Raw genomic sequence first — 236,451 nt, forward strand, 5'->3', positions numbered from 1 at the left:
CGGAAACTGACTAAGACAGGAGCCGACTGATAGACTGCAAGACTGCAGGATCCTCAGGAGCCTAACGCCAAATAATCAAACTCCTGGGGATCCTGACGGATTCTGGGTCAGCATTCAGGTTTTACCACTCACATTTTAGCCTGGGTTATGCCGCCTCCACCTGTCCCTGTGCGCCACACGTGCCAGGCTCCAGCTCTGGTTGGCCCCTCGGCCGCTCTGAAATGAGCCTTGTCCCCTGTTGTAGCGCTGCTTGAGGCGGTCACTGTAACTTTTCAGGTGACGAACGAGGCAGGCCTTCGGCCCTGGACTGAACAACTGTCAAGGATGGATTAACTCGTGCAGTTTTTCTGTATTCTTAGTCAAACGATTATGGTTATGGTGGAGCGTGTAGTGATCATGTGGAATACAATACAAACTAAATGTATAATTCAATCTGATATAATTTTAGGGCGTCATTTTAAAATACATCTAGATGTCTTCTTTCTGGGGCTGTAGAGATAATATCCAGACAATTTGGGTACTGTACAAACACATTTTATTTATTTTCGATAGCCCCACTTCATCTATCTCTATTCTGATCTCTCCCGTTGCTGCAAGGCTCACACTGCACTTGCAGGATCTTTCATGCGATGAGACGGAATAGGCCATTTTAGTAGCGGGGGAAAGATGCCAAGGAAATGGCTTAGAATCTACTGACCCCGCTTTGTGATTTTTAATGGTTACAAGATTATGGCTGAGTTGCTTTCATCCACAATTGGTTCTACTTTGTCATAAAACTACTAATAATCAAATAGAAAATAAATTTCCATTTATTGCACAAATTAATTTTCTTCCTTAAACATATCAAGACCTTAAATAGGTTACGTATGAGGTCTCTCCACTGGCCACCCACTGACAAACGAGTATGAGAATGTAGGTTTTTTTCAGAAGCACACACATTGTTGCTGGTGTAGAAAACTCCTCTGGATCAGAAGTGGCATGCAACGGGAGCCAGCGCTGCGCAGCATCCACTCATCATTACCATGATATGAGAAACCAACAGGGGTCACACATAATGGCTGTGAATTACTGTGAGGAGAACATGCTTCCCTTAATTTATTCCCACACCCTCTAAAAACGATGCTGCTCTTAAATGATTTTCATCTCCCTCTGCTACTATCACAACAGGCTTAGCATCTTGGCTCCATTACTTAGCACTGGACAAAAAGTAACTCAAGTGCATCTTATGGGAAATGCGTTGATTCCAAAGAAAACAACTAAAAATAGCTTTCATAACCACGCAGCTGTTGTCTTCTCGGGGTTTTGAGTTGTAAACAAACTGTAATCAAGCATCCGCTTCAGGCAAATTATAAATGTAAATGAATTTTTCTTTTTTTGCCTCAACAAGCCCAACACATCAATATTAAAGAAATGCTGAAACTAAAACTTCTGTGCACCATAAAGGATCAAATGGTTTGCTTTTATGCATTGACAGGTTCCTATGATGACAATGACAAAATATTTATTGTCATTAAAATATTGTGTCTAATTTATTGTACAAAATGTATCAAAAAAAGAGAATACGTTAAAATATTTTTGTGTATTTTTTAATTAGAGAAGAAAAGAAAGTTGAATTTTTACGGCTCATGAGTACAATAAACTTGATAATCTTGGCCTATGTGTCAGAAAGTCTAACGTATAAGTCTAATCAAGTTTTGTATACATTTTGCAGCTCCGTGGTTTTAATGTACTGCCTTGGATTTCAAGAATCTTTATTGTCACCATGTGTTACCATAGTGAAATTTTGGTAACACATGTTATGTTATGTTATGTTATAAAGAAATTTAATCAGGGTGCACACAAATAACATATAAGACACAGATACAACAAGGCATAGGATTTCCACACATTTTTACTATTATATAAATACTGTATATATATATATATATATATATATATATATATATATATATATATATATATATATATATATATACACATATATACATATATATATACGGGAAAAAGTTGATTGCACTGACCAAGCATACTACCAGGGAAGCTTAAAGTGGGCAAATAGTCTTTAGGGTCTAATAAGACTTGTATCCGAGTCAAAAGAGTTCGATATCAGTCCCTTTGTGAACAATATGAATTACTGTGTTGTTGCATGAATTAATCCAGCGACGCTCCCTCAATGATACACTCATGCCTGCAGTAATTACCAGTCAACAATAGTAAGCCTTCATTTACAGAGCTGTGCAATCTGACATTCCTTAGAAATTAGAGTGTTCAAATGTACATTACCAGTAGGGTGATTTTAACATGTAACAGACCACAACTTCTCAGTGTGTGTGTGTGTGTGTGTGTGTGTGTGTGTGGGGGGGGGGGGCAATTTCCCTCACAGCTTTTGTAAATAAGCTGTTTTTGAGTCTATTACTTTCTGATTTACTGTTCCTGAAGCATTTACCTGACAGAAGTGGGCCAAACAGTGCGTTGTCCAGGTGGGTGTGATCTGTAGCAATGCTTCTTTTCTGGTATTGTGCAGCATAGGCCGTGTCCAGATCTTGTAGACAGTAACCCATAATGGCCTGTGCTGTGCTCGCCACCTATGCTAAATCCTTCCTCTCCTGCACAGTTCAGCTCCCACGACACACTGTTACGCTGAGATGCTAAATGCTTTCTATTGTAGCTCTGTAAAAGTATTTTAACAGTTTAGTGGAAGGTCCAGTCTGTTTCAGTTTCCTGAGGAAGAAGAGCTGTTGTTGGGTCTTCCTTACCAAGTGGCAGGTGTGTTCACAATCCAGGAGAAGTTGGAGATGTGAGAATACAGCCAACAATTTCCTAGTTTCATTTTCTTCCTTGAGGAGAAAGTGGGAGGCTGATATGAACTTGGAGCACAGGAAAGGGGACAGGCAAGCTGCAGAAAAGGAAGGGAAATCATGGGCATGGTCCACTTATAGCACGTTCACAACCAGTACAATAACAAGGGTTATTACTGCAGAGGATAATATGAATCTCCTGGTTCCTTCACTTTATGTCTGTTAAACTTAACACCATGCTAACTGTGGTCCAAACAATGCAAAAGATTTCCAAGGGTAGTGCCAGATGCATTGTATTTTTATGGGTCAATATTTTGGCCGATTTGTGGACCCCATCAGCTTGCACAACTCTTTGAGCAAGCCTATATTTCTCAGAAAACAAACTTTCTCCCCGTCTAACATTGAACCACGCAAGCTGAGGCACTGGTCTTTTCACGGCGAGTGAAACTCTGCCGTCAACAAATGAGGAAAAGAGTGAAAGAGAGCAAAAGAGGAAGTGAACGTGCCTGAACCCTTCCCAGCCTGGACAGAATAAAGCAGCCATTGTAGCGCTAAGAGCAGGACTTCATGTGTCCAGACAGTCTTCATTGAGGCATCTCTGGCTGTCAGATAGCTACGCTCCTCTAGGAAGCCACTCTGGGACAGTTTGTTTCATTCAAGATGGACCATGAAAGGTTTCACCGGATGTGTACCGTCTGCCCACTAATCCCCTAATATCATGGCTTCACTTGACCCCTGCTTACAGTAATGACAGCTGTCTGACGCTATCTGTTTTAATTATGTGTGTGAAGGAAAAGTAATGGTTGAGCAGTAGAATATTGAGATCACCACAGTCCATTCTGTTACTCATGGATGGCATGGATGGCATAAAAGATTTCTCCAAGCATTATGACTCACTGCTGAGGCTGGCATAACAAAAACCTGGTTAACTTCAGATTTTACTAATGGTAGAATACCAGAGATACACGAATGTTTGGGACAGGGCATGTTTCATTGGGTGACTCAGCTTTAATGGTAGTGTTGGGGAATCAGATTTACTGTTGTTTTAGAACAAGTGTAGAAAGTATTGAACTTTACATACCGACCCAAAAATAGCAAATAAACGTTTAGCAGTGTTTCACTTTACATAATATTCACACTGCAAATTTTGCAACTGCTTGCGCTGAAAAAAATATTAGCCAATATTAAGTGGCTAATATTAAATACATTGCTTTCTGGCTCTCCTGTACAATATTTGGTGATGTGTGCTGTTTGATGTAGCCATCATTGTTTAAGGGCGGCATTAATTGCAGCCTTTTCTCTAAAACCATGTTGTCGAATTTCCTTTATTCTTCTCAATCGCTGGGGTTCATGCTGGATCCAAAACAGAAAAACATTAGCACTGTTTAGGTGAAGGTTTTCTTCATCGCCCATGTTGCCACATATCGCTTGATTTCCAAAATATCATCCGCATCGATGGAAAAACAAAGGATTAAAAAAACGGGTTATTTCCACATTCAGCAGCACAGCAAACCTGAAAAACTAGTGACGTTTCCAAGATATAAACCAGTTTCTTTAAGGTGGAAACAGAGAAAAAACAACAAAAAATAAAAAGCCTCCTTGTTCCCAACAACTTTCTGGCCTGGTGCTTATGGGCTAAACAGAGATGTTCCAAAACAAAGAGAAATGCTGGCTCAGAGGCAAGCGGCGTAATAACTGTCTTTCCCTTCCAGATAAGATGAGTCTCTTATTTAATGGAGACCTTCAGTGAAAACTAGGGACAGCGGGCTTGAGCGAGGAATGTTCCTACAGTGCCTTGCAACTGCACCCCCCCCCCCCTTTTTAAACATTTTATCACTTTGCAAACACAAGCTTAGATGCATTTGACTGGGATTTCATGTGGAAGACAAACACAAAGTAGTGCACGGTGTCTAACACATACAGAGCAGTAACCTGGCCGAAATGTTTTGCACCTCGGTATTTGGTGCAACTCTGTAGGAACTGCAATTATCAAAGTGATTGTATGGAAGAGGAAGTTGGGCCTCAGCTACAGGTTCTCTCTTGTTTGTGTTTGACCCTGCCTGCTGCCGGAAAAAAAAAAAAAAAGATTTCTACGGAAGGGCATTACTCATTTGAAACGGAACACGCAGTTTGAAGAATAGTGATTTTAAAGCCGATTTTAAACAGATATAAATAACTTCACAAGCCCCTGCAACTCTTTGCTGTAACGCTGTGGAAAGCTGAGGATTTGGTGATCTGCGAGGCCTAAAAAAATGGATTTGGGAAGAGAAACATCAAAGCAAAGCGCTGATGAGAACTGTTCAGACATTTTTGTTCATGGTTCAGTGCTTGCTACAGTGGATCACCAGTGAGCCTGTTGACGCTGTTAATGAACCCATAAATGTTCTTCTTGGATAATCCGGTCAACGCTCTTGTAGTGGCTGAACGTTCATGAATCCCATGGATGCATGGGATTTCACAGACTGTGAAACATCACAGTTGTTATCTTGTCAAACGATATTAACTCTGCAAATTCAAAGATGCACAGACAGGTTGGGGATTTTTTTTTTATCCAGGTATTTAAGATCATGCAAATTCTCTAAAACTCACACATTACCATGACTGCTGTCCAACTCAGTCACGTTCTAGTGAGGCTCTAAGCTCAAGAAATTCACAGAGGTTCATGCATATTTTGACTTAGAACCCTTTAAACTGCTGTCACACCACATTAGAGGAATATTAATGTGGATTTCTATGGCTCTTTACAATGAAGCTGGTCCTCATCTGAACACAAACGGTAAAAATGAATGAGTTAAATAAAGAGGAGCTCTGAAATCGATCTCTGTTTCGTCAGAGCGAACACCACCAAGGTAGATGTTGACTGCTCCTAACCTCTTAACAGAACCCCTCTCCAAAACAGTCTGAACTTTGTCTTTACTATTTGCTCTAAATGTCTAGACTTCTTACTTCACATAATTTGTGTAACGGTGTCATGGGACAAAGAATCGCTGTCTGTGCTGGTCGCAGAGTTTTGAAAATGCAGAGCAGAGCGGTCTTGCCTCCAGGAATACAATAAGTTATTAATGAGCTCCTGCAGGGTTTGCCCCGAGTTGAGGAGCCTAAATTAAGCTGTGGTCAATTTTTTTGATTCTATGAGGAATTTTGTCTTTCACAGAGTTTACAGTTTCAGTGTTTTCAGATCTCGATGTCAGGTGTTTCCGCTAAAATTCAGAAGAGTTAGGGTTATTCAGAAACACGTCCAGTTTGAGCAAACCCTCGGTAGGTTGTCAATGGGATTGAGAACTGGGAATTTTCCTAATCATAAACCATGAAGTTAAATTTCTATAAAAAAAAATTATTAATGCATTGTCTTCATGATACCTGAGATCAGGTAAAAGGTCCTAGAGGGGAACCCGGACAGATCCTGTGGAACCCACTGAATGACCTAAAAACTCTGACTGCCAGTTTTTAGGTCATTCAGCAGGTTCCAAAGGTGTTCCCAGACCAGAGGGTATATACACTTCCTCCAGGGAGTGTTTCCTGTAAGGGGGGCATGCCCTGAAAACTTCGAAAGGGAAACGCCCAGGAGGAATCCTAATCAGATGCCTAAAACAGCTAAACGATCTCCGTTTAATTGTGGATGAGCAGCGGCTCAACTCCAGGCCTCCCAAGACGCTAGAACTCTGCAGCCAACCCAACCCGACCCACATTATGAAGAAAACTAATTTTGGTCGATCATTTCCGAGATTTTGTTTGTTTGGTCCTGATCCATATAGCTCATGGCATCAGATGTGACAGTCAGAACATCTACAGACTGGTAAACTGGGAGCGTTGTTTTTTGGCTCAAGTCTTTCTTAACCACAAAGGACCGGAGGAAAGGCTGTATTACCATGGGTGAGGCCCAGATATCAATCTAATCTATCCATCATCTGTTCCATTCTTCCGTCACTCATAAACAAGACCAAAAGCTACCAAAACTCCTCTAGTTGAGGCAAATGCTGACCCTCAACCTTGAGGAATGAACTATGTACTCAGGCTATGAAGAGCTGACTCTCATTCTGGCTGCTTTCACACCCGACTACAAACTGCTCTGCTACATGCTGAAGGTCATAGCACAAAGACGCCAACAGAACCACATCATCTGCAAAAACACAAAATACAAAGCTGAGACCTTGAGATTCCCTAACCGGATACCCTCCTCTCTGTGACTACGCTTTGAGATCCTGCCCTTGAACTCCACAAACAGGATCAGAAAAAATCAGGAAAAGAGGAAGTGACACACCACAAGAGAGACACTGTTTTTGGCTTGGGTATAAAAGGATCAGATCGCCTTTAAAAGCATCCCCAGAACCCTGATCACCTACGATAAGCCCCATAAAATGCCTCGAGGGCCTCTGCTCTACTGTTCTATGGCCCGGATGAAAGGTACTCTGCCCCTTCTGAGTTGGAGGTTAGAGAAGTGGTAAGAAACTTTTCATCCCCCAACAGTAACATTTCCTAAGAAGGCCGAGAAGAAGGCTCAATAGTTAGAATACACTCTCCAGGACCACCAGCCATAAGATCATGAATCCCACAGGTTTATGAAAGGGCTAAAACAGTGTGCAACTTAGGTGTCTCACCATCAACTTTCATTAACTTTGCATTTAACTGCATTTCATCCAAACACTCTACATGGCAGCCTAGACTCACTGCATCTGCCACGATAGGAACTAAAGCAATAATGTTAACACAAATATTTGCTTTCAATGCTTTCAGTGATAAATTCTACTTAAAATGGAAAGTGCACCTCAAAGTATTTGTCTTTTACAAGCAACATTTTAGTTTTTTCCCAAATTTGAGGGAATAAATTGGAAACTGTTGTCTTTCTTTTAACACGGCTAACTTGTGAGACCCTTTGTTTCTGATTTACAGTTATTTACAGTTCCCCTTTCTACAGAAAGCAGACTGCTTTGTTCACCTCATTAACATAGGGTATGTCCAGTCTATTGCTGGGTATGCTCCATGGCAAATTTGTAACGCTGCTGCCTTGCTGTAAAAGGCGGATCGTTCTGCTTGGAGTTTGCATATCTTCGCTGTGCATGTGTGTTCTGTCCGGGTACGCCTGTACCCTGACCCTGTAAGTTAGGGTCATCTGTGACTCTAAACTGCCCCTGGGTACAGGTGTGCAGAATTGTTCGTGTGTTCCTTTGCGACTCTGCTTAAATAGGAGAGTATAAACAATTGGTTGATGGATGGGTTATTGTTGAGCATGTAAAATTAAAAACCATTCATATCAGAATAATTTTAGTAAAGGTGTCCTTTGAGTACTTTAAACTTGGAGACTTTAGGAAATGAGTCAATACGTTTGGACTCTACCGGCCTGGACGACACCCTCAGGGTTAATCATGGTGGTAGCAGAGTCATGCTTTTTTTCAGTTTGGACAGAAATGGACATAATAAAACTTTTGTCACAGTTTATCCAAAACATCTGTCTTGTTGCTGAAACTTTTGAGATGGAGATCTCTTCTATTTACTGCCTTCTCTATGATTTTCTCCCATGCTAAAATTGTCACCATCTGAGTGCAGCTGTTGTGATATAGAAGATGGGGTTCCAGGGATTCGGATCTTACCGCGCCACTGCCAACATGTCTGCTTGATGAGCCATCTTTGCAGAAGTTATTCTGGGTGCATAATGAAGGAGAGGGAGAGGGGGAATCTTCCTCCAGCTCAAGTATTCTTAGAGATATTTTGGATCGCCTCACCTCATGAGGAAAGGTGTGCCAGCCACTGGACAGAGAGAGTTCAAAACATCACAGGAACTCATCACACGGTGGGACTTTGAGGTCCCACGGGCTGTTTTTTACGCACAGTTTGAAGGGCAACATGGTGGCGTACAGAGGCATGAGCGTCTCTTTTACTAAAAAAAAAAAAAAAAACATTTGAGGCTTTCTGGGTGGGGCTTAGTGCAGAGGAAAAAAAAGGGGAGTGAGAAAACAGGGAGAGATGTGTGCTGTGAATTAGAGGCAGGGTGGGGACACACTTTTTACACATTCACCAGCAGCTGCTGCGCCGAGGATTAACGCACTTTCAGGTAACTTTTCTTCAAAATCCGCGAAGTCCTGAACTGCGGGACTTTCTGCGGGACTGTGTAATCATTTTTATGTGCGATTAGAAAGAGTGATAAAGTTAGCCGAGCGAGTAGTAAAAGTGTTAAAGGAATTATTAAAGTAAGCGCAATAAGTGCGCCGAAGAGAGGAGTCGCGGTCGCACATTTTCTGCAATTATCTGTTTTTGCGCAAGTTTGTGCGTAGTTTTTGCTTGTTGTTGTATTCTCGCGCTCTTTTTAGAGTTGTTGACTGTGTGTGTGTGTGTGTGTGTGTGTGTGTGTGTGTGTGTGTGTGTGTGTGTGTGTGTGTGTAACCGAAGGGGTCCCATTTGGGAATGCCCAAACGTCCAAACAAACGCGCCTTTCTCGTCGACGGAACGTGCGGAAAGCGGCGAAAAACGAGCAGATAAGCCAAGATCAGCAGTTTTTAGAGCGGCTTAATGGACGGGAATGAACTTTTAGTAACCAAAAGAGGACTGAGACGTAAAGTGAAGCGCTTTGGAGCGTCAAATCCGCCTCACTGTGCGACGTGTCTGACTCCAGATGTTCAAAAATCCTCCTGACTCCAGGGGCGTGTTGGGACTCGCATGTAACGGCTCTCTCCCTCTCTCTCTTTCCCTCTTATTTAGTTAAGCTGTATAATTGGAACTCGTGCTGTGTGTTAATTGATGCGTCCTAAAAAGCGCATGTTGGTGGAAAACAAGCAATGATGTGCCTCCTTTCGCATTCCTCTCATTTCCCAGTTTTCCAAGGGTCACAATGTTGGTGCTGGCAGGGATCGTCGTTTTGCACATCACCACCATCATCCTGCTCCTGGTGGCCACCATTGATAATGTAAGGAGGATACTTTTGAAATTTCCTACTTAAAGGTGGTATCGGGAGCTGATTTGTTTTTTTCCCCCCCTACTAACCAATCTACACAGAAGCAAAGATGGAAAGTATCGATTATTCTTTAGGGGTTTTATAAAATTTTACCGATGGACAAAAAGCAATTCTGCTTTGTTTGTGTTTGGGTCAATGACGTCACAAGAGGCATAAGCTGATGGCTCTGGCTCAGTTCATCCCTTCAACATTTCCTTCCCCCACTTTGCCACTCGTTCCCTTCCTACGTCCATCTTGTACTCATAAAGAATTTGACGTATATGGTGACAGCCATAAACACTGATGGGAAACATATGGTCCAAGACTTCTAAACAATCTTTATAAAAAAGCAAGCCAGTATGTCTGCTACAGACTTTAAGAGGGGTTGGGGGCGCTTGATTTATTAACCAGGGACTTTAGCGGCCTGTGAGCCGTTTATGGTTCATAAGAATCTGTTCATGTTAGCTGTAGCTTGGTAATATTGGCCGCACTGATGTTGCTCTAACTGGATGTTGTATTAAATGAAGTTGGATCATCTGAAAACAAAAATAACTTAACACATAAAAACTTATTCTCTTAGTAAGCCCAGCTGAGTCGTTACAAAGACACTTCCTGTTAACTAAAATAAAAGCACACTCTGCTCTGTTCATTCAGAAAGTCAACATTCTTGCCCATTTACTAAACTTTGCTCTTATGTTTGAATTTATAGCTTTCCCCCCAGAACATGTCTACTTGTTAGACCTGACAATTAAGCTTTTCATTTCACATTTAGAACATGGTTGTACGCCTCTTGCTATTATTTATCTTTGAACATAAATTCTTATATATCTCTAAGAGAGTAAATGTTTATTAATTTTCTGAATAATTTCAAGCAGCCCATGTTGCAGGAGGAATGAAATGTTAAATTAAATTAGGCCTAGGGACAAAAAGACCCACAACAATGCAGTGGTATAGGAAAACTTCATCACATAATTTTGCGGTGTGAGATATGATTTGGATTAGAAACAATTTGCTTGTAAACATCTCTGTCATGTACATAAACTATTGTGTATAAATAAAAAAAAATTTTATTCTTCTGAACAGTGTAGATAGTCATAAAAATGTTCAATTTTCAGATGATTTAATTTATTATACATCGATTTCTCAAGACTACCATATGTGCCTTGATGCTGGTTCTGATCCTTGTGATCCTGTTGAATTTTATGAAATATGTCAAGATCAAACCTGCTGCTTGCAGTGATGCACGCTCAATACAAAATAGGCAATAGCAAACAACTCAATTTTGTAGACAAAAGCATTGGATACGAATCAACTAAAACAACAAAGGGGCTAAACTACCAGCACTCTGAGCTCATCATCTGGCATTAGTAAACATTAACGTTGTACAAGCACTCTCAGCTCACAAGATAGAGACACCATGTTGGATTTGCAGGAACAGAACGATATTTCAGATTAGGGCTAGGCAATATAGAAAAAAAAGCACATTGATAAAATAGAAATCATAATTATCGATATTGATAATTATTAAAAAAAAAATTCAAAACATATATTTCAACTGGAGCTCTGACCATTTTATACTGTAGCTTAATGACCTATGTTTAAATAAAGACACTGACTTCAAACACAACCCTTTGTTCAACCAACTTTTTATCAAAACTGTAAGCCTTAAAAAAAGAAAGAAAACAATAACGCGTGCTCTCTGAACTCTGAAGCTTGATGACACAGCTTTCCTGGGTCTGCGTCTGTGATTGGTTGGGAGGATGTAATGACTGTAGTATTAACCTACATGATTGGCTAGAATGCAAAAGTAAGGAAAACTATTGTTATATTGAACCTTTTATTGACCTTTTTTCTCTCTATTGAACCACACGTCTATTGATCGATATATTATTGTTATAGAATTATCGTACAGCCCTATTTCAAATTTGGAGAAAACCCCATTTTTGTTTTCACAAGTAATCATTCACAAATCACAAACATTTGACCAGTCTGTAATAAGTGTCGAATATTCTAGCCCAGTTTTGGCTGGATCGTGTGGTGCGTTCTTTACGCTGCTTTAATCCAGAGTGGTCCTGATGCCAAAAAAAAAAAAAACACAGTAAATTTAGGTTAGATTAGTGTAAATATATTAGATGTTGGATCTGAGACGATCAGACTCCGTCCGCATTCCTTAACTGTGACATACGTTTACTCTCAAACTAAAGCACGCCCCAGCACATGCCAGGTTTAGCGTCATTTTTGGCTAACAGTTAGCCAGTCTCGGTATTCTCATGGTGCCAGTCTTCCTTAGGTCACCTTAAATGGTGAGACTTAAGAGCAACTTCATTTTTTACTTCAAAATAAGAGTCTCAAAAAGAGATGTAGGACGTTAAGCTTAAAACGCTCATTTCATACTCATTGGTCATGATAATAGCACACACAGTCACATGCTAACACCAACCGGATGGCATTTCAGGTGACAGACTTTGATGAGAAATGTTGTAGCACTTTTAGATAAGAAAGGAAAGGTTCTGAAGGGTTTTGATGTAGTTTCTGAAACCTTCAAGTTCACGTCCCGTCCGCCTTAATCTTCTTGACAAACTATTTCCATGACGTTTTGGCAAATATCTGAAAATCTATGCAGAGTTGTCAAATACAGCTCTAAAGTTTTGGCGTGGCAGTAAACAGGAGACATTTTAAAGGAGGCATTTGATAAAAAATAAAAATAAATAATGAATTAAGTGGAGAAAAATGTAAGAGGAATACAAATGGAAAGATTTAAAAAAATAACTGATTCTTAACTTATACCCTGCATGATGTCACCACAAAGCGTGTGTGTGGGATCGTATTACAAAGACTATAGACTTTAATTTGACCCAATAATGCTCTCCAACAAAATAGCTAAAGACATAGAAAAACCCAACCATTTTGTTCCTTAGGTGTCTAAAGTTAATTTGATTGATTTCACAGAAAAGTCTGGCTAATGGCTCAGAACAGCCGCAGTCTACAGCCAGTCTTCAGCATTGCCTTTCCCTGCACCTCAGGGCTCTCAGCCGGGCATGTGTGGACAACATTTGGAAACAAGCCGGCGTTGAATGTCAGAATACGTTTTCACCGCCCACTGTGCTGCAGATCTTCAAACCTCCACATGCACAAAAGCAGGCCGAGCAATGCTTACAGAATAATAAAAAAAAAGCCTTGTAGGAGAACAGTGAACTGATCTGCCCACACTGATACACACACACACACTTACATCAGTGGGGAAAAACAGGGTGAGGAGAGAAAGCACAAACCTTTGCGGGTAATAAATCTAAACGTTTTCCGTGTAATCACTCTGTACGTTTTGACATTTATTCTTGTTTTTCAGGCCTGGTGGGTCACTGAAACTGCGACCACAGACCTTTGGGGCAGGTGGGACTTGAAAAACCTAGCCTGGCATTACAGCGAGCTGCAGAAATACACCGAAGTCCAATCAGGTTTGAATGCAGAGAACAACTCAACTTCAGCCGCGCCAATGGCAGAAAGCTCAAACGTTTTTTTTCCCCGTCTCGCTGCAGACTTCCTCCAGTCGGTGCAGGCCACCTCGGTGCTGGCCTGCGTCTTCACCATCCTGGCCCTGTTTGTGTTTGTGGCCCAGCTGTTTACCCTGCCCAAAGGCCAGAGGTTCATCTTCACCGGCGTGTTACAGCTAATCGCCTGTAAGTAACCTGGAGTCAAACGGGGAGTGCCGCTGCCAGAGATATTGATTCATGCTTCTGTTTCGTATGGCTGTTATTTTTTTTTTTAAATATATTTTGTTTGTTTAATGCTCGGCTGACCGAAGTCAATAATGCCATTAAGCCTCCGTGCTTCTGGTACGGCGCGGACCAGACGCAAGGCTGAAAGATTACAAGCAGAAACAAATATGTTGAGATTCTGTCACATTACAGAGAGATGCGTTATTAGTAACCCCTGAGGCACACGTGAATGATTATTAAAAACAATAACAGTGTGTGTGTGAGATCAGGTTTTAAAGGCCATGAGAAAAATGGGACGAGCCTCCATGTAGAGAACCCAAATCCTTGGCTTTCCGTGATACTAAGCTGGTATTTCTCTGCTCTAAAGAGTGTCCTTCGCCTGACTTACGGCCCATATCCCGTCTGCAGCAATAGTTCTGGTAGCATTTCCTCATCCAGATCACTGCTAATCTCTTCCACCCCAATCATCTGCAGTCCGGAGCTGCTTTTCGTTAAAACAGTGCTGTTTGTTTGCTAACAGCGGTTTGTGTTCGGCTATTTTGGATGTAAATGCCAATTCCTTTACTTGATCTTTTTCCTTCAGTCACAGACATTGACTCCTGTCTTTTGGTTTGGCAGATGCATGCAGTGCGTCATATATTTAATTCAGCTTTCCCCCCCCCCCTACTTCAAATTTCAGGATTTTATCTGAGAGAGCAACACAAAGTAGCCCAAAACTAAGAAGCGAAAGGAATTCCTGGTTCGCTAACTGTTTTGAAGCAACTTCTTATTCAGCTTGATTCCCCCCGATGCCCTTAAATAACTGGGTGCAACAAATTGCCTTCATGAGTGAATAGACTCCATCTGCGTGTGATTTTTATCTCAGCACAAACGAAAGCAGGGTCCGTTGGTAGAGCGATATCCCGCTCTTTGAACCCCTCGCAGAACTCTGTTCAATGCATCTAAAAACACAGCTGCACAAAACTGTAGTCTGTAATCGTCTATCATCCTCCTTCCATTTCAGTAACTTGTGCTACTTTGTGTTTTTCTATTACCTTAAATCCAAATAAAATAGATTTTAGGTTTTTGCATGTGATGTGGCAAAATGTAAACAAAAAGGATGGGTATAAATGTTTGACGTCTCGCCACTTCATAGCAGAACGTGTTGCGTGGAAATTTTTTTACCCTGGCCCGTTCTGACGTCTCCGTTACTCCGCCAGTTTGTTCCCAGTCTGTTTGTTCTCTCTTTAAATTAGAGGCACGTCTATCTGGGAACAACAACTGTGTTGAATTATCTTCCCGGGCTTTTATCATCCTTTCCATTGTTTCAGCTGTCAGCGCCTTTGGCAGGGCCGCGTTTCCTGTCCGTCCGCCAGCTCACTCGCGTCTGCCAGCACACCACGCTAACCCTAGACTCAATTGCAAAATCCGGGGCCAATGCAACTTGTCTCTCATCGCTTTTAATACGTTTTAAGACCATATTGTCTGACGCACGTACGTATCAGATAATGGTTAGCATGCTTTTATTTATCTCGGAGACATGAAGCGAAGAAGAGAAAGGAGGTCAGGGAACACCCAAAGACGACTCCGCTGCCGTTACAGCCCCCAGTGGGGGACGCAGAAGGGCGGGACAGTTTAAGACTCATGTTTCTGTGCGATCCAGGAGTAATGAACAGAAATCAGGTCGGCTTCCAAGAAGGGGGAACTAGCTCCTTTTTATCTCGCAGAAGGTGGGAAAGTAAAAAGGTACTTTTTAATGTGGTGGATCAACAAAAACAGCACAGAAGCAGCGTTAAAGAGATCAGGATTTAACACATCCCTTTTTTTCCTTCCATGTTCGGCTCCAAAACAAAGCTTCAGTTGACGAGTAGCTTACCAAGCCGCCGCTGCCCGGGACGTTGCATTGTTCCAGAGCTTTGTCGCTTCAGTCACGATTCGAAACAATTGCATTTTTTTCATCCTGCAAGCCTACGGCTGCAGAGGTTCTGTTTTTCAGTGTGCAGCCAAAGACAGCAAAGCCTGGAAGGATCGCGTCAGAACCACTGATCAGGATTAAACCTGCCATGCATTTAAACGTGATTGTAATGGCCGTGGAAAGAGCTTAAAGATCGTGTCGGGTGTTTCCGTTGGCGTTTATTCATCCAGGGCATCGTGCTGCTTCTGGACGGGTTTTTAAGACAATACTGTAGGCTAATCAGTCAGCGGGTAAAATCAAAAGAACTGGACAGTACTGCCGTAGCTGGTTAAAACAGGATTTCACATCTGCACCACCTTCTGCCTTCTCCTCTCAGCCATTCGTATTGAACATTTGCTGATGATGGATAAGCACAAGAAACACACAGAACAGCAGCCTCTTGGAAATGTTCTGCCATCGTGACTTAGCACCACGTGGAAAACATGTAGCTGTAATTCTTATTTTTATTTTACAGGCACATCTACACAAAATTAGAATACCATTAAACCGTTTTAGTAAAACTCTTTACAAAAAATTTGAAAAAATTTACTTTATGTTCGTTAATCTTGATGATTATGGGTTACAGTGACTGAAAATTCTAAATTTGGGGTCTCATAAAATCAGATTGCACTAAGTAATAAAGTATTTTTATGTACAAAATTATGTTAGCCTACATGATTATGTGGAAAACTGCTGACGACTCAGCTCCCCAGGAAACAGGCCATTAAAGGTCTTTGTTAAAGGTGGCTGTTCACAGAGTGCTTCATCCAAGCCTAATGATTTAAAGTTGAGTGGAAGGAAAAAGTGTAACAGGAAGAGCTCCAACAGGGATAACCGTAGCAATGAAATGATTGGGAAGCACAGCCCATACGAGAGTTTGGGGCAGAGTCACATGCTGTGGACTGCAGCTGGGCTCAGAGCTTCAGAAGCCAGAACACAGACAGACGAGAACAGGAGACAGCGTGTCACTTTCCTTCTGTTGAACACTTCTTTAAGTTCTGATCCCAGAGGTCCAGTCAGTGCAGATATATCTGGACATACTTACCTGCAGGCCAACATTTCTGGTCTGATGTAAGATTGTAAGGTTCTGAAAACCTGCGTCTTATAATCCCTAATCATCAAAAGGAACAGAAATAATTGCCATTTGTCACTATTTAAAGGTACATACCCATGTTATTTGGCTTTTTTAAATTTCTACATCAGTAGCTCAGTCTAGTTGTATACAAAGTTCTGATGAAAGATTATCACTTCCTTATGGCATATTGTTGTTTTATGCTTTCTTATTGCTCAATTTGTTAGTAAATAAAGTGTTTCGTGTTTAAAGGAAGTACGTACTGCACATGTGCAGCAGGGGTTAAAACAAGGAAGCGGCTAACGCCTCTTAGCGTCTCACAGAGAAACAATGAATAATGGTCTAAGATCCAGTGGAAAAAAAACCCCACAAAAAAATATATGAATCCAAGAGGCTCGGCTGTGACCGCAGAGTTGACTGACGTGATTAAACGTTCTGATAAGAGGCTTGTAAAGTTTTTGTAGCTCGGTATATTCAATTAATAACAGTTGGTCTTCAATCACGCCGAGCTGCCGCTTTATTGCGAGGCATTGCAGAGGGTCAGGCTCGGTCCGGCATTATTTACAAGTGACTTATAAATTGTCGGGCGTTATTATAGTTCATAGTACCGTCATGCCGTCTGTTTATATTTGTTCATGACGCCCGAGAGCAAATGATCTTTCGGCTGAAAAAGGACTATCAAAACACTTTTAAGATGTATAATACCTTTGGTATTTTTTTTAATTAGCATGTTATGTGGCTATATACCTTTAATGGATCTAATATTCATAGTTTTACTGAATGAAATACATTTTTCAATGATATATTTACTGATATGCAGCAATCGAGCCATCTTTAATGTTGACGTTTTTGCTGTTGAGAGAAAACATGGCTACTTTTTAAAGTCCTATCTCTGTGCATCGCCGCTCTCCTCTTCCCCCCCCCCCTCCTCCTGCAGGCCTCTGCATAATGACTGGAGCCTCCATCTACACAGCACAGCTTCACACTGCTGACAAAGGACAGTACGGGCACAGCTACATCCTGGCGTGGATCTCCTTCGTCCTCACTGGCTTTCTCACCATCACCTACGTCGTCCTGCGGAAGAGGAGCGAGTGAACCGGCGACGAGGAGGAGGGTGGGGCCCGGGTCCATGTTCCTCTGCAGCAGCTCGGGAGGCGGACGCGTCCTCCCAGTTGTCTCAAGACTTGTCAGCTTCGTCCGCAGCTAGGAACATGTTGGAATGCTAACGAGCCAAAACTTTGTTTTGATTTTAACAAATTTGAGTTGGAGAGTGGGACTGTGTCGGGTAGGATGAGGAACGTGTAACCTTAACAGAACTAATTAATCATTAATATCTACTTGTAGGTGTGGAAGCGGAGTCCAGATATGCTCAGTATTTTAAAGGAATAGTTTGTGTGAAATGTTCTTGCTTGTTGTTTTTCTGAGTGCCGACAGGATTCCCACCGGGCTGTCTGACCCGCCGCTGTTCGGCTCAGCTTAACTCAAAAGTTAAGGGGTACAGTTCCAGTCAGAAGTACGCCTGCATTCCTCATCGGCATGCGTTTAATATTCTTTTTGTCGCGCTGAATTCATTTTCTAAGCTACTACCCTTTTGTCATAATGGTTTTTCAAAACAAAAACTGGGATTTATTGGGAATTTTCTCCAATCCAGCTGGTACCTGCGGGCTCAGATGTCTACCTGCAGACTAATATTTGGTCAAATGTCAGCATGTTGCAGAGAAACCAAGCTCTAGTTGTCGCCATAAACAAGCTCCCAGCACAACTCCCGGCTGGATATTTCACCACCACTCTTCTCAGAATTGGTGATTCTGGTTGAAGCCTCATGTCAGCCTGGGGAGCATCGTCCTGTCGGGACGCCCCGCTGTGTCCGAGTATCAACCGTCCAGCTGCTGACTGGAGATAAAAGGTATAAAGATAGACGTGGTTCATTATTTCATCACATCTGAGAGATGCGCCGGTACCACCGGGACCAAAATAAACCCCACAGCAGAACAGGATCCAGTCTTTTGTCTTCTCGGATCATAAAACCTTTCTCCAGTGGACATCTGGCTTGTCCATGTAGGCAGCTGCAACATTCTGCTGAGCTTCAGGATTAAAGGGAAGGTGCTTCTTCCTTCCACAGCGCCCCCCTCAGTCCACGGCGAAGTAACATTCCCTCTGGACAGTGACACAGATGTTTTAGTCTCCAGGTCGTCATAAACCTGGGCCTTAGCGGTTCCTGGACTGCACCTGAATGTCCTAACCTGTTTATTCGATGGTGGACACTTAAGACTGGAGACGGCGTTCCGACAGGACAACGATCACCAGCTTAGACAAAAACCAGTTGTGGAACGGCCCCCAACATTAGCCCGGTCGACAATCTGTGGTCTACGCTTAAAGGGAGGCTTCCTGCCTGAAAACGAACCCATTTAGATGAACTCCACCACTTTGGTAGGACGAGCCTTAAAACAACGAGCCAGAATTATACCAAAAGCCTCCCGACAGAAATCTATCCTGAACTTAATGAGGGTGGATGTTTTTGTTACCCTGTATGGATTGGAGAAAAAAAAAAAAATTCAAACATGCGCATCTAATGGTCATCTTTTAAAAATCCCTGAAGTTGTTTGCTGCATCATTCCACCCTGAAGCTCACGCTCCTGACGGGTAGATCTACCTTTAAGCCCAAAAACCACCCTCAGAGCAAACTTTGAGCGGACGGTTCTGATGAGTGCCTTCAGAAGACGCTCCTGTGAGATACTGTATTTGACGAGCCGAGATGAAATGGTTGGTGTGAGGCTGATGGTTACTACTGCCCTGTATCTGAGAGGGTACAGCCGGTCGCCTTAGCAGCAAATACTGATGAACACAGTCTTACTTCACAGGACATTTATTCATTTCTCCTTACTTTACGAGTGCGGCATATACCTTCTACGTCTATGTACAATGTAACCAACTCTATTTTTGTAGCATTTTGTATCGAGTGTACTTTTTGAAGCTATATGTTTGGTTTTCTGTCCGTATTCAGCTGCTATCTTACGTAAAGTACGTTTGTACAAGTGAACCTTAAAACAATCCAGGGACGAAAGGGTGGAGGCGTTACATTTCTACCATTTAACAGAACTATGCATTAGACTATGTGTGTGTGTGTGTGTACATTGGAATCTAAGCCATGTCTTTTACTAATAAAGCCAATTCAAACACACACAAGTTGTGTTTCATCTCAAGCGACACACAATGCAGAGAAGCTCGGTTTTACGTCATGTAAAAGAGTTGGTCCGGGTGGAAATGAGTGCACAACATAAAATGTTTCCATTTGCAGGACAGGCCTTCCTCGGGCCTTACAACAGGCCCGTCCGAGGCGGGAATATTCCATTACACACGGTATTGTTCCCGGAGGAAGTGAGCTCAAGTCCAGCGGAGCTAAATGCCTTGACCATACGGCGCAATTCTCTCCAGAACCACCAGGTGGAGGAGGTGATTCTGCTCGGCCGTCAGGAAGGGCCTGCGGAGAGAAGAGCCACGATTGAGATGGAAGTTAAAGGCAGAAAATGCTTCCCGCTGCTCGCCACGTGAAGGAGGCGGGACATTTGTGGATGCTCACCACAGCTCGGTCTGCAAGGCCTTCAGGGACTCCGTGTCTTTCTCCTGACACGCCATCTGCAGAACAGATCTGCTGTTAGACACCGGACCAATAAAAACACCAGTGCAGATTCAAGCGGGCTTGTTAACCTCTCTGTTTTCTGTGTTTACAGCCTCATGACATGAAGCTCAGGCAGCATAATGAGAACAAATAAACCCTCCTAGTACATTCAAGCGATTTTACTCATACAGTGGCCTGCTTGGAACATTTACGCTTATTGTCACGTTACAAACGTCCGTCTACGTGTGTGTATCTGGGACAGACGGCCTCATAGTGCACAACTGAGATCTGGAGGGAAAATGAAACGCTGATGTCAATATTTACAAATTAAAACCCGGCAAAGCGTGGCATGCATTTAACAATCCAGCTCCTCGTTTTAATACTTTTGTACAAGTCGAAGCACATTTCACTACAATTACAGCACCAGGCCTTTTGGGGTGTGCCTGTAGCTGCTCTGCACATGCAGAGACTGAAGTTTTGACTTATTCTTCAGTACAACAGACCTCAGCCAGTCAGGTTGGATGAAGAGCATCCCCCAAAATCAACTCAACTAGATTTAGATGAGGCCAAATAACGTGCTTTGATCCACTGCACTGTAGCTCTTGCTGAATAGTTCCAGCCTTTTGTCTTTTCAGCAGATAATATGAAACATCTCCGCAGTGCGATGCTCCCACGACACAAATGTTGACCACAACAGTGATTAATGTCTTGGCTGACGTTAAAACCAGAACTTTAAACAACGTTTGTGTGCATGTGAAGGGGGGGAAAAAGGTCAGGAACTCTTTGATTTGGACGAGTACATGCGTCCCAAAACTCACCACCACAGACTGCAGAAGCAGGAACACGTTCTCAGGCAGGAAGGTCACTGAAAGAGCAAACCACGTTCGTATTTAGTCCACTATCTGACGGCTACATTTTCCTCCAGCTCAACAAAACAGTTAAAATATCCAGGAGCCTCTACCTTGGCTGTGAGGGTCGAAGGACTCCCAGGCATACCTCTCCAGGGTCTGAGCATGTTCTGGTAGCAACTTCTGAGGCGGAGGCTGCAGAGAAACACACACACACACACACACACACACACACACACGTTAATGCAACAGCCCCGGTGTGTGAGGACTTGCGGTTGTTTTATTGCCTAAAATCCAAGGTTTGACTTTTTATTTTAATTTTTATTAACTGGGTCAAGGCTCGTTTCTCTCTAAATCCTGACAGCGATAAAAACTTCAGTGCCTTGCAGAAGTTTTCTAATCCATTAAAAATGTCCCCATGTAGTTCTGTTACGACCACAAACTTCGGTGCGTCTTATAACGATTCTATGAGACAGAAAACTAAAAACTAAACCTAGAGCATAATTGTTCAGTAGTCTGAGAATCATACATGGTTTATAAGGGTTTTACATAAACATCTGAGCAGTGTGGAGTGCGTATGTATTCACCTCCCTCTACGCTGAGACCCCTAAAAAGAAGCCCCCTCCTGCGTCTCACTTAACCCCGAAGACCCAGAATCACACGAGACAAGTCAGGGACACAGTTTTGGAAAAGTCTGAAGCCGAATCAGATTAAAACAAGGGTAAAAAAAAGATCATGTTCTTTGGTCCACTCTACACACCTGGCCTCTATGGAGGGGGGGGGGGGGGGGTACAGCTATTGTCCTGTAGGGGACGTCACACATGTGATAGGAGGTGATGTGGTTAGAAGGGACCAGCATGGAGCTTTCTGGCCTAAAAATAAAATAACATTTACGGTGCCACTGTGAAGGGGCAAGACCTTAGAGGCTTACCTTCCAGCAGGACGATCAAGTCCATCTCTGGTCAAACCGTCGACTCCATACATCATAAAGCTGATTTTTAACGCAGGGCACAGCCTTCCAAACATTGCATCTGAGCGCTCCCTTTAAAAATAGGGATTTTCTACACACTGATGATGCTATTCCACATATCGCACAGCTCTAGATCTAAGCTAGTTTCTTTCTATGGCACGTTTCAGCAACAAGACATTTCATTTCAGGGACAGAGCTCTGAGCTCTATTACTGTAGCAAAATTGATTAGAAAGAAGTTGGGACCTCAATCCAAGATGTTACAGACGTTCTTCATGCAGGAAAAACTGAGCTTGACGTTTTGGTAGAGACGCGTCCGTAAAGAGCCGCGGCTGCAGCTGCAGCAAAAGGTGGCTCTACAGGGGTTTTTATTTAGCAAAACATTTTTAAAAACCTCGCCAAATTTGCTCGACTTTGTTGAAGATTCAATGAAAATACACTGAGATGTTTGGCTGTCGTGAAAGGTATGTGAATAACTTTTGGAAGACCCTGTTGGATGCGTCTTAAAATGAAAGACAGGTACAGAACAACAACGACGACACAGCTTTTTTTGCCATGCTTACCTCTAGTAACATCAGCAGCAGCACTCTGGATATCTCACATTTTGCCACGATGTCCAAAAAGGCCCCTTTTATTTAATAAAGAACCAAGACGGACACTGGTTAGTTTTTCAGTTAGGCCACAGGAAAAGAGACAACAACAACATGAGAAATAGACTGTGGGTTTTAAAGGTTCCCGCTGAAGGCTGCGGTGAGCTACATCCAGTGAGCGGACCGCCTCGGCGGCCGGAGCCTCACCGATTGGCTGTGTGGTGCCGGGCAGCTGCAGGCCTCTCTCCTGACACATCAGCTGCATCTCTGTGAACACCGACAGAGCTCCGTCATAGTCGCCTGCAAATCAGACGGCAGGAATAAAAAGTCAGACGTCTGGAGTCGAGCCCAGCAACGACGTGATCTCATTCAGAATGAGTCGGCCCGACTCACGCGTGAGGATTTTACACGTGGCCATCTCTCCCATGGACAGCAGGGCTTCCACGGGCGTCTGCGTCTGCAAATCGGCAGCCCTCTGGAAGTGGACGATGGCCTCTCCTGGTCGGTTCATTTCCTGTCGAGGAGCGGAAGGGAAGACCCAGTGCGCCGTGTGGGTTATATAAACCCTGAGGCCGAAAGCAAAACGGGGAAATCTGCTGCGTTAATCAGACGGGACAGCTGGAAGACGGCGATCAAACCTTGAGCGCGTTGCCGAGCTCCAAGCACAGGCTGGCTGCCATCACAGGCTGGTTCATCTCAATGTACACCTGCAACACATTTCCCCCCCCCCTCAGCTTTCAGTCACGACAAGAATGTAGGCAGGGATCCCATCTGCACACGGACGCCGTCTGTTTTCAGGTTTTCACGGCGAGCGTAGCTGCGCCACGCGGTCTACCTTAACGGCGAAGCTGTAGCAGTTGAGGGCGGCCTGGAGGTGCTCGTCGAAGCCCGGCGCCTGCAGCGCTCTGATCTCCCTCTCGGAGGAGAGGAAGAGACGTGCTGCGTCGGTCAGGGCCAGAGCTTCTCCAGGAGCGTTGAACAGAGTCTGCTCGCACCTGCAGACAAAACCAGCAGGGATGGAAAAAAAAACACTGGGAGCTCCGTCATCCGGAGAAAAGTCACTGTGGGGGCTAGGCCGACGCTTAAAACCACTAGAGTGTTTTTAAACCGCAATCTTATGGTTGACGCGCATTTGCCGGGGTGGAAATGTCCAGACGCTGTTCTTGCAGTTAAAAGCCGTTTTATTCCCACTTTAGCTTTCTTATAAAGCGAAAGATAATACAAACGGCCAGCTGTGTTGTGACAGCGTTTACCAGCCAAACCGATTTGCCCTTTCCGGTGAAACACACATCATTTCCTGTCTTATATAGACTTTACACATATTGGCGTCTACAGTCGTTTTGAAATTGTCAGTTTTTAGCTACTGAGGGCATAGGGTGCAAGGGCCCAGCGTTATTTCCCAAATTTCTCTGTAAACGTCTTGAAGGCAGATCCAATCTTATATCTGTAGTGTCTCCTCCAGCATGATACGAAAAATAAATAAATAAAAAATCAAGGAACTGAACCCCTTAATATTTTTGGATTTATATAAAAAAGAAAGCCAGAGTATTTAGACCGTCAACCTTTTTTAGACTGAACAGGAAATGAACAGAAATAGCTCTCAGTTCTGTCCAGCTGCAACTCTAAAGGGAAAAAAAAAACGGTTTGACCTTTTTAGGTCAAACATTAAAAACCCACAACTTTAAACTAACCGGCGCTTACTGACTGTAGGAACCTAACTGGTGTAAATCTGATTCATTTAGATATCCGCAGCACCCACACAACTAAATGTGACTCAAACAGGATGAAAGTAAAATAGATTTAGGCTCCGGCGCATTAATAAACTAATAAAGGCAGGACCTGGCCAGCAGCCGATCAGTCACGCGGACAGGAAAAATGGGGAAAACGTGGCAGATGCACAACCTGCCTAAGCCCTGGGTGCAGTAGGCAGCTTTTGCTGCAGCCGTCTCCTTAGCTGCTCGCGCGCGGTGCGTGACTAAACACGCCTCGGCTAGCTTGAAGTGCTTGCCTTTCTAGGGCCACAAAGGTAAGCATTTGGGCCTTTGAAGACTTCCAGCAACATTTCTAACTTGTTCATTTGGCAGCGACCAGATGCTTGATCTGCCAGGTTTGTTTCCCAACTGCAGCTCTGAGTCAGCGGAGGCTTGGAGCCAAAGTACGCTGACTTACACGGCGAACGCACCCTCCTAGAGCTGCAGACCCATACGTTTGTTCACAACATAGAGGAAAGAATTAAATTAGGAAAAATGATGCGGATTGAAGTAGGTGGATTATTATAGCGGATGTCATCATATATATTGCAGCCGTGAGTGCATTTAGCTCCATGCAGTCATGTATCCGATCACTCAGAGCCAATAATACTGCGACCAAAGCCTTTTACTGTTTTTATTAACGATAGGGCCTTCTCTTGTCTACAGGCCAAGTAAATGCAATCGATTTACATTAGCACTGTACAGACAGACCTTGCATTACTTCTTTTAAAACAAGAATGGTCTGTCAGCCAGTTTCCTCAGTGATCCCATCCATCTGAGTCTAGCCAACGTGAAGAGCGGACCTTAACAGAGCAACTCACCGAGCCATGGCCAGGTTACAGAAAGCCGCATACTGAAGGCAGTCCTGCTGCTTCAGCTCCTTCGCCAGCTGACCTGGAAGCACGCATGCAGAAGAGAGATCAGTGAAACGCTTCTAAAACATCTGCTCCCCGTCATGAGAGGGCCAGAGCGAGTCGCGGCGCCGCCGTCCAGCTCCGGCGTCCCCGCCAGAGACACGGGGATTAGAGCGTGAGACGACGGGAGCCCTGTGCAGGACGCACAACCCCACAATCAATACGACTAAACCGAGAGGACAGACCCGACCGAAACGATAAACATACACGGGTCTCTGAATGTGCTGAGAAAAACAGACGTTCTCCATCTTTTTCTTGTTCTACCAAGCCGCATTTAGAGAGTTTCTTTATGCCTCTTTAGAAACATCAAAACTAACTACGCTGCCTTGCTTGTTGCATTTAAGTTTTGGAGCTGGATGTCTTATATTAACGTTTTCTTTTTAAAACGCTATTTGATGGTTTCAGTCTTTGGGGGTCATGTTTTTTTGTTGCTAGTTTAGTTTGTGTTTCTTTAGGACTTGTGGGCCACATCTGTGTTGTTCATCTCGCCGCGAGGTCACTTTCCCATAAATCCTTTGTCACACTGAGGTCATTTTTAACCCTTTGCTGCTACGTTAGTTACAATTTCACTTGTTTTCTTAAATTTTTTCCTCAGTGGGTCTTTTGGGTCGGGAGATTGTCATTCTGCTCCTTCAGAAAACAGTTTCACTGTTTCAGGATATTTTGGAGCAACCCTGCATCAACATGCAGGTTTTTTTCCTGCTTTAATGACAGTTTCAAGTAGTTTTCTACAATCTACTTATGTGCTGCTATAATTAAATATCCTTATGTGCTGTAACAAATAGCACCTGACAAACTGGTAATTATTTTATAAGTAGTTTATCATATTAGGAGCTGAACCATGATCAGAATCACAAATCAGTGGAAATAAGGCGGAATAAAAACGCTTTCAGAAAATATTGCTTAATCATATTTATATGTGAAATCTTAGACTTATATGCCTATTTTTTTCAATATTTATCTAAAAAAATACATTATCACAAAGAATGATAAACTGATATGCGGCTTGTTTATAAGTAGGTGGCAACAGGTGATTCTATAGTTAGGAACTGGCAAATGGAAGCTGAAGTAAACTATTAGCCAGACATTTAATGGGTAACATTAATGAACCTTAGGGAAACTCTGGAGACAAATAGCTGTCAGATTCACTGGTCCAGCCGGAGACTGTGTGTGAGACTGCAGCTTCATTATGGCTCAAAAGGGCAGGGGATTTTGCAATGCATTGTGGGATGCGGTGTGCGTTTTCCAGGGCAAAGGCTTTCGTTTACATTGCTGATTCAGATGATGTGCTGTGAGAGATAGAGACCCAAAGTGCTTGAAAAATGGACCGTACTAAAGAGATAGGTGACAGATTGTACCGAGACCTCGATCTGAAGGTTTATCTCAGATAAACAGCAGGAGTGATCCATTTAAGAATGATAAACTGACAAAGGATTTACATGACCTGCCGCCCATTTAGAAGCCGAGTTTGCTTTCTATCTCATCAGTGGAGTTAGTTTTTATACCGCCGATGAATTCAGAGATGTTGCGTCTTCCAGCGCTCATGGACAAAGCAACTTTGGGTGGGTCCAGGATCTTTCGTCTTAAAGAGAAAACTTGTCATTTCACAGGTACATAAACAACACACCTTCATCTCTCAGCGCTCCTCCTCTGCTTCGGTGTCTGCTGGACAAATTTGTTTAAAACCATTTTAAGCCTGACATCCACTCTGCATTTATGTAGGAAACATTTAGGGGCTTATGGGTCAATTTATTTATTTATGAAGCAGGGAATTTTCAGAGTCCAAAACTTGTCTAGCTCTCCCTCATCATACATGGCTGGACTCAGTTTGTGATGTCTCTTATGGTATTATTGTAACTTTCATCTGAATTCAAGACAGTTTTACTCCTGCTGAGACCACTGATAAAAGACAATTAATGAAATGTTTTACACTATCAATAACCGTGGATTAACACGGTAAACAACATAAACATTACCCGGTTCAATTTGAACAAAAACACTAAGTTATCATGGCGTCTGACGTGGGAGATGCAGGTGGAGCAGCAGCACGAATAACTACTGGTCCAGTCTCCCGTCTCCTTGCTCTCCGTGTAAATCTCTCATTATCTGCAACTCTAACCTCCATGTGTCTGAGATTTAGTAAGGGTGGCTGGATGGGTTTCAGTCACTTCTAGGCTAGGCTAGCCAATCTAAATCTGTGGAGCCTTCTAAAAGCTGCGTGTAAAACAACATAACAAGTCTAGACCCAAACTTCCCAGTCTGAAAAATGCCCTGAACACACATGTAACGGGATATGGCGTCGAAAGTGAGGTTTGGTCCTCTAACGGCTGCTAATTCAGGGTCCATTCGCCATCTCTGCTTTGATACTACGTTGGAGAACTGAAAAATCTCAACCTTTCGTTCTTTTTCCCTCCCGAAGCGATCGCGTGAACGAGTGTGATAGTTAACGACAGCACCATGTTTTTAACTTTTCAAAGACAAAAGAACCGAAAACAAAAGGCAGCGCTGTGGATGCAGGCAGTGTAAGCAAATAGAAGCCTGTATCCAGATGTCCAGGCGTCCCACAATGCAATGCAGTTGTTACGTCACCCTTTTAAGCCCCATGGAGCAGGACGCTGATACCATTTCTGACCAAAACCGGACAATCTCATAGCATCTTGAGTTTTTGGGGGCCTTGCAACATTAAATCGGACAGAACGCTGATATGTCATGTAAACCAGAACAAGTTTTAGCAGATTACAGAAAAAGAAATAGTGTCATTACAAAAAAAAATAAAAATTCTTTTTTTATCCGGCGACATTGCTCAGTGTCTGAGGACGAACGAAAACATAAAGGCTGCTCACTGAACGCGACAATATGTTCTGAAGAACATCTCCGGCAAGCTGCAGCTGCTGCTTAGGCAGCGGCACCACTGCCATATGCTCCTTTATGTTTAGGAACACAAAGAATTCCAAGTTGGACTATAAAGTTTGTTCACATTTCTCTCCCCTAGAGGAATATAATGACATCCTCATGACCATAAATTTACAGATTTTGGATTATGTCTAAGGGAAGAACTAACACCATTACAGTTAACTCCTTGATGACTAGATGCCACCTTCTGCTTCACTTAAAGGAGTAACGGCCTCCAGAATGTCCAAAATCTGAAATATTTGCATGGCGGTATATTTTAGTATTTGTTAACTAGGAGAACCCTATAGCTTGAGTTTGTGTTGATTTTTTTTTTTACCCCCTTCCTCTCACATAGCACATTTTTATGTCACCATGCAGATGAAGGAAGGAGTAGACATTATTTAGTGTCAGCTTTGTAAAAACTTTAAGCAGTTCAGACAGCAACCCAAATTAAATTGCACAAGTAAAAACTTTCCAGCCTTTCGGCTGTTCTTGACGGTTTGACTGGCGCTGTCGCTAGCATTTTACTGTCGCTGTAATTAAAATATAGGTAGCTAAATCTGTCTCTGACATCCTGCAGACTGTGTTTGACAACCATGCCTCTTTCTGACTGCGTTCTGTCCTGTCAGGCTCTTTCAGCAAACTGCTCCACTGGAGCTGTAACAGTCTCCTGATGAGCATCTTTGATTGCCCAGGAGAAATGTTAGAAAAACAGAGTAGAATAGCGCACAGTTCCATAAGTAATCTAAAGCATTTGTAGATCTTTGTAAAGCGATTTGGATCACAACTTAAGATTCCTAAAGTCAGTGGAAGCTTACGGATTATTTTTCATTTTAAGGAATGTGTCTTCGAATATAAAGATCACATTCTAAAAGCAGCAGGTTAAATGTTTAGTTCTAGAAAACACGATTGTTACAAGCTGAGTCATAATGGTTTTCTAAATGAGTACTCATCATTTACAATAATTTTAACAATTTAGCTTTAGTGTTTATCTCCTATTCTGTTGAAAAGTGTACAAAACATTGTACAGTCTCCTTGGTCTAAACAGCAGATAATCTTTCACCCGGGTTATGGATCAACTCACCAAACTGCTCGCTGGCTTCAGCTACATTGGGCTTTCGGAGGAAACGTCTGCAATGAAAAAGCAAAAACCTTTCAAAATCTGGGACTTTCAGGAGAGGAGCCAGCGTGTGAATAGCTTAGAATGGAACGTAAAACATCAAAAGCATTTACATGAAAATAATAGCTGAAGTGAAGCTTTCTAGATTTGTAGATTAATCTTTTGACTTGAGTTAGGGGCTAAAATCTGACAGTGATGGATACTCGAGTTTAATTATTGCTGCACAAAATATGTCGACGTGTTAATCACACAACAGCAATATTAGAAAGGACTGTCTGGATTGAGTTTAAACTTTAGATGCCAATAAACCTATTGGATGGAGGTCAGTGAAGTAAAATGTTCACATCTGACACAGATAACCACATGATGAAGGTCGCACAATGCTGGAACCCCAGATGAGAAATGGAAGAGCAAAAACTACAGGGATTTAGAGTATATTTAGCAATGTTACTGCAAAAGTGTGATTTTTCTAGTATTGTGAAGCCCTCGTTTAATGTATATTTATAATAGACTGGGGGAAAAAATCTATGTTTTTCATAGAAATGAAAGTAAACAATGAAAAAAAAACTCAGTTCGGGTCAGAGAGTGTGATATTACCTATGAGTTTTACTTAAAACAAAAATCATAAAAAAATATGAGTACAAACTGATTTACTTTATACATGACGATAACAGTAGAAATCTCTAATTTCTTTGCTTTATTTGCCTCTAACGTGAACATGCAGTGACCAATGAACACAAAAATCAAGAATAGGATGGAAAACATTTTTTCTTCTTCTTTTAATTAATTAGAAATTTGATCCACAATGAATTAGTTTAATAACTTACATGATTCCCAGTAGGAATATAATAAACAGACATTTGATCACCAAACCAGTACTCCATTCTTTAGTCCAGTCAATAGGTTTGCAGTATAGACTATTCATGTGGGAGGGTTACAAGCTAAACAACAGGCAAGTATGAAATTACTGATCGGTTTTCTCTTGCTCTACTAATTTTAGCAACATATTTTTGTGCAGGTAGAACAAGGCTTGTGGTCACATCCATGTTGCATGCCTGACACAGCTGATTTGAGAAGTGTCTTGGTGCATTATGTGCTACATGTTTGAGAGCATCTGGTCCTGTAACCAATCAGTCCAGCTAACAATAACTGATGACGGCAAAGCTTAGTTAGTAAAAGACACAGATGACAACGGCATACGGTACATATGAGTTGGCAGACACAGATCATAACAGAAGTAACAGGAATGAACAGCGATCGCTAGCTTCGCCTCTTAGCATTAGCTTTCAATATTACATACAATGCATTCAAGATAATAAATAACGTTCTTAACGACGTCTACTCGTTCCTTTTAATCTCAGTTTGAAGCAGAATAGCTCAAGGTCTTACTGACTTCTTTAATTTATTTGACACGGCTCTGTATCTCGCCAGGAAATCTCCTTCCGCAGCCATGGCCGACACAGCAAAACAAACCCAAGCCGGAAGTTATCCTGACAGCAGCTTCGCCATTGGCTTACTGGCAAACCCCTTAAGATTCCATTGGCTGGCGTCTACCAACAGGAAAAGCCCATATATGGAGAGTGCAAACTTGTCTGAGCGACAGGTAACGCTACCAACCTTTTAAAGGCGATCGTTTATATTTTGTGGTTACGGAGGCTCTTACTACTAGACTTATTTATTTATCCCTTTCTTGCACACATTATGATAATCTCATTCAGCATTTTTTACTATTCTCAATTATCGTTAGGCATAGAAATAGAAGCAATGAAATTATTTTCCTACCACGTTCTTTTCTAAGTTTTACATGTATTTCGACTCTAAAGGTTATGTGGCAAAAAAATAGGATAATATATGGAATAAAATTATAAAATCTAATGAAACACTGGCTTCTGAGCTTCTTCTCATAACGGTTTTGTCTCAGCTCTGTATTTTTGCCCTTAGGATGATCTCTGCATTTTAATATTTCTTTTTTACAAAAGACAGCAAACATATTGTATATGACAATAAACATATAAAGAAGTTAGACATCAATGAGTGACATACCAACCAAACAGCTGTCAGTCACAATGAACACAGAAACAAGGCGGACACTCTTAGAGCCTCCAAGTATCTGATATTTTTCCTTCTTTTGTGGATGAGCTTCATCGGCTGGCAAATCCTCACTATCATCACTACATCTGAATCCAAATCCTTCCTTTTCCGAGAGACACATAGAAAGGTCTTTTCTCTAGCATCATACTCACTTAGATGTCAAAGACCTACCTGCAGGTCTTTGACATGTACACTACTGGATTCCAGCTGTAAAGCATAAAGAGGCTCTGATGTAGCTCACAAAAGTGAATTAATCTGCAAAAAAATATTGTTTAGGCTAGCCCAAAAAAACTGTGAAATACGGTTTAATAGCAACCATAAGTTTACTGCTGTGCTGCCTAAGAACCATCTGGCCACAGTAATTGTCAACATTTCAAAACAATCTCTGAAGGTGAATCATGATATTTATTTAAATGGGCAGATGCTTATTTGAAATTACCTCCCAACATAATGTAAAATGAATACTTAAATATTGATGTTACCAATATTTGTATACCTGTAAGTGTATTGTACTATAAAGGGACTGACAGGATTTTGCCGAGGTGCTCTGTATTTCTGGCTGACTGCTGTCTGTGTGGGTTATATCAAGAAGGGGGGGTATAACTTAAGGGGTCACTCAAACTTCAAGATCCGCAATTTTAGAACAACAAGGAAAAGCTTCTGTATTTCAATTAAAGGTGTAAAGTTATGGAATAAGTTACATGAAGATTTAAAACAAAGCAATAGTTTAACACAATTCAAAAGAAAGTACAAAGAGGTAATTTTCAATAGATACACACATGGGGACAGAAAGCAATAAGGTGTGTATTGAAGATAATAACTTGGTGTAAGGGTTTAGAAAGATAAACCAGCATAAAATGGGAAAATGTATAGGTAAATATTAGTAACTGTTACTTCTAACTGCCACTTTGATTTTGATTTTTTTTTAATGACAGTAGGACTCTAAAGTCTCAAGTGTTTAGGGGTAGGAGTTTATAAGTTCTCACTTCTTCCTACCCCATTTTGAGCATGATATGTTAACTGAAACAAAATCTGTATTTTCTCTTCTTTCTTATGCACTTCTTGTTACTGTGCACTATTTTATTTTTATATTTGTATCATGTTCATGTTCGAATAAAGCCGTTAAATACACACTCCAGTTCAATACAATGGCTTACTATATGTACAAGCCATTGCATCGCTAATAATAATAGAGTTATAAAAATAATAATACACAATCATTCTGAAAAACAGCTTCTGAGCAGCTGCCCACAGTGGAAACTACAGTGCATTAAAGGGTTAAGCAGAGAAAAAAACATTATATATATATATATATATATATATATATATATATATATATATATATATATATATATATATATATATGAAATGTTATTTTTCTCTGCTTTCGGCCATGATATATATATAAAATCAATAAATGAAACTTCTGTTGTTGATTCAGCGACATTTATTGCATTCAGCTGATGTGTAACAACAATAGGACACAGACTCTGGTCATTTTAATGCTTTGATGTAGTTATTTACACTGTTTTATTGTACAACCTCTGAAAGAGTCTCTTTTGTTTTGCTTTTACTTCTCTTTTGCCTGGTGATGTAAAGGTGTCGTTGGAAAAGCCCTGATGTTCATCCGACCCCGTGAAGCAAGATCAGTGAAGAGCAGTTTATGCAACTCAAAAGTTCTCATAAACAGACTCAAAGATGCCTTCATCCTGGTGTTCAGGGGTTTGCTTCACCTGTGGGAGCAGAGCACAACACAGAGTTGTGTGTTTTATTTTGACATAAAATCTTTTATTACCAGGCATGTACGGTTCACTAACCTCTTTCGAGAGTTCTGTTTCTGGGGATTTAGTTTTCGTTTGCTGCTCATCACTTTTGGCAGCTGAGTGGTCCAGCACGTCATAAATGGACCTGGTCCGAGGCTCTAGACTCTGTCATGTCAGGATTCGAGAAATATTAACCAAAGAAGACTCATAAAAATCATGGCAGAAGGCGGAAAAGAAAAAGGCGAGTGAAAAACGATGCTTACAGCATAGAAAGAAGACGACTGAGCTGTTGTCATGTCCATGTTGTCTTCCTCATTTTCCGTCTCCTTCTCTTCTCTCCTCTCCTTCTGTTTTCTGCTCCTGACCAGAGAGTTAGAGCTGGTCTCTATCTAAGAAAGTGCAGACATATTTGGAAAGAAGCTTAATGGAGACAGGTTAACAGCAAACTGATGTTAAAATGATTGTTCAGCTGCATCGTCTGAAGTTTAGGGAGCATATTAAATAAAATTTCAAAAATTTGATACAGCAGGAACATCAATTAGAGAAAGATCCGCCATCCAGGGTCCTGCTTTTCTGACCTAGTATGCAAATAACTATGTTTTAGTGTTTTTGTAATTATTTGCCGATGTGGGTTTATTTTTAGGGGGTGGTAGGCGTGGGGTGTTTGACCGTCGTGGGTTGATGATGTCAGTGGCGCTGGCACCAGGTGCAGCAGATCACTGATTCGCCAAGAACACCCCCTCACTTTCCAATTACCTATTAGTAGCAAAGGCAGAAGAAGCCTTTTTGGAGCTTGAAGAAATACTGATTAAGATTTTGTGGGAGTAACGGATGTACCACCATAGCAGTACAAACCTGAACCGAAAAGTGGATTTCCAGAATCAATAGAGAACTCAGATTTGGAGTCTGATTATGAGACTCCAAGACTATGGGTTGGGTCCATTGAATGGCGAGAACCGACTGTCACATGATCTGCTAGCATGGCGCAGTTAAAAAGGTGTGTTTATATTTTACCGTGGATGTTCTATTTGTGTTGGGATTTTGAAGATTTATTTCAACTGTTGTCTTTCAGGGTGATATAATTATACAGCACAGTAAATGACAACAGATTTATTCAACACAGATTCAATAAGTTTTAAAGTCTGATTCTGTAAATTAGAATATTGAAAATTGAATTCATTTCAGTAAGTAAATAAAAAAGTCACTATGTGTCTATAATACAGAAATGTTTGCTTAGTGAGAATTATGTTTAAAACTTGCTTAAAGGAGCATTACAGAAGTGGAAAGGATAAATATAATTTATTTTCTTTCCCATACGTTATAATTGCCCGACGTGTAAAATGAGTTATCCTTTGTTTACCGCAGTTGCCTCTACAGGATGGATTAGTCGATTTTTGAGAGAATGCAAGATGCGCTGCATGGTCTTGTTTACCTGGCTACTTTGTTGAGTCTCCGCCATCATTGGCGCGTTTGTGAGAGAACAGGGGCTAACTTCAATATTTATAACTTTCTTACCCCAGCAGACATTACACCTCTAAACAAAAGACCTGTGCAATCAAAGCGGCAGATGCTTTTCTGCAAACTTCAGAGGAGGCAAAATTCTGTGAAAACTCTGGAACGTTCACTATGCTCCTTTAAAAGTTGTTATTTTCAAAAAGTATGTTTATTCAGACCAACAATCGTCAATAGAACACATATTCTTTGTTACTGAATATGATTGCACACTTATGTTTGGAGAAATTGTCATTGGTAAGTTGCAGAGAAACCACATTTTCTTTTTCGCCACCACCAACCTTCAGACACCTTTTTGGACATATAACTGATGTTTTGGCAGAATTGGTGCAGAGTTTATTCATAATAAATTTTTTAAAAGGACATATCATGCAAAATCCACTATTTTAGCCTTTGAATACAATTAGATTTTTTTTGTACTTGCAGAACATTTGAATGTAGTCTCTTCAGGCGCTGGGAAGATATCTTTATGTTCTTTTTTGGTCATATTTCTCAAGCCGTTCAGTTTTCTCTATTACGTTTTTGAACAATTACATCACAGTATTTGCTGCAGAACTGCTAAACGAGGTCATGGACCTTTGGTTTACCAATTTTGAAAATCTACCATTTTTATTCCTCTGAGCAGTTTACCCGAGACAATCCCACCGTCTTTTTTTTCTACTGAGGTCTTCCTGTTCTTCTTATAAACTTTCAGCGACTCTCAGCCATTTTCAAAGTATACATGAGAACAGCGAAGCTACAACGAACGGCTGAAACCGGAGCTCACTGGATACATAAACACCAGAACAGCCCATGCGCTGGAAGAGGACACTAGCGAGGAACTTGCACGCACATTGGCATTACGTGAGCCACCAGAATGATTAGCATGTGGGACAACCAGTAGATAAGATTATCCCATTGAACTTGAAGCTGAAAAAGATTATCTACTATATCTTTAAAGAGGAAATCAAACCAAAGCTTTGCAGGTCCACTTTATATAGATCAAAACTGAATGATTTCGACATGAAAAGGAAGAATTGAAAAACGTGATATGTCATTTAAGCAAAGTCCACCTGTTTTTCAATAGCCTCTCTTTTTTCTGAGCTAGGGGTTAGTTTTAGGAGTAAGGTGTCAGTTAGGTTCAGGTTAGGGCTAGGTTTAGATTTATAAAGGTTAGGGTTAGGGTTAAGGTCAAGGTAGGGCTATAGAAAGAGTTGAAAATGAGTAGAAGTAAATGGAAGTCAAGGCACTGTCCTCAGTAAATATTTAAAACAAGGACATGAATGTATGCACATGTTTTTTTTGACTGGCGCTGTACTTTTCCAAATTCGTGAAAATCTGCACAGGTTTTGTAACATCCCAGCATGAGATACAAAACCACTCCTATGTCTTACAACATGCCCTTTCTTAACTTCAGCACAGCGCAAATCTTACCCAATGTCCTCTGAAGACACAAACCGAACCAAGCACGCTGAAGACCAGCAGCACGCCAGTGAAGAGACCCACTATGATGATCTCTCTGTAGTCCAACATCGGAGACTTCACGTGGAACTTATCTAGAAAACACACAAGGTTAGATTTTGCTGGAATGTAGCACAGCTGGATGGCAAAGCTTGACCCATAGAGTCCCCATGTGGTGGGGAAATATTTATGATCAAAGCACTTTTTGCTCCTTGTGTCAACTGTTATGGTGTATTTTAATCCAAGGTACAAGGGCCCCTCATCAGCAAACATTGATTTTTGAGTTCTTGCAATGAAATCAGTTAGTTGTGTGAAAGTGACTAAAAAGAAACATCTGTTCAAACTGGTTGTTTTCGATGCCCTGTGCTGGGCATAACGTCTGGTTACCATAGTGATTAAACCCAAACCAGTGGAGCGACATCACTGCTGACTAAAGAGCTAAACTGATTACTCAGACCTCTCCTTCTGCTCCTTTGCTGTCAAGAGTTGAGGCAGCTGCTCTGATGCAAAATGCTGTTTGACCTCCTACTTTCCATCAATGATATATATCTAAAAAAAATTACAGTGAACTACTTGTTCCTGTTTCTCTTCCTTCAAACACAGATAGAAACGTGACCTGTCTGCTGCAATCGCTACAGCACCGGCTGCTACTGATGATAGCAACTCCGAAAAACACTAGTTCAAGGAAATATATACCATCCCGTCAATGTCATCAACACATAACCACAACAAACGTTGTTTATGCATCAAATAAAATCGTTTAGCTATTCAATTTTACTGGCAGCAGTGAGACATGATGCACCTACTGAACTAAAGGTTTTAACTCTCTTTTCAGTTCAACACGTGTTTATTTGTCACAAATCAAGAAAATAAAGCCTTCATAAGGTCAACACTAAATTGGGGGTTGGAGATCAAAAGTTCAATGATCCAGAGGTGGTGTCATCTGCAAGACCCAAGAATAACAGTGAGAATGTATATGTGCTCTGCACGGTGGTGGAGTTGGTAGCTCTGTCGCCTTGCAGGAAATGAAGTTCTGTGTTTGACTCCCAGCCTAGGATTCTGCTGGGAGGGAACGTGTTCTCCCTGTGGATGTCTTGGTTCTCTCTGGGTACTCAGGCTTACTTCCCACAGTCCAAAAACTTGACTGTTGGGTCAATCGGTTACGCTAAATTGTCCTTAGATAAGAGTGTATGCTCGCCTGCTTGTCTGTCCAGTGTGGCTGTCTGGCACTGGACAGATCACTGGTTCTGTAACCCGCCTCTCACTCGTTGATCACTGGACACCAGCCCCCTTCTGATCCATAGAGGATAAGCTCGTATAGACGATGCAAAGACGCTTATGTATTTGCATAAAAGGTAGACAACCGAGGCTACGTTAACTCTTAAACCCTTCTGTGCTTCTTTCACACCAGAAACAATGTTAAACCAAGTTTTACTCAGAGAGTTTGCAACAGACTCTCATTCAGAAGAAATGTGCTGGTCCTGGTTTTACAAAATTAAACTTCTTCATGTGGACGTGTGGATGAAATCCTCGGGAAACCAATGTCTTGTTGATGCTTTAGAATAAGACATAATAACCACCAAGAAGTTACATTTGTTCTCACCTGTCACTCGTAGAAACCACTTCACCTCAGCCTCAAGATATTTGCACGTGTACATTCCTGATTGGCTCATGTTCTTCAGCTGTCGTCGTACGGGTTTCTCTCTTTGTGTAGGACTGATATGGAATATGCCTATCTGACTATTAAAAGGGTCGTAGCAACGTAGCTCATCTTCAGTTTGGTTGGTTGGAGTGTGGACAGTAACTTCAAGAGTCAACTCTCCACCCGAGAAGGCCACAAACACCGTGCTGTTCAGCTTTATCTCTGCAAGTGGGACACAAAGGAGTAACAATGTCTTTTAATTTAATCGGTCCATTCAATATTTAGAAAAAAGCTTTAGAGTCTTACCTTGTGCAGTTACTCCTGTATATGCAGACAGAAAGGAAAATATAAATATCCAAGACCAGGTAAGGGAATGACGACAAAAGTGTTGAGCTTCCATCTCAAGGATATTTAAAGCCTTTCTGACAAGTTTTCTGAGAATGTCTTTGTCTCGGTGAACAAACAGCCACAGGTTTCCGGACAATAGCAAAACAGTTACTTCCTCAAAAGCGTGTTTCAGCTTTTTTGAGGAAGCTGCCTCTACTGAACATTAAAAGGGCCAGAGACTCTTTCCATGCCTGATAGATTACAGGGCCTGGCAAAAGTATTCAAGTCTGTGACAACGGTGTTGAGAGGTCCAAGTCAGGAGAACATGCAGGTGAACAGTTTGCCACGGTGAAGTTTTCTCTTATTTTGTCCAGTTTGTTGTTTGCTTCGCAACAGAAAAATAATCCCTCTTCAGAGTTGTAGGCATGTTCTGTAAATGAAACGGTGCAAACTCTCAAACAATCAATTTCAATCCCAAGGTTGTGAGGCAACGGAGCATAACAAATGCCAAGGGGTTTGAATGCTTTTGCAAGGTACTTCACATTAAACCCAAAGGCCTGATTCCTAACAGGACCCGCTCTGCTCTGGTGTAGAGAAAGATGAGTTTCTGGCTGCAACGTTTCATCGGCGTCTGGAGGTGAAGTGCAGTGTTTCCACCACAGAGAGACACTGTTGGAGGAATGAGAGAGAGAGAATCCTCGTGATCCGAGGGTTCAGCATGTGTCGTGGTCGCAATTCAGTGCCTGTTAATATGAACCAGCTGACTTCCTTGGTGTTACTCTCTGATAAGGTTTGGGAGGCTGGAAAATAAAGAGCAGCGGTTATTTTTCCTGTCCAAGCTCATTTGTCACCGTAGCTTTCCCTCCTCCCTTTCCTCCCCTCTGCTTGACTTTTGCACCTCGTTTCCCTCTGGCGGCACTAACGGGCCAACTCTGACCTCACCTCCACTGCCGCACGAAAACAGACGCATGAGCTGGAAAAACATCTGGATGCCAGGAAAACATTTTTTGGGATTACACATTTAATGTAATCTACTCTCTCCTCTCTCTCTTATCGCTGCTCCTTTTTGGGGAGAAAATGATTCAGATCTCTTTCTAAACATTGATAGATTAGCACCTTTCTTGAGAGATGCAGTTAAGTGAAGACATGCTGGAATAAAAAAATAATAATTTAAAAGTTTGACAACCTATCTATGCGTCTATCTACACACACACACACACACACACACACACACACACACACACACACACACACACACACACACACACACACACACACACACACACACACACATACATTTCATTGTGTATCTAAAGTCTCTAGAAGTGCAGATAATTTTAATGTAATCCATCCAGGTGCTGTGTAGATATCTTTATCTGTTTGGGTCGTATTTTTCAAGCTGTTCATTTTTCTCCATTCTCTGTTTTTTGAACAATTACATTACAGTATTTGCTCCTAAGAAGCTAAACAAGGTCATGGACTTCAGGCTAACAATTTTTGTGAATCCGCCATTTTATTTGTCGAGGCAATTTTGTAGTTCAAGCTGAAGGATGCTGAATCTACGAGAGGACAAGGCGTGGACCCATTTGGATCAAGCTTCTACTGTCGAACATGTGGTCTCACACCAAACTGTGTGCTTTGTCCGCTGAGGAGGGGTTGGTCGGCACAGTGATTATAGGCTGAGCAGGTCTTGTGGTAGAAAAACAAGCCCAAGCCATGGATATCTCCACCAACAATGCTTGACAGATGAAGTGAGGCGTTTTTGTCAAAATGTTGTGTTTGAATTTCTCCCAGACGTCCCCAGTTTCTCCTCCAATGGACACTCTTCCAGAGGTCTTGTGGTTCACTCGTGAAACTCTCCAAAGTCGTGCTCTGATGTTCTTGTTTGGAGAGAAGAGGCTCCTCCTTCAACCCGTCCACCAAACAATGCTTCTTCACCTAATTCTAATTGCTGCCTTGCCGTGAGATGAATTTCCAATTCATTAGAAATAACCATAAGCTCATTTGCTGTAGATTTCTTCAAATATGTTATTACACATTTAAACCTGCTGTATGTTTTTCTATACTTACGTGTAGAAAATTTTAGATTTTTCTGACGTTAGATTTAAGTTATTTTATTAACTAGTTAGAACTGCAAAGTGAAAATGTATGCCTTAACAATAATAATTAAGCTTGCATTGTTTAAAATGTTGCATTGAATTTAGCTCACACACACACACACACACACACACACACACACACACACACACACACACACACACACACACACACACACACACACACACACACACATAAAGAAATACGTGTGTGTATATATATATATATATATATATATATATATATATATATATATATATATATATATATATATATATATATATATATATATATATGGTTTAAATGCTACTATTTTCGCTTTGTGTAATAAAACAAGGCAAGGCAAATTTATTTATATAGCACAATTCAGTACAGAGACAATGCAAAGTGCTTTACATGATTAAAATATAGAAAAATAAAACAGAATAAAAGCAAGTAGGGATAGAATGTAGAAACTAAAAAGAACATTAAAAACATTAAAACAGTTTAACTAGAACAGTCAAAGGCAATTTTAAACAAATGTGTTTTTAATCTTGATTTAAAAGAACTCAGGCTTTCCGCGCTTTTACAGCAACAGCAACTACAAATTCATAAAATCTCCAAAAACTGGATAAATTATATTAAATTGTTGCCAGCAAAGCAGAGAAAAATAAAGATCTGATCTTTGACCTATTATCTTTTTTATAGCTACATTACTACGGGAACCTCAACCAGTAAAATTACAGCAAAATTAAAGCCTTATTCTGCACGTAAGTAAGGGGACAAATACGAGGAGAAAAGAATGTGAGGCAAATCGGGAGACCTGTTAGAGTAATGGGAGCATGCAACACATCTGGCAGCAGCTGCAAAGCAGAGAGTGTGTGTGTGTGTGTGAGAGTCAGAGGTGGGCGTGTGCTGGGGTCTGAAGATACCACAACCCTCAAAGCCACTGCAGATATAGACTTACTCCAAGGCGTGCTCAGACAGCAGCGTCGTCTCCGTTGCGCCTCTGTGAGCCGAGGGACAGCAGAGCATCAGAGGTTGATAACAGGCTCCTCACTGACACAGAAAGTCTCATCGTCATCGACTGCAGCCGTGAGTATTTCATCAGTTTTCCAACACGGCTTCCAGATTCTGCTATTTCCTAGGCTGTTGTGCAAGTTTTTAAAAAGCTTCAAATTTCAACCTTTAACCAGTGCAGTGGAAGATAACTTGCTTTGCCGCTGTTTTAAATGTGAGTGCTGCTGTCGTTTCAGCAGATTTCAAAGGCTCCAGGTCTGATGGAAACCTGTGTAGTAGCAAAAATAATGAGTCACAGGTTGATTGTTGTCTCTGGCGGCGTATAGATAAAAGCTTCTGTTTATTTTATTTTTTTTTGCTTTTCCTTGTCCTCCTGCTGGGTTACTGCCTGTAACTTGCTCTTGTCTTGTTTTTCACTGTCAGACTTGGATTAGAGAAAGGTTTCCCTGCCAGATTAGAGCAGAACAGATAAACAGACTAATTATTTATACAATACAAGCCTAATTGTGAACTTCAATTCCCACTGATTGAAGACATAGATAAATGTGTTGATTTAACTTGATAAAAGCCAAGTCTCACAAGTACTGTTTGGGTTTTATTCTTTGTCTTTCATCAGGCTTTTCTTCCTCTCTCATGTGCAGCAGATTTAAAAGATTATAAAAGTTGAGACACGCAGGGTCTCACAAAAGGCTGAACTTCAACTTTTTTTCATTTTGTCCATTTTAAACCATAAACTTCAGTGTATTTAATCAGGATTTTATGCAACCAACAGGAATAAGTGTTGTCCCATGGAGGGGAAAGGATGCACATCATCCATAGTTTTTACAAACAAGAACCTCAAAAATGTGGATTTGTATACAGCCACAAGATTCAAAGTTAAGTAAGAACCACCTTTTGCTGCTCTTACATTTGCAAGTCTTTTGGGTTATGTCTGTAGCAGCCAGGCACATGTAGGGGCTCAAGTCTTTGCCCATTTCTACTGTGCAAAATGGCTCAAACTCAGCCAGATTAGACGGATGGTGTCTGCTAAAAATGTTTTGCCTGAGACTTTGAATCGGATCTATGTCTGGACTTTGACCGGGTCACACATGGACATGCTTTGATCAACCCTTTCTTTGTAGTTCTGGCTGAAAGTCATGCAGTCTGCAACAGGTTTTCTTCAAGTCTGATCCTCTTTTTATCCGTCTCTCCATTTGCTGGGCATGATGTATCCACCACAATGTTTCCCCATGGGGAAGACGTGTTCAGGAGGAAATATGCAGTGTTTGTTTTCATCAACAGAAATGTTCCTTTTGGTCTTTATCTGTGCCAGATTTCTGAAGTGCATAAATGATTTTTTCCCCCTGGCAACAGATTATTCCCCCTGAGCGACAGGTTTCTCCAGCTCCTCCACAGCTACAATGGCCAGAACAGCTGAATTAATACTGGGATTAAATTCCATAAAAGGTGGACTACATTTACTATTCAAGTAATTTCTAAAGGCAACTGGTTGCACTAGGTATCAATAAAGGGGCCTGAATGCAATCATAATCAATACATTAGAATATTGTTGAAACGTTCATTTATTTCAGTAACAGGTGAGCAGAGTTGACTAATTAGTTACAGCAGGTGGAGCTGATCAGGTGCAGAGCGGTGGCTGGAAGATGAATGAGCTGATTGGACAGTGGCTGAGGAGTGGACTGAGCTGATTGGATGGTGGCTGAGGAGTGGACTGAGCTGATTGGACGGTGGCTGAGGAGTGGACTGAGCTGATTGGACGGTGGCTGAGGAGTGGACTGAGCTGATTGGACGGTGGCTGAGGAGTGGACTGAGCTGATTGGACGGTGGCTGAGGAGTGGACTGAGCTGATTGGACGGTGGCTGAGTAGTGGACTGAGCTGATTGGATGGTGGCTGAGTAGTGGACTGAGCTGATTGGACGGTGGCTGAGGAGTGGACTGAGCTGATTGGACGGTGGCTGAGGAGTGGACTGAGCTGAGTGGACGGTGGCTGAGGAGTGGACTGAGCTGATTGGACGGTGGCTGAGGAGTGGACTGAGCTGATTGGACGGTGGCTGAGGAGTGGACTGAGCTGATTGGAGGTGACAGAGCTTGATCCAGAAAAGTCCAAACAAAACAAACAAAAAACCTAAATCATGATAATTATATAGATTAGCACAGACTGATAATAGTTTATTGCCTTTATTTCTATTAATTGTGATTTTTTTCCCCACCTCCAGCTAATAAAAACTCAGCATCTAAAGGAGCAATAAGTATGAACTTTACTGCAAAATGAACCTAAATCATTCTCATTTGTCACCTGGGACGGAAGTAACATTCCCTATAAACAATGGGTCCTCTCCATCAACAATGTCTCCCCTGTCTTCAAAGGACAGCATCTGTCCACCGGTCATGGCCCCTCTCTGTGTGTTGATGGTGTTGACGGTGGTTGCCACAGCAACGGGGGCCCGCGCACGCAGCGAGGAGAACGAGCTGGACCACGGCTACTGGAACTACAGAGAAGGAGGTAATAAATTTATGACTTTGAGAGTCTGTAAATCACAGAGCAGCTGAATGAAATGCAGCAAACTGTCCAGATGAGCTCTTAGATCCACTTAGACGGCTCGTTTGAATGGAGGCCTGACGGCGTCACGCTCTGGTTTACAGCGGACAGTGTCAACGTGGCCTCGGTGCGCAGCGTGACCAGGGTTTTGGACGCCTGGGGAAAACACATCTTCAGGGAGATAAAGACGTTGCTGCACTCTCAGCCCAGCACTCTGCTGCCTGACTACTCCAGGTAATTTTAAACAGGGGCCGCCTCCAGAAGGTTTTTCAAAGGGGTGGCCAGACGGGGGCCGCTGGAGCACCAAAAGCCAGAATTTCAGGAGGTTTAGCTTGCTGTGTTCACATCTAGGATGTATGAACACTTCTGCAGTGCAGGGCCTTTCATACCTCCTAAACATGTTTATATTTTGACACTTTAAATCCACAATCTGGATGCAATTTACTATGATTGTATGTGATAAACAAAAATAAAATAAATAGCACATAATAAATAGCACATAATTTATAGTAAAGTGTGCGCTTCTATTCGTCCACATGAGTCAATACTTTGTAGAAGCAGTTTCTGCTGCAAGCCTCTACCAGCTTTATATATTCACACATTTTTTACCACTTTTCCTTTAGAAAATAGTTCAAACTCAGTTAGAGGACTGATGACAATAAAGTTAGAAGTCACAGATTCTGGACTTTGACTGAACACTCATATTTCATTCGTGTGCAGTTTTCCACCGAACATAACGTTTTGCACGTTCAGTTTTGCCTTTTGATCAGACTGCCTTCCTCTCTCTGGTCAGTCTTCCACCTGAGCTGCGGACCTCTGCAGCTCCTCAGGAGTCCCCCTGGGTTTCTTGCTGCTTCTCTGAGTAATGTTCTCAATGCCTTCCCTGCCAGTTTGTAGACAACCATATCGTGGCAGGTTCGCAGTTATCACCTTGGATGATGAATCGAAAAGTGAAATACTCAAAGCTTGGTGAAATATAATCTTTGTAATATTTTGGACTGCAGCTCCTGGAGATAATGTTGTCCCACTGGTCCAAAACTTTCTGAATTTGGTTGGCGCATTTAGCCTTATTCAGTCTGTTATCGGTCCTACACATGGTAAAGGTCACTCACTGGATCCAGTACTGTCTATGCGTAGCTCTTAATAACAGTGAGACTGGTATATCTGACCATTTTCTAGTTCTGGTCACCTTATCGGTCCCTGCTCTGGATGTGAAGCGGTGCGCTCCACCACATCACGTCACCACTACATGTGTCCTTAGGAGTCTTCAAAGACTGTTTACACAATTATAAAATTGCTTTAAGGGGTGCTAAATCCAGCTTTCTCTCAAATCTTGTCCATCCCAACAGTCATAGGCCTCAGGTGATGTTTAATGGATTAAATTCTGTTTTAAATCTTTCACACATTTGCCTCTAGAGCCTCTATTGAACGTCATGAAATTTCTTTTACATTTTTTCATGGCAACAATCTCAGATTTGAGGTCTTGTGTCAATAGATCCATTTGTGGTACTGATCCTTTCATTTGGGCTGCAGAGTGTCTTTCTTATTCGTAGCGCCCTGCAGCCTTTTAACCACTTTGAGCCTGTCTTCTTTAATAGTTTTAACTTGTGAAACATCTGCGGCCCACAAACTCTTCAGTGTTCCCGCTTTTTCTTTTTAAGGAAGTTTCTCAATCTGTTGGGTTATTTCTGTGGTTTTTGATAAACACTTCCTCAAATTCAGGCTGTTTTCGGGCTGCATTCCAACACTGGGTGGTGCGGCCACTTACCAACGACAGATCTTCAAACGCTTCTGTCCTCTCACACTTTGGATCTATTTTCAAGCTGCCTTGTCTTTCGTTTAAAAGAAAAACGGTTTCTATCCAGCTGTAAACATTTTTTTGAAGACAACTGTATTTATGAAAAGTTTCGGTCTGGGTGTAAAATCCATCGCAGCATTGACACTGCTCTTTTAGTAAGCTCTTTAATGACCTTCTTATAACTGTTGATTATACAATCCCCTGCTTTCCAGATGCTTTAAGGTCCAAGTGCTGCGTGCCACGCTAGATCATAGTATGCTTTTCTTGAGCCTTGTGTGGGCATTAAATGAACTGCTCTACAGAGGTTTAAGTCTTACCTAACAAAAAGGAGCTTCTCAGTCCAGACAGATACTTACTCCTCAGCCACAGCACCTCTTACTTGTGGAGTTCCCAAAGGTTCCATCTTAGGCCCAGTCTTATTTTCCTTATATATATGTTGCCCTGGGGTCTATTTTCAGGAAATATAATACCGCTTCCCTATTTTCCCAATCTATCTATCTGAAATATATCGTCCTAATCATAAAAAAACCCTCTGAAGCTGTTAATTGGACTGTCTTGCTGATGTGAAGGACTGGATGAACTCAAACTTCCTCCACCTCAACATTAGTAAAACAAGAGTCATGGTGTTTAGGATAACAGATCTTTCCAATACCATTCTTGTGCCATTTCTGTCACATAAGCGCTCTTCTGTCAATAATCTTGGCTTATTCTTTGACAGCTCCTTTAAACCCACAAAGCAATTTAGTTCAGTTGTTAAGACAAGCTTCTTTTCAGCTACAACCTCTTATAATAATCATCTGTCCTAGCATTTTGGCTTGCAGCTTGTACAGATTGCTGCTGATTATCTGTTAACAGGAACAGGGCTCCTGTTATGGCCTCCATTTTGTCACAGGATTGCTTTTTAAATTTCCGCTACTGGTTTTCAAGGGTTAGACTGGCGACCTGTCCAGGGTGTACCCTGCCTCTCACCCACTGACAGCTGGAGATAGGCACCAGCACCCCTAGTGACCCCATGAGGGATAGAGGTGTTAGAAAATGGATGGATGGATGGATTTCAAGGGTCTTAATGGTGTTGCCCCATCATGTTTAAAGATTCAGACCATCCTCAGATTTCCAATTTAGAATCAACATGACTGATTGAGAATGTGCTCAGCTGAATACCAGCCAACAGATTCAGCTCCAGAGGAATCAGAAGGAACATAACGGTGGCCTTTGGTCTCTGGTCATAGAGCTAAGCTTATGTAACAATTTGCCATCGATTTTAGCTTCCTGCATTATACGTAGGCAAAATATCGAACAAGGGCCCAAAGACAAATCTGTAAAGTAAACAAAAACAAAAGATTTTGTCACTATATGTTGATGTGACTCAAAGCAGAGCCTAAGTCAAACATATATGGGTATATAAGTCTAATTTTCACTTCCTAGTTTAGTCATCATAACTCCACAGTGTCTTTAAAGACATTTGCTAGAATAACCTGGACAAGGGTTCTAAAGATATATAGGCTGTAAAATAATAACGTTTTACATTGGATTCCAATGATCCAAGTGTAAAGAAATAAGCAGAGAAGTAACAGTAAGCAGACAGCAACTACAATCTATCATGAAAAAAAAACCTTTTCAGGGGACAAAGGTAAAAATAGGAGCATTATGTACAGGAGATTTTATTTAATCTTCCCTCAGTAGTATAGCTGGCTACCCTGACTGTAAAATGTTCATCAGAGACACCGCCTGGGAATAGAAACTGGCCCTGTTGGCTGGTTTTAGCCATGAGCTGTCAGGATCCCCAGGCGTTAGATTACATCTTGTTGCTCTCTGGGGATCCTGTAGTATTATTGTGTTTGCACCTTTTAGTATTATTACCTTTAAGTCTTGTTTCTGTCATTAGCTTACTTTTCTGTTCAGTATTTGTGTTAGTAGCTTATTCTTAAATCTGATAGATTTGGTTCCTGTGTTAGTCAGCTTCTATTCTTTATGCCTTAGTAGTTCTGTTAGATCTTTTTTTTCTGCATCTCCATCCTTAGTTTAGTTAGGTTATTCCTTCATATCTGATCATTCATGTACTCCTGTTAGATCACATTTAACCTCCTGTCAGATCATTGGCCTCCTTCTCCCTCAGCCTAATTGTCTTCACTACTTCCACCTGTGCCGCCATTATGATCTGATTAGTTCCATCATGTCCCTCGTGCCCTCATTGTCCCTCTCCTCCCAGTATTTAAGCAGTTGTTATTTCATGCTCTGGCCACTTGTCTGTTCATGTGTCTCAGCCCTCTGTATGTCCTTTGTTCATGGACCTGTTGTAAGTTTAACTAGTGCCAGTGTTGATTCTTATTGGGCAGAAGAAGATGCTTCCCAGCCCCACCCGCTGCTGTTGGTCGGTCTGGAAGCTGGTTATCGACTGACAGATGGAGGGTGGCATTGTGAGGTTGTGGTGGAGGATGTCTGGGTTGATTGTGTTAAAGGCCGCGCTGAAGTCTACAACCAGGATCCCTGCTTATGTCCCTGCATGGTTGAGATGGTGCAGGATGAAGAGCAGGTCCAGGTTGACTGTATCTTCTGCTAATACGTATGCCCAGTAGGCAAACTGCAGGGGGTCTGTGATGTATTGTGGGTGTTTCAGCACCAGTCGCTCAAAGATTTCATGACTCCAGAGATCAGGGCTTATAGGTCAATAGTCATTAAATCCTGTGAGGGTGGTTCTTGGGAACAGGGATGATGGTAGAGTTTCTGAGGCAGGTGGGGACTTCACAGTTCTAGTTTCTGTGTATATTAGTGAAGATGGGGGTGGGTGGCTGATCAGTACAAGTTTTTAAGTAGAATGGCGAGACACTGTCTGGGCCCAGAGCTTACATCACACAAAGATGCAGGAATGCCCTTCTTACATCTTCCTCTTTGACCTCAGGTGACGGTGGAGTTGGAGTGGAGGGGGTTGAGGAGATGTTGGAGGAGGGTCTGAGGGTCTGAGTGTGCCTTTTGCGAGAGTGAGGCGTAAAAGTCTGAGGAACGTATCTGCAAAGGCAGTGATTTGATCCCCTGCTAGGGAGGGGGGTTGATACGTAGTGTAGGATAGGTCCTGTAGTTTGTTATGGAATGCAGACTTCTCCCTGTTGAGGAATCATAATTTTTGTAGAAACTACTTTTTATTTTCTCACTGAAGTGTCTGTTTGCTGACTTCATCTCCTTTGTCAGCTTGTTTCTGGTCTGCTTGTAGAGCGCCAGCTCTCCACTCTGGATAACTTCTTCTCTGATGCCTCAAATGTGAGGAGAACCATGGTTTGTTATTGTTGAATCTGCAGATGGTCTCAAGGTGCGCTCACATTGAACATGAATGTGGCAGGCTGAGCATCAGAGTTACATGATATCCCTATGCACAGGTGCAGCACAGGAGCGATGCGATAAGTGATGCAACAGAGGCGAATAAAGCGAAGCGAGAGCGACACAACACCAGTGATGGATGCGGCGGTTGTGGAAGTAGAAAAAGCTGAACTTTTGTGTCTTGTCGCGCCACGACAACCAATCAAGAATCGGACGTGGCTGTGACTTGGGGTGAAGGACTGCGGTGGAGACGAAGCTGTTTTCATTTAAGACAAGCTAATATTGGTGGTCTGTGGTCGGCCTGATTTGTATGACTCAACCAATTATTACTACCCAGAGAAGTCCAGAAAGCCTGGAGAACAGTGAGGAAACTGGAGTGGCAGTTAAGTGAAAGCATCACTAGATGGCGCCATTGTGTCACTGTATTTCTCTGGCTTGTCGCCTGCTGTGCGAAGGGCAGGCGATAATGTCCGGTGAGCAAAAGTGGCGCCATTGATGTTCAATGTGAACGCACCTTTAGTCTGCACACACGTCTTCACAGACGCTGATGTATGATGTCACTACATCAGTTAGTTGTAGAGATGTCCTTAAATGTCACTTAAGTAAAAATATGGAATTAGATCTGATTTAAAAAGCATTGGAAATATACTTCTGTTTATGTACATTTATTCTCTGACTTTTCTTTTTTTTTTTTTTTTTACAAGACAGGACCAAACTGTATTACACATTGAGGTGTCAGCCTGCCGTCTAGATCTGTCGCCCACTATTGTCATTTAGGGCACTCTGACCTGAATACACAACACCCAAGCCCCCAACAGCTGAAACAAGCAAAAAATAGAGAAATAAAAAAAAATCTTACAGTAACTGCAGTTTCCAAACGTTTACAGTCTTGTTAAAAGAAGGTGATGTAATGCAGCAGTAAAGCTTCCTCAAGCTCAGGATTTTTATTTGTTTCAAATGAGGCTTGCAGCAAATTTTAAATGAGCAGTTCTTTTTCCCCACAAAATAAACAAAAACAAATATATGCTATGCTGAGCTTTCTGCTATTCGATACCTTAAGCCAAATTTAGGACTTTTTTAAATGATGTTCCTCAAGATAATCCCAGAGTCTGTGGCAACGTTACAAACGGAAGATGCAGCAAGTTTCTTGCCAAGCTGCTAATTCTGATATCAACTTTTCCAAATTGGTTTGCAAACTTATACGGAAGCAATATGTTTCCGTAAACATGACTTCAAGATCTATTTTTTGTTTTTTGCAATGGACCAACCTAAATCAGCTGAGCATTTTGGAGCATTTTGGAGCGGAGCATTTTGAATCATGTTAAAAGTATACATGATTTTAAATGTTTGTTGCTGACACAAATATCTTGCAGCGTAAAAATCTTGATTCCAAACTAAACTCTTTGGATTTTGCTGCCATGGACCCACTTTTTTTGCTCTACCCTGGTTATTCTGATTCAGTCTCTTTTTGAACTTTAGGTATTCTTAACCCACGTTCAGCCCAATACCTGGCCATCGTCGGCACAGTGTTTTATTGTTATGTTTTTATCCCAGACTTCTGAATCATATGAATCTATTCTATACCTAGAAGGAAAAAATAAAACAGTTAAACACACATGGTAGTAGCAGGTAACATTTGTGTGCCATGAAGACGCTTGTCTGTGTGACACTGCACCTCCTCTGCTTCTCCTGCAGGGTGCGCCCTCTGTCCGAGTCTCTCAACGACCTCTTTAAGGAAGTGTCCATGCTGCGCCACCGTATCACAGAGCTCTCTCATCGCCTAGCAACACTAGAGCCCTTCCTCCGTCGCCACGGTTACCGAGGGGATGAAACGAAAGGGGCAGGAGGTGACAGCAGGCCACAGAGTCTTCACGGGGAGGCCGCCAGCCTCGCCCGGTACGCCCCTGAGAGCACAGTGAGGGGGAGCCGGGTGGTGAGGAGGAGACGGGTGAGGGTCCTCAAGAACAGGGGTGCTGGTTCAGGCTGAGGGACAGAGGACTGGACCGAGGGAGGAAGGGAAGAACACAGAAAGCTATGCATAATGATGACTGAGGGAGCTGTGGACAGAGACTCATGTGCAACCCAGAAATCATGAGATGTGACTGTGTGACTTGACAAAGTCAGTAATACTCTCTATATAAGTATTTAGGGCATGGCACTTTACTTTTATCGCCCACATCAGTCTGCTTTACCCCAATCGGTTCCAGCAAGAGCCTGCAGCAACTTCTCTAAGGTTGAGTTGTTTTAAAGTGTTCAGATGTAACAGGTTCTTCATTCACTAACATGATCAAACAAACTAACTACTAAAGTACAGAGAGAACAAGTGACAGCTAAAAGTGTGACAAGATCAACATTTAAGGCTGATCTGGAAGGAAATTTGTACCTTTCCTGTCCCCTGGTTACTACAAACATTTCTTTTGTTTTAATTTTTTTTAAAGAGTTTTACCTTTCAATATGTAATGTATGTTGTAATGTTTTACATTTTTGCATAATAAAAAATGTAATTATGGACGTGATAATAGGTGGCTACCATCAAATAGCCTCTGTTCTGTTTGTTTTAGCGATTCAACAAAGACATCAAGGAAAGTGAAATTATGTTATAGATTATTCTCTGAAGTCATGTCGCCAACAAACTGAGTGCATTCATTTCATTTTGACTAGTTGCTTTTCATTCAATCAAAATGTTACCACGGTTAGTGTTAGGGTCTTCCGATGATTACCTTTTAAAAGTCAGCAGGTTTACATAGCTCTAGTTTTTTTAACAACAACATAACAGAAGAAAACTCTGAAACAAAAACAAATAGAAATAAAAAAAAAATCCACAAAGTACACACAATGTTCCTCCAGCACACACTATATTCCAACATTAGCACACACATATTTCAGTATCAATATTAACAGTAAAAACTGTCAAGTTTGTCACATGTTGGGTGGTGATGATTTATCTAGAAAATAAAAATACATTTACGAGATGGCAGGGATACAGGAACCAGGAAGGCGGCAAAGATGAGACCAGAACAGAGTAGATTGATGGAGGACCTGACGACTGGTAATGGGTGAGCTGACTGAATATATGGGAGGGGAGATGGGAGGAGCAGCAGGCGGGGCAAATTAACACAGGAGAGAGGAGTAAAAGGCCATAAGCAGAGGGAAAGGAGGGCAGTGAACTGGCAGGGGCAGAGGGAGAACTGAATGTAAACGAAACATGAAGAATGGCCAGAGATTAGGGAATACCCTAACTAAACTAAAACTGGGTGGGCAGAAAGAGATCGACCGATAAAAGGTTTTTAAGGCCAATACTGATACCGATTATTTTCACATCAGGCAAACCGATACTCGATACGTAGGGCTGTTTTTTTTTTTTTTTTTTTTTTTTTTTGGGCTGATTCTTGAAGCAGATATTGCTTTTTTTTTTTTCTTCCATTTATATGAGAAAAATGACACAATGACAACGAATGTTACACAACTATCAATTTAAACCACATTTTTTGCAAAAGTCTCCCGCCTCTGGCCAGATGTTGAAATCACACCAGTGTTGTGTTGTGCATGGGAGAAGAGGAAAAGCATCTGCTGCTGCTCAATCTGATCGTGACAGACCAAGCGTTTTGGATATGGTGGGACAGTTTCTGTAGCAGAGGATATTTCTCGTTTCCTGTACAATTTGCTGCGACATGACATCTGATGTTGGACGTGAAGCAGTTATCGTGTTTATCTGTGCTTCAGCATCTTCAGTGGTAGCGCACACCAACCTATCAGCTCGGTGCTGGTGATGAGGCATCTGCCAGCACAATGTACTTTCCTGCCGTATAAATCGGCTCAAAATGATTGTGTTGCAACGGCAACATCACGCTGGATTCTGGGCGACATGTCATTATGGTTCTTTTTTTTCTGATCGATATGAGGGTTTTTTTGATCCGTCTCAGCAGTAAAGGTTGGTAGTCCGTATGCATAGCTGGGAAACTTTCCACAACCAAACGCTTGGCCCAAAGTCTCTTTTTCAATTGGAGCATAGCGTTGCTCAGTCTCCGTCATTGATGTGGATGCAAATGCGACAGGTTGCCATTTATCTCCGTTCATTCGAAGCACCACAGCTCCTAAGTCATCTTTTGAGGCATCTGTGGAAATTTTTTTGTTGGCTTTGATGGATCAGAGAATGTGAGAACTGGCTCTGTAGTCACAGTTTCCTTTAGTTTTTTCCACTCTCTTTCATGTCGGGCTGTCCACTCAGACTCTAGACTCTGTGCTGTAGCAGCCCTCGGAGGCATGCTGTCTTAGAGGTAAGATTAGGAATGAACTTACCCAGAAAGTTGATCAATCCCAGGCGCGCAAGACGTCTTTTTGTCAGTGGGTGGAGGCATATCCAATATGGCCTGCACTTTTGACTGATCTCACTGATTCAACCCCTTCACTTGAGACCTTGACTCCTAAGAAGGTCATCTCAATTTTGCCAAAGACGCCAAAGACGCCAAAGACTTGTCTCTCTTCAGCTTTAGTCCATTCTTTTTGACTCTCCGTAAAAGTTTCTCCAGCCTGTCATTATGTAGTTGTCTTGTTTTTCCCCAGACTACCAGGTCATCTATGTAGACTTTAGTGCCTTCCAGTCCCTCTATTAGGGACTCCATTGTGCTGTGGAAGATCTCTGGAGCTGATTTCATGCCAAATGGGAGCCTTGTGAAACAGAAACGCCCAAAAGGTGTGTTGAAGGTAGTATACCTGCTGCTTTCTGGATCCAGTCTCAGTTGCCACAATCCATGTGAAGCATCCAGTTTGCTAAAAAAAAAAAACATAGCACCTGCCATTTCGCGCATTATTTCTTCTCTCTTTGAGGTCTTGTAATGTTCTCTTTTAATATTTTCAAGATCCTTTGGATCAAGGCAGACTCTCAGCCTCTCACCGGTATTCTTCTTCTTGACACATCTGATGGAGTTCACCCAGTCTGTGGGCCCTTCTACACGTTCATTTGAGTCATTCTTTCAACCTCTTTGTTCAAACCAGCCCTGAGAGGAGCAGGCACTGTTCTCGGTGCATGCTCTACAGGCACAGCATCATCCTCGAGCTTGATTTTGTAAGTGTACGGTAATGTTCCATGTCGTTTGAGGACGGAGGGAAGTTTACTGACAATGCCTAAACTTCCTTCGTGTTCCAGTCTAATTCCTTGTTTCACTACTTTCATGCTGTCTGTATTAATCTGATAGATCCTCTTTACCAGTCCTCAGATGTTTTGTCTCTAAGAGCGACTCATGTCCATTAGGTACAATGGTGAGCGAAATGTTATGCTGTCTCCCTTTTGCAGAAAAGAATGTTTAATTCCTCGCTGTCATCTGACTCTTCCTGTACTGGATGTCCTTTTTTCTTGGAGAGGCACATTTTTGTGTAATTGTTTTGTCCTTTTTTACATTTTTTACGCTTAGGCAGAACATTGTCTTAGTCGGTGTTTTTCACCACATCAAGTGCAAGTGAGCGTCTCATTATCACTAGTTTTGTTTTTGCTGTCATATTTTTTTCATTTGCTCCATGGCTTTCTTTTCGTTGTCACAGCATTTACTGCCTCATTCTCTTGTGCCAGTCCTTGAGCTGGCTCTCTAAAGAAGGGCATAAACTGTATGATTTTTTCCCCCCCCCCCCCGCCCTCTTTTTGGGCTGATTCTTCAGTTGTGAGAGAACTTTTTGGATCGGGCCGAGTTCCAGCTGCATCATGCAACCTGCTTGTGTAGAATACAGGGGGTAACGAGGAGCGATTAGCCTCTCATGCCCACCTCCCGATCAGGAATTGTACGGTTGGGTGAAAATCAAACACGTTTAAAATTCAGTCAGCCCTCATGAGACGTACAGTGTGAGCAGTCAGTTCAATTTGTTTCAATTCAATTTTATTTATATAGCGCCAATTCATGAAACATGTCATCTCAAGGCACTTTCCAAAGTCAAATTCAATCAGATTATACAGATTGGTCAAAAAAAAATTCCTATCTAAGGGAACCCAGCAGATTGCATCAAGTCTTGACAAGCAGCATTCACTCCTCCTGGAGAAGCGTAGAGCCACGGTGAGAGTTGTCTGCATCGTCCATGGCTTTGCAGCAATCCCTCATACTGAGCAAGCATGAAGCGACAGTGGAAAGAAAAACTCCCCACTAACGGGAAAGAACAAACCTCCAGCAGAACCAGGCTCATGGACCAAAACTGGGAGTTGGTTCCACAGGAGAGGAGCCTGATAGCTAAAGGATCTGCCTCCCATTCTACTTTTAGAGACTCTAGGAACCACCAGCAGACCTGCAGTCTGAGAGCGAAGTGCTCTGTTAGGAACATACGGGGAAATCAGAGCTCTGATATATGATGGAGCTTGATTATTAAGGGCTTTATACGTTAGAAGGAGAATTTAAAATTCTATTCTTGATTTAACAGGAAGCCAATGAAGGGAAGCTAAAAAAGGAGAAATATGATCCCTGTTGCTGATTTTCATCAGAAATCTTGCTGCAGCATTTTGGATCAGCTAAAGACTTTGAACTGCATTTTGTGGACTTCCTGATAGTAAAGAATTACAATAGTCCAGCCTTGAAGTAACAAATGCATGGACTAGTTTTTCAGAGTCACCCCTGGACTGAATCACATCAGAGCATCGGGCCAACAGATGTCGATCGTGAGTGGTGAACTTTTGAACCCTGCGTTTTCGCCGTACACTTTGCGCTGTATCTGAGTACAACTATTGAAAATATCGCACAGTGTATGCCCGGCTTAAATCTCGGCACATGCTGACATATTTTATAGCACTGTCTGTTTCCCTCAACAGGTTCTCCCTGAGCTTCTTCTCCTTAGTTCCAAACACAATTTGATCTCTTTTCACGGAGTTTCTGAGATCACCAAAATTACAGGACTGAGCTTTAATCTTGAGGTCTGTGAGAAAAGCATCAAACGACTCGCCCTGTTGCTGCAAGCGTGACCGAAAGATGTTGGGTTGAGCAAACACAAAAGTTGTCGAAGACCTCTGTTGCTTCTGTGCCAGCGATGGTGAGTAGCATGACTATTTTTCTCTCATCAGCCCGCCGATCCACTCCGACAGCCGCAGTGTACAGCAAGGATTGCTCTTTAAAAGCCCTCCAACGTCCATCTACGTCGGTTTCAACGGACTTGGTGGTTTTATAGAATCTATCTTGCTGTGTTGCTTCTTATTCTTTACCCATCTCCAGGTAACATGCAACGTTCTTATTTATCTGTGAACACAACATTCATCCGTCCTCTTTATGCTAGCTTCAGCTAGCTGTTTATTTATGAATCCCCCCTCTACCCCCACCTCATGATAACATTACTCAGGTGAAAGTAAAAAATACAGTGCAGTAAAGCTACTCCTAAAACACAAGTAAATATAACTAGTTACTGCCCACCCCAGCGTCTTAATTGTGTTATTACTGTATTAAAATAAAATAAAATACAATTAACCTCAAAATCATTCTTAACTTTGACTGATTTAAAAAGTAGTTTCGTCTAACACAGTTGGTTGAATGATAGGGAAGTTGGTTTCGGATAGAGAATGAGAAGGGCATTTCTGAAAATATAATAAAAAGGATTTTCAACATGACAAGAAATTATATGCTTTAATTTACATGTAAATTATGTATACCTCTCCCAGTAATCAGTGGAAAAATCTTTTGGCCTCCAGCCTAACCTTCCTCCTCACGTTCTCACCTCAGGACTTGGGCTGGATAATTTAAATATGTCAATATTACTTCCAGTCAAATATGATATATGATATAATCATATTAAAAGATTTCTTAAATCTGTCAGCGGTATGAATTATTTAGGCTGTACTGTGGCTATTTATCACCTCCTATTAATATGCCAATAATACAAAATATGGAAGTGATAAAAGTGTCTAAAGTTACTTCTTTGATTATTTAATGGCCCTGTGTTGCCACACGTCATGAAATAACTTCATCAGCCAGATCAAACAATTAATGATCGGGCCATCACTGCCCCGGTCATCACTTCAGCCGCACGTTAACCAATCACATGTCACAATATGTTTAATATTGTGACGTGTGATTATCATTTTTTTGGATTATCATGGTGGCAGTTATCATTTCTTTCTTTGTGCACCGCTGCTCAGCAGCAACGTAATAATAAACAGAAAAAAATCATATATAGGCAACAGTAAATGTAATGAATTCCTCCTTTAAATATTGAATCATATATACAATCAAAAACTGACAAATATTTTTATATAAAATATTTTGATCATGACTTGTATACGGTAACTATGTAAACATTCAGTTAATTCAGGTGTGGCCCTTATGGCCCTTTGTTTATGATTTTCAAAAACAAAACAGTTCTCCCCTGCCCACACATGCATACATAATCCCACTAGCTCCAACTAGTGTGATCCCATCCAGGATCCCATCCTCTGATCTCTCATTCTTAACCGCCCGGCACCAAACTGCCTGGGATCGTAGCTTCACGCAGGGAGGAAGTCCGGTTTGAATCCCAGCTCGGCTCTAGCGTCCCATGATGCCGTGTTTCTGCCACAGGGTGTCAGCACTCGCCTGCTGCTGTGCTCAGATGTGACACTAACTCCTGATCTTCCTGGTTCCTCTCAGCTAAAGTCAGGAGTGGCCCTTTCACACCCAGCAGGGTGTGGGCGTGCTTGTTTTCTGATAACATAACTGTAGCCCACGGTTTCTGTTTTTTTTTTTTTTTTTTTTTTTTTTTTTTTATCAAGATGCCGTGTGCATGTTTGTGGGCACAGATGTTAAAGTTTACGCCTTCATTAAAACTTCGCCAAGTGTTTCTACAGCAACCAGCTCCTCTCTCCTCCTCTCCTGCAGGTTGTCACCCTCTCCGCTACGTGGCGCACTCCTCAACCCGCAGCTTCTCTTCTTCCTTCACACTGTAGTCTGTGCATCTTGCCCTCCCACTCCTCCACTCTCTCCCTCCTTCCTCCACGCTGCTCGGTGTGGGCGTTAAGCTCAGGCTGTTCTTTCCATTTCGGTACCGTATTGTCAATGCATTGTTGCATCCGATCCAGCGAGGATGCTGTGGGAATACTGGATAACTCTGTCTCTCTTTCTTCATCCCTCCTCCCTCCCATCCCTGGGAAAAAGAGCCAGTTGCTAGGTAACAGTTAATTGTCAAGAAGCAGCTACATGTGTTTCGCCGCATCCTGAGCTTGTTGGGTGTGTGTAGGAGAGAGCAAAATGAAGAGTTTTCCTTCTATCCTTTGAGAAGATGATGAAAGTTTGGAAACAGATCAAAACACCTCACCTTGTTCTCTGTCAGCACCCCGGACTGCAGATGTTGAGAAGTCCCCCACCCAATCTGTGCGCAAGGCACTGGTACTTTTTTCCCAACCTTCTGGTTTCTTTAAATAACTCCTGTTGCTGGACAAGGCTTTCACAGTGAAGGGTGAGTCTGAGGAGTGAGCGAGGTTCAGGAGCTTTGATCTGTGCTTCTCGGCTCAGTTTGCATCACTTTCCCTCTCCCTCAACAGATCCACTATCTCTCCCTCTCTGTCTGTTTTACTCAAACACTCCTGTTTGCTGCTGGAGAGTCTTCCTTAAAGAGAGCCCAGCTTATTGTAAAAGACAGAGAGGAGCGAATGAAACACGAAGGAGCAAAAGATGACAGCTATTATCCCCTGGAACTTTTACCACAACCCTTTAGTCCCACGCCTCTCAGAAAGGCTAAAACGTGAATTAAAACATAGAATGTAATCATTTAAAAAATAATGAGAGACATTTATCCTATTCATGTTTATATAAATTATCTATTAGGCCTGTTATTTATTTATAAAAATTAAACATTTGGTAAAAACAAATTTTAGTGAAAATCTCTGATAAATGTGTATTAAATATTTAATAAACCAGTTTTTGATAAAACTGCAAAAACTCAAAGTGACCAATGCCAGCAACAATGAATCACAGTGTGTGTGTATATATATATATATATATAGATAGATAGATAGATAGATAGATAGAGAGAGAGAGAGAGAGAGAGAGAGAGAGAGTGAGAGAGAGAGAGAGAGAGAGAGAGAGAGAGAGAGAGCTCTCACTTGCTAATATTGTTTTGGATTTAAAATTATGTCTAATTTATAATTCATACAGCAACAGCAGATTATATGAAACACATTTCCGTTGTATTAATTTATTACTGTTTAAACTTGATGGCAGCTGCATGTGGTAAATGTTCCACAGGTCTTACTGAGGGTACAGACAGGCTGCTGTTCAGGTTAAGATGAGAAAAGACTAATCGCTTCTTAAAGGTCCCGCTCTCTGGAAACGAAGAACAGACTGAATGATGTTGAGGCAACCGTCAGATGGACCCTGTAGTGGGTCTGGAAAAGCTCATTAATGAAGCCCAGACCGCCGTGGTCCCGCAGACACAATGGCAACTCAATCAGGCAAAGAAAAAAAAAGAGTTTTTTCTCATTTTTTTAAGACAAGGTTCTAATTAAGAAGTGAAACGGGTTGAGTATACAGTCAGAGCAAATTAATTACAGCAATATTTCCTGCATTATGAAATAAAAGAACAAAGATGGTGCCACGCTGCTCAGCAGATTTCTATCAAAATGGAATAAAAACACTACAAGCTTCCTAAAAGTATCCAGAATTTTGTTAGAGAAAAGTGTACAGCTCCAGTCATTATTTATACACATATATGCATAAAACCCACTTCTATTTGGATGTCTCTAAACAAGTTGCATAATTTGTATAAAAGACCCACATTTAGAGTCATAGAGTAGAGCGTCTCAATGAGGTTGATGCATGAGGGAGACCATTCAGAAAGTTTTACGTTAGCCTTCCCAACCAGGTTAATTGTCACCGAAGTGTTTCACTCGTGTCTGACCCAAGCGGTCCCCATGAGATGGAAGAACGTGGTTGATGTTCTGTATTTGGGAACCGTCAAGGCTCAAACCACTCATAAACTGGATCCTGCTGAAACACCACAGTAAATCTAACATCATCATAGACTGAGTGGGTGCTGACCAATAAAGCAGATCCTGGCCAAAAACGACCAACTCCAGGCACCACTACAAGTCAAAGCTGTATGCAGCAGATGCCAAACGCCTTCTGGATTTAAAAGAAACCCATTGAGGTGTTTGGCTACAATGACAAAAGTATGTCAAGCATGGTGATGGCAGCACCATGGTAAGGGTCAACAGTCGTCCATCTTTCAAAGAGGATAGAACAACGAAGAAGAGGGACTGCCTCCACACTCTTCAATACGGTTGAAACCTAGACAGAGCTGTGAGACCCAACAGGACAGAGAACCCAGAAGAAACAAAAAAGCAGGTTTTAGAATTGATAGCTTTAGATTAAAGCTCATGGAACAACATTGGAAACTTATGAGCTCTGCTTAAAAGTTGACAGTTTGAGTGAGCTCCTCCATTTCTAATGAGAAGAGTGGTCAAAATGACAGTTTTATATATATATATATATATATATATATATATATATATATACATATACAGGCACATGGAGGCCACACACACTACTGAGCCTCACTTTGACTTGTTTTACGGACATTACATCAAAGTTGGATCCACCTGTAGTGTGTTTTCCACTTTAAATCTGAGTTTGACTCCAAATCCAGACCTCCATGGCTTAATAAATTAGATTTCCATTGATAATTTTTGTGTGATTTTGTTATCAGAACATTCAACTATGTAAAGAACAAAGTATTTAATAACAATATTTCATTCACTCAGATCTAGGATCTGTTATTTTAGTGGTCCCTTTCTTTTTTTGAGCAGTTTATATATATATATATATATATATATATATATATATATATATATATATATATATATATATATACAAACCATTACACCCACCACCACCAAATGAGGGGCAAGTGACTCCTTCACCTCCACAAATACCATTGCCGTTGACGTTGTGAACTGCGGCCCAGAACTGAGTGGAAAACATGCCAGCTGGAGTATTTGCTGTGGAGCAAACAAAACCACACAAACATTTGATAGCTATAGAGTTTGAATATTGTCAGAAGTAACCCAAGTCTCATTTTGTTTGCATTCACAAGGTATCTGAACATTTTTTTAAAAAGCAGGAACGACAGAGCAAAGTCAGCAGAGAACAAAAGGCAGACTCGGTTAAGATTTCTTGTTTTTTATTAATACTCAACACCTTTATTCCAAAGAGACAGAATAATAATATTTCTCAGCACTTATTTTTCACATTGAATGTGTTTAATCTCGTTTTCAATATTACTAAATATTCAATCAAGTCTGAAATACTCTCTTCACACAAGTAATATCTCTCCATACAAAAGAATGCAAGGATGAACTAGAGTTTTCTTGTATTTACACTTTTCACAATCTGTACAGCTCAGGGATGGAGTTCGATCCTCTGTGGCAAAACGCAAAAAACACACAAGACTTTTTTTTTACTCCTTTTTTTAGACAAAGAGGGGAAAATAGACCAGCTCTGTAAAAATTGTCAATTGTGCTTTCTGTTTACCAGTAAACTAAGGTCCTGTACATTTTATTTTCTTTGAGAAAAACAGCCTTCATTTTAGACCAAATCAAGAACAAAATTAAAACACAGACCTTCACTCATTAAATATGTGCACTAAGTGTAATAATAAATCATTGCACAATTCCTGGCCTGAAGTCGTTACAAAAGCACTTTTGTTGATGGGATGTCGACTAATCAAAGATTTATCCCAAATAGATGTACTCTGTTAATTTTTTTACAGTTATTATCAAAAGTCCATGAGCGTGAGGTAAGGTATTTACATCTCGTTTTATTGTACATAAACAGTTGTCTCATTCACTCTGCCTCTCTTCCATATGAGCACACACAGAGGTAATCAAGCGTATGTATTCAGGCACATACAATAACAAATAATGAGAGTTTTTACTTGTAAAGGCAGAAAAGCAAGAAAAGCAGTTGATATGAAAAAGAGCCACTTGGTTAGTGACAAAGGATCAACCAAGACCTCAGCTTTGAAGGAGAGCATTAAACAGTCGAGAAAACTGATGTCTGAATCACCGCAACAAAACCTTCTTCCATCTGAAAAACATTTCTTTGATTAATTGAGCCATATTTATGTGAACATCAGCACAGATTTCCGTCTTGGATTGGTGTTTTTTCCTCTCGCAGAAAAAAAACAAAATCAAACACTCCCACACACGTCTACAGAACTACAAGGATCATCGGCGTCAGTGAAAGTGATACGATTTCAAAAGTTGCTCAAAAACACGCATCGCTTTCGGGCTCAAAGTCAAGATTAAAAAAATTTAAAATAAGTAAAAGGAACACATACATGCAAACCCATACAAACACTAGAGACCCTAAGTATCATACATACTGACTTGTCAGCCAAGAGAAGAAAAGTCTACAAAGGTTCTGATCGGGCTTTACAAGCTAATATCCATTCAGTCACACATTGTGCTTCTGTTTTAGATTTAGTGTGGGCAAAATGACTAAATTTACATGTTTAATGGCAAAAACAGATCGAAAATCTAGTTTTGTTTGCTCTTACTATTGGTCATTTTAGATTTGGTAGGCGACAAAATCCTAAAATCTGCCCTACTTGCTTGTACAACACATTCTTCTGATTTCAATACATAAAAGAATCTGGACTTGAAGCCAGATTTCTTCTTATAACAACATCTCAGTGTTACAGCGCAGCAAAGGAGAGTTTAACAGTATGTGGGAGCGATCAGTGCATCGCCATGTTTATGGAAATAACCTGTTGCCCCTTTACTGAACGTAAAATAAAAAGGAAAACAAACAGCTTGCCTGGTTCCGTCCAAAGGTATTAAAATGTCTGCACCAGCACTATATTTCAATGAGGAGGTTGCCATGTTTTATTTTTAAATGAATTCATTTAAAGAAACATTTAAGGAATAGCTTATATTCCAGGCCTAACTAGCATGGCCACTATAAAACCCTTTGGTTCTTCACTGGTTTAAAAAAAAAAAAAATTCTTGTTAAAAAACTGACCTGTAATTTCATCTGTACTTAGATATTTTCAAATATTTTTTTTCATACAGTTCCAGTTTATGTTTGTAAAAATGGATTTTAATAGCAGTATTTTTCAAATCTGGATGTGTTAAAAAGTGTGTATGGAGAAATATGTATATTTCCATCCATATGGTTTAGCAGGTACTATATTTAAAGCCTGACAGTCACCCCCCCTCCCCCACCCCGCAACACCCCACCCCAGAGTTACTGTCATAAATTCACAGTGATGTTCTTTTTTCACATTTCATAAATTGGCCATAGAAACACTGAGAACTCTGGAGTTAGAGTCTGGCAGAGCAGGGATTCCCAAAGTGGGGCTCGGGACCCTCCGGGGGTCGCGAGACACCTCTTGTGGGGTCATGAGATGATTTCATACTGATGTGCGTGAAACTGATACCAAAGTATAACTTTATAAGATTTTCAGCATTCCTCGTTTTAAAGGAGGAAGGCTGCACTTTTTTGTAAGAGCTCTTATGAAAAACTACAATTTCACTCTTGTAATTTCCCCCTAAAAGGGGGTGACTAGTCGGTAGTACTGTTATTTTGTGGTACTCCAGAATCAGTGGACAGATGCATCACAAGCATTTTCTACAACTATCTCTTGAATTCAACAATACAATAAATAATAAAACATCTTTACAGTGATTTGTTGAGCACTGGTAATGTTGCATATAAACCTGTTCATCAGCTACATGTTGTCCATAGTGTTTCCCAAAATTAAACAAATGTTTTATTGACTACAAAATGTCTGTAGGTCAAATTTACTACAGCGGTAACTCTCACCCTCGTTTTGTACCCACACGTTGCCAACTAACCTAATTATATGTTGTGCCCTTGCAACCAATGTGTACTGATTTGTTTCTCTTGGTGGTTAGGAGAATTGCACAACTTTTAAGACTTATGAAAACAATCGATCATGAACTTGCTCTGTTAATTATTTTAGGAAGATTTATTTTACGCTGTATTCCCATCGATTGGGGTCCTGAGCCCGGTTTGGTTCTCAACTAACTGACAGACCTCCTCCTGACAGATAAGATTTATTTGAATCACATGACCACATACCCCTTATAGTGTGAGAAGATTTTTTTGGAAATTATTTTCAACCAAAGAGCGCTCAATTGAAACTTGTCACATCATACAATAAATCTAGATGGCTTGGGCATGCTAATGCTAACTTCTGCAGTTAATTTATGAATTTAAGGTACTGTAAAAAATGCCCGAGCGAAACAGTTACCTGAATATTCCAGCTGATCACAGCCTATCTTCTCCTACCTGTCTTTAGTTTGAAGAAAATATGTAAGCACATTTAAATCCTGTTTTGCCAAATCGACGTGTTTATCTTTCTAATTTTGATATACGGTAAGCTGTAATACAGAGTGACCTGCTGTCAAGCTTGTGTGGTTGGACACATTAAAAATAGGTGCAGTGGATAAGCAAAATGTTATGCCATAACAACTTCTGTTGACATTGTAAATATATTAATTACTAAAACCAAAATGACTGGTCATCTTACTGGTGCTTATGGAGCATTTACCTGGGAACATTTGGTGCAGTAATCATCTCTGGACTCTAGGAGTTACTACCCCAAATCGGAGGATTGTAAACTTATTTAACTCTGACCAATCAGTGAACACTCTCTACGTAAGCAACGCGCTGAAACAGCATTCTATGGGGTGGATGTTGTTTCTGAGGAAAGAAGACTCAAAGAGGGCAATTTTCAAGTACCGATGAGGTATTTAAAATTACATCAAATAAGGCATGGAGGAGTAAGTGGTTATTTTGACAGAAAACTGCATTTTCAACATCTGTGGTTCATTGGGCTGTTAGAGCGAGAGTGTAACTTTAAGTAGATAACAAGAAGGCTGAACATCAGAAAAAGCTGTTCTGTTTTATCCTTTTGAGCTTCCAATCGCTCTCTGTAATGAAACCTGCTTCATTTAGAAATGCTGGTCCTGTTTTTCTTTACTTTGATCTGAAAGCTAAAGTAGAGCTACATTTTCTAGCAAATAGACAGACTAATGCTAATATTATCTGTGCCAAATGCTAATATGAAGGTGCTAGAAAAAAATATTTTCAATGCTCTTTTCTTATCTTATCTTTATATCTTTATATCTCTAACAAACACTACAGACACCAACTGAGTGAACATGTTTAAGATAGATTTGGTCTCTGTTGGCCATTAACTAAAGCAAACACATTTCTAAAGAGTGATTGGAGTCCTCCTTCCCCAGGATGGTGCAACTCATAATATTAGCTTGTGTGTTTTTCCAATTGTACAACTAACATGTCCATAATCGACATACTCAAAATATCTCCAGAGTCATTTGGCTCTATAGTTAACTTTGAAACAAAATAATTTATTTAAAATGTATTAGTACGCTTTATAAGTACTGGCAGAGTCATTTTACTATCTTCAGACAGAACCAGATGGACTGTTGGGACAGTCCTTCCAGCCTTTATTCCCACGCTGGCATCAGGGAAGCCTCACAATCTTTATGCTCTCCTAAGACGCAGTGCCTCATTATGTCGTTTCCACAAAATATCTCAAATTTTACCCAAAAATACACTTGTAGCAAGAATTTTTGTTCTTATTTCCGAGTCGTGTGTGACCCTTTTCTATCTTTGTGCTTCTTCATAAAGCTATTAAGATCTTATTGACACTGGTGGGTTCTTGGTAATTTCATATTGTATAAAGAGCTTAGGATCAATAAATGATTTAAACAAAAGAAGTCCCCTGTATGTAATGTTAAGTGCAGACATAAAAGTAAAGGAATGTTGTAGTATATTTTCTCCTGAACTAATGCCCATGTTGTCTTTCAATTTGTTCATAGCGAGCTTAGTTTTATGGTACCAGATAAATCTCAAACTATAATATCAGACTGATTTCCCATGTATCTTTACTCCCAAATCAGTTGACTGATTGCAAGAGGATCTTCCTATCAAAAGAAAAAAAAAAGATAGAAAATCAGTGTAAGTCCCTTTAAGGCACATCCAGTGCTAATTGAGAAACCCTTTTGGTGCTGACGAAGCTAGTAACAAAAACTGCAAATCAGTATGATGATGTTGCTTCTGCAGCTGAAAAAACAAAAACAAAAAAAATCACAAATTTTAAAGTACATTTAATGCACTCAGCTTATCATGCCTCTCACATACACTTCACTGCAGTCAAAAGTAAGAAAATTTAAAAAAGTCAAACATGAAGAATTTATAGGAAAGAAGATACAGGAAATCAACAATATCAGTGAACTGGTAGCCCAGTCTTCTGTAATGTTGGTGAAATAAGAAAGAATTAACATCATACAAATATATAACATGAACTATTTAAATAAATCAAATAATAATAAGAATAAAAAACAATCCAAACCGATCATCATCATGAAACACTAGAATAATATTCAATAATATTATTAACATCATCAATACAATTATTGTTAGTTACCCTGTTACTTCGGCAGAAGTGTAGTTTTCGCATTCATGATTGTATATCCGTTGCTAAACAAAATGTTTCTTTTGGTGTGGACGAACTGCAGGAAGGAGGGAGAGACTGTGAGCATGTGAGTAGAGCAGAGACAGGAGAATTGATCTCACCTTTTCCCACTCCCTCCAACCCTCCCTTCAGATCGCTCAAGCATCGGAGCAGCACCAGAATCCTTTTATCTCATTAAAAACTTGTCTCCCTTCAAACTCTGCCAAACTTTATGTGGCAGTGTCCCTTGTGTTTTGTCCAAAAACCTCTTCTTTTAGTAGACCGAGAACAATACACACACTTTCGTGTACCCTCATTCTCTTCACACAGAGAAGTCATTAGCTTGGGTCTTCTTCCCCTCATTTCTTTACCCACTTCATCTTATCTACCTCTCCCTTTTTTTTTACTCTGCCTTCAGTCTCAGACATCTGACTCAATGCTCGAGAGCTTTTCATAGACGTGTCCATTGGCACCGTTGAAGGCTCTCTGTCCCTGTCCCAGACCTAAATTGTCCCTGCCTCCAGGCAGCAGTTTGCTGGCCCCGTGGTGGTTCCCCATAGGCCCTCCCCCCCCACCCAGGCACAGCTCTTTGGGGTATCTTGTGGCCACATTGGACATCACTCCAGCTGTGGCTGACGCGGGCAAATAGGAAGTTGCTCCCATGGAGCTGCGGAAGTCCCCTCCTCCTCGAGTGTTGTTGAGAAGTTGCTGCTGCTGTTGCGGCGTCTGTGGCTTTTTGATGTAGTACGGTTTGGCACCGTGTAATAGACACTGGTCGTCACCGAAGGTTGGGATGAAGGGGTTCTGGTTCACCTTATCTGGGTAGAGAGATTTAGACAAGGAGTAAGTCCCGGCCCCTCTGTTACCACCACCACCACCACCACAGCCCCCTCCTCCCATCATATTTCTGTCTCTGTCCCTCAGGTCTCTCTCCCCCACTGAACGCCGATGCAGCCCACCCTCTCCTCCACGGAACAAACTGAAGGAGGACCCTCCTGCTGCTCTATCCCCACCTATTCCTCCAAACATGGGAGACTCTCTTTCACCTGAATATCTCTCAAACATGTGCGCGTAGGGACTGGGACCCTCCATGTACCGGTCTTTGTCTTTCAAGCTCACACTTCGGGGCTGGGCAAACTGCCCGCCAGCACCACCGCCAACCCCACCCATGCGACCTGCTCCCTCTCTCTGCAGATCTACAAATGTATCGTAGGAGTGCTGCCTCCGTAACACCTTCCCACCTGGTCCTAGCTTCCTGCGCTGTGTCTGAGTCTGACTGGGTCCTAGGCTGCTCTTCACACCACCGAACAACATGTTGTTATCCTCACTGATGTTATAAAGGTTGCTTGGCTGTATCTTGCAGGAGTCGCAGCGTTTGCAGAGCGTAGCAGAGCTGGGGCGACTGCCACTCCCCCCAACTCCACTCGCTGCGCACGTGCTGCCTCCTCCTCCACTGTGATGACAAACAGTGTGGCAGTTACGACACTCCCAGTCACCCCCTGCTATGCCTCCACCTCCAAGACCAGAAACTCCTTTCTCCCAGCAGGTATGAGCCTGCTGCCCTGCTGACATTCCACCTAGACCACCTTTGCCATCTGGCTTCTTCCCTTTACTTTTGAGGAAGTCTTCCACAGGCACTAAGCTTTTACAGATACCACCACCACTACCACCGCCTGCACCGCTTCCTCCACTTCCACCCTCCTGCTCCCACTTGGCCTTGCCCTCCTTGGAGCGGAACTGGTCCGCATAGAAATCCCTCAGGTTGTCTTTGTCTTTGCGGAATAAGTAAGGTGAAGAATTAGCCGTACCTCCTCCCCTCTTCCGCTCCAGGGGAGGTGAGACCGGGCGGTGTGCCAGAGGCCCGTGGGGGAAGTGGTGGTGGACGGTGTGGTGGTGGGGTCTCTTCCTGAAGGCGTTCAGCTCTATCTCGTCCTGCTCCCGTCTGACCTTCGCAGAGGCAGGCCTCTTTTTCAGGCTGTCTCTGTACTGCTTACGCCTCTTGGTGCTGCCCTCCAGGTTTCCATAGGTAACCGTGTGCGTGGAGATATCCGACACATCAGAGCGAATGTTCCCATCGTCACCCCCTGAGCCTCCCCCTCCCCCACCACAGTACCTTTCGTGTCCCCCGATGAGCCCCGTGCTGGATGCTCCTCCTTTGAAAGAAAACCTCCCATATACATTGCTTCCTTTGAACCCACCCTGATTAGTATCCGCAGAGGTATGGCCTGCGATCAGGTCAAATTTGCTTGTATTCCTGTGAGTCATGGAGGGACGGGGCTGGGTGGTGAAAATGGGGGCTACCCCTCCCCCCAAACTGTCGGCATCGAACATGCCCCCTTCCAACGAGCTAGCGCTGCCTAAGCTACGCGGCCTATTGGGTGGGGGGCCGGACATACCCAGAGCCGAAGCCGGGTGGTGGTGCCGGTAATGGTCCTGGTACAGGTTGTTGTCCTTCAGGGGCAAGTTCCCAAAAGTCCTCTCCACCTCGCTGATGTAGTCACTAAACATGGGGTCCTCTGGAAGGTAAGGTGGAGCAGACTTACAGTCGGCAGGGTGACCCACCAGGCTATGCCGGTGCTTCTGGATATCATAGATGGCCGCTTCACGGCTGCTGTGGCTATACTCTAATGCTGCATGCGGAGAGCCATTGACGCCTGGGACTGCAGTCATGTCCTTAGCGGTGCGGAGTAGCCGTAGGATGTTGGAGTGGGTGTTGTTCATGTTCTTCTTTATGGTGGAAGAGGGTGAGTCTATGGTTGACTTGTTTTCCTCGATTTGTACCCCATGGATGCAGCTGTAGATACCCTGGAGAGTGAAAATTGAAGAAAAAAAGGGTAGAGAGAAAGAGAGGGTGAGATAGACCATAGGGGGGGAAAAGAAAGAGTGAGACGAGGTATGAAAGGAAACGGTAAAATGTGCAGGAATAGAAGGAACCAGACGGGTTTCAACAGAAAGAAAGAAAGACATATACATTTACTCTCTATTAAACAATAATAGGATCCAAGTTAATGAATGCATTATCTCTTTGGAACAGGGTAGACCATCTCCGCTACAGTCCAAGCCTCAGGAACAGATAACAGACTGTGAATAGACAGTGCAGATCAGTGTCTTGATTGATGCCCCATGAAAAGCACAAAGCTTGTGGTTTTGACCACAAATCAATAGGATTAATCAATGTAATCTAAATTCAGCTTACACCATTGCTGCTGCCTGAACACGCAGGAGCTCTACGTGTTTCCTTCCACTAACAATAAATCTATTTTGAAGTTTCTTTTGATTTCCTTTGTATATAAAGGACTCATACATTAACATACATCTTTATAACCAAGACAGACATAACATTATGACCACTGGCAACTGAACAGTCTTCCCTCAAAGGAGATCTGTTAGGATCTGTCAGGAAAAATTAGCAAGTCAAAGCATTTTAAAGTGTTTTAAGAGTTACAAGGGACAGCTTGAGGTCTGCAGTCATAGTAAGGGTATCTATAATGGGAACCTCAGCATCACCACTGGATGAAAGAAACAGGCCTTGTAAGACAGACTCGGCAGTGTGATGGTTTGGGCAAAGTTTGGCTTGGAAACCTCGGGTTCTGTCTTCCATGTGGATGTTACTTATATGCATACCTTACCACAGCACACAACACAGACACTGCTGCGTCTTGCTGTGAAACAGCAGCGGCATCAAACTTCAGACATTTTTTTTTATACAGCTGTGATGAAGGAGAGACGTGTCTAAAAGCTGCAGGACAACAGCCTTTAAGGATTGGTATCAAAACCCCTTAAACCCCTGTTGCTAATATTAGTATACCAGACACTACATCACAGCTTCCCAGCTCTAGTGGACCTCAAAGGTTTAGTAGTCATTGGTAGTAAAAACTATTAGAAAAGTGGTCATAATATTATGTCTGATCAGTGGGAACTGCTAGGGGCCAATAAAGTATGTTTGGCATTGGACGAATGGTAAAAAGGACCTTTTGGTGTTCGGGAAAGCCTTTCAGTAGTGAGGTCAAGCAGGCGTGACCTCACTACACGCTTACTAGCTGAAAGAATCTGGCCAAGGCGACAGCCAGATCTGAAAGGTTGACGACACACTGCCCACCAGCGAGCGTGCTGCCCGACGTTCCTCCAAGGCGTCAACTTGTCAGAAACAGTTTTTGTCTGTCTCTTAGTCACTTTCCACATCAGTGATGCATTCATAATTGTTACCCGTCAACTCTTTTTTCTCCCTTTGTATTTTCTTTATTATTTTGGTCTCAGGGTGCATTGAGGACCGACAGCTGCTCCAATGGGGCTGTCTGTCTTTATCTCTCTTCATCCACTACTTATCTGGCTGAAAAGTAATGGAACCCAGTTGGGCGCACACTGCTGTGTTTCTACTTCACACCTCTTCCATTTTTCTGTCATGGGCTTGACTGTTTATCACTCCTCTCATCACTTAACCTCTTTTACTCTCTCAGTATCAATATTTTTACGCCCATGCCTCTTGCCCATGCCTTCGACTAAAACAAACTGCACTTAAACTATCATAGATGTCTACCAGTCTTAAATAGCTGCTGCTGTCTTTAGCTAATGTATTCTAAAACAATTGTTGCAAGAGGGGCCTCTTCTGAAAGCCATCTTTGATTGAAAGGGATGCAGTTCAACAAGCCAAATCAGTTTTTCCGATGTGTTAAAGCAATCTGCTTAATATGTTTCACCCTGTGTGGGTGTAAACTAAATGACATTACAATTAGAAGGGCCCGGATTTTAAACACATAAACACTGGTGGCATTCACTCCAGTAACTAGTTATGGACAATTTGCACAAAGCAATTGTCTGCCTCCTTAAAAGGTAGCATTATGAAAATTAAAGTATAATAGAACGATTATTTATGGACCTAATTTACTTGGTGACAAGTTTGTAAGGACAGAAAGCTTTTCCGTCTCTTAGCTAATTATTCCATAATTATTATTCAAGATGGCCCTGAGAAGGCATCTTGTGGTCTTAGTGGGACGAGCTGTCAATTATAGCTTCTGCAGCGGCTGCTTCAACTATATAAGCACCGATGGGCGTGGTTGGCTTGTGGAGGTTAAAATGGCTTATAGAGCTGGTTGTTATTTGCTCCGATTGGGCTTACAGGTACATGCAGCACCACCAAAGTTCCAAGACAGTAAAATAAATACACACCTGTCCCTCTATTTAACTTTTATTTTGTGTCAGAGCAACTCCCCCATTTAGAGATGTGTTCAAAGTCTTAAAATTCATTCCTTCTTTACTGCAGTAGCATAATCTCACACCTAGAAATTTAGCCTTTAATTGGAGTAATTGGGACAATCCCTGAGAGCTACTATTAATCTATTTAAGTTTGTTTTGTTTTCTATTTATTAGGCACAATTATTTCTTGAAATTGACATTTTATTCCTAATTAATAAAAAAAAAATTCCCATCTCGAGATCATGCCACTGCAGTAAAAGCTTTATTTTAAGGTTCATTGTAAATTTTTACCTGGGTTACCCATAAATCTGTTAACTTGTTAATTCGAATTAGCATTTTTTTTTTATCTTTTTGTGAAGTAGAGGATACTTGTTGTGTATTTTTTAGCAGCCTGGACTAAGGAAAGGTAATCCAGATGAGTCATCACATCCTCCTGACTGACTTGATATACTTCAACCACGGCCAGTGGCTTCCAAATCGCCGGTCCTGTGATCTTTCTGTCGGGAGAACAAAGGTCAGTGCTAAAATAAAACCTGGGAACACTCACTCTGCTGATGGAGAATGTGAAGCCGGGCTGCCCCGAGCACACGCCCATGAAGCAGAAACGCAGCTGCCAGTAGAACAAATGTTCGCAGATGAAGGTGATCAGTGACAGAATCATGGCAGCCCCGAGCATGTAGAAGACGCCCGCCATGTTGTCCACGTCCAGCTGGCTGCTCATCACCTCGTTCTTCTCGTTGTGACAGATTCCCGTTAGCCACAAGGCCTCCAACTCCTCCATCTCACCTGGAAATAGAGTCACACAGGTATCATCATGGTCGTCATGTATGACCTACTCAATTTATTCAGTTTGTCTCTCGGTGAAGGAAGACGCATTTTACTGAATTCCTTACCATTAATGAACGCTTATGAAAAGCTTTATACTTCTTATCATGACAAAACACATGACAGTCTGCTGGGACTGAGTACCTTATATTCAAATTAATGCAACAGACATGTTTAAAAGTTGTTTTTTAAAGTCTTACAAGTCTATTACATGTCAAAGTCAAGGCTAAAGTTTATGTCCCAAGTCCAACTCAAGTTTCAAGTCTTTGGGTGGTAAATTTCTGGGTGTTTACTTGGGTTTTTCTGCAAAGTCTAGTTCAAGTATAAAGCATTTTACCAAGTCTAGTTCAAGTCCTAACTCCAAGTCTAAGTCAAGTCTTGATCCTTATTGCCCATGTCAAGGCTAGTCTTCTGCCTCAAGTCCAAGTCGAGTGTCAAGTCTTCTTCAAAGTCCAGTTGAGGTTTTAAATCTTTCTTCTAAGTCCAGTTGCATTCTCAGCTCTTTGTCCTCAGGTCCGGTTTAAGCCTCAAGTCATTCTCCCAAGTCCAAGTCATATAGTCTCTGAATGAAATGTTGGGAGTTATTTGAGGTTTGAGGTAATTATCCTTTAGGTTATTTTTTACGAATGAACATTTTATATCTTTATCTCTTGTAGAAGATCAAATTAAACAAAAAAAAATAACCAATTAAAAAAAAACAAATTAGAGCTGAGGTGTAATTCTTTACCGGACCAAAACATAAATGTACGCATACGATATGAATAATTTATTCTCACAAACCCTTTTGCACTCACTTTCACCTCTAATTACATAAGATAAAGGCTGTTCATGAGATACCGAGTCTAATTAAGGTCTATTTTTTGCGACTTAAGTATGATTCTTTGTACTGCAATAGTATGTTAAAAATTAGGCATCTTAATTACAAAAAGGAAATGAGCTGGCTCGGTCTGTAACAGGCTAAGAAATGTAGCGGCAGCGTCCCTGAAGAGATGCTTGCATTTACCCGATCTGAACAATATGTCTATATTTTAGATCAAGCGAGGTAAACCAAATGAAAGGAGCTGACAATGCCTCACATAAAACTAAAACTCATATAAATGCCTTTGATTCACTCCTTTTTATTGTCTCTCCCAGCCCATCCCTCTCCTCCTCCACCAACAAACACTCTCCTCTTCCTTCCTAATTTACCTCTGTTCAGTTACTGCTCTACTCAGTGTGCTGTTGTAAACACACTGCTGACCCTCCCTCCGCACGTATAACACCATTCCCCACCGAGTCAAAAACCGGATGCGACAGTTGTGAGCAAACGTCGATGAGTCTGATCTTCTAACCTGGCCGGCTGCATGTATACTGACAGCCAAACAACACGCATGAAGTAATGAGGCAACGTCTGAAGCCCTGGCCTCATGTATACAGCAGACACGGAAGGATCTCTCTGCCATTTCAAAAGCACATGAGGATTACACACATACACATATTCATTTAACGAGCGTGTTGCTCGTACACACGCACGGTATGCAAGAGGCTCCCCAAGAGTCCGCGTGAAAGTCTGAGTCAGTGCGACGCTCAGAGATCTAATCCGTGGTGAATGTGTTCTCTGTGCTGACCTATTTATCCATCACACAGGCCACAATGGAAAGTGATAGCACCTTGAAGGCCGCCGTCTTCATGCGCGTGTCAGCATGCTGCTCTGCATGAGACGTGACAGGAGGTAAGCAGCGCGAGAGGACACGAACTGTTAGCCGAGCTGGATCCTCCGAGGGCAAAAGTTCAAATGTGGAACATTTGTTTCTTTTATTTTGAGCTTTTCCCGACAGACAACGTGTAGAAGTCCTGCCAAAACACCAGCTGCTCACACTTTTAGCATCTGAACTCTTTTGTGTGTAGATGCAACTGATGACGCAGGCTAACCTTCTTTCAGGCGTATAGAAGTTCAGGCGGCGGCTCTCATATGGTAAATAAAATGACCAGGAGACAAAGACTAAATATCCTAATCAATTTAAACTGTCTATTAAACGCAGACAAACTCATCTCAGAGTAAAAGGGGGGAGAAGCCGACTGGTTTAATGTGACATACCAACACAAAGTAAAGCATAACTGTGAGGTGGCAAGAATAAATATAAATAGCTTTTAAAGTTTTGCTTTCCACTTCTACTCTTATGCACCTGAGAAACATCCAGTGCATCCAGTTGCATTATGAAGTCAACTAATTAGCAAGGAGAGTCAAGATGTGTTTAATTTAATCCTAGTATATATCCAGCTGTTCTTTGAAGGCCTCAGATGCCTGAAAGAGATCATTAGTGAGAGAAAACCGTCATCAAAGGTCAAGGAACATAGCAGACAGGTCAGGGAGAAAGGGATGGAGACATTTAAAGCTAGTTTAGGTTATAAACCAAGCTTGAAACATCTCACAGAGCATTGTTTAATCGTCATCTGATAATGACAAAAGTATGACACCACTGCAAACCTATCAACACACGGCTGCCTACCCAATCTTAAAAGCAGAGCACTGATCAGAGAAGCAGCCAAGTAGCCCGGGGTAAGTCTGCCGGTGTTGCAGAGATCCAAAGCAGAGATGGGAGCATTTGATGGCAAAGCAACTATTTACCCTGCTCTCCTTAAATCTGGAGTCAAGCTATGTGGGGAACACAGCAAATATTTGAAAGAAGGTGTTAGCTAGTTAAAAAGTCTGGTTCACACGGCAAGATAATTATCCCCAATTTTGCTCCAATTTTCCACTTCCAACAGGCCCAACTATCGGCATGGTTCTTAAGAGATATCCCTGCAGAGTGTGGTGTGTTAAGAGCGACTGGGTCAAATCGGGGATATTCAACGTGTCTGATCAGGGGTCACCAACATGGTGCCCAAAGTCTTCCTTTTTTTATTCACACTTGCATTTATATGTATTTAAAAATGCCAATATTGATAACAACGCATGAAAATGTGTTTATTTTAAGGTGAACTCTGATTCTTCTAGTTCAAAGCTCAGCACTGGCAGCCCTTCGTATGACACAACGCCAGTGAAGTCGCTCTCAGTTTCAAAAAGGTTGGTGACCCCTGTGTCAGATTGTCTTGTGTCGATATCCAAGTATGTGACGTGTTCCCCGAGGACAAACGAGCATGCAGTCTGTTGAATGTGACGTGTAGCCAATCAGAGAGCGAGGTCAGAATAAACACAGCTCACCTCTATAGTGCAGGAAATGTAGAGCCCCCCCGTTCCCGCTGTCTCCACTCCTTTAACCAGCGGCTTTCCTTTTTATGTTTTTTATATGTTAAAATCGGTCCACAAACTATCGCCACTCTGCTTCCTTGTCGTCCGTGTTCGTTTACTCTGAACTCGCGTTTGATCTTGAGAGGATTTGCGAGATTTCCCGTCTGACATCTGAATGATCCTGAGTGAAATCTGTTCGTGTGTGCTGTGCTGAGCTCACCATCTGACCGGACACCACACACTGTACGAACAAACCTGTGTTATCTGGGATTTTTTATCGTCACGTGTGGGTCTCTAGGGCTTTGAAAATCAGCCGACTATTTGAAAATCTTGCCGTGTGCACCAGCCTTAACGCGGCACATCACCCTGTACCAGTGTTGTAGTCAAGTCACTATGCCTGGAGTCCGAGTCCAGGTTCAAGTCACCAGTGTTCAAGTCCGAGTCAAGTCCAAGTCATTAAAAAAAAATCCGAGTCGAGTCCGAGTCGAGTCCACTACTCATCCGAGTCAAGTCCGAGTCGAGTCACTATTGACGTGTGATGTATGACATGAAGCAGTAACATTCCATTGCACTAATAACTCTTTCGCTGTAGTTACCCTTGGTTTTACTCTGTAAAACTACCGCTTTTTCCAAGTCTAAGACGTCTCCTAACCATGGTTTTTAAACATTGTTGTTATGGAACGCGCAACAGTGACTCGAGGCACGCTGATAGGCCGCATATGAAGGATGTTAAAGCCGCAAGCGGCGTCGATCGGCCCTCGCAGCCAAGCGCACTCCGGCCTATTGGCCACTAGGCCCGCCGGCGGGCGGGGTTCGCGCACCGCCGGCCGCCCGCCACCGCAGATGCTGTTACGCATTTTCCTCGCCCGTCCACCAGGCGATTCCCACAAACGCGTTCGGCAGCGTTCCACCATTACTCACAACAAATCTGGTGCAGATCGTCGATGCAGCGAGGAGATACAGCCGTTGGATAATGATAATGCATTTGGCCACCGGACCGGACTAAATTGTTCGGCGGGCCGGAAAATTTATACCGATTCCTGGACGGTGACTACAAACAGAAAAAAAACGGCCGATGACGCCATGAACACCGAGCAGGAGAAAAACAACGACTTACCTTCCTATCAACTTGGCCAGTTTTCCAGACTTTCCGAGCCCTCGACACTCAAGCCATCGTTTGAGCTGAACGTTGGTATGTTGTTCCACAGTTCTACCAGTAAAATGGGCGCCTGGACATCCTCTTGTGAAAGTTTAACAGCTGTAAAGTCGGTCATATAGTTGTGTCTGTTGCATGTGTAACGGCTGGCTGCTACGAGCGCTCTCACACTGTTTGCCCAACCTTAGCGGCAAGGGGTGTTGCTCATGAGATGGTGACGTCACGTGCGCGGTACGACATTTAGATATTAAAATCATACACCAAATAATATTCTAATGACATATTAAAATTATAACCTAATGATATATAAAAAAGTCAAGTCTTTTTCTCAATTTCCGAGTCAGAATGATCTGAATGTAGGAGTCCGAGTCCAAGTTCGAGTCATCAGTGCTCAAGTCCAGGTCAAGTCACGAGTCTCTAAATTTAGCTAATGACTCGGACTCGAGTTCGAGTCTCGGACTCGAGTACTACAACACTGCCCTGTACACACCATCCTTACTGTGAAGCATGGCAGCAACATCCTGTGGGGATGCAGGCAACAGGAGGCTGATCATGGAGGTGATGGGAATATGGATACAGAACAATCCTAGAAGGACCCCTGTTAGAGTCTGCAAAATACTAAAGATTTCATGTATTAGAATGGCCCAGTCAAAGTCCAGACTTACATCTAACTGGAAATCTGTGGCACGACTTGAAAATTGATGTTCATAGGAGCTGAACGCAAATGTGCTGTGTCAGCTTTTTATTTTAACAAAAATAGAAAGCCATTTTTATTTTCTACTTTGTGTAACGTAAAACCCCAATGGAACACAATGAGGTTTGTAGTTATAATGTGACAAAATGGGGAAAAGATAAGGGTTGGTAAAGGTTTTGCTAACTATAGCAAGGATTTGTTCATAGCTTTGGCACCTGGAAGGACTTGGTTCCAAAACAGCAAAGGGTACCAAATAACATCTGAAATAAAAAGCCAGAAAAGGTTGAGCTGAGTAAAGCCTTACCATGAGGGGAAAAAATAGCTAACTGTGCCCTTTCTCCACACACTGGGTCTGCCTTTCACACATTCAATTGTGCAGCTACCTGGGCTGCCAGTTCAAAGAAGCAACAACAATGGAGCCCATTTTGTCCCTGGTTCTGACAGGTAAACCTGCAAGGAGCAACAAAAGAGCAACAGGCCTATCTTTAACATGCACATATGAACCTGACACAAGTGTGCTTTTTGTAAAAGCGGGTAGAACATGGGACATTTCAGAGAATAACAAGTTTCCTTTTTGAATCGAACTACGGAAATAAATGAACTTTTTCATGATATTCTAATTTCTAGAGGTGCAGCTGGGTTTTCCAGATAAATACAGGAAGGGTTTGTATACATATGGTTAGCTCCTTAGCGTCTGGTAAATATTGATGGATGATTCAAACTGAAAAGCACCTTTTAAATCACAGCCAAAAGACTTCATCCGTTTACCTAATAGATGCTCAATGATTCTTTGATTACAGAACACCTAGAAGCCCAGGGAAAGTAAAATTACCGACGGAAACCTCAACTTGTGTAACTTGATGCAGTTAAATGTCCACAGAGAATGTTGCATTTTAGAGGTGTGTCAAATTTGCGGGTTTAATAAATTATTTTTTTTAAGCAGTTACCTCTAAGACTCACTGCCAACAAACACATCGATTTGTTGAGGCTAGAGTTTCATGTTTTGTTTTAGAATTATGGAAAACATGTAGACACCCAGATAATGTGTCTTATTAGAAATGCACTGAGATAACAGGGGAAATTAATAAAATTATATTCCAGTCACTGCATATAGTAACACTAGTAGCTCTAAAATATGGAAAAGCTATTGTTGGAAAAATATAGCAAGATTTTTTTTATTACACCAAAACACAAAATAATACACAAACATATTCACTACCCAGCATCCATGCTGGAGCATGTGTGGAGTTCAAGATGTGGACCATGCTCATTTGTTTTGGCAAAGTGCAAAGCTGACAAGCTACTGGAACAATATTTATAAAGGGTTAACAGATGTATTAGGATACTCATATTTACCAAAATGAGTACATTTCTCTATTTTGGACACTTATCAGAAGGAGACATACAAACCAAGGACATCTATTTAATCAAAGATCTTCTGGCAGCTACAAAGAAGGCCATTACAAGGAATTGGTACCAAGTGGAACCCCCCACCTCCTACAATTGGATGGACATTGTGGATTTACAAGATGGAGAGACTGACTTACATTATAAGACTACAACAACTGAAATGTGAGAAGCTGTGGAGAAAATGGAAAAAGTGCAAAATTAGATCATTAATGAGAAGGCGTGGAACACCTGACTATGGTCTGTAAGTTCTGGAGAATTGTCTTGTATTGTTTTGAAAATAAAAAGTAAAAAAGCAGAGATGCATTTCCCTGCCAAAATAATCCTGCCTAATTTCTTTGAGCAGGAGTGTACTTTTATTTGAAGTAAATAATACACCATTGCTTATGCTAATATAACCAACAGGAAAACAGCAAATACATAAATGATAAATGAAGACATTTAATTTAGTTTGAAATGGGAAATTATAGGCAGTCAAGAATACACAAGGTTTAAAGCATTAACGTCTACTTGAAGACTTGCAGAGGAGGGGGAAAAAAAACATAATATTGGTCTGAAGTTACCAGATGATAATTTGCTGCATGCTTATAATCAACCAAACTAAGTTATGCAATAATTGAGAATGATGGCATTAGAAAGCTCCTGAGACGGGCTGGGCTAGGCACAACAAACACAAGTTAACCAGCAGCGCTATCTTATTTTCCGCACTGTGTCATCATCATTAGTCACCTTTCTACAGTCAGCGGCGGCTAGTGGGAGATAAATCACACACTCAACCTGCTACATACATACATATTCAAATAATATGTTGTAGCGTAGCAGGACCAGGATAACATATGAGATGATGCGGAGGCATTAATTCATACGGAGATAAATGCACTGGATAACAGAACAGCCTGCTGCTGCAATCCCTGCACTGTCCCTCCTGAAACAAGCAAGGTGATGAATAAAAAGATTTTATCTATTTTATTTTAGATTTCGACAAAGTCCCTACGCATTTTCCTTTCCATACTTTTCTCAACTTAGACTTCAAGTGTTGACAGTCCTTTCCAGTGACATTTGATGACTCTTACGGAGATGTCCACATAGCTAAGACTTTCCATTTGGGAACTGAAAGAAAATACAGATTGCAAATGAGAGGGAGAGGGGGAGGAGGGACCGGACAGAAGAATGCATGAAAACATAGACGGATGAGAGATGGATAGACAGACAGATGGATGGAAGATTGGTTTATAGAGATAGATGGATGGATTCCATGCTCTATTTTCATCTTTCATACCTATATTCAGACCTGCCAAGCACATCTTGTCAAGCCAAAAGCTGGTCATACCACGCATAGATTTGGGTTTAAAGTAATCTTTTAGTGTAGCCAGCATCTTTCTTCTGACTGGAAGAAATATGGACATGTTGGAGAGGCCCAGCCAGAGTCTGGACTTGGTTCTGGTAGAGAATCTCTGGAGGGAACTAAAGATTGTGATGATGGCCCTTAAAGATCTAGAGCTCATCACCAAAGACGCATACAGCCTAAACCTATCCAGTTATTATCATTTGGGATTTGACTGTAAAATTGTATTGTTTCGTTGATTATTGAGAAAAGTATAGTTAACTTTCAGCAGGCCACTTTTAATAAAATGTATAAAACAGACTAAATAAACTCTTTCAGGAGGAGCGAATGCTGCAAATCAATGACTTGATCAGACATCCTTTAATTTCCCTCTGGGATTATTAAAGTATGTCTGATTCTGATTCTTGATTCAATCTGCTGGGTTTCCTTAAAAAGCCTTTTAACCAATCTGTCTGGGAGATTAGTTTGAATTGATTTTGTAAAGGGTCTTGAGATGACATGTGTTGTAAATTGGCGCTATATAAATAAAATTGAAGTTAATGGAATTATTATGTTATTATAAATACCATATTCTATTATTAGATTGCTTTCCAAAATTGTAACTCCTTTGAACCTATTTCATTTTTGAGGGGTGTCTGTCTGTCGAAATCTGTCTAAATTTCAAGCCCAATTGTAGATCAAATTCCCTACTTTTAAGATTTTTTCAAGATTTTTTCAAACTGCAAGAACTCAGTTTTCAACTACTGAGAAGAAACTGTCAGAGGGATCAGACTGGTGGTGTAAAAAGTTAGCTGGGGAAACTGACAGAAACCGATAACAAATGAAGGAGCAAATTACATCACTGACAAATTCAGTATAATTTCTGCGTTGAGATGCTGCAGCATGTACCAGATAAGAATCTGCTTCCCTTATCCCCCGCTGAATTTATGTACCATGTCAGCCTGCCAACATATGGAGGCTGTTTCTGAAATCCATATGACACTGACTGTCAATCACCCCAGTGCAGCTGTATACACAGGCGAGGTGTATGCATAAGGAGAATTTCATCCGCAATATTCCTTTGAGATAATTGCATTAGTTTTTTTTCTTTTTTATTTTCTGCAAGAACAGCTCTCACAAAGTGTTTCCTGGCCAGCTAAATATACACTCTCACACTACATGAAAGATTTTACACCTACAACAACAGGAGGTCTGCTGCTACCTCACTGTTAAACGTTGACTGCTCTGCGCCAGCCTGGTTCACGAGCTGCTTCATCCTGCAGCCCCACAGTCTCTGGTTCTGCTGTACCAAGAGCGTTTAGCGGCGATCTTGGGCAATAGTTCTTCCGGGTTTTAAGAAGATCCCATTGAAAGCTTTTGTTTAGAAAATGGCTGGTCACCTGAATTGGGTGAACACACCCGCACCTAATCACTAACAAGCGCGATACCAACAAATATACTCCTCAGTGTGGATGTCGGTACTAAAAGTAGGCTTAAGGTTAGTTGTTTTCAGAATGAACAGAAGAGGAAGCAGAGCAGGAAAAAAACGTGTTTTTTCTGGCTGAGCCATGTCAGCTATTCGTTCAGGATGCCACAACAGAGGGACGTTATTGGTAAAGGGGCAAAGTGACTCAGAAGTGACTTCAACGACTGAAAAGTTGCCCAAATTATCTTTTGAGCTTTCAGCCTGTTTGATAGGGAACATGCGGGATTTGGAGACGTTGGAGGCATTCAAGAAATCTCATTTTCTGCACAGAGTAAACGCTGTTAAAACTCAATAATGGAACCACACTAATCGTGCTAATCACTTAAAACATAATCATTTGTTTCTGTTTTAAAATAACATTAAAAGCCAGTTTCACAGTCACTGTTCTCAGACACAGTGTGACATCAGCCTTGCTCCTAATATAAATAATAAATGACTGCTCACACCAAGAAGGCTAAGGTAAAAAAAAAAAAACACCGTTAAATATGGTGCTTGAAGAGAAACAGGGAAACAATGAAAATCAGCAGGCTTAAGCCTTACAAAACAGGAGATCAGAAATCGGCCACAAATCTCTGCTTCCTCTGGTGCTTTTTCTCTCATTTTCAGCCTTTCTACCGGACCACAGCAGCATCTTACGCAGAGTTTGCCCAAAACAAGTAAAGTGGAAAGTAAAAGAAGTGATGACAGGGCTTATAAACACTAACTGCAGCTGATGAAAGGCATCTAAAATCGAAAAAAATCTAGCACTAGTTGCTTATTCGATCAACTACTGTGTGAAACGTTTAAGCTGATAGCTATTTAGACTCCTCTTACTAAAATGTGATTTCTGCCCATCCTACTGTTTGCTACATTTCCATTATTCCTGTAAAGAAATGGAGACCAGTTATGTCTTTTTAAAGATCCCTTTTAAAAGTGGTCTACTCAGTTTATGAGTGTTTTAATGCCTGGACAAAGTTTAATTACAATTATTTTTTTTTTAAAAGGTCACCATTTTGAGTCAGGTACACGGGTGAAAATATGTAAAAAGACAATTAAGGAAATGAGAAATAATCAAGACCACCCCTCAGGAATATAAGAAAATTCACCTCACAAGAAGCACAATGTAAAGAAATCAGGGATGTCTCTGGACCTTTGGAGAGTTTTCTATGTTCCGTGGTGTGTGACCAACACTGTCCAACCTTACCATCTCCAAACAGCATCAGGATAGCCAGGTCCACAGCTCGTTTCCAGCCCGAGCCTTTCTGGATGGCGATGCCGTAGCCTGTGGAGGCGAACACTTTGCCGCTCCCAATGGTTACCAGCTTACAGCCCTCATCTCTGCCGGCCATGTAGTTTAGCACTGCAGCGTCGTAGATGAAGGCATCCAGTTTCCTGTGGAGCATAAAAATGTGCTAGTACAGTGGAGCCACTCCTATACCAGCTATCCCCTCTCAGACCTCTTTTGAAAGTTTACCACACTAAACCTAAGGTGGTGTACATATTCCTCTAAGTCCTGCTGATGCATGTTCAACACCTACCACAGATTGTTTTGAAGCACTTTGCTGCCATCTAGTGGTAGAGGTTACCCAATGTCCTGTATGTTTATTTGTATACAGAATGTCCGAATTCATGTTTTGTATGTGCTACATTTAAATCAACGATATTTACTTGATTTCGAATCCGCCTGACAGCAAAAACACTATTTTATATTTACATGGAAAAAAAGTCTTCTTTCACAAAACATCCAGTTCACCTGGGTGGGGTGAGTGGCTGTTTATCTCATGCTTGGGTCCACTATCAGGAGCTTGAGGGTGCTTTCCAGTACCGTTGCTGTCCCTAGGACAGTGCTCTTCTGGACTGAGAGCTCCCATGTTTTTGAAGGTCTCTGATGGAGCTTTTTCTCCAGTGTGGGGATCATTGCCCCCGAGTGCTGCAAGGAAGGACACTATTACCTCCATCTACCAGGCTCTCTTGAGCTTTTATGGTGTTCCATGTATTCCTTTCCTGCCAGTATCTTACACTCAGCTGTGAGATGCTTGATTGTAAACTTGCTCGATAGCCACGCTAACGCTAGTTTCATCGGCTGAAGCCGCCATGTTCTTTAGACTGAACTGTCGCTTCTCGTTGCGTCACACCTCAACCCGCCTCAAAGCCAACGCTGATTGGACGTTCGTTTGGTGAACGGCTCCAAATTTTCTTTAACGGAGAGTAGCCAGACTGATCTGCGAGTGAAACCTTGAAAGCTCGCGAGATCAGGATGGTCTCACGAGGCTAGTATCTTACACTCAGCTGTGAGATGCTCGATTGTTTCTTTGGCCATCTTTGCACAGCCAGCTCCTGGGATTTGTCTGGTAAGGTAGATTTGGCCTTCACTGCTCTGGTGTCCAAGGCCTGCCCCTTTGCTGCCAGGATTCATGCTTCTGTGCTGTCCTTCAGACTTGCCCTCTCCAGCCCTTTTAGTAGGATGTGGTCATATCCCCTGCTTCATATCTGTTGGTGGTACTTCCCACAGAGGGGTTTTCTTCCTATGACGGTTTCTCCGGCTGCTTTTCTTTCATTTTTCCATTGTCTTCCATTGTCAGACATTCACTGACCGCTTTATTATTCTGCTGTAACAGATTCCTAGATGAGAATAGTACACCAAAATCCAATTAAGTAAATAACGAATTATAAAGAAACAGTCTTGTAGGTCTCTCATCTCCACGGGGACCTGTGAGCTTGTCATTTTCCAGCTCACTGCCGGAGTCAGCTCTTAACTTTGCCTCAACAAATTGGTGCTTAAAGTACATTTCAAAACTACTCCTTTTGATCAAGTTTATTTTAGCAAATTTGATTCATGTACCTTTCTGCTGGTAGATAATTTGTTTTTCATCTTTAATTCCTGTTTTCAGTCTGTTTCTTCTCTTTCTACTGTTTATAAAAGCACTTTGCATTGCCAGTTTGAGCAATAGTTGCTAAGCAAATAAACACACCTCACATGTTCAGGTGTTAAATAAACAGAAAGTTATGTTATGTTTTAAAATACCCGATATTCCAGTAAATAGCCGTCATTGTACGGTAACAAGGTAAACTATAAACAACATGAGCATTTCAGTATTCAAATTAATGAAGTAAAACTCATATATTATACTAATTTACTATAGACACATTAATATATTACTTTTATATACTATATTAGGGCTGGACGATAATTCAATAACAATACATATCGATCGATAGATGTATTTTTAATGATAGAACAAAAAAGGGTGAATAAAAAGTTCAACAGAATAATAGTATTCCTTCCTTTTGCATTCTATCCATATAGGTTCATTTTACAGCCATTAGATCTTAACAACCAATCACAAACGCAGACCCAGGAATGCTCCGCCCCCAAGCTCCGGCGTCTTCAAAGAGTTCAAAGAGCACGCGTCCTTTTTTCTTTTTAAAAACTTTCAGTTTTGGTAAAAAAAGTTGGTTGAATGAGGGGTTGAGTTTGAATTTTGTGTTTATCTAAAAACAGGTCGCTAAGCAACAGCATAAAATGTCCAGGACTGCACTATATGTTTTGAATTTGTTGATAATTATTGATATCGACCAATATGATTTCTATTTTATCGATATGCATTTTTATCTATATGGTCCAGCCCTACACTCTATTAATAATTTATTACTTTTATTTTAATACTTTAACTAGTTTTATATCCGGTACTTTATATACTTTAAAAAGTTTGAGTTTATACATCTATTTCTACAGAAGAATTTTTAAACCCTAGTATCTATACTTCTATCTGAGAAATAGATGTGAATACTTTTGACACCTCCGCTGAAAACCTCCCTCCATTTTCTCGGATGTGTGACTCATGCTAGTTCGCTACCTCTACTTCCTGTTTATCACAGCCAGGTGTAACCTCAGCTTCTGACAAAATTAAACTTTGCATGGCCTGGTTCTTGCTCCAAACCAGTAGAAGGAAATACGCTTAAATCACATTTTCTTGTTTCTTTTCCTTTCTTTTTTCCCCCCAACATTTTAAAAGCGCTCAAAATTTGCCTGACTATTAGACGGGAAACATAGCCAGAGAGGGTTTGGGGAGCAAAGTAAAAAAAAAAAGCCCAAAGTCAGCGTAGCCAGAAATTCTGGAGAAATTCATGCTTCCTTCTGCTCACATGCTTTATAGAGGCTAACTTTTTTCATCAGCTCCTGACACCTGCCCAAACTGCCAAAAGCATCAGTGCCTGATTTAATGACCATAATGCTTGACTGGCCAGAAAACTTGACTGAGCTAAAGCTTATAGAGAATCTATGGGATATTGTCAAGAGGAAGATGACAGACACCAGAACTAACCATGCGGTGAAACTGAGGGCTCTTTATTAAAGCAACCTGGACCACCTGAACACCTCAGCAGTGCCACAGGCTGACCCCCCCCCCCCCCCAACCCACCACGCTGCATTGATGATGACTGTATACTGCACAGTGCATGGAGATACTTTTCAGTTTACCAACATTATCGTATAAGAAAAAAAAATCTCTTTTATTGATCTAATTTAATCTAATTTTCTGAAAACGAGAATTGTAGGAGTTCATTAGCAGACAACCAAAACTGTCAAAATCAAAAGAAATACAACACCTGAAGTATAACGCTCGGTGTGATGAATCTGAGCGAGTTTCACTTTTTCAATCATTTGCTGCCGTCTTTCTTTTAACGTTGGTGTAAGTTACTTTCTATTTTAAGCTGCTCTGTTGTCATGGTGTTGTGAAGATACTGTCATGGTGATCAGTTTCATGTAGTTAAAACCCAAACCTCTCCATCAAGAACGCCCACACGAATTCATTGCTCTAAAAAAAGCAATGACGCTCCGAACACTTTCCTGTTTTGTAATCTTTCGAAAACAAACTTTAATGCATCTTGTAGGGACAGCATGTGATCAACACAAAGTAATTCAGAATTGTGGAGTGAAAAGATTGCGATGCTTTCACCCAATTAGTGCAAGCCACCTGTGTGTAATCTATTTAGTTTTATTAGGGGACATTATGAACACCAAGGAACACTGCAGCCAAGTCTGAGATTCTGTTTTGGAGAAGTTTAAAGCAGGGCTAGATTATAAAACCACAGTTCTAACTTTGAACATCTAACAGAGAACTGTTCAAACATAATCTGAAATGGAAAGAGTATGGCATATCAGCAAACCTACCAAGATATGGCCACCCACCTAAACCACTGTCGCTTCATGCTTGCTCAGTATGAGGGATTGCTGCAAAGCCATGGACAATGCAGACGACTCTCCCTGTGGCTTTACTCCCCTTCAGGAGGAGTGAATGCTGCTTGTCTAGACTAGATACAATCTACTGGGTTTCCTTAGATGGGAAACTTTTTGACATGTATGATTTGATTGAATTTGATTTGTAAAGTGCCTTGAGATGACGTATGTTGCGAATTGGCGCTATTATAAATGAAATTGCATAGAATTAAAATCCAAAAAAGCAGCCAAGAGGCCCATGTTTACTCTGGAGGAGCTGCAGAGATCATCGGGAGGAATCGGTTGACAGATCTAGTAGTTGTGCACTCAACATATCTGGCCTTTATGGAAGAAGGAAACTATTGTTGGGGAAAAAAAGCCATAAGGAAGTCCTGCGTGCTGTTTGCCATAAGTCTTGTGGTGGAGAAAGCAAAATTGCGGAGAAGAGGAGCTCTTTTTAAACAAGAACAAAATAGGGTACAAGCATATTACCACATTGGGAGGACAACCAACACTGCACAACTCCCTGAATGCACTATCCCCACTGTGAAACTAGCTGGCTGCAGCATCATGCCACATGAACTAAGGGAAGACCGGTAGAGTTGCAAACAAAGAATTCCTGAAAGAAAATCCAGTAGAAGCTGCAAAAGCCTTGAGACTGGGCTGAATGTTCAACTTCCAGCAGGATGCAACCAAAGCTGCAATGAAATGGTTTAGATCCAAGCATGTTTGTGTAGTAGAATGGCCTAGTCAAAGTCCAGACCTAAATCATATTGAGATTCTGCAGCAAGACTGGAAAATTGATATTCCCGCTCTGGTTAAGTAAGCAAGTAGACACATACCCCAAAATACTTGCAGCTCCACTTAGAGTATTTTAAAGGCAGTTCCTCACATCATTAAGTTAATGGACCAGAAAGCAAACACACCACATGCCAAACTGTTCAGATTTTTCTTTCGAATTTGAAAAACATGTTTTATTTTCCTTCCACTCTGCAACGTTCCACTACTTTGTTACATTTCCGTCCCATAAAATCCAAACAGAAGACATTAAAAGTGTGAGGGTGGTAAGGTCACAAAAGGGGAGTGAAGACTTTTGTAAGGCTTGTATAAAAACAGTGGCTGGCTTCTTGCCATCTGTGGCTCATGTTTAGGTCTAATAACGCTTTAACCCTGCTGTATAGTGGGCCAGGATCCCTGTGCCCAGTGCTTAAAGTGAAATATTTTCCAGGGGAACTGCAGATCTTCTACATATTGACCCAGAGTCAGTTGACAGATTGACGTGACAGTCTGCTGCTCTTCCTGCTACCATCAAGCGTGCCTCAGGGCACCCCAGGCCTCTGTGGCCATTCAACATCAGCCAAGCATCACAGCTTAGCATTCCCATTTCCTCGGCGGCGCTTGATGAAAATGTTTGAAGACGGGGAGGGAGAAAGAGTGACAAAGATTTAGCGATAAAGCAAACACACGCTCCACTGCCGTTCTAGACGCCACTGTAGGGCAGATGCGCACCCCCGCTGGCTGCTTCTTCACATTCCCCCCAAATTCTCCCTCTTCCTCTGGGCCTCTCTTTTGATCATTTCATCATATTTTCTTTGTTTTGCATCAGTGCGCGACATTCCAGATCTTTAACACTGTCTGTTTTATTTATGCTGACATCCTTTCAACTTCCCTGCATCCCCATCTGTCTTGCTGCCCCCCCCCCCCCCCCCCCCCTCTTCTCTGTCCCTTCCTCACCCGGTCTTCAGGCTGTACAGGGCCTCGTCTACGTTCTTCTGGTGGAAGCTGGTCATGTAGGAGTGCATGTCTCTGTAGTTGTTGCGGATGTTGCGCTCCGTGCTCCCGTTGGGCACCGTACCAAACCGGAAAGGAGGAGAGAACTCGTTGGGCTTCTGGAACTGTGGTAAAGAGGGGAAAACAGCAGAGATCCTCGTTAGGATGAGCAAATAGCCGCTAAAGCGCGGATAAGGAAAGGAACAGCAGAGAATTACGTAAGTGGCTAGAAAAGGAATGGAAGGTTTTTTTGTCGAGCACACGCTGCGCACCAGAGGATGTTAGAAACGGAGCAGGCAGAGAAATGAATTGGACACAGCTCCTTCACACGCCTGTAGAAAGACAATCGGAGATAAGCTGAAATTTCTTGGTGCAACTCGACGGCTTCATGGATCAGCGAGGAAATATAAATACATGGGATGAAGCTGCGGCAGCTCCACCTTGCGTATAGAAATCTTAGCTCCAAACATTACAATTAATTAGCCAGCGATGACAACTTACGGGTTTTCTGATTGGTCTCTCATAAGATGCTTAACATACTTATCATTTATGCTTTATCGTCACCATGTGTTACCATTGTGAAATTTGTTGTGAGACAAACACCGGCTCAGGGTGCACACAGATAACATATAACACGCAGACACAACAAGATGTTGCTTTTTCCGTTCATATTTTAGTTTTATTAATTCACTCTTTTCTAAGACCAGGCTAGGAGCGAGGCAATAAGTAACTAAGTTACCTCATTTTATCAAAAGAATAGATGAAAAATAGATTTTTCTGTATAGACACATGCACTTATTTTCATAATCCTTTAAACATTAAGTCACCTTAACGCTCTAACAGGTTAGGACTCAGTAAAGAAATGAAATCAAAGGTGTTGTAATTTGACGTAAGAGCTCCTAGCTGCCCTCACACTGTTTCTTATGATCTAATGTATTCTGACTTATGTAAAACTATATTTTACCACGTTCTAAAAGCTTGCTAATGCATCAGGATACGTTGCTTTTCAAGCGACCAGTCTGACTCATGAACACTGACGTCAGCTGAGGCCGGGAGAGCTTTAGATGTTGTTCTGAGTTATTTTGTGACCTCCTGGATGATTCGTTAATGAGCTCTTGGAGTAAATTTAGTATGCCAGCTCCTCCTGTAAAGGTTCACCACTGCTCCTTGTTTTCTCCATTTGTGGATAATGGTTCTGGAGTCCCAAAGTCTTACACGTAACCCCTTTAGACTGATACAGTGATGCCAATTACTTTTTTGTCTGTTCTTGAATTTCTTTAGATCAGGGCATGATGTGTTACTTTTTGCCTACTGCATGTTGTATTTAAGTGATTTCCTGATTCTACAAGTCTGGCAGTAATAATGGCTCAGTTTGGCTTGGGAAGTTAGGCTTCTCTAAGCCACTGAGCCAAAAGAACAGAAAAGCACAGCAAAATGTTAATAAACAGCTACTACTACACAAAAGGATACAACGAGCTTGAAGAATGGAACAATATCCTGTTGTTTTTTACTTATAAATTATGCATGACACTGTACTAAAACATATCTCAGAACCTGTTATATAAGCCTGCATTGTGTTAATATTGTGTAAGGCTGTTATAATAGTCACATGACCATGTCTGCAAAAAAGCTCTAGAAGCCCAAATTTTCACACACCTGCTCCCACACCCCACAATCCCTAAGGTCACCCTAAATCCTCACCTTCTTGTCTGACAAGCCCGACACCTGGTCCACATACTCCTCCTGGATCATGAAGGCCGCCAGGTTGGCAGTGTAGGAGGCCAGAAAGATGACAGCGAAGAAGGCCCACACCGACACCATGATCTTACTGGTGGTGCCTTTGGGATTCTGCACAGGGAACGGAGTTGTTGAAAACCAGGCCCCACAGCAGCCAGACAGCCTTGCCAATGGTGAAAGAGGGACCGCCGGGCTCTGGAGGGACACAACGACAACAGGGGAGGATAGTAATAGTGGGAATCGTTGCATTTTATTTACTTCTGATCAGGCATTGTTGGAGACATTATAAGGAACAATGTCACTGAATTTGCCAAGGATCGCAAGTGTGCGCTGTGGGGTTTCCATCTACGCCTGCAGCAGCAGCGGCGACAGCCAGCTTTTACACACGCGCTCAGTTTCACCTGCCTCTACGGCTGCATGACAAGGTGTCAGGATGCAAACACTACCTACGGGAGGTCTGTGGCATCACGGATGAGCAGAAAATGAGAGGGGCGAAGCAGCAGATGGACGCACAACGGGCTACAATTATGCTGCAGCTGGAGCAGAAGTACAGAAGAGCGTTCTACAAACTTTTCATGTCAAACTTACGTTCTTTTCCAAGGCCAAAGTTAAAGTGCAACGACAAACATTCGGTCTGAAATGAGGGCAGATGTTTCTACAGGGGCCAGGTTTCAAATATGGAACCTGTAAAAACACAGATAGGAAGGAAGAAGATGGAGGGAGAGGCAGAGGGTGGAACAGACAGATGGATGGATGAATGGACGGATGGATGGACGGATGGATGGATGGATGGGTGGATGGATGGATGGATGGATGGATGGATGGGTGGATGGATGGATGGATGGGTGGATGGATGGATAAAACTGAGTCCTGTGTAGAAAATGAGAAGCAGTGACTGTGATGAGTGCTTCAACGGACAGATCTGACTCAATCTTTTCAATGAATGGTCAATTCTACCTAATTCCATCCATTCAATGGCGCAACGCTGGCGTAATGCAACAGAACAGCACAATAAAAAAGACCTTCCACTGCCAGAACAGGTGATTTCCAGTTCACACAGCGAGGCTAAGAATACTTAAGATCACCTATCTGGCTCTTGTCAATGATCCCCTTCATTAGGGAAAGAGCTTAAGTGACTGTCAATGTAGATAAGCACTCAAAGACATCGCGCAGCAAAAAAAGTCCCAGCACTCCAGTTGCTCTCATTCAGACAAGATTGTCAAAGTAATTTAGCACCTGGAGTTCTCTTTCTGAATGGTGCATTCAAGGAGAGAGAGAAAAAAAAAAAAGAATCCGCCGGCTCGGTCCTCATTTTAGCACATTAGATTGCTTGACATTGTGCCTCATTGCCACCTTTTTGCGGCATGAATTAACCAGACCCAGACATGCGAACGTGTGCGTGTGTGTCCTCTCACCTCGTCCATCTGCCAGACAGCGATTGTAACCCACCGGGCTGAAGTACTCGAACACAAAGACGGCCACGGCCGACACGATCAGCAGCATCACAAACATCATGACCCAGACGTCGGCGCTGAAGGGCTCTGAATCCGTGAGCGGCACGAGAAGAGCATGTGTTGGGGCACAAAAACAGGGGACGTGTGTGTTAAAGCGTCTTTAAACCCACAAATATAGACAAGGCGTTTTCTGTATTCAAACACGGGGCTCTTCATGTTTATGGATTTTTTTTTATGAGATCGTGTGAACAATGACAAGCAGAACTAAGAGAGAGGGAAGCAGGTGTGAATATAAAACATGCATTCAAGGAGGGAAGCATGTTTTGCAGTTGCTTTGTATTCTGCTCCGCCACTTTCACCCGCAGCACTTTACAAACAAAGCTAGTAGGTCAATGTACTTTGACAACTGCTCTGGAGTGTTAAGACTTTATTACAAAATCAATTTTCCTTCGCTGTAATCACAACAGAGATGAAGAGACCTGGGGGGAAATGTTTTTAAATGTCAAAATATGTCTAACAGTCTAGAGCTAAACAGAAGGGTATTTGTTGTTTGATGTAAAGAAAAATGACAGACAGGAGCAGTGCTAGCCACTTGGGCGCCCTTTGGGCACCGGCCCTTACACTCGTGAGGCCCCAGATTATTCCCACCCAGCTCCGTGTTTCACAGCCTGTACAAGATACAGATCCTCCTGTGCTTTAGGACCAAAAACTAAATGACTAGGACGTCTATCTAAGGTTGAAAGAAAAAGAACAGCTATCGGAGCAAAGGCCAAAACACACCAAACCATTAATCCGTCCGAGCTGACAGAAAACTGCGTCGCAGCAATTAGATCTGGTGGAAGTGAATGGGGCCGGGTAGACCGGCTTGTGGTTTTTCTCCAGCTTTACTGCGTAGCGCCCACCAAGGTAGACCCCTGCTCTGTCTTGGTTGGAGCTGCGCAGCATTTTGACGGGAAATCCATGAATCAGACAGGAGAAGTTTTTGGGGAAAATACAAAATAGAATCTCCGAACAGCAAAGTAAACATAACTCAACTCGCCAGGTTGGTCGTCATATAGGTCCATCCAGAAAAACACACAGCTCAATAAATAATCAATAAAACATTTAAATAAACTGTGTGCTTACCCATGGTTGGAGCTCAGAAGTACAGAAACCAGATAAAAAAGTCAAACAGTGAAACTTCTTTCAGCTTGTTTGAGCAGCAACGACTGCTCGGTTTATGTGTGCTATCAGAGCGTCAGGAAAATGCGACACATACTCTCGCGTGAATATCTCACAAGTCCAGTGGTCCTCTACTCTGTCAGTAGGTAAGGAAAAAAAATCGGTACGGATCCGAACATTGGATCGCATGGATGGTTGGTGTATTTCAACCAGTTTGACTCGCTCTAATTCATACTAAAAAGCAGAATTTGTCAGATTGCGGTGCTGAAAAACAGACACATTCACACAATGTGAAGACAAATAATTCCCAATCCCACTTTCTAGTGTGTCGAAGCAGACAGGTTGTTGCAAACTGCACTTTTCTGATACAATGAGAGCATCTAGAGTCGAGACTCATTCACCCTCCTCCACGCAGAGTGAAGACATGGCGCCTGGAACGGTGAAGCATCGTGACTGCATTGAAAAGAGATCGTCTTCTGGACAAAAAAGGCCGTTCTAAAGGGTTAAAGGCTTCCAGCTTCTTCCATTGAGACTAGATAGGTTGGTACATATGCTGGTACTGTGGCGGCACGGTTATAACACGAGAAGTGAGTGACGATGCAGGTAAATATGAACGCTTCCAGAATTTTAGGGCTTTGAATTATTCTTCCACCAATGCGGTGATGTGACCGAGCTCGCCACGGAGTGCTTTTAAATCCCTGGGCAGCTGCCCCTCACGCAACATTTCTCCCGACTTCCTCCTCCTCACTCCACAGATGGAAACATTAGATATCTGAGCATACGTTTAAGCAGCTACTCTGCCATCACTACGTTTCCTCATGGCTGGCCATGTGTTAGGCATTAACCTGTCTCCTTTTTTTTAAGCATTTTTATGTGTTTTCAATTTCGGAAATAGAAGTGGGTGTAATTAGATGAAACTATAAAAACAGAAGGCGTAAAAACCAATGAAAAACGCACTCGTGTCATGCAGCTGGAAGACGGGAAGGGTTTCATTTTAATGCGCCAGCGGAGCAACCCGGCAGTAACTTTGGTTACTTTAATAAGTTTCATCTAATAAAACTGTCTGCAAAAAGAAGAGACCCTCTACTGTAAGTGTTGAGAAGATTTTTAGAGTGAAGCCTAAAAGCTCAAGATTGGCTCCTGTCTTTGCAGGAATGTGCATATTTTAACGTTTTGACTGAAACGGCAGCGACGGGTAAAATGAATCAAGTCAGTGGAGGCTGATATCTTCCTTTATGCGGCCACTTACTTTAGTAAAAAGGTGCTCAGCTGTGCGCGGCCGAGCATTTTCACTGTTATACCAGTGTGTGTGTGTGTGTGTGTGTGTGTGTGTGTGTGTGTGCATCCAGTGGGCTTTTTCTATGGCGTCGTGTTTATCCTCACCTAGAAAGGCAGAGGGGGAGACGGTGCCGTTGCTGCGGGAGACCATGACACTGATACCCGTCTCGATGAACGGCACAGAGAAGTCGATGACCTCCGACCTCTCCTCGTTGATGGTGAGCGAACCCACGGCCATGTGAGCGTTCTTCAACACCACCTGAGGGTCGAGCGGGCCAAACACAGAGACATAGGGGCTCAGTGAAAGAAATGGACAAATAACAGGACGGGCTCTGTTATCTGACTTCCAGGTTTTTCACATTAGCAGAAAGAAGCAAACAGCATAATGTCTACGTAATACCTCCTCTGGGTCAGCGTTTGATTCACACCAGCTTCCTCTCCGTGTGTGCTCAGGTATATTTAGCTCCGTGTTTCTGGAGCCTCTGGCCATGAATAAAAAAGCCACCCAAATGACTGTTATTAAAATCTACGTATGCTAGAGTGAATAATATTCCTGTGCACTTGTGCTCCTCCGTCACATTCATTCCTCAAGGCCTGGTCTTTTTTACTTCCTGCTGTTTTCCGTGTCTGTGGTCCTGTGCTCCCCATGCAAATGAAATCATTCACCGCTCCCTTAGGCTGCAAAGCATGCATCGTGTTTATCTAAGTGGATGCCCCATCAGCTGAAGACTTCAGATTTTAAGATGCGACACAATCAGTTAAGTCGGGGCTGCGCGTTTACGCCAGACGGCTGAACTGTGCCGACTGTGTAATGTGTGCAGCGGTGAAGTGGGTCTTTGCCCGAGGCTGTTTTCTCCCCCTCGATCCGGTCCACGTTCTCTGTGTTCCTACTCCGTCTCTGATTAGGAAACCCTCATTGAGTCCTCCCGAGGCTCGCTGGATCTGATCACAAGCCTCCCCTCAGGCCGGGCTGTGGGAAACAAGTGCTAATGTCCTGACAGAGACGGCGAGGAACTAACAGAGACAGATACCCAGACGGCGTCGTTAGCCCTGCCAAATAAAAAAAAAAGAGATACGCCTGTGAGCGAGACTGTCGGCTGGCTGCCGAAGCACCTGAGCCTGGTTGTTTCATTTACACGTTTTAGTGCGTCGCTGACTTTTAAGAGCTTAAAAAGCGCTTTTATGAGCGGGCATTAAAATTGACAAGAGGGGGGGGGGGAGTGGAGCAAAGAAAATTATCTTTTATTGAGGGAAAAACTAAACACTTTCCTGATGAATTCTAAATGCGACCATATCTGGTGCGCCTGTCGCCCCCACACTCGCAGCGACTCGTGCGCGGAGCGAGTCCGTCCACATCTGTGCAGCTCCTCGCTGACATCTGCTCGGGGCTAAATTAAAAGGCTACACCTGGAACAACAGCTTATCTCTCGCTGCATCCCGGCAGATGTTAGGTGGATCAGACCGAGGAAGCCCTCCATGTTCTGTAGCGCGCGTGTGACAGAATGCAAACGCGCACCGCCTTGCAGCTGGAATGAAGGCGCAGGTTTAAGCGTGCACCTCATTCCTTATTTTTGGTGCACTGCCTGGTTGCGTCACTCGGGCGGCTCAGGAACATTTGTATGGTAATATCTCCTGCGTTCTGCGGCTGTGCTCTGCCAGCTGTGAAATCTAAAATCAGCTGGTGTGCCAGCAGGTCTGCATGAACTGTCACTGTGGGTATCTTCAAGCTGCTTATAGGCGATGCAAAGCTGCTGGTTCTCTCCAGCGGTGGGATAAACCTGTCACCACAACACACGGCTCTTTTCTTCTCAGCATTTATTTTTGGATGTCGTACGAACGCCACCTGACCTATCTCCTGGAGTCGGGCGGTAATGAGCGGGAAAGTGTCCTCACCTCTCCCACCATGCCGTTCCAGGTCCCGTTGACCTTCTTGCCGTGTTTGCCGTTGGTAACCAGATACAGGTCGTACGTGAACTTGACCGTTTTGGCGATCTTCTTCAGGATGTCGATACAGAAACCTTTGCAGCAGCGCTTGATGTAAATTCCTGAGTCGCCTGTGTGATTGCTGCGATTCGGTAGCCACAGGGAGGCAGAGAAAAAGCAGAGACGGCAGGTCAGTATTTATAAAGGTGATGCACAAAAGCGGGAATAAACCCTTCTTCATAAGAGCGACATGAAGAGGAAACAGCAAGGATATACAGAGCGTTCCAAAAGTATTCATGCCTCTGGAACCGCTCCACATTTTCCACATGTATTTATTAAACATTTTATACGACATACATCATCCTGAAGTGGAAGAAAAAGGATACATTGTGTACATTTTTTTGAATAAAATTCTGAAAAGTGTGGCATGTATTCATAGCCAACCCCCCCGAGTCAATATCTTGTAGATCAACCTTTTTGCTGCATTCACAGTTTTCTCTGCCTGCTTTGCACATAGTGAGAGAAAAAGTTGATCCTCCCTCTTCAAAGTAGGTCAAACTCGGTCAGACTGGATGGAAAACATCAGTGAACATCACCTAGAATAGATATCCTCCATTTTAGATGGATTGAGCCCATGTCCGGACTTTGACTGGGCCATTTTACACATGGATATGCTTTAATATTGACCATTCTCCTGCAGCTCTGGCTGTACGTTTAGTGCCGTTCTCCCGCTGGTCGGTGAACCTCATCCTCTAGGTTGCCCAGCATTTATCTCCATCAATCTCTCCATCAACTCTGACCAGCTTCCTTGTCCCTCCTGTGGAAAATCAAAACCATGAAGCTGCCGTCACTGGGGTAAAGGTGTGTTTAGGTTTATGTGCAGTGTTGGTTTTCTGCCGTTCATCATGTTTTGCATGTGAGCCAATTTTGATCTCCTCTGACCAAAGCCCCTTTTCTTACATGTCTGCTTAGCTTGTGGCAAACTGCAAACAATACTTCTCCGGCTCTCTTTATTGACTAATTATTTACCATCTAGGGGACTTCTAAAGGTGAAATGATTGCATGATTGAATTTTATTAGGATGTTTCACAGTAAACGCAAATCCATGTCACACTTCTCAGCTGTTTATTTGCAACAAATGTTCAAAACGTATCTGTCGACCTCACGATTATGTACAATTTGTTGTTGATCTACCGCATAAAGCCCTAATAAAATCAACCGATGTTTGTGGTTATAACCCGTCAAAATGTGGAAAAGTTCAGGTGGGGGTGTGAACACTTTTGCAAGTCGCTGCACAGGGATAATCGCGGTGGATAAATGAGTCAGAGACTGAATGGGCCTTCTTGTGGGCAACGCCGTTTATCAGGCACTTCGTTAGCGTTCACATTTGCGATAAGTAAACATCAAAACTGTCAGACGGCAATTTTATTCTGACACAAGTACACAGGCTTAACTCCTCCATCTAAATCATACAGTAATGAACGTCTAAGAATAACTCACAGGGCAGGCAAACATCTAACCGAGCCGTGCGTCATCAGTCAATAGGCTGCGCTGGCTCACAGCAGATACAGGTGCGGGACAGCTGTGCAACAACACAACGCCAGCTCTGGCACAGTTAGTGGATGCTGTTTTTGCCGGAGCAAGGACAAAGGTGTTTGCGATTTTTTTTTTGTGTTCATTTTATTTGTCCCTTCTGCCGCCTCCTGAAATCAAGCTGCTGCGAGTGAACAACCCTGACGACGCAGACGCAGCGGAGAACACGGGGTTCTAGCACCGACGCTGCAGACGCTCGCTGAACGCTGCTCTGCGTTTAAAGACCGCTCCACGCAGTCCGGTGCACATTTGTGTCTGGGAATAATCCTGCATGTCGGTGCCTATGCCTGATATGCTGCAAGGGAGACAGGGTGGAGGAGGGGAGTGAAAAAGAGGGCACGGGGAGAAAAAAAGGGGGTGAAAGATATCTCAATACAGAAAAAAAAAAAACACAGAGCGAGGAGATGCGGTGCTGCCGCAGGAGATTTCAGGTGGGCCACAGATAGAAAAGAAGACCATTGAAGAAAATTCATTATCACACTCCAAGGAGAGCTGGATAGGGAGAGGGTCAACGTGACAGGGAGGAAAACAGGGACAAGCCAATGTTCTACTTTGCAGAGGTGAAACGAGTCAAAGTAATCACAGGACTGAAAGGAAGAGCAAGAGAATGATTATAGCAAGTTGTAGCAGCGGAAAACACAGCAAAGGAGCCAAAAAGAAACAAAATAGAGGCGAATTATTTAGGATTTGAAAAGAATTGCTGTGCTCAAAAGCAGGTTTTTATATGGGAAAGGACTTTGTATTTTTTTTTAACTAGCATGCACCCACTCGCAAAACCATTCATACCTCTTGAACTTTTCACATTTTGTCACATTACAACAACATAAACTTGTTGTACTTTATCAGGCTTATTTATATGCCAGTGGTTTCCAACCTCCTTTTTCTGGCCAACACGCAAAAAGCTGTGGGGAGAAAAAGCTAAAGGTGGTGGTTTGCAAATTAAAGTGGAAAGAAAAAGATGTACAGAGGAGATGATGACATTTCTTTAAACACTTGCAGCTGGAATTACAGCAAAAGGTAAATCCAAAAAGTACTGTCTCAGGGGGGATGAACACAAACACACACTAAAGTCTTAAAAATGTCTTTGGTAAAAAAAAAAAAAAATCAAAACAAATAAAAACCCTTTGAAAACCATCCATATATATTTTTTTCACTTCACAATCACACACTCCTTTGTGTTGGTCGTCCTAATGCAATGCATAAAAGTTTTTGGCTGTAACATTAAAAGAAGTGAAACAGTAAAAGGGACAACTTGTCTTCTTTTCGTCTGTGGACGGAGCAGCAAAATGAAAACACTGCACCTGAGTTTGAGCTGTTTGCGGCACGGCACGGTGTTCCTCATGCAGGTCCCACTCAGCGGGTCCACGTCCTCCACAATGACAAACGGCGCCTCCTCCAGAGTCACGATGGACAGGTGGTCCTCCCGCTCCTCCACGTCAGAGTACAACTCGAAACGAGGCCACACGTGGTACCTCATCGTCAACGAGCCTCTTTCCCACTTGCCAACCTGCGGTGGGAGAGCTGTGTGATGCACGGCCAACTGCGAAACATTGCTTTCGAGTGCCAGGAGGGAGACACTCCAAAACCGCAAGTAGTGGCAGGCACATCGCATAAGGAGCACGAAACAGAGACTGGGAAAAAAGTCCGAGGGTGGAATGAAGAAGAGAAAACATTTACCCTGTCCCATTGTCGGTCCTTGTCGAGAAGTATTATGACCAGCTTGGGGAACATCTGGTGGCCTTTTTCACTAAATGACAGGTTTCGACCTTCAAATGTCACATTCATGACATACCTAGAAAATAAAAAGTTCAAAGTCTTAGTCACGGGAATCCTTTCTTTTTGGAGAGGAGAATGTTTGAGAAGATAAAACTCTGACTGGACTTAACTTTAAACAGTATAAAAGATGTGTAGCAGTATATTAAGCCAGGCTTATATCGTTTATCAATTATTGTTTGATAGACATAGATTATCAGCGGACTGAAAGGGGTCAAAAGAATAGACTAAAAAATTGGAGATGTTTCTCTCATAGCCTCTGAACCAACTTCTAAACCAACCTGATGCAATCATGTTGGCATGTGTGGAAAGAAAGGCCAGTCAACAAAAACTCAACTTCAAAACCCTCGGAGCCCGAAGGATCCATCACTGCATCCTGATAACTGTGGGACTCCCTCAAATATCCTGATCTGTGTGCTGTGCGTTCCTCCCCTGTACGCGCAGGAATCTTTAACCTAAATTCTGGGTTTATGCGGTTGGGGCAGCGGCTGCAGAGTTTTCACCCAACACTGAGTCGGACGTCATGAAGCTCTTCCACACCACACAACAACAAACTAAATGATACAAAGTTTTGATGGTTATGGTTGTGTTTATGACTTTAATTCACACCAGAGAACATGTTTGTTCACTTAACATAACATTAGTCTTCTACCTGCTATGTTCAGCATTCACACTTTGACCACACAGTTGTGATAAAAGTCATTAGACAGGCAAAAAAAATTTAATTTAATTCTACACCAAGCTGAAATTTAGTTTCATTATTATTATGAGTTTTAGCTGTATTGATTTAACAACAAATTATGTTGTGATGCCCCACAGAGAACAAAAACATGATCCATTTTACAGAGTTAAATATTGGTTATGAATCTCACAAAACTGCTTACCCACTCTGGCCTGTTTTGCCATTTTTATTGCTATGAACCCAGTACTGTTTACTTATTTGTGTATTCATTGCAAGTCATATCATCAATGATTTCATTGCTGTGTTGATTTTTTTCCCCCCTTCACATGTTTAAGCATTGACTTACTCTCGGTGGTCAGATAAGGACCCGCTGAATGAATGCTGTCAGCTCTGCTGCAGGTTTCTGGCATCCAGGATCCCGACACGAGTGAATCTCCATCAGAGCAGAGCGCTGACATAGTGTTGCATGAGCTCAGGGACTGCTATTGTTCGGTCATTGCTGCGATATTTGAGATGCAGCTGTGTTGATTCTAAAGTAGAGGTGCACATGTGCAATGCAAATTGCAAGTGAGAGGTCTGGGGATCATGCTGCGACAAGCCCCAAACCCTCTCGTGGCAGCTCGATTTAGCTGGAGATCACGTTAATTATGTTAAAGGTGAATTAAGGAGATGCTGGAGCGCCATTTGCCCAAGGCAGCATATCTTCCTACGTTGCTAAAATACAAGGCAGTAGGTCACGAGGTGTCACAAGGGGTATCAAAATTTAATCAGTTCAATTTTAGGCCTTAAAATTTTTTTTACATATATTTAGATTTTGTATACTATTAATCTGTTTTAAATTTCTATGTTTGCTCATTTTGCTTTCTCCAGGACTCTTATTGTTTTTAAAAAAAACTGGTAGTGTTGCAGGGAAACCCTTTTAGAAGGAAATTATTGCCAGAAAATAAGTTTTTCCTGTTACAAATGTTTATCGACTAAATGGTCGCCCCCTGTTGGCTTATTATAATGTATTTGTGTGTTTTATACTTCGTTTTTATTCTATTTGTTAGTAAATGAAGTGCTTTTGTGTATACTTACCATAACGAGACCACGTGAACGGGAATACAATATTGCACATGCGCACAGTGAGTAGACACGGAAAAGCAGTGGAGCCGAGCGAGTCAGCAACACCCAGCAGAGGTGTGAAAAGAAAGAGATAACGTGACGCTAACGCTGTAGATCGTGTTGGTCTATAACCACACAGAGCTGTTGCTTTACTGCCAGACTTTCTGCTGGCTCTTACAGTAGCAGCGTCAGTTGCCGCCATCTTGTTTTCTAATACTTCCACAGTGCTGCGGGCAGATGGCACAACAACGTTAATGTCCGCTGATAGCGGCAGGTGCAAAGTTATTTTTAGGCTCAAAAAGGACAAGTAAACACTATCAGCAATAGCGTATATTGCTTTATGTATGAATGCATGAATGTATATTTTTTTGTTTTCTATTTATGGTCAAAATACGTGGCTCTGGCCATGTGGTATTTGTCTGGGAATCTGCTGGATTAGGGGTGTTTTAACTGAAGCGATTGATATCAGCCCAAATGTTCATACCTTATTACTAGTGGTAATAAAGGTTATTATTTAATCGACCCAAGAATTGAGTCATGTTTCACTTTGTAGTTGGAATGTATGTATCAGAGCATGTGTACAACATTTCACAGTTATTTCTTTAGTAGCTGACATAAGAAGGTATCTCTAGCACAAGATATTTCTAAAAGTGGCAGCCAGAGCACAATCACTTAGGTGTCAAAGAGTATGACTCAGTGCTATGAATACTCGCCGCTGAGCAGTCATCTTCTTTCCAGCGTAACACTAAAAATGTAATTTTAATCAAATTTTGCGTATAGCCAGGAAAAGAACGTCTAGTGGGACGGCAGTGCAGAAATTTAGGTTCATGTTTGTAGACGCAAGGATCTCCGTCTGTCAGGCAGGGGAGAAAGGAGGTGTTGAGGCAGGTTGGCACACAACGTGTGGTTCTAAACCCAGGTGCTAGATTGATTTATGCCTTTCTCTTTGTTCCAGAGATCTGTTTGACTCACCTCTTTCTTTACCGTGACAGACCGCTGTTGCTGCAGACTCCTGAGGCTCTAAGGAGGCCCGATAATCTGATCTGCTGTTCAGAGCAACCGCACAGACAATAATCCCAACCTTCCCTCTTACAACTCACTGACGCACAGCGGCAACCCCGTCATTCACTTGGGAGCTCTGCAAAAACAGAGCAGCTTCTATCTCAAGGCAGCACCAGTACAAGAAAGTTCAGCCACTCTCCAGGAATCCTGTACCAGAGCCCGAGCCGTGTTTCTAGATAGGTCCGACTATATCTAGTTGGTACTAGTCAACATAAAACACCAGCTTCCACTTGTTTCCTACCAGAGGGGGATGTACCAAGGCTAGATGTTGCCACCAACAATTAGCATACCCAGGCTCACGCCTGGATCCACACAGGTGGTGGGACCACATAGATCAGGCTTCCTGGTGCTGAGCCCCGAGAGACAAGAAACCACTACTAGATGTTTACCAGTCACCAGGAGGATACCCGGGGTTCCTAGTTCAGGCAAAGTTTAAATCTCATTATGGGTCTTCTATCACGTCATAAACCCCTCTTAGTCTGACTCTTCTTCTCTGGCCATTTTCCCATAAGAGACCCGACAAGGAGCTGAAACCCCTAACCCCTCCACCATGTTAAGGCGGTATTTTGAAAGCAGGGACATGTTTTGTATTTCTCAATAAAAACTAATGTTACTGTTACAGTAATCCTTATCGTCTGTAATTTTAAGAATATCAATGCCTTTTTAGCACTATTGTCAGTTCGCTTTAACAAGCAAAATTAATACTATGAACATATTGTCATTCGTCTCCTTCAATAATATTTTACTATACCAACCACCATAGTAACCCCTGAATGGGTTTATTTTTATTGTGTTTAACATTGTGGTCATTGTGTCTATAGTTGGCTCAATGCTTGTTGGCATGGTATACAGAGATGATAGTAGTTGTTTACCTAAGAACAAGTGGCCACAATTGATGACATACCAACTTCTTCATGGAGTATCTTGTTTCAAAGTAATATTTAAGCACTGCTTCAAATTAAGTGTCAGGAGATCAGGGTATGTGTAGGCGTATGGGTAGCAATAGGAAATGGGAACCAGATTTAGCTTTTTCCTCTTGCTTTCGTCTAGCTATTTTTATCAGCAGAGGTAGTAGCCCTGACATTTTTTTGCATTCAAAGCACAGGACCACCACAAAGGTGACCCAGTTTGAAGCATATGCCACCTGATAGACTGAGGAGGAGGAGGAGGAGTACTGGTGGGAGTGAAGGCAGAGTGACAAGAAACCAGAACTGAGAGGTAGAGCAGGGAAACACTGAGGGAGGGAGAGTGTATTAACCGCCTGGTGAATCCATATCAGTATATACAGTGTATGTGTCAACAAGTGTAGAGCGGTGGCAGATAAGCTGGAATCATGGCTTTCGCTCTCAGCCGCCTCCTTTTCTCCCTCTTTCTCATTCGGATCTGTGGGCTGCCATCACCATGGAGATGCTGTGCTTCTGAAACAATCCGCCGGAGAAATAAATGTCTTGAATGCAAGCAGTGGCGACGGAGCAGCCTGTGTGTGTGCGTGTGCGTGTGTGTGTGTGTGTGTGTGTGTGTGTGTGTGTGTGTGTGTGTGTGTGTGTGTGTGTGCAGACCTTTAAATTTCACCAAACATCATCATCATCAAGTCCAACAAAGACAATAAATCTATTCACAAGTAGATACAAAGAACAGACGAAGCTGAAATCTGCCCGAGATTTTATCACAAGTACATCCCACTAAAACAGTCAGTGCCTCTATCCATTGTGTCTTTGATTTTATTTATAGAGCAACTCGCCCTCTTTAACACACACACACACACACACGCACACAGACCTGAGCGGGCTAAACGCTTTGAGCGATTCAATAATGCGACCCAAGCCTCCATGAAATGCCTATTGCTGCATGCAGGCTGGCTAGCAACACTCCAAGCGCTGTAATGCGTGTGTAACATGAGATTAGCCTCCTAGGAATAATCTCAGTTTTGAATAGGCGACCGAAAAGCGATCAGGGCGGGTGTGGGCGGAGGCTGCGGCGGTCCAACTTGTTGCCACTGCAGCTGTGAGCCCACATGTCCACGTGGACAGTGCGACGGCACGCATGTCGGGGGGGGGCAAAAACCCACAACATCAGGACGCGGGAAGGCTCGAAAACGTCGTGTAATGTCATTTAACGTGTTGCCATGGCGCCCACAACCACAGCAATTTTTTTATGCAATCAGCTGTGTTGCTATGGGAACAGTAATCTCACCCAAGACAGGGAGACAGAGAGAAAAAGAGAGAGCAAAAGGAGTTTTTTCCCCCCTTATTTTCTGCCCTGAGTGTTTACCAACTTCCACTCGCTCTGCCGCTCTCAGATCAATCCCACCAGGCAACCAACCAGCGTCGCGTCCGATCGCACATCAATACGGCTCATTTGGCCACGCATTAACCTGCGCCTTTACAAAGGCGGAGGCAAGCAGGGAATGTAAAACGGACAATGTTGCTCTGTGTATCGGTTTGTAGCCCCCTGCCGCTGATGTAGCTTTTACATGCCATTTAGCCCTCCAGCCCATGTCTAGGGGGAGGAGAGCAAATGTAAAAACAACTGGGATGAGCCACTAACAGAACCTTCTGCGGCTTCATCACAGCTATATACTGCGCCTTATCATTGGCTGAGAGGGGATTTTATTTTTTAGCTGCAGACATAACCAATCATCAGTTGCATGCACATTAATCTCTCGTTTTCTTCTTTTTTACGGCTTTCAAAACACCTTATTTTGCTCTTATGTATCAAAGTGAAGCTGAGCGGTATCACAAACTCTGTCGCTGCAATGCAGCAATGTAAAAATATACTGTATGTCTCCCCTGCATGTGACTCTAAGGTAGCGTGTGGACGTATACGCACACCAACATACTGTATCTGCTTTGGATGGATGACTCATAGTTTGCAGAAGCTCAACCAATGAAGAGACAGCGTTGAGAGAGAAAATATCTGCTTCATGTGGTATGGGAGCTGTACAAAGGCACTATAAAAGACTGAGCTGCAGGGGGAAACCAGGAAATAGCAGGTTATAGTCTATTCTGGGTGAAATGTTCACTTAACTTATAATATATGAAGAAACACTAAACACTCTCTTAAAAAAGAAATATGTATGGATCACAGCTACCTTAGTCTATAGTAGAGATCGACCAATACAGGTTTTTCAAGGCCGATGCTGATACTGATTATTTTGACATCAGTCTCACCGATACCCGATATGTGCTGCCGATTTTTTGCGGCCGATTCTTGATGCTGATAATGCCTTTTTCTTCCTCACTTACATGATAAAAATGAAACAATGACAACAAATGTTACACACGTCTCACAACTTGTGTTCAAACCAGCTAATATTAACTATCAGCTTCAGATTTCAGTTTGAAAGCTACACCAAAAAAAAAAAAAAAACAGGCGTCACAACTCTTACGGCAACATCTTGCTCGCACTAAATGAACGTGCCGCAGCTAGAAAAGAGCTTCTTTAGGTCGGTGGGTATGAGGAGGAGAAAAAACACTGACCACTGCTGCAGTGAATGGACATTATTTTATGTAAAGTTAGATGCTGTACGTGTAGTGATCAGTAATTGTTTTCATGTGCACACATGGTTCTCCATGACAATGGACACACGCACAGTAGTGGCAGCTTGCCACAGAATCAGACACACACCACTGTTACCTTCTGCTCACAGTAAGACAGAAACAGCTTTAATTTAGCTTTATGTGTCAAGGCCACATAAAGCTAAATTAGACAGTTAAAACTACATCAAAAGTTGACAATGCAACTTGTTGCTGTTGGCCCTCAGTCAAAAAACATTACCAGGCGCTCTCTGCCAGGGATGGAGCGGCAACATGATCACTCGATCTCAAGCCATGGCTACTGAGATCATGTAAAAATATCGGCCGACTGACCGATCCACCGGTCGACCTCTGGTTTATAGCCTATAAAGCTGCTGATTTTAGCTATTTAAAACAACTCAAGCTAAAAAGAAAATGTTTATACCTGCGGGCAGGGCTGGATTTCATGGATATGGGCCCCAGGAACACAGCCAGGTTTTTTTTTTTTGCCTTACCCACAGAAACGTATGTATGCAGGCAAAGTACAATAGATGAGTAGTTTGACATGATACGTGTAAAGGTCGTCAGAAATTGTACCCAAGTGCACAGAGCTCTACTGCAATGACCTTTAGATCTGTCCTTTCTAAAAACGTCCTTATAAACATGGCATCAAATACATTAATGGGGACTTTAAGTTTTCATAATGTGCCCTTGCTGTAGCCCGGACCCTTTCCATGGGAATAAATGGCTAGATTAGTGGATTAAATCATGAACACTTTCACATGGCTTCGTTGTAACGTTTGTCATTGTTCTTGATGCTGAACACCTGTATCGCAAAGTTATGTTGGTGGTGGCTGCCGACAGCGTCAACCTGCCTTGTAGAAAAACAAATATTTTCTATTGTTCAGTTGGTGGAGTACTACGGGGTAAGGATGCTGTCAAAAACAATGTGAATGTAAAGGCAGAAATGCAACTACTGGGTAAAATGCAAACATTTCTGCCTTAACATTTACATGATTTTTGATTTTGTTCTTACTCCATAGGGGAGACCAATGATTTAGAGCCATAAAAGGAGACAATTATTTACCAAATGATGTTATACATCGTGGGAGGCAGTATTACAGTAGACAGTGTTTTTCCAAAGGGATGGAGCATAACTATGAACTACTTTAAAAAGTAAGCTAACAATTGAATGCAAGATTAGGGTTTTTTTTTTTACTTTTAATTTACAAAGTATAAGACAGTAGTGGTACTGAAGAGTTTTGCCATCATTAATCTTATGGATGCTATTATTTAAGTCTTGAATATCTATGGTTTTATTGCTTGCTTTTTTATCACTACGTGATTGTAATTAGTTAATGGATAGTTTGCATCTTGCCTGGGGGAGTTTTTTCATTTATGTTTATAATGTTTTATAGTTATAACAAATTAAGTTAATAACAAAAGGCACCTCGCTGCAGCTGGTGCTGTGTCCCAGCCTGTCTTTTTATTGGCTGCTGGCAAGACGCGTTTGCAGTTGGGTTGGTGATCAGTTCACACTTCCCGTCTGTCATCAGATCGGCCTCGAAAAATTCAAATGTGTTTGATTGGCAACGACTGAGGCTGGATTGGGTCGGCTTCTCTCACACACTTCACCTCCTCTCACATATTTTGTGCCGACTCGCCCTGCAGACTTCCGCCGACTGGAAAATCTGAATTAAATAGTCTTAGGTTCCGACCGTGTTACCTTTAACAGTAAAAGATTTTAAATGGTTAACAGTCTAAAGCTGTTCATATGTCTGACTGACCTACAGTCAGACATTAGATTCAAAAAGGACTTAAAAATTAAAGTGGATGAGCTCTTGAGTTATTCTTTCCACCATGCAGAATGTGCAGGACGAACAGGAAGGCAAAAACGTCTTAAAAGCTTGATATTAGAGAATTGATGCTGCAATAAAAGATCCATTTATTTAAAGGCTTTTCACACATCTTGACCAGGGTTACCAATTAATCTGGAGATTTAAAAGCTAATCATTGAAATTTTGTATTAGCGTGTTTTATGGAAACACAAAAACAACATCTTTAACTACATTCATAACAAAAAGATATGTACATATATTGGCGATACCATCAGAAAACCTAAATAAGTCTGAATTAAAATGGTATGAGATGTGCAAAAAGACAGGAGACTGCTGCATGTGTTTGCAACGCTACAGCGCTTTGACCGCAGACAAACATCTAAACACCAAACAGAGTACTGGAAATAATCTCCTTTGCTAGTTCTCTCGGTGTAAACAATGCGAGCTCCATATTCATGATTGGTATGATCCCTTCTTTCCCTGTCTGGCTCTATGCTGGATTTTAAAAGCAGCTGCATTCCAATTCTAAAGTCCAACACAATCTTATTGCTTATTTATTGAGTCATTCGTTGCTTAAGGCTCAGCTCTGACAGAACACACACACACACACACACACACACACTCACACTCAGAGTGACGGGGACCACGCACAGGAAAGATGTAAGGCACTGAGCCTCTTTGAGCTGTAGCCTTTAATAAGTGAGTCCACACGAGCTCCATGTGATCCAGGCCCATGAGGACCCCCGTAGAGCCGGACACATCAGACAGCTACCTGTGGCGCCTGAAGAGAGCGAGCGCGCATCAGAGCACGCTCTCATTTTGGATATGAACATGGGAGTCAGGGATAATGGCCTTTTGGAAGACCTTCAGATACTGATTTGTGCTTTATTTACTGAGAAACTGGGAAACAATACTGACCACCCTACCGTCAAAATAATACACTGCAAAACACACTAAAGATAGTGGGTGTGACAAAATGTCTAAAAGTTCAAATGGTACGAAAACTATTGCAAGGCGCTGTGCGAGAAGACTGTGAAGGATAAAGAGACTGTTAGTGTGTCCGTTACCTAAAGGCCTTATCAGCAATTAGGCCATCTTCAAATGATCTGCAGTGTGTACAGTTGCATGCATCCAGTATGCATAAAGCTGCAGGCAGTGGACATGAAGCTGCACGAGCCTACAAATAGTTGCATGCAGTGCAAGAAAAGAACAAAACAACTTTAAATGTACAATAGAGGAGAGGATTCTCCAGGGTGCAGTTTCATTAAAAGTTTTGACAGATTATATAAGAAAGTACAAACATTGAGAGAAGATCAAAAAGTCAAAAAGGTAAAAGAAAAAAACAAATATGAAAATATGATGATATGCTAAAATACATTTCAATTTGTGACATGCTAGGGTTGAAAATGTTACCAGAAGATTAGATCTCTGAGGATATGTAGATATGACCTATAAAACATGAGCCACTCTCTTGCCTAATCAATGTATTCAATTAACCTTTACTGTAATGGAGACGTGATGTAAAAAAGGGAAACGGTTATGAAACATCAGACGTTTCAGACTTGACGCAAAAACCTTGAGCCAGGGCCCTGAACGCCCTGACGGGATCAAGACTCCGGAGGAGGGGAGTAAGCTCTGTCTATTTTTATCAAGGCTTACAGGCTACGAAGATATCAGCGCTTCATTTGGAAAAGATTTTTTTAGTCAGCTTTTAAATTCATACATTTCTGTTACCTGCTGTAGCTCCTTATCTGCATACTAAACCGCCTTGCAGAGCTCTCCATATCTCGCTGAATCAAAGCTATCAGTCATAATTACACCTCCATCACAGTGTTTGACTGAGCTCCTAGTAATGTCAGCTCCTATTAGTTGGTCTCAACTCTGACATTATCATCCACTTTGTGGGGAAATGTTAAAAAGGTTTAAAAGGTTATTTATTGCATTAATGTTATCCAGCAACTCTAACGACTGTCTCGGTTTAGCAGAAAGCTGTTGTTAACTTAAGTGGTTCCAGATTGTGTCCCCGGGGAAGGTAAGAGGGGTAAGGCAGGTTAATTAGGCAGGAAGACTTTAAGAAAACACACACTATAATCCTTGATGAATCCCTTCGCCTCATGACTGATTGTGATCTGTTTGTTTTGTTTTTTTTACTGGGTGAAACTCTCTGGTTGATCTAAAAGGGGAATTTACCAAGACAGATGTCGCAGCTCAAATGTATTCAAACCTTTCCACATTTTACCATATCACAAGCATAAACTTCAGTGTGTTTTATTTGGATTTAAGGTGACACAGCAACGCAAACTGCCGCATGATTGGAAAGTTGAAAGACGAGGATAAATAGTTCAAGAGCTTTTTACAAATACAAATCTGAAAACTGGTGTGCAATTATATTTAAACCCGCATAATCTGAGCCCCTTCAATCAAATCTGGTGCAGTTAATTGCCTTGAGAATTTCCCTAATCAGACCACCGTTGTTTGGCATCACTGAAAAGCCCTCTGTCAGTGCAGACTGAAGAGATTTGTCGGAAAACATTTGTGAACAAACAGAGAACACAGCTAACATGTGGAAGAAGGTGTCCTGGTCCACATACAGACTGCTATGTGTGGACAAACACCAAGACCGCACGTCGTCCTGAAAAGATCTGTGAAACATGGTGGCGGTAGTATCATGGTGCGGGGTAGGTGGCGGGGGGGCTTCTCCTTGTCAGGGAAGTTCACAGATATTCTCCATTCAGTCTGACTGAGCTGACTGGCCTATTATAACAAGAAGGACTGGCAACAATTGTAGGTTCAAAGCTGGCAGAGGCAAAACCTCAAGAAACTTGCAAGTGTAATTTCAGCAAAGGTGGCCAATGCATCCACTGAGCTGCTTTGCACACCAGTGTATTTGACTGTTTACAGAAGTTAAAGTGATTGCCACAACTTGTCACAATAATCTGTTAATCTGTAGTACCGATCTCACCTGTGATGGAAGAAAACCCCAAGAAAACATTGTGCAGACTTTATTTTTAAGATTTAAGATGGCTTATGGTCCTTTTTTATCATTTGAAATGTCGCACATGTATACTTAAGTATACAAGCATGAATAACGCAGTGGTTATGAATGGTTATGATCGAGAAGATCTATGATTAAAGTCGGATAGGGAGAGAAATTGAACGTCTGAGAGGAATCATCATGCCGTTTGGCTGCAATTCACCACTTTACCATCTGAGTTGCCAATTTCCCCCGTCTCTAAAATCAGCGTACGCCTGGGTCAAGTTGCCGTGGGGACCGAACATTTTCCCGTCAAGTTTTTTTTTTTTTTAATAGGTCCCAACGTTTGCGTGGAAAGTGCCGCACCTGGATACGAAGACAGCATTATAAGACTATTAGCAAAAAGAAGTGGATTTGGCGGTGCGTTACACTTCAAAGTTTGTGGTTGTAACATGACAAAACGTAAAAAAAAAAGGGTCAAATACCTTTACAAATATCTTTATATAGGATTGATTTGGCATTATGTTCACCATCTTATATAGCTACGTACCTGCGACTTTTTATTCACTCAAATAAAAGAAATCCATTGCTTTTTTTAGCGCAATGTCAGTTTACCACATTGTAATTTTTAATCAGATTAATTAATTTAAATCAAAGCAAAAATAACATTTTTTCTTTAGTTTAGGTTGCGATAGACTAACAAAAGAGATTATAATAAAAATCTGCATATGTATAACTGCCTTCTCACTTTCACATGTGGTCATAGAAAAGCAATAGTCGTGTCAAACAGTGCTGCATATGTAAAAGGCTTAGCATGTGTTACAATGTGTTAATGAGCAACTCCATTTTTAATTATCTATAACATTTTAGAGTAACTCGTCCACAACAATCAGACTGGGAAATGACAGGAAAATGGTTCATAACAAATGTCTATGCTCATAAACCCCTCCAGACATTTAATGTCTAAATTAACAGTTTTTGAGATAAACATAAAAAAAATAAAATTAAGGAAAGAAAGTGAGGCGTTACTCGCCGACTTTCAGTCTTTGCTTTATGTGAGTAAAACATATTATCAATAAAATTAGGGAGTCATAAAAGAGAAATAGAAAATCAGATTAACCAAAAAAAAAGCAAAGATAATACAGACAGAGGAAAACAGGCAATAGCTTAGGAAAAAGCAATGCATCTATTGATAGCCTGACTAAATATACTTCCTAAAGAGATTCTAGGAGGAGATATGGGAGCTCTTGATACCCAGAAGCACACTGGAATGGCTTGCTCGCCTTCTAATAAGCACCGAATTTATAAGACAGACACTTTCATTGTGCCCATTAAGAAATGCAATAATGTGTCCTTCCTGCCGCAGGAAAACACTGCTTTAAAGGTGAAATTAGATGAGAAAAACATATCTGCAGTGGGTGAATAAGAAAAACAAAGATTATCTGACGGTCTAGGTTCTCTTGTTAAGCTCCGGCTTTAAAACAAGCTGCTTAAAACATAACTTGAGACACAGTAGAATAGGAAACGGGGCATTGCAACAGCATTCATACTGCTAGAACATTTCCACGTTTCACAACATCTGGAAAAGAAAATGTGGAGTACGTTTGTCCGCAGCCTCGCCTGATTGGATAATTTGCAGAACCGGCTTTCTGGGAAGTTACAGAAGCAGCGTTCAGCGTATGCCTCTAACAACTCTAAACATCATAGATTTCCTTGATGTCTTACCACAGATTCTCAAATGGACTTCTGTATAGACTTAGTCTGGGTCATACAAATACGCTTTAACCCAAACTATCCTGTTGCAGGTATGGTTGTAAATTTAGGGTGGTCGTCCTGCTGGGAGGTGACCCTCCATTTAAAGACTTTTGCAGATTCTAACAGCTTTTCTTCCAGGATAGAGCTGTATTTAGCCCAATCCATCCTCAATTCAACTTTGCCCAGATGAATTGGATTTTAGTTGGCATAACTGTAAATCCTTAACATCTGTCTTTTTAAACATGGCCTCAACCTCTGTAATTGCTTTGTTTTGGTATTTCCATTCTTTAATTTTATAACTTTAAATTGTTACATTACATGACTGACACCATCTTGACCGGTAACCTGACTCGGCCAGATAGATTTGCTCCACATATCCATCTGGAAACCTTCCGTTGAAGTAATTTTGGGAAGGGGCGAAAATACTGGTTAGCTGATTGGCCTATGTTGGTGATAGACGGGCCAAATAAACCAATCAGATCAACGAAGCATATGACGTACTAACAGCGACGACGAAAACACAACCACAAGCTCTTGCCGAAACCAGTCGGGAGAAGAGCAAAAACATCTTTTTCTCTGAGAAAAGCCTCCAGAGCAGTGTTTTGCTCTTCTTTCAGTGAAGAAATACTCTGTAATTCCGATAAAACTTGCTCGATAGCCACGCTAACGCTAGTTTCATCGGCTGAAGCAGCCATGTTCTTTACACTGAACTGTCGTGCTTCTCGTTGCGTCACACCTCAACCCGCCTCAAAGCCAACGCTGATTGGACGTTCGTTTGGTGAACTGCTCCAAAGACTGATCTGCGAGTGAAACCTTGAAAGCTCGCGAGATCAGGATGGTCTCACGAGGCTACTTGACCGGGGCTCCCTGGAAGATCAGGGGGATCTGAACAGAGACTGAACATATGAACCAACATCCCAGGTTTGGACGACTCTGTGAGCCGTCCAAACCTGGGATGTTGGTTTCTAACCTAACCTGGTTTAAAGCTTGTCCACAGCTTTCTCCTTAGCCTGTCTGCTGTGTACTTGGTCTTTGTGATGCTGTCTGTCAACTACTGTTCCTTAAGAATCATCAGAGGCCGTCACAGAACAGCTGGATTTATAGTTTCTGAAATCCCACCTCATATAAAACGACTTGGAGCAGAAATTGCTGTTATCTTCTTCCTGTTTTTGACAGGAAACAATGGATGGCCTCTTTTTCTGCTGAGTATATATCCATTTATGCATATTTCTATGAGTGTAAAGGCCCCATAAGGTCAACAGGCCCTAAACAAATTGGAAACTGTGACTCACTTGGGCCTCCCGTCACTGTCCATCAGCGCTGTCAGGATGTCATGCTAATGCAGCACGCATGCATCCCGCGGTGGCCTGTAGCCATACAGGACCTTGCAGAGACATATGGCCTTATTATTGCTTTTGTCTCTGGAGGTGAGGGTCCAAGGAATGGAACGGGTGAAATTAAGTGCGTGTGCTGCACAGGTGTTTGTACGAGCCTCACTATCCCCTGGAGTCAGCATCAAGATCCACCGATCCACATTCTCCACCTTCACTCAGCAGAGAGGAGGAAAATGGAATGGCTAGTTAGAGAACACACACACACACACACACACACACACACACACCACTCTCAGGTCAACACACACACACACACACACACACACACACACACACACCACTCTCAGGTCAACACAGACACACAAACAGCGCGCTGAATCCCAAGTGTGCCTGAAGGATGATTGAGAGCCAACCCTGTGTCTGAAAGTGTCCCTCGGGGACTGAAATATTCATGGCTGTTGTCCCATTGTTGTCTCAGTGCTGTTGGTGGTTGAATCCTAAATGGCATACATAAGTGCTCCTGATATTACGTGCAAAAACAAGGGCAAAAGTGGCAGCAATACATCAACCTCCACCTGTATATTACCGCTGCTGGGGCAGGGGAGGTTGCATAATTTCCCCTTTCTCCTTCTATTCCTCAAATTGAACTTGACAGCCACAGAAACAAAAACAAACAAAAGGAAAATGCAGAAAAATACTTAAAAAAATAACTGATGGAATGAGAATAATAAGAAGATATGGTGGACTAAAACACTGTTTTCATAACGAAGAATTACAGCCAACGTTCTAAGCGTTTTTTTACAGCTAATCCCAGAAAGGTACCCTGCAGGGGCTCGCTAAAAATTCATACAATACATACAATATTTTAGATTTTGTCATCTTGGCCCTGCAGGCTATAGGAATTTTCTTGGGGTTTTTTTTCATTAAAGACTGACACATAGTGATGCACTGTAATCTAACTGTAATGTAGATATATATAATGTAGAAAATACTGCAAGGTATTCAGCATGTTCCAAAATCAAAAATCTGTGAATTTGTATTCAAAGCTTTTCAAAACCACATTTCAATGCAACTATAGGTTATGTGTCTAGCTGCTTTGCATTTCTAGAGACTCAGACATGTGCCAAATAGCACAAGTTCAGGTGAAGAATGTCTTTACACAGGAGTTTTCATGTGCTACCACAGACTTTAAATTGATATTTAACTTTGACCAGCCCATTCTAGCACTTATTGACCGGTGAAGTTAAGTTCAACTTTTTAAGGGTATCTCTCAACAGTGGTTTTTCATCTTGCCATTTCAAGGACAGATTTGTGGAACATTCAATTAATAACTGTCCTGTGGAAAGTTTCTCCAATCTAGGCTGTGAATCTCTACAGTTCCTCCAAATTTCCAGATTTACCCTGCTTGCTTCTACGATGAATGCTCTCCTTAACCAGCTGGCCAATTTAGGTGGATGACCATGTGTTGGTAGGCTTGCAGTTGTACCATACTCCTTTAATTTTTACATTATGGATTTAACAGTGCTCTATGGCCTGTCCAAAAGGTGTTTTTTCTTAATTTGTACATAACAGCATTAAATACCCACTTGCTGTGCCCCTCAGTATCTGGATATTATTTAGGCGTATCAAAGGATGGGTAGCTAAATATAAAAGCCCACCACACTTTTCAGATTTCTATTCATTTAAATAAAAAGTTCATCTTCAGAAATATGCACTGGTTTGTGTTGGTCTATCACATAAAATCTCTGTAAAACAGCTTTGTGGTTGTAGCGTGACAAAAAGTGGATGATTTTTTTAGGACACAGTATGTTAAAGCAGCATATCCAGCATGTGCCTCTCAGAGAATACACATTCTCTGAGTGTTGTTCTTTGCTTCTTTTTTTTCCCATTAATCTGCTTGTCCCTGGGCAGTCAATTAGCCGTTAAATCTCTGATCAATGTGAACAGTAAAAATATGCCCTATGAAGTTAAATGAGGATTAATTATTGACTACTGATCCCCTTTCTTGCAATGTAATGTGCCAAAAAGCCCAACAAGGAGGTTCATCGGAACAGGAAAAGAAGGATGTTTTCATTTAAAGATCCCTATGGGTCAGGATAAAGATAAGAGGCAATCGCGTTACAAACTAACATCTGTGTTTGCTTTGGGTTTTAGGCTTTTATTGGCTGCGGAAAAATATCATCATCCTTTTAGTGAAACTGATAACAACTACCTTCGAGCCTGAGACAAAACACAATCAGCACTATAAGTCATACCGGATTGAGACTGCCTACCTGCGACAACACTGAATAAGAACAACTCCTGATCAGATCAGAATCAAAATCCAAAAAAAGTTTCAACTGGGTCATGCTGGTCTGATAGTTTTTGTGTAGATATTTTGGAGCAATCCCAATCAATAGACCTATCCACAACCATGCAAAATAACCAATCCAGCCAGACTGGCAGAAGTCCTAACAGAGGAGAAAGACACGTATCTAACATTGCTGTACACACCAAGAAAAATCCAGAATATCACAAGTTTCAACTAAAAACATGAATGCCAAAGATAAAGTCTATCGTCCTCATCTTTTTCTTGTTTTCCTTGCAAACATATGTTATAACGTACAGTATATCCCATAAAGCAAAACCTGAAAAGCAGCCTGGTGGAGTTAGGGAGTACTTTTGGTCTTGAACTGTTCTGGCAGATAATACAAATAATACAAACATTTTTTTTGTATTTTTGTTTCATTTATGTTTTTATATAAAGGATGATTTCTTTACGTTTTTACGCTGCCATTTCTCACAGATGTCTTTCGAGTTAATGCCACACAGTAATGCTTAATATAGAATAGAATGCCTTGAATATTTTTAAAGATGAAATAATAATAAATATCTGGATCACAGGCTGAACCAATGACAATAATTCCTTGATTGTGCACGCCATCATAGCCAGCTAAAGATGCTTCTGATTATGAGACAGGAATCTCTCTAGGGACGATAAATGAACCAAAAAAAAAAATAACAATTGACTCTACGGTCATTGGTCATTGACCCATTCACTCGCTGATGGTGGTGAGCTACATTAAACAAAGAAGACCTACCATCTTTTCTCAGAAAATAAAAATGGAAAAAAATCTTTTTATTTGTACATTCCAGTGACATTTTGTCTTCTGCACTTAACTCAACCCTTAGGGAGCAATGGGTAACATCCAGAGTCCAGGGAGCAATCTGGGCCTAAGGGTCTTGCTCAGGGACCCATAGCGGCAGGCTGTGGTGTTCAAACCGAGTACTTGCAGCATTCTCAGAAAGTAAGCGCGCTGCTCTGACCACTAGGCCAGCACTCCTTCACAGCTCCACACTGTAGTCACAGCTGCCTTGGGGCCGACTGACAGAAGCTGAGCTGCCTTACAATTGGTGCCGCCGGCAGCAAGCAAGGTGGATGAAGGGTGCTCAAGAACACAACGACAGACAGTCGGAGTGGGGCTTCGAACTGGCAACCCACCGGTTACATGAAAAACTCCAAGCTGAAAAAACTCAGTGATGATCTTTTCCTGCTCCCTTGCACCATCTAATCGGGAATGGGTTGTGACATTGAGAAGATGAGAGTCAGACATTATTTGTTTTTTAAGCCCCGCTCTCTCAGAGGTGGTACTATAATTACTGAGCTGCAGTCGGCATCAGAAAGGCTCTTAATATGCGTCTAGCATCTCTCTGTGTCTTCATTAACAGCCCACTGGACCCCCAGGGTCAGCACAGGGGGGTATATTTTGAGTCTACCACTTGAATTTCTTTGTCCCCATCCTGTCAGAATCGTTCAAGAAATGCAAAATGATTGTCTTCCTGTATCAAACCTCAGCAGCAATTGCCTTGTGCATCCCAACAATTCTGCCACACTCAAAAATACGAAAAGCCTTTTGCCTTGGCCAACCAGCACCAAACACAAATACCTACTGGTACTTCCTAACTCTTTAGATAGAAGTAACACACACAGCATCTCCTGGATTTCATAACGGATGAAACTGAATTAATTTTAAGCCAATCTCAGTTTTTAATAAGAATCTTTAATCTGATACCTCAACTAATTTTAAAAACCTAAAGATAGTTTATTATCAAGTTGTGCCTCACCACACAGAAGTCATGATTGAAGTTTGAGACTCTGACTCGAGTCACTTCATAACAACGACCACATGAATGTCTCACAGAATGCAGGCTGTACTTAATGACTTAATGGATCATTTCAGAATAAAAGAAACAAAAACTACATCGACATTCTGTTGCTGCTAAGATGAAAATGTCAAAGCATAAGCACTTCCTGTTCTGTTCATTTGGAGGTTTAAAACTCATTTATTTACTTACTACAATTTGTCTTGTTCATTATGATGTAATTTGTTTATTCCTTAAATTTGAACAACTTTACTAATTAGAATTCATAAGAAAGGTTTTAAGTTTTAAGTGAATTTAGGAAATAGTTTCTCAATATTATTTAAAAAAAAAGGTCTACAGCTCAGAGTGAGGAAAAGAAAACCCTTCAACCCATTTTTAGGGCAAAATATAACGAAGGAGTGGACAATATGAAGACAGCGATAGACAGCCATAAGCTTAGCAATTACAAAGACCAAGAAGGCACTTTGATTTATTAAAACAGTCAACTTTAACAGGTTTTAATCTCTTTATATTATTTTTCGTCTGGCTTAAAAACCTATTTATATTGCTAATGGGGTAAACATTATGTTCACATTATTTTAAAAGTAAGATAAAGGAGCCTTTAGTAGCTTTACACCTGCTGAAATAAAGGTTAAAAGACTAAGAAATAAATGTTGATGCAGGGTGAGAGGTGCAGTACATGTCATGGATTTGATGAGAAGAGGTCCATTTTAGTCATCAGCTGATTTAAAGCGTGACTTGGACTTGAGACTAGACTTGAATTTGGAAATAAAGACCCTCAGCGTAACCATATACAGCAGCGTTTCCCCTACCATTATCCAACGTGACCGCCCGCCACCACAAGATCACGGCATGTAGTAATCGTATATGTTCACTGTAATTTCCCTCTGGGATTATTAAAGTATTTCTGATTCTGACTTCTGATTATTGGCATGACATTTACTTAAACAACGGCAGATCACATCGTTAGCAGTTTCTGTTCCTACATGGTCGCTCCTCTAATTTCATCTTTCTCTTTGTCACCGACACAGACCCGCTGAGTCACCTGTCTTGCCTTGCCTTGCCTTGACCTGCTGAGTCATGTGTGTTCACACAGAATCTCGTAGGCTCCCACCAACAGACAGACAGCATGCAGAGAAATATGTTGCAACCTATGAAGCGGCAAATTTAAAGTAGCATAGTGTAAGTTCCAGTATTTTTGCAGACGTCTGCCCCCTCTGATGACAAGTTAAAATGACAACAGTGTTGTGCACGAGCATGGGAGAAGAGAAAAAGCATCTGCCGCTGTGACTGCACATGTCTTTTGTTTAAAGGCGGAATGTCTACTGAGGTAAGAAAGCTATAAATATTGAAGTTGACCTGTGTTCTCTCACTAATCCATCGATTACGGCAGAGACTCAGGAAAGTAGGCAGGTGAACGAGAGCGCCAAGCGTATCACACGCATGCCCAAAGGATTTGGCCTGAATCACTCTCTGATGAATTGACTAATCCAGCCCATAGAGGCAACTCTGGTAAATAGGGGATAACTCATTTTACACGTCAGACAATTGTATGGGCATGTATGGGAAAGAAAAGAAATAATAATATAATATATAAAGTCTGCAAGACTGAATGAATGCTGCGTGAGACCGACTGACCACCTGCCAAGAATATCTGGGTTTTTAAATGCACCAAAATTTGTGTTGAGGGCAGCGCTTACTCTCCTATGAGTATCAGCAGGATTAACTCTCCTACTCCTGGTACAAGCATACAAAATAGCCCAAGTGCTTCGTGCCCTGCCCGACACGCAGCAAAAATCCAGTCATCACCAAATGAAGGGGTTTGACCTGGCTTGGCTGTCAGAGGGGAAATTCACCCCCTATGGTAAATGGTAAATGGCTTGTACTTGTATAGTGCTTTAAGCCAGGTGACACTGTACGAGTTTTTTCCCTTTTCGGGCCGATTCTTCAGTCGTGCGAGCATTTTTTGAATCGGGCCGAATTTCAGCTTGATCGTAGAGGGGGGGAGGAGGGGGGACTGGCTTCTCACGACTACCTCCCGATCAGGAATCGGACGATCGTGAAAATCAAACATGTTTGAAATTCAGTCGGCTGTCGTGAGGTTTTCGTGAGCGCATCCTGCTGTTCAAGCAGAGCTACGAGGGGGCGCCCTCCCCTCCTCTCCGTCCCCGCCAGCGGAGGGAGGGAAGCGGGCGTCCCTGAAGCAACCTCCGGCCGGTGTTGGGGAGGGCGAGCCGTCCGGTCCGCGCAACGCGCTGGCCGCCTGTTTCGGCACTCGGTCCGCGCAACGCGCTGGCCGTCTGTTTCGGCACTCCTCCGCTTGCTGGGGGGGGGGGGGGGGGGGGGGGGGGGTGGGGGGGGGGGGGGGGGGGGTGGGTGCGGGCCAGGCGACCTGCCGTGCCGCGCGGCGGCCGATGCGTCTCGTCTCTCCCCTCCGTTCCCCCGACGCCCGGTGCCTCCTGCGGGCCTCGCCAGAGCTGGGCTCGAACCCCTGCTCTGGGTCCCTGTCACCCACCGTCGCTCGCCTGCCTCTGCCACCACAGTGAGCGGTCCCAGAGGGGACACGACGTACAGTGTGAGCAGTCCGGTCTCGTCCGAGCGTCGCGCCGCACAGATCGTGAGCGGTGAACTTTTTAAACCCCGCGGTTTCGTCGCACAGTTTGAGATGTATATAAGTACCACGACTGAAAAACTCGTACAGTGTACGCCCGGCTTTAAACTAGTCTTATTGACCCCCAAAGCACTTCACACTACAGTTTAGTCATTCACCCATTCACACCCTCACAGTGGTGAGCTATGTTAGTAGCTACAGCTGCACTGGGGCAGACTGAGAGAGGTGAGGCTGCCATACATTTGGCGCCACCGGGCCTTCTGACCACCGCCAGCACCCGTAGCTGTATAAGACTGAGCTTCTTAAGTAAATAAATATATGATAGATGGAGAGAAACATAAAGATACAATAGGTAAAGAATGTAAGATGGAGAGAGACAGAAAAGATTAAAAGAAGAGACAGATAGAAGGATGGAATAAATGAGAAAGATGTAGAGAGACAGATAAAAAAAATAAAGAAACAAAGACATATATAATCAGATGAAATACATAATATAGAAGAACCTTCCAGGGTTTTTTTTCTTTAAAAAATTTCTGTCATTCACAATAACACATTAATAGTCAGAGCTTAGCGCTTCAACATTATATCGAGTTTACAAATGCAAATTATTGGCTGTTGGTTCAAATAACATCAAACTACACCAGTGTTTTTAGCAGAGAGAGCGATTGAGAGAGAAAGAGAGAGAGGGAGAGAGAGAGAGAGAGAGATGCTTGCTGATTGCAAGTATTGTTCCTTAGTGACAAAACCTTGTGGGTCTGAAGCCTCTGGAATCTACTTTACATAGAAAATTTATTAAAATCCCACTCTGGACCCTTTAACTTGGTTCTTAATGAGAGAGAGCCAAACACCGCTTGGGTGTCACTGGCTATTATTTTGAACCGACACAAAGGTACGTCACCCGCAGTTTTGGGAACTGTCACCTCAGATATGCAAAGTGTTAGATGTACCGTTTATAAAAGGCGAGACAAAGAGACGCAGGTAGTTAAAGCAGGTATAATTGGCCATTAAGAGTTAGAGCATGTTGTTATTGCAAACAACCCCCCCCCCCCCCCCCCCCTCCATCCTGCAAGGACTGACTCACTTCAAGATTTCCTTGGAGTGGCCGGTGCTGGCGCCCTTTTTGTCAGGTGTCCCGAGGCAGCTGGACTTCAGCAGGGTGTGTGGCCCTCGGTCCAACATCATGGTTGAGGTTGCTGTGGCAATGACAGCCACTGCGTCACGTACCCTGGCCTCGATGTTGTAGTCCCATTCGTCATATGACACAGAGATGAGCCCTGAGAGAGAGAGAGAGAGAGAGAGAGAGAGAGAGATGAGGTAAGAGAACAGTAAAATTCAAGAGAAAGGAAACAAAGGAGGAAAGGAGGAGGGGAGAGACAGAACAGTGTGAGGATGAGGAGGGTGGATGCAGAAAATAGCAGGCAGATAGCTGTTAAAAATTCCCAGAGGGTGAAGAGTTACGCACACACAAAAAAATCTATGGATTTTGCTAGAGAAGCTAAATTAATGGTGTAATTCTAAATCAAATTTTCAGGACAATACTGAAGAGATCGCTCAAAGTCAGGTATGATAATACGCATCAACAAAAAAAAAAGACCTCCTGCAGGTTAAAAATAGAAAAAGATAGCTGAATAGAAACATCAGTCTAGACTGTGACCCCCCCTCCAACCGCTCACTTTGTTACACTTGGCTTTTCAAGCATGAGAAACTGCTTGCTATCAAATGTCGACATCCATTTCTTACACCCAAACAACTTTTCAGGTCATTTTTTTTTCTTTCACGGCTGGTTTGGATTATGTCTCCATTTTTGAAACCTGCAGAGTAAACGTATCGGAAAAAAAGGCAAATGTAGATTTTCCAGTCAGCCTTCAGAGTGTCAGAGCGGCTTTGGCAACAACCCTGACCTTTGCTCATGTGTCTTGCCAAAGCACACTTCTGCCTCCACAAAAACACGGAGCGAGAAGAAAGGTTCACCATGAGGTCCGCTGATGTTTAGGGGAAATCATTTTTCTGGGGGCTCAGATAAAGACGGACTGCTGCCAGAGCAGGTCTGAGGTTAAACTTACATTTTCTTTCTATTTAAAAATAGCTAATGTACAATTTCTCAAACAAAATGTATTAAATTATATAGATGAATAAAACCCCAAACCCACATATGCCCAACAGTGGCTACCAGTGTGCTGTAAATACTTGCTGTAGACATCTACAAACAGCCCATCTGTCACTTACCTTTGTTTTTACACAGCTTTTTGGGACGGGGGAATTATCTGTGTTGTTACGTCATAATAGTGCCACAAAAATGTCTTATGAAAGTATTTACAGCCCCTTAAACATTTAGTCACTGTTTGACCACAATCCTTAATGTAATGATTTTATGTGACAGATCAACATAAACATGATTGTGGAGAGTAAGAAATAGGTTTCATGGTTTTCATTGTTACAAAAAAACAAAAAATATAAAATATTGGTTTGCATTCAGCCCCCTTTAATCTGATTCTCCTAAATCCAGTCCAGTACCACCAACCTCCTTAAGCACTAAACAAAGAGTCCCTGTGTGTAATTTCGTGAACAGACAGCATCATGAAGACCAAGGAACACACTGCAATCCATCATCAGGGACTGGAGAGAGTATGACACAAACATAAACCCACTAGACCAGAGCTGTCAATCTGAAGAGCAGCATTAATCAGAGAACCAGCCTGAAACCGTCTTGTTTCAGTGTCCATATAACATGAAATATACCCTGCATTAATTATAATAAAGCTTCTTGCATGTATAAATCAAGCGGCTCACTATGGCGAAAGCAGCAAGGCTCTGCTTGTGAAAGTAAAATCTGTTGGGCTGTTTTTGGCATTAAGACAATTCTTATTGCTACACTGTGAGACAGGACACATTAAAAAAAAAGAGAACCAGCCAAGACAGTCATGGTAACCCTGGAGGAGCTGTGAAGATCCACAGCTCAGGTGGGGAGAATATGTTGATACAACAAATACTAGTTCAAATGTATGACCTCTATGGAAGAGAGGCAGCTAGAAAGACGATTGGTAAAAGAAAGCCGTGTAAAGGAAGAAGGCGCTGTTGTCACATGAGGCCTATAGGCAAAAGGCCGTAGAGGTGTGGTGGAAACCAAACACCCTGAACTCATCATCCAGCGGGGACAGGGAAGCTGATCAGAGTTGATGGGAAGAGAGACTGGAGTAAAATACAGGGTCATCCTGGAAGAACAGGTCTTAGAGGCTGCAAAAGACTTGAGACTTAGGAAGAAGTCCAACATCACAAGTCCAAACATAAGGACTCTCTCCATCCTCCTTGACTGAGCTTGAGCTATTTTGCAAAGAATGGACAAAGCAGAAAAAGCGGCCTCTATAAAGGATGGAACCCGACACTAGATTTGTAATTTTCTTTCTTTTTTGTATGAAACCGTGTGTCTATTTTTTAACTCACACATAAACACTACTATGTTTTCCATTTTGTACGTTACAACCACAAAATGTGAAGAAGTTCCAAGGGTATGAAAAGCACAGCAAGGCTCTGTATGTAGGACCAGTGGCCCTTCATTCACATTCTGCTGCACGTGTTGCTTTGATAGGGTCTAATTACACGGTGCTGATCCGAATGAATAATTCCTGGCATACCTATAGGGAAGACAGATGGAACGTGGTCCGCGTCACCGGCCACCAGCGAAGGTACGATCCAGGTGTAGCCGTAGCCTGTCAGGCCTACGGAGTGGGCCACTTCAAAAATAGTGCTCGCTTCCTCCTTGGTGCAGTAGAGCAGGATAACAGGGCTCTGCAGTTTCTTCATCTGATTCTGGATCTTGGAGTCTCCATCATCCACCGACATGTCCAGCAGGATGACTTCCTCTAGCTCCCAACCCACAAAGCTGTTCTCAATGGTGCTGCGTACCTGGTGGGAAAAGGAAGAGATGAACTGAGAAAGTGTAGGCTGTGCACAGGCGGTGGAGCTGTGAAGGAGATGTACTGGAACAAAACTGACTGAGATGTCTCTTCCTCCCCCTTCCTCAGCTCCCAGAATGCTACACAGCTATTCTACATGAATCTCTGGAAGGAGCAGTCAGTTTTATATTATAACAGTCAAAATGCGCTGAGATAATCTTTCCCTCAAAAGCTCTCGGCAGCAAAGGAGCAGTGCTGGAGGCACCGATAGCATAAAGCCACAGGAAGATGGAGGTGCTTTGATGCCAAAAGTCATTCAATGGCTTCCTATATGTATTTGCTCCTGCATTTTTCAGCTAAATAAAGCATTTAACACACTTTGGGTTTTTTAATTTCAGTGTTTTGAAAAATCTCTAAAATTGAAGACACCACTCAACGAAAACCAAGTTTACTGTCCCATTGTAAAATAAAGGTCCTTTTTTAATTACATAAAACTCCTATTACCCTACAACTTAACAACAGAGAACCAGTTTTATAAATCTGGTAACACAGTATTGGGGAAAAAATCTTAGAGAGTTCCTTTCATCTCTTTATATATATATATATATATATATATATATATATATATATATATATATATATATATATATATATATATATATATATATTGCTTTCGAGGAACCAGCCATCTTAAACAACAGTTTTCTAGGTCTTTCAGTTCGTTTCTTTGGCTGATTTTCCTCTTCATGCTCCATCTATATCTAGTCTTTATGACGTTGACTTGTGTAAATGTTTAAAATGTGACATTAGACGACAGGTGCACAACATTAGTGTCATGCATAGCAAAAATGATCACGGCAGCTTAAGAGTATCTGAAAATCATGCATTTGAGGAAAAGGTACATTCCCAGGCAGAGCCAGACTCAGGAACTGAGAGCGCCACCATCCTTCAGTTCATCGTGGGCGCAGGTCATGAGCAAACTAAGCTGATGCTTTTAACCACCCGGCCAGCAGGGGGCCTACAAGAGCAGCAGGGTTCTCACACACAACATCGATCTCTAACACATAAAGTAAGTTTGTTATATATAAGTTTACTTATAATTTACAATGTTTATTTACAGCAAATGCTGAAGGATTTCAAAATGTCAAACTTTAGTAAGAATTTTTTTTTTTTTTGTCTTTTTAGAATTTCGAAGTACCGATAGGTGTCGGGTTGATTTTACCAGACATCACTCAATGTCAATTTTTGTTAATTTCCGCTGTTTGTGTCAGTGCTGGATCGTCTGTCATGCATACTGTCACTGTCACCAAAGACATAAAAAAATTAGTGTTGTGGACACGACTAATTAATCTGGATTAAAAAGCTGCAGACCGGACACATCTGCCAGACGATTTGAATTAAAGAAATAACCTTGTCCAGACAAATATTTTACCCCTATTAGTTCTATAAACAGCATGGATTTCATCATAAGATGGTCAAGCGAAACACATTACAGGGAATTTAAATGTATGCTGCTTGGTTAATCATGAAGGGGAGGGATGTTAAATGCACACAGAGTCAAGCTTAGACAGTTTGGACAGTTTAAAAGAGATGTCTTGACTGTGTGGGCTGGTGGGTGATGGGCTTGACTGTGCACACGACAACGCTGCATTAAAAACCAAATTGTTTTTCCCGTTTCTGTTAACACATCTACATGACAACATTTTAATGACAAAACTCTGTGCACAGGATACTATTAGACACACTGTGTTATTTATTTACTGCACTTTGTCTTGTTCATTATGTTGTATACATTCATACCTTTTTTTTTTACCTTAAATTAACAACTTTACTAATTGCTGCCGTGCTGGTGTGTCGTTTCTCTGGAAGCATTCACGCGGCGCAGGGTTGCGTACTACAGCTGTTGATCAAGCTAATAGCAGCTAGCGTTAGCTTACGTTGTCCAGGAGGTTTATAACTTTACTGATGCACGTACAAGAGTTTTACTGATATTTCTATGTTGCTACGTCAAACATTTGTGTCGTTACAGGTCTAATTTCAGTGTAGTTTTGACAACTTTCAGCGTAATGGCCAATTCTGCTGAAATGTGCTGGTAAGAACCCTGGAATACATTTTTATGCCATCAGGTCCTTCATCCGCACACAAACGGCGTTTTACATCTCTAAAAACGAATGATTCTGAAAACTGTGGCATAAAGTGGAAATATAAGTGGATATTTGGAAAAACTCAGTTTTTGAGCCTGTGTGCATACATGACAAGACGGACTTTTAGCAGGAACAAAATGGATTCCTGCTTAGCATCCCCATAAAATATGGGCTGGCTCTGCTTTATTTGATTATCTAGAACAGGGTTCTGACTCTATGTTGTGCAGCCTGTGAGCACTGAACCTCAGACATACCCATGAATAAACGTAACAAAGAATAGTAGTGTTTCCCGCAGGAATTAGCTTTTGTGAGAGGCGGACCGACTCGCGGAGCGGGGGGGTCGGGGGTGGGGGGGGGGGGGTGGGGGGCTTGTTGACGACACGTTTTCCGCGGACCGAATCGCGGGGGGGGGGGGGGGGGGTGTTGTGGACGACACGTTTTCGGCGGAGCGGGGGGGGGGGGGGGGGGGGGGGGGAGATAAAACACGTTTTCCGCGGACAGACTGGCGGAGCGGGGGTATCCATGTGTTTTTTCCCTGCCATTCACGCACGCGCAAAAGCAACAACAACAAACCGTGTGTTAACGGCACTTTTTTTTTTTTTTGGAATGTTGGCGTGGCGGTAGCGTGAGTTTGGCGTGGCGGCCGCCACGCTAAGATAGCGCTGCGGGAAACACTGAATAGCAAACGTTTTTTAAGTAATATTGACTCATATCTTACTTCTTTTGCTGTGAATAGGCTAAAACACATTTCTTGACCAAGAAGACAGAAAACAATCCATTTAAACGAACTCAATGTATTCCTTTCTTTTATTAAGCAAATGGTTTGGCTCTACAATGAGTCACAGATCTGTTCCTTATAGAGTAAAGATTTTCTTTGATTCACTGAACACATATTGTTTGATGATGTACAGATAAAAATAAAACATTTCTCACTAAACAATTTCTTGTGCTTTAATTTAAAATGATAGCTTTTTACTTTTAGCTGGATGATTTCGACCTGCTTGGCAAATCAGCCTTTTACAACGTCCTATATTCTGTCTGTTAAACGGGTTCATTTCATAGGTTAATTTAAAGAAAAGGCAACAAACGGTGTCTTTGTGACTGGCTGCTGGTAACTAAGTGGAAAAAGATCCACTTTGATACGCGTTAAACTGGTTCTGTGCTGAAGTTGTCAGTTAAGAGTCCACATAAGACTAATTCATCTCTTGGGTCTTTAGGCCTGAAGGATTGTACAGCCTGGGTTTAGTGGCACCAGAAAATAAACAGACTCCTCTGAAAATGGGCAGGTACCGAACTGACGGCGAGTAAATAATGAGTTAGAGTCAAAACTTTAGATTCTGCCTTAAAAAAATCCAGGATGTTTTCAGACAACCACATGCCACAGAGCAAGCCTCCAAGCAGACTGGCTTACACAACTTTTGTGAGTTAATTAAACCCCTGAAATGACTCAGAAGAGCCTTTGTGAAGATTTTAGCATTGTCTGTTGCAAATAGAGCATTGCTCTGCTGAGCAGTAACACCTGCACAGATGGGGCTCCATTAAAGTCCTATGGATGCAGAGGTCTTTTAACTGCAGTCCGACATGTTTGAGGGCAGAAAATGTGGAGAGTTTCCAGAAAACAACATATTTGGGCTGCACCAACAGACACAGACACCATTTCTCTGAGAGAAGGATAAAAGAATAAAACTAATGTTCAAAACAGTCAGAAACCAGGAATCAAAGCTGGAAAGAGGGAGGTTAATGATACACGTTCTAATTCACAGTGTATTAACATTTTGGCATGGGCTGATTACTGGTATCAAGCCATAGAGAGGTGTAAAAAACATCACAGTTTCAAAATCCCAGCAGCATCTGTCACATTGTTTCTACAGTTTAAAATGATTTAAATGATTTAGGGAAAGCGCTGGATTTCCCCCAGCTTTGTGGAGCACTGAGCTCTCCCCGCCCCACACCTGTCGCTGTGCACTGCAAAGCAGGCTACCACACTTTCCCCTTGTTCAGAAGAAAGGCAGGAATGTGGCGACTGACTGAAGACATTTGCAGCTGTTAAAAACTTGGAGTTCCACCCGTCACTCTTAAAGAGAAACACACATCAGGATCGCAGTGGTGCGAGATCCATCAAATAAAAAACCCATCAATCAAATTAGACATGAAGCGCACTGAGACTGGACTTCAGCTTTGGATTTTTTTGTTTCCTACAACAAACAGTACTTCTGAATAGAACAGGCTCAAAAATGGCCTCGGGGTGCCGCTACTTGGAGCTTCAGATGCAGACCAGACGCATTCGGTGCGGACCACTTGACAAGATGTTGAATGTTCTGCTGAAGTGGTTTTTAAAAACTACTATATTACCCAGGATCCAAAAATGATCATTAAAAATATTCTCACTTTAGTGGTTTATGCCATGTTGTAGGAATATACAGTAGGATGTATCATTTCTCTTCTGTTTAAGATAAAAGCAATGAGATCAATGCTTTAGATTTTGTGTAAATAATGTAAAAGCTCTAGTATTTTTACTCGTTGCAATCAAACTTTAAAGAAAGCCATAACTAGCCTAAGGGTTCTTTTCTTTTATTAAAACCTTAAAATATGAAAATGAAATGTTCATGATCAGTACTTGGGGAAACCACATTTTACTCACAAAGCTATGCAGAGGATTTTTGGCCTGAGGCGTCCCAACTCCTGCATGCCTCTGCATTAGTCAGTTGATACAACATAAATCTGACCACTGTGAGAAGCTCCTCAGAGGAGTATGAGCAATAAGTATCCTTTTATATTATTTCCTTCCTCTACTTTCAAATGGATGCTTTAACGATCAAAGCAAAGGCGCTTGACACTGCTACAATATTAACTGTAAAATTTGATGAGATGACTTTTAGTAACCTTGTCCTGCTTCTCAGATGTTCTGAGTTGTTCGGGAGCTCATGCCATTTCTTTTTATTTTAAAGAGGCTGTTCGTGCCTCAGAGATAAGCAGGCTGAGGCAGCATTCAGCGGGGCACTTCCAGCCTGTCGGACTTCTCCATTAAAGCAAGGAGCAGATTGAAGGAGCTATCCACTTGGAGGAAACTGCCAAACTTTATCATTTTGAAATGCTGATAATTAGAGCTTCAGAATCAGGGGGCGTGTGCCTGGAGACGGATGAGTTTAACACCATTTTGGCAGCTGAACGCAGCACTGACGGAATAAAATTGCAAAAGGGGGGAACGATAAGGATAAACTTTAAACGATTTGCTTGGATCCTTAAAAACAGTTCCAGCGACACGTTCGCACTGTCAGGAGCGTCTTTTTGTGTGTTTACCTTGTTGATAAAGTCCTGGTACCCGGGGTAGTATGTGGTGACGATAGAGAAGATGTACCAGTCATACTCCTCCATAATGTTCAACATGACGGACGCCTGCTGCTCGATGGAGGGGCCAAACTGGAAAAACATGGAGTGGTCGTCCTGGAAACCAGAGACAGAGGCCCAATCAGCAAACAGGGTCATGAGTCATATAGCATGAGAGAGAGCAAGAAGGTCGGGCATGGATGATTATGGAGCGTTTCTGGCTCCTGGAAAAACTCAGGAACAAATAAAATCTTCCTTGTATCGCTGAGACAATATGAAACAATATAACACTCAGCCATTCAAGCAATGTTTCAGCTCCACGTAACTAATTAAGTTGCAATTATACCTTAAAATGCCCAAAGTGACATTTACTAAAGTAAGCATTTTGCTGTTAAAGTATCTTAACTGCTTCAAGTTATTCCTGTTGTAAAATGTGTGTTCTTGGGATTATATGTGTTAGACCAACACAAAGTGGCCCAAGGTCATAAAGTGAAAGGCAAAAGTATTCCCCCTTCCACACACACACACACACACACACACACACACACACACACACACAATTTGGAAATTGTCATGTTTTGTTACACTCCAACCTTGCTATTCAAATGTTTTTTTTTTTTTTTTTTTATCATTTCATGTGACGGATCTGCACACAATAGTCTAAGGTGCTGAAATAAAGTGACAAAAATATAAATAAACAAAAAATAACATACTGAAAATTAGCATGCGTCCACCCCTTTGTTATGAAACCCCTTAAAAGATCTGGTGCAACCAATTATCTTCAAAAGTTACATAATTGGTAAAATGAAGTCCACTTGTGTACAATCAAACTGTCAGATCACCTGTCAGTATAAACACGCCTTTCCTGAAAGACCCCAGAGGCTGCAGCACCACTAAGCAAGAGGCATCGCACCATGAAGACCAAGGAGCTCTCTAAACAAGGCAGGGGCAAAGATGTTGAGAAGTACAAGTCAGGGCGGGGTTATAAAAAAATATCTAAACCTTTGATGTTCCCCCACAGCACGATCAGATCTGTCATCTTCAAATGGAAAGCACATGGTACCACCAGAACTCACAGGTCGGGCCAGGGGGACATTAAACAGAGAGGGGGCACAGGAGGAAGGAGTTCAGGTCAAATGAGACTAAATTTGAGCTTTTTAGCCACCAAGGAAAACATTATGTCACATCCTATCACCCCAATAATACGGTTCACACTTTGAAGCATACTGGTGGCAACATCATAGTGTGGGGATGCTTATCAGCTGCAGGGACTGGGAAACTGGTCCGACTCAAAGGAAAGATGGACGGTGCTAAATACAGGGAACCTTCCAGTCTGTGATTTGAGACTGGGACAGAGGTTCACCTTCCAGCAGGACAATGACCTGAAGCATCCTGCTAAAGCAACACTAGAGTGCTTTCATGGGAAACATTTAAATGTGTTGGAATGGCCTAGTCAAAGTCCTGACCTCAATCCAATTGAAAATCTGTGGATAGACTTGAAGATCACTTTTTATAAGCAAACCCATCCAACATTAAGGAGCTGCAGCAGTTTAGCTCATAGAGACTGATCCAAAGTCACGAGCAGCTTGAATTGCTGCAAGAAGCGTCTCTAAAAATAAGGAGGGGGGTTAAGAGGTATGAATGTAAGTTTTCTGTTATTTTTGTCTTATTTGTTGTTAGCTTCACAATAAAAATATAATACATCCTAAACAGTTGGAGGCATGCTCTGTAAATGAATTGGTACAAACTCTAAAACACTCCATTTTAACTGCACGTGAAAACAACAACAAAACAACTGTGGCCATGCTTTTCTCTCCCAGGGACAGAGAAGCTGGTCAGAGTTGAGGATGAGGATGGATGAAGTTAACAGTAATTCCCTTTCAACTTGGAAGTTGGATTTTTTAAGTGCTCAGCCGGAAAAACAACAACAAAGCTGCTGAAGTTGGACTTCCAACTTGGAAATTTGAAGTTTAGGATGCTATTTGAAAAGCTGTGCATTACTTGACCTCCTCTGTCTTTTTGCACAAGATTGTGCTGGTCAACCGCAAAAAATTCAACAATAGACATTCACTCTTTAACTGTTTTAGATTTTCACAAATATAAAGTAGTAATAGAATTAAGAATATTTTTTCAAGACAATTCATCTGTAATGTCATGCATGTCATTTACAGACATTAATCTTTTCCAAGAGGCCATTCTCCTTGTAACAGAGACAAGAAAAGGTATTACAAGGATCCTCTCTTTTCCCCTGAAGCGCCTCTTTGGCTCTAAATCATAATCAAGGACAGGTCAGCGGCTCGTGTCGAAACAGCGAGGAAACTTAAAGGGACAAAGATGTCGACATTTATTATTTACAAATGCAAATGACCAAAGGGGACAAAGGAGACGAGGTGCGATAAGAAACTCATCCTGTCAGGGTCTCTGTACAGAATAAGACGGACTGCTGAGAGGTGACAAAGATGGAGGGAGGTGTTGGATGTGGCTTTAAATACTGACCTTTGCCTTCAAGTATGATTTGCCTCAACTATCGACTAAATTTACAAAGTGAGTAATTATAGCTACATGCATTTACTTACACCTGTGATTTATATATATATATATACACCTGTGATTTATATATATATATATAAATCACAGGTGTAAGTCGTCATAACGTAAGTACACTTACCCCTGCTCTGATCCATCCTTCAGTGGTGGATATGTTCCATAGCTTTCACTGTAATGATATGGTTATAGCCTATCATCGTCAAATGATGGTGGCGGGACTGGCAGTAATGGGAATATTTGTCTGTGTGTGTGTGTGTGTGTGTGTGTGTGTGTGTGTGTGTGTGTGTGTGTGTGTGTGTGTGTGTGTGTGTGTGTGTGTGTGTGTGTGTGTGTGTGTGTGTGTGTGTGTGTGTGTGTGTGTATACTTAGTCGGACCCTGACATATAATCCACACTGGCAGTATGGCAGTGCATACACTCCACTCTGTTAAAGGAGGTAATGAATGCATTCTCACATGTGACTGGCAGCCAGCGCACCATTCACCCTTTAACTGACACCTACTTTGGAAAAGCCATAGCTGTTTAAGCATTTGCCTCCAGTAGTGCAGGATTGAATGACTCAACTATGAGTATTACGTGCGCTTTACCTCCCCCCCCTTTGTTATTCTTTCACCACGTCACAAATCTGGGTTTCTGTCTGTTACCTCCTCGTTGACACTTCCTCCTGGGTTATAGGGGACAAAGCTGGACGTGTCCTGCTTTTCCTTAAACTTTTATTCAAGTGTTTCTTTCCACCAAGTAGGCCTACTGACTAACCAGTCTGAGAATTTCAATTTGCTAAAGCTTTAAACTCTTTGCTGTTATAAACGTGTTAAAAGTGTGAAACATCCTACTTTCAATTCTAACCCAAATTCTCTAAAGTTTGCTGGACGTTTCAGGGATCAGACAGGAATCCTCTGTGAACATTAGGAGTGGGTAAAAATAGTGTATCATCAATGCATTGCAATATATTTTTTTCCCCACTTCAATATCGATTCAGAAAACCAGAGACTCTTGGACCCGCTGCTCGGATCCAGTGCCAACTCCTGGATTCACCAAAGTGGTTCCTGGGTGTGCGCCTGCCAGTTCTTTTAAAACTTCTCGTGTCTCGGCTCAACTATCGGGTCCAACTCTTGGTTCATTACAGCATCCAAAACCGACGCAAGTTGACGGATCCTTTCCTTGCAAACAGCCGCCAACCTCTGTTGGCACACAGAGGAGTTTCTGCCGTCTTCGTAAGGAACCGTGACCGTAACGTGTCATTAACAGCGAGGGGTTTTAAGAAGATGGTGCTCAGTTGTTATTGTGCTCCTGCTTTATTATCAGATATTTTATTGCTCAGAAATAGAAATGTATACAGTGTTAAAGCAATGTATAACACGGCCGTCCATCATCAAACATCCCCAAAAAATATCAACAGGCGCTTTAATGAATGATTTGTGTACGTGTACTTTTTTTCTGAATCAATATCGAAGCATTTAAATCAATATCGAATTGAACTGTGACCCAGAGAATCAAAATGGAATTGAATTGTGAGGATCTTATCATTACGGAGCCACAATGAACATAAACTTTCTTGCCAATCCGCAGGTTCTCATTCAGATTCAGGTAACACTATACTGTGACATGCAGATTTTTTGGTGGTGTTACTTGGCTGGTTTTAATCAGTCTAGGTCTTTGCGCTCAGTTTACTTAAACAGTATAATTTCTCCTTCAATCCCATGTCCCCCTGCTTTGTCTCGATCTCCCTTTTTTTCCTCTACGTCTCCTTTCTAAAAGTGACTGATGTACGGTGTAATCACTCATGAAATCAAACCTGCCATTCATCGACTATTGTGAGAGCACAGCTTTCTAAAATTACAGCCAATCATCGTCACATTCTGTTTTCTTCTTCAGATCCTAATAACCTTATTTTGTGTCCTGACTATTATTCACTCGGCATCGTTTTTTTTTTTTTTTTCCCCTTTTTTATTTAACCCCTCCAACACTGCCCTGTCTTCTCCTCTTCTCTCCCCCGTTTTTACATAATGGCCTGTGGCTCCATTAACTCATGTCTCAGAGATGTGAAGTGATCCCTTTGGTACAGTCTGTCTGCAACATTTAGCGGAGCAGCCAGCCTCCTCACTTGCTTATCTGGGTTTATACCGCACGATATTCCATCAATATCACTGCAGCTTTTCTACGTGGATTTTTGACTTTTCTCGCTAAGCCGTTCAATTTCTCCTCTGATGGGTCATTTCGGTTCTTTACGCTCTAAATGTTTTCAGCCGGCGACAGGCTTGGACTGCCAACAGGCCAGTTTAACGCTCCGACTCGATCACGCCCAGCGCAGCCAGCGGAGCAGGCAAACGGCTCTGTATGCACAACAATCTTCTGTTTATGGGACGGCATTTTTTTAAGATCGAACGTGGAAAAACACACCCGAGCCCTGTTCCAGATTTGCAGGGTTGAGCTTGTCGATCTATTCGCGTAAAAATATACTGGCCAAGATTGTTTTCCACCTGTTTTTCAATCAAGCGATACGGTGAAGACATTGCTAACTGTTAGCTTTGTTCAAAGTTTCAGGTCTTGTTTCTGCTTCTCCTCTGACACGCTCAGTGATGATCATCCCAACCTAGATGGACACTAGAGGGGCTGTACAGAAGCAAGCAGCCACATTAGCAGCTGTGCGGCGGTGATTAAGTAATTTCCCTCTGGGATTATTAAAGTATGTCTGATTCTGATTCTGATTCTGTTGCGCCGATCTGTTGACCAAAGAAAGAAATCTACAAATATTTCCATCAACCTTTTCGCATTTTGTCACGTGATAACCATGAATTTCAATTCATCTTGGTTATCGCGTATGATTATGAAGTGGAAGAAAAACACATGGCTTTAAAAATGTTTTACATATATAAAAAAAAAAAATCTGAAACGCGAGGCTGCAAATTTGAAATGAAATCCACCAAGTCGCACAAAAATCGGAGGTTTATTGTGTCATTAAAGAACAAACAGCATCATGAGAAGCAAGGACCCCATGAAACAGGTCAGGGACAAAGTTGCGGAGAAGTTTAAAATCGTGTTAAGTTATAAAGCAACACTTTAACAGGCAGCAAAGGTCAATGAGCCAGGAGTCAAACCCAGGATAGGCGAGTCAAGGACTGAAGCTAATACTGTCCATATGCTATAAAGAACAAACCTCTTACATACCAGACTATTCATGCTGCATGCACCGACTGCTTACTGCTTTTCTGGTTAGATGCTAAACTGCATTTCATTGCTCTGTAATGAAAACAGAGTTTATCTAATTTAATCTAAGGCACGATTTATAAAGAAATGTACAAATACGTTTTGAAGACACTGTAAGTTGTATTTCATAACTGACCAGAGGATTATAAGAGAATTTTATTTGTCAAAGAATGTTGATGCACTGCATGGCTTTTGTTTGTGCATTTAACCTGTTGGCGTTAAAAAAGACGAGCAATGTTCTAGGGAAACATGCAGCCAAAGAAGCTCTAATGATACCGTAAACTCTGATGGCACTCAGTCAGCTTTCACAGTGGGGACTTGATTTGTAAACGGAGCTTTTTAAATGATTCAAAGACTAATCTTATTAGTTTAATGATGCCGAAAGACCAGGCTGCTGAGTATGATTACACAGGGGCGTAAGCACTTGCATATGTGACAGGCATCACAATCCCGTACTCACACCCCAAAACATCAACATGTTGTTTTAGCCAGGAAAAAAAAAAAAAAGACTCTTAATTCTTACTCATGCACCATGACGTCTAAAATATACGTGTCTGCATGACGTATCACGCTCTGGCTAGTGTTGGAGGTTTGTGTTTCATTTCTAAACATCATTCTGATCATTCATATTAGCCTGGATGGATGGATGGATGGATGGATGGATGGATGGATGGATGGATGACAAATAAAGCAAATCCCTTCTACAGTAACCAAATAATAATTATAAATTCAGCCATAAAATTGACGATTGCTTTTTTAGGGGAGCTTTTAACAACTTTTTTATCTTTTTACGCTAAAAACTATCCAGACTACTAATGCCACTGCGTTTTCTTCAGTTCAGCATTTAATGCCATTATGATCAATTTGTCTAATTCTTACTTTATATACACTTGCTGGTGTGACCTAATTGAATTTAATTGTTGTATGCATGCTTGTTTCTCTGTTTTTAACCTTTGTAAAGCGCTTGGGATTTGAAGGTTGCTCCATAAGTAAAATATAAAACTGATGTGATTAGTTCAACTAAAATACATTCGTTAGAAAACTGCACACACAAAGTATTCAGGGGGAATTTCATAGATCTCTGTGACTCTTTGGGTTTCATTACGATTGAAATGGTGAAAAAAAAAAAAAACTAAACAAAAGCAATGCAGCTCACGAGACGCATAAATCTATAAAACAACAGGCTGGTTCCAAAGGTTTGGGTGCACTCTTTTATCTTCGGTGAGTCAGGGCCAGTTAATTCATCGCTGTCATGTTCCTCTATATCATTTTTCTCACTCCCTTTTTGCATCTTTTGTGCTCTTGCTCATCGGGAGACACATCAAACATTGCTTTCATGTTTCAGCCTGAGCCCACCATTCTTAAAATAGTTGCACAAACCCTGCAACAGTTGTGTGAGTCCCCCCACCACCACCACCAGCAGCAGCAGCAGCAGAAGCACCACCACCACCTCATACACACTCCTCAGAGCATCTGGTGGGAGAGTGAATCACTGGAGGAGCAATATTCAACCTTTGTGCAGATAAGCCATGAGAGCTCGCTAAGTAAAACAAACCTCTGTGTGTCACTCCTGCTCCCTGACGGGCTGTTCTGCAGCCTGAAGTGTGAGCGTAACCTCCAGTTAAGAGGTTGACACCGGCGCCCTCGCTGAACTCACTGGAGATCCCCGCCGGATGACAGAAATAACCACGTGCTAATGCACGCTCTCATCTGCGTAAATACACACACCGTTTTTCATCGTTTTCTTTTTTTTTTTTTTGTTCTTCACAGCAGACGGAGAGAGAGAGAGAGAGAGAGTGAGAGCGCCTTTCCCTCTCGGCAGTGCGTATTAAAATGAATCACGACCGCCAGAGACGTGTCAGGGGCCGCTGCGTGACTTAAATGCATCAGGACAGTCAGTTTTTCCTCCGTTTTGTCACAGACACCTCGCGGGGCACGTGGTCAGCTCGCCGCAGACGCTGCAGCTGCTGCATCGGCGTGCAGCGGCGCCGCGCGACAGCTAAAGCCGCGCCATCCTCCAAGAGGGAGGGTTGAGAGGATTTGGCGACTCATCTGCATGTCGTGCCAAAGGAAGCCCGTCTCCGATTAGACATGCAGAAGGAAGGGCGACATTTCGGGCCCAGCGTTCGACAAGCCCTGGTGGCGAAGGATTGGAGAGGAGAGCGCAAGAGGGGCAGCTTGTTGAAGCCAGAGAGAGACTTGCTTGAGAAAACAGGCAAGCGATCCTCAGAAGTCACAGAAGCAAGGCTTCACAAACACAACAAACAGAGAGAGATAGAGAGAGAAAAAAAACACATACGATGGCAGTGCACACATCTTTCCCTCCAACACTCAGCTTTTTCCACTTCATTACACTCTTTTTTCTGCACTTTTATCTTCGTCCCTCTCCTCCTTGCAGCCTGAGTGCTGCTGCTGCCAATCCTGCTCCTTTTAAGCAGCCCAACCTGCCTCAGCCTCAGATTTCCAATCAAACCAAGCACCTTGAGTTGATTAGTCTCATGCTCAGCAATTTAATTAGAAATGAGCCTGTTTCAGTTTCTCATCCTTGGTTTTATTTTTGTAAATCCCTTACTACCTTGACTGATTTGCTTGAGCTGTTCTGTGTCAGAAAAATGTTTTCCGAGATGTTTCACTCCCACCGCAGTCAGCAAAACACAGATGATAGATCCTGAGGACGTGCAAAGTTGCGCTGAGACTGCATTTCAGAAGGTAAAATATGCTATGCAACACAAAAAGGAAGAATAAAGGGAACATTTAGAGGCTCATAATTATTTATTGCCTCACTTATTAAATATTAGCCCACGAAATGAAAGCCCTCTGTTCTTGAAGTGTTGCTTGTGTGCCAAATCAGTTTTTTTTCTATTGGCCATGATTGTTATGGTTGTATGTGAGTGAATACAATAGATGAGGTTAAATGAGCGACAATCACTTTTGGTCAGTGATTCTCATCCTGTAGCATAAATACAGCTGATGTTCTTTGATTTGTGTTCCATTAGTGCAGGTTGAACAATCAGAGGCCATTGTGTTTAATTTGGCTGTATTTATTTTGGGTCCACATTTACTAATCAGAACCGTCACAACAGAATGCTTAAAGTGGCTTTCATGCTGAGTTGAAATTTGAAATCATTTTGTTATTTTAATTCCACAACTTTTTGTGAGAAACCTGCTTAAAAAAAAAGGTCTTTAAAAGATACGACCCGTGCTAACTTTCACCCGAGCCGGCTTTATTTATGAACGCGTACTGAAATACCAAGCACTGGCCAAGGGCTGGACACAAAATGGAAAAATAAAACAACTTTAAATAGAATAGTGAACAAGTATAACAGACATCAGAAAACATCCGTTGCTGGTTGAAAGTTACAGTTTGAGGAGATTTTATATTCAGTAGGGTTTTTATTTTAGTCAACTGTCTCAGCTGGAATAGGGTTTTCAACACTTTGTCTAACATCCCTGCCAAGTCCAGAACCAGTGCGTGTGATAGTGCCGGAGGACCCAAGTCCACAGAAGACAACCCGAACCAGAAAAAGGTTACCTGGTTAGCACTTGCAGAAACTTGTTACCACTCTAATAGGAGATGACAGTAAAAATGGTCCTGAGGGACAGCAGAAACAGTGAAATAAGTGGGGCCCGGGTATTGAGCCCTGCGGCACACTACCTAGTATTAAAGCACACGAGGATCTTGGACCATTTTGGACAACACCAAAGAAATAAATAAAAATCTCAGCCCAGCAGGACATGTATCCCTCCTTTAAAGAACTATTAAAATGTTCTAAACAAGATTTGAAGGTGCCAGGATCCCCTGGGTCCAAAACCAGACCAGCGTGAGTAGAGCACCAGTCATTGATCGAGTTGTTTAATGGAGTCTTTTCATAAGTAAATCCAGTTTTGTCACAGCTGACCACGGGAACCTTTCCCATGGTTAACATTAAACGTTCCTATTGTACTTCTTTTTTTCATTTCTAGCTTGAACAATGAAAAATGGACAGAAACATGTGTTGATGCCATTTGCTCTAGATTCATCATTTAGTGGAAAAGTTTATTTAAATAAACACTCAAAAATGGCTTGGATGAAAAAGGATGGTACTATTAATTTTATGTTTAGTGGCAGCACCATTTGCAGCAATGACTACCAGCAAGCAATCTCTGTACTTCTCAGTAAGACGTCTGCATTTACCATCAGGTAGTTTGGTCCTCCCTTCCTGAGCAAACATCTGATAATCGGCCTCATGTTTGAAGGCTGTTCCAGACATTATTTCCCTAATTTTTCTGAAAACAACACAGAGGTTCAATATGACTCAGAACTGGACTCTTGGAGGACCTTCTTGAAATAATCCAATGTTTTTCCGCCCAGCTTTTCTTGAGTGCCTTTAGCTGTATGTTTTTGGCAGACTGGAGACTTCAACGCGTCCTACACATATTCAAGTACCCCCACAGCAAACGCAGCAGAGCAGCCCCCAAAGAAAATGCAACCCCGTCTGTGCTCACAGAAGGCATCTAACGAGGCTTAATTTCTTTTTCTTTAAAACATATTTAACTGGCCAAAAGGCTGCAGTTTTTCTTAGTCCAAAGGATGCATGGATGCATGAACAAAAGCTATGCAGGGAATCAACATTCTTTGACAAGTAGTCCAAAGGGTCTTCTTGGTCACAGGAACATGAAGCTGTTGGGAAATGGTCTTTTAGCATTTACCTTTAAACTTAATATCTGTAATCCTCTTTCTGAGCTCCTCAGGCAGACTTTCCCTGGTTCAGGTTCAGTGTGGTGCCCATGATGATACCACCTAGCTTAGCAGCATGTCTGTTTCCTTTAGATATGCTGAATGTGATCTATTTTAGGAATAAACAGTTTGAAACATTACCATGACGTAAAGAATAGTAAACTCTAGCGGTTTCACCACTTTGTTTCACCTTCTTAAGCCTTGCAGGTATTACACATTACCTATTAATGTAATCATTATTTGGAGAAAGCAAGAGCTGGAAAGGTAATTTAGTCCAGGTCTCTATGTTTTAACAGGAAAGGAGCAGCACACACTATAGTCTCTTTTCTTACAATGAGCTTCCAATAATAATAGCCCTTTATTTTATTTCTAATAGCATATGTACAACAAAGGCAGTAATTTCCATCAGCAGGTAGCCTAGTTATACTATTTAGTGGGATTTACCTCTTCAGCCGTGACACACTTAATACTTCTGTTGCACAACCGATTGCCACATATGCAAATATACAAGCTAATAAAACTACGATGACAATAACAAATGTGTTTTTGAAAAATTACTGTGGTGATCTACAGCTTTTTTAAACTTACATTAAGCCAGGTACAAGTAAAGCCCTGCCACAAAAAAAGAACTGAAGGAACTGGTTAGTGTCGTCTGGCTTTAGGTGTTAGAATGGAACAACTATGCAACTTATACATTTCTATGAGTTTTTAAATCAACAATTGGGTAAAACATTCTCTTGAATTATGCAGCAAAGGGTCAAATATACATATATGCTCCCACTAATATTGGGATAAATGTTCCTTGGAAAGCAGCAGATAGACCAAGTACTTTATGCAGCATTAAAAAGACGTAACTGTCGAAATAGTTGAGCCCATTACTTGACAAAAGTGGTAGAGTTCATTTAAAATGGCTGGTTTCCTGCCAGACGCTCAGCTTTCTTTTTTTTCTTTTTTTTTAACATCTCCTGTCCGGCAGTGTTGTGCTCAGAATGGTTGTCTGAGTGCCAAGTGGAGCACTACGGCTTTCACATGAAAGCGCCGCTTGATTGATATACATGTAAAAAGCTTTATTAGAGTTTGGTTTGGATTTATTCAAATTTAATAGACACAGAGATGGAACCGAAAGGGAAAAAGAGAGGAAAGATAGGGAGGGAGCTGTGAGTAACAAATTAAACGGGAGATAATGAGAAAGTAATACAGGATAGAAAGGAGTCTGCTTCTACACCTGCAGAAAGACAGAGAGAAACACAAAGAAAAGCCACAGTGGCAAACAACAGACACACATATCACAACAGCATCTTTGAAAGGTACACAGTACTAATAGATACAAGATGTATTTTGTGGCAACCACAGCTCTACATAGAGTATATCTTTAAGTAACTAAATCCAAACACCTTTGAGTCGGTGATGTGTGAGCCTGCTTCAGTGTATAAGGTTTCCTCCACAAGAATGTTCAATGACTGGCACGGGAAGCTACAGACACGCGCCCCAGGACCAATGGTAGACAAGGAGGAGACCGGAGCCACAGACATCTCCCAGGGAGAAGCACTACATGGACAAGAACACCCAACCCTGGACACCGGCAACCACCAATGCACCAGCGTGTGACGGGGGACAGAATAGGCCCCACATATGGTGGGGGGCCTCAGATGATCCAGGAAGGGGGGGTGGCCCAAACCCAACCTGACAAATAAACTGGCACACACAATCACACGTTCCCACCCTTATACGCGCACACACAGACCCCCCCGCCCCCCCCCCCTCACCCAATGTAAAGACAATAGAATAGGCAGTGCACACACAGACCCCCCCCCCCCCCTCACCCAATGTAAAGACAATAGAATAGGCAGTGCACACACAGTCCCACTCCCCATACACACTCTATACTCCCAGGTCCAACTATCAACCAGCCCCGGGACCTGGAAGGTGGTCCCCTTCATTTCAGGGTGGAGACAAGCATAATGCCTGAGTCACCAGACCAGACTAGGGCTGGGCACCGGCCAAACCCAAATGACCCGGGTCCAAACCCCGACCCCCCATCCAGAGACAGAGTCAAAGAGAAAAGAAAACATGTCTACACGGTCCAGCTTAGCCGGTCAACCAGACAACAACCACAAAGAAACCCCCGGTCTTCTGTCCCCCGTCTGCTGACAGCTGCTCAAAGACAACCAAAGGATTGTAATGTCCAACCTACGGCTGCAGCTGCAGGTGTCTACCTTTGCAGTCAGTGCTGGTGGGCGGCTCTACTCCAGGCGGCAGCAGTAGATTTGTACCAGTGGCAGGTTGGCAGGTTACATCCCCCGCTCCATATGACTTTGAATGGTGCCAAATGTGTGGTATACAGTCATGATGAGTGAAATCATTCGATAAGACAACTGTCTTCATAGTGGAGCTATAGCATTTAAACAATGCTGTGTACCGCCAAGCTGGCTAAAAACCTGATAATAAAGAGCAGACTTTAATAAAAGCATCGCTTCTTCTTATGCCCTCAGGTGTTTCGTTTTTGTCTTGGTTTTTTTTCCCGTTTGCCATTTATGCTTAGTGGAGAAGTTCAACTAGCAGGCTCTAAATGGCTATTAAATATATGGAGAAAATGTTAAGATTGTTTTTCAAATGTAGACCTGCACTGTAAGGAACAAGAGTTTCTATTGTAGAAAACCTTTAAAGCACAGTTTATTAAAAAAACTGTTATATATTTATTCTCTCTTCAGTGCCTGGAGGGCAGTATTCTGTCTTCTTTCACAGTGAGTCATTTAACACAGCGTATTATAGGCACACTACATTAAACATGCTCTATAAAGGTAGTACAGGTGGAAAAAAAAAAAAAAAGACGGCATGTCTCTGTATAAAGAGACTGCTATCAACAAATTTCCCACAATCAAAGCCACTGAAACTAACATCTTTGACTGGTCGCTTCGCCGTGTGTTTCACAAAGACTCCACTCTGTTGGCGGTACGTTTTGCTCACAGTCGCTTCCAAGAAAAATGAAAACTATTACTCACTCTTGAGTGCACCTGCAGAGCCACCTCACACTAAACTCCTTTAACAGGCGGCCGGCGTTTTACTTGTTGGGGCTGCCAGATTTTCGCATCGGGAAATTAAAACTCCTGCCGGGCTGCTGACAGCACATTTGTGTGGCCTTCATTCAGGCCAGGTGAGGAAATCATCTCAGTGTCTTGGTTAGACGGGGGGGTCATCCAGCCTCAGCGACTGAGAACAAGTGACTCTGGAAACTGGTCTCTAATTAGTTCATTGACCTTCTTGACCAACAGTTTAGGTCATGAAGTTCATATTTTTTAAGTTTATATTCCAATAGAGCTCGTCTCTCGCTCAACTAACATGTTGCTTTTGATCTTGATATATGAAATAAAGTCTCAGGGAACATTTAAGTCACTCCCATACACAGTAACTACTGCTATACTTTCCTGAGTCTTCAATCCCCTTTGGCTTTTTTTTTTTTTTTTACATTTTGTAATTTTAAAACTACAGATTTATACGTATCTTATTTCGGTTTTAAGTGAAATAGTGAATAGATGTGAATTTGAATATGTTTCTACCAGCTTTAAATCTAGGAACTTAAATGTTTTGTTACATTATTCTTAACAAAATAGCTCCAGTTCAGTCAGATCAGATGCCGCAAGTACTGCCACCGGTCCTCAATTAGATTTAGATCTGGACTTTGACTGGGCCAATCTAACACATGAATGTACTTTGATCTCTAATCCATGCCATTGCAGCTCTGGCTGTGTGTTTAGGACTGCTCTCCAACTGTAAAGTGATTATTTTACGACCAACAGGTTTTCTTCCAGGACTGCCGGGTATTTAACTCTATCCATCTATCCATCAACTGTGATCAGCTTCCCATCCCTACTGAAAGACTCTCCCACCTGAGCTGTGGATCTCTGCAGCTCCTCCAGAGTTACCATCTGCCTCTTGGCTGTTTCTCTGGCTAATCCTCTCCTTCTCTGGTCTGTCATTGCAGTAGGACAGCCATGTCTCTAGAGGGTTTACAGCTGTGCCATACACTTTCCTTTTATTAAATGGTGAACAGAACAATTCTCGCTGAGATGTTCAAACCATAAGTTTGTTTTATAACCTAGAATGCTTAACACGTCTCCACAGCGTTCTTCCTGACCTGTCTGCTGTGTTCCTTGGTCTCCATTATGTTGTCTGTTCAAAATTGTTCTCAAAGAAACCTCTAATAGAAGAGGTGGATTTATAATTAACTTAAATGACGCACAGATTAACATTAACAAAATTATGCTACACTACAAGTCCTGGTAAATGTATTGTTATTGCCCAAAAGCCTGTCCGTTTTAATGGGCTTTACAATGTGACAACCTTCCTGATATGATCATAAATAAGAAGTATACTGTGAAAGGTATTTTTTTACAAGAGAGGTATAGAACAATGAAGCCCTCAAATGCCTGCAGGTAATTAACGCATAATAGGGATGCACAGTAATCTCACCGTCTGTGATCTCTGAACACGAGATAGTGGATAAGGCTGAGGCATGTTAGGCTGATAAGATCCAAAAGCCAGTAAGTGTTTTTTTAAGAGGATAACAAAACAAGCTAAAAAAAGAAACCAGCGCATGGGGTTATTTTGCCAGGCAGAAACTCTTTCAGAAAACAATCTCCGCCGTCAGCAGTGTGTTCTATAATTTGCACGAAAAAGAAAATGGCTACAAGTTAAAGCATCACATCTATCAAGTCAGGAGGTGAAATGCTTTCATTTCAATTTCAGCACTAAGCACAGACAAAAAGGGGAGAATCCTAGAAACGTTTCCCCCAGTTCTGATTGTCCTTTCAGGGAAGAAACTAAGCCTGAATATCACAAAATAAAGCACATCTATGGGAAGTAATTTCCATGGTAACACGAAAAGTTGTAAATGATGTGTGGCCTCTTACAAAGGTGCATGAGAAACATTTTCCTTTTCATTTAGGGAAGATATGTTAAACTGGGTAGTACGAGTATGACAGATTCCAAAGCAGATGTAAATAAAACATCTGACTATTTACACACCCCACCGCTAGCAGTCACATACATCCTATTTTGATCAATAGTAGCATAACTACTGACAGCTTTATAAAATTATGAGAGTGACATCAAGATATTGGCTAGCTCCAATAATAGATGCTTTCAGCTTGATCAGCCATGATGGGTAGACCAGCAGGTTGGAAACTTGAGAATTCAATCTTTTTTCCATAGGTGCGGGCACCATAACGATGCTACACAAGCGTTGTTCATTTTGACAGCAAATTACAATTTTAGTGTAAATTTACTATACATTTTAGCCCTTCTCAGGGTCAACCTTTCATTCGTTTTTCGTTTCTAACACTTCAGGATTAGCTGAAAGGTCCCAGCACGGAACGGGGGGGTTGTAGTCGACCCAGCAATGTTACGCTTTTGATCCAGCTTACAGAGCAGAGGCAGCATATGATCTCCCAAAGTCTGCTCTGGAAAAATATACTCCATCAGAATCTGATGCTGATAAAAAACATGTTGAGGATGGAGCATAACAACCTAACTTGAACGCATATAACCAGCCTACATTAGCAACAACCCAAAGGTCAAAGAAGAAAATACAAGATAAATGTTTTATATACACATTAAGAATGAAGAAAGCTTTGTTGGATTGCTGAGGAAAAACTCAAAGGAGCAACAGGAAGGCTAACTGGGTTAAGGCAAGTTGCTTCCTTCTACTCTTTGGGACTATAAATCTCGACCTGTTATGGAGCATAGCACACTTGGAAAGATTGGCTTTCTTAAAAGCCAATCTTTTAAGAAAGGCAGGAGTATTTACAATCTAGGCAACTATCAGCTGCTGCTACAGTAAGCAATGCCAGCTGCACTAATAGACAGATTAGTTGAAAAAATACAACCGTCATATGTTGTTTATTGCATTTCGTTAAAACTGTAAACTGCTGAATGTGGAAGCACCACGGTGCGGCAGCGCCACGCCTTTGCTGCTGATCGTAGTAACTCCAGTCAGTCAGAGCGCTACCACCCGGTGCACCATGGTGCATTTCTGGAGCACAGCGGCTCGTTCGGGCAGCAAGCCCGTTGATGCAAAGTGGATCCCGTCAAGTTTACAATTAAAACACTACATGTGCAAACTTTGGATCACATTTTACTCTGAACCATCAATATCTCTTTACCTGTGGCTCCAAGACCAAGCCACCAGCGGATCTCACTTCATACTTGACACCACAATGATTTATATTTCATTTAAAGGAGCAATAAGCAATATTTCACCTCTAGGTGGCGCCTGAACACTGTCTGTAGACCAAAACAAGATGTGCAACAAGCTGCGCTCCATTTTTAGGGCAGGGAGAAGCTAAGCCCTGAGTGGCAGCTGTTCACATGCACGTACATGCACGCATGGTCCAATGTAAACAAGAGACAGGACAACAACGCAGAGAGCTGCGGTGTGACGTCACAACATAGTTCATCTGAAATATTACCTTTAGTTCTTCACATCAATATTTTTTAGTTCTTTCAATCTAAAATAGTGAAATTTTACTTATTGCTCCTTTAAAGCCTACAAGTACACTACAATCACACGATGACGCAATCCTCCTTTGATCTGAGTCCAACGCGCAGAGACGCTCTGCTCTTCTAACACTCCCGGTGGAGCAGGGTGCCTGGCAGATAGCACGGCGTGGCCGTACCACGGTGCTCACGCACCGCTTCCACATTCAATGGAACCCCGGGGTCAGTCTCAAATTTCTCTCCAGCTCTAATCTAGGCATGTGGAGCATCATCTCTGTTCGTGATGAATTATCGACCCACAAAAGCCTGTAAGGCTACACTGTTCCCAAGTAGTTTGTTGCTGGATATAGTGGCTTTAACACACTTTTAACAATATTCTATAAAGCCACCCAGATGGAGCCGTTCTCACAGCTCTGTGGATTCGCTGCAGAGTTAGCAGTGTGACATACTTATTCCTCCGCCTACAACAGGCTTCATGAGACAGATAGGATTTTACTACTGTTTTGGCCTATTTTCAATAATTCCTTTTTTCAAAGCACATTTAAAATGTTAATATCTTTGATTCAGACCTTAAATAAACTTTAAATCATTCTATCATCGACTTAATGCAGTGACTACTCGCCTTGGGTACATGCTATAAACATTGAAAGGAACAGCTGGACTGTGCTGTTAGTTGCTTAGACAGTGGCATCTCAATGCAACAAAACTATCTTGCAGCTTCCACAAAACAGCTGACTATATGTGATTCTGAAGCAGCCTGAAGAGGAATGTGTGTAACACAGATCAGCCCTAGCTGCAGTAGGTTTAGTCATGTATGATCTCTCTCAATTAATAGATGGCGAAGCTATTCAGGATCTGTAATTGGGGGAATCTGCTTCCATTTTTGATCTAACTATGACCAACATCTGCAATATCACTTAACCATCAATGATTTAAAATACCACACAAAGCACTTTATTTATTCATTTTTTTTCTATTGGAGCTCTTCTTTTGTTTCAAACCAGATTTCCATTATGCAACAAGCAACGCTCAACCATCTAAATTCAATAAAACACCAGAGCGGTCGGTTATCTGCTCTGAAAGACATCATGTATTCAATTCTGCTACACTAATCATCAACTGGATGTCTAATTATAACAAACTAATCTCTTTGTGTCACTAACACACCCCGCCTCAAACAAACAGTTGCGCACACGTGCTGAAATAGATGTAGTGCCCAGTAAGCCACACACACACACACACACACACACACACACACACACACACACACACACACACACATACACACACACACACATAAAGACATAAGAAAAAACAAGGAGCAAGCGTTTGCCTCAAGCTCTCTTTGCCGCTGCATTGCTAGTGCCGTTCTTCGCGCCACAAGGAAGATGCAATTAATTGTCTGATTCAATCTCATGCTGTTACATTCGGTGCTCCGGCAGTGCTCACATTATGTCAGTCAGGCCCAGAAGCCCGGTCCTAACACAGAGCGGCAGAGATGACGACAGAGAACAATGGACGGAGTCAAGCCCACAATGCCAGTAATGAGTTTGAAACAGCTCAATTGAATGAGAATAATGTCCGAGAGGGAACAGCGGCGACCTGTTAGCTGCGCCCGGATCACTGAGTGGAAACTGTGAGAGTCGAGTAGGACAGTAAGAAGGGGTGGAAGTGAGCAGGACATTTGGCCCAGCGACCTGATGAGAAGCTCCTGCGTGAGGAGCTGATTATGCTCGTTAGCAACGCAGGTAATTAATCACTGACACACAGCGGCTTTCGTGCTTCTTGGGCTAATTTCCACCAAACTGAATGAGCAGGAGACATAATTAGACCCGACCGCTTCCCTAACCAACTGGTGTGCTACTGTAGGATCTGCATTTGTGCTTCTGAGTGGGTGTTCAGGAGCTTATTCATTACACAAAGTGCGGGAGCAGAGATGGTGGGAAGATTCCCAAGAACAGTAAGAGATAAGTGCAGCGCCTAGCAGAAGCATCAATAGGCCTGAAACCTTTTCACGCTTCGCTACAAACACAACCTTCAGTGTACTTTAGAGGGATTTCTTTAGCTGGTCGAACATAAAGCAGCGTAGAACCGAGAAGTACTGTGTGTATTTGTATTCAGCCACCCCGAGACAATACCATAGAAAAACATTTCTCTGCAGTTACAGCTACAAGTCTTCCAGGGCATGTCTCTACCAGCTTTACACAGCTACAGTCTCAAAGTGCCGTCCACTCGTCTTTGTATAATTGCTCAAGTTCAGTCAGATTGAATGGAGAGCATCTGTGAAGACAGATTTTCATGTGTTGCCACAGATTCCCAAATGGATTTTGATCTGAACTTTGACTGGACCATCATAACACATTATTATGCTTTTTCTGTCAATGTAGTCCAAAACATTCGGCCTCATCGGACCACAGCACCTTCTTCCACTTGGTTGTTGTATCTCCTACCTTTTCTTGTGGCAATCTTTAGACAGGATTTGATTTTTTTTCTTCCCACGGTTCCAAAATGCCCGATTTGTTGAGCCCAAAACTAATACCTGCCTTGTCAATATATTCTCTCTCACCTGAGGTTTGGATCTCTGCAGCTCCTCCAGAGGTACCATGGGCCTCTTGGCTACTTCTCTCATTAATGCTCTCCTTGCCTGGTCTATCTGTTTATGTGGACGACCATGTCCTTGTAAGTCAGCAGTAATGAGATTCTCTTTTCATTTTTCAATGATCACTTCCTGTGAAAATTATGTGGAATGTACGTTTTAAATTTCTCCACAGCTTCATCTCTGACCTGTATGTAGTGTTCCTTGGTCTTCATGAGGGTGTTTGTTGTTTAACGTTCTCTAACACACATCTCAGGCTAGATTTATATTCAAAGGTTTTTCCCTCTTTGCAATGGTATGTCTGCACTTTTAAGCCCACTTTCCACTTTTAGTTATTCCTGCTTTTAGTTGTTCCTACTTACAGAATGTTGGCTGCTTCTTTAGGTTTTGAATGATGGAAGACGTGATAGTCATTTTGACTCAAAAAGACAGATTAAGTTGTCTGAGGCAATGAAACTTTAAAAATCAAAATTTTTGCAGCAATCAAAGGTGAGGAGGTAGCATCACACAAGCAAACTTCATATGACCATTTAGGCTACTGACATCATCATGTACAATACAGAAAATACTTTCTCGCCACTTTTATCTTGTCTATAGTGTATTTATGAACGTATTTTTCTGTTTTTCCATTTCTTCAAAAATATTATTACTGAGAGCATTTGTGTAAATAATATAAAAATGTGTCTGTCCAATTTTTATTCATGATTATTCAACATTTCTGCTATTATTTATTTATCCTCAATAAAATAAAATTACTAGAACCGCACCTTTAAGCCATCGGGCCACTGAAACTAATTGATTTTCCCATATGGGGATAATAAAGTGTATCAACAATTGTATGATTGTTAAAGAAGCTAAGTGCTCATTTCCTCCACTGTTTAGGTGGTGGATCAGCCAGTCAGCTCTCTCTGTTTCCACTATCTTCCCTGCTCAAGATACTCTTAGGCTTGCTAAAAGCCTTCTTCACTACTCCTAATTTTTTTTTACTTTAGGAGCTCTTTTTAAAGTGCTAAGAAGCTTTGTGAATAACTTATCTCACCGTGGTAAAATTCTAGACTTTTCCTGAAATGACGTCACTAAAAGCTACTTTTAGTTTTAGGATTCTTTGTAAATACGGTCACAGGTTCATTTACAAAACCCCAACTTATAAAACCCAACTTTACTCCAAATGGCCCATTTTCTCCAGAAGACACTCTTATAGACTCTGGGGGTTGGTGAAATTCTTATTTATTTAATTTCCCTCTGAAATAAATAAAGGATTTTTGAATTTGAATTTGAGCTAAAATATGTCCGCTTTGGAGCAGGGGCTTTTCTTCTAGGTCATCAACCTTCAAGTATCAAAACTCGTTTGATTGTATGCTGAAACACTTGTAAGCCTGCAACTTGGACACAGATGGATGTTCCAAACAGGCAATAGTCCCATAACATGCAATACAACAGGTTTTGGAATCCATACAGAAAGCAAACATTCAGCTTCTGGAACATCTACAACCTGAATATTATTAAACATGTATTGACAATTCATAAGATTGTGACAGGACATGTCATTTCTGCTGTTGTGCAATTTAACTTCTTTGATTATGAACATTATTAATAATTATAAGCAGATATTATAATTGATATGTTATTCTAATCAAAGGAAAGCAGCAACGAAAAATGTTTCAAATGGTTGTGATTAAGGGCTGTCAGCCTTAAATGATTATAACTAGCAATTGGGTTTATTACTTAACAATTATTAAACTTATTTAACATTAAAGATGGATGTCTAGTCAGTTGTAAGACTGAAGTAGACTTGCCACCAGTAAATGTTAATAACCTTTAAACTGGAATCATTAATCTATAACCACAAGCAAAGGGAAATAATGTCTCTTATGTATTTGTATTGTTAATCCAAAAGCGATGATTTGTACCCTTAGAGAAAATTTGATCATTGATATAAAGATCACAGACAACCACAGTTAAACCGTTTAATATTTATTTAAACCAACAATTCCCTGTTACAGCAATTATACTGTTTAATACAATTTAAACACACTATCTACTATCAGAACCACATAAAAGAGAAAAATAAACAAAAAAGTAAAACATCAAAATTATGAAACTGGGATGCAGAAATCTTTAAGTAATTTCCTAACTTAAACCTCACTTAATTATACACTGAATAATCACCATTAAAAACAGTAGCAAATTATTTAAAGATTGAAATGGAGCTGGAGTGATGCGGCAGTGCCTTAAAGCAAGGCTCACTACTAGCCAAGTGGCTATAATGAGCTAGCTTTAGCTGCTAAGCTACCCGCTCTGAATGGCTACCGCTTAAGCCTGGGCTAACCACAGCTACAGTTTAGACACCACAAGCACGTGGTGTCACAGAGAGCCAGCTAACACGACACAAAGGCCACTAGCTGACCCAATGAAATCTGTGCAAAAATGTAAAGCAGCAACAGAGAGAGAAGAGAAGATTGGAAACAAGAAGCGGTCGAGATTCTAACAATAACATTTAGAATAATACTGGCGCTGATAACGCGGCCCGTCCAGAATAATAATGATAAAATCCACAATGATGGTCAACCGTTGGTGTGGTGGCTTTCACAGTAATCAAACAGAAAGGAAAACACAGTAAGCAGCTTATCACCTGAATTCAGTCACAGCTTGTAAACATTCAAGACAGTTCAACAACTCCTTCTGGAGTACAACATCGGCATTAAACCGTTTTCTAAATAAATTTGGGCCAGGCAAAGGATAAGAAACTCCTTGTTCTCCCTTTGGTTGCGCGCTACAACCCAATTAAAGTCCTTGGACCTCCTCTGTCAATACAACGACCAAAGAGGTAAAGGTGGTGTTCGGCTTTGTCCAATTCTTGTCTTTTAAGTTGTTTCTTGAATTTTATAATCATTTCCCCCTGAAGAAAAACTAAATGCCACTCTTGGCTATAATAAGTCAATGTAAACTTATCGTCAACACTGTACCTGCCGTAGATCACCACAGTTTGTGCCTATCCCCTCATCTACAGCCAGAGGCTTTTATTTGAGTGTTTAACTACGGTATGTCAAGCTTCCCCTCGTTCCTTCCTCCACCCCTCTATCGTTCCCTCATCGGCACGCTCTGCCTTTTTGGTTCTCCTTTCCTCTCTAACAAGCACACGAGGTGAGAGTGCAGGCTGGAGTCAAGCACAGCGTGCAAGGAGAGACACGCAGTTCAGAACCTTGTCATGACGTGCTGCTCCTCAGCATGTCTTCACTCCATTTTCTCTCTCTGCATCTCCTCACCCCCTCCACTTTCTGCAGGGCATTAATCTCTTAGTCACTTTTTCATTTGTGCAATCATCCCCGTACATCCACTTCCTTTTGTCTCTGTGTGTGTTTCTCTCAATCTGTAGTACTTTTTTCCTACCCCTTGTTGCCATATCCATCATCGCTCTCTCGCTCTCTTCCTCTCCTACTCTGGGTGAAATCAGATAGGCTGGGTAAGCGTGGCAGCGTAGCTCTACAGATATGTGGCGCCACCGAGGAAATATCAATCACTTCGCCTCGACTTTTTCACCAGCTTTCTTTCTCCTGCTGTGCCTCTGTAGTCCTCCCCTCCTCTTTTAATTTTCCCGCTCCTCATTCTCGTTATTTCCTGAGCGCGATTCATCATTTCCTTCCGATTTCAATATTTTGCCCTTCCCCTCATCCTTACACAAAGTTGCCCTGCATTCCCATTACATTCTTTGTTGACGCCAAAGCCCCGTCTTCCTCACTTTTTGTGCGTTTGCACAGTGCGTCTCCTTCCACAGCGCAAGACTTGCTGACTGGCAGCAGCTGGTCTGTCAAAGACGGAGAAGTCGGGGAAGGAGAAGGGCGAGAAGCAAAAAAAAAAGTGAGAGACCCGCAGAAAAGAGGCACGTCAGGGATACAGAAAGCCATTTCTAATTCACAGAGACATGCAGTGTTTCCCTGGCAACTCGGTTGTCATAGAAACGGCCTTGCTAAAGATGCCATTAGTGTGAAATAATGCCTACTTAAACTCAGCTGCACTGTATGCACACAAATGCTGGGGCATATAGCCACTCTCACGTGTTGAATCTACGCGCTGAAAAACCTGAGGTCAGCAGCAGCAACTCAGTAAAAAAACACTCGAGTTTGTAGACTAATTAGAACTTTGGGCCTTTGGGAAAAGAAGGATGAGACAAATTGTTTTGCTAACATTTCAAGTTTTACTTCTCGCTTTAATTAATAGTTTTATTGGGATGCCTCGGTGTAAATGTTTCCCTTTTCTTTTGAATAAATCAGACTCTGCCTTTTCTCTTTTAGGTCAGTCAGGATTAACAACATTGTTTTTAGTTGCTAAATGCCAGAATAATGATTTTTAGAGGCATTTTTTACATTTCATTAACATTCAAGAGTTTGAATACACTATGGGCCTGATCTTTATAGATTCCAAACATGGAGCGCTAAATTGTGAGAGCAAAAAGGAAGAATTGTGGGATGCAATAAGTGTGCGTGTATGCGGATGATCGTGGAAAGCCAATTCGGTCCACCAAACTTAAATGAGTAAATTGTGTGTGGCAGTTTGAGAGTGGTCATAAAAGAAAGGTGAAGATAAAAAAAGAAAGAAAGATGAAATTCTACATAATGGAGTTGGTGATAATAATGCTAATTATTTAAAAGAATAACATTGCTAATAGTAATAAATATTATTTATGGTGCATTTTAGCATATCAAAGTTCTGCAAACAGAACTGAGAAAATGATGAAAATAAAAAAGTTGAATTTAAAAGATTTTATAGCAACCATACAACATAAAAAAGCTGACTTTGTCAGCTCCTCTCTGACGCCCCTCTGACAGAGTTTACCCCAGGACGGAGGGAGCCATACGATCAGACCTGATGGTGTGCTCTGATTGGAGAATATGAATTACGTAGAAAGACAACCTATGTTGATATGATTTCTTCTGATGTGATTTTCTTCTTTCTACCGTTTTTGAGCAAAGTAACAATGCTGACCACTCCCTGAGCAGGTCCTCTGGCATTCACTCTTGACATTCACATGGTCTCATCAGTGCACAACAGATCATATTATACCACCAAAAACTTAAAAAAATTAAATTTGTTGTCATGGCCCCTTTAACAATTTAACACAACATAACTGTACTTCGAAGGGAGCCCATAAAGGAACATTGTGGGAGGGGGGAAAAACCCTCTTGCCTCAAGTTATGGATGCACATTACCCACTATCACAGGCACACAGACTCTCTCTCCATCGTCTGTCATTGTACCAGTGCCTCCTTTCTGGCCACAACGACTGAGACATTTTTGCGTGCGAGTTTGCACCTGACTTTCAAACATACTAAATATGGACATAAAAAACTGTGCCTTGAATCAGTGTCAGGTCTGATAAATCATTTTACGGGTGGTATTTTTGTGTAATTTGATGCATGACCCAAACACACTGCTTCCTTGAGTGATATCCTGGAAAAATCCTGAAAAGAACTATGACCCAACTTTCAACCTTGTGTCTCCTAAAGGCTCCCGCTTAGTGTACCTATTGCCAATATTTTTTGTGACAAATTTCTACATTTCTCACACTTTCTGTCAGTGGAACGAAGCAGGGAAATGGATAATAGCATGCGTGATTAGCTACTTGAGCGCCTAGACCCGTTTCTTCTCCGGCAGGGGAAGTCCAGAGGGCTGGACTGAAGTACAGCACAAAACCACGGCAGCACAAGAGCAGGCCTTGAGCACCAGAGCAATAGAGGTCCAGATCTACCATACCAGCCAAGACTCCAGGTGCAGGCTGTGCAATGAGGTCCCAAAAACAACCCAGCATCTCACAGCAGGGTGTTAGATACTAGAAGGGAACGAATACATGGAACGCCATAACCAAGTGGCTGGTAGAGTAGAAACATCTGTTCAAAATACCAACTGGAGACCCCCAGGTCAAAATGGGAGTCATCTCCCAAGGTGGTGGACAACGACAGAGACAAGATCCTGTGGGACTTCCCGATACAAACAGACAAAATGGTAATAGCCAACCAACCAGACATTCTGATCATTGATACGCCGCAGAGGACAGGCGTTGTGATCGAGGTAGCCATCCAGAGTGATGGAAACATCAGGAAAAAAGAGCACGAAAAACTGGAGAAATACCAAGGACTCAGGGAAGAACTAGAAAGAGCCTGGAAGGTGAAGACAGTGGTGCCCGTGGTCATTGGAGCACTCTGGGAAGTAACCCCCACTCCTGGAGGAACATCAGACATCTCAGTCCAGAAGAGCCCAGTCCTAGGAGCAGCTAAGATACTACGAAGAACCCTCAAGGTCCTGCTGTCCTACACCGCCCTCTGGAAGCTGTCATTTATTATAATCAGGGGTATTTACAACTGGGTTAACACTAGTGTGTGGCGGAGCGCAGATGGACACTGTGTAAACTGGGTGTTAGATGTGTCCCTCATGCAAAGCACCTGATTCAAAGGTTTTAAGCCAAAGTCTGCCATTGGCTTCATTCAAAGTAGGTGTGTTAACCAGGAAAGAGCTGAAAACAAATATGATAAATGCACAACATGATAGGAGCTAATCACCACTGGGTGAAACCCTCTTAATAGATGAAACACTTTTTTTACTGGCTATGAATATGCATTGTGGTAATTAAATTATTTAGCTTTTTTTTCTAATAATTGGAGTTTTGTGTTGTGAGTTGAGGATGTAAGAGAAGAAATTATCATGATCAAATGATCATTTAAACATAGCAACGTCTCAATAGACTTTATAAAAAAGAGATAACTTGCTTTGTAACCCTGTCTTTGACTAAGAATGTTTAGCTTGTTAGAAAGTGAGAAAGAGATATATGGAATAAATAATATTCAACTTTTTTTTTCCTCGGTAGGTCAAAAATGCAAGCAACATTGAATTTCTTTCACTAATACCCAAGCAGTGTCTTTGAAGGGTGGGAATGTAAGCTTTGAGCCTGTACTTGCCAGTTAGGGCTGGCTTACTTTGATCCAAAAGCGAAAAAGAAAAAAAGGGACAGAGGAAGAGATCAGAGGGAGGTGTCGGGAGAGAAAGATGTGGTGCGAAGATAGAGAAAAAGACGGTGAAGGATACAGAGACGGGGGGGAAAAGCCGAAAGTCAGAGGCGAGCTGCTCATGGCGTTGAACGTTTTGGGGTTTGCCGCTCTCCCCATCAGTGTGGGTAGAATAAACAGGGCCGTGTGTGATCACACTCTGCAGGCTCTAACAGCAGCAAAGTCACTTCTTACCTTCACTCTGCCATTCTCAGACTCAGCAAGAGCACACACCTACAAAAACCTTACCTGACTTTATACCTGGAGCTTTCTATAGAAACCTGTGGGTGGTAAGATATCAGCCAAGCCTAAAAAATGAATACTGTATGGCAGGTTCTCTGTGTAGTTGCGATTCAAATCCCCTGAAATCAAAATAGAAACCGGTCCTGAAAGTTCAAATCCGGTATTCAGCACACGAGGTTCCATGTGCTAGACTCATTGTGCGCAATAGCTCTGCCTCTGCCTCTGTTTGGCCGTCTCAGCAACAGTTTGGAGACCCAGCTCTCTGCAAGCTGACAGCCTGGTGGCGCCGTGCAGAGCAGCAATACCATCTAAAGCTAAATCATACAATTTGGCCTTAAACACACTGTTTTTCAAGGAATTACGAGGAATTTCAGAGTGGTGGCGCTAGAGTGCAGCAGGAGGTGTGAGCACAGCAGAATGGAAATGTTGAGAATCGGGGTTGAGGCTGATTAAAGGACAAAGTGAAGGTGCCACTCACTGAGTGTCATTTTCACTGCAGATAAAGACAACAGAGCTGGATGTGTCAGTGGCTGCTCCTGGAGGGGCTCGCCAGCTGTCACCAACAGATACTAGTTCCTGCTCTCCACCGCTCAAATACACACACACACACACACACACACACACACACACACACACATAAACACACACACAGCTGAGGAGACGTGTACGCGGGGCACACGACGTGTTCCTGCATGCAGATGCATATTCAAATAAATGTTATGCTAAAATACAGCCAGCAAGTGTGTTTCTGACATTATTTCAGCACCTACTCTCTGCCACAACAGAATTAAGAGGTTTTAATGCAGCCTACAGTCTCACATCTGAAGACCTTAATGCATACAGCACATATATAGTACTCTCTTATAAAATTGGCCTCAGATTTGAAAAGTGTGGCAAAAAACGTGAGGAAAACCCTGAACAGGGATCATAAATTGCATTAAATGCCCCCCCTCCACCCTCTGTTTTTTAGAAGAACATGTCCCAAATTAATGTGACAATAACAAAACTACGGACTTACTAAAAATATGTATGAGGTCAGATGTTTAGATGTGTACCAATTAAACTTGCTAGGGTAAAAATAACAACTTAATTAATAAGAACAAAGCTACCAAAACCAAAAACATTAAAAGAAAATCTTTTGAACAGTTATGCCCCAAGGAATAGGTTGATAACAGTAATCAGCTGTTATTCAGCTTGATCGTCCTAAAAAAATACAGTATTTTGCCAGTCATTGAACGCAGCACATCTAAAGACTATTAGGACGTGCAAACATTGTAGAAGCCCCAGAGTTTGGCATTTTAAGAATCACTGAGGTGTTTAAAGAAGAAGCCAGAGGAAGCTCAGAGATGTAAGAAGCTGATTACAGGAAGCTGTAGTTTCTACTACTTGTTTATGGTTCAAGAAAGAGACTTTTCGGCCAAGGCTGAACATATTACAACAGAGTGTTCAATTATACTTACCCAAGCTTTTGTTTCAGTGAGTGCTCTCTCAACAGTGTTGACCCTTGTCATCCGGACAGAATTAAAGTCACATAATGACTAATGGCAAATGAAAGGACTGCTATCATACTATGCATATTACTGTTCTGGTAGAGAAACTGGAATTGTCTAACATTGGTATTAGTTGGCTGGAAAATTAGGATCGGTCCATCTCTAGTTGTGTTTTTTAAAAACACTTCAAGCTGGGACGTCTTCTAGCCATCTTTGTGTGATTTTTGAAAGGACTGAGGGGGCAAAGAGGGCTGATGCCAACCCCCTGCTGTTGCGCAGCTGAGTTGCCAAGCGAGTTAGTGAAGGCTCAAACCTTGAAGCCCAAAAAGTTGCAGGCGAGTTTGGATGTGAAGGACGTTGCTTAGACATTTATACCTTGGTCTGAGGCACACAATATTCACTGCAACTTTCCTTCTAAACAGTGGATGTTGCTGCAGATAAAATCTGCCTGTATTTAACAGTTGGCAAAGGATGAGTCTACAGAAGAAACACCTCCTTAATATTCAACTCTAACTACACAGTTTTACCTAAAAAGTGTTACTTTCTACTTCTATGTTTAGTATTGAGTGCTCATCCCTGTAAAAACAAAACGCCTTTTCGGTATCTTCTGCATGTGTCACTGGCGCCACATGCAGAATGTTCCAGAGATGTGGACCAGCCATAAAACAGCTGCATATGCTCCCTCCTGACAGGGCACCAGTAGGTTAGATGCCTCTGTTGTAGAATTTCTTTGTCAAAATAAAGTTGAGTTGTATTTTTTTCATGCACATCAACTCCTGATATGATCTTTATAACGAGAAATGTCCGATGTATATTTCATGAGTGGCTTTCAGTTTCAACTTTGCTTAACTCTACTCCAGGCCTGCCGGGGTTCCACAAGGCAGGGGCCATTCAGGAATGCTCCCCTCAGCATGGGACATGGTCTGCTCGAATGATGTTTTATGAATAACCAGCACAAGGAGGGACTCGTCTTAGCAAGAACAGGTTCAACCGTTTACTTAAAGGGGGTTTAAAAAACAACTCGTGCCATTGACCAAGCCTTTGAAGGTCAATTGAAAGAATTTTAATTGCTACGTTTAAATGTGCAAAATTCATTGATCGGATTGAAATGTGTTCAGATCGAAAAAGAAAAAAGAATCTGAATACGGTAACATGAGATCATGACCTGCATTTACACGCACCAGGCTTTATTCAGAGTAGAAGCGCTCTGACTAACCACACAAGTACTTCTAGCAGAGAAAGAAAGAAAAACAAAAACAAAAGTGTGTTCTAAGACAAGTTGAGATGTTAATGCACTTCCATCAGGGCATTCAATACTTTTAAACCCTGTAAGGTTTCCAATAAAAAGGTTGACCAGTTTCGCTTCCCTGACATAGTATCTCGCCACTGACGGCGGAAATACATCATGTTGACATAGGACACACGTGCACAGCTTAATGCAAACCGAATGACATGATCAGAGCAAGTATTTAGATGGACGCTGTTCAGATTAAGAATTGGCATAAAGCACCCATCTTTGAATACAATTTTGATTTGATTGAGCTTAACCCAATGAAAATATTCCGATTGTTTATTTGACACATTTTTATTTCCATCAACCCTTTTATTAGTTTACTTATGTCCATGTAAACATAGCTATTGATAAACGTAGCTGTGTAACAATAAATAGATATCTAAAGGCACCATCTGCACAATGAATAAAGAAAATGTGCTATAGTATCATATTAAAAAACGTCTCTCCAGCCCTCACTCTAACTCATAAAGAACAAACTCATTTGTTTATTCTGTTTTTATTCACACAATGAGTGAAATATGACAATACCTGAGGGGAGAACACACTTTGGGATTTTGTTTATACAGGAACAAAACTTCAACCCTGCACCAAACAGTGCTTTTCTTCTGCATCCTCCATAGCTGTGCTTATCTCAGTCCCAACAAATGAGGGTTCACTCATGAATGTAAATGACTGCAATCCCCTGCTCCACGCAATTAGAACAAACTCAACCTTTTCTGCCTGTTTGGGATTAAATACCCACAAGTCAGCCCTCTCTTTCTATATTTAAGAGGCCTTCCTCAAGCCTGATGCAAAACCGTGAAAACCGCCACATTATGTGAGACGTTTCTCAGCACCAGCGCTTATCTTTGTATCTTTTATCTCTCTGCTGGCTTTTTTCTTTCTGAATTCCCAAAGCATTGCATTCACGTCCGTGATGAAGGTCAGCTTCATGAACAGTGGCAGCCGAGCTCCTTCTAACACACACGGCTTTAGAGAATATGGACTTCAGCTCGTGAGAGTTTGTTCAGAGTTTAAAATGATCTGAGATATTTTAAAGCGAAGGCACAAAAACTAGCTTGACACCCATGCATGGAAGGAGGAATGGTATGCTCCACTTCTGCAGCATAGCCAGAGTGGCATGTGTTAGATATCATCTTCAGTGTTGCAATAAAACATTGTGATGAAAACGTTGTGTACTTCCTTTTTCAATATGGCGTCACCGATAACATGCCGACACTGCAGCATCCGTCATTTATGTGTTTAGCCCTCTGGCAACGGCTTAATATTGTCATTTTCAACCAGCCAGTCGGCCGCTGTGACTGGCACATGCACAGGATAACTCGGAGCGAGGCACAGCGGTCCGTCACTCAAGCTAATCAGAGCCTGTTGTTTTCATCAGTCTGTGATCACGACAGGTTCTCCAAAATAAACAAAAAAAGTGTTTCTAGTCTTCTTGTGAAGCAGCTCATGAAGGCAGGTTTCAGTATGGGATTAGGGTTAGGTTAGTGTGATTACTTTTAGTACAAAATCCCACCAGTTATTTGCACAAAACCTCAGGACAGCATGTGTAACATCATCTAATTTATTTTTATTTAAACCAGAAAAGCTGCACTTATTGCTATTGGTGCTTAAATAATATAACGTTGATTGTTACAGTCATAAATTAGGCTTTCAATAACATTATTTTCCACACATTGACTTGAGGGGAAAAATCATAATAAATCTATGCTAAATTTAGCATTAGGTTACAAGTGCAGAGAATTATCCCTCTTTGGTGGCCGGTTGTTGTGTCAGTGCATAGCGTTGCGTGCTGTGATACAGCAATGTGCAGCTCATGCTAATGCTTATGCTAGCTTAGCATGTAGCAATGTTCAGGCTAAACGTTGCTAGAAGCAATGTTTGTCTTGTCTGTCTGCCTGGGAAAGTTTCTCTGAACAATGCTTTTGTGTTTATCTTTTCAATAAAGTGGGTCACATGTTTTCTTCTGGTTGTTCTCCACATGTTAACGCATTTAAAAACTTTGGGGAATAAGCGCAACAGTTAAAGCAGATGTGAATGGCTCCGTTTAAATATTTAAAACAAAAAAATGCCATTAGTTTCATGTTATGGAAGAGAGTATATAAAGGCAACACCGTTCAAATCTTAAAAAAGAATATATGTTCAAGAACTTCACCGTACTTTGTGCTCCATCCAGTCAAGGAAGTGTCTTTAACCTCTAGAAACCAGGGTTTTTAAAATAACTGATAATTCGAGAGCAAGCTTAAACTTTCGAAGCAGACACATGGCTTAACCCAGATGCAGAAACACAGACACTCAGCTCCTCCCTTCCGATTAATGTCTGTGAATCAACATAGAGAGCTGCAGCTGGAAGTTTAAAACACTCAGTAACATGGCAAGCAGGTGCGGAAAAGAGCCGATGTGTCCATCCTCAGCCTGTAAGGCCAACCCAAAAGCGGTGTTCAGAAGTGTTTTGTAACAGCCTACACTGATGTATCAGAGCAACTAAAAATGGTCAGCAACACTCCCGGATCTGAAACTGTCCCGCAGTCAACCTCCCAGATGATATAAACTAACGCTATCTTGCTGGTAACCCCAAGACAGCATTAAGTCGGTCTGAGTGAGATTATCCAGCAGTGGGACTGGTAGAGAGTCCTCGCTAGGGTTGCCAACCGTCCCTTAAAAAACGTAATCGTCCCGTATTTAGAATCCAAAGTACACGTCCCGTAATGAGCTAAAACGGGACGCAGCTGGTCCCGTAATTTAATTTCGTGAAAAAGAAAAGCTCTAAAATGTCAATGGAATTAATAAATGTTGGTTTGCTTTATATATAATATCACAGTAAATTCATTCCCAGCCACGTTCTGCTCTGTGACCAATGAGTGACAGGCCCTCACACCAGCGTATGATGATACAAAATCCGGCTCACCTCACTGGTCTAGGTACTGCTGCTTTACAAAATATACAGGAAGACATGAGACGAACACAAAGCAGCACGGAGGCGTACGACAGGAATTCACCGGCTTCAAACCCTGCCGAAGTTTCAGCTTTGAGCAGTAACCCGACCACTCCTCCCAGAAATAAATGAAAAGGCTGCACAAATGCAGAGTTGAGTGGGAACAGGAACATGTGTGACTGGAAAGAGTGCACGGTAATACCTACAAAGCGCACTGCACCTTCTGTCGGTGTACTTTTTCTGTTGCTCAAGGTGGACAATATGATGTAAACCAGTTTGACATATAAGAAACACGAGAGACAACAAAACCAGAGGAACCCTAGGCCAGTTTGTTCTCCACCAGGCAACACCCGAGGCAGACATAGTATGTAAAAAAAGGTTTTACTGTTATTAATAAAGGAAAATATTATGAATGTCAGCATTTAATGCTAAAGACAACATATTTAGCATAATAAACAACAATATAAAGATCAAGACAAAGATAAGCATATACAATAAGATTTCTTTATTATTATTTACAGAAGACTGCCGCAGAGGCAGTCTATATAAACTGCACTGTGAAGAATGGTTTAAGTTTTTTTAAGGCTATTTATTTTAGTCTGGTAATTTTATTTTGCCCAAAAACAATAAACCATTATTTATTCAATTGTTTAATAATGTGTTTTCCATGTATATTTGTATCACTCAAAATATTCCTCTAATTTAACTCAACAACAACTGCAGCAGAATACATATAGATAAGACCTGGGTCAAAACTTTAAAAATGTTTCTTTTTTTTATTAGATCCATGTTTACACTGTAAATACATTTTAAAATAGGTTAGAATATAACATTTGATGTTCCTCAGTGGAACAATTGCACCATATCAACTGCAAAGTGAAGCACACAGTTACACACCAATTATAAGACATTATAATATTGATGATAATAATAATAATAATAATAATAATAATAATAATAATAATTATTATTATTATTATTATTATTATTATTATTATTATTATTATTATGCGATAGACTGGTGACATGTCCAGGGTGTACCCCGCCTCTCGCCTCTTGACAGTTAGAGCTCCAGAACCCCTTGCAACCCCATAAGGGATAGACGTGTTAGAAAATTGATGCATTATTATTATTATTATTATTATTATTATTATTATTATTATGCCTCTTGCTCATTGAAATGCTGTAGATAGGCACCAGCACCCCTTGCAACCCCATGAGGGATAAAGAGAGTAAGAAAATGGATGGATGGATATTATTATTATTATTATTATTATAACAGTAAAAGAACTGCACCAATGAATCTGAGGCACATTTTTCCATAAAGGATATTGACACTTGTAAATGTTATCATGTCTTGTGATTCGGAATACAAGAAAGTAGGATTTAGCATTTGCTTTTCTAAATTGGTGCTGAATTGCCTAATAGTTGTTGGTTTTGCTCTAATTTAGACTATAAAAATATTGCCATACCTGAACATCAAACATCACATTTTCCTTGGTTAGAAGTTTAAGAATCGTAAAAACCCAGTAGGAACTATTCAGAACATGCAGAATCAAAACCATCCTGCATTTTAAATCAGGATGCAATAACGCGTCCTGCAGCTCAATGGAACATTTTGTCTAAAGGACTATAAGCAACATTATCCCAGTCAAACCTCACACAGCAATTCCACCTTACAGCAAGCTTGAGGTAAATATAACATTCACCAACATGTAAATAAAAATGATCTCAAACTTATCAGCCGGTGAGAGATCAGCAGTGGCACACTGTTGATGGTGTCATGAAAAGGCTAATCCACTTCCGTTTAAATCATATCCCATCTTTGCTATCCTTAATAAGATTAGCTGACTAATTAGGCCTCATGAATTGGAATGTTAAAAAGGCAAGATAGTTACTGCTGGCAGGGAGAAGCCGAGTGAGGCTCCCAAAGCTGCCTGACAACCTGTTGTAACCGAGTGTAATGCCGAGAAGTCTCCTGTGATCTCCAGAATTATTCATCCTGTCCACGCACTGCGCGGCGCCTGATAAAACGAACTCATTATAAGGAAAGAAAGGCAAGTTGGAAATAAAAGAGGAAGCGGGAGGGAAATGGGAAAGACGTTTTTTCAGCTCATTTGAAGGACACAATTAAAATTTAAGAAATTATCTGGAAAAAATAAAGACGAGAAGAAGCTCATTGTCTGAGAGAACACTCAACTCGTAGGACAGAGTGTACCTGAGTCATAGTTAGGGTGTGGTTTCTGAGACCAACGCAGGAAAAGAAAAAACAAAAGTGGACAAAAAGAAGGTAACATTTAGAGAACATATGGGCTACTGTTCGCTCTATTTCAATTTAACCCTGCCTAATTGCCTTTAATTTGTGTGCGAGGTTGTGTGTGAGACACAGTGGGGAGTGCAACAGTACAACAAGCCTCTTGTCTTCTCCTGGGGGCACTGTGAAAACAGTCGTGGTGGTCTGCTGCTAGGATACTGCTCCTGCATGAAATATTAACTCAATAAAACTTTACCTGACATTGCGGTAGTCTCTGCTGGTACTGTTGCATGCATTACTGAGAGACAGTGTTGTTGTCTGTCGGTACGCTGTAGTAAATGGTGCGACTGTTCACAAGGGACAACAATAAAATGGTGTGACGTACTGAAAGGCCCACATATATGGGAAGTTAAAAAACCGATCACATAAACAGATCTAATTACAAACAGTTTCAGCAAGATGAGGAGAAAATTTACTAAAGGTGTAGATATTTCTGGGAGCTCAATACATCAAAACCATGGCCTCTTGCTAGATTTCAGCAGAAAACAAAACAAACACTTGTTAAAAATTACTACAGGTACATAGCAACACTACAATAAAATTGATCAAACAAGAGTGACACGGTTTGCAAAAAATACCACCATATATATATATATATATATATATATATATACACACACACACACCCATATATATATATATACATATATATACACACATATATATATACACATATACGGTAGATAGATAGATAGATAGATAGATAGATAGATAGATAGATAGATAGATAGATAGATAGATAGATAGATAGATAGATAGATAGATAGATAGATAGATAGATAGATAGATAGATAGATAGATAGATAGATAGATAGATAGATAGATAGATAGATAGATAGATAGATAGATAGATAGATAGATAGATAGATAGATAGATAGATAGATAGATAGATAGATAGATAGATAGATAGATAGATAGATAGATAGATAGATAGATAGATAGATAGATATACCTTCTGATCTTTATTGAGCTTATTTCCATATGTCTAAGTTTCACCACTGATCAGTAAAGGATAGCTGATATCATCTGGACGTATTATCAAACAGAAGATGTATCGCTAAAAAGCACTCCGAGAAGCTTTGAGAAGGCTGCAGATACTGGTTCAGTAAAAAATCCTTTATGACTGAAACATGTAACACGTTGTATAGGTTACTGCATTTTATTAGAATGCAAACAATGCCTTCAAATACCTGTACAATGTGTGGGCAAATGCACTAAATAGAGGTTCTCTGTTAAAAAACGTAAGAGATAAAATGGGACAAAAGAGCTGATGAGCTCCAGAAGTTTCTCTTGGTTAGATTCAGATCTTGGAGCTCTTTGGATTTTACCTTTCCGAGTCAAATATTCACGCCCTGATACAGTACCTCCGTCTGGCTGTCCAAGACCGCAGGGATACCAAATAGGATTATTTCTGAGCAGATTTATATCCTATCGCAGGCTCCATCTGTTGGGGCTGTTTAAGGGTTAAAGCCAGCAAAATAAGAACATCAATCAAATGAAGTCTGCCACGGTGTCTCATGAAGACAGAGTGAGTGTGAGTGAAAGGAAGTGTGTTTAAAGCTCTAACAGGGTGAGATTAACTTTACCACGGTAAGGACGGCCACAGCCATTACTGCTTTGTCTCCATTGTCTGTGCTCCATCCAAATACGCCGCCTTTCAACGGTGTTCATACCAGCTGAGCCTTCATACATGTCCTTTTCCAGGAGAACCAAAAACTTCAACCTGCTTTGTTTAGATCTTTATGTGGTCAACCAACACAAATAGGAATAAAATTGTCAAGGAAGGAAATGATACGCGTTGTTTGAAAAGAAAGTCCAAAAATCTGGATTTATTCAGCCCCCTTAACTCCAATAGCTCTAAATAAAACTTAACTGCCTTCACAAATCATTTCGGTAAATAGAGTCCACTTGTGTTTATCTCAATCTTAGTTCAAATCCTTTGCCCATTTTCACAAAGATTGTCAGATTCCTCTCAGGGAGCTCTTATCTTAGCCTAAAAATTCTTACCCAGGAGCTTAAGCTGCTGAGAGCCACTCTGAGTAAGGAAATGCCAGAAGCTGTTATCTTAGTGAGGAGGTGTGGTTGACCCCGTTGCAAGGTGTGATGTTATCTTTTATGAGCTGTGATTGGTTGATAGTACAAGAAGAAGAAAAGTATACGTGCACTACTAGTGATCAAAGGAGAGAAATGAACCGATAAGGCTGTCACGCAGCACATGAATGTTGGAACGGATCTTATTTACATCTTAAGTTTACTCTCCATAATGGTAATTCTACTACTTCATCTATTTGAAATTAACGTACACTCACTTCTCAGCATTTTGCTAGGATTTCCGTCTATAGGAATGATAAAGTTTATCTTATCTAAATGTTATAATTGTATTATTGTTAAAGAAGATTCTTTGCTCATTTCCTCCACTGTTTAGGTGATGATTCTGCCAATCAGCTATCTCTGTTTCCACCATCTTCCTGCTTCAGACACTCTGAGGCTTGCTAAAAGTCCTCTTTACTTTCAGGAGTTCTCTGAAGGCCTAAGATGCTTTGTGAATAACTTTTATCTTACCGAAGTAAAATTCTAAGAAAAATCTTAGAATTTGGGAACTTCTAAGATTTTCCCTAAAAGAATGTCACTAACAGCTTCTTTGGTATTCTTTGTGAATACGGCACAGGTGTTTTTTTCTGGCCTCTACATTAAGGATTAAACAGCATCATGGAGACCAAAGAACACAGCAGACAGGGGAAAAGTTGTACAGGAGGTTTAGGTTTGAAACAACATCTCAAATTTATTTTGCATCTGGTGGAGCTCTGGTCGATCCATCATCAGAAAACTTTAAGAGAAGCAGCCGAGAGGCCCATTTTAACTCTGAAGGAGCTGCAGTGATCAACAGCTCAGGTGGAAGCATCCTTTAAAAGGACAGATATTGGTTGGTTCAGACTGGGGTGGCCAACCCTTCTCGTCCAGAGCTGCTGTCCTGCATGTTTAAGATGTTTTACAGGTTTAGAACACTTGAATAAAATCAATAATTCATTTCAGACCATCTGCAGAACATGATTATATTAATTCAGATGTTGGAGCAAGAACAAATCCAAATCATCCAGGGCACGGACTCTTCAGGACAGGAGTTGGCCACCGCTGGTTTAGATCAAAGTATCTTGATGTGATAGAATGGCCTAGTCAAAGTCAAGACTTAAATCCAATTGGAAATCTGTGACAGGACATGAAGGTTTCTATAGATTCACTCCTTCCTATCTTGCTGAGTTTGACCTCAACAAGCATTTTGCTAAGGTTAATCAGCATCAAACCTGAGTGGTCTCCGGCATAGAAATATCTTTGTTGTGGTATCACTGATTGGTTAAACTAAAAAAAAAAGTTCACATTTTCATTTTGTTAATATTTTTTTGTTATATTTCTAAAATTGAATCATGTTTGATGCAACGTCACACTGAAGGACAAAGAAAAAAACATTTTCTTCATGACTTCCTATTTGTTAATGAGCATTTTATTGTTGTAGCTTCTATCTTAATGCCAATGGTGCTGGAATCTATTCAAAAAGAGGACATTACAAACATACTGTGGCTTATTTTTCCATCCCGTGCTATCAACTTGCATAACAGACCTTAGAGGATTAAAGGAGATTACTTATAAAAACCCAAATTAGAAAATAAGAACGATAGAGTAGAAAAACTGAGGTCACCCTTGGCTCTAGCTATCATCAGAGGCTGAAGATTGTCAAAGAGCTACTTATTGCTGTACAGTTGCCCTGATGCATGTCAGGCTCAAGTAGCCAAACAGGTCTGCGAGATAATTTACTTCCCAAGTCACATCTGTCTAACAAGCACACACACACACACACACACACAAACAAAAGGATGCCTATTTCAAGATAGAGAGGGTGTATAATTGCGGTGATCAATCAAAGAGCGGTGAATCAGTTTTCAGTGACAGGGAGAGCTACGTGTGCACAGAAAAGGAGGGCTTTTTCTTCTGGGATACAATGGCAGCCTGCTGCTCTTACACAGTATTTTATCTTTCTCTTTGCTGGAGAAATCCCACCGTGAGCGAGCCAAAACACAGCAACCCATTCATCTAAGAGTTTTATTACTGACCACCTGATATAGACAGTTTTTCACCCAAGACAGACCTCCATTAACCAAAAAAGAACTGTAATCAGCTAGTCCACACCACGGGCCTGTGTGCTTTCATGTTTACTGCCATGTTTACTGATTGTACTGGGCCTTTTCAGACATATTCATCTCCCTGGAATGTTTCCACATCTCGCCACGTTACAACTACAATTTGCAATGTAGTTTGTTGTGATTTCACGTGAAAACAAAACTACTGCATTATTGTGAAATGAAAATAATACATGTTTTCCAAACTATTGCAACAAAATAAAAATAAAATCTTAATATGCTTTAATATCAGTTCCCATGACTCCATACTTTGTGCATCTGCAAGAATATCAGCTTTGCACATCTGGAGGCTGGACAACTTTGCCAGTCCTTCAGTGCAAAAGAGCTCAAACACAGTCAGGTTGGATGGAGACTATTTGCGAACAATAATTTTCAAGTCTTGCCACAGATTATCAGTTGGACTAGACTTTGACTAGGCCACTCCAACATGTAATTTTGCATTGATCAAAACCATTGCATAGCAGCTCTGTCTGTATGTTTAGGGTTGTTGTCCAGCTGGAAGGCGAACCTCCATCCCGGTCACCAGCATCTAACATTACAGTCTTTTTGCACTGCCTTGTTTAACTCTGATCAGCTTCCATATTCCTGCTGAAGAAAAGCATCCCAATGAAGATGGTGGCGCCATCATGAAGTTATTTTTTTTCCAACATATACAGGACGCAAGAAATCAACGGCTTTCTTCTCAACACTCCTCCTTAAAGGCCAGGTGTTTGGAGTGAATGACCGATAGTTGGCCTGTCCACAAATTCTTCCATCTAGACATCTCTGCAGCTCTTTGGGCCACTTCTCTAATTAATGCTGCATTTGCCAGGCCTGTCGGTTTAGGTCGACAGCCATGTCTTGGTCTGAGATTAAATTGCATACTTTTAGACTCTATTTATGAATGAGATGACCTCTAAAGGCAACTGGTGGTGCAGGTGTCTATTGGGGGGTGTCAGAGTAAAGGGGGCCTAAATACAAATGCCCGGCAAACTTTTTACTTTTACTTTTAAGAAGTTTTTAAAATCATAAAGCATCTCCGTTCCTAGACATTTTCCTTTCACTTAACAATTCTGCGCTGTGTTGTGTTGGTTCATCTCATAAACCCCAAAAAACACATTAAAGTGTGTGGTTGTAATGTGAGAAAGTGTGGAAATTGCCACGGAGAAATACTTTAGCATGGCACAGCTTTTTATTGTGAAGTACTTTGTGAGTTATACCTGAGAAGGGTCCTGTATAACCTCAAATGTATATTTTTATGCTGCTTAAGAAGATGTTGGACAGTATTGAACAGAGCAGAAATGTGGGATGCAAAATGAGAGAGTAAGTAGCATTTCTGAATGATGGTAGTGGGTAAACTGAGCGTCTCTGTGTACCTTGTTTGCACTGAAAACAACTGCTGCTAATCTCCCCAAACGCAGGCAAAGAGGCTATTATCGTTTTATACCAGCACACTGTACGTGTCCGCTCGCCTGCACAGACACACACAGCTTATGTCCCAACAAAAGATCTGAAGGGCCTCATTAGTCTCCGGAGCCGTAGTTGAGCGCAGGCTGGGGCCAACTTCGTCGTCCTATTATCCCAATACCGACACATGGCACGGCGTGAATTAATGGCTAAACGGAAGCGTGCAAATCGCTTGGTGGATAATGGAGCAACCTGGATGTAGCGCGGCTTTATTACAATGAAGTCCTGGAGGCCGGGATACAGCCATAAATCGGGTCTTCTACAATGAGGGATGATGGTGGGTTTAATTTAAGTTCAGCATAACGTCCACGCTACATGTTATTTTGCAGAAGGTAAAACAAAAATGAAGAACTAAACTGATGAGAACAGGAAAAATTACTTAAACTTTAGCTGCAGTTGATGGAGTATAACAGAAAACCAAGTTGGGGGTACAAAACAGCAGCTGCTCTTCCTTCAGGGTGCAACTTATGCCATAAATTGGCCAGCAAGGCATTAAGACTCATACACAATAAAAGCAGATGCCAATCCGTGCACACACGCCGTAGCTTGTGGTGCAGACAAGAGGTTAATTGACAAAAAAACGACACCTCTTTGCTGAGACATTTAAGGTCAATAGGGCTCACATTCTGACACCGACACGAAGCTGAGATGTCAGCATGACACTTCTCTATACTGTCATCTGCTTTTTTCCTTAAATCTACAACATCCGCAGCTTATAAACTACTAACCTACTCAGACTATGCATACAGCACTTTGCAGAAGTATTTTTAAAACCCTTTTACGTATTCACGTTTTGTCTGCAACAAAGTGAAATCAGTTTTGTTGGAATTTGGATTTCAAAGGCCAGCACAACGGAGGAAAGGGATGCGTGATTGTTTTAACAAAAATAATAAGAATAATTTGTGTGGCATGCAATCATATTCAGTTCCCCCAGTCAATACTTTATAGAATAACTTTTTGCTGCAATCGTAGCTGCATATATTTTGGGGTATGCCAGTCCCAGCTTTGCACATCTAAAGCACCTAAGACTTTTCTCAGATTATCTGGATTTCGGTCTGTACTTTGACTGGGCCATCCGAACGCATGTATATACTTTGATCTACCACTGTGTTTCAACATGAGGAATCATGTATTCAGGTGATGTCTAGGCTTAGTTTACCTCACAGTGGACGAAAACCTTAAATGTGGGTCTCATCTGACCTAAGGACCAACCTCCTTTGCTGTCTCCCCATTAGGACTTGGTTAAAACCACAGACAAGACATTTTATTTTTTCTCCCCTGAAATGGCTAGTCCCATAAATGCCAAATTTGTGGATTGCACAACAAACACAATCCTGTCTACAGATTCTTCCACCTGAGCTGTAGATCTAAGCAGCTCCTCTTAAGCAGCCATGAGGCTAATAGTTGGCTCCCTGATTGATACTGTCCTGCCGGTTTAGGACATAATAGCCATGACTTGGTAGGTTTGTTTTTGATGAGGCAAAAAAGTGGAAACGGTTTAAGGATATGAACACATTAGCAAGCCAGCTGGCAGTAAGATCAAGAGAAATCCAATGGTGAAACAGTTTTTTACTGAGCTATCTGAAGATGGCTGTTTTAAAAATGTGAAGTGAAGGAAGCACATTCTTCACTGCATCAATTTTGTATAGAAGAAAGGACCAATGCCAATTCAGCACAAATTCCTTTGTCAGCATCGTGTTCTTGACAGAAACACATCCAGATAAAGGAAGTCCCTGTGTATCATAGCAGGGTTTTGGGACGTATTGATGGAACGTGTGACTCAAAGCAACAAAGAACGGAGAATCATCAGCGGCATTTCTAAAAAAATAAAAAACGTACTACTTGCAGCAGTAACAGGCAATTCAACCGTCAATACCCTCCTCACTTTCTCACCTTCCTATTCTTGATCCCTTTTGCCTGTTTCTGTACCCTTGTTATTTAGCTTTAATCTGTCCATTCATCTATTCAAAAAAAAAACTTGCCCCTTCGTGACTGCGACCTTTTCTCTTTTGCCACCGCCTTTGTCCGACTCAAAAATAATGATCTAGCCTCCCTCTTACTCGGTGGCTTCTTTTGTACAGTGTGTAAGGAGAAATATATAAGCAGGTGGTTGCCATGCGAACAATATCCACAGCGCTCAGCCCCTTGCTCTGCGAGTGAGCTTGTGACTGACAGCGAACATGTGTAGCGCGGGAAGAATAAAGGCTCCACAAGAAAAGGGCCCAGTGAATGGTAATTACTGGGAACGAGAGAAAATCACTGAAGAAAAGTGTTAAGCGTCACCTGATGTTTAAAGCTGTGTTCAGCCCGACACGCATAAACATTTTTCCCTGTTCCCTCGGGCGTCATTTTAAACGTCATCCGCTCGCTCACCTCTGTCACTTTCAGTTTGCGCCCTCTAACGCGCTGTCAGCCGCAAATGTGGTAATTATATGTTGAGTAAAGAGTTACGCTATTTCAAAATCTTCCCCCTTTCTTTTTTTTTTTTGGATCTGCTCTGGTCTTCATCTTTGATGCCGCTGTATTCTTGTCCTGTGATTTTTGTTTATTATGCAACAGCCTTTTATAGAACAAAAGACCTTGAAGGCCTCCTGACTGGTGCTGCTTTTCTGAAGAGGCACCGAGCACAGCTGGACACGCTTCTTTTGTTTATTCGAGTATAGAATAATCCCTAATTAAGATGGTCCATAGAACCCAATTTAAACCAGATAGGTATCTTAAGGCTTCTTCATGAGCCATAAAACAAGCATGGTAGTTTATTATTTTATTTTATTTATCTATTCACCCTTATTTAACCAGGATGATCTCTTTTGCGAGAGCGTCCTCCTGACCAACACAGACAGCGGCCCAAAAAAACACCCTTCCTGAACATTTGACATGTAACCAACCATAAAACCTAAAAGATAATGCATGAAGAAAAAAAGCAGCATAAACGTCTAAAAAGAGGTCAGAAAATTTTTGCAAAAGTTCCTGAGATCAGACATAGATGGTTTAAGTTTATATTATATTATATTGGGGTAAAAAGTACACCCTGATCCATTCATTCATGGATCAGAGCCCGACGTTACTATCTCTTTTTAATGCAGCACTTTTTGACTGTGGGCAAAACTGGCTTATACAGGTGTGTCTTAATGCGATAACATCAGCAACAAGCTCAGACCATCAGGGGAAGGGTTACAGGAACATTTCTAAACTGTTCCAAGTCAAAGTATTTAACAAGCAGACAACATTTAGGAGACATTTAGTGAGGAGAGAAATTCCCAACAAAGTCAGACCGTGCAGTGCTCAGAGCTAATGAAACAAAACCAAAGAAATCCACCTCAGACAAGTATGATTTGTTTGGAAAAGTTAAAAGAGAAAGCTTCATCTCTCTACTAAGACTATGGCTGCACAGTGTGTCATTTTGGAGTCACTTAATGTTGTAATTTTAGGACATTTCATGTTTACTAGCCTGCATTTCCTTAACTTGCTGTTAATATATATATATATTTATTAGGGCTGGGCAACGATTAAAATATTTAATCGCGATTAATCGCACTGATTAATCGCGATTAATCGCGATTAATCGCATTGTATTTACAAACTCCAAGAATGAATTCAAAAGTAGTGTAAAGAGCACTTTTATTTTAATGTTCTGCTGCCATATGAACAAAAGTGTTGTAACATTTGTAGCACTTATCAGTAACACATATTTAGTGTAAAGCTCAACTTAAACATGTAAAACAAAAAATAGCAATAATAATAAATTAAAGCTTATTGCCACTGACAGGGAATTCTCTTTATGGGGAAAAAATCTACCAAAAACAGGCAATTTCTGAGGTAACAGCAGGGAGCAGCATTACCATTTTATGTTCAATACCAAAGTTTAACTTGGCAGTGGTTACAACTAACTTGTTTCTGTCATACTCGTTGCTGGAAGAACTTTAAACTGAAATGCTTGCTAACTCGATATGCTTGCGTTGCTTGCGTTTATTTGACGTTGACACGCGGTTTTTTGTTGTTGCTTTCTCGCGCGCATATAGTGAATGGCAGGGAAAAACAGGCAAAAACACATGCATACTTTGAAACGAGAAGCGACTTCACAGACGGCGTCGATGCAGACCCCCCCGCTCCGCTCCGCACAAAACTTGTTCCGGCCGCCAACTCACCGCCTCGCCTCGCCTAAGCTCGCTCGCGGTACCTGCGGGAAACACCATAGATATCCATAATGGATATCTATGGGAAACACCGCCTTCCGCATGTCAGCTGTGTTTTTTTCCGGCCAGCACCTTTCTTCCTCTTTGAATCTGAGGCTGGGCTGACAGCGAGGTTATTGGCGCATTATCGCCACCTACTGTTCTGATTCAAACCCCTACACCGCAGCAACAGACCTTCACAAAATAAAAGCATGTGACCAACATGCGTTAACGCGCGTTAAAGAAAATATCGCCGTTAATAGTCTAATGAGTTAACGCGAAATTAACGCGTTAACTTGCCCAGCCCTAATATTTATATATATATATATATATATATATATATATATATATATATATATATATATATATATATATATATATATATATATATATATATATATATTAGTGCTGTCAAACTGCTCACCTGACAATAAAAACATAAATCAACAACAAAACTCAGCTCAACAAATTTCTGACAGATCGACCACAATCTGTCAGGATCCATCCCAATTTCTCCTCCACTATTCTCAGTAATGGCATCCCACAGGGCTGTGTGCTAAGCCCACGCCTTTACGTATTATACACTCATTACTGCACACCACTGGCTGAATAATCTCTTACTGAACACCACAAGAACCAAAGAGTTATTGCGGAGTTATTTAAATTCATGGGAACTCACATAAAAAATTGAATTGCGATTAATCGCATAATTTCAATAGTTAACTCGAGATTAATCGCAAACGAATCGCATATTTTATCTTATTATTTCTGAAAGTGTAAAAGCGTATTTGGGCATTTTAATATGCAATTTTGCAATAAATGACACTAGTAAAAAACATGGTTGTACAAAAAATATTTTTATTTTTTATTTTGAAGCACTTTTCAGAATTGGAATGAAAACAAAATTCTGGCCAATAATGGCTAAATGGCTAATCATAACGCCCTGATGTTAACACGATGTGTAAACAAAATATTTTTTTGCCTCTTAAACAAAGAGGCAAAAAATATATAATTGCATGCCACACAAATTATTCTTATTATTTTTATTAAAAAAATCATACATCCCTTTCCTCCTTTGTGTTGGCCTTAAAGTAATACAAATTTTACATTTTAATAAAGTCACAAGTTTTATTGTTAATTTTTTCACTCTCTCACACACACATTTAATCTTGAGCTTTCACACCAACAACAATAATTTCTTTGTATAATTTTGCAAGCTGTTTATATCCACATTCATACAGTTTAAAGCCTGGAAAAAGGTTTAAATTTCCAGGTCATTCCACAGTCTTGTCACTCCAGGGTACTTCATTTGGCAACGTGATTGAGCCTTAGTTTGTCAACTACAGAGACAACAAATTAATAAGCATTAAACCATGGTTTATGGGTTGGGTTTCTGCAATTTTATCAGTGTGTAAAAAATCACCTTTAGAACCAATCTCTGTTCAAAATAGTCATCTGCACCGCCTAATCTACTTTCAGCAGTTATCATCAGTTAGTGCACCGTAAACTGCAGAAAATACGGGCAGAGCGGCTCCCTCTGCCTTCACTCCCTCGGCTCCAGCGCGTAATGAGGCGGAGGGATATTTCAGCTGGTTATACTCACTGTGTCTGTAGTGCAGCAGCACCACATATTTTAGAGCCCAAATTAGCGGCTTCGCTTTCAGAAACAAGCCCAAAAAAATTGCAACCCACAACTCATGAAATTTATAAGCGACTTTAGAAAAAAGAAGCTCAAAGTCACATGAAATAAGCGGAATGGGCAATAGTGAGCGCGGGTCTGTTTTGCTACAGTCTCTAGTAATTTTGGAACTACGGAAAGCGCAAGGGTAAAAAAAAAAAAACACAGTCGGGATAGCGCTGCGGGGGAGAAAACATTAACATAAACATTAACGATTAGCGCGCGTCAAAAACAATGTCGGCGTTAAGGTCTAACAAAGTTAACGTGTTAATAACGCGTAAAAACTGACAGCCCTGGTAACAATCTCACCTGGTCTACAAACTCTGTGTGATCAAGCAGTGATCAAAAAGGCCCAGCAGCGCCTGCACCTCCTCAGGATCCTCAGAAAGAGTAACCTGAGTGATGAACTGCTGGTGTCCTTTAACAGAGCCACCATTGGGAGTACTTTTAATGTACTGCATGACTGTTTGGTCGGCTGGATATTCTGCTGCTGACAAAGAAGAACTTCAGAGAAATACAGAGACTCTCTCCCCTTCATTTCAGACATCGGTAAGAGTCATACTCTCTCCAGAGCTACCAACATCTTAAAGGACTGTTCCCACCCTGCTGACCATCTGTTTGTACCGTCACCCTCTGGCAGACATTTCAGATCTATCAAATCAAAAACTTCACGGTTCAATAACAGTTTCTTTCCCACAGCAGTATGGCCCCTATAACAAACAATCGCATGCCCCCATCACATATGACGTAATGTGAATGAACACATTTTACTTGTTGCTACTCAGATTCTCTTATTTTCTGCCTCGTTTGTGTAATACGTTGAACAAATCTGACTATTCCACTTGGTTTTGAGTTGGATACTTATCAATTGCCGCATCCCTGGTATATTTCTTTCTTTTGATAGTAGTGTTTGTGATGTAGTTTACTTTTACTTATTGGACTGTACATGAGATGTAGTCCTAATTTCACTGTACTGTTTTTCTCTACATTGACCATAAAGTTCATTCATGATGGAGAAGTTGCATTCACATTCTAGAAAGCACAAGACCAAACCCAGAACATTAGTTATATTATCGCTACTATTTAGACTAATAGTCATACAGGATTCGAATTGCTTGATTTTTCCTTCCGTAAAACAAAGATCTCCCACATTTATTTATTTTTTCTTTGTAATTTAGCTCCTAACTGGTTTATTTATGCTGCCTACGCCTTATAAAAAATAGAAAATAGTTTGTGGATATTTTAGTTTTGTTTTATAGAAACTAAGAAAAGGGAATAAAAATTGACTATATAAAACCAAGTAATTCCTGCTAAAACAAAAGAATAACTAATAAATGTTTAACGTTTTCTCCATTTGATCATTGTGTTCTTACCGCACACTTATACGTTAAATACGGACTGAATAAGAGAGGAAACATGAGTTTTTAAGCAGTTGCCATGTTTTAACCTTCACTGATAGGCTGGTTGGTGTACGAGGCTGTTGGAGGAAATGAGCTCTGACGCCTGCACAGATCAGCAGGAAAAACACTAATCTAAACTCCAGCAGCTCTGTATTAAAACAGTATAAAGTGCTGAAAATAATAAGACATTCAGTCTCCCTCACCTGCAGCGCCGCTAGATGAGGTCGCTTACGTGAACTAAAAATGAAGACATAGACATGCAGTTCACAATCAATTCAAACAATTCAAACATTCAAACACATAATAGAGCTTGAAACATAACAGGCAGGCAGCATCACCTTTTGTCCAAAGCTAACAAGCTCAAGAGTAAGGTTGTGAGTTTCTATAGCGTTTCTCTGCATGACGGCCTTGGTTGACTAACAGGTGCTCAAACGGCCTACCTGTATGACTTTCTTTCAAAAACAGATGCCTTAACCAAAACATCTGGTAGGCTAATGCTAGTTTGCTAATTCCAAAGCAATTCCAGTTCGTCGAATACAAACAAATCAAATTGATCAGCAAATAAAATGCATTCTATCTTTAATGAATTTTGCAAGATGTGTATAGCAAAGGAGGATGGGCCTCCATGCCCTTAAAAACAGCAGTGCACCAACTACAGATTGGCCAAGTGTGAGCCACCAGAATGGACAAACTCTCCTGGACAGGTATGGAAAGGTTTTCAGAAAGAACTGAACGAAAGTCTGGTGGCCTCTGAAAGAACAATAATAATGTCTGTTTTTATTTAAATTTTATAACTTGAAAATCATTTTTACAGATAAATAATTGAAAGAATCCATGTTGGCATCAAAGCATTCATACCCTTTTTGCATCTTTCCGCTGGTGTTGTTTTATTATTCATTTTTGGTGAGGAGCTACAAATCTTTGACACCTCCTTGTCACCACCCTAATCTTTTATCTATCAGATTCAAGTTAGGATGAGCTGAGCCAATTCAGAAAATGTTAATATGTCTTCCAATCAGCAGAAACATGCAGAATCAAAGCTTAATCAAACCAACCAGGGGCATCACTACATACTCCTATAAATGTTTAAATGCTTAAATGTATGTTTTCTAAAAGGAACAAAAATAGAAACCTCAATAAGTACCACCATGATCCTGTGGAGAAAAAACATTTAACACTAAAAAGACATAGTGAACCCACTAAACATAAATAAATTGATTGATGGCCATTATTTGTAAGAGGCTGCTGCAGTTTCCATTAACTGTACCAGGTTTATATTATACCAAGTTTTAGAAAATGATATGCGTTTAAATCTTGTCAGCAGACACAGTCACACCTCTCCCATTAGGTGCTGCCCGCTGAAAAAAAATGGTTGTGAGTTCAGATCGTTATAACCGTATTAGTCCATATTTTGTATTATTTCAGCAGTAGTAGGAGTCACGTTTGCTTAACATTTGTGTTTTACATTTTTGTGTAAATATGATAAACCATAAAATCACTGCGGGTTTTCACACTGGACTATGTTTGTACCGCTGACTTCAACACCAAGTCACGTTCATTCAGCCGTTTTCAGTCTTTGATGTTCATTTTGATAGTGTGTTGTGGCATTTTACTTTTTCCTCATACTGTTTCCATCTTGATGTTTGTTTTTTTCCTCTCCTGCTCTGTTTAATGTTTTACACCTTCCGACCCGAGTACAGTCCCACAGAGATGTTTTTGGACTTGTTAGTTTCCCACTGTGAGTCCTTTAAAGGTTGAGTCGACCCATTGTCAGGAGGCCCAGTGTGACGTCGATTAGCAGGAGAAAAAAAATCGATCTGTTGAAAGGCTGCAAAGGAATGAGTGCTAACAGTGAAGGGCAGCCCTATCTTCTAAACCTAAAACGGACCATTTGGACTCTTGTACCTGTTCGCACTGCTGAAGCTGACACGCTACCACAGCAGGTTGAGAGCTATTATCTTTATAAATATGAGCAAAAAATGATAATCTTTGAAAATAAATCTCCAATAGTTTGGCTTCTTACCTTGGCAGCCATGACCATGGAGGACCCCCCTCTGATCCCCAGGATGGGAATGTGTGTCTGAGCAGAGATAAAGTCCAGGATCTGAGCAATGGCCTCCTGATCCGTGTCGTCACCGAACACTACTCCTTGTAACGAGTTCCTAGTCATCTGGGCACAGATCCGATTGATGATGCTCTTCGGGTCGGTCTCGTTCATGGTGACAACATCGACTTTAGGGGGATAAGGGATGTGTAGGAAGTCCTCTTTCTCAAGTCCTGCGCCCAAAGTTACTTCACTGGAGTTGCCCACCAGGATGACGGCAATACTGAGCGAGCTAATCAGTTTGGGGCTGATGGGGGGAAGTGCCGGCGATCCTGGAGAGTAATGAGGGGGGATGACAGCACCCCTCTGATTTCCGCCTCCTCTCTGGCCTCCCTGTCCACCTGGGGCACCTCCAGGCCCCGTTCCCGGACCTCCACCTCTCCGGGACTCGCAGACAGGCAAGAGGAGTATGGAGAGGAGGAGCAGAGACAAGGACAAAGAGAGGAAGGGCAGTGTGAGCCGGGACTGGGGGTGAGAGTGACGGTACAACTGATCCGAAGGAGGATGAGAGCGCTGAGCTGAGGAAGGAGAGACCAAACACTTGTCCTGAAGATGGGAGGGAGAAGGGTGGAGGCTGACAAGCATCGTGGAGGATTGTAAATGCCGTCCCTGGAAGGAGAGAAGAGAGAAAGAGTTAACATCTGGGGAACCTCTGCTTGTCGGTTTTCCACAGTCAATGCAGGGAAACAGACAGGAGTCCGAGCTTGAGCAACTTTTAAAGCTGCCTGGAATACGGAGAGGGTCTGAAGCGTGAAACATCACAAACTGAGCAGTTTTGCTTTTGTACCAGACCTACAATCAGTAAGACGGTGAAACACACACATTTGTAGGTAAACACTGTCAGAGACATAGTCCTGTCCATGCTTATGTGCATCGCAGCAGTTTTGGTAGGAAGCTGTAGCAACTGTATTGGATAGTAGTAAATATATCAAAATACAAAAAAAAAATGAATACAATATATTTACTTATTATTCACACCGTAGTTTGTCTTAGGTTAATAGTATGGACAGTACTGGTCAGGGGAAAACAGACGTAAAGTGATCAAACTACAGAGTGATGTTACTTTCTTTCACAGAGCATCCACCAGCAACTCTAAATCCATTGCGGGCTGGACGTGTGAGTCAGTTTTGATAGAGTCGGGGTAGTACTGGGTGCGTTTTGACAGATTGACAGGCTCACAGCGTCATGAACTCACTGCCGGGCTAAGTGACCATTAGACAACTCCAACAGAGCTGCGCTGAGTTTCTCACTCATTTTTCTCTCCCTCCTCCTTCTCTCCCAATTCCCTCACTACTTTCAGCGCTACTCTGCCTCAAGAAAAATGTTGACCTTTTCATTTTAGCCTGATACAAAAACAGGTTTTAAGTATTTGTAAGAAAAAAAAATTGTGAAAAAAAGACAAAAAAGTAGAGGAGCACATTCTCTCATGTTGTGATCGCCCGGTGTCTATCTTTGAGATTAAAAACACAATATAAGTCAACAAAGACTGAAACTGTCGCACAAATTTACTCCTGGTGTTGCAGGTCCTGTGGACGGCACAGAAAAGTAAAGTTTTTTACAAGAATGTCATTAAAAAAATCCAGAAGGCACTGTTCAGTCCATCATTCAGAAGGGGAAACAGTATGGCCCAAGTGCAAGACTACCAAGACATGGCTGTCCTCTAAATTCACTGATTTCCCATGTAGGGGAGAGGACAAATCTTAAAGGAGGTACCCTGGACAGATGAGTCCAAGACTGAGCTTCTATGGTGTACATGCACAATGCTAACCAAACTAACCCTGCACATCATCCTATGCTGTGGGGATGTGTTACCTCAAATGGGACAGAGATGACAGAAAAATGGATGGAGCTATGCGAGGCAATCTTGGAAGAAAAGCTGTGAATCTGAAAAAGACAAGATACTGAGCTGGAGGTGCACATTCTAGAGTCTAGACGAACAACCTCAAACACACCAGCAGAGCTACATGGATGGTTTGGATCACAGCATATTAATGTGTTAGAATGGTAAAGTCATAATCCATACTTAAATCTGATTGAGAAGTTGTAGCAGGAGTGGAAAACCTATGTTCATGTATGCTCTTCTTCCAATCTGAGTTTGAGCTATTTAAAACCAGAATTGGGCATAAACAGTCTTTACATGTGCCAAGCTGTCTGTGTGCCCCAAAACACATGTAAGTGCTCGATGGTTGTACAATGTATGGACTAAGGGAGAGTGAATACAAATACATACCACAGCTTTTATGTTTTACTTAACTTATGTTACTTAACCTTTATTTAATCAGGTAAGATGGTTTAGCGCCAATTCTCGGTTGCAACAATGACCTGGTGCCGAGGCAGCGCCAAAGCAAATTAAACAAACAGAACCTTATTACAAAAGAACATTTATAAAACATGGACACAATCTGACGCACAACATATACAATATAAAAAAAATAATGATCAAAATAAATGTAGAGAACATAAGATTAAAAATCTAGCGGTTTCAAGAAATTATTGAAGGCAATTGTTAGAAAATGTGTAACAATTAATCACTTTACACTCTTGTAGGGCTACACGTACAACATGAATATGTGATTATGATACTATTACTAAAAATTAACCTTTGATGAATTCACACGATATTTGTGCGTTCACAAACACACAAGAATACATCGTGTACCGCTCCGGCTTCAACCGTTTGTGTCCGAACCAAAAACAGTTCGGGCCAATCACGCTGCAGCATTGAGGTTTAAGGCGGGACATACCGGTGTGTCAAAAGCAAGAGCTGCTGAGCCCACAGCTGAACAAACATAAACACGGCAGCACAGGAGGACACAGGCGCAGCTGCTGCTATCGCATCTGTTTGGTAAGAATCCATAAATTCTTTTTTGAAAGAAGAACAGCAAGAAATGCCTTGTGACTATCTCACCTTGTTGTGATTTCTCATGACGCCTGCTGCTTATATTTTAGTTTTATATCATGATTGGCTAAAACCAACCTTTGGTAGGCGGGCACTAGGTGTCACCCAATCAGCTCCAAGAGTTGTGCTGAATGTCCCGCCTTTTGCCAAACGGATTCAAATGGAGCCGTCCCAGGTTAACTAAAAATTGCAGTGTCAATATAAGTTATGGGTATCTGACTTTTAGTTTAAGTTATCATTGCAAAGTCTGCACCGCTCTCAGTGAGCTTTAGCATCTCAGGCACTAAATCTCCATCAGCTGAGGGCATTAAGAGTGAGACTTTATCACATTTTAAATGTTGCATCCTTTCAAATATTACATCCAAGTATTCCTTTTTTATTATTTCAGTCCTGCACACACTGATGATTACGATGATGATTCAATACATCATGAAGCTCTACTACTTTGTGTCGGCCTGTCACATAAAATCCAGATAAAATACCCTGAAATTTGCGGTTTCAACGTGACAAAATGTGAAACCATTAAAGGGTATGAATGTTTTAGCCAGGCTCTTCTCCTATGCTCCCTCATTGGGTTTATACTAAGGCACTTTCAGTCAAGCTTAAATAAAATTTCCAATTTATTGTCCTCCACAATGATTGCTACACCCTCCAAACCTCTAAGATCAATATGCTGCTCCTTGAAGTCGACTGATAACCTATTATTTACTATTATGACACGTATTTACAGCTCCTCGCTGCGCGCAGACAAAGAGCAAGGGAGGAGGGGGGGGGGGGGGGACCATGGGGGAAGAACAGAGAGGAGAGATGAAAAGATATAAGCGCAGAGAGGTGACAAGCAGAGAAAAACACAATTAGTCATAGCCTGATGCAAAAGTTAACAGCGGAGTCACAGATTTGGGCATATTTCCTGCAGAGATATAGATGAGAAATCCTAATAAGTGTAAGTTCATGCTCAAATACTACATTAAGCGTGGAGCAAGAATTTGGGCAAAGGAGTAAATGAAAGCCAGAGGGAGAGGCTTGTCCCTCTTTTATTTCCAGAGCTAATCCACCCGTTTAAAGTTCAAGAAAGCCAAAAGCGAACAGGACAAGTGAGGGGGGGAAAAAAAGCAAGCAAAAAAGGGACAAGAGAAGACAGAAGAGGCCGAACAGTGTGGAGGAGACCTGATCTCCACATGAAAAAAAAAAACAAAAAAAACACTGTCTCTCAAAAAGGTCTAATTACCAGTGGTTTGTCAGGCGTAATTGCAGGTGCACATGCTAATTGTAAACGAGCCGAGTTCTCCATGAGGACGGCAACGAAGAAGAAAAGGCGCAAAGGAGGAGGAAGCGAGTGGGAGGAAGGCAGCAGAGAAAAGAGAAGAGGAGAGGAGAGCGAAGAATAAATAGAGACATACACAAAAGAGATGGAGGTGGATGAAGGAACGGCAATAAGGAACCCAGAAGAGGGAGGGAAGGGAGGGAGAGCGAAAAGGCAGGGGGTGTGGGGAATGAACGCGAGAAGGAAAGACGAAAAAAGACATGATTAGTATGAGAGGATTAAAAAAAAAGAGAAAAAGGGTGGGGAGGAGGTTAAGAGGAGGGGGAGTGGGGGGAAAAAGCGAGAATGGCCTAGGCCGATGATGTTGATGAATAAAAGAGGAGCTGATGAATCCACTCAGAGCCCTACGGCGGAGGGAAACTGTTAAAAAAAATCTTTTAAAAATCACGCAAGAAGTGTGACAGCAGACGAAGCAGCAGAGAAAGGCTCATCAGGATATAACGGCAGTGCTTGGTTTCCATAGTAACACTTCAAATATGCCTCCACATAGCGCCCTGATGGACAGGGGGACGCACGCAACTCAAGTTCTGCAGTTAACAACGCGCCTTCTCCCAAATCACAACAACACAACATCCGCGTCGTAACGGCGGGCCGCGCGCGCGTGAGCTGAGCTCGTGCACCCCCGCTGACGGAGACGATCTCTGCCTTTGGGTGTTCTTGGCGTTAAAAAATTCATCACCCCAACGCGGCTTCAGGCAAACAAACAGGAGCCGCACAACGCAAGGAGCAGCCATTCAAAAAGGCCTCTGTAGAACAACGCCGCTGCCATCACCAGCCCTCTCAGTTTAATCACATTTCAATACGCGGCGTCAAGAGTGGATTATTTACTCCCGGAAAGCCGAACCAAGGCTAGCGCGTGAACATATGTGCACTTGAGTGGCCGTCACCGCACTTACACGGCAATTACGGCAACATATGCGCCGCGCAGAGAACATGGGCGAGTGGTAATAAGTGGCTACGCAAAAAAACACTCCCCAAGTGTGCGTGTCTTGTACCCGGTAATTTACAGCAGGCAGGAGGAGCCGGGCCGCTCGGTAATGACACATAAGCGTGAGCGCAAACCTTGGCGGTTCTAATCAGCTGAGAGCTGTTATCCACGCATTCAGGCACCTGAGACGTCCAGATTGCCCCGCCAACTCTAGATGGCCATACAGCCAACGGCGCACATAAACATACTAACGGTTTAACAAGCATGCAGCACCACGTGTTGGTCTTAAACCTGCCAACGATGCTGATGGATTAGTCGTTTCCTTCTTAGTATGTCTGAAACAGCCCAGGTTGGGATTAACACACTCATCTGATTGCCTAAAGTGCACTAAAGTTTGTGTGTGTGTGTGTGTGTCCTGTCTGGCAACATAGCAGTAAGAATTGTTTCCTTAACGCCAAAAAGAGCCCAACAGATTTTACTTTCACGAGTGGAGCCTTACTGCTCTCGCCATGGTACTCCACTTTATTCATATATGCAAGGAGCTTCATTGGATTTTATGCTGGGCCTATTTCATGTTCAATGGACACTGAAATGGGAAGGTAAAAGAGGAAGAAAAAAGGCAAGAAACAGATGAGATGAAATGCTGAAAAGGTGAAAGAGAAAGAGGAAAGGAAAGGGAGAGAGCAATATAACATCCCCTGAGTCTGATTCTACACCTGCAAGGAGAGATATAAAAAGAACAGCAGAACCAACCGCTAAGGTATTACAGGTACAAACAACCAGCGCCTTGACAGTTTGATTTAATACGAAATGTATAAAGTGACAGCTAAACATAATAATAATAATAATAATGATAATAATAATAATAATAATAATAATAGGGGTTTTGTGTATAGAAGTGAATCTGTAAGTACCTGAATTTGTGAGAGTGCGCAAAAGTTTACATACATGTTGAACTTTATCACATTAAGTCACTAATGTTAAAAACCACAAACATAAATGGATTTTTATAGATTTTTACATGACAGATCCACACAAAATAGGCCATAGTTTTGAAGGACAAAGAAAACGATGAATGGCTTTCCAAATTCCTTTTTAAAAATCTGAAAAGTGTGGCTTGCATTTGTATTCAGCACCCCTGAGTCATTACTTTTCAGAGCCATCTTTCTCTGCAGTCACAGCCGCTCTCCCAGCTTTGCACACCCAACACTACATTTTGTCTTTGCCAGGTTGTGTGGGGAGGTTCAGTTAAGAATAATTTTCAAGTCTCTGCATGAATTCTCCAATTGGATTTGGATTAGTTCTAATAAAAGAATATGCTTTGTTCCAAAGTGCTCCGTCATAACTCTGGCTGTATGTTTAGGGTAAGTGTCCGGCTGAAAGGTGAACTTCTACCCAGTCTCAAGTCTTCTGCAGCTTCTAAGAGGGTTTCTTGTAATGCAGGAGAATTGTGAAACATTCACCTTTATCAACTCTGGTCCCTGTCTCTGTTTAGGACAAAACTCCCCACAGCGTAATTTTTATTTCAATATCGCTCATCATTTTCCTTTAAGTTCACAATTGTGCACTACTTCTACTGTTGGGACTGTCCATTCAAATCCCAATAAGACATATTGAAGTCAGTGTTTGTAATGTGACAAAATGTATAAAGGTAGAGCGCCTCTCTTCCACACTTCCTTCTCTTTGCTCCGTGTCGGCTAACTGTGAATAAAGACCTCTGGTGCCATTAAATCTTAAATGAATACTTTTACAAAGGACTGCATTTGTCATTTCATTGTTAATTTTAAGTGGTATTTATTAAAGTCAATCATTTACTATATTTATTTACAAATCACCTGACTTCTCAAGGCAATCGTTGTACAGGATGGGGTTTTGGGGAAACAAATTAAATAGAACTAAATGCACTTCTAGGATGTTATGTGAAGAAAGAAAACTTCAAAAACATGTTATTCTTTTGCCACTTCACTGTTAAGCACTACTTATTGTTGGTCATTCAGATACAATCCTAATAAAATACATGGAAGTGGGGACATGGGGGGGGGGGGGGGGGGGGGGTTCAATGTCTCCTCCCACATCCTTGTTTTAAAATACTAAGAGGACCGTGCCTTGACTCCCATTGACTACCATTTCTTTTCCATCCTTCCTATGCCCTAGCCCTGGCCCCAACTCAAACCTAATTGACATCTTAGTCCTAAACCTAACCCCTAGCCCAAAAAAAAGTGGGGGCCAAAAAAGGTCCTCTTTCTACGTCAAAGTCCTCACTTTACTAGTGAAATGCGAAAAACATAATATTCTCACCCAGCTGCAAGTACAAGCACACACACACATGCATGCATGCATACCAGGCATCATTATCAGGCTCTGCAGCATCCCTCAGGACCCGATGTGGTGGGTTGCACTGTATACTGTTTGAAAGGCATTACATTTAACATAATCCGACAGCCATGTCTGTTAAGAAGCCCGTTTCCATTCGGTGGGTGGTCAGTCACAGGTAAGAACGGCACTCGTGTCATCTCCGCTGAAGCGCGCTCTGAACAAGACATCGCTTATCAAATAATACAACACATTCTGTTTTAATGAACTGAATAGCTTCAGTGAATGCATCGCATGACCTGACCAACACTGTCCCCTGAAGAGGTGCAGCACAAGCTGACTGATGTCTTACATTCCAGGTTAGTATCCCAACTCCAAAATATCATCTATAATTCATTATTGTACTGGACTTTATTCATTTGAGGGGTTCGTAGAATCAGCAGCTCAGTAACTGCCTCGCGTGTTTCATCTTTTATTTTAGCTGGCAGACAACAGGCTTGGTTCACATTAACGTGTCAGCTTGGATCTGCAGAAGGCAGCGCTTGTAACCAAAGCGACACCTTCCAATCCGATCCAGTAGCAGCAGCGGTTCTAAGTCAGGTACGTTGTTGTCGTAGTGTTTCGGTACATTTTGTAAGAATCACGCTTTATGGATCAAAACCAACATACTTTGTACTGCAAAGCCCCAAAACATCTGTTCTGTATTAGTTAAGAGCCCAAGAGTGTCCAGCGGTACAGCCTGCAATTTAAATTGACATTAATTTGAGGTCTGAGGCCAACCATGTCACACCAGTTCATATGACACCGATCGCCGTCTGATCAAATCCACACACACAGTGATAATTACAGGTGTTTTAAGGATGGTTTTAGCAATCTGAACACGATCCATGCCGAGACACACCAATCTGTCGTTGCTCGCCTCAAGCAACGGAGTTATGCACAAAATGTATCTCTGTTAAAAAGAGAGACTCTATTGCACAAGATCTTTGAGTATCTGAGTAGTTATGCATGAATAAACTGCTATTTGGGGTAAAATCATATATTTTTAACCATACAAGCTTGTATAATGCAATTGTTGGTATTCTCTTCCCAGAAATAAAAGACAATCTCAATTATTGATTACATTTGATCAGTCGATTACAGGATGCAGAGTGGGTGAGATTTCTCCGTGCTGTCACACCATTAAAAATCCACAAAAAACATATTCATATTCAAATTCAACAATATAAGCCAAGTACTCGTCCTGATAGTGTTTACTTAGTCCTTTTTGGGCCTGCAAAGAACTTTGCACCGGGTACAATCAGCAGATATAAACATTGTCGTGCGATCTGCTGACAGTATTGCGTAACTGTCAGAAAGCAAGATGGGAACAATTGACGCAGCTACAGTAAGAGCCAACAGATCGTCCTGCAATGTCTCGCTGCTTATTCCTACAAAAAAAGTTCCGACATGCTTGATCGCGCAGTTGCTCAATTATTATCAAATTACGTTTTTAAACTCATAAAATATTGCGGGAAAAAAAGCATTTTTCTTAACAAGACAAAAATAAATTCAGGTAGAGTTCCTTTAATTTGATTCCTTGAATTTTAAAGTCTCTAATACTCAGACCTTCCTTTTTTTCTTTTGAAGATTCACCTCAGTGGTTTAAACTCTGACTTCTGCTTAGATTTCAGCTTCTTTGGGAGGTTTCCCTAATAAGCTCAATATTTTTTTCAGATTTTTACTATAAAGTTTTCAATTCTGCAAAGATGTCTCCATCACTTTCTTTCAATCTTTGTAGCCAATTGATGCGTGTCACAAAGGATCTATGTATTTAAGGCTATTTATTTAGTTATCTGCTTCGATGATTAGGACAGCAAATAGACAATCCAATTACTCAAGTTGATAAACATAGGGTAGCAGCGTGTCAGGTTTATCTGCAGCCTATCTGCAGGGACACCAATATATAACAGCACACGGGACCAAGGCTGTAGCCTGCCTACACTCACTGGAATATTAATGTGGAACATGGGTTAAGCATAGAGAGAAAGTGGGATAAGCACTTTGTGTCTGTGGTTTCCAGCTAATAAGTCCTCCAGCTACAATCCAGTTCAGATTTGTCACAGTTTAAAAGGAGCTCTTGTCACACGGCAGAGGCAGCAACACTGAGTCCAGGGCTGGTCAGTTTTTGTAACTCATGATCGGCTTTGCTGCAGCACTGCCACATTTTATATAAATGTAATAAGCATTTTATATAAATGTAATAAGCATAGAAATCGAGAGAAATCGGCTCACCGCCATCTTCATTGGCCCCGCCTGATGGCTGCTGGGTAGGGAAAGTCTAGTGATTTTAATTTAAGTAAAAGCACTATACTAAGCCCTGGCATGTCTCACAACACTCTTTAGTGTGAACGTTGTAACTGTCAGAAGACTCGGTTTCAGTCATTTTTCAGAAGGCAGAGGAAACGGATAAATTTAGGAAGATACTTAAATGTTCTATGACACGTCGTCGAGACATGATTAGTTTATTCAGAAAGGAGAGAACATGTACTAATGATTACCCAGGCCAGCTCATGGCTTGTACAAATGCTAAAGACGAAAGCCAAAGCCTTAAAAAACCCGACATCAGAGCTAAGTCACAAAACTCTGATTGGTACATCTCCAATAACAAATCCTGTCAGCCTACTGCTAAAGAATCTACGTATTAGTTGCAAAGTACTGCCATGGTAGAAAGATATGTTAATCATCTAAATGTTGGTGCTATGGTAGGATGTTTTTGTCTCTCGGTCCACTTTCGCTCTCAAATGTCAAACTCAGTCAAAGCTATATAATCTGCGCCCTAAATAACTGCAATGTTTCTGAATGAAAGCTGTTAATATTAAACTGTTAATCAGTGCTGCGAGTCACCGTTGTGCTCAGACAGGTAATCAGACATCCTGCAGCGATAATATCTCCCCTGCAGGAGTGGTGGATGCCAGCATAAGTTTTATTTACACTTTGTCTAATTATTCAAGTCATGCTCACAAAGTCAAATATCAGTTTTAGGAGAATTTGAGCTGCTAAATACACTGCCTCTCTCTTAGTCACGATTATATGACATTATGCAAACTGTGAGCTTTTGCACACTTTGGCAGCTACCAACTGATTTTAATTAAAAATACCTTTTTCACTGCCGACGACTCCTTTGACTTGAACACAGTATTAGTCCATTGTTCAACTCTTTCTCACCTCCATACCCGAGTGTTGGCAACCCCTGCTCTTCATATGTTTCTCAGAAAGTCAAACACTCATAAAACATGCAAATGTACCGAATCATTTCTCCAGTATTACAGTATGCCAAGTTCCAAAAGGCACAATAATGTCCCCTCACAATCTGCATTTTTGTTGCTTTTTTGTTTATTTGGGGGAAGCTTTTTTTTCCCAGCAAAAAATCAGGATGCTTTTTGTGCTCTAATTAATATTTAAGGACATAGGATGCATATTTTAGACTGCATACTATTTTTAACCATAATAAGAAACATGTTTCTAACTGCAGAAGCCTGAGCACACTTGCTGATTTAGGATCAGTGGCAGGTGGAAATACAGAAGACCTGAACGGTAGCCAAAAAGAGCTAACCATAGATGGGAAATCAACCTGTCATCATAAGGATACGCATAATGTTATGTAGGGTTTCCTCCAATACAGCCTTTTTATGGATTAAACAGCTCGTTTGCTGTCTCTCAGAATAGGTCACAGTAAGAAAAGAAAAATCGCCACTTTACTGGAGTGTCTCGTGGATATTTCATTAAGTGCAGTTTAGTGTGGTCAAGACCCCCTCTCTACTATTTGCGCATATAATGATGTCAAAGAGAGACTTCCTTAAGATAATGCTATATTGTCTCTTCGTGGCTGGCAGGCCAAGAAACTGACTGAGCGTGCTCAAGCATACAGATGGCTGAAGCACTGCAATGCATACATATATGCACAAGTAAAAGCTCCACAGCCAAAAGTCCAGCACAGAAGAAAAGCCTCGGATAAAGAAAAAGCCAACTGTCCCCCCAGGGTCTTCATTACTTCACAGAAGTCCTATATTCCAGTAAAGTTTAATCTCATTTCCTGAACTTAATTCAGCAACAATATAACATGTTCCTCTCTACAGATATTCTGGAGCCGACTGAGCTTTAACGGTACTGAAGTACCATCGGCCCTACATGTAATGTTTGATCCCACCTAACCAAAGTATGTTTGACAGCAAAACAGAAGCTGATGCCAGAGAACATGCAGAGTCTGAAGTGGAAACAAAAATGTCAAAGAAACGTCATCGGGTCATGCCAGGACGAGATCTGGTGAGCGTGTAACTACACTCAAACTGTGGTGCTAGTACCACTACGGCAGCCTGAAGAGGTACCATGTATGAGTTAACCTTCAAGCTTAGCTGATTTGTTATGGCAAACTAATGATCAGAGGTAGCGGAAAAGATGGGCCAAACAAACACCTTACAGTAGGAAAAAATAATAATAAAACCATAACAAAGGTTATGGTTTTATGATTAACAGGTTTTGCTACCAACATCACTGTCTTCACAGTGGATGCTGTTATGAAGTAAAGATTTAAAGTTATCCAGATTTAATTTAGTGAGGTGTTCAAAACAGTGCAACAGAAGCTATTTTAGAAGAACCTATATTTTCTACAGGTTTATTCAGGCTGTGAATTAGCAAGGGAGAGCAAGTCTTCAGTAGGAACCAGAAAGACTGAACAAATGACCGTAAAGTTGTTCTGTTTTAGTAACATTACTAACGATCAGAGACTGGTGTTCAAAGTTAGTAATGTTAACTGTTCTAATTGCTAATATAAGATTTTGAACCTAGTATAAAATGTGACTCCTGTAATCCTTTCCTGCTTTCTTTAAAACCGACAGTAAAAACCCAGTTTTACAGTGCAGTCACGCAGCAGAATCACATCACCACGGCTCCTAATAAATTTACCAAATGGCCATTTAGGACACCTGGGCTAGAACCCAATATTTTATTTTAAACATTGTTGTTTTATGTCTTTCCATTTTATAGTTATTGAGGGAAAATCTTGGTATTGGAAGACCAAAACTATAAATTAGGAAATTAGAAAGAAAGCAAGTGTGGTTAGTAAAAGATAAAAATAGATGTATGTAAGATTTAGCTTTTTAAGATTTCAATTCGTCTCAATCTTTGCTGGAAGGCTTCACATCAGTGACCATTTTATCCTGTATATTTGTGGTCGCCTGCCAGGCAAGATCACTTCAAGGACCACAAATGACCCAAGGTCCAAACTTTGACTACACCTTAAGTGAAACATGGGCCAGTCACCTTTATGATCCCAAGAGCCATTTTTGTCTTTGCAAAAAAAAAAATCTATCTACCGTACTATGTGACAAGAAAGTTTTCCCCATTTCTTTAGAGTAAATAGAGGAAAAATAGGTAGCTATGTTCAAATATATATATATATATATATATATATATATATATATATATATATATATATATATATATATATATAGATAGATAGATAGATAGATAGATAGATAGATAGATAGATAGATAGATAGATAGATAGATAGATAGATAGATAGATAGATAGATAGATAGATATATTCCGAATGTAATAAAGATAGGGGGGGAAAAAGGGGCTGAAAAATCACCTGTACCCTTAATGTCTATTGTCAAACATAAGATGCACATATTGCATAAAAGCAGATAGAAATAGCTGCTATTACTAGCCGTTCTTACTGGATACATATTAAAAATAATTGCTTTCTTAGATACCAGTTGTGGTCAGCGGTATTAACATCGTGGAGAAGCGCCAGAGCTGCATTCCTGGAAAACAGCCTGCAGATTTTAGCTTCCACCTTTTGACAAAAAAGTAGTGGAGAATAAGTGGATTATCCTACAGTGAGCAACTGTGCCTGTTATGAGTCAAAGAAATGACACTCATTAAGTGTGGAAGACTCAAAGACACTTTATGAAGGCTTTGAGTGATTTCCTGGCTCTAGATCTTTATATATTAGATTTCAGGTATCTGCTTGAATGATCCAGCCCTTTAAAGGGGGACAGCGTCAGACAACAGTCAGAAATAAATCATGTTTTATGCCTGAATGGGGAATGGCTAAAAAAGGTACAAACATAATCGAATGTAAGTCATGAAAAAGATACGGTACTTCTTAAGTGATGCAGGAGAGGATCGCTATAGTGAGTGGGAAGCAGCAGGAGTAACAATCCCCTACGGTGTGTGCCTCTAAAGTAGTCCCACACAGGGTACCGTTGGTTCCAATCCAGGTTTTTTTCTGCTTTTTTCCTTTTATTTTAGCTTAAATGGTACTGTGCTGTTAGTCCCTTTAATATAGTGTATTACCTTGAGCACAGTCTATAAAGAACCCGTCCCAGCATGTTTTCAGTCACTGCTGAACACGTACTTTCCTCCTGGGTTTCTTTCAAACCTCTTTCAGAAAATCTGAAACATGAAAGTGAAGTTTTCTATCAGCACAGTCCAGGTAATTTTGCTCTTTACTACTTCTCCAGCAACACAAGAAATTCCTCACCTTCTACAGCTCTCCAGAGGTTTCTGTAAGAAGTTTATTACGCCTCAGATTCACACGCGCACAGAGAACTACTGATCGGTTCAGTTTTATCATTTTCAAGATTTATACCCAAGGCTATTGGTTGGTAGCCTCGTGAGACCATCCTGATCTCGCGAGCTTTCAATGTTTCACTCGCAGATCAGTCTGGATACTCTCCGTTGAAGAAAATTTGGAGCCGTTCACCAAACGAACGTCCAATCAGCGTTGGCTTTGAGGCGGCTTGAGGTGTGACGCAACGGGAAGCGCGTCAGTTCAGTCTTAACAGCATGGCGGCTTCAGCCGATGAAACTAGCGTTAGCGTGGCTATCGAGCAAGTTTTATCGGAATTACAGAGTATTTCTTTGCTGAGCTAACGAGCCTTTACCTGCAGCAGCAAGAGTAGCTTGGCTTGTGGTTGTGTTTTCGTCGTCGCTCTGTTACGAGCGACGACGAATCTGATTGGTTTATTTGGCCCGTCTATCACCAACATAGGCCAATCAGCTAACCAGTATTTTCGCCCCTTCCCAAAATTACTTCAACGGAAGGTTTCCAGATGGATATGCGGAGCAAATCTATCTGGCGGAGTCAGGTTAATTGGTTGGCCCAAAGCCTTCTGATTCTTTCTGCAGCGATTCCTGGAAGGCTGAAACATTGCTAAAACTGTCATGAAAACAATACAACTTCCCATAAACAACGTGATTAGCTCTAAATGTGAACTCAATGTAAAAAAAAAAAAGACCTCAGAAGCATTTTTGTGACGGCTCTGGTACAATCACCAGTGCGTAAACTTGTGTTTTAATTAATGAAAGAATTTTTAGAAGCTTGAAAGAAAGCATGGACCGAGGGAGGCTGCATGGGTATATGTAAGAAAATACGGCTTAAAGCGAAAGAAGCACTTTGAGTTGGACCAAGTCTTTTCACAAATGAAGATTTTCAACCTAAAATCCACTGCCAAAAAATAGCGTGTGTCATCATTCAGGTCACATCATCTCTCAGCGTGGACCGTGAACATGGAAACAGCGGTTTGTGTGCAGTGGGTAGAGCAGGTGCCCCATGTACAGAGGTCAGTCCTCAGGTATCCAGGGTTTGATTCCTGGCCTGTACCGTTAACTGCATGTCTTCTTCTTTCTCTGCCTCCTTTCCTGTCTGCAGAACTGTCAAATAAAGGTTACTAGTGCCACAGAAAAACTTTACAATACAGTAAAACAGTACTGTTGTTTCAAGAACTGTCTCAGTCTTTGAGTCCCTGCCTGTTGGCAGCGGTAAGAGGGCCCGGTGGTGCCGATGTAAGAAAGCCTTGCCTGACTGACTGACTGTCAGTCTGCCCCCGGGCAGATGTGGCTGCTAACACAGCTCACCACCGTCAGGGTGTGAATGACTGACTGTAGTGTAAAGCGCTTTGGTGTCGTCGGACTTGATAAAGTGCTATACAAGTACAGGCCGTTTACCATTTCTACACCACAGAGTTGAAGCATTTTGTATAGTTTGGAGATGTGAGAGTGAAGATTTACCCAACCCAGTAAAACGAGCACAACAATAATCTGAAAGTGATGATGCAAATGCATGGATACATTTTTTTAATTCAGCTGAGGAGGAGACCAGAGGTCGCAGTTTTCTTTAAATGAAAGAAACCGGAGTGACAGTGATTTCACATGTGAGCCAAGGCCCAGAGAAGAATTGATAATTACACCAAGTTATTGGATGCTGGACTTTGGAGTTGGACGAAATTAAACAAGAGTCTGACTGATTTTAGAATGAAGCGCAGGAGGCTCTATAAATCTTATTCTGTATTTTTTTTGTTTTTTGTTCACACTTAAAACATGCTCATATTGTGGAGTCAATTTTTTATTATTTTAAAATGCCTTAAAATGACAGCTGAATAAAAATTTGGATCATTATTTAAAAACTGGAAGAAATTTGATTGATTAGTACTATTGAATAGACTTGCATGCATCAATTTCTGCAACCTTAAAATCCAGGTGTGTACATGAGTATTGGATTTTTTACATGAATCTCAAGGGCAGGATAAGTAGGCAAATCTATTTTTTGTATATTTGTGCAACATGATCCTCCGCCCCCTCCAGTAATTACTTACTTGGTTGACTCATTTTCCTCACATATGGAATGCAAGAGCTGACGAACAGAAACTGGGGTCCATGTTTTTCCCCTTGCTCTCTCTCTTTCTCCACCTTCAAATTTACCCCACCAAGAAGTTTGCTCATCACTGCCTCCCCTGATGGGCCCGCTCCTCTTGCTTTGTTAAAAATCCCTGACAACTGCACATCTTGGTGTTGTTCCAGCATGTTGGGTGATTTCCTCCTCATCATTTCTGCAGCTGTTTCCTCTGCAAGCCGACTCCCAGTCTCAAGTCATGGCTAATTAATTGACAAGTTGGCCCCTCAGAGGGATCAGATGGAGACATATTCGCTGACACCTAGAATGGGTGTAGCGAGCGAGTGCCTCGGAGATGTCAAACAGAAACCACCTGCAGTTTGCATTGCTAAAGATCTGTGAAGGGAGTGCATGGCATCATGATACAGAGAGCAATGGAGAAAATGTTATTGAGCTGAATACCGTATTTTTCTGACTACAATGCGCACTTAAAATCCTTAAATCTTCTCAAAAATGGTGCACCTTATAATCAGGTGTGCCTTATATATGATTAAAGTTGTGCTTACTGACCAATTTTATGTGGCACAATGTGCTCAAAAATCAGTTAAAATGTGTAAGTATGACTTTGGTTAGCAACGCAGCCGCTTCACTCAATGGATATTCGGAGCATTACGATACACTGTGTCACTACCCGATCGGACCCCTGAGCTGTCTACAAAACTGCCTGACTGTAATGTCGAAACTAGAAGTGCATTCATGTAAAGGCCCCCACATACTCGGGCGTACTTCACTCCGCAGAGGTCTGTGTGTACTCGAGGCAGACTCTGCGCATACAGGTACGTGCAGAACTCAATTTTTACGAGCACGTATGCGGTGCCACACCATAAACTTGGTCCCACAGGTAGAAAGTGTGGGAATTGTAGGAATTTGCCACAAGAAATGTTGGCAACAGTACGCTCGACTATGAAGGGTAAAACGTCCGCAGAGAGTCCACGCAGCTCACAGTGTGCGCACAGTACTCCCAAGTGGGAGCATTTAGGCAGCCTGCGCCCGGAATACACACTAGCAATAATTTTAAACATTTATTTTGGCCTTATGTTAAAAACAGGGCAGTGTTGTCCAACTACTCTGTCGTCCCGACGGATAGTTCTCCCTCTCAGGAGAGAGCTGTGTACGCAAAGTGGTGCAGTGATATTACACACTTGGGAAGAATATTTAGTGCGCCTTATAATCCGGTGCACCTTATGTGTGGACAAAGACACACCTGGACGTGGTAATTTACTGTGCGCCTTATAATCCAGTGCGCCTTATGGTCCAAAGAATATGGTAAATTATTTTTGTAGGAATTCTAAATAAAATCCTAGTATTTTCCTGGTCTGGATGGTGTATCAACCCTCCAGATCACTAAGGTCTTCTGGCTCCAGTCTGCTCTCCATACTTAGAACCAGAACTAAACAAGGAGAAGCAGCATTTAGTTCCTATGCTCCACTTATCTGGAACAAACTTCCAGAAAACTGTAAAAGTGCTGAAAGCCTGAGTTCCTTTAAATCAAGATTAAAAACACATGTGTTTAGGATTGCCTTTGATTGTTCTAGTTAAACTTTTTTACTGAACAATATTAGTTCAAATTTGTAGTCCAACTGTTTTTAATGTTTGCTTTTAGTTTCTGTTTTTCCATGTTCTATTTTGTTTCTACATTTTATTCCTACTTGCTTTTATTCTGTTTTTTCCCCTGTATTTTAATCATGTAAAGCACTTTGCATTGTCTCTTTACTGAAATGTGCTATACAAATAAATTTGCCTTGCCTTGCCTTTTATTGGCTGCACGTGTAACTTCCCATAAATAAGTAAGCTACATGGCAGACATTGACTGAAATTGTTCTAAATAAACTGGATCTGCTGAGCTACATCAAAGTAACCTGTTAAACTCATCCTTTCATCCCCTTCTTCCTTCATTTTTTTCCTCTGTTTCTGCAACTGATCAACACACCATCCACTCAGAGTAAAGTCAACGACGCCTCTGTTCCTTGTGCTCCTTTTCAAAGACAGTATTATCAAATGTAACTTTTTCAGCTATCAAACCCTCCATCAGTCCCTCTCATCTCCACACCTTGCCCCTTTTCACAGCTCCCAGTTCTTGCCTTTATTCTTATCAGTCTCTTCCATCTGTGGCAAAATTATACATAAGACACCCCTCTCAGTCGCTCTCCTGGCTGTCAGCGGTAGAGCTACAAACGGCCTCCCTTTGGCATAAAATAAAAAGTGTCAGTTTCAGATAAAAACCGAGCATGTGTTATTCTGCTCGTAGTATTACGGACTACGTGCGGGATAAAAGGTCCATCTGTGGCTGAATTTCTGATTCGGGAGCCTCAATGAAAAATAAAATTACCAATGCAGCGATATCAGCCGCCTGCATTGAAACCGATGCAAGCGGAGCCTGAGCAGACATAGAAGCCTTGAACTGGTTCAGCGACAGAAGGAGAAGCCCGGCGTTGTAGGTTGAGGTGGCATCACAGCCCTTTTCTCTATTCTTAGCTGCTCCTCCTGCTCTCACAGTCACACATCAGAAGGTACCGTGTGTGTGGGGTGGGGAGGGGGGGGGGGTGGATATGTTTATTCACTTAGCAACGTATCAAATATCCTCTCTCCGCAATCCTGTTTTTCCCACTGTGGATGTGGTAATATAAAAATTGGCCATTGTATTTCTTTAACACTGGTTTTCTTTAAGGGGGCTAAAACACAACCAGAGAAAAGCATCCGTCCGTATTGTGTATTCCGAATGTAATGCTAAAAGCTTATGAGACATAAACCAAAGAGTACAAATAAGAAATCCAAGTAAGATAGAGAGAATGATCTTAATCCAACGCAGACGAGCACAAAAACCACAAAGTAGCTTACATTTTACATAAATAGCACGAGTAGAGGAGTCAAACTATCAAACTTTGGGGGGGGTGGATATGTTTATTCACTTAGCAACGTATCAAATATCCTCTCTCCGCAATCCTGTTTTTCCCACTGTGGATGTGGTAATATAAAAATTGGCCATTGTATTTCTTTAACACTGGTTTTCTTTAAGGGGGCTAAAACACAACCAGAGAAAAGCATCCGTCCGTATTGTGTATTCCGAATGTAATGCTAAAAGCTTATGAGACATAAACCAAAGAGTACAAATAAGAAATCCAAGTAAGATAGAGAGAATGATCTTAATCCAACGCAGACGAGCACAAAAACCACAAAGTAGCTTACATTTTACATAAATAGCACGAGTAGAGGAGTCAAACTATCAAACTTTGTGAAAAGTTACAGAAGGATTGTTTGTTCCAACTTACATAACTATTACGGAAATTGTAATATCCCTCTTCACTTCAAGCAAGTTCACTACTGCTTTATGTGCTAGAAAACATGATAACGGTGGTTTCCCACTTCTATCTCCCTCCATCCTGACTTTGTGTCCAATAAGCTTCGTGTGAAAGCTCAAGAAGCTCTGTGACTGAGAGAAGCTCTGTATACAGTGTCAGAAGAAAAGGAAGTGACAACTGGTTTAGGACAACCGTTAGCTACGCATGTGCATTTCCACAGGTGGAATGGGTACTTCAGCATGATTGATACGAATCCCAGTAGCATCCTTTAAAATATCCAGAGTTGCATACCTGGGCCACAGTTTCAGCTATATTAATCAAAAAGTAGGTCAGGCTGCTGTCAGTTGGAGCTGCTCCAAGCACTAGTCATGCCTTGACAAATGTATCAGCAGACAGAGCATGAGTTTTTCCTACAATCAATTCATTGCTGCAACTGCTGCGTAAATTTTATAATGTACATATGTATGTGGTATATTGTGTCTTTAAGTTGCGACATTCATATACCAAAGTTTTCCGGTAAGTCCAAATAGATTTATCAGTAGCTGTGTTCCTATTGTAAATGTGCACAAAACTTTGTTGATATTCTGCTAATGCAAAATTTCGCAATCACTGTGTTTCCATTAAACATCAAATGCATTTAAAATCAAACGTGAATAAGCTCGTTCACATGTTAACTCATTGAAAAAACAGCGCCAATGGATGTAAACACTTAAATGAGACATTCAAATCTCAGCCATGGTACTGGTGCTCATCATCAGACATCAATCAGAGGAGACGTCGGAGTCTTATGGTGCGTTCACACTGAACGCGATTCCTGCCAAATTGAATTCACCACATCTCTACGTCATAAAATAGGAGGAGCTTTAATTGTCTGTTCAACTCAAAAGGGCGGAGTGGGATTTTGCTAAGCCCTCTATGTTGGTGGCTCCAAGTCGTCAATCAACTGTCCTCGGTTTATTCAAAATGTTGCTGCCCGCTTTATAAACAACATTCCCCGACGACAGCACATCACCCCTGTTCTTTCTTCTAACTACTGGCTTCCAGTTTCTTTTAGGATTGATTTTAAAATTTAGCAATTTGGTTGCAACTTGAATGGTGCAGAGCTGTTTCTATCTAACTCTGCCCCTCCAGCAGCCCTACACCAATTAACAGAGAGAAAAAAGAACAATAGGTTAAACTTTAAAAAAAAAAGTGAACAAATGAACAGTCTCATGACAACCCAACCCTAACAACACTACAGTGCGTTTCAGGAGCGCCCTTTTGTCACTGCACTATGTTATAGTACTGTAACATTATTTTGAAGAGAATCATACCAGCTACTAATTGAAATGGAAACAGCTTTATAGGTTTCTGTTATTGTCTGTGTGACCAGAACTAAGTAAAACTACCATGTTTGGGCTGAAATGACATGCATTTTCCTTTACTTTGGGTTTATTTTGAACAAGAACATATAGGTCTACAAAAACTGTTACATATTTTCTTATGCTTCTTTTCAGTTTTAGATAAAAGATTAAAGCATCTTCAACACCTGACGTCTTTCTTTGAATTACACATTTACACAGTTATGATTCAATGCAGTAAAATAAAACCATTTTAAAAGGCAGTACTTTTGCAATACTTTTTTTTTTTACCTAATGATTTAATTTATGAATGTTCGGCCACTGAGTTGTTTGCCGTCAGTAACTGTGGCCCCCTAAGCAAATAGCCCCCAGCTATGGGCGAATAGCCCTGAGCTATGCATTCAACACTTCCTGACTTTTTCACCAGTATTAACATCCAGTTGTTGATCATGTCTAATGTGATATGAAAAAATATTTTCTTATAAAATACACCAATTTTGATACTTTGAAAAACCACATCATCCTAGCACTTTTTTTTTCTTTCAAAATTGACATGTTTCCATTAAGCAAATAATTATATATTTGTGCAACTTCATGGTCAACGTAAACAAAGTTACTGCCAACATTGCTGGAGGTCAAATTGTGTCTGCTACAATTTGAGAAATGTAAAGTATCTGTTTTATTTACATTTCATTAAAAATACATCAATAATTATGAACTTTCTAACTTTAGGTTAGGTTTAATGCTCTTAATTAAGTTTGACTTTGAAAGCAGTAAATAAAATCTGGGACAAATGGCAGCAAAGAGATAAAGGCCAAAAAATGACGACAAAGAGGTGTAAAATAGTTAATATGAGACACACAGGAGAAACAATGCCAAAATTTGGCCAAGTCACATGAAATGACGCTGCACATCTGCAAATAACACAAAAAAAGAAGAAACTTAAATGTGTCTGCATCATTTGCTGTTCACTGTGTAGTGTTTTCTTTCTGCCTCTGCATCTTGGTCGTCTGTAGGACAAATAGCAGGCCCAGGGGACCACTGTTTCATAATACAAACCTCTGAGGAAACAATCATTTGACAAAATTAACACTTCCTTAACACAACACTCGCTCATTAGTCCGGTGAGGATTCTTCAAAAGAACACAGCCAGGTGTACTCAGCATATTTTTGCTTTAGGGTAATGCTGGAATATAAAGGCTACCCATAACAAAAGGAAACAAACGTGATCAGGCTCTCTGAATTGGCTACATCCAAGTTCACTGAACCTTAACTGGCTTTCTTGGAGCGATGTTTAACCCTCAACTTTACAGAATATGAGCCCTCTGATGCGCAAACATGCAAATTCAGAAGAAACAGACCAGAAACAAAAACAGTTACAGCTGCTGTATAGATTCTCACAATTATATAACCACTTTTACTGTCAGGACCTAAAATATGTCACATTACTGTCCCAGTATTAGCCCACTATTCTCCACAGAATTGCCATTTGGAAATGCTTGACCCTCACAGCGTCCTACCCTTGTGCTTAAGGATAGTATGATGTGTTTGCGCAGATACTAACTGTAATGGTATGTTATGTCAAATTCTTTTATTTTTTACTATTTATTTGTTAGCAGTGTTTTTAGCATTGCATAACCTTAACAAATATGAATTAGGGGTGTAAATCACCAGCTTTAGCTTTAGCTTATATCAATTTGTTTAGATGACAATACGATATATGTCAATGTCACAAAGTCTTTTACAATTTCTGCTCAATGTGATCAATATGATGCGACATCATCTGCCAATCTAACACTATTATTTACATTGGGGGAAAAAAACAAATATGATTTCACCATTTTATTTCCAAACTTTTACATGTATCAGGCATTTAAATCAAAAACAGCATTCACCTATAGATCACCTGTTTGTCTCATGCTTCAACTTCAAAATAAAGGTGTATCTTTAAAATTAAGATATGGGTCGATGGAGCACTGCACTGTTAAAGAAGCGCTAACTCGCGCCGGTGATATCAGCTGATAAGTAAAGCACTTCTCATTGGTAATGCTTGGTTCTTACCTCCACAGGAAATTTCCATGAGTCTGAAGGCTGAGGTAAGTTTTTTCCTCCAGTCTTCTACCATTATTGTGACCAAATTTCTGATAAAATATTAATGGTAGTGTCATTTGTCATGTTTTGTTCATTTATTTTATTAACTATTTCTTGGCACTTGGTAAGGATCAGATTTGCTGTTTTTATGCAATGAAATGTAAAACCCTGGACAGGCAAGAGTGTATTTTTATATTCTACCATGAACACACAACAAATTAGCTGTAGAACATTATCTCCTTTGACATGGCCTGAAAAGAACGAGAGATTACTCATTTCACTATATCGCTCATTACTTCAATGTCTCTATAGAGCACTGTTTATGGTTTTTGCACCACTGAACAATGAATATACATTTTCCTCTTTGTTTTGAAGAGTTTATGCCCTGCTACTCTACTGAAATACATATCTGTTTGAAATATATTATGGATTTCTCTCACTAACAATAACATAAGGCAGGGTTTTCTCTAGGATTTTTTTTTTAAACTGTGGTGGTGATTAGTTTTTTGTTTTGGTTTTGGTTTTTGTTTGTTTGCATATTTGTTCATACATTTGTGACCCAGACTACAGGAGAGCCTTTGAAATCAAAAATTGTGATTCAATATGTTTGGAAATAAAATTACCTTTTTAAAATGATTTATTAATTTTAAGACATTGCCTGAATCCACACTACATAAAACAAACTGTACCAAAAAGAGAGTTATCAGAGGCGCACAAAGTGAATGAGGTAAATAAGGGAATGAAGCTGTGTGTGAATCAAATTCAGGAAAGGATTTTAGTGCAACAGTTTCAGAGACAAAAAACAAAAGACTACTTTAAAAATTATATTTACGTGATGAGGCAGCAGCAGCTGTTGTGTGCCTGTGAGACAGCGCTGAGGGAAGTTAGGACTCTCATGGCAGTAGCCGCTATCACTGCTGCCTCAGTGACTCCAGAACGACTTGTGCTTTCGGTGAAGTCGCCAATAAAACGAAAAGGTCGCTAGACTTGTTGCTAGTCGCTTTTTGAAAGAAAGTCGCTAGAGGGATCTGAGACGTTGCTAAATATAGCAACAGAGAAGCTAAACTGGCAGAACTGGACTCGTCTCTAGTTTTCCTTTCCCTCTGGATGCAGCTCACATAGACATTATATAGGTTGACGCCCCATGGACTGATGCTGCATGGAGTGATCTACTTTCAATAGTTATCGCCAGCTATTGCAAATACGGTCAAAGTTGTTCCCTCTGCATTTACTCCCGTTGGTTACTATGCCAGCCTTAAGTAGGAGCGACCCATCCAAGATGGCGGCGCCACGGGATGCAGTCCAGCATGTAATGAGGCGTCTACATATATAATGTCTATGGCAGCTCAGTAGTCACTAGCCAGCTTGGCAGCCAGACAGGCGTTGTTGTTGTTTTTTTTCAAAATAAGGTACATTTTATTTCATGATATTTAAACAAATTTCATACTCTGATTATGGTTAGTATAAGTGTGCAAATATAGGCTATACATAATATAAGGTATATATAACTCATGTTTTACAACTTCATTCTAAAGGTGTGGCGGCTTTTGTTTTGCCATGGTGGTGCACCACGATCAATTGCACTGATGTTTAACACTAACGCATGAGCATTAAAAGCCCTCAAATTTGGGCTTATTGGGCACAGTGTTGCATATTACTCAATAATCTTAGAGATTATTGAGTAATATGAGAGATAAGTTCTGAGGTAAATCGAATATACCATTATTCCCAAAAACGAGGCTGTGACGTAGACATGTACCTTTTTAACAAATAGGAAAATTTAACTGCAGTAGCCACTGTACAACCCAAAGAGGTCAACACTAAGATGGTTTTATATTGCAAATTTAAACAAGTTTACACAAAAATGTCAAGATTTGCACACTAACAAAAAAGGACCCTTAAGGTCCTATTTATTCAGTTTAATTGCAAAAAAAATTGGGGTTTAGTTACTCTTTAACACAGATCTTAAATCACCATGCTCTTATGGTGGCCAATGGGTGTAAACAATGCCCAAACGGCAGGGCACTCCAAAAAAGTGTTGCAATCACAGTAAATAGGTTAAGATCACACTGCAGTGCAAATCAATCTTTTTTATAGCAGTGTGAACAGCTCAATTCCTTTCTTTTCACCCCCCAAAAAAATCCAATTTGCGCCAATTCCACGTGTGGTACTAATTTGTATATATATCGGATATTTTCCAAGTCTCCACGGAGTGAAAGATCATGTTCCCTTTATCTGTGTTTCACGTCACTCCCTCGTCTCTCATTAAACATCCACACACGATAGTAGCAGTTAGTGCTCTATAAAAGACCATAGTTAATAGCTGAGCTGCTTTCTTCTTACCTTCCTTTGTCTTGCTATAATGTGGTCTGAATATCGTCGGCTCCCATTGCTCTACAGCTTTCTAATAATAACAAGGAGAGATGCTGTGTTTTTTTTTTCACAGGTTTTTTTTCTCAACACAACTTTACTGAACACTGTTTTGTTATCTGCGCATGCGGGTCGTTTTGTGGTCTTGAACCGTTCAGACATCAGTATGATGGCGGCCACATTTAATAGTAATATGACCGGCCACCTCAAAAAATCTGATTTCAGCAACAATTCGGAATTGAGCATCAAGACCTGCAGTGTGAACGTAGCCTTAGACAGAAGCTAAATAAAAAATGCTGCAAGTACGAAAAATAAAAATTTGCACTAAAAAAACTATGCCTTTTTCTCTTGTACGCCTGTGTAAATATGCTGATGTTCTATACTACTGCAAAAGATTACAACCACATGTCAAAAAATGACTATAACGAAAATGTACCATTTCTTTCTTCCGTCCACCTTCCTTCTGGGGATCAGGTTAATGTGTTTACTAAGGGTCAGGTCCCACCTGACTTTGTAGTTGACTCTCCCTAGCGCTCCCAGGTTTTTTTTTTTTAGGACGTGTTTGCAGCTTTCTTTCACTTCCTACTGTTTTTGGTACTTGCAGCATCTTTCATTTAACTTCAGTCTATTTTCTGTGATTGCAGCATTTTTCTTTTGCAGTGTTTGTCTGTTGCATTTGTTTTTTTCATCATTGAGGTGTCTGCAGCGTGTTTGGCCTTGTTGTGGTGGGTTCAACCATTTGCTGCGCGTTTACACGGGTCGACCACCCTAGGATATAGATCCTTCTAGTCAAGTTCTAAAGGCACCATTGCATGTAATAAATGTTGATTAACAGCCTGTAGTTGGCACACTGCTGTTTTTAGGCACAGGTTGCTCAAGTGCGAGCCGCCAGAATTGACAGACTCGTGGAAAGATGTCGAAAGTTTTCTCAAAACCTGAGCAAAAGTCTGGTTGCCTCCGATTTCACCTTGTTTGCTGTTGCCATGTTCTGGTTAACTAAGAATTTGCAGAGGCAAATCTTGATTAAAAGTCTGGAAATAATGGGGCTGTTGTTTGTTTACATATTTCCCAAACTGTGATTTGATGTTGACTGAATATGAACTGCGCTCCTTTAGGTTCCTTCAATTACTGATTCAGCTTTTTGATTGTTTTTGTATTAATGTGTCAATAAATGATTGAAAGAAGTGTTTACTCCCCTTAAACCGATACGTTTGTCACATTACAACTAAAAACTGGAATGTATTTTACAGCCTTGTTGTTAATTACTTTTATTTCTTGTCTGTTTTTGGACTAAAAATAAACAAGAAGAGCGTAATTTGCTCCTTAAGGACACTAGAAGAGGTCTGTTTTATTTGAATAGAATTATGCTTTTTAATGTAAAAAAAATAAAATAAAAAAAAATCCAGAAAACAACATGCAAGTGAAACTTTTTTGTTTGTGAGCCTTTTCACTACAAAGGCAGCTAGCACTAAATTGACGTTGGGTCAACCAGAAAGGGCAGAGCTTTTAACATATTGATGTTACAAGTTTTTTTTAGCTGCAGATCCATCAAAATTATTCAAAAAACAAATTCAGTTATTGCATTATTTCATTTATTCCTCATGAAATAATTGAGAATGCGGCAGAATGGCAATCTTTTTTATCCGAATACTCAAATAATTGTCAGAATAATCGCTAGAATGCTTGATTAATAAAATAGTGGTTTGTGACAGCCCTACTATATTACATATTACTCTGTGCTGGTCCAGCACATAACATCCTCGGGAGCTACGTTGTTTATGGTTGTAACATGACAAAGTGATAAGAAATATTACCGTAGATCAGTGTGAATACTGTTGCAAGGCACTGTCAATGGTGTAAAATGGAGGAAGAATTGTGGTTCAGGAAGGGGTGTCATTTCTGGAAAGAACACAATGTTGCTGTACGTACAGTTTTGGTGCTTTGCTAAAAATGTGTTTCTCTGACTGAGAGAGAAACACGTCTCCATTTAGCGATGCCATGCACCGTGTGTCATTTCTGTAAAAGCTCAGACATGCATGGACGGCACAGTCATTTCTGAGGCATTGTGTAACTCCTCACTCCGCAGTCTCCCTCTCCGACTGGCTCTGAGTAAACAATAAACACCAGGCTGCTCAGCACCTGTAATCCTCCGACGACTCAATCAACATTTGTAAAGCTGCTCACACGAGGCTCATATCCAAAACTGACTCAACCGGCTGTCGGCGAGTTCCAGCATCACCAGCATCGGCGCAACGGCCTTTTATTCGTGGCAGCGCACCGATGCCACCATGTTCTCGGTTCACCGCTGAAAGCAGGGGCCACGCTTCCCCTGCTTTCAGCGGAGTCAGAGCTCTGAACCATCCCACTCCCTAAAAACATGCAGCATCACGACGCAGCGACAGCACACCCCTCCCAGGCCTTGTTGCTTATTCACTCAGAGATACATGTGTCTACAAAGCTGACTCCTTCATCCGCTGTCAGTGAAGCTCCCTGGGGATTCTGCCGCCTGCGCCTGCGTCTCTCTGTCTGTCTGTCTTTTTCACCTTAACCCCTTGCTTGCTTTCTGCGCTCATCGTCTTCTCTTTTAAGAGAAAAATCTGCCCAACCGGCTCTGCATTTTTTTAACTTTCGGCCCGATTGGAAAATTTAGGTTTGCGTTTGGGTGCTGTCAGCTTCTGTGCCTCACATGTTAATAAGTGAGCATAATACAATAAGCCTATTCTGTGCTGAAGCTGTTGCCTTGTGCGGTAGGGACACGCCAGCTGTCACACCTCCTCTAAGTCACGCTCCAACAAAGACGCGCACCCAAATTAGACGGTTACGTCAGATCTTGTGGTTTGACGAATGCTCGGTTTAGATTTGTGCGAATAAACTTGTTTTACCCTCGAAGGCTAAAAAAAAAAAAGATGGAAAGAAACTATGCAGCCAAACAGTCTAATCCGCGGTGCCACCAAGAGACAAATCCTGGAGCTGCTCCATTGGCAGGAGCCGGACACTGTGACAGAATGAAGGATTTTGCTCATTTTCTGTTTCAAAACTGCTTGCGCACACAAGAGAGAAGATCAAACGCATATTCAGCTGGTCTGAAAGCACTGCGTGCTTCTGGATGTTAGGAAGGGTCTCTCTTATCAGAGGATTTTACTGGCTGACCTTCTGCATGCACTTTCACCTTTTACTGAAGGAACACCTACAGCGCCTTGCAGAATAATTCATATCCTGACTTTTTTTATTTTATTTTTATTTTTTTTATACCACATTTCGTCACATTACAGCTCATAATTAATGACAGTCGTCCACTTCTTGTATGTTTTCTTTACAAAAAAAATGCGTTCTGCCTGGGAACTGCAATTTGTAAATCTGGACATAGACTTTTAACTGGAATAAGGTCTGGACTTTGACTGGTCCATTCCACCACATGAAAAGGCTTTGATCTAAACCATTCCAGCTGAAGCTTTGGCTCTATGTTTAGGGTTATCTTGTTGGAAAGGGACCTTTTACGGCAGTTTGAGGTGTTTTGCCGCTTGTAGCAGGTTTTCTTCCAGGATTGCTCTGTTTTTAGCGCCACCTATCTTCAAATCAACTAACCAGCAGCGTCACCCCCGCTGAAGAAAAGGTTTCCCATCATCATGTTTCACTATGGGAGTGCTGTAATCACAGCAATATGTAGTGTTGCACAAAGCGTTCGTATGTGGACCAAAACTTTTGGTTTCATTTAATCATAGCACCTTCCTCCACAGGTTTCCAATGTGCCCAACGTGACTTATGTACACCAGTAGCAGGGATACTAAAGATGGTAAATAGTAGGGTTGTCAAAATAATTGATGCCTCAATATAGCTGATACTGAAAAATTAATTATTCAAAGATATATATTAGCATCAAAATCTATATAAACTGAACCATGAACATCTGCCCAAATTGTCCGACTTCTTCTGGCTGCAGCACAGGGACACTCCCGTCTCCTTCCTGCAGCTGTACACCATGAGAACCTAATGTGTAACTCACCCCCACAGAAAAGCCCAAACCCGTCCCCCGGACAATTTGAAAAATCCAATCAAAGCGGTAATGTGGGGGAGGATGTAACTACCAGATTGATGCTTACCCTCCGATAGATCTTTTGAGGTGGAAAATGTTTCCCCCCCATCGTCACCGGAGGTTGAGGGAGGCTTTGTGGAGCCCAGTGGGCCACAGCCTTATCAATTTGAGCCGCAGGCTCAGCAATGCCCGGAGCCGATGCTGCCGAGGCAATGGAGGACAGGATCGGTCCAATTATACCTTATTATATTTATTTCCCGCTTTGTAATCCAGGGTGGGATTACTGACAGTTTAGCGCGTGCATGATTCATTTGCAGTGTGGACACAGAGTGGCATTTATTTCCTCTGCTCTCTTTGCTCTGATTGCAGGCGGGTTTCAGGACGAGGCAGCAGCTGTCTGCCTGTGAGACAGCGCTGAGGGAAGTAGGGAGGGCTCACAACAGCATTGCTGCTGCCTCAAGACATTAATTGCAGAACAATTGGTGCTTTTGCGTAAAGTCACCAATATAACAGGAAAAAGCCGATAGATTAGTTGCTAGTCGCTCTTTGGAAGAAAAAAGTCACTAGAGGGCTCTGGAAAGTCACCCATTTGCCAACAGTGCTCACTACGGAGTCACAAGCCAGAGCTGCGTTTAAGCTGACGTCAGCTTCTCCTTTTGACATTACAAAAACTTTTGAACCAATAGAAATCCAGATTTGAAATTCAATGCAAGACACCCGTTGAAACTTCGCATGGCGCCACACTGACAGTCACAGACACAAAACAGGGATTTGGTGATGAGTTACCCTTTAAAGTCTGCTAACATGTGGAGAACAGCCAGAAGACATCATGCAACCCTTTCTATAGAAAGATAAACATAAAACGGTTGTTCCGAGAAGCTTTCTCAGGTAGACAGACAAGAAAAACAAAATGCTGAACGGTGTTACATTCTTAGTCAATGGTACAACACCAATGTTTGACAGCAACATAATGTGATCAAGACATTGGAAACAAATGTGGAATCCATATCAACCTACCCCAGCTGCAAAAAAAAAAAAAAAAAAAAACATGAAGGGGGCAAACACTTTTTCACACCACTATAAATGTGACCAGCATTACATTGCTTGTTTTAAAATTCCCTGGCTGATAGCACAAACACCTAATATTTAATTTTATTGTATTTTTTGTGTTTGTTAAAACAGTATTTCAAGAGTGGGGCTTTTTGGAAGACTATAGTTAGTGTTTAAGTATTTTTAATGTCTTACAATCACACATAATTAGTTGTATTTTCAAATTTCCTGTCAACTTTTAACAAACAAACACGGTGAGCCACTGTAGCAGGACCACAAGGCCTGGCGAGTTTTCTGGTGGGAACTTTGAAGTCACACACCATTTGGTTTGCTTCATCACATAAAATCCAATAAAATGTATGAAGACTTTTTCGGCTGTAAGCAGCAGCCAATGGGAGAACGAGCTCTCCAAGAAATAAGCCGCACCTCCCCTATAATACTTTTTTACACTGATACTATTGTCTAGACCGATTTTCCCTTGCGGGCCACCAGAACACTTTGTTTTGATGGGCTTATTGAAGCCAGCGCCTTGTTATCCCCTATCTCAACACAACTCAGGCTAACAATGTACCAGGAGAAAGCTTGTGCCAAGAGAAAAATGCTGTTTTTATTTCATGCTTCTGCGCTAAATGTGTCTTTGCTGCCATTCTCTCATGTTTTTCTCTTCATTCTTTCCTACAGAGGCGCTGCCGTGTGCTTTTTATTCCCTTTAAAACACTGGTTCTAGGCATAGATGAGGCCGTTTTGTCGAGTGTGACAGCCAAAGATTGAACACAAACCCTACCTGCAACTTGAGCTGATCACATCAATGAAAGCCGGCACAGACTTCCGCTATGTTTTGATCCAAGCCTGTTTTTTTTCCTGATGCATTGTTATGAACTGAGGGCTTTCACAAAACAGCACAGCTCACTGCGCAGTCCTCTGTTTCATTGAGTACAACCACAAGGCCAACAACAAATCATGCAGCACATCACTGCGAGTATTGCTTCCTGTATGCGCCACGTCCTTACAATAGAAAACAGCTCTGTTTCTCATTATTATTCTCTTTGTTTGCATTTAGCTAACATGACCTAAAATTGTGCGTCATGGCTCGGAGACTGCATGAGCGCCTCCCATCCCCTCTCATTAAGGTAATGTTGTTTTAAGACTATGATGGCATTCAACAACAAACTGCTACTAAATATAGCAGGTGATTCTGTTTCTGTTAAGATCTGTGTACCAAAATTTAATTATCAGTTATTAAAGAAGTATCGTTATAATTGTAATTTTGACTGCAATTTACTACTTCTGTGGCTGTCGGAATAACTGATGCTCTTCTGTCCTCAAAAAATAATGAACCCTTCATCTTAATGCACACACAAAAAGGGCTGCAAACAAAGTGCTTTCCTACACGCATTTCCTACATGAGTTCACATGTCCTTTTAAGGAACTTCTTAAGTTTAAATGCAGTTTGAGGCCACAGGACTAATAGACGGATAGACTGCATTCATGTGTTTGTTGATCCAACAGTGAAACAACCTATGTAATAGACTAGAGAGAAGCTAGGTGGCTGGCCACATCATGATGTGGAGGCGTTTTGCTGCAGGAGGGACTGGTGCGCTTCACAAAATAAATGGCACCATGAGGAAAAGAACATTGTGTGGACATATTGAAGCAACATCTCAAGACATCAGCCAGGAATTTAAAACTTGGGCACAAATGGGTCTTTGAAATGGACAGTGACGCTAAGCACGTCGCTAAATTAGAGCCAAAGTGGTTTAAGTACAGCAAAGTAAATGTTTTGGAGTGATGATCACAAACACCTGATCTTAGTCTCATTCGAGTGCGGATCACCATAACTCACAGAGACTCCTGGATAGGTGTCGAAACATTTTCAGAAAAACTGAGCAAAAGTCTGGTTTCCTCTGATTTAAGCCTGTTTGCTGCTGCGATGACCCGGATAACTGAGAATTTGCACAGGTACGTGCATGTAATTATTTGGCTTCAACACTGTGTGGTAAATGGCCCTGTTAAAAAAAACAAAAAAACACTGTTGCCCAACATTTTCTACAGCTGCATCTAAAAAAAAAATTATTATTGCACAAAGATGAAGCTAGGAAACTGACTGCGCTGTCAGGGCAACTTATGTCACGTCTGCAGGCCTTGTGGGTTTGTGTTCATGCAGTAAAGTTGATGTATGGTTGATGATTAAACTAAATTTTCTATGTGCTTCGGGTAAACAGACTTAATAACTTGTAGAATTCAGATGTTAGTGGCATTTCAGAAAATGTCCCAAGATTTCTTTCAGTGGAGTTTCGTATTCATGGGCCATTTCCAAATAAGTAGAATCTTCTGTTGTTGTCTGCTCGTTATTGTTGTGTAAATCACACATCTTTTAAGATCATGCCAACATTTTTACAGTGCAAGAACATACCTGGTGCAAGGAAGCTGACAGATGCAGCAGCATCCAAGCTAGTCATGCAAATCCATGGCCTACCTTGAACATTGCCAGCCTGGATCTCCTCTCTGCTCTTCAGAACAGGCATGATGGAGTGGCCTGCGATGCGAATCCTCCTCTCATAGCCTCAGATGAAGGAACTGAGATGCAGACAGATGAATTTGGCGTGCAGAGGACAGAAGTCTGGTGTACAAAGGACTGGACTTGGGTTGGCTGAGGGTGGGAAGGGGGGCCTCTGAACAGTTAGTGGGAAGGAGGATGGTGTGTGTCAGCAATGAGATCCAGACCGACTGATGAGGGGGGGGGGTTTCTTCAGGATTTCAGAAGTCTTAAAAACTGAACATTAACCTAAAAAGTCTGTAGCGTAAGTGAAGAGAGTTGAAGACACTAGATCGTGTGGAGCAGGGATGGCTACAGTCTTTTCATTGGTCGTTTTCCCTCCAACTCCCTTTCCCTTCCCACCAAAGATGGTGATAGAGCTTGCTGAAGCCTCCCTCCACGAGTCTGCTGGAGTGTGAGAGCTGTTGCTGTGGAGATGAGCAGCGCTGTGTCTATATGTACTCCTCTGCGTCGCTCTCCCCTTCTTTTCTTCTTTGGCTTTCTGTCACTTCTGTGGTTTTTGCTTAATTTAGCCCGTCATGATCAGCAGCTTGCCGGCCCGATCTCCTCTTGGCTGTTCTCGGTCTGAGCAGAAATGAGAAAAGAAGGACAGAGTCAGGCGGGCAGGTTACAGCAGCAGCACACTGCTCGCGAAGTCTGAACATCAACGTTTAAACAAGTCAGCTGCTTCTGAGGTCAAGGTTTAATTCAGTCGAGCTGCTGTAACGACTCGCTCCTCTCGCCGCTATCTCAGCATGTTGAATATTGTTTGGCTCTGGTGTTTGCAGCTATTTATTTTCATGGCAAATGCACCCACTGCTGTTCTTCTCTACTCGCTTTGATCTACTGCTTTTTTAAGTAAAGTCCTGAGCAGAAGGTGATATGAAAAATGTATACGACGGGTTGAGAGAACATTAATCCTGAGAGACTGTAGTAGTCCCTGCATCAAGGCATCAGGTTGCTTCCTTGTTGTACAACAATTTATCAGCCTAATGGTCTTTCTCACAAACAATGAGGCCCACTAACAATCAACATATTGGCTAGGTTATCTCTTGACTTTACCACACGTTTTCCTAATGACAGTGTTGAAAGGTGGCCTTGAAACCTTTCCTTTGCTTTGTTGTTTGTCTTGCATTGCAGCAGCATTATCACGCACTAAAAAAGTAATTCAAGGGGGAAACAATTTTTTTTAAAGAAAATCCTTTCTTGTACTATTATTGGTACCTCTGCTGTAAAATCTACAACCCCTTTTAGCCAATAGGAGCAGCACGTAAGTGTTGAAGTAAACAGGCATTCCTCTTTGCACGATCTCTCCAGAGCAGGGGTGTCCAAACCTTTGGTCACTTGGGCCAATATTGTCAAGTCAAAAGTATACGAGGGCCACAAAACATAAATAAATAAAAATGTATTTCCCCAAAATTTTATTGCTATTTTATTGCTTCGCACAATATAATCATGCAATATTTTAATTAAACAAATTTTTCTGTAAGGAAGAGATGCATAAATAATTTTAGGCCCAAAACTTTAAAAGCATTTTGCACATCTGCCTTATTAAAAGACAGTCACCCAGTTTGCTAATTGTTTTGCAAATTTGCAAACTGGATGACTTTGTGTAACTTTGTGTTGTACCTTATGTTTTCAATTGCAAGAAGATTTTAATTTGTAATAATTTTGCTCTAATTCAAAATAAAAACGATCCATCTGCATCAATTACCCCTGTTGGTGGGCCAAATCATTCTTGAATTGCAGTTGAGGGCCACACATGATCAGTCTACTTTGGACACCCTTGCTCTAGAGTTTCTAGAGCTTCCACAACCCTCGCTCATCCTCTCTTCTCTTCAGCTCAGCCCAAAACTGAGGATCACGTCTGAGGACTGAGATGGCCATGAAAGAAGATTGATTTTATGATTGCTAAACAATTTGTTTTGATTTGGCCAAGTTCTTCGTTGTTGTTTTCAACTTGGGGCCTAACTCAATTTACAGGTTTCTTTTCTTATTTTTCCAGTGAGAGATTATTCTGAAGTAATGAGCGATGGTTTTTACAATGGTTTTACATGCTGTGGTTAACTGGGAGCTTCCCCACAGACTTTTTGACCCCTGTTGGCTCCAGATTTGGAACAGACGTTGACCATTTGCTTCATCATGAGTACGTACACTAAAGCAGTAAGCCAAGACGCCTGGTGGCCACCACAACAGAAGCTGAATGCTAACATTTACGATACGATCAAATCTCTAAAAGTCAAGTGTACCTGTTTATTGAACTGAACACGTCGTTTTTGCCATATTGCTCATCACTAACAGGGTGCAGCCGTCTTGTTCTTGTATGTTCCTTGTCTCTAAATAGTTCCTTCAAAGGCGACAGAGACATCATTGTGTCTGTACAGCAGTGGAGCCAATTACCGGATAAACATATGCGTGTAACCACATAAATTTAGCCAATCAGCACCCATAAGGGTCAATGTTTTGACACGCCATCCTAGATTAGTTCACCATGCTGCGGATGCACTTATTATTCACAGAAACAAAGCCGGGAACCAAAGAGCCAGAGCTACATGATTTAATCAAACCTTGGAAAGGGTACAAGTGAAACAGCGTTTCCCACAATCACAGAGAATTCTTGCGAAATCGAGCTTCTGAGCAGAAGAGCACAAAGACTACAGCTGGAAGCGCTCATGCAGATACAGTGTGCAGATTTCCATGCTTACTGTTAAAACCATCAGGGACAGATAAAACACAGACTGTTCAACGCATGAAACATTCATGTGAGCAAAGGAGAAGGACCAGAGAACCTGGACTCTGCACAAAGGTTAAATGTTTGATTTTTTTATATTTCTATAAAGACATACTTGTGCGATTTTGCTAGATTGCTGGTTCAAAAGTTAGCTTTCCATATATTAGCAAAAGCAATGATATGAAATATTTAACCGGGGTATATATTGGAATGGGTTGTGTGAAATGCTAACTGTTAAATAATCAAATGAATGGATAAAATCAATTCACGTTTAAATTTTCCTTGCTATTACATTAGTCTAAAAAAATGTGTAAAGACCTCCAGAAAGCCTGAAAACTACTCATTACAATAGGGTTTCCCAGGCATTAATGGAGTTCTTTATGTTATTAAAAAAAAGAAAAAAGTTAAATTACCAGTTTCAATGTTTGATATTTTTACTTATACACAATTTAAGAACCACAGATCCACTTTAACCCTTAATGTAAGTTTATTTTCAGGCTAAATAGAAATTAAACGGCCCTTTTTTATATTTCATGTGTGTAGATTTATCTGTGGATTCCCAGAAAATAACTTGAACGTTTTGGCCAAAACATTGAAATCATGTCAAATAAAAAGGTAAAAATTGTCATTTAAGCATAAACGTATAAATATACACTGCTTTACATTTCTTTAGAAATTCAGATTTTTTTTTTATACATGAGATAAATTCCCATTATAGATTTCAATTTTCCAACTAATGCAGACCTGGAAAAAAAACAATAAAAAGAAATTCCCTGCTTTTCCTGACCTTTCAAGCCTGCTCTGAAACTGTAAAGGGATAAAACAGGATGTCATATTTTTACACGTACAACTTCAACGGGCTGTTTCTGTGACAGGATGTGTGTGTCTGTAACTTGAGGGGGTTGGATAATATGTAGATATGCGCCGTTAAGCCTTGGAAATGTTGTCAGTGGAAATCCACATGGGCCGAGTTTTAATCCCGTCTAGCAGTGAAATTAATTATTCATTTCACCAGTTTTGTTTAAAAATATCCATCTTTCACTCTGACTCCTTTATAGTCTAATTATTTCTGACTCTCATGGTGGTATTAAAATGAAACATATGGCTCGGCTCATTTTTGATTAACCCTGTTTCAATAAGGTTTATCTGATTAATCTAGTTCCTGCAGTTATAGAAAACCATTTTGTTCCAGTAAAGACTTTTATGACATTGTTTATATTTTCTATTTGTTTAGGCAATGTCTGCTTTTTATTAACAGCAGCACTGTTTCTTTAATCTAGTACTAGCTCACAGCATGCCAACAATTCCTCATCCCTTGTGAAAGTTGTCCTAAATCATTTAGAGCATTTAGAACATTTGGTGAGAAACCTTGAAGAAAAGGGCGTAGTATTTCACGCCGCTAATGGATCATTTACAAATGAAATCCATGACAAAGATTTTTGTCTGGAATAAAATTTTAAAGACACTACACTGCGGTGTAGCTTTCTAACGCAGCATATTACGGAAGCTGGGACTTCCACAGCAGGAGTTAATAAAACACAAAGCTTTTAAAGAAACGCAAATGAGGAAGAAACAAAAAAAAAAAAAAAACGTGTCAATACTGCTTTATGCATACGTGATTTGATGACATCACAGAAGGCACCAGAATAAGCTTGTGCTAGTGAATATGATGACTCTTGTTATGAGGTAAGAGAGAAGGCAGTTCTTGAGTTGCCCTGTTGTGCTGACAGCAATAACAAGGAAGAAAGAAACCACTAAGTTGCCAGCAAAAAGAAAGAAAGAAAGAAAAAAGCGGTGACAGAATGACGGACAAGATACGAATGCTTCTTAAGCTTTGTGAGAATAATGTGACTTGCTAAAAGTTAGCTACTACTCACGCTAAAGTTAGCATTTAACTAAAGGCCGATTTCGTCTGCGATAAATATTACCAGCTCACATTTTCGCGCTACTTTCTTTACATTTATAAAGCTCTCATTGGGAGAATCCCTCCATATCTAATCATTACTTGATTTCCATAACACTAGTGGAAGTTGACTTTGCAGCACTTTAATTAAACACCTTCTCCCCAAAGCCTCCTATGGTTGCTTATCTTTTCAGTGTTCAGCTGCAAAGTGATCTGAATTGTCTGCAACAGACCCTTTAGTTCAGCTTTTCCATCTTCCGCTTTTTAGCTACTTATTTTACATTTGTCACAATATCTGATCTTTAGTATTTTCTGGTGTTTCATTGTGATAACTGTTCTGTCGTTTGTCGTTACACTTTTGTGGTATTATATGGTTTAGAATATATATTCATTTTTCAATCTCCCTTTTTATGCTGCCTCTTTGCCAGGTCTCTGCTGTTAACGAGAATTGGTTCTTAATCTATTTCCTTGCATAAATAAAGGTTTGACAATACAAAAACAAACAACTTTGTTACAACCTTGTCTTGTTCTTGTGAACTTAATATTGTGTAACGTCACATCCCCTACCCCTAGGGTTATTCTTGCCCGATCTTCTTATCGGATCAGAGTTAATGATTTCAAACGAACACATTTGTTATTAAAAACATGAAGAAAAACAACAAAGGGAAAAAAAATCCAGCCGCTCAAACGCAAAGTAGTCTGATCAGTTGCCTTATGTGATGTCATCAGAGGCATGCGGCATGGAAAATTGTTTTTGAGAGGTAAGATTTCACCTTACTTCTTATAGCAATTATGACCAACTGGATTTAAATCAACATTAGCTTTACAGAAAAAGCCATGGCAGTAGCTTTAAAATGTTAAACTAGGAAATGATGCTGCTGCCATTTAACTCAGTCCAAGGCATCGTACTCCCCACCTGTGGTCATACGCCGGTGAATCCATCATTGGATCACTGTGTTTTTCCTGAAAACACCCGGCCCATTATAGCCGTGCTGTGCTCATTAGGGTCAAGCTGGAGAGTTGAGTACAAAAAAAAAACATAGCTCATGAGTCACATTAGATCTCTGGTTTATTTGCTGGGATTTATTCATATATTTTTCGGAGCTCTGAAGCACCTCCATTGAGATGGATCAGTTGTTTTAACAAATAGCCAGGCCTCACAAGGAGAGGGAGACTAAAATACATTTTAATGCACACACCTCAGACTGACGGAGAATTTTTGGCTGGTTTCTGTCATGAATTATAAATAGAGCCTGATAAGCCTCTCTTGCTTAAAAACACAGTTGAGCAAAGCGGTGAGGGAAAAGAGGTGTGAAATTCATAGAGATACAATAGTGACTGTGTAAAAAAAAAAACGGAGCGAGATCAAAGGCATGGTCTGCTAAACAATCAGTTAGTCACAGCAGAGTGAAGAAAGGTTTCAACCCTCAAGCAAACGTGGTGGAAAATATGAAAAACAGCCTTTCGTGGTGAACCTGCCGATGGAAGTTCATGCACGACACATTAAGATTATGCAGACACGACGGGTGCACGCTCCTGCTAGTTCAGCTGGACTCGCGCACGCAACGCCTACACCCCAACCCCCCCCCCCCCCCCCCCCCATGCATGCTCAGTAGGAAGTAGTGAGTGCTAAATGGATTCACTACTCACCTAATTAACTCTTTTCTGCAAAACATAATTTAAAGACTGTAGTGGAGATGTTTTAACAGTGGAGGAGAGTTGAGAGACAAAAAGCAAAGGACAGAGCGAAACGAGGGGGAGGCGGGGGGGTCCTTCGTGTTTCCTCATGACGACATCTCCCCCTCTAAATAAGAGGAAGAGGGATTTATTAAGCCCCCCCTCTCGGCAGTCCATAAGAAGGTGGTTGGTGTAGCGTCTAAAGAAGCTGGTGTAGGCCTAAGCTACAAGTCTGCCATCAGGTTGAGCGTGCAGGGCATTTCAGCTTCCTGCCCATGTGCATGTGGGCTGAGTGGAAGGTTGACTAGAAACTGCAGCAGAGAGGAGCACAGAGGAAGCATCAAACCAAAAACATAAAGAGGGGATGAAACCGTGACAGAGGAGATGAGGGAAATGAGAGAGTCAGTTCAATCTGTTTACATCTGTCTATCGGTCTCTCTATAACCTGCACGTGCCGCCGAGAGGCCCTCAAAGCACACAATCTAAGAAATCAGCAGCCTGCTAATGCCTCCTGGTCTCCGTTGCATGGGCAAAACAAACATGGAAAAGCTTCGAGAAACGCGGCGAAACTAAATGTCCGGATGTGCATGGAGGTGGGAGGAGAGCATGCAGGTGCAGCGGGACCGGATCCCTGGAAATATTTAGGCTCGTGCGCGTGGAGTTGTGTGGGATGAGAAGGCAGCGGGAGGAGAAGGCTGGAAAAGAAATAATAGCTGCTGATGAACTCGCAGCAGAAATTAAGCATGAAATGAGGAGCAGTTTTAATGGCTTCACATGACCAGCATTTCAGAAGTCAGTATGCAGCTTAATCAACATCCATTCTCATTTATTTCAGGCTGAATGGGGGGGAAAAAAACTTTTGCACAAAATGTTTTTGTGTTTTATTTTGCAAACAAATGTTTAAAATCTCACAAATCGTGTTTGGTTTCATTGGATGGAAAGGTGGGGGTGGGGGTGGCGTTAAAGATATAATGGAGGGGAAAAAATCGGAAAAGGCATCAATAAAAATGGGTTTTCACAATGAGATGGATGGATGAGGAGCGTGCAAAGGGCGGCGCGAGACCAGACCAAAAGCCACTCGGCGATCAACCCTTCTTCTTCTGAGGCTTCAGTTTAGTGTGCGAGTGCATGTGTGTGTCGATGTGTGTTTTATGTATACGTAAAGCACACACAAATACACACAGACAGACAGATAGACAGACACTAAACGATAGTTAACCTACCTAGAGGTAACATTAAAGAATCCCGCAAGAGTGTGATGCAAAGAAAATGGGTGTGGAAGGACCAAGAGAGAAGGAAAAAAAAAAAACAACAAAAAAGTCATTCATGAGGATATTTTAGTTGTCTCTGAAGAAAAGTCATCCAACTTCATATCACATCAGAGTTTAGAGACAGCGAGAGGTGTGAGATGGAGGGATTGCGAACTGATAAGTGGTAGAGATAAAAATGACACGGAAAGTGACAGGGGATGGTATGGATTGGTGGGGGGATCTGGGGAAAGAGTGAGGGGGGACAGGGAAAAGGACGGGAAAAAAATCAAATCAGAACTGCCCTCTCCTTCCTCGCACTCATGGATATAAGAAATTATACACCACATAGATGGAGAAGTAGATGAGGAGGCAGATGACAGAGAGGGAGACTATATGAAAAGATGAAGCACCTCCCAGCACCGCGATGAGGAATAAGAAAAATATAAAACGAAAGAAAAAATTGAATACTCCAAAGCCTTCCGTTTTTGCTCTGTTTAGTGAGGCGAGGGGGAGGAAGGGGGGGTCTTTCAGTTGTATCCCCCCCACTCGCTCGCTCTCTCTGCAACTGATCAGTCTTCTTCTCCCCCCTCAGTCCTCCTCAAAGCGAGATGCCACCTTCCCCTCGGATGAGCCGTGACCTCAGGCTGACTGCATGGTCGGGGCGTCGCTGCGCAGGGATGCAGAGCGTGGAGCCGAAACACACTTCTGGCGGGCGTAGCGAGCGGACCACAACTCCAGCCGCGCTCTTTCGCTCTCCTCCCTCTACTCTGGAGAGGAGGGGGAGCGAGGGAGAGAGCAGAGAGAAGAGAGAGAGGGAGATGTGTAGGATTGTGAACCAAAGAGGGAGTACAGTAAAGACGGGCTGCAGCAACAATTGTGCAGAAAATTGTTCCTTTAAAGCGAGCGTTGGCTCCCTCTGTTGCTGCGCTCAGAGACCAAAAGAAAACGGGCAACTGGGACGATCAGTTACTGGCAGCGCCGCAGGACATGCAGGATCCAGCCCCATAAAATCAGAACAGATTACAGTTAAATGATCTGATATATGGATTTGTATTAGCAAAGTTTACCTAACATATGAAAAAAAAACACATCATCAGTTGTCATATTTCAGACATGTGGATTAAAAATATCACTTATTTCATCAAGAAGTAACTGAAATAATTCTGGCGCCTGCAGTTTTCAGCAGCATATATGTATTATTAATAGAAGCAGTGCTAGTAGTAATATTTTTTATCATTTCACTCATATTTACACATTCTGACTCGCACCACAGAACGCCTTCTCTCTTATTTTGTTTATTTGTTTACACAATATATAGTTCAGTCTAAACATCTCAGAGAGATTCGGTTTATGAGGGTAAAATAAAATAAACATGCATTTGCAAAATTTGACTCAGAATCAAAATCAGGTTTTCGTTTGACTCAGGAGTTACAAACATTCTCTGTTTCTTGGTATTTGTTGCATGAAACAATGAACATAAATTAGAATATTATTGAAAACTTAATTTATTTTAGTACGTAACTTAATTCACTAAGTGAAGCATTTATTTCTGTTGATTAGGATGATTTCTGCTTGCAGCTAATGAAAACATCACAATTAGAATAGTACGTCAGACCAACAGAAAAAAAACACTTAATGTGGGCCTAATGAAAAATACGTTTAATAAAGGTTACCGTTTTCAACAGGTACTTTTAATCTGACAATGTCTCATTAAAACATATTCTAATTTATTGAGTATGACTGTATATAACAACAGACAGAACAACTATGTTCAGCAGTAAATTTAAAAATGTACAGTGACAGTGAATTAAACAAAAATGCAAACTCTGGGAATGATTTAGGGAAACTCCACATTAATTCCCACCTGATTTAGGTAGGTATACCTATAGGTATATGACATTAGATGCACAAGATTGGTACATCAGAACTAAACATTTTTAAGGATGCCTGTCCTGTTCAAACATCAGACATGTAGTTAAAGGTGCTCCTGGCTGTGGACACGAGAATAAACACCCTGGTAACTTAGAAAGCGCTGTCTGAGGCCTCCAAAAAGAAGACTGAAGCAGCTCAGGAGTCTGCTATGGATTTAAAGATGTATCAAAAGAATTAAGGGTCAGTCATGCTATTGTACAGAAAACAGTCTACAAGGGGAGGACATGCAAAACAACTGGCGATACCTCCACGTTTGGCTGTCTGAGTTAACAAAAAATAAGGATTTTAAAGAAACGTCCTCTGTCTACTCCATCACCTGGAAAGAGACGCAAAAAGAACAGCACAACCAACAGACATAAAGCAACAGATCGAGTAACACCTTGATGCCATTGCTAAATCATATGTATTATTATTTAAGCTGACATGTGTAATGTGATACCTGAAAAAAGAAAGTGAAAGAAAATAAATAAATTAATTCTAGGCTTCCTGTATATAAGTGAACATTTAATACCTGGAACCCTGCACCTGTGGGAGTTTGTGAGAGTGCACTAGTTTAGGTGAAAATTATCCAGAAGGAAATAGCTCGATAGTGGTTGTGGAGAACCAAAGACCCGCCTTCCCCGAGCACAGAGGCAGGGGTCAGGGGACCCATAACCCCGGACTCCCAAAAGGGCCCCCCAAAGCAGTGCGCCCAAGAGGGGCCATCACAGGAAATCCGCAACCCCCCCCCCCGAGGAAAGAGGAGAGACGATTTCAGGTCCCATGGCCAGGACCTGAAGTGGTCCTGGCCATGGACCCTGGGGGCCAGAGGGTCCATGGCCGGCGCCCACCAGGGAACCCGCCCCAAACCCGAGGACCGTCAATGCGCCAGAGGGCCAAGGCAACTGCCAGCGCCGCGGAGGAGGGCAGGACGTGGGGGGATGGGCCCGGCACCTATCGGAGACTTGAGACGTTCTTGGGAGAGGGAGCGGACCAGACCCGAACCTGGAGAAAAAAAAAAAAAAAAAAAACTCATTCACACCATCCCTCCCTAGTGCCCCACTCACCACACACAGACACAAAAAAGGACGCTGTACACACATTCCCACATAACATTCACATCCAAAAATCCCAAGTGGGGGGGTCACCACAATTCAACTATACGACTGCCTGTGCCCGCCCCCCGGCCCTGCCCCCGGACCAGACGCCCCCCAAAGAGGGGGGGCCAACACGACCTGTACGGGCCACCCGACCAGAACCCCCCTCACCCACTAAATACCTAATAAACCCCCTCCCTCCCCGACCTTACCCTAGCCACCCCTGCCCCCCACCCCTTTCTGGGGAGAGCAGAGGCGTCAGCCCCAGACCCGGCAAGCCGCTGGCTACCCACAGCAGCCCCCTGCCAAGACCCCGGACCCAGTGGCCCGCACCTCCTCCAGGCCCCAGACTCCATGCCGCGATCCTCCCTTCGCCCGCTCAGATGTTGTGTTGTTGCATGTTGTTCTTGTTATGCCATAAGCTGGTTGAATATGCTTATTATTATTATTATTAATTATAATTTGGTATTATAATTTAAATAATAAATCATTCAACTCAAATTTCCGCTATAACAAATATAGTTCAAATGGTGGTGATGTTAGCTATAAGCTTGTAAGTATTTATACCACTAATGCATTAGTTAATTTGCTGTTATGAACTCATTTATGCTGGAATAAATGATCAGGTCGGACTGTTAACCGACGAGGTTTATCCAGCAGGCTGTGAGAACCCCAATGTAACTGCAATTAGAGTTTAAATCCTTATTCCTTATCACCATCCAATGATATTGTCTCTGTATTAATATCAGATGTTAACTCCAAAGGAGGTTAGCTCTGAATTCTGAATACCCAGGCAACTGTGAATTGGACTGAACACAAAACAATGTCTATTCCGCAGTCGTTGGTTTTATTGAACCAAAAGCAATTCCCTGTTACAGTAATTCTCTGATTCAACAACTTTGGAATTCTTACTCATTACTAACTAAAACATGCAAAATATATATGTGGAAATAAAGAACAAAACAAAAATAAACAATGGATTAAAATGAGCGGTTAGCAGATCTTAACTTAACTCACAGTTGTTTACACCGCCCTCGAAACACCGGCATTTGACGTATCAGCATTGACAGACAGAACAGCTTCGGGAATCTCACTGGACGCTTTGATGTCTTACCAAAAGCTAGTTCAGCTAAGCTCCCTACAGTTCAGATACACGTCCCCCTCCCAAGATGGCTGCTACGATGACGTATGAGGGGAGGTCCTAATGACGTAACCACGCTTACGCTGATGGGATAATGCCTCGCTTCGAGAGGGCGCAGCTAACTGGGAGTTTAAAGCAAAGCCCGCGAACTTGAGCTCGGACAAAGAGATTAAATTGATAAGAAGAAGCGAAAAGAGAGAGGGGGAAAGCAGGGAAGAAGATGAAAGGAAATGAAGCAGTAACCCACGGCGGGGTTCTTGATGGATCACAAATCAACACAGCAAAATCAATTGTAAAATGCATGCACATACAAAGAAAATGTTCAGCAAAATAATTCCAACTTCGTCGTGGAATAAAAGCATTAACCAACACCTACAAAGTTCTAACGCCTGCCCAGGCACTTCTAAACACCCTGTTGGTGAGACAGAAATAAAAGGGGAGACCCCGTTACTTTGAGGTGCCTCGGGGCTGGTCCGGAGCGCTCCGAGTAGTGCGGCTTTCAGGACGCGTCTTGACGAGCGCAGTTGTCCGCAGGCTGCAGCGGGACGGGGAAAAAGCTCCTTCGTTTCTTTCTCCGGGTTCACAGTCGCTTTGTTGGCCAGACAAAGCGGGGTCCTCTTCGATCACTGGGAGATACGGCGTCTCTCAGTCTTTTGATCAGAGGGAATTTAAAAGTACTTATTTTAGTCGACCTCCTGTTATGTAAAGCAGGGAATAACCGTTGCGTCGAAAACTCTCGGTCCAGCGAGGAACTCGAACACGTGGTGTGGGATTGCCCAACGGAAACAGCTGTGTGTGTCTTCTCGGGTTGGCTAAAGCCAGGGAAGAAGGAAGATTGTCGTGTGTGATCGGCTTTTATAGCCATCACCATAGCAACCTTATCTTGATCGGCGGCCATTTTGCCGTGTTGCGTGATGGGAGTTGGTGGCCATTTTGACCACATGAGTTGGTGGCCATTTTGACCACATTGCATCATGGGTAACGCAGTCCGTTACGTCCCGAATTGATGCCGTTTTTTGTCACGTCTGAACTGGCACAACATACCCCCCTTTAGCTTTGAAGAGTGGGATGCTGGTCACAGTCTTTAAAGCTACAACCAAGTCCATTCTGGCGTGACGAAAATCCGTTGTGCATGAGTGGAACAACCTAATAGTCTTTCTAGTAGTCCATTGGGATTCATGCAGTTCAGTTCATCATCCAAGAGGAGGAAAAACAAAGCATTCATTGTGCCTGGGTCAGTGACCTAGCCTGGGCAGGACTAAGCTATAGCTAGTCATTTCTATTGGCTAATAAGGCAACAATAAAGTAATAATAAAAAAATAAAAAATGCAAACTTCACAATCACCATTGTCAATACATTCATTGGTCATCAGGTTTGAACTTTGAACCAAAGAAAGGAGAGAGGGAAAAAGGGAAAGGAAAGAGACAGCGGTTCGTAGTCTAATCAGCTTATGGCCTTCAAGGAGCTGGTGCTACGAACCTGGGGGCGACGAAGGTGAGGGCGTCAATCCTGGTTTGCAACTGTTTGATCTGCTTGTATGCTGCATACGCCATCGCGGTAGTGATGGCCCATCCAAATAAAAGGAGAACCACAATAATGGTCATAATGTGAGTGTCGGTCGACTCTGTAGCTCTGGGGAAGCGAAGCAGAGGGACCGAGCTCAACTCTGATGGAGTGAGACTGAATTTAATCAGCTGGGTGCCTGCAAGTAAAAGCTGTCTTTCAATGCCGACATCAATGCTGAAATTGTATCCCTTAAAGACATCTATTATTTCAATCTCTGAGTCATATTTTTCAGCGTCAAGGTGATGCAGAACCATGTTTCCGATGTGGACTACAGCGCCTTGAGGTGGGGAACAGAAAATGGTTTGGTTGGGCAGTTTTAGTCTAGTAACTGTGTCATGCTGCTCGTAAGATAACAGGGCTTCTGCCTCTGGGGTGCTAACGAGCCAGCGGTTACCTGCCCGCTCAATTTTGGTTTCCACACCTGCATCTTTAAGGGTCATTCTAGCCTGACAGTTTTGTTCAGGAGATTCATTCCTTAGACCACACAGGTAATTGGTAACGTCTCTGATAAATGGGTTGCTTGGACATACCCAGTGGATGTCTTTGGTTTTGGTACACAAATCCAAATTAGGGACTAAATAAAGCTTGGGATCAGCATCATGATAGGCCAATATTGAGGGAGTTTGTAGGTGTACGTGGGTCTCACCTTGCCAAAAACCGACATTCAATACTGATTTAAGCCTATACACATTAGCTCTTTCAATGATGGGAAGGTTTAGCATAAATCCTATCTCCAAGTTGTCAGGATTTACAAATATCGGAATTGCACTACCTAGGCTGTACGCCAGGTGTATTTGTGGTGGTTGCAGTGTTTCACTAGAGGCAGATTTGAGAACCTTTTCGACCAAATCTACTGGTACCAGGTACGGAGGAGTCCGTCCTTCAGCAAGGCTATTTATGGATGAGCTAACCTCTCGAGTGAGGTCCTGCATTAAATCTCTAACAACCTGAGTATACATCATGTCATTCTTTACCACTTCTGTGAGCGTTTCCAAAGCAATGCATGGTGTTATGGCTGAGTGTGAAATTATAGACGTGAAGTTATGTATGGACACTTGCTTTATTAGTGCATGTTTAAAGTGTCCTGATTGAACATGCACTTGTCCTATTTAATGCTATGCATTGTTCTCTTCGCCGGGGGCGGAGTTAGGCTCCGTTCCCTGTGAGGAGAGTTTAGTGGACGGTTTAGTTTGGTTCGCTTGAACCCATGTGTACTCTGGACTTTGCACGCTGGCTTCTAGGTTCTTTCGAGGCCACGCGAAAGTCGTTCGGAGACGGTCTTTTAAGTCAGTGACGCACTGGTGTGCAGTGTAGACGGTTGTCACACTGACGTCTTCGGGCTGGTAAATGAGATTCAGGGGAAGTGTCCTTAGTCTTCCTGTCATCATCTGGAAAAGTGTCACCCCTGTGGAGCATGGTGAGGTAGAGCGGATTAGCATTAGGACCAGGGGAAGCTTTGTATCCCAGTTCCTGCCATGGCTGCTGGCATGTTCCTTTGACATGCTGACCACGGTGCAGTTCATTCGCTCCACCTGTCCGGATGACTGTGGGCGGTAGGGAATGTGGAATTTAACTTCCACGCCCAACATATCGAGAAGCACGGTCAGAATGTTTGACGTGAAATGCGTTCCTCTGTCCGAGTCGATGGACAGGGGAAGGCCCCACCGGCTGAAAACGTGATTTAGCAGCAGGGCTGCTGTGGTGACAGCGGTGTCTTTCGGTGCCGGCAAACATTCGACCCATTCTGTGAAATTGCCTGTTATTGTCAAAAGGTATTTGTTATCTCTTGGCGATTTAGGGACTGGACCGATCCAGTCAGTCTGCAAATGTGACCACGGAAATGTAACCCCCCTTCACTGAAGCAGGGCTCGGTCTGGCGGTCGTGTGGGTTGTAACTGGCTGCAGGTTAAGCAGCCTTGTACATACTCCTGGTTGTCCTGGGCCGTTGAAGGCCGGGACGTCACCTGTTGGGGAGTTTTCAGATTAGCTTTGCAGCTTCTGTGTCCTCCTACTGGTGAGTCATGGACGTGTCAAAGTGATCCCAAGTTTGTTTGAATCTTTGGGCTGAATGGGCTGAAACTCATAAAACAGCTCCTTAAATGCTGTTTCCTCTGTTTCAGTGGTCAGTGCATCAGCTTTTTCCAGCTGTTGCATGATTTCTGTTTCGAAGCCAGGGCAGGGCTCAGTGGGTGAGTCCCAGTTCTCTGGTTGATTTGGTGCTGGTTCTGTTGGGTTGGTTGCTGTCGCATACACCAACAGGTTTCCTTCAGCTTCAAGCGTAGCACCACAAATGGATCCAGCAGGCCGAGCTTCATGTCGCCTGATTTGGATCATGCTGGAAGGAAAAGTAAACACGGTGTCTGGAGAGTCCTGTCTGCCGGTCAAAGATAAGGGCAGGTCTCCGATGACGGGAATGCTCAGCTCAAAGTTGTGGAAAGAGCTTTCGATGAGCACCCCAAGAGGTTTCTTCGCCACCACTTGGATCGGCATGCGAGTTGGATTCTCCACTAACAGGTAAGCTGAGCGGTTGTTCAGCTCAAGCAGGGGTGTGCCCCGGATGACCAGGTTGGATTCCTGGAAATAAGAAAGGGGTTGAAAGAGAACCTGCGTGCTCTGCATTTGTTGTCCTTTCAGGATGGCTAATCTAATAGGTACACCTGCAGTCTGTGGTGGTATTAGCATGTTTGTCTCGCTAGCCACCTGGCAAGCCTGTGGGATGGTTTGCCCTGATCGCATGGCTTCAGGGGTGCCCAGGAAGGATCTTGGGGTCACGTGAGCTTGGGCCCACAGGACCTGGTTACAAGTGTCCAGCTGTGCACCCAGCCGTACCAGAAGATCAGCACCAACAAATACTGGAGGATGTAAATTCTCTACAATGCTGAAAGGATGAGAGAGCTGTCTTGTGCCAATCTGTGCATAAAGTATGCACACCCCCGTTGCTTTCAGAAGCCGGCGAGGCCAGTCTGCTGAGAGCAAGTAGTGGCTGTGTTTTGTTTCAGCCAGATGGGGCTTTTCACGGCACAGAGAGCTGTACAGATCTCTGCTGATCGCAGATTTCTCTGACCAAAGAGCCAGCAGCACGTCTGGCATGAATGTGCTTTCCAGGTGCACACCTTCAGCCACTCTGGGGTTATAAGGTTCAACTCCAGAGTGTTTAAGTGAGCAGAGGAAAGATGTGTGGCTGCTGAGAGAAGTTCTCTGATCGCTGAGAAGCGGTGGTGTTTCAGAGGATTTGGAAATCGGCTCTGTTGAAGGCAGAATTGGTGCCAAGAGTTCTTTGGGCTCCTCGGAGCATGTCACCTGATTGATAGGGACGGACAGTCCACTTCCAGAAGTGAGGGGCTTGGGAGTCCCCACTTGGGCCCAAAGATGACCATGATAGCAGTCAATGAGTGGGGCTAACCTGTTCAACAGGTCCTGACCCACAAGAAAAGGTTCTGTGTCCAAAGTACATATGTAGATGGGGTGCACCAGGGTCATGTCACGGAAAGTGATGTCTATCCATGCCCGTTTGGTGATGCATGACTGATCCTGAGTGTAGCTGGTGATGCCCACGTTACAGGTCTCCACCTGGAACGGTTTCCCAAGAGACACCATAGCTCTGGTCACCTCATCAAACAAATCTGAGCACATTAGACTGATCTCGGAACCCGTGTCTAAAAGAGCATTTGCAGTTACACATCCTCTGATAACTGTTGAGCAGTATAAGCGATGCGCATTTTCATGATGGTTTAGCTCACCTAAAAACCTTAGAAAAGTGGTTTTCTGATCACCTGCTGATGGGATCTTAGAAGGTTGTCGGTGAATTTTCGGTTGGTCCCCCCCCCTTAATCAGATAAACTCTGTTAGAAGGGGGAGCCTGGTCCACGCCTAGTCATGCTGACAGGGGTTTTGGGCCTGGCTTACCTGGAGGGTCGACAGGATTGGATGATGGCTGGGACGGCTGCGGCGCGATCTGATGCACTGTTTCGACTAGTGACCTGCAAAAAGTCTCCTCCATCTCCTTTCTCATTGACTCCTCCATGCGCAGGTTCCAGCCTTTGTTGTCATGTGTGCTTTTCGGCTTTTCTGGCCTGTCCGTTTGCTTACCGTATCGGGCTGGATCCGGCCTGTGCCATTTTTGAAACCTCTCACCTTCCATGCTGCCATGCTGACCTCTCCTATCCTGAGAAGCTTTCTTCTGCTGCGGCTCAAAACCATGTTGCTTCTTAGGGCCAAATCTAGTTTTAGGTTTGAAGGGAGGCATCTCATGTCCCTCCAGACCTAAACTCTTTTCTGGTTCGGCTTGAATCTGCAGAACCTTTTTATCACTATCGGCTCCTTTGTTGGGCCGGACACGTGTTTCCCATGCCACCTGCGCATATTTCCTGATTTCCTGCATGGTAAGTTTCTTGGTTCTACAATGCATGGTAACCTCATAACGCACGCTTTCATGAAGATTATGGAGGAACAAAGATTTGAAAGTGTGGTCTTCCTCCAGGCCGGGAGCATTTCGTCCCTGAAAGTAAGCAGCCCGCAAGCGACGGTAGTACTCTTTTGGTGCTTCAGTTCTCTTGTGCTGAATTGCAAAAGCTCCAAGAGTCGCAGAAGCTGGGTCTGTAAACACAGAATATTCTTCTCTTAAAGCCTGACAAAGAGCTGAGTAACGGTCACGTGTAGCTGGAGGGAGGCTTTCTATGAAAACATGGACACTTCTGGACGTGGTTTTCCAGATAAGCTTCAACTTTTCTCGAGCTGAGGGGCTATATAAGTCTAGCAGACAGCGCTCTACCTCTCTGAGATAGTCATCAATGGTGGATTCTGTACTGCTAGGATCAAAACGCTCTATGTCTCGGGCCAGGGACTCAAGTTGACGCATCCGCAGTCCCTGTTCAGGGATCGGAGCTGGTCCATCTGAGTCCTCTCCTGACGACTCCTGCCTGCGGTAACCACGATAGGAGGGAGGCTCCAGTTCTGACCACCTACCTGGCATCGGCGGCCGTTCGTGGGACACCGGGGGACCCTCCCTGTCATGAACTCTTGTCTGTGGACGCAGTTCAGAGGAGTGGGGTTCACCTGTGTCCCAGGAACGGTGCTCTCGTCGCCCTGGTGGGGGGAAAAGATCATAGCGGGCCGTGTCAGGGGTCAGGTGGGAAGCAGGTGTTTTCCCATGATTTACATCATGTGGATCAGTCCTGATTGCCACCGTAAGTTGTTTAGGCATTTCTTTTCGTATCACACTGCTATATCTGTCCTGACCTTCGCTTACCCCTCGCTCAGAAGGTGTCTGGGGGCCCAGTTCATCCAATGTCCTCCAGGTGTGATCTCCATGTTTTCCTTTGGAGTTCTCACACTCAGATCCTTCTGTCTGCAAGCTAATGCGATCCTCCTCTCGCTCCTCTGTGAGATGACAGCTGCCCTGAACACTTCTCTGTTCTAGCTCCCTGATTCTTTCCTCAGCTAAAACACGCCTCTCAGTTTCTATCACTAACCTTCGGTGGTATAATGCAGATAACTCACCCAAGACATCTGCTACCAATCTACCCTTTGGCTTGCTCTGGACCTCCTCCACCAATTCCTGAATTCTCCTCTCACAGTCTTCTATGTTAAACTGATTCAGACGGGTTTGTTCGTCCGGTGTCATTTTAAGCAGTGAGCTAATGACATCCTGGGCCTCCATTCCAATGGAATGGTTTGGACCTTCAGCTCCTTCAGACCTAAACACTGAGGAATCTTCACTATCCATTCTGTGTCAGCTATGGATAACAACACAACAAGTAACAACACTGTAGTTTAGCAGAGCGCTAAATGACAGACAACAAATAACAACGCTGTATTTTAGGTTAGCACTAAGCAACAACGCATACACTTTAATTTAGCTCAGCGCTAAACAACAACTGCTAACACAACTGTTAAGTGGCTTCACTTTAACTGTTAACAGCAAACACGCACTATGACTCACTTTACTGCAGGAAGTGGGTTCAAATACGTGCGTTTAATTAGGCTGCGCAGGGGAAAATCAACCCTGCGACTTACAACTCCTATGCTTCAGGAACGGTTAATATGCTTGTTTAACTTTGAGAATATTAACTTTGAGTGACATGGACCACTAACCTTTCGGCCAGTGATTAAATGATAAAGCTGTGGCTTTGTTTGTGATGTAAGTTATTTAAGAACAGGTGCTCTACACATGTGTGGAAAATAGCAAAGTGTTTTGGAGCTTCAGAGGTGGCAAAGAATGACAGTTAAAAACCGCTAATTGCAACCCTAGTTTCAAAATCACAGCTTAATTTTGACCACTTATGATGAGCAGAAGGGGATAAGGGAGGAAAGAAAAGAAAAATTTTCAAAATAAAATAATAATAAAAGTAAATCAAAAAAAATTCAAAAAGGGAAAAAATTAAGATATGATAATAAGTAATAAAAAAATGAATAAAATAAAATTAAAAAGACAAAAAGGGCGTAACCATAAGGCAAGTTTTTTTAGAGACTGACTTTCAAAAGGGTCCCTCCGGGACACTGAGCGATCTAAGCTGTCTTTAAAACCGTGACTGCAACTACCTATCCTGGCCACCAGATGGAGGCAGGGTGCCCCTCACTTTGGGAAGACTGAGTTGTAATTACACACAATGTCCAGCCGATGGGGAATCGTGTCCCTCTTTAAAACAATTATGCTGCAATTACACAAAACGTCCACCAGATGGAGGTAAGGTCTCTCTTTTCAAAGCAGAACACGACACAGACTCTGATTGACAAGTAGCAGACGCTGGCTGCTGTCTATTTCAATCTAGCTGACTTCCAGTCCAGAAAGCAATATTCAAACCTCAGGTTAACAACCTCAAACCACCACAAACACGTATATATTTAGTAATGATACCTCCTTAATCAATTATGACTGAATAGCCCTTTTGGCAAGGTGAGCAGTCAAAATGCTGGAATATGGATTGTGTTAATTAAATTCATAAGTTGCTGGTTATTCGATTTAGTCTAAAGGAACGCCAGTAAGTAGACTCCGCCCACTCAGGGAAAAGCCAATTTATGTTATGCAATAAGCTGGTTGAATATGCTTATTATTATTATTATTATTAATTATAATTTGGTATTATAATTTAAATAATAAATCATTCAACTCAAATTTCCGCTATAACAAATATAGTTCAAATGGTGGTGATGTTAGCTATAAGCTTGTAAGTATTTATACCACTAATGCATTAGTTAATTTGCTGTTATGAACTCATTTATGCTGGAATAAATGATCAGGTCGGACTGTTAACCGACGAGGTTTATCCAGCAGGCTGTGAGAACGCCAATGTAACTGCAATTAGAGTTTAAATCCTTATTCCTTATCACCATCCAATGATATTGTCTCTGTATTAATATCAGATGTTAACTTCAAAGGAGGTTAGCTCTGAATTCTGAATACCCAGGCAACTGTGAATTGGACTGAACACAAAACAATGTCTATTCCGCAGTCGTTGGTTTTATTGAACCAAAAGCAATTCCCTGTTACAGTAATTCTCTGATTCAACAACTTTGGAATTCTTACTCATTACTAACTAAAACATGCAAAATATATATGTGGAAATAAAGAACAAAACAAAAATAAACAATGGATTAAAATGAGCGGTTAGCAGATCTTAACTTAACTCACAGTTGTTTACACCGCCCTCGAAACACCGGCATTTGACGTATCAGCATTGACAGACAGAACAGCTTCGGGAATCTCACTGGACGCTTTGATGTCTTACCAAAAGCTAGTTCAGCTAAGCTCCCTACAGTTCAGATACACGTCACCCTCCCAAGATGGCTGCTACGATGACGTATGAGGGGAGGTCCTAATGACGTAACCACGCTTACGCTGATGGGATAATGCCTCGCTTCGAGAGGGCGCAGCTAACTGGGAGTTTAAAGCAAAGCCCGCAACTTGAGCTCGGACAAAGAGATTAAATTGATAAGAAGAAGCGAAAAGAAAGAGGGGGAAAGCAGGGAAGAAGATGAAAGGAATGAAGCAGAGTAACCCACGGCGGGGGTTCTTGATGGATCACAAATCAACACAGCAAAATCAATTTGTAAAATGCATGCAACATACAAAGAAAATGTTCAGCAAAATAATTCCAACTTTCGTCGTGGAATAAAAGCATTAAACCAACACCTACAAAGTTCTAAACGCCTGCCCAGGCACTCTAAAACACCCTGTTGGTGAGACAGAAATAAAAGGGGAGACCCCGTTACTTTGAGGTGCCTCGGGGCTGGTCCTGGAGCGCTCCCGAGTAGTGCGGCTTTCTGGACGCGTCTTGACGAGCGCAGTTGTCCGCAGGCTGCAGCGGGACGGGGAAAGAAAAGCTCCTTCCGTTTCTTCCTCCGGGTTCACAGTCGCTTTGTTGGCCAGACAAAGCGGGGTCCTCTTTGATCACTGGGAGATACGGCGTCTCTCAGTCCTTTTGATCAGAGGGAATTTAAAAGTACTTATTTTAGTCAAACTCCCTGTTTATGTAAGCAGGGAATAACCGTTGCGTCGAAAATCTCTCGGTCCCAAGCGAGGAACTCGAAACGTGGCGTGGGAGTTGCCCAACGGATACAGCTGTGTGTGTCTTCCTCGGGTTGGCAAAAGCCAGGGAAGAAGGAAGATGTGTCCGTGTGTGATCGGCTTTATAGCCATCACCATAGCAACCTTATCTTGATCCGGCGGCATTTTGCCGTGTTGCGTGATGGGAGTTGGTGGCCATTTTGACCACATGAGTTGGTGGCCATTTTGACCACATTGCATCATGGGTAACGCAGTCCGTTACGTCCCGAAATTGATGCCGTTTTTTTGTCACGTCTGAACTGGCACAACATTCTCAAGTGTGTTTAAAACTGGGAGCAACGAAGGGAGTGCACGGCACAGCCCACCCCCCCTCCGGAAGGAAGCTGGTGCAAGCGCCCCCCCCTCCAAGCAACCCTCAATGTCTAAATGCGAGAGGGGGTGAAGGGAGCCGTCCGAGGCAAAGGCTCACACAATATACAGCCCCCCCACCCCAGACGTCTTCCCCCCCACCCCCCTATACCAGGGGCAGACACCCGGGCAGCGTGCCCAAGGGACCCAGGCCCCCAGACCCACCCAGGACTCACCCAGCGACAGCACAGCTACCAGGTCAGTGACCCACGTCCTTCACCGTTGTAGCTCCAAAGAGTTGCGCAAGCGGCGCTGGATAGGCCACCCGTAGGCCTCCCAAGCCCCTCCCAGTGGGGCAACAGACCCTGGAGTCAGGACCCACCAAATTCAAATTCATGAGGATAGTTTTCTTTGCGATACATAATGCAGTGAAAACCGTCCGTCTTCTTCCGCTTATCCGGGGTCGGGTCGCGGGGGCAGCAGCTTCAGTAGGGAGGCCCAGACGTCCCCTCTCCCAGCCACTTGGGCCAGCTCCTCAGGAGGAATCCCAAGGCGTTCCCAGGCCAGCCGGGAGACATAGTCCCTCCAGCGTGTCCTGGGTCTTCCCCTGGGCCTCCTCCCGGTGGGACGTGCCCGGAACACTCACCAGGGAGGCGTCCAGGATGCATCCTGACCAGATGCCCGAGCCACCTCAACTGGCTCCTCTCGACGTGGAGGAGCAGCGGCTCTACTCTGAGTCCTCCCCGGATGACTGAGCTCCTCACCCTATCTCTAAGGGAGAGCCCAGACACACTACGGAGAAAACTAATTTCATCCGCTTGTATCCGTGATCTGTTCTTTCGGTCACGACCCAAAGCTCGTGAACCATAGATGAGGGTAGGAACGTAGATCGACCGGTAAATCGAGAGCTTCGCCCTTTTGGCTCAGCTCTCTCTTCACCACAAACGGATCGGTACAGCGCCCGCTTCAGAGCAGACGCTGCACCAATCCGCCTTTCGATCTCCCCGCTCCATCCTCCCCTCATTCGTGAACAAGACCCCAAGATACTTGAAACTCCTCCACTAGGGGCAGTAAATCCTCCCAACCCGGAGAAGGCACTCTACCTTTTCCAGTTTCAAGACCATGGTCTCGGATTTGGAGGCACTGATTCATCACGGCCGCTTCGCACTCGGCTGCGAACCGCTCCAGTGAGAGCTGTAGATCACACCTGATGAAGCCAATAGGACACGTCATCATCCGCGAATAGCAGAGACGCAATCCTAAAGGCACACCAAAACGGATCCACTCAACACCTTGGCTGCGCCTCAGAAATTCTGTCCATAAAAAGTTATGAACAGAATCGGTGACAAAGGGCAACTTGGCGGAGTCCAACTTCACCGGAAACGAGTCCAAATTACTGCCGGCAATGCGGACCACGACTCTGACACCGGTCGTACAGAGACCTGACAGCCCTTATTAAAGGGTCCGGTACTCCATACTCCAGCGGAGTACCCCCCACAGGATCCCCGGGGGACATGGTCGAATGCCTTCTCCAGATCCACAAAACACATGTTGACTAGTTGGGCAAACACCCCATGCCCCCTCAAGAATCCTGCTGAGGGTTATAGAGCGGGTCCAGTGTTCCACGGCCAGGACGAAAACCACATGCTCTCCTGAATCCGAGATTCGACTATCCGACGGACCCTCCTTTCCAGAACCCTGAATAGACCTTACCAGGGAGGCTTAAGAGTGTTGTTCCCCTGTAGTGGAACACACCTCGGTCCCCCTTTCCAAAATACAGGGGACCACCACCTCAAGTGCCAATCCAGAGGAACTGCCACCGATGTCCAAGCAAGTTGCAGAGTCGCTGTTAACCAACACAGCCACACAACATCCAG

The 236,451-nt window shown here is 41.9% G+C and overlaps 5 protein-coding genes across 7 annotated transcripts; 2 read left to right on the forward strand and 3 right to left on the reverse strand.

Moving 5' to 3' along the window:
- The first annotated feature begins 8,711 nt into the window (after positions 1–8,711).
- On the forward strand, positions 8,712–19,625 carry emp1 (epithelial membrane protein 1). The gene is made up of 5 exons (XM_012877630.3): positions 8,712–8,847; positions 9,606–9,696; positions 13,070–13,178; positions 13,260–13,400; positions 17,382–19,625. Exons 2-5 carry the CDS (start codon positions 9,622–9,624, stop codon positions 17,537–17,539), a joined length of 483 nt encoding a protein of 160 aa, XP_012733084.1. The 5' UTR covers positions 8,712–8,847; positions 9,606–9,621; the 3' UTR covers positions 17,540–19,625.
- zgc:101679 (uncharacterized protein LOC450058 homolog) lies at positions 19,295–30,646 on the reverse strand. The gene is made up of 12 exons (XM_012877628.2): positions 30,540–30,646; positions 29,111–29,157; positions 25,042–25,114; positions 23,305–23,464; positions 23,108–23,176; positions 22,863–22,983; positions 22,677–22,769; positions 22,443–22,507; positions 21,025–21,106; positions 20,882–20,928; positions 20,025–20,080; positions 19,295–19,925 (listed from the first exon to the last, which is right to left on the reverse strand). The coding sequence occupies exons 1-12, from the start codon at positions 30,596–30,598 to the stop codon at positions 19,844–19,846; spliced, it is 954 nt and encodes a 317-aa protein (XP_012733082.2). The 5' UTR covers positions 30,599–30,646; the 3' UTR covers positions 19,295–19,843.
- A 2,020-nt stretch (positions 30,647–32,666) lies between these two features.
- On the reverse strand, positions 32,667–38,638 carry si:ch211-243a20.4. 2 transcript variants are annotated; one of them, XM_021324093.2, is made up of 6 exons: positions 37,901–38,638; positions 37,556–37,816; positions 35,926–36,047; positions 33,264–33,389; positions 33,055–33,165; positions 32,667–32,970 (listed from the first exon to the last, which is right to left on the reverse strand). In XM_021324093.2, exons 1-6 carry the CDS (start codon positions 37,992–37,994, stop codon positions 32,908–32,910), a joined length of 777 nt encoding a protein of 258 aa, XP_021179768.2. In that variant the 5' UTR covers positions 37,995–38,638; the 3' UTR covers positions 32,667–32,907. The 2 variants fall into 2 exon arrangements, with proteins under 2 accessions (XP_021179768.2, XP_035992734.1); XM_036136841.1 differs by having other exon boundaries at positions 37,556–37,822; positions 37,901–38,469.
- A 2,311-nt stretch (positions 38,639–40,949) lies between these two features.
- si:ch211-243a20.3 (uncharacterized protein LOC100151507 homolog) lies at positions 40,950–51,205 on the forward strand. 2 transcript variants are annotated; one of them, XM_036136842.1, is made up of 4 exons: positions 40,950–41,092; positions 43,385–43,520; positions 43,661–43,790; positions 50,362–51,205. In XM_036136842.1, the coding sequence occupies exons 2-4, from the start codon at positions 43,406–43,408 to the stop codon at positions 50,651–50,653; spliced, it is 537 nt and encodes a 178-aa protein (XP_035992735.1). In that variant the 5' UTR covers positions 40,950–41,092; positions 43,385–43,405; the 3' UTR covers positions 50,654–51,205. The 2 variants fall into 2 exon arrangements, with proteins under 2 accessions (XP_035992735.1, XP_035992736.1); XM_036136843.1 differs by having other exon boundaries at positions 43,390–43,520.
- Positions 51,206–65,742: 14,537 nt separating this feature from the next.
- grin2bb (glutamate receptor, ionotropic, N-methyl D-aspartate 2B, genome duplicate b) lies at positions 65,743–220,771 on the reverse strand. Its single transcript, XM_036136844.1, is given in 17 exon segments — positions 65,743–68,910; positions 71,846–72,084; positions 82,585–82,772; positions 88,333–88,493; positions 90,070–90,225; positions 90,227–90,300; positions 91,521–91,646; positions 94,104–94,257; positions 95,892–96,063; positions 98,816–99,021; positions 99,192–99,306; positions 121,387–121,579; positions 123,938–124,208; positions 129,643–129,786; positions 179,460–180,149; positions 212,384–213,028; positions 220,415–220,771. Coding segments are annotated over 16 exon segments (5,283 nt in total). The 5' UTR covers positions 212,393–213,028; positions 220,415–220,771; the 3' UTR covers positions 65,743–66,525.
- Between the last annotated feature and the right edge of the window lie 15,680 nt (positions 220,772–236,451).

The sequence above is a fragment of the Fundulus heteroclitus genome, chromosome 5 (assembly GCF_011125445.2).
Source record: "Fundulus heteroclitus isolate FHET01 chromosome 5, MU-UCD_Fhet_4.1, whole genome shotgun sequence".
NCBI lineage: Eukaryota > Metazoa > Chordata > Actinopteri > Cyprinodontiformes > Fundulidae > Fundulus > Fundulus heteroclitus.

What these genes read in the sequence shown, in the direction of transcription:
- emp1 (XM_012877630.3), top strand. Translation starts at nt 9,622, where the DNA reads ATGTTGGTGCTGGCAGGGATCGTCGTTTTGCACATCACCACCATCATC. An exon ending in TGGTGGCCACCATTGATAAT is followed by an intron (nt 9,697 to 13,069) that starts GTAAGGAGGATA and finishes CTTGTTTTTCAG; the next exon opens with GCCTGGTGGGTCACTGAAAC. An exon ending in ATACACCGAAGTCCAATCAG is followed by an intron (nt 13,179 to 13,259) that starts GTTTGAATGCAG and finishes GTCTCGCTGCAG; the next exon opens with ACTTCCTCCAGTCGGTGCAG.
- zgc:101679 (XM_012877628.2), bottom strand. Translation starts at nt 30,598, where the DNA reads ATGGCTGCGGAAGGAGATTTCCTGGCGAGATACAGAGCCGTGTCAAAT. An exon ending in CACGTGTAAAATCCTCACGC is followed by an intron (nt 22,770 to 22,862) that starts GTGAGTCGGGCC and finishes TCTGATTTGCAG; the next exon opens with GCGACTATGACGGAGCTCTG. An exon ending in GCCTTGCAGACCGAGCTGTG is followed by an intron (nt 19,926 to 20,024) that starts GTGAGCATCCAC and finishes TTCTCTCCGCAG; the next exon opens with GCCCTTCCTGACGGCCGAGC.
- si:ch211-243a20.4 (XM_036136841.1), bottom strand. Translation starts at nt 37,994, where the DNA reads ATGGAAGCTCAACACTTTTGTCGTCATTCCCTTACCTGGTCTTGGATA. An exon ending in TACAGGAGTAACTGCACAAG is followed by an intron (nt 37,823 to 37,900) that starts GTAAGACTCTAA and finishes TTTGTGTCCCAC; the next exon opens with TTGCAGAGATAAAGCTGAAC. An exon ending in AGTCGTCTTCTTTCTATGCT is followed by an intron (nt 33,166 to 33,263) that starts GTAAGCATCGTT and finishes CTGACATGACAG; the next exon opens with AGTCTAGAGCCTCGGACCAG.
- si:ch211-243a20.3 (XM_036136842.1), top strand. Translation starts at nt 43,406, where the DNA reads ATGGCCCCTCTCTGTGTGTTGATGGTGTTGACGGTGGTTGCCACAGCA. An exon ending in CTGGAACTACAGAGAAGGAG is followed by an intron (nt 43,521 to 43,660) that starts GTAATAAATTTA and finishes TCTGGTTTACAG; the next exon opens with CGGACAGTGTCAACGTGGCC. An exon ending in CTGCTGCCTGACTACTCCAG is followed by an intron (nt 43,791 to 50,361) that starts GTAATTTTAAAC and finishes CTTCTCCTGCAG; the next exon opens with GGTGCGCCCTCTGTCCGAGT.